The sequence below is a fragment of the Melospiza melodia genome, chromosome 4, assembly GCF_035770615.1.
Source record: "Melospiza melodia melodia isolate bMelMel2 chromosome 4, bMelMel2.pri, whole genome shotgun sequence".
In the NCBI taxonomy this organism is placed as follows: domain Eukaryota; kingdom Metazoa; phylum Chordata; class Aves; order Passeriformes; family Passerellidae; genus Melospiza; species Melospiza melodia.
Genome location: NC_086197.1, coordinates 16600766 through 16876433, shown reverse-complemented (window position 1 = coordinate 16876433; position 275668 = coordinate 16600766). Strand labels below are relative to the sequence as shown.

At 42.6% G+C, this 275668-nt stretch overlaps 2 protein-coding genes and 2 long non-coding RNA genes across 5 annotated transcripts in view; all 4 read left to right on the top strand.

Moving 5' to 3' along the window:
• The first annotated feature begins 6069 nt into the window (after nt 1-6069).
• Nucleotides 6070-53615, top strand: IPO8 (importin 8). 2 transcript variants are annotated; one of them, XM_063154033.1, is made up of 26 exons: nt 6070-6220; nt 14302-14383; nt 16505-16661; nt 18341-18499; nt 19463-19619; nt 20914-21003; nt 21403-21497; nt 22051-22135; nt 24009-24143; nt 24988-25087; nt 26744-26820; nt 28088-28204; nt 30461-30550; nt 31201-31366; nt 31923-32083; nt 32526-32651; nt 33285-33351; nt 33993-34118; nt 34579-34676; nt 35705-35800; nt 37206-37426; nt 43829-44034; nt 45437-45673; nt 46348-46464; nt 46562-46622; nt 47170-53615. In XM_063154033.1, exons 1-25 carry the CDS (start codon nt 6137-6139, stop codon nt 46582-46584), a joined length of 3072 nt encoding a protein of 1023 aa, XP_063010103.1. In that variant the 5' UTR covers nt 6070-6136; the 3' UTR covers nt 46585-46622; nt 47170-53615. The 2 variants fall into 2 exon arrangements, with proteins under 2 accessions (XP_063010103.1, XP_063010102.1); XM_063154032.1 differs by lacking the exon at nt 46562-46622.
• Nucleotides 53616-68709: 15094 nt separating this feature from the next.
• On the top strand, nt 68710-87935 carry LOC134417971 (uncharacterized). The gene is made up of 3 exons (XR_010027655.1): nt 68710-68806; nt 85320-85403; nt 87867-87935. It is a non-coding gene; the product is annotated as an uncharacterized LOC134417971 (long non-coding RNA).
• A 2810-nt stretch (nt 87936-90745) lies between these two features.
• TMTC1 (transmembrane O-mannosyltransferase targeting cadherins 1) lies at nt 90746-233857 on the top strand. Its single transcript, XM_063154031.1, has 20 exons — nt 90746-91053; nt 102945-103122; nt 105153-105226; nt 106370-106546; nt 109306-109521; nt 144802-144883; nt 145815-145918; nt 157567-157756; nt 169805-169926; nt 183334-183498; nt 191564-191677; nt 207091-207234; nt 213555-213663; nt 219494-219596; nt 223160-223295; nt 224099-224243; nt 225378-225515; nt 226525-226647; nt 227825-227902; nt 228629-233857. Exons 1-20 carry the CDS (start codon nt 90746-90748, stop codon nt 228767-228769), a joined length of 2847 nt encoding a protein of 948 aa, XP_063010101.1. The 3' UTR covers nt 228770-233857.
• A 35557-nt stretch (nt 233858-269414) lies between these two features.
• The window catches only part of LOC134417970 (uncharacterized), a 20961-nt gene continuing 14707 nt past the window's right edge, over nt 269415-275668 (top strand). Inside the window, exon 1 of the long non-coding RNA XR_010027654.1 lies at nt 269415-269546. This is a non-coding gene — a long non-coding RNA (uncharacterized LOC134417970). The remainder of the gene's footprint in view (nt 269547-275668) is intronic.

Sequence of the window (275668 nt, the reverse complement as noted above, 5' to 3'; positions counted from 1 at the left end):
TGGCTTCCCCCCCTGAATGAGACTTGAATCAGATTTTAATACAGGTTGTTTCCTCATTTCAGAGAATTGCTGAGGAACTTGTTATTTGTAGTTGAAGCCTGGTGCTTGCATTTTACATCAAACCTGAATACAAATGCTAGGAAGTGTTTCTGCAATCCCTTTCTTAAAGCTCTTGGGCTTTTGGACCAGCCTTCAGCACTCCTGTGGCCTGAGAACTGAACAGCCACGATGTATGTCCTTGTCTAAGCTGCTGTGTCAAATACTATAAATAGTTTCAATGTTTAAAATGGTAATATGAACTAGTAAGAAGGTAGGTCAGTGGCTCTCTCTCCTTTCAAAAGCTTCAGTAAATTGTTTTAACAGTAGAAAGCACTTGATCTGAGTGTACTAAATTAGCCAGTGCACAAGCCTGACTGCTGTATCTAAGGCTGAAGCAGAACTATGCAGAGTGCAAGCAACTATCTGCTTATTTAAATAAAAGTAAGAACCGGAACTGAACAACTTCAGACCTGGTATAAAGCTGCTGTTTCTTGCTAAGTGGTTTCACAGCTTCCAGCTTCAGTTTGCCCTTGTTATCATGCAGATGCCAAAACCAGTCTGGCATGGCTTCATAAAGTTACTGGCATAAAGATCTTGTTCCAAGCTCAGCTTTCTTTTCTTACAGATTTTGAGGGTGCTCATATTTCAAGTATGGGTTTAGCAAATTTTGAGAGAAGTTGAGGTAGGACAAGCTTTGGGAAACCTTGTTTTTAACATTACAAAAATGTCAAGCCTTATCTATTGAACATTAAGCCTGTATTTTGTATTTTAAAACATGCTAGTTCTGACTTTAGGCAACAAAGAGGCTTATTTCTATAACACCCACTACAGAATAAGTTTAACTTGATAAAAAACAGTTTAATGTGATAAGAGGTAAATATTCCAGTTTTAGATCTGTATCTTGTTTAAGATGCATTTTTACATTCCTAGCTAAAAAGAATACACAGTTACGGCCAGAATTGTGCAGGTAAGATGAAATAGAAAAATTATTATACAATTCCTTCACCACAGGTTATCTAATGGATGTTTTTTTAAAAAAGTGAATGTTTTTAAGCTTTAGCCTGAATCACAGTAATCTCTACTACAGTAATTTTACAGTAGTAGCTACTTTAAAATAAAATGTATGGCTTTGTCCTGCTATTTTTATTTGAAAAGAAAACACAACTTGGAGAAGTCTCATCCCTTAGAATAACTAAAAAATATGATAGATTAGTAGGTTTCACATGTGCTACTTTTTAAGCTAGAACTGTTGGTTTTCACTGTGTTTTTAGCCAGCTGTGAATGCAGGTTTTGCTAACCTCTGTTACCAAATCAAAGCTTCTCAAAGGACTTCAGAATATTTCAGTACATTTTCTACTGACACAGTTTTAGTCTAGTCAAGTATGTCCAGACCAATGCCCTATTTCTTTATTCTGCTTCTGGGCAAAGCATTTAACAGGTGAGTTTCACGACCTGGAAATACTTTACTGTGTAATTTTCATGTAAATACTGTCTGACAGTGTAAGTTCTATTTACACTTCTTTTTCTCAGTAACTATTAAATTAAGTTGATTGAATGATTTCATCAGGAAAAATGCCTTCACTATGTAAGGATTATAATTGGATCTAATTAAAACATACATAAGGGCATCATCATTCTGCTAAATTTCCTATTGCTGTCTGCTGTGCAAATTGGATACCACCTAAATTCTCGCTGATTTAATTCTCTTGTGCAGCCTGCTGAAGATAAACTTTAAAGGTAAGAAACACTATGTTTTCATATGGAGTTAATTTCTGTGTTTCCTTCTCTTGACATCAAATATTGCAACTACCCTGAAATGGGAGAGTGTAATGCTTTGGCTGGGAGGGAGTTAAATTTAATCAAAGGAACCAGTATGGGGCTGTGTTTGGATTTGTGACCAAACAGTGTTGGTAACTCAGGGATGTTTTGGTCATTGCACAGAGTCGAGGCCTTTTCTGCCTCTGACACTGCCCCAGCAGTGAGTGGGGAGCACAAGCATTTGGGAGGGGTTAAAGCCAGGACAGCTGATCCCAGCTGACCCAAGGGATACCCCAGCCCACATGATGATGATGTACTTAGCAGTACAAGCTGTGGGAAGGAGGAGAGTGGGGCATTTAAGTTGTGGTGTCTGACATCCAAAGTCACTGTTCATGTGATGGAGCCCTGCTTTCCTGGAAATGGCTGAACACCTGCCTGCCCATAGGAAGTGGGGAATGAATTCCTTGCTTGGCTTTGCTTGAGTTTCTGCTTTACCTGTTAAACTGTCTTTATCTGAACACACAGGCTTTCTCACTTTGGCCTTTCCAGCTCTTTTCCCTGTCCCATTGCAGGGGAGTGGCTGTGTAGTGGCTACCAGCTCAGGGAGGTTCAAACTTTCTTAAAGTTTTCAAAATGCTAATGGACTTGTGATTTTTGTGGGGTTTTTCCCAGGTCATGGAAGTGAGGGGAGACAATGAATAATCTCCTACCACTGCCATGGCAGGAAGTCTCCTGCAGCTAAGGAACCCTCCATCCTGCAGGCTGCAGTGGTGGTGTCACTGCCCTGTCCTGCTGGTTGAGTTTAGGTGCCTCTTCCTCCCTGGCTGCTTTATCTACAGCTCTCCAACAAACCAGTCAGAGAGGGAGATGCTTGGGAATTTTAACTCTGATCAAGGGCTTGTGTCTGGAGGGTTGGAATACATTTATCTGCTAGCTCTTTAATCAACCTATAAATGTCTTGTGAAGGATATGAAAAGTCTGTTGTGTATTATAATTAGAGAGATGCCGTACCATAACCAAGATATGAAAAGTCTGTTGTGTATTATAATGAGATGCAGTACCATAACCAGGTAAAATGAATTAACCTTAGTTACACACTTGTTCACATGTCTCTGATCAACTTAATTTTCACCCAACTATAAACAATTCTGTTAAGAATGCAAGAAACCTTAGGCATTTGTATTTGTGGTTTGAATGTTTCCTGGCAGTGTTGTACTTGAAAAAATAATATTGTGAAGTACTAATCTGGCTGGAAACTATTAGTTCACAGCTGGCACTTCCTATGGCTTTTGGGCCCTAGAGTAAGCTTTGAGAAGTGGTTGGTATGGAATGAAGGCTTTTTGCTAAGTACACATCCAATCACTTTAGTGATCATTAGTTATCATTTAGTCATTAGTTCACTACAATGAAATAAAGCCTGCACTGAGAACAGTGGTTTGTTTTTAGCCTGTAGCACATCACACAGAGGAATGCTGTCTTCTTCCTCATGCTTTTTCAGGAGTGTCTGTTATAAACTACAGCTTACAGGTGCTGTCCTAAAGGCACTGGGTTGGCATCAAAAAGAGGGGTTGTTCCATGCCACAGAAAGTGTGTAATGTGCAGCTGAGACCTCACCAGAGTACACTTCAAAAACACCAAAAGCCAAAGGACTAATTGCAAGTAACCTGCAAGATGTAAGGCTTTTCAAGTTTTCCAAAGTTCTTGAACTTAATACAGTTATCTTGATGGCAACTCTGTAAAGAACCAGGTCTAATTTTTGTTCATGTCAAACTGGTTACTTTGAAAATCCTTGGTTTCACAAGTGAGTTTTAAAATAAGATTGATTGTTCTAAATACTTTACAAAACTGTTATTATAACACACCTGGAAAGATTTTGAGCTTTAAAAAAACTCACATCTTTGCTTTGCATTATCTCCCTGGTACTATAATTTTTTTTTCTTTACTTGCATATTGGTGCAACTTTGATTTAATTTTTTTAGGTTTTAATATCTCATTTGTCCCTTCACATTGGATCATCTGTCACCAGCAGTTAGAGAGCTGACAGGAAAAATCTCTGAATTTTACCTCAGATTTTTTATCTGCAGAGTAGCAGAACAGATTTTAAAACACCAAACTCAGCCATTCACTGTAAGTAGATGAAACCCCAAACATTAACAGAATCTTTGCTCTGACAAAAAGGCATATGAAACTCTTGCTTACAAGCAATTACTTTCATCCTGAAGTTTATGAAGCCACATAAAAATACTTCAATCAATGACTAAACTTATTTTTGGACTAATCTAGTCACTGGTATCTATGAAGGTTCATGTTGGGCATCTAGAAAACCCAGGAAACAGGTAGATTACAATGCTTGCAACACTGAAAGTACCATTTTAAATAAAGTGGTAAGTGCAATAAAATTCATTTTAGGAAGATGTTATAATATCCTTTAAGGATATTCTGTTCTTTATTGGTATGTTTGACATCACTAGTTCTACAGAAGTCCTTCAATAAATAAATTTAGTAACTTTTAAGCTCACCTACCATGGATGAATACACAGAAATGGAATTAAACAGAACTGCTCTTAAACAGTCCATAACATTGTAACTGGGGAAAAGGGAATAGAGATGCACCACTACAAATCCTTAAAGTAATTTGGATTTGCTATGATATGCAATCCAAGATTTTTTGATCGGGCAGTTTCCCCTGGACAATTTCTTACCTTAATCAAAATAGGACAGCAACAAACCATAGCTACCATAGCTAATAATTACCAAATTACCATAGCTAATAATACATACACTAACTTTTTACACTAACATTGTTTCTGTTTGAATTTTATGATTACTGAGCATACTCCCATCTCCTTTTAAGAAGAAAGGGAAAGGTCAATGGAAGTGCCTAAGATTTCTTGCTGTAAAGCTGCATCCCAGGTGAAAGGAAAGATAATGATCAGGTGTTCTGCAACACTTCAAAAGGTGATGAAAACCACAAGAGAAAGCACATCTCGTGCCAGGTAGGTGCAATTTATTGTGACAGATGGATTCCTTTTTAATTAGAGGCAAAGTTACTAAGGGACATTTTAAAAGTTATTAGTAAATCACTATAGTGCCAGCTGCTTTAACATTTTGGTTTACACTGCAATTACAATTAACAAATGACATATTGTCCAACTGTATTATTAAGACACCTATTTAATGGGATGATCTTGTAATTGCTGTTGTGTTTCACTCCTCCTAAGCACAGCAAATAGTCCTTCTGTTCTTCCAACCAGTTAATCACACGTCTCTGGTTTGTATACATTATGTGAAACATCACCTGCAGAAGTAACCAGAGGATTTGGCTCACCAAAACCACATTAGTGAGAGGTTTTTCTGGTCTGTTTACCTGAGAGTTACACCTTTGACAGACATCTTTCTTACAGATGCTTAAATCTTCCTTTGGTTCACTAGCATGTTCTAGGATTTAAGGGGGGAAATAATAGGCAAGAGGTGGAGAAACAGGGTGGGGCAGGTGTTTTGAGTTTTGAAGTGTTGGAGGTGGTGTTTGTATATTGCTGACAGCTGAAGGGTAAGCATCTCCCACCCCCTCTCACACACAATAAGCAAACCCTTTCCAGGTTCTACTAATCTGCACGATGATGAGGACAAGTATCACACAGAAAGCTGCTCAGAAGCAGAGCAGGAATTGCGACGTGTGACCCAACTGTGCGTTTTAGTAAACCCCTTTGTAGCAAATTTCTGTCTTCCTGGATGCTGTCAGTCGTTCTTGTGCAGGGCACCTGGATAAGTGTGACGAGTGTCACTTCTCCTCCATGGACCTGACCTCATCACCTCCTTCAATCCCCGTGCTCTCACTCTTCATCCTTGTCCCGCGGGATAACAAATACAGAACGAACGCCCCAGCCTGACGTGAAAGCTGAAACGCCACCTAGAAAAACTGAGTAAACTATAAAGAAAGAAAAATGGGATTTTAAAATCCTGCTTTAAAGACAATCCGTGCAGGGCGCGGCGGGAGCCGCCCCCGCCGTTCCGTACAGCGCCATGGCGGCCCCCATGGAGCCGCGGCCACAGACCCGCCCCCTGCCGCCCTCCCGGCGCACTCCTGTCCGTACAACAAGATGGCGGCCGCCTCTCGCCGACCCCTTCCCGAAGCCAGAAGGCGGCGCCGCGGCCGTAAAGCAGAGCCCGTTTCCCGATCTCCAGCTGTCGCAAACCGGTGAATGGCTGTGGAGAGGGGCCGGGGGGGTGGGGGACGCGGGCCCGCGCTGGTGGCACGGGGGGGCGGCGGCGCTAGCGGCGGCTCCTGCGCGTCCTGCTGCCCCGGGAAAGCGCTGCCTGCCGGCGGCCGAAGGCCAAGATGGATCCCAACAGGATCATCCAGGCGCTGAAGGGCACCATAGACCCCAAGCTGCGCGTCGCCGCCGAGAACGAGCTCAACCAGGTGAGGGGGGACCCGCGGGCGGCCCGCCCCACGCGCGGCACGGGGGCGTCCGGCCCCGCCGCCAGGGGCGGGGGGCGAGCGGTGCTCGGCGCCGGGACCGCCCGCCCGCCCTCAGCGGGGCCGGGAATGGGGCCGAGAACGGGACCGGGCGGGTCGCTGCCCCCGCTCGGCGGTGCCCGCGGTGCCGGGACTCCGGGCGCTCCCGAGTGCGGCAGCCCGGCGCTCGGCGTGGCCGGGGCGCTGCCGCTCGGCGCTGGAGGGATGACATTGCTGTGGCCCTGGCGCTCACGGGACGGGCGGCAGTGACGCTCGGGGGTGCGTTCTGTCCCGTCCGGCCGCACGGCGAGGGGAGCTTGGAGCAAGGAGCCTTAGGTTTCGTGGGCAGTGATGTCCTGGCATTCTGCAGTTATTCACAGAGTTACGGAATATGCAGAGTTGGAAGGGAGCCGTCAGGATCATCGAGTCCAACTCCTGGCCCTGCTCCCAGCACCGTCCCCAGCAATCCCACCATGAGCCTGGGAGTGTTGTCCAAACACTTCTTGAACTTTGTCAGGCTTGGTGCTGTGATCACTTCCCCGAGGAGCCTGTTCCAGTGCCCAACACCCTCTGGGGAATAAAAACCTTTTCCTAGAGCAGCAGCAGTATGCACTGAATGAAACTGTGACCCCAGCCTTTGAACCTTTGAGAAAAGAGAAAGTTCCCTTGCACAGCATTAATGAAACTTTAATTTCTATGCTTTGATGGAATATTTGATCAATTCTCGTCGAGGACTTGGGATTTTTTGGATGTGTTGGTGTGTTAACAAAATAGTCAGTGAGAATTGGTTGTCAGGAATTATGCTATTCAGGATTGCTCCTCCAGCTTAGTTTTATATTTAGGCAACTTAAAACTCCTTCTGAATTAGATATAGCTAATCCTTGCTTTAGCCGTTAGTAAATTCCTTTAGTAAATCAGTGGATTAAGTGCTGGGCATTGGAAATGCTCTTGTGAATATTTAGATAAGGATGCAAGGCTTTTTTCCTCTTTTTGGCATAGTTACCTTATAACTGTATCAGTATCTGTTTTTATCCCTGCTGTCAAGGGCTGAGAGGGAAATGACAAGTATTTGTAAGCAGCCTGTTGCACAGCAGTCTAAACAACAACACAAACTGCTGCTGCTACAGTGTTCTGTTCAGAGCAAAGAGGCAGCTCCTGCGTCCTGCTCCTAACGCTGTCATCACCAGTAAGTACTGGGAAGCTCAGGAACAGTCTTGAAAGCATTTTAAGACTGAAAGCTGTAAAGTCTTCTAGGTTTAAGTGGTGGATAGTGCAGTTCTCATGAAAGGCACAGGTTTTAGATTCGAGAGTGCAACAGACCTACTGAGAACAGGTTGAGATGCAGAATTTTCTTTTGAAATACTTGATGCATTTTCTTTTTTCTAACTGTTATGAAGAATGAATCCTGGAATCGAGACATACCTATTTTTGTGCAGGCTTCCTGTTACTAGGTGAAGCATGATGTATGTGACATAATGTGCTGGGTTTGACATGACTCTGGATGAGAGGAACAAAAGTGCTCCTGAGCAACGTTGCTCAAGTGGGACTTTGACATCTTGAAGCTTTTTAGTGCTTTTGAAGCAAGGCTTCAAAGCAACGTGTCAGACTCCCCTCCCCTGTATCTGATGGCAGTGCTGACATGTCCCTGTGTTCCTGCAAGAGCTGCAATCCAGGTGCTGCTCTAGCAAAGGGACCAACCCACCAACCAAACACAAAATTCTCTGTCAATAAGTGGTGATGGAGCCCTTGGCTGAACAGCGCAGGAGTCCCCTTTGTTCTGTGTCACAGTTACAGCGATGCTGCTCTTGAGACAGCGTCAGGGGTGCTCAGGTAAAGCTTGCCCGTGTGAGCTCATCTGCAGTGTACACTGGCATTCAGCTTTGAGCCCAGGAGCTCCCCAGACCCTGCCAATCCTGCCAGGGCACCAGGACAGAGCCTGCCTGTAGGCACCCCAGTGCTGTACCAGTGCAGAGTCCTTCAGAGCAATATCCTCATAGTCCTGACTCCAGTTTGCCTGCAGTGTAGAGCATGGGGGATAGAGTTTGCATGAATGAAAGCTTTTCTATGTGTAAGAAGTCCCAGTATGTTTGAAAATGCTTCTTTCTCTTCTGTATGTTCCTGCACCTGCATAAAGATAAACCCAAATCAATGAATTTGCTGTCTGCCTCCTGAATTATAACCTAACTGCATTCAGAAATGGAATTGGGATCCCTTTTTTTGTCCTTTTTATACCTCTTAGAAGGCTATTTATGAATTTTCTTTCTCTTCCAACTAGAAACAAGTGTTGGTTTTCAGCCAAAATTAGTTTATGGTCCATTTACATCCATTTGTGCCAATCTTACTTCAGGTTTCTTGATAGCCTCTCTGTCAGATTTGTCAGAGGCTGATCCCCTAGTGCCTGTTTTTCTAGCCTCAGCAGGCTATGTTTCCTTTGCCATATCATAAAACTGAATTTATAAAATCTAGTAACAGGAGCACAGCTCTTCTCTGCACCAATTTCCCTTTGAAGTAATCCTTCTTGTGGAGTCTGGTCATTTGTGTTTGCAGTGTTCCAGAAAGTCTTGTGCTCAAAGCTGCTAATACCTCCTTAAATACTAAATCTACAATTATCTTCTTTGTGTCCAACATCTACATGTTTCTTATCATTCAATATACCAAAGTCCCTTGATCCTTTTATTCTGTTGTTGTTCTTCACTCACAAACCTCCAGTTTTTAGGAGAAGTTCTGTCATCCTTGAGTCCCTGACTTTGGGACTTACTTTGGCCTCTTACCCAACTCCATTTGTGTTGGTGCACTCCTATAGATCATTCAGTTCTTAGTAGGATTTTTCTGATCTTTCTCCTTGCTTGATGCTACTTTGAAATCATTAACAAACTTCACTTCTCTCTGTGGTCTGAACACAACTGTAAGTGTGGGATTTATTTGAAATCTGATTCTTGCTAAACTAGAGCAGTTTCCTGCCAAGTCAGTGTCTATCTCGTGTAATTGCTGCCATTTCCCTTTTAGCCTCTTGGGTTTCTAAGTGTACATGTCTTTCCTTCCCCCTATTTTTCTTTTGCCTCCCTGCCCTGCCTTTTTTTAGTTCAGCTCTGTAATGTAATTAGAGTGCACTTGATGATGATATTTATCACTCACACTGTACTTAGTAGAATGCTTAGGTATCATACCAAGAAATAGACTGAGTTTCTGTGCATCATTTGTCAGTATCTGTTCCAGGCTATTACTCCTGTTACATCTGTCTCATGGATTTCAAGGACTTTTGCTGGGTTCATTTATTTATTTATATTATAAATAAATACTGCTTTCATGTGCCAGTTCTTGGAGTGCTGTGAAATATACTTTACTGAACATACAGAGTCATTCTAATTCCAGTTCAGATAGGATTCCCATACAGGTTTCATACATTAATCTGCAGTGGCCCAACATGCTGTAACACATTCCTTTGGCCTGTAGCAAAGGAGAGAACAAGAACTCAATTGCAGAGATACAGTTGGGCTTTTTAAATATTGAGTAGGAGTTACATAATTTGGCTTTGACAGCAACTGAGTAGCAGTGCTGGAAGAAGTGTGAAAAGATTACCCAAAAGCAGAAGAATCCAGAATAAAGTCTGGCTTCCTTCCAAATCTTTCCACATCTTTGTTGAGCTGGCTGCTATAGTAGACAGGGATCTTAAGGCCACTCTGTAAGTGCCAGTGAACACTTCATGATACCTAGAGGGAAAAATCTGAGACCAATTTGATGAGGAAGTTGACTTGGATAATTAAAAGTTTTGTGGAAAGTGAAGTTTCTTTGATATTGGATGAATTTGGCAGCAGAACCCATACAGGAAAGAAATTCAGGTGGGTTCTTACACCAGCTTATTTTCCCTCTCTGTGAAAACAGTGTTTTCCCCACCCTACATAGTATCTTTGCATATAGGTAGGGAAAGAAAAAAGTATCTTTTGAAGTTCTGGTTTGTTTTAACAACTGTCTCTGACTGACAGTGTAAAAAAACAAGAGTGAAATGCTGTTAACAACTGCAGAAATAATCTTGAGTTTGCCAGTGGAATTTTTAAGTATTCATTTTCAATACACAGAAAGAGAAAATAAGACTTGGTAAATCAGGTAGCTGAGCATTTGGATCAGATGTATTTAAGCCTTGAAATTATCTTTGTAAAAAGTTCATTTCTCATTAATTCAAGGTACAAATTTCTTCTATGTGTTTGTTTTTGCAAACAGAGATGCAGTGCCTTGCTTTTTCAGTGATTTTTATGTGCCATACTTGTATTGAGAGGTATAAAAATGATGTTTACTACTGGTGGAGAAGGATGATCTGAGCTTGCAGAATGTGAAGGAACGCTTCCAGATTTCCCATATTCATTGTGCTAGAGTGTCCTGATGTTTTGCAGGGGAAGCAGCACCTTTCAGTGCCATTCTGCACTCAGGCACTGTGGCTGCCATCAGTACAGTGGGAAGGTTACTGGCTCTTGTGGTTCTGGAGCAGTTTTGGTCTTTGAATGTGACAGCAAGCAAGAGACAAGAATAATGCTTCATTAAATGAGTTTGGCAGTGTATGATCTGTGAGAACCTGGGAGCCAAATATGAACATTAGATGTGAGATGTATTTGCTTCAGTAGGATCTATTTGGGGAGATTTTAATGTATTTTTTGCTACTTATCTCTCCTTGTATTCTGGCCCTTTATAAGTGATGGTCTACATCTTGATGTTTTTCAGTGGCCCACCTGAGGCTCATTTGTCTGTCATATGTTCTGTACCTAATCAAATGGAAGAGGAGATAGGCAGAAAAGATGTGTTCTCTGATCTCTTGAAGCCTGGAGCTGTGATGGTGACACAGGGAAGGAACAGAGTGCAAAAAGCTGTGCAGCTGCAGTGCACAGATCCTGAGAGAGTAGACACAGATGGAACAACATGCATGGCTCACATACATCTCTACCATTGTAAATTTACCCAATTATGCCTTCCCAATTGTACCTTTCCTAGTGTAGCTGCTGGCCTTGCACACTGCTGTATCCCATCCTCTTAATCCCAGTGGAAATTAAGTGAGATTCTCTTTTAAGGTAAATGCTCCAATCTGGGATTCATACAAGAGCAGCCTGTGTGTGTTTTACACAGCTTTAAAATAATTGCTCTTTGTAAGTACTCAGTGAAAGTTTGCTTTTCAAAACTTTCACTTTCTCTTTCAAAATAAACATGTGCCCCAGTGGGTCGGCACTTGGACGAGTTGTTTTCCCGGATCCCAGCAGTGTGGGTTCAGGGCAGTGTGATTATTCACCAAGTGCACAAAGCCCCGTGCTGTGTGGTGGGCGTTGTGCTGAAGGTCTATTTCAGCCATCTGGTGCCTCCCTGCGGCTCCTGGGCACCGCTCTTCAAAATCAGCAGATAGTTTTGTGTTCCTCCTGTGGCACTGACAATAGTCCTGCTCTCCTTTTGTTCAGGTGCAGCTGCAGTGATATAAAGAACTGTCTTGTTGGAAGATCTCTTCCACGTCCATTTCCATGTCCCAATGTACACCTGACAATTGCTCTGCACTTGCTCCTGTGATAGATCCAGCATTGTTTGCTGATGTCCGGAGCAACGCAGGGAAGGGACACATCCCAAGATCACAATTAGCATGACAACTAAACAGACGAGAATGTGCTGGTATAGGAAAAATGTTGCTGCATGCAGCTTTTTAAAAAGTCCTCTGTTCTAAAAACTGCAAGCAGCATGTAGTTTTCCTGACCCGGGTTTGTTGCTGCGCAAATGAGCAGGATGTAATTTGGGCTTCACAAATACAACAGAATCGTGTGTCTTGTTTCTAACGTGGGCTCACAGTCTCTGTTGATCTCTACAGTCTTCTTGTTTCCGATAACGAGTAGTAAACAGAGCTATGTAAAAATGTAAATTCCGGGCGTGACAATAGCAGGGAACAGAAGGATTTAATGGGCCCGGCGATCTCTGTAGGGGTGGCGGTGTGTGCCGTGTAAAGATGCGCACGTAGCGCCGTGCTGCTGGGGATGGGACCCCTCGGGGACACTGTCCCTCCGCCTGCGGCACAGGGCTTTGTCACTCCGGGTGCTTGCTGAGCCCGTCTGGCACGGAGGCAAATGACCATATTTGTGTGGATCCTGGCAAAACTTCAGGGAGAGCAGTTGTGCACCGGCACAAGTAGTACTCATAAAGCTTCCTGGACTAGCAGTGGTTTTAATGGAGATTCAGTAAAAACTGTTAGGAGAGGGAAAGGGGAATAATATTGTTAGCACTGTGTCCAGCCTAAATGTGGTACTGGTGGGATTGCAGCAGGAAACCACCACCAACAAAACACCCCCCACAAAGCTGCATTTTTAATTGGTGTGTTGATAGTAGTAAAGGCTTTGTAGATTGGGTCTGAGAGCAGTGTACAGGCACTGTTAAGAACAAAAAGGATGGTTAGAGTTCATGCATGGTTTTGGGTTTCTGTGCTGCTGTGATTTTTCGTGCTTTCCTTATCCATGTGCAACTTGGGTGTGGAGTGCTGGGAGATGCTGCAGTTGACTGTGGCCCTGTCAGAACACACCAATGTTGTCCAGTAGTGACTGAGGGGCAATCTTTGTACTCCAGGCTACTGGATTAAAAGGTGATCTTTGGAATCCAGTATGCTTCAACGAGTTCAACGTGTCTGTAGATAAATGGAGTTCCTGTGCTGGATCTTACAGCTTTTACTTTATTTGGAACGTTTCTTAGGGATAATTAAAGTTTATAGAGAAGGAAATTGCAGGAAAGTATGCTTTTGATTTGCCACTACTGCTTTTATCTCACATCTCAGATTATTCTATAAACATCAAGTGAGTCTCTGAGTTAGAATTACACTATCATGATAGTGAATAAAATGAGGGCCAGAAAGTTAAGTGATTTGGTGAAATTATTGAATGATAGTGTCGTGATGCAGCTGGGACACTTAGGCATCATGAAAGCAGTGTAATTTCACCTTGTTATGGATATGGTAGATCAAAGAGCTGGGGACATGAAGGGCAGAAAGTATCTTTTATTTCACAGCTTTTGAATTAGGCAGAGTTCTGTAGGAGGATGTTCAATACTTGTCCTTTAAGCACGACTCTGGGAGCAACCATAGCACTGCCAGGCATAATCTAGTGGGAAGACTATACTAAACACTATAAAAGGTGAAATACAGAAAGCTGCTGCCATCTAGCCCCAAGAAACCTCTCTTTGAACATAAAACACATGGATCCAAGGGATGAAAGATCTGACCTACCAGCACTGATCTGCCAAGGCTTAGTAGTAACTGCACCACGCTGAGTCAGCGATTCCTCGCTGGAGGAGCCCTGGTGGATGGCAGCAGGATAAAGCTATCAGGTTGTCACATCTTTTAAATCTGGTGTGCTTTGCTCAGAAGTTCACTGAGCATTGTTTTCTCTTTGAAATTCTTCAGCTGCATGGCTGATGTAGCGTTTGAAAAGTTCCCATGAAGGCTGTGGGTTTTGAAGTGTTATCTGCCTACACTTGATTTTAATTGAAAATGTTTGTCCCACTGTTTCCCCAGTTTTTATTGAGATGCACTATACATCTAGTTTGCTAAGAGATAATTGTATATGGCTAATGCAGATGCTGTTTACACTTGAGAACAATTCTAAATGATTTTTTTAAATCTCTTCGCTATTGCTGTTCTGCCACACACTATTTTGCTAATAAATGACACTTATTGGTGGAGCTTGTCAATGTCTGTGTGACTTATGGAGCTAAGCTGAGTAATTCAAATACAGATATCTAGTGCTTTTCACTATGTATTCTTAGAATTGTTTAAATATTCTTTATCACTAATCTGTAACTGACAAATAACCTTTTCACATTACTTTTTCTGCCCATGTGCAATTACATGCTTTGCTTTTAAAAGGAATTATTTGGATTTCTGCAGGTCTGGGTAAATTCAAGTCCTAAAACCTTTCATCCATCATGAGGAGGATGCAAAAGCAGTGCAAAATCCTTAGTCTATATTCATCATTCAGCATTTGCTAATGCAGTCTGCTTTAAACATAGTGACTTACTAATGTGTTGTCTGTGTGTTTCAGTCCTATAAGATCATCAACTTTGCTCCAAGTCTGCTGCAAATCATTGTGTCCGACCAGGTTGAATTTCCAGTGCGTCAAGCAGGTGAGATGAAATCTCTTGTTCCATTTTATTTCAGTCACTCTGCTCCTTGAACAGACTCTTGAACTGTTGCAATGTAAGTTCAGGTTTGCTCTGGGGAGGAAATGAAAAGGATCTGTCTTTGGTGTTTCTTTTCATCACATGAAATCATGGGTATAGGATAGAGTCCTACTTTGGCTTTCCCTGTGTGTATAGTGATCCCTGCTGGCTTGCTGTGATACTGATAGGAGCAAAGCATGATTTCTGCTCAAAACTGAGAACCCTTAGGTATTATTTCTCCTGCTGGTGCAGAAGTAATGATGCCAAGATAAGTGTGAATTTAAAAATAGAAAAGGGTATCACATTTGAGTGCATGTTTCTCTATTTGAATCTCTTTTCTCTGGAAAAGTGAAAATTTCTGTAAAAGGGAAATCACTCCATAATTCCCAGATCAAGGATAGCCACATACATTTAGTCAGTATCTTGGTGGCTTAAATAAGTAGATATGAAGGAAGGTCAGATCACTGATAGGTTGCACAGTTACACTCTGAGCATGTCTGGAAGGGTTGCTCAGCTGTGTGTGTGAGTTCAGGTATAGTGGTGCAGTTAACTTTAGTGTGTGCATTTGTGGAAGATCAGATTCTAAATTCTCATAATCCATTTTAACTACTCCTGTGTGATATGTTTGTCATATACAGAGACTGTTCAGGCCTTTCAGTAAATTAATTAATACTGTTTCATTCACAGCTTTGTTTTTATCCTGTGGAACAGCATTTCCCATAGAAGCACTGTTGGGGTTTTTTTTGTGCAGATCCCATTAATCCCCTGAGTGCTTTGGAGCGTGCTGACATATTCTGTTTGTCATGCTGGCCTTTATTTTTTCAAAGATAATCCAACTTTGAATGGTGTTGTTAGTCCATTCTGTGATAAAGTTTGAGGCTTAATCTAAACTCCATAAGGTCATTTTTATAAATTAATCTCTCATTTCAATGCCATTCAGGGAAAAAACCAACTATGTAGAATGTAATTTTTTTTTAATTCAGAAGAGAGGTGTAAAATGGAGATGCACATTTAAGTCATATTTGCAAGCCAACAGATTTCCCTGGGAACTTTTTAAAAGCCAAAAATTTGTATAACAACAAGATCTATGGACAAAATGGATTAAAGTCTTGGGCTGGTCTTTCAGGACCTGTTTCTTGTCTGACTAGTCTGGCATGTCACAGACAAAGAGCTTTTTTCCTCTTGCTCCTATAAAATATTTTACAGACTACATGTTTTCATGCTTTGCAATTTCTTATCACTAAAAGAAATGATTGTACCCAAGGATATCTTATTTCTACTTTAAAACTCTAGCTAGTAATCAACCAAAACAGTGTCCAGGCATAAGAGTTTATTATGAACATTCCTTTAATGCCTCATACCATATTTCTTATGTTTCCTGAAGAATGCCTTCAGGCATTTTAGTACTGATGCATTAATGCTGCTTTATTTTCTTTTGAAGATTAACTTTATTTTTCTTGTTTTTTTTCATGTGAGACAGAAGGGAACAATTCAGAGGTATTATGGGAAATCCTAATAGTGAAATAAAGCTTAGGGAATTCACAACAAACATTTCTGTCTGAATAGAAGGTAGGCCATGTGCCAGTTTCATACTGGGCATTTCCCCAAGCAGTGTCCCATCTGTGTGTGCAGTGATTTGTTTACACGAGCCTTCCAAAACTTCACTTACTGAGCTTGAGTCCTTGTTTTAGGAGTGAGTGAAAGCACACATAAGTAAATTTTTGTTGGCTTGTTTAGAATGATGGGATATTATTTTCTTATGGAAGACTGCTGTAGTAAAAATGTACCTTGATAGATGCTGATGGAAGTATTATCCTGCTCTGTTCTGATCAGGTGCTATCCTGCTCTGTTCTGATCAGGTGCTTGAGCCTGATCTTGTGTGAAATCATAAGAAAGATGTTTTTCTGATTGAGCTGTGCTCAGTGCCCATAATTGTTAAGAATTCAGGTGGTGGTTTTCAGTTACCTTTTTAACTCTTTGTTCTACTTTTAGCCATTCTGCATGTTGAGCACTGGACAATGTGTAGAATTAAATTACTCTTTTTCTTTAGAATTTAACTATGCTTTCCCTGCTGTCTGTCCTTAGCTGCCATTTACCTGAAGAACATGGTGACCCAGTACTGGCCAGACCGTGAGCCACCCCCTGGGGAAGCTGTTTTCCCGTTTAACATCCATGAGAACGATCGGCAGCAGATTCGGGATAACATTGTGGAGGGAATCATTCGTTCTCCTGACTTAGTGAGGTACCTTACATTGCACCCACATGGTTCTGCTGCTCAGGTTTTCAGACCTGCCCTTTGTATGTCACAGGCATGTTTTATGAAAAATCCTTTCCTTAGGATTTTTTCCCCTGAGAAGCTGAGAGGCCTCAGGAACAAAATGTAAACAATGATTATCTGCTGCTGTGGAATGGAACAGGTGCATCTGTGATTGGCCTCATGTGGTTGTTTCTAATTAATGGCCAGTCACAGTCCAGCTGGCTCAGACTCTCTGTCTGAGCCACAAGCCTTTGTTATTCATTCCTTCCTTTTCTATTCTTAGCCAGCTTTCTGATGAATTCCTCTCTTCTATTCTTTTAGTATAGTTTTAATATCATATATACAATAAAATAGTAAATCAGCCTTCTGAAATATGGAGTCAGCATTCTCATCTCCTTCCCTCATCCTGGGACCCCCCGCGAGCACCACCACAGTTGTTAACATGAGAATCTCTATGTTTTGGAAGATGAGACAAGTACTTTTTTAGCCAAAGTAATAATAATCTGCTTACACTTATTCATGGGTGTTTTTCAGAAAAGTAGTAACCTGGCAGTGGTCCCTGTGGTGTGGTTTATCTTCTAAGGGTGTTGTTCAAAGTGTCTTGTAACACTTGCTGTAGTAACAGCCTGTCTGTTTGGCTGATTCAAGGCAGATAGTGTATACAGGGCTGTCTGCAATATGGAATTAACCATTCAGGGAAATACTGTCCAAGATTCATTTTTTCTAGTAGCCCTTTCCTTAATTACTTTATCAATTTTTATCTGTAACCTCAGTATTTAACTATGTATTAGAGTTCTTGGTTTTAAGGTATTAAAAGAATGAAAAATTGTGGTTCTGCTTTTGCTGGAAGAATAGTTAAGAATCTCAAACATAATACAGTTATGATTTTTCACCCCTTTAATTAAAGTGAGGCTGATAGGATGGGAACTGATATTTTCTACAGGCTTTGTTTTTTCATTACTTAGCAGAACTAAAAGTATTTTTCCACAGGTTCTAGTTCAGTGCTGCTCAGCTTTTTTAGTCACACCTCAGTTTAGTCAATCAACAGTTCTGCTTTGCTTCCCCATTGTGAGTGGCATCTAAAAATGTGTGGCAGGAGAGAAACAGTAAGATGATGTTTAACTAATTGGCTCTGCCATATGCTTTGGAGGTTGAGAAAGTGCTGTTCTAGAAGGTCCCAGGAAAATTATAATTTCTTGAGGAGCCTGTGGCTTGGATCATAACACAGGCTATTATTCTTTAATGAAAACCTACAAATTTGTGCTTTTGTGGTTGCTTTCAGCTTGATAAGCAAGTATAAACATTCATTGTCAAAGCACAAAGCTGGCTGATTCCATGGGCAAGTAATTCTTTTAAAATACTGCTTGATGCATGTGAAGAGGGAGGGAGAAGAGTAGCTAAAATATTCTGAAATTAGTTTATTCTTTTACGTTAAATCCAGTCGGATTTTTTTCTTGCCTTTCCTCTGCTACTTCCAGAGCTCTTTTTTCTTGCTTTTCCTCTGGTACTCCCAGAACTCTTTCAGTGCTGTCAAATTATATTTGATGCTTATGATACAATATAGGTATTGTAGCCAATAAACCCAAATTTGGGATTTATCCTTTAATTTAAACACTATGCCATGACCTTATTCACTTAGATTTTTTTTTCTCTCCCTGCACTAGAGCCCAGCTGACAATGTGCCTCCGTGCTATCATTAAACATGACTTCCCTGGCCACTGGACAGCTGTGGTAGACAAGATAGGATACTACCTGCAGTCTCCAAACAGTGGCAGCTGGCTTGGGAGCCTCCTGTGCCTCTATCAGCTGGTGAAGACTTATGAGTAAGTTGATGTCCATCAGTAGATGAGGAATTGGTAATTTCAGTCTAAGTTGATTGCTGAAAATTACATTCTTAAGAGCACTGGCAGTTCTACAAGAGATTTCAGACAGAAAATGGGAATTAATAATTATCATATGCTTCCTTTCCTGCAAATAAATGAAAAACATTCATCATCTTTGTATCATTAGTGAATTGAAAGCAGAGGTGCCAGCAATAATCTGTATGAATTTACTGCAAATTTTTTTCTTCAGATTTTATACTTTCGATCTGGCTGTAAAAAAATATCTTCGGGATTATAACTTTCTCTGTTTGAAGGTACCCCAAATTCTGAATGTATAAATGCAAATTATTTTCTGCTTTTATGTCATGAATACAGTGCTGTCATTGTCACATACTGCTATTGCATATTGTTACCTGTAGCATCTTCCTGGCAAGAAGTCTAAATCCACACAGCATAAATTAGGAGCACTATAGTAGGGCTTATCACTTTTTTTTTAAATTGCCTATTGTTAGAAACATATGTATAAACCACACAAAAGGAATGTAAATGGAGAAAGAGAATGTTTTCCAAAACAAGGAATTGTCTTTCCCTTTCAATGGCTGTTCACTCCCATTTGTTCAGCACCCAACTTGGGTTTAGCATTGGTATGAACAGCAGAGAAATTCAAATCCCTGCTCCTGTGAGGTGACAGTTCAGTAGTAAAGAACAGCAGTTCTTCCTCTCAGTAACTGCCTTTGTGTAAGGCAATGTTTATTGTTTTCCATTTTTTTATTTATAGGTATTTTTAGTGAATTTACACAAAGGGTTCAGATAGGGGTTAGAGAAGGAGAGAGTGATTGAGTCAGTGCTGGATATTCTTTTTTTTGTTATTTTTTAGGGCACCAAAATTAAACTGTTGGTGGGGAATAGGCATTAGAATTGCCAGTGTGTAGATCTGGACCAACATTTTTGTTTCCATTGCAGGTACAAAAAGGCAGAGGAACGAGATCCCCTCATAGCAGCCATGCAAATATTTTTGCCTCGGATTCAGCAGCAGATGATCCAGCTTCTGCCTGATAACTCCCATTACTCTGTGCTGCTTCAGAAACAAATCTTAAAAATCTTCTATGCTCTTGTTCAGGTTGGCATCTGTGTAGAGGAAAAACAAACTTCTACTTTGCTAGGCACAATGACCTCCTTCACTACTTTCAGAGGTGTGATAGAATAAGAATACCCTTTTGGATGGGAAAAGTCATGTACAGTAAACAGCTGTTATAGAAATAGGATATTTATAGATTTTTCTACCTTGAAGCTGGTCACATCTTCACCCAGATTAAATTTTTTATGAATGCAGGTGCTTCTGCACATTGTATCTGTAAGCTCACTAGAGAAGTGTTCGTATTTTTATAAAGTTGCAAATAGCCTGCTACAAACTAGGTATCTAGACCATATGGTTGGTCTCTGAAAGTCAGTAATGAATATTGTAGTGTAATTGTCAAATGTTGCACTTCACTAGGAGGCATTTCTCATTACCTGCTGAAAATCTGGCAGATACTAGGTTTTAAGGCACATGCACTTCAGAGAGATGAGTTTGGATTTTACTGAGATGAGTTTTGTGAAGGAGTACTTACAATCAGAAACCAAACCAAATCCTTCATAAGGAACAGCCTGAAAATCCTTAGGGTGTGTTGAAAAGCTAAAATAGTTTGTTACTAAATTGATGGAGAATTTAAAAAATACCAAGATTCTATTTTTCTTTTTAATAACTGAATATTGTTACTTTTCTTTGGATTTTGTAGAGAAGTGAGGTTTATGGGATAGTAGCTGGGTAGTAGTAGTGAATCACAGAATGACCAGGTTGGAAGAGATTTTCAAGATCATCAAGTCCAGCCCATGCCCCAGCACCTCAACTAAACCATGGCACCCAGTGCCACATCCAGGCTTTTCTTAAACACATCCAGGGGTGGTGACTCCACCACCTCCCCAGCCAGACTATTCCAGTACTTTATCACTCTTTCCATAAAAAACTTCTTCCTAATATCCAACCTATATTCCCCTTGGTGCAGCTTAAGGCTGTGTCCTCTGGTTCTGTACAGCGAGTACATTTTGCTTGCTAAAATGCTGTTAGTTTGCCAAAGCCCTGTGATACTGATACTGCTGTAATCCTAAAAAGTACCTGGGCTGTTGTGAAGAAGAAAAACAAAGACAGTTGGCAAGTTCTTAGACTGAGGAACTTTCCTCAAATTATGTCTGCTCAGAAATTCCTTTTCAAATTGTACCAAGAGAAATGCAATTAGAGTAGTGTTGATATGTAACCTAATTGGTTTTAACTTTACTTAAAACCTCATCTTCCTTAGAATGTAACTGCTGCAGAAAGATTTGCCTTTTGCAGGGAAATATAGTATTTCATAGCTGTGTTTTTTCCCTTATTGCAGTATGCATTGCCCCTCCAGCTGGTGAATAACCAGACTATGACTCAGTGGATGGAGATCTTCCGGACCATCATTGATAGAAATGTACCACTGGTGAGTTCTAGCTTTGTAAAAACCTCTGAAACTTGTGTGTTGGCATTTGAGGAACAGTCAGTGGAAAGATTTTTTAAGTGTTCTTTTCTTAAGATTCTTATTCCTTGGATTTTTGAGCCAGAGTCATGTAGTATTCAAGTGTATCTGAGAATTTGCATTTTTTAAATATGCACAATTTTAAAATTCGGGTACAGCCATTGTGCAGGTATTGCACATAGACATTATACTGCCTAATTAAGATAACTGAAAATTCCTGAGTCTCATATAACTGTTCACAGAATCAAAGCTTTAGTCCATGCTGTGTCTTTATATTAGTTTACTTAGCAAGGAATATTTAAAACATAATTGCTTCTCAGCAAATGACATTAACTAATTTAAAATAAATGTATTTGTTTGTAGGAGACTTTGCAAATTGATGAAGATGACAGACCAGAGCTGGTGTGGTGGAAATGCAAGAAGTGGGCATTGCATATTGTAGCTCGTCTCTTTGAAAGGTGACTGATTAGAAACTAAATTTGGTCTGTACCATTACTGGGCATGCAAGTAGAGAAGACAGTTTGAGCAATTTAACAGCTCCTGGTCACTGAAGAGGTTTTCCTGCTCCTGTCCTCTGCCTTGCACTGGCACAACTGCTGGTCTCAGTTCTCAGTGAAATGATTTGACTCCCTTAAGATGGCAAGAAACTTGCCCCACAGGAAAAGTAAATCTATTTAACTACATAATAATTTTAATACACTCAGCTACAAGTGTTTATATTATCAAACATAAAGGCAGGGAAATATTTGAAAAGAAATCCATAAACATGGAAGTTACAGAGCTTGTGACAAAAAGCCATGTTTACTTCAGTATAATACCTTACCTTGGGATAATTTAAGAAAAGGGAAGTGAGGTGTTACATGGGAAAGGATGGCTTAGAAGGAATCTGGTAAATTTTTCCTTTGTTGATGCAAGACCACTCAGGGTCCTGTATGGTTTAGGAAGTACTGTATTTTCCTGACACCATAGACTTCTCACAGTGTAAATATTTGTGTCCTTTTCCTTTTAAAGATATGGAAGTCCTGGAAATGTAACTAAAGAATACTTTGAATTCTCAGACTTCTTTTTAAAAACCTATGCTGTGGGCATACAACAGGTAAGCACAGTTCATTTTTTATGAATTGCATTATTTTGACTGAAGAAATGTATTACTTTTTAACAGTGCTTGTATTGAGGTTCATTTATTGAACAAAAATGATGAGAATCTGGCAGGTTTTCCTTGTAGTGACTGAGAAACTCTTTAGAACTCAGTGACATACAGCTGAGGTATAATAACATAATTTTTCAGCAACTCAAAAAACACTGCAGGAAAACTCTCAGAAAAAGGTGAGTGCTGATAAAATGGTATTATTGTCATGTATAAGTACTCTAGATACAACTGAGAGGAACACTTTTGGTGCAGAGGCCTCATTTCACAGAAGGGTGTATTTTCAGGCCTGTTACACTAATTCAATGATACTGTTTTATTTCAGAAAGATACCAGAAGATTAGATGTCTGGAGAACAGCAATGACCATTATTTTATTCCTGGAAAGCATATTATGTGAAAATATAACCTAAATTCACCATTTGCAAGGAAATTATTTTTTGTTAGGAATGCTAATTATTTGTGTTTAACATGGTGTGTGGAGACAGTTCAGTTCTGATAAAGTTGCTAAACAAAATTACTCTTCATCCAGTCTGACAACAGAATAGTTTATCCATAAGGAGGAGCTAAGGAGGGGAATGGTTGTGGTAAGGCTGTAAATTAAATGAAAAGAGAAATAGCCAAGTATCTTTTCTAAATTCCTTGCAGTGTGTAACTTCTGAGCAGAAAAATGGACTCCCATGGGCAGTTATAATTTGAAATGCTTAAAGTTTTTCTGTTAAGGTATTAAGCTACGTTGCAGAGGGGACAGTTTAGCTTTCAAGATAAATGTACTGGATGATCTGCACATTTCTTCAATTTCTGGCTCTTAAATAGTGATTTATCATTATTCCTTGCAGAAATGGTAAGAATTCTGTTGTGAATATTACATGACTAAGCCTTTGTTACTTATTCATCAGTTGATAAGTGCTGACATTGTGCTAGAGTCTTATAAGATACAGACAGTTCTTGTCCTTGGAGCATTTCATATAAAAGACTTAACATCAAACTCTGTATTCCTAATGAAGGAGCTATATTCAAAATAAAATTTATTATAATGTTCTGAAGAATTACAAAGCAGAATTGTTCTGCTGAAAGCATATGACTCAAATTTTGTTATGCATTGCCCTTGACTTTTATTGTTATTCATGTATATGCCACTTCTTTACACTTACTAATAATTCACCTGCTGTTAGTGCAGATTAGTAGCTTTGTTCTGTGGCTTTTTCTTAGTAGAGGAAATTTTTTTACCAAGGAAGCTTTGTGTGATAGAGTTGGTAATAGCATGCCAGGTGATGGCTATAGTAAGTTAATTGAAGTTAAGGGGTCTGCACCTCTTCTGATTCAGAGCCTAAGGTGAACCTGTTTTTCTTTCCTGGTTTAGTATTTCTATTCTCTTCACTGTTTTTCCAAAGTAATTTGTCTTCTTTAGGGACCTGTCATTAAATATGAATGCAGACACCAGTGAGCAGGTATAGAAGCCCCAGTTTGAAAATCTCACTGTGCCTTTTCCTCACCTATTCCAGGTTTTGCTGAGGCCTCTCTAAACTGTGAGCCTCTCACTACTGAAGTAGATCTTTGGTTTATAATCACAAGTGATCACATGATAGAGCTAATAGTAAAGGTGGACATCTGCATAAATGTTTGCAGGATTAGAACCTTGATATTTCAATTATTTATGATTTTTGGATCAAAGGCATTATAATGATTTCTAATGCTAGAACATCTGCTGTAAAACTACTTTATCTGTTCATGTATATTCACTGAGGAAGTGCACTGCATGTTTATGCATGAGGCAGAATTTTCAGTCTTCATTTAAAAATACCAATTTGTCACTTCTTTAGGTTCTCTTAAGAATCTTAGACCAGTACAGGCAAAAAGACTATGTTGCACCACGTGTTCTTCAGCAAACATTGAATTATCTGAACCAAGGGGTGATTCACTCTATCACATGGAAGCAAATGAAGCCACACATACAGGTCAGTGCTTAAAACCCAGTCATAAACAATGCATGTCATCAGAGGGGTTAAAAAACATCCCCCAGCCCCCCAAGTTTTGTGTTTTTAAAGAAGGTTTCACTAATCATTTTTCAGTTGATCTGGAAAATAAAATAGCATTTCTACACAAATGCGGTTGTGTTTTGCAATATATGACTACCCTTTATTGCAGATAATGTTAACTCAAGCAAAGATTCTGTTCCATAAGTTCTTTATTTGAATTTTTACAGTCTGCTAAAAAGTCATAGTGTACTATGCTTTTATTAGTTACTGGTGTTCAGAAATGTCATAGATTTTTGATTGTAGTGCAAAGATAGTGCACGAAGAGAACATTCATCTAAGAGGAGCTAAACCCTCTTTTAAGGACATGTTTTATAAGTGAACTAAAGAACAAATGAAAAGTGATCTTCCTGGTCTTTTATTTTTTCATATCATAAGATCCCCTGTGTGGTTACTTAATTCCATGACTTTTAAGGGGAAGGACTCTGAAATCCATTCTCATGTTAAGTATTGCATTGGTGAGATCCTTCTGCAGAATGTAGTATTCTGCTGTGTACAGACCAGGTCCTGAAGTGTATTTTGTGCATGGTAATGTAATATTATAAAGATAGATTATATAACTACTGCTGCTCTCTGGGCCTGTTTCAAAAGGAAAGTACCTATAATAATGTGAATTTGTTTCTGGTAGACAAAATAAAAGAGTGCTGCTTAAAGGAATGTAACTCTCCAGAAAAATAAGTCTAATAAATTAGTGCATGGGGGAGGGCAGCTGCACTGGAATTTGATTTTATGTGTACTTACATGTATTTGGCTTTTCTAAAATTAGACCATAACAGAAGAGGTGATATTCTCTCTAATGTGCTACAAAGATGAGGATGAGGAGCTCTGGCAAGAGGATCCATATGAATATATCCGCATGAAATTTGGTAATTTGGCTCTATTTTGTGCTTTCATCATAACTGTACCCTGTAGTTCCAGTGATCAGCATGGCCACTGTAATGTCTCTTTTCACCTGAACAATGGGAAGAACAAAACTTTTTTCTTAAATCTCAGTAATCTGTAGTTAAAACCATGTGGCAGATCAGGTGAGTTTGGGCTATGGGCCTGGTAGCTTTGATCTAAATGATTCTCTCAGAGTTTTTTCCTACTTCACTTGTGCTCAGAGCAGCCCAGACAGCCTGGCTTGCTCCCTTGTTAGTGCCTGTTTCAGAATCCTGGCTTGCAGATGTGCCAGCTGTCTGCAGGTTCCTGCAGCTCTCACTTTGGCCAGAAGAGGCCTGACTTACTCTTTCCCTGCTGAAAATTGTCAGTGCTTTCAGCATTCTTCTGCCACTTATTGCTACTCCATTGTAAGATAATTAGATATATATATTCCTTCAAAAGACACAGTGCAAAATCTTAGGAGTAACACATAGGGCCATATTATGAATAATTGCATTTATTAAAAGATTCATGTCATTGAAAAGGAGAAAGGTACTTTAAAAGTACAGCAATTTTAGCTGGAAAACTCCTGCAAGCCAGGCACCACAGAGATATATATGCAGCATTTGGGAAATTTTAATTAGTTGATTTGGGATTAGTGTATATGAAAATGGAATTTAAATATTCATAGAATTATTTAAAAGCTTGGAGAGTTGTTATGCAACAAATTAATTACAATATAGTGTTGATCACTAGGGTATACATACATCCTTGATATTTGGTGTGTGAATTCAGTTCTTTCTGTGTAAGTAGTGAATCTTATTTTTATGTGTAGCTGAGGCAATTAAAAACAGATTCAGGTTGTATCGTGGGAAGGTTAAAAGCCACTCAAAGTACATTACACTCACATATCAAAGTACATTAAATGGAGTTTTTTGAGGCACTTTTTGGTTTGGAACAAGGATTTCAGTGGTCTGGTAGTATTTCCTAATGATGTTTTATCTAAAAGTTTTCAGGAAAAGTTGGTGTGTAATTTGAGTCACATTTTAAGATAGCGTTTTAAGATCTTTTAGTTTGATTTAATTTGTGTGGGGATGTTTGGATTAGAACATGTTTGCAGCACAGAACTTTTTTTTCAAGATATAAATTACCCTTTCAATATGAACAGCAGAAGTTTAGTTGCAGTGAATGAGACTAAAAAACTTGACCTTTCAACAGATTTAAAATGACTCCAGATCTAAGTAGATTTTATGTACAAAAAGTTTCCCATGAGGTTTTAATAAAATCAAGTCAAAAATGTGTACATGTGGTATACAGATGGTACTGGAGTGTATTGTTGTTCTTCCTATAGCAGTTTTAATTAAAAAAAGGGACAGAATTTTTCATCCCTTGTATATGGTCTCAAAAGAGCTAATGAATAAAGAGAATATTCTTAATTAAGGGAATGAAGAGTGGCAGTGGATTTGGAAGGCAAGAAGTAAGGTGTGTCACATAAGCTTGGGTCTGACTCTTTAACCAGGAAGTGAAGACAAACCTGTCAATAATTTTGAGGTTATATGTTCATCCAGGTTTTGGGATACACCAAAACCAAGATGGTTTAGAAAAAAAATTATTATTCAGAAAAGAAAAATTTTAATGCTCTTTTCTCCCCATTCTTTTAGATGTATTTGAGGACTATGCATCCACAACAACAGCAGCCCAGAATCTCCTTTACACTGCTGCAAAGAAGAGAAAAGAGGTATGAAACCAGTGGCTTTAAATTATTTGAATTTTCCGTAATAAAGTTATTTTCCCCATGTATTTGAAGATGCTAAAGGAAGCTAGTCTTGAAAAATATACTTGCTGCTACATAGTTAAATGTTGCCTGGCTGAATGCTATCAATTTGGGGAGAGTTAAAATATGGTGTGTACAAATACTAAGTGGATTCTTCTTCCAGATCTAAAATGCATCTGCCAGTTACAAAATGGGTTGGAATAGATATATTGGAATAGATTTTCCCAGGTTTACAAACATCCTCTGTCACAGCTGTTCTCAGCATCACAGACTGTAGCAGGAGGAAAAGTAGATCTGATCCTTATTAATTTTCACTGATGGTGAAAATTGGCAGCAATGAAGTTAGCAAGGACAAAACCCATTCCATATAGTTATTCTTTAAATGAGGACATAACTTTTCTGTAGATCTTTCTGTATTTCCTGTGACCTGTACAAAAATACTCAGGCAAGCCCCCTAGAAAGCACAGTTGGCTAAAATGGTAAATGTTGTTCTAGGTTCCATTTTAACATCCAGTAATCATGGAGCTCAATTTCCAGATGGATTTTCAGAGGAAAACACAGTCTTTACATTAGGTGGAATAGGTGGAATATGACCTTTCTACTTTTTTATTGTCAAAACAGTTCTTGTCCACTGATACTCCTTCTCATTTTCATAATTTGTATTTAGACCATCCCAGTGGCATGTTGGAAAAGGACATAATGAGTGTGGAAATCACATTCAGCTGTTGGTTTTGCCAGGAAACTTTTCTAAGTCTAGTCAACTTTAGAAACTACTGCCAAAATCAATAGATCAAATTAAGTTTATGAGATTTTAGTCCAAGCTCTCCTTGAAAATATATGTATTTTCATAGATATATGCACACACACATATGTATTTATATTTATGTGTGAGACAAGCCAGAAAAGAAGAGAAAAAGTGGGCGAGGTGCTGTTTGAGCCTTTTGCCTTTTCATCACTTTTTTTGATTTGCTTCAACACAGTGACAAAAATACCTTACTTGCTATTAGTAATGAGAAATTTCATGGAGATGAATCTAATTTTGACCAATTTGGCTGAAAAGTTGAAAATTCCAAAGTTTTACACTTTTAACTATTGAAAGGGGCTACATTTAGTACCTCACATTGCTCTAGCCAAGACAAAATTTCTTCTTGAAAATGTCATATGAGTTGTTTAAACAATGCTATTAAAATAACTTGACTAATGGGATTGTGCGTTTTCTGTCCTGCCACAGGTATTACCAAAAATGATGGCATATTGCTACCAGATTCTGACAGAGCCAAACATTGATCCAAGGAAAAAAGATGGAGCTTTGCATGTTATAGGATCCCTAGCAGATATTTTGCTGAAGGTAAATGGGTAAAGAAATGAAAATAAGTTTGCAATTCTTGCTATCAGCTGTGATTTAAATTAAAATAGTCTTACTTTATAAAGTATGACTAGCCCTTAGCCATATTTATAAAAATCTGTAGGGAGATTGTACTCTGATTGCAATCAGAATATGAGAGTCTGTTTATTTAAAAATATTAACATTCTTCCTGGTTTTTATTTCATAATTTTATACACAGATATTTCCTTCTCACATTTTTCCAAAGCTCTGTTTGTTTGTTACACGATAGTCCCTTGGTCTCCTCCTGCTTTACTGGGAAAATGGAAGTGTTAAGAAAGCAAACATGCATTCCATCAGCAACATGGCCTATGATTCTTTATGAAATTCCTCAACTTATGGGAATGGCCCTAACTTATGGGCTTCTTCTGGTTCCAGGAAAAGGTTTACTTAACACATAACAGGGGTGTTCTGTCTAGCTTTCCAACTTTTTCACTCTTCAATAAGTGGCTTTAAGTCTTATTTCATCTGCCAGTTGGGAGGTTTGAGAAAAACTGAAAAGAACAAGGAGCCTTCCTCCATTTTTTATAGACAGCATCTTCAGAATTTTGGGTGTATTTCTGCAATCTGAATGCAAATTTAATGCACACTGTTGCTTTCTAATTGAAATTGATTACAGTTTGCCTGGTGCTTTTGTAGATGATGGAGTCCAAAATATGCCTTTGCTCCATGTCAAAAGTAATTGACAAAGCATTATCACTTTTAGCATGAGAATGGTGATCTTGTGCTGAAAGCTTCTTTTAAAAAGTGATTTATTATATTTTATCTGAATTGTCTCACTGTGCAGGATGTGTCTTCAGTTAGGAGCAACATCTTACCAGCACTGACCTTTTGGTTTTTTACCAATCTATTTTATGATCTTAAATCCTGAAACATCAGTAACTCTTGCAGAATTATTGTAGATTATTTTGGATTGTACGTATCCTTCCTCATGCAGGAGTATAACAGTGAATGAGGAAACATTGTTTGTGTTGTGAGAATATTTTCATATTAACATATTTATCTCTGTCCTGTGGGGAAGAAAGGGGATTTATTCCAGTATTCTGCTCCTATTTGAAATTTTCAATCCTGAAACATGAGGTTATATTGCATTTTATACAAGAGTAACAACCCCAAACACCACAGACCCCTTTAAAATTTGAATTTCTTGTGTTTGGAATTTGACACATTGAAACATTCCATCAGCTGCTTCCATATCAAATCCTGGATTTGTAAGTGCTCTCTGCTCTTGAGCTGACTGAGATCCTGAGTCTAAGGAGCTCATAGATACAATGGGCCTGCCTGAGCCACCTGGCTCCCACAGCAGCTCCAGTTCAAAGCCTACAAACTTCTGGCCAGTGTGCACAAAAGAGCAGTGTTTTCCTTTCTCTGTTTTTTCTCTGCTCAGTCCTTCATCCTGCTCTGTGAAGGCTGGGGATGAGTGTGGAAAAAAATGCTGTGTGCACTGGTGAAATCAAGTGTGATCATGTAAGATACTCGTGTTGTGTTGAGTGTCCCATTTCACCCTTTTCTGTCTTTGCCACTGAACCATTCCTTTGGATGGTAACAGCATCCCTAGCGTGTATCTTTTCTATTATTCTGGGACTATAAGGAAAGTCTCAAATCTCCATGCTGGTTCTAGCTTCCTGTGAGATTTGCTAAGGTTGGAATAATGAAGGATAACTCTCATCCAGTATCCTTCTCCAGCTAAGAAAATTTCTGTCACAAAGAAATTATCTTCATCCATTAATAAACATGAAAAAAGATGAAATTTGTTGCTGTAGTGTCCAAGACAGTAAGTTTTGATACTTAGAGTAACAGTGGTTCATTTGAAACTCAGATCTGTTCCATACTAACCCCATATTTATCTTCAGGTTTATATTTTCTCCTTTGTAGGAAGAATGGAATTACCAGGTTATTGATCTTTGTTAGTTTTTAAGAAAAATCATCTGATATTAATTGCCTTAAATAATATGAAAATTCCAGTTTACATGTTGTAATGAATAATGCCAAGTAAAATATGATATGTGCAGTTGTTTCACTTACCTGGTTTAGAACTTGCTGTGCTTTTGAGTTGATTCTATTCAAGGTAAGGGATCCAGCTCTCTTTGTGGGAGGATACCTTTATTGTATATACAAACTATTGTATTTCCCATGGTTGATATTTGAAATGCATTATGGGCTAGAAAGAAGTATGTGAAATGAATGGTCTCCAAAATTAATTTTTCCTTACTCCATCAGAAGAGTGTCTTCAAGGATCAAATGGAGCTGATGTTGCAGAATCATGTGTTTCCCTTGTTCATGTCTAACCTGGGATACCTCAGAGCTCGAGTAAGTTCACCTGCTACATCAATTCCAGTATTTGCCTCGGTTCCTTCCTTTGCAGTTTGATTTCATTCTGAATGTTACTGAAAGAAATTAGGTAAATACATAGTAAAATTTGAAATAAGATTCTTATGCTGTGTGTTTTCATAATTTTGTTTTTAAAAAGTGATTTTTCAGTTAAAGGAATGGATGTAGGGTTGGTGTTGTATTAATGTTCACCTCTTCAATCAAACTTGGGAATTTGAGCAGCAATTGTGGCCGTTTTTCATTAGCAGAGATGGCTGTGAAGAGTAGGTAGGATTTCCTCAAGTAGGTAACATCAGTTTGGGTGTTGCTTGAAGAAAATCCCCAAGTGCTGATATCAGTCATGGACAAACAGTTTTCATTGTTTTGTTCTGATTTTATTTCCCCCAGAAGGACCAAAGCAATGAATACAAATTATGTGCACACTGAATATATTGGAATTTGGGAAAGTACAATAAAGAACTGCTTGAGTGCAATGCCTGTGCTACATTTAATGAAAGAATACACCATAATTAAGTGGGGGGAAAAAAGCAATGCATGCAAGCAGGGAGACAGTTAGCATTGGTTTTGACTCAATTAAAAATGCTTAAAATTGCCATAGTCCCTAACTTGCTTCTCTTTTTGCCTTGCAGTCCTGTTGGGTACTTCATTCATTCAGTGCTTTGAAATTTCACAATGAGCTAAACTTGAGGAATGCAGTAGAGCTGACAAAGAAGAGCCTGATTGATGATAAGGAGATGCCTGTCAAAGTAGAAGCAGCCATAGCCCTTCAGACCTTAATAAGCAACCAAGAGCAGGGTATGTGACAGTGATTCATCAGTTGTATACACTGATCTATTGATTTTTTGTCAAGACAAGGAGGTTGGTGCAGATTTATCTAAACATTTCTGTCATTTGAAGACATAGATTTCAGAATATTTTATCATGTTTAGGCAGATTCACTTGCTCATTACATCCCAAAATTCTGACTTGAAGTTTTTATGATGTAAAAGAAGTTAGAATCAGCATGTTTTTATAAAGTAAATATCACCCATCTTTGGGGTTTTTTTAGTGAACTTAAGCAGTGTGTATGTTTAAAAATGAGCACTGCTTTATGTATGAGAGCAAGTGTTCCCTCAAAAGTGGATTTTAGCTGTAGGTGGCATTTCAATATTACACAATTTATTTACTCTGTCTACGAGTTACAGACTGTAAAATTGCCTTGGGTATGTTTTTGACTATTTTATTTCTTTAGTGAATTCAAATTTAAAAAACTTATTTTGTTCAAGAGTAGTCAGCTACCTGGCAGTTTGAAGATGCTGTATATTTGTGTTTATGGATAGCTGATTTCACCTGCTTTCTATTCATCTTTTAGCCAAGGAATATGTGAAGCCTTATGTGAGGCCAGTGATGCATGAGCTCCTGCACATTGTGAGGGAGACAGAGAACGATGATCTCACCAATGTAATCCAGAAGATGATCTATGAGTACAGCCAGGAAGTGGCCACTATTGCTGTGGACATGACCCAGCACCTGGTGAGAGCAATACTAAATGACCACTCCAGGCAGAAGCATGTCCTACTTTGAACATTTAATGAACTCTGCTTGAAGTACACACTGTTTAAAGTAATATTTACAAGAGTCCACCTTAGTATTTGCAGTATTTGTGGGGTTCTTTCTGTATGAAGTATCTTTACAACCTATAGATTGTTCAAAGACACTGATTTGTGTCACTGCTTTTAATGAGCCACAATCTAACTATTTAGCATTTCAAATTACTTGACGTAGACTTCTGAATAAAAAGAGGAGATTTTAATTTGCTCTGTTCCCCTTTCAAATGCAGCAAGAATATTTTTCAGTGCTGACAGCTCTTAGAGATAAGGCATTGCTGCTGCTGCATTAACTGCCTTGGTTTTGAATGACAAATTAGAAACATGGTTTTGCTCTTGAATGTCAAGCTGGTTGGTTTTGTTCACAGGCTGAAATATTTGGTAAAGTACTTCAGAGTGAGGAATATGAGGAAGTAGAGGACAAAACTGTTATGGCCATGGGCATCTTGCACACAATTGACACAATCCTGACAGTTGTGGAAGATCACAAGGAGGTGAGATTTTCCTTGGTATGCATGACAGGAAGCACTTCTGTGTGTGTTGCATTATTTGCCATGAATGTGCATTTACTGCAGTGGGATGGTACCAAGCCATCTCTGACAGATTGGAATCTAAAGCCCAGTTTACTTTTGTGATTTATTAATTTTCAGCTTTCAACTTCAAGGGAATTTATGTCCCAAGGGTAAAATTCTTAGCCCTTACTTGGTAAACACTTCATTGGAATGTGCTGGTTTTGGTTGGGGTAGAGTTAATTTTCTTCACACTGGCTAGTTGTATTACATACTGTTAAAATAGAATTTTAAAAGAAATATTTTGCATAAACCTAGTTTTTTACAGTGATGACCCATATCTTTAGTTTACCCAGCAATATCTTGGATTGAATTCCTAGGAATTGGTCTCCCAGTTATGGTGCAATGTATGCCCACAAATCACACATTCAGGGTAAAGAGGTTCTTTCTGCATCAGTGAGACCTTATTTCATAATATTATGATTGTTAATTCAGCATTTAAAAATGATAAAAGCCTTTTTGATTTGAAGAACTGCTCAAAGTGAATTAGTCAAATACATGTATTTGATTGCTGTATTTCTAATTTTTTTAATAAACTGCTCTATGTTTTTATTTCAGATCACTCAACAGCTCGAGAGCATTTGTTTACAGATCATTGGCCTCGTTTTGCAGAAACACGTGATAGGTATGTTTTAGAGATATGAAAAATCATGTAAATTAATTATTGTTATCTTTCAGAACAGAATTTTATCTTTTTTTGTGTGTGTTTCTTTAAAGAATAAGCCATTATTTTACCATTGTAATTTCGCCTCATCTACTCTTGTACATTAGTCAGATTGGCTGTTGTGTTTTGGAGGTCAAAAGCTGAAGATGCTGTTCTGATTATAATTCTGGCTAATTGTGTTAAAGGACAATGTCTAAATTACATTAGTCCTTATGGACATGGTCTGCAATTAAATTACTGCTTCATCAGTATGCTGCACTAAAAGTTACACTTTTGTGATAAGGCCTTCAAGAAAAAAGAAAGACTGAGGAAAAATATATTTTGCAGTAAATCAATGAGAAGCATTGTCTTTAATGTGCTGCTGATATATTTTTTGGTGTGTGTTTACAGTGTAAAACTATGCATATCATTGTAACTATAGCCAACAACTATAGCCTGTCTGAAAGAGTCTTTTACAATTTGTTTTATTTTTCTCTGTATGATTTAGTTTCTAATTGCTGTCTTCTAGTTGTTACATGACTCAGGACTTGGTTTCAGATTTCAAGGTATTTGCAAGTTAAATGTTTTCTGTAAAGCACCCTGCTTCAAATTGTCTTTTGCAGAGTTTTATGAAGAAATTCTGTCCTTGGCCTTCAGCTTAACATGCCAGATGATTTCACCTCAGATGTGGCAGCTTTTAGGTGTTCTGTACGAGGTTTTCCAGCAGGACTGCTTTGAATACTTTGCAGGTAAATTCACTTCTGTTCTAGTGATATCTTTACTGTTTGAGAATTCATCTCTAGCAGATAAGGGTCTCTTCCATTTAGTGCCAAGGTTTAAAATGATCATGTATTTGAGTCATGCCCTGCTCATCTGTTGAGTGTGGGAGTGCAACAGGAGATATTTAAGTAGGAAAAGCAAATCTGTCAGTGTGATCAGTTGTTGTAGGGGTCCTGAACTCAAAGAAAGTTGAATATTCAAAGTTAATGTGAAAATACAAATTGATTCATTAAAATGTAGTCCTGCTCTAATTCCAAGAATGCAGCCTGCATAGTGCATTTTATGAAGAATTCTTCCAGGAAAGACTATCAGAGTTTGAATTTCCAACCATATTCAAGAACATCACCTAATGAATTCCCCTTTTTACGACTGCCTCTCTGGTTAGTACTTTTAGTAATTTCTTTCTCTTTTGCTCTCCATATTTTGCAGATATGATGCCTCTCTTGCATAATTATGTGACTATTGACACTGATACTTTGCTGTCTAACCCAAAGCATTTAGAAATCATTTACTCTATGTGTAAAAAGGTAAGGCTTCTGATTCTTACTGTTGTTCTTATCACTGGTACATAACAATTAGAGGAGCTGAGTGACCTGAACATGCCACGTGGTGACCAAGCATTTCAGAACTAAGTGAATTTTAGTCTTGACTCAGTTCTGAGCACACACAGCACCTTCACACTTTTGAAGTGACATACTTTAAGAAAATTACATGCAAAAGGCTGTGTGGGAGAAAGTTGCTGTTTGTCTTGACTCTCTTCCATGGAAAGCTATTTTGGTAGGTAGGGAATTAATGAAGCCTGATTTCCTTGGGTTGTGTATCTTGCAGTTGGACTCTCTGGTTGTCAGCTAAGGTGCAAACTCATTTGAAGTTCTTCCTACATTTATCTAGTTTCTCTTTCATGCTGAGTCTCTCACGTATAATAAAGTATGAGATCATGCTGCAGTCCTCCTCTGATTTGGGGCATTAGAGAGTGTTAAGCATCTAGCTACTTGCTTATTTTTAAGAAACTTGGAGTGTTTATTAGATTGTGAAAATTTTGCTTTTTTTGTCAGGTTTGATTGACAGTGACCATGGGGTTGAAATGTATTGAGATGAAGCACTCAGTTTCATTTGTATGTGCCTACACACAGAATGATTGCATACATCTTGTTCTTAATCAGAAACTAGCCTAGACATAGCACTTCACTTTGCCACGCTGTTAACCTGCCAGTGACTATTAGAATTGAAGTGAAAGAATGGAAGCACCATGTGGAGAACATCAGTGATTCTTCTAAGTGACACTTCATTCTAAAAAAGGGATAGTGAGAACATACAAATAATATAACATTCTTTAAGAAGTACAGTAATTTCTTCTAGTTTTTAAAATTCACCTTTAGCCACTAATCCTTGTTTATGTCCTGTAGAGATGAATTATGTGTCTTAATTCCTCACAGAATTTAACATGAATACATATGTATATGCTGTGTAGAGATTTTTGGATGTATGCAGGTACAGGAGCGCTTGCTTTCAGTGTTGTCAGTGATTACTGATAAATTGTTACTCTGATTGTTAGGTACTGACAGGAGATGCAGGAGAAGATGCAGAGTGCCATGCAGCCAAACTCCTAGAAGTGATTGTTCTTCAGTGCAAAGGACGGGGTATTGACCAGGTGATTCATATTGAACAGGTTTTCTCTTTTATTGCTTTCTAATGATCCATGACTCCTGAGAGAAACAGCTGCAGTTAGAGAATTTGAGGGAAATGTACACTGGGGAGAAAGAAGTAAATGAGCTCAGGAAAGTTTGTAAGGTTGGGTTTTTTTTGGTTTTGAGACAAGATGTTAGTGGGCATGGCCACAAAATGGATATGGGCTGAATGACAAAGACATAGTACGTTGTGCAAGATTGTAGCTTTTTGCTTTCTCTTAATACAATTTCCCTTTTGATGCAAAACACATAGTTAAAACTACTGTGGCTGAGAGGTTAACTGTACATATCCAACTGCTATTGTTTCTCCAAGCTATAGGAACTTTTTGATGTTTTAAATTACTAAGTGCATTTAGAAATGCAGATTTTTTAGCATGGCTTGCTTGTGATTGCAGAGAGAAACATAATCACATTTTTCCAGAGTTCTTAGGACACCTTTTTAGAAAGTAGTCTTTTTCCTATTAAGGGCCAAATTCTGGACTCATGTAATGAGCCTAAATTACCTTGACACACCATGTTTGATGTTGCCACAGTGCAATCCATGGATTTCAGTGATAAATTTTCAGTTAATTTCACTGAAAGTGATATAACTTTACTCGCGTAAATCTGAAGTAATTGAAGATAAAAACATTCTCTGAAAGGTTTTATTTTTTAAAGGAAATCTGGAAGAGTTTAAAGTGACTTCAATGTATTTGCATTGAAATAAATATGTGGTGGAAGGCTTAATTGAGTTGTACAACTCTATGGATTAAAATGGTTGCACACTGAACTGAAACTCATAAACTAAAACTTTTGTAATGCTTGCCAAATTTTTGTAATGTATAAATGTGCCCGTTGAAATATACATGTGTTTAGAAGATGCTTATTTCATTGTTTAGAAATTTGTGCATATTTGCTTTTATCTGAATAAAGTCATTTTACACTTCTATAAAAAATCTAACATCACTTTACTCGGAAAATCTTCTAACTATGTTATGAATTTAGGTAGTTCAATTTCTAATGCCTGTTAGTTTTGAAATAGTTTAGTATCCTTCTTCAAAGATGAGAATGTCTAAGTCTTTTTCTAAATCTTTTCAACATGCTAGAGCAAACTCCGCCAAAGGCCTGAAATATTCTCCCCTGTGCTCAGAATAACACTGCAATTTTTAGCTCAGAGAAGAGCTGTTTTGAGAAAGATTTATAAGTGTGTGATCAGAGGCTAGAAAGTGAAAGGAATGTGTTCCTTTCTTCTATACCTGAACTTCAGATAACTCAGGACATAATTCTGGTAAAAATATTACAAAATTTTGTATTATCTGGCAACATGTCTAATGACAGTTTTCTTTTTTTTTCCCCCTTCCTTTTCTTTTTGTCTTCTTTTGTGCCCAGTGTATTCCCCTGTTTGTGGAGGCTGTTCTGGAGCGCCTGACTCGAGGAGTTAAAACGAGCGAGCTCCGTACCATGTGTCTTCAAGTTGCCATAGCTGCGCTCTACTACAACCCTGACCTACTTTTGCACACCTTGGAGAACATCAGATTTCCACACAATCCTGAGCCCATCACTGCACAGTTCATAAACCAGTGGATGAATGACACAGACTGTTTTTTTGGGCAAGTATTGAGAGGTTTATTTTTTACAATATTCAATATTGACCAGCTGGATTTCAACAATGTGAGAAACTATGATACTCTTGAAAACTTCTAAAAGTTTAGTAAGGGATAAAAGGGACAATATCCAGCACTAGGGTGCTTGGCAATCTGCCAAAAACACATTGTTGGCTTAAAACAATGTTCTCTATATACTGTTATGTTACAGGGGGTACATACATATTCATAAGAGTTTATACATATTTAAATATTCCTGTGAGTTTACATGTTCTAGGAACTCTTTTGCTTGGTTTTAATCTTTGACTTGTCTACATGCCATCTTGTAGATTAAATCAATATGTTTTATTTCTTCTTGAGGCTCCATTCTGTTGTTTTGACACTTTTTAATAATTGGAGAGTCAGTAGTAAATTTTTTTCTCTTGGTGTTCTGGTTCTTGTCACTGTTATCATTCAGATAAGATGGTCCACAAATGTGAGAAACAACCTGGCTATTTCACACCATTATCTGGGCTAGTTACACAAATAAAAGCATTTTAATACATTACTCAGTTTTCATTTTAATATTATGCTAAGGCCTAAGATATAATATGTATTTATCACACTATTATTTATATAAGCTATGTGGTACATACATAAACTGGCAGACTATATTATACCAAAAAGCAGTTAAAAGGAATTTCAAATTATATTATATCAGAATCTTTGTGACAATAGCTTGCAAAGGCTAATACATAGATGCAAAAGCCAGTAACTGTATTTACTATTTATAACAAACAACATGTTAACTTTTTATCTGAAACACTGTGTACATACTTTCTGTTCTGGATTTTGTAAGTTATTTTTAAGTGCTCCCTTTAATTAAAAAAAAAATCACTCTTTGCAGTGAACCCCAATTCTGATTTTAAATGAATTTTCAGAATCAACTTGCATATTTATCATTGTGCCATTGACTTCTTCACATCCTGCTGAACTGAAACGTCACTGTGACCTCCCTTGAATGTGTGTGTGCTGCACTGCTGTGCACTCAGGCAGGAGCTGAGCATTTGTAAAGTTAATGAAGGGGAGCAAAGCCTGTCATCACCTAGCAAAGCTTGCACTTGATGCTGAGCAGAGGTGAAGGCCAGTGCTTGCCCCTCAGCTGAGATGTGGTGTCTTAACTGGGAGATTCACATCCACTTAAGGGCAAAGCAGACAGATGGAGTTAACAGCTACCTCTCACCTTCCTGCTTGAGTTTTGTTTTGCTACTGGAGGCTGACACCTGCCTGCAGGGGTATGGATAGGCTTGGATGGGTGTCTTCCTTAAGTTGCTTCTTCCTCACCTTGTGGTAATATTATTGGTAATTGCTAAATTATTTTTATATCTACCAGCTTTAGAAAAGGGCAAGACATTTTAGGATTTCCATGTACCAATTTTCTTGTATGGCTGAAGCAAAGTTCTTGAGCTTCATCTCTTTGTGCTTTCCATTTTCTACTACATATCACATGCTGAGCAAATACAGAGATGGTAGGAAAGAAGGTATTCCTTACAGATGATAAACTGAAAGAGATTTGTAGTCTGAAACAGTTCATCCTGGAGCATTCACTGAGAAGCTAGTCAGATTCAGAGAGGAAAAATGTTAGGGTCTGATAGGCTCCAATCTCAGTACTGTGAACTACTGTGAGCTAAATTTTCTGTTCTTCTGTGTTGCTCATCAAAAAGCATCAGCTACTGAAACTACTGTTCAAATAAACTCGTACTTGGAGCTGAGACAAAGGTTAACAAAGCCTGTGAAAATGAAAAGTTAAACACGTGGTTGTCATGCCCATCATTCTACCCAGAGTGCACTTGAATGGCAGCAGAGGGTTAGAAATCTCTCTTTGATCTGCTGCCACCAGCAGAGAAATAATTATCTGTAATATTGCTTAAATCTAAAAGTCACTCTTCCTTCTGTGCTGTCTCTTCACTTTGTGGCTCCCAGATGTAGGGTAGGGCTTTTGCTGTGGTACTGCTGGTGAGGCTGTGATGTGCTGGAAGGGACTTCCTCCCTTTCCCTCAGGAGAGCACTGCTTCTAGCAGACTGTTTGTTTTCTTAGGAGTATTAAAGGAGCCTCAGATTCAGAGGCCTAACTGAACAGGAAAAGACAGAAGTGCAAAAAATTTGGTGTTCTTGAAACCCTTTCTTGGGTCCCCCCCTAACAAGTTCACGTCTTCATCAGAGAGCAGTGGGCACCTTTATTTGTACAGCCCTTTTTCTCTTCAGCTGCCATTTGTTGCTTTGGTTTACACTTAGCTCACTTTCCATTAATAGGCAGTTTTAGGCCCAGATTCAAATAATTTGGTAGACTCACAAATCCTAGAGAAACTGAAAAAGATCAAAGGAGATTCATCTCCAGATGTGAAGGACCAGGTGAATCTTGCTGTCATTTCTTTGTCAACCATGCAGGAAATCTGGAATGTGGGGGTGACAGGGCCTGTTCAAGATGCCTTGTCCACATAAATCTCACACTCTTTTCCATGGATACTCCATCCCTGGAAGTGTTCAAGGTCAGACTGGATGGGGTTTTGAGCAAGCTGGTCTAGTGGAAGGTGTCCCTGCCCATGGCAGAGGAGTTGGAACTAGATGACCTTTAGGGTCCCTTCCAACCCAAACCATTCTATGATTCTATGTCTTTCTTCTGTTCCTGTGAAGTCTTAGTCCCCATGGATTGTGCTCTGCCAGCAGCAGGGTTGTGCATGGCTGCACTTGCTCAGGCTGGAGCCATTGGTGTTTGCCAAAAGAATGCAGTGTTTGTGGAGCAGCATATGCAAACACATGAGATGGAATCCGTGGGGAAAATGCAGGAGAAAAGCAGTTATGGTAAGATAAGTAGCTGTTCTTCCATTTTATTAAAACCATTGCAACTATTGAAAAAGTGTTACAAAGCTGACATATTAAAAATTAGCCAAGCAAGGAGAACTCAGAATTCCTTGTAAGACCATGCATAAATTCAGTATGTCATAGTGGAAGTCACATATCTGTGGTTGTGTGCTGATAGTGCCTATATGCCACAGGATATTGAATGTATTTCTAAATGCTTTCTGCAGTAACTTCACACTGGAAGGCCTTTTGCAGAAACATTTGCTCCTTACCTCTTTCTACCTTTTTACTGACAGCTGAGGTTTGGGTGAAACATCTGCATGACTTCTGCTTATTCTCATACTAAAAATTCTTCTGTGATAACTAGGATGAAAATAAAATCTCACTTGCTTAAAAAAAAACCCTCAGTAAGTGCTTTTGGGTTTTTTGAAGCTGAAGAGGGTTATATATTTGATAGGAGTTTGATAGTTAAAACTCCTAGGTTTCTCAGAGTTGTACATAAAAATCCCAGTCTTCTGTTGGTTCCAACTTTGCAGCTAGAAGGAAATGGCTGATTATTTGCAGTTTGTCCAGGAACTGGATTGATGTAATAGAGAGAAACTTGATTCTCACAGTAAAAGGAAAGGCTTAGCATTTTTTTTCTGAAATACTTTCAGCTTGGTTTAAAATACAAAAGATTTTAAAATCCCTTGTGTATTAGAGGAATATGTGTTAGCAAGAAGAGGTCCTGCAGATTATGAGGACCACACACAGCTTGTTAAAAATAGACATGGCTTGGAGTTGTGCATTGCAGGGCTGTGTGTTGTGTGTTCAATACTCCAGGCTTGATAAACCATTGAGGAATAAGCAGAGTCCCTGATTGTTAGGGAGGGCTATTGTGTGCTTCTGAGCAAGTAAGTACAGATCTCAAAGCACAAATTACTGAGGAGAATCATATCCAGGCTCCCTTGAGCAGATGGAAGGGTGCTGAAATAATGAGCCTTTTGATAGCAAGGGAATGGTCCTGAAGCCATTCTTTGCTATTATGAAAATACATAAAACTCTGTTTTGCTTGTTCAGTCCTTAATACAGCTGGGGTATAGTAGAATACTGAACTTCAGGCAAGGCAGATGCTTTTCCTGCTGTTTCTCTGTGCTGGCAGGTGGAAAAAAAGTCTCCTTCTGGCTCAGGTTCACTAAAGATGGCTCAATGCCTGAATTTCTGCTGTCCTGCAGGGCCTTCTAATAACATGCATATTCTCAAGACATGTGTTCATTCCTGCAACTTCTCTCTTTAGCAGCTTTAAAGTGGAGCATGACAAATGTGCTGTGGGTTTTGATCATTTGGGCTGCTTCCCAATGATGACTCCTTTTCAAACAGCAGGGCTTCATTCTTGTACTTTGATTTGCTGTCCCAAAATGATAATTTCATATGAAGCTAAGCCATTAATGACTAAGATTTTTTTTTTACATTTTACTGTTGCATTTTGCAATTTGTGTTGTGCAATGGTAGCTTTTTCAAATGTATGATAAAAAGTAGTGCTAAGAGTTGTTAGTTTACTCTGGTGCATGTGGCTTCTTTGTACATTTGGGTCTTGAAGAAATTTCATGGCTTCCCAGTGTCAGGATGCAGGATAGAAATCTTGAGCATAGATTACAGAGCTTGGGTCACACTTGGCTGACAGTGCTGACTAAAAGAGGAGGTAAAGAAAGTTTTTTACATTTGTATTTGCACTAAGGATGGATAACTCTCCAGATAACAGCTATCCTTCATTTATAGGTAGCATTATCTTTAGCTTGGCTTTTGGTCTGCAAAAAGAGAGAGCGAACGGCTTGTTTTTAACATGCAGGAGTAAGTCATTTCAGCTGAGAGGAGTAAGGGATTTATGTTTTTTTTCTCATGAAAGCAGACCCTGTTCCTCTATCTCAGTCTCCCTGGTTTGCATGCCCTCTTTTGTGACCCATGCCGTGTGAAAAGAGGATTATGGTTACAGGAATGCTGCGTTCCTGCTTGCGCCTTGGTGCGGTTTTCAACACGTGTAACCAAGCAGCCAAACCCAAGGTGACAAAGTGTGTCATTTGATATGCTGCTTGACTTTGTTGTTCTTGGAAGGTCTGCTGGGATCACAGTGTTCTGCATGGTCATATATAATTTATTTTTGTTGTCAGCTACTCTTGAGAATGAATCACTTCAGTAAATCCTAACAGGAGTAACAACATGGGAGGTGTCATGAAATCCCTCCAGATCTCTAACCTTGTTTAAGCACTAGTAAAGTTTAGAAAGCTGCAATACAGGATCACTTGTGTTACTTAAAGGATATAGTAGTTCAGTAGTATGTTATATAGGAGCTTAGGTAATGAAATTACCTAAGCACTGAAAAGCTCTATCTCTGTAGTGATTTCTGAAATGGTGGATTGAACTGGTAGTCCCCCTGTCAGCTTTATTGCAGCCTGTGGTGCCCATCTTATTTCTTCTCTCTCAACTTGTATTCTTTTCATCCCAAAGTAAAACTGGTTCAGTAATAGAAGTATCCCAAGAGTTTAGAGGATGGCCATTTTCTCCCAGCTCTGGAGGTTTGCTGGGTTTCTCTAGGTTTTGCTGCAGAAGGCTTGCACAGAAACTGTCAGCATCAAATTGAATAGCTGGAACAAAAAAGCTCCTCTCAAGCCCGTAATGGCAGAATACTGTAATGTTAGCTCCAAGTTGACTACTTCTGATGTTTCCAGTAAAGAAGAACCAGAGAGTATCTGCAGAGTCACCTGGAGATTTTTTTTTCCATCTTGTTTGCAAAAATTCCTTTTTCTGGAAGTGAAAATCAATTCTTATGTTTAAGAGCATAGGTTCTTACCTAGTTTCCTGACTGTGGTCCCATAAAAATCTTTCTGCTACTAATTCAATTAATTTCTTTCCCTTCAATTGTCTTCAGTTTGTTTTACTGGAGGGCTGCTCATTTGTAAGTTCCCAGTTTGAGTATACTGCCAGTTACTCTCGATAAGATGGAATTATTTCCCTGCTTTCACCAGAGTTAGCAATGTGTCTGAAGTTAGCATTAGAAATTGTATATTGAAATATGTATAAGCCATTCTGATGGACTTCTCATAATTTAACTTCAGCTGTCCCTGGGGCATCCATAAATGCACCCTGTGATTCAATGCATTCCTGCTTATCATTGCTCTTCACTAATAGTTTTTGCCAATTTCCATCCCTGAAACAGTACTGCTATCAAAGCCAAGGCAAATTAATTTTCCATCCTATTTAATAATGATAATCTGTATCAAATGCTTTATTAAAGACAAGATAGTCTACATAATTATTAAACAGTATTTATTTAGCATTACAAATTTTGCATTTGGTAATCAGAAAAAGTTGCTCCGGGAATTTGACCAGTGCTTGAAAGTTGTTTAATTGTTCTTGGATGAGTACTTTCCAGTGGGAAACTTGCATTCAGAATGAAGAAAATGGTTTGTGTAGGATCTTTGAACATAGACTCTGAGACATTGTCTTCTGCCCATGTCAAGATTTTAATGGTCTCTGTATATCCTTGCAGTGAAAAATCTGGTTTTGTCTAACAATTGTGTCTTGTTTCAGACTCCATGACAGAAAGATGTGTATAATAGGACTGAGCATCCTAATGGAATTGCAGAACCGACCACCTGCAGTGGATGCTGTGGCTGCCCAGATTGTTCCTTCAATCCTCCTCCTCTTCTTGGGCTTAAAACAAGTGTGCGCCTCACGAGAGCTCACAGAACACGAGGATCATGCTAAAGATGAAAAACACTTTGCAGAAGATAATGGTAAAATCTCCCCTTTTCACATTGTGGATTTTGTCTGGATTTAATTTAAAGGGGGTAAGAAATTGCAGTTCGTTTTTAAGACTCATTAGTCTGCTGAAAATAGCTCAGCTTACTGGGTGCTTGAAATACCATCTTAGGAGTTGATTTTTCCTCCCAAAGTGTGTAATCAAAATGTTTCAAGGTGTAACAGCTAACATTTTGTGAAAGGGTAGTAGTGGTTCAAGAGTAACTTGCAGGTGTATTCTTCTGGGTTGTGAATATACTGTCTTCTCACATAGGCAGCAGGAGTTTGCCAGGACTCCACTAGGTATATTCTTCCTGGAAAGAAGCTGTTCCACTACCCAGCTATTTGAAAGACCTTTTTGACTGAATTTTGAGGGAGATCCTGGCAGATCTTTGTCCAAATGGAAGGTTGTTTGCAGAGTAGGGTTTGAGACAGCTGAGGTTCCTTGAGCACACAGGCCTCTAACCTCTGTGTCTGCCAGAAGAGAAAAAACATCAAAGAATGCCTTACAGAGGAAATTGAGGGGAAGGAATTATCCACAGCATTGCAGGCAAATGTGTTTGACAAGGAGTAGATGTTTTGAGGTCTGGAAATCAGATTGGACCTAAGCATATTATGTAATCCACTTACATGTCACCTATAATTGTTCTGTAATGGAATCACAGAATTCTTCTGACTGCATAGGACTACAGTATGGAAACAGCACAGAAATGTTCAAATCTCTATCCTGTGATTCAGTCCCTGCTTGCTGCATCTATAGTCATCTTTATTCTTTCTAAACTGCTAACACAGGAAGAGCTGCAGGTTTGGAAATGAAGGTTTTTTAAAATCTTGATTATAAGTCAGAAATTATTTTCCTTAATTAGGAAAAATCAGTATTAGAATTGCAGGTTGTAGTTGCATTTAAATCAGGGGGTCATAGTTTCATAAGCAGAATGGAAGGTAACACCAACTTAAGGTGTTCAAATAAGGCAACACTCAAGAAGAGAAGGCATACAGTTGGTCTGCAGATGGATTTCTCATGGTTTCATATGCATTTGAGAATTCTATGCAAGTCTTTGTAATTTAAAAAGCGGAGTGATGGACCATTTCTTGGAAGACATTTCTTCAAAAATTTTGAACCCTGTAATTGCACAATGACTGCATAAATGAAAGAAGAAAAAAGATGGCAGTTCCACATTCCTCGAGTCTGTGTAGAAACAAAAGTTTAACTGATCTTGAATGTAAGAAACATCTTAACATTTAGCATAAGACTATTAAAGATTTTGGGGAAGGGATGTTAACAGATGTTCCCCTTTCCAGCCAAAACCTAGATTTACTAATTGTTTTTAATTCATCAGTCATTGTTTCCTTGTAGTATTAAACTTTGTTTTACAAACCATATCAATGCTTTTGCAGAAGAGATACCGAGCGATGAGGATGAGACAAATGAAGTGAGCCAGGCAATGCAAGAGAACCACGGTGGAGGAGGAGGTGGCAGTGCTGGAGGTGGAGAGGAAGAGGATGAAGACGATGATGATGATGATGACTGGGATGAAGATGCATTGGAGGAGACTGCTCTTGAAGGGTTCAGCACACCTCTTGACCTTGAAAATGGTGTTGATGAATACCAGTTTTTTACACAAGCACTTCTGAGTATGTGTTTGCTGGTTGGCAGAACGATATGACATGATGAATCATGCTTTAATTTGGAGATGTTTATGGTCATCACTGGGGAAAACCCTTTTCTTTGTTATGAGTAATGGTTTAGATTACTGAAATGGTAAAACCTGCTCTCACTTTTTAACATTAGTCCTGCAATTTTTTGGCTTACTAGTGCTGCAAAAAAAATGACAGCAAATAGAGCCAAAGATTAATTCTCTTCACATTCTCCCTCAGAATTTTTCAATCACAGCCTAAATAAGTGGGGCTTGGTCACTAGAGGGACTCATATATAGAGAAATATTTGTCACCTTCTTGATGTTAATGGAGAAATTATTTTCTCCCTTTCCTGTTTCACTAATCCTGTTGCTTTTAGTTTTCATATGAGTTTTAAACGAGAAGATTCAATTCACATTGTCCATGAATAATGGCCACATGGTTAACGTTCTGTTTCATAAAGCAGAGGATGTAATTAAGTCCCCCAAAATGGATTGCCTCTATTAGAGTGGGAATTCTGTGCAAAGAAAACCGACAGGAATACTGATCTTGTTTTGCAGTGCAGATTCTGTTTTAAAACCAGCCAGAATTTCATGTGGTTCAGTTTGTTATTCTGAAATGAACTTGTGTGTAAGCTGATGGTCCCTTTCCCTCCCTTGCTGCCCTGACAGCGGTGCAGAGCCGGGATGCAGCCTGGTACCACTCCCTGACTGCACCTCTGAGTGAGGATCAGAAGAAACAGCTGCAGGAGATCTACACATTAGCAGAGCACAGGAGAACTGCTGCAGGTGAGTCACTTCCCTGGGCCCCTTTCAGCTCTTGCAGAGATGTTGGAACTGCTTCTGATCTGTAACAACCACCTCTGTGCTAATTAACATTTTCTAGGAAGCGTGAGCAGGATATCATGATTACATTATTCCTTGCCTGGAAGTGTGTGTTATTCAGAGTAAGTTTACTGTTGTTTCTAATTAATTGCCTTCTCATTGACTTGTGCTGTTGGTTTTTTTTCAGCAGGGTATGAACTAGTTTTACACAATCTGACATTTGAAATGAAGAACAAATTAAGGCAATATCTATCAGCAGCCAGGCATTTGATGAAGATTACTATCAGTTATTATGTTTAAAAGTTTTCTAACTTTTTAGCTACTTATGTTGCCTTGCAGTTAGTGTGAGATTTTAGATGTGTAGAAAGCTTGCATCATGGAAAATAAATTCAGATTTAATCAAAAAGAATAGTGTAGCATAGACTGACTTGGTAAAGGATTAATTTCTCAACTCTGTTGTAGAGGTATGCACATTTATGCCCTCAGAGAAAACCTGAGTGTAATTTATTCCTGTCATTGCATTTAGGGAATGAAATTTTGACTCAGCTGAGAGTTTTTTCCATAACTTTGCATTCATAGTTGAGCTGTATTGTCTCTTACTTTGTAAGAATCACCACGTGTTTGTTCTCTGTAGACTTATTTTTCATATCCTTTTTCTTTGAATTCTAGAGACTAAGACAATAGAACAACAAAGTGGCTACACATTTGACAACAAAGGACTGATCACAGCATTTAATTTTGCTGGAAATACTCCCGGTGGCAACTGAAGGATTGGCTACAAAGGTCAATGGGAAGGGTCTCATCATTACATTTTCTTGAAATCATCGTGACTTCTGAGTGATAGGGGAGGGTAATTTAATGCTGCTGAAGGTTTTCTGGGAAATAGCAGTGTGCTTCCCCCACCAGAATGCTCTTTCTAACCAGCTACTGTAATGTACAAATTCTTGTGGTGTTTTTATAATTTGATGGACTGAAAGGAAATGTTCGTCCTCAAGGAACCTGGATGACCGGGAGGGGCCAGGCTGCATCTAATTGAGTTGCACTTCTCAGGTTTTTGCTGTGCAGAATTGATAGATTCATATGGATAACAGTGCCTTCTGTTGTACATGGATTGCCTGAACAAATGGATTTTGGAGTGCATTATAATTTTTTAAGTGTAAGGACATTTCTTGATACACTGTAAGCCTTGGTTCCATGTTTTCCAATCACCTGCTTTTTACTGCTCGGTTTAATTGTTTGTTGGTTGCATACAAATTGCTGGATTCACAATATTAGCACACCTTCCCTATTTGGTGCAGACCAAATGTGTAGAGGGAGGTGCCTGTTGGAGTTGCAGAGCAAACACTGGTTATGTCAAAGGGTCTTAACAAAAAGGCAGATTTTCCCTTGATGCAGTAGTCTTAAATTATTTCTCTTAGCCATGAATTCAATTTGCTTGAGTTACAGTGGCTTGCCTGGCAGGTGCCTACCCTAAATCTACATCAATATTAGCTCCTGCCTGGACAAATGATGTGGCCCTCTCATGTAGATGTTCTACATGACAGCTTATTTCTGCTATTATTGATGAATATTGGATTATACATAGGATAATCTCTTCTGGTTTTTTTCTTTCATTACCATTCCAGTGGTAGTACTGAATAATGTGGTACAAAATATTTGCAATATTTTATTTATTTTGATAGAAGAAGAACAGCTTCAAACTTACTTCTTATTGTTACACTTTGTGATTGTATTTCTGGTCTGCATTGCAGTTGGTTATTCTTATTCCATGCTAAAATTTCTTCTGACAGATTTTTTTCCTGAATTTTGAAGACTGGTTTCACCACTGGAGGTTTAGACTAGGTATTAGGAAAAATTTCCTCATGGGAAGAGTGGTCACACATTGGGACAGGTTGCCCAGGGAAGTGGGAAGAATCAACATCCCTGGAAGTGTTTAAGCAACACATAGATGTGGCACTTAGGGGCAGGGTTTTGCAGTGAACATGGAGTTAACAGTTGTACTTGATGACCTTAGAGGTCTTTTCCAACCTAAAGAGTTCTATAGGACAAGGTGTTTGTGGAGAAGTTCATTTAGAGAGGAAGTGATAGCAGTACTAATTTGAATAGGTGCCCCTCCTTTAGCTCTACTGGGATCACAGTGGTGTAGCAAAAAGCAATAGGGGTGCTTTAGAATGTGAACTTTGGATTGGAGATAAAATGTTTAGACCAGATTTTGTCTCTGTGTTAATTTCTTTATGATTTAAAAATATTCACCAATCAGTTTTAAACACATAGTAATAATCTATTTCTTTACAGCAGTGTCCAAAATAAAAGGTCAAAGCCTTTCCCATACCCCATCAAATTTTCTTCAACTACAGTAAATTACAGACTGCTGGCTCTGTGCAGTGCTGAAGCTTTCATTTTGTTATTCTGGGTGAGTCTGATAAATCTGAAGTACTCTGTGCCTTGGCTTCTGGAAAAGGCCAGAGGATCTCTACCCGTTCCTTCTGGAATTTTCCTGGCCTGGCAGCTGTGGGGCAGAATGTTCCCTGCACTTTCCTGTTTCCTGCACCTTTTTGTCAGACTCTAAGGCTGTTTCTGTGCTGCTGCTTCCTCTTTATTTTTTTTGCCTTCCTTTCCCCAGCAGCCACAGAGTAAAGTTGGCCTGGTTCATGTAGGTTTTCCACTGATGCTGCTTATTTAATAGCAACAGTGAAAATGTCTCATTTTTAGGCCTGTTGTACATGTGGAAACAGTGAGAATTCCAGGGTCTGTATTTTTAAAAGAGAACAGTCTATTGAGCTGCACTGGACAGGCTCTTTAAGGTCAGGCAGAAGAGGGCCAAGATATCCTTTATTTTGAATGTCAGGTTATGAAAATTACAGGTCACTTCCTAATTTAGGCCTGGGGGTGTACTGACTGAGACACTAAGTAAGAAAGCAGTACATCCAGTTTGTTGGGGAGTTCATCAGAAACCACAGAAGTTTTGAAATCATTCACCAATGTAAGAGATAGTTTTTGGAAGTTAAGGGCACTGGTGACTTCTCTCTTACCTGTCAATTGAAGTTAGGTATTAGGCAGGTAAACTGTTAAAGCCCTTTATTATTTTATTAAAAGAAGCAAGATTGTCAAGTTGGGTTTCTTTCAAAGCCCATTTGCCTTCTCTATACTGGTGTGCAGAGTAGAAGATGGATTTATTTTTCTTCTGCTAATGAGGTTGCTTGCACTGTCACAGGCTTATATTTAGGAGTTTGTGTTCAAGGTAAAATCTGCTTTTGCATAGCATCATCTTGGTGTCACTAAGCTGAACTATGGCTGCTCCCTAGTTCTGCTTCTTGTATACTTTTCAAATCAGCTGCCAAGAAAATTTCATCCAGATGTTTCATACAAGAGTTTAATCAGCATTGTGGAGTTGGGAATCTTTGTTGTCTATTTTGCATTGGGGTCAGAGATGTCTGAGGGAATGGCATGTAAAAAGGTTAAATGCCTTTCCCTTCCCAGAAGATTCATGAGCAAATGTTTCTATTGGCAAAAGCAAATGTTAATGATTTTATTCCTTTTTTTTGAAAAGGGTTTTTATCCAAAAAGATTTATTGGGCTCTGGCCTTCATTTTAACACATGGTTCTCTTTTAACATGATAAATACCCATTTGTACATGCTCATAAATACGTAATGGATTTTAGGTGTTTCTTTCTGAGCTGTGTCCAGCTTTGTACTGCATTAAAGGGAGAGTAACACAAATGTGCATTTACTGTCTCACTTTGAACCGAGGTAATTGTGGAATATCAGATACCAGCACTGCCAAGCAAGCATGATGTATTTGCCATTGGAAGGATAGAGAATCATGAATGTACTGCAAAATAAAACAAAGGCTGATAACTGGTGACTTATGTTGCCCCATGCCCATAATCCCAAAGTGTAAGGATGATCTGTGTGGGCACCACAGTGGCTTTACATAGGAAATTAGTGTTATGGGGGTTGTAATCATAGCAAATGGGAACTTACATAAGCTGCTTTTCCAGATAAAATTAACTGATCCTGGGTGTTGAACTGCATATGCTGTTTTGTCACTTGTGAAAAGAAAATAAGAATCACCACGTGTTTTGGCTGCCTCTTTTTGCTGTCTCTCTTTCAGCATTGAAGTACATTGCTTGCTTTCATTACAAAGCAGAATCTTTAATCACAATGGCCAGCTCCTGGAAGAGTGCAGAATATCAAGCTGAGGGAAAGGTTGGAAAGCCCCAAACCTCAACAATCCCCCAAAACCCACCTGTGCACAATCTGACTGAAATGAATGTACTTGGGAAGTGTTAAGTCAAAATATTTAAAGAATGTCACACAAAATGGTATTGTAAGATTCTTTCCTTTAGGGAAAAAGGCTGCCTGTGGGATGAGAGGGAGCCATGAAATGCTCTGCTTTAGGACATGCCCTTTGCCTGTGAAGTCCTGGCAGTTTGTGGCTCTGGATTCCATCATACATGGTAGGACAGTAGAGATATTTTTTTTCTTACTACAAAGCCAGAGTCTGTCTTGAGATTGTCTTGAGCCAAAGGAATTGTAGACAACATGAATGATTAACTGTCCTGTTTCCAAAATGCTTTCCTGTCTTTTTCTTTCCTCCTTTTCTTCTTGTGTCAGCCACAATGTTATTGGACATTCCAGGGAGTTTTCAAAAGACCTGAAAAGGTAAACCTTAAGCAATTTTTATAAAATCTTTTTCTTGAAGCAATGCAATTTATCAGTTGCGTTTCTCACTGTAGAACATACACAGATGATACAGAACTTCAAAAGCCCCTCACTTGTGCCTGTGGTTTGATGAGCCTTTCTGTGATTTACTCCTTAATATGGGCACTTTGAAATCCCCATACCTTGGACTGAAATTTGCTCAAAGGATAGGCAAAAATGCACTATGTAATGGAGTACCCAGTCCTCATCCTGAGATGTGCCCCAGTCAATCTTTTGTTAATATTTGTCAGTCTGGTGGTCAGTTCCTCAAGGATCTCTGTCTCTGATTGAGGACATTCTTCAAGTCCAAGAGGCTGTCTCTGCAGGTAGGCAGAGAATTGATTTTCCCTCACTGCAGAAAAGCATACAGCAGGCATGGCTATGAACTTCTTGATCTTAGGAGTGAAAATATCACTCTTTTCTCTGGGATATCAGGTTTTAACCCAGGTGGGTGGGGTACAGTAGAGGTGCATGTTCCCATTGTGTTTAAGGAAGCCAGACACTCTTCCAGATACAAAAAAGTCTCAGCATAAAACCATATCATAAAGGGGATGTGGAGGCCAAGCTGCTTGCTTTGGACACCTCTTCCACTGCTACTACTTTTGTTAAACTAGTCAGGGAAAACCAGTGAAAAATGAAAGAAAATTAAGGCATTACTTGGGCACTGGACAGGCCAAAACTTTCCTGGCCTGTGGATCTATTTCTGATACTCACTGCAAATACACACAGGTACTCTTCAGATCCAATATGCATCATCTGTATGGATGTCAGTACCCTGGCTGACAGCCATCCATGAGAGGTGAAGACTTAATGTGATTTTTCTCTGCCAGAAATCAGATGCATCCCTTTAAAAAGTCCGGGAGCTGCTTGTCCTGACTGATATGCAATCACCAACATGAGACACTCAGTGGGATTACAATCTTTCCTAAAGATGATCAGCATACCTCCTAAAGGGCTAATGAAAGTGCTCTTTGTCTGGGGAGCTGGCAGATGAACTGCTCTTGGACTAGAAGAGTTTTGGAGAACACCAATTCAGAGAGAATCTGCAGGCATATGTGGTTGTGATGAATTGGAACAGGATTCATCTAAATTGGGGGGATGCTTTTGATATGATCTGAGATCTGCAGCATTCCCTATTTTGCCTACATCTTTTAGAGCAGCATCCAAGAACTTTTTCCCTTGCCTGCCTTTGGGAAGAGAATGTGCTTGGGCAGCCCCAAATTTTGTGCAGTGCTTTGAACTTGAGATCAGAAAACAATTTTGATTACAAGTTGTTCATAACAGAAAAATGAGGTGGAAGAGGTATAATAATGCTGGAATTCTCTTTGTAGGCTGTATAGAGGTTCACAGTTTGAGAGTTTGGCTCTGTTCATGGTGGGGTTGGAGTTGAAGTTCCAGATTCATGGATTTCTGAAGTGTGAATACAGCAGTGTCAGCTGCAGGATTCACCTGAGACACTGTCAGTCAGGGGCTGCCTGCTGGACCACCTGGATTATGTTACATGAAGTGAAATGCAAAAAGTGTGAAATTACTTGATAGTTAGAGCTGTGGAGCAACAAAAATTTTCTTGAAATGAGATTTTAATATTATTCTCAGGTATGTTTTAATTTTCATGTTTCATGCCCTTATACAAAATGTAAAATTACTGCATAACATGGAGGCCTATTCATTTCTCACAGAACTGTTTACCATTGAAGGTGTTTATCCAGGAATTGTTCCTCATTTTTAGGTATTTTCAGCAGGTTTGTTAGTGAAGCTGCACATATCCATCTTTCACCACTTTTTATGCACAGAAATCTTGGAAATGAACTTAACAAAAGGAAGAACAGTGCTTTGAAAAGAGAAGATTATGCATAAGCAGGTTATTTTTAGAAAACAGAAGAACTGTGGCTTCTGAAGAAAATATGAAACTGTTACTACTTATACAAAAGTGCATGAGGTAAAGAAATTAATGTAAGACAATATAAGCAAGACATGTTCTTTGATCACAGCTGTAATGTTTATTTTTCATTGCCAAACAATGTGTGACACTTACTTTTGATTGCATGTGCTGTTGGAATAACGCCTAACATAAATCACATGAAATGTTTTGGGGGCTCAAAAAGAGACCAAAGAGGCCATGCACATTTCTTTTGATACTAAAAGCAAGGAGATGAGCCCAGGACTGCTGTGACTGGAGGGAGCCTGCTATGTGCTACATTAGCAGATTGAATTGCAGGATCATCACCTTTGTAAAAAGCCTGAAATGCTAAACTGTGGGTTGGCTTTGAAGGCAAGAACTGACAAATGCAAAGCATGCATTGATGACAAGAAGAACCTCTTCCTAGCTTAAAGAATTCTGTACAGTGTTCTCTTAAGCTGTGCTGAATTTGCTTTAAAAACAGTAATAAATCTTATTGCTTAGGTCGAATGTTACATCTGTTGTGCATTTATATGGGAAGATTAATATTTCTTAAAAAATTGTAACATGCCACCTACCAAGGAGCCAAATCTCATTTTATAGCTGCTTTTCATACAGCCATAAAACTTCTTTGCAAGAACACCCGAGAATTCATTTTAAACAAATGTGTATGTTATCCAGAGTTAATAAGTGCATTTGTGCAGCAGTGTTTGTTAATCTCTGACCTGTGAAGGCAGCTGTTCACTTACACACATTGGCTGGGAGAGAACATAACTGATGTTTGATGCAGAACACCCAAACACAATCCTCAAAATATCCAGCTAGTGAAGATAGTCATCTGCACCAGAGCTTCAGCCAGTCTGCTGTGCATGCAGTTCATAAAGAAGACACTGTTACCAGCCTTCCACAGGACAAGAAATGAATTTTCCAGGCAGGAACTGCAGGCCTGGTATTTGTATCAGTGGAGTATTTCTCTGGTGGTGAGTTGCTGAAGTAGCCTGTTTGTTAAACTGCACTGATTGACAATGCTTGCCCTTTATTGTATGGACCACTTCTGTGTGTCCTCTACAGTCTGTGTCTCTAGAAGCAGTGCTTAGTGGTCTGTGTTTTTGAACTAGGGAGGCTGAATTAGTGTAGATTGCCCAAAGCCATTGGTCTGTGTTTTTGAACTAGGCAGGCTGAATTAGTGTAGTTTGCCCAAAGCCATCGCAACATGTTGCAGCTGGCATGAGAAATTAAAATTCTGGCTCTGTATAAGTGCCTGGGAGTTTTGCTATTGCTTCTAACAGAACTAGGGTTTTACCCATGCACTTTGCTAGGTCCTGGTGTTTGGATTACTGCTGATACCTTCCACAGAAGCTCTGCCAGAACATACTTAATTTATGAAATTGCTCAGCAACAGCAAGTTCCACTATTGAACCGCAATTTTAATCTGTCTAGCAGTGACACTGTTTAATTGTATTTTGTGTGGGTTGCTTGGTATGACAAGCTCTCCTGGAGAAAAAATGGTTCTCAGCAAGGTGATGAATGACATCCCAATTGCTAATTCCCCCTGAGGCTTTGAAGTGAACCTGATGGATTGGAAGCTGAACTGCAGATGACTGGCAGTATCATCTGCACGATGTGTGAGGGTGCAGGCTGGGGAGCCCCTCTGCAGGTATTAGCAAACATCCTGGATTGCTTGTGGGGTTGAAGGTTGTGATTGCCACTTCTAAAAGGCTCTAAAAGTGTATTTGTTACCCAAGTAAATATTTGGCTCCTATGCTGCCTCCTGCCCTCTGACAGTGTTGATCTTTTTTGGACTAGAATCGCATCCTTAACCTGAATTCTAATTCCCAGTCTTGTAAAATGATAACTTGTTCCATTTGGTCCCTAGCAAAGATGAAACAGGATCAGTGTTTGGTTTCTCTTGTTGCCAGGTATGTTAAATGAACAATTTAAATAATTTAATTACCCGTTTGATTAAATTACTGGGACTTTACCCAATGTCATACAGGTGCCTGCTGATTTTTTTTTTTCTGGCAGAGCTCAAGCTGCATGGTATTTATTGTGTGCACATCAGAAAAACTCTCACTAGTCACATAAATGAGATTCTGAGCAAAATACAGAGTATGGAAAGGTCATATCAGTGTATGAATAATGGATCTTTTCTTTTTTTATTAAATGCATTGGCCTTCTATCTCTCAGCACCTTGTAGAGCACAATGTGCAACCAGAACAACAAAGGATGCCTTAAGCAGTTCCTATTAAATAGAAATACTCCATAGTGTCCTTTTTACACAACATTCCTTGCCTGCCCTGAGAGGTGGTTGTGCAGAGTGTGGTAATGGGGCCAAAAGTCTGCACCTTTGTGTAAGGATTTGAGCATGGCCATGGGGCTGGCACTGGGCTCTCACAGGGAGAGCACTTCCTGTGTCTCGTGTTCCTCCTGCCATAAGGATCTTCCTGGAGGATGCAGGGGGTTAAACAAAACTGCAACGAGAGCACCACAGTGCATCTGACTGTGCACTGAACTGAACCAGTTATTGCCATCCTTTGCTATGTATAGACCACTCAGAAATGTGTCAGCATGAGGTGAGATTAAACAGAGACACGGAGTCTGGTTCCTCAGTGTGGCAAGGATCATAACTCTGCCAAACAAGAATCAACTCAGGGTGAACAGCGTGATTAGCTCTGTTTCTATTACTGTTTTGAAGAAAAACTGACAAGGACCTGTCTGCACCATTGTGATGGAGGGAAAACAAAAAGCCAGCCTGGTCAGGAGAGAATCCATGCACAAGAAATACCATAAACATTGATTTCACTGGAACAGCAAGCATGGAAATCACTGTGAAGAAGAGTAACTATTCCAGATGTTCAGTTACAGAATATTCATCCCAATGCATTGTAAATCAAAAGGTTTACTGATTACATGAAGGTAGATCTAAGGTAAAGAGGTGGCAGATACTTTCCTATTGTGCTCCTCTGATCTGTAAGTACTTTGGAACACAGGGCTGAGCCACTAGGCTGGAGGCTCTAAAGGAACTTCCCTGGCTGCCAAAGCTTGTCTTGTCAACAAGAGAGAATTCTGCAGTCTCAGGCTGCCTGTGTTATTGTGGTTCCTTCTTAAGTCTGGTGAAGGCTCATTTGATTTTTTGTTTAATGGGATTTTCTGTTGGTGATTGATATTCTCCTAATAAAATACACAAACCACTGTCACTGTGTGGCTGAAGTAGCAGCTGGTTTTGGTTGCAAATCATTCCTGGCTGCCTGTCACAGAAGGAGTGCTTGTGTTAGTCACTGTCTGCTCTGATTAGGCTTTCTTACCCTCTTGCTGTCTGTTCTGTAGCTTCACAGTGCAGTGATCTTCATGGCATCAGGATGTTGTCTTAGATCTTCAGCTTCTGCTTTTTGTAAACACAGAAATTTTCTCACTTCATTGTGATTTTGGATTCCTCTGTCCTCTTCTCACACGTGCACCTCTTGGGGGTTTGTGACTGTGATTTGCTGAAGTAGGAAACCTAACTGTGGAGTGGTGCTAGTTTTTTCTGTCAATAGATACTCCCATAAAGCATGGATCATGAGATTCTCTTACCGTTCTATCTTTCTTTAGATACAGTTTAATGTAAAATGTTTTCAAATAGATTTTGTGCAATTTGCAGTGTTTCAGGATCAAATTACTGAATCAAGGCCCAAATCCTTATATGATGAAATTTTGTTACTGTACTGCAGGTTAGTTAAGATACAAAAAACGTAAGGCAAACACATCCAAGATTAACTATGACAAGAAGAAGAGAGTATTGCTTTGCTTAGTATTTATATTTTAAATATCTCCATATTTTTGCTTTGTTCCAGTTTTGGGCAGGGGAAGATTTAATTGGCTTCTACTTTTTATTTGGGTATGGAGCTGTAGTTGACTTTTAAGTCTGGATTTTACTTTATGACAGCATTGCTGCAGGAAAATATAGCACCAGCTACTTAATGTCAAAGGATGTGTGCTAGTTTATTTTGTTGCCATTTTTGTGGCTTTCGTCCAAGGTCACTTGTGTCGTGGGACACCTGAGTCCAAGATTTATTCTTCTGCAGGAGATTGCCTAGCAGTACACTAACAGTTCATAATCTAAAGATTTTTTTGAAGCTCTATTAAAGCACAGGGAAGCATTTTATCCTTCTCTGAATGGTTTCTGTTTCACAACAAAACTTTGTACAATAACATTTTCTTACTTTTTAAAAAATATCCCCCTTTTGGTTGAGGAAAAAATAGAGGGCAAAAATCAGCAACTGTGGGCCTTTGAAGATATACAGATGAGCACTAGGATATGGAATGCTAATAGGTAGATAAGGAAAAAAAATAAGCACACTACCTAATTTTAGGCACCTAATTTGCCTATCTTGTTAGATTTTTGTTAGGAGAGTGAGGGTTGTGCTCCTAAGGCATCAGATGTCACCCTCTGGCAAAACCTGCTTCCTTCTTATAAAGCAAGCTCAGGGAAATGTGTCATCCATGTTGGGTGGGGAATTCTACTACTCTGAGTGCACCCCTGGTGGATTTATTTTGAGGGGAAAGAGAAACACTCAGAAGGTTTATAACTTTTAGTAATTAGAGAAGAAAAGTCTCCACATCTTGTTTGCTGGTGGTGTGCAAGTGGATAGTCAGTTTTGCTGATGTTTGTGCATAAGAGAGATTCTGAAACATGACTAATTTGATGCATATGCTTTGTCTTTGCCATGGTAAATTAGAACCTTTCCATACCCAGGAGCTGAGCTGTAGCTCTTCTTGATTTAAAGTGTGTTTTGTTGCCTTAATTGCACCATTTATCATGACTTTTTGGTGCTTTTTAATTTTGCTTTTTACTGTGGATTCTCAAGTAAATGATACTACAGCATTCAGGAAACTTGGAAGGCATTCAAGCCAGCACTTCATCAGCACTCTGAAAGATTGTCTATGAACACCAAAGTTGCAGGACCTTGAAAAAAGGCCATTGGCATGAAGAGCTTGGAACTCTGTGGGACAGAAGCACCTAAAGGTATGTGAAGTTCTGATTCTGAGTTACTGAAGGTGTAGATCCACTGGGCCAATGGTGTCCAGATCTGTCTTTTAGAATTAGGAAACAGAGCCCTTGATGGAACATGTTACAGAGCTGAATTTTCTGTCAATTTCTATGCTATCCTTTCTTGAAGACTTAGAGCTAGAACTTAGTTCAGGTTAGAAGGGAGCTTAGGAGGTTCCTAGTCAACCTGCTGCCCAAAGCACAGCCAGCTCAGAGATGGCTCAGAATTTTATCCAGCCAGTCTTTCTGTGGGATGGACAGGGGAAATTTGAGGGTAGCAGAATAGCTTGGTTGGCCTGTGTGGGCAGAGATCATTAGAAGGGCAGGTGCTTGACTTGTTCAAAATGTGATAATGGCAATAATCTTGAATGAAGAGGCTCTGCTTCCAGCAGAGGATAATTAGCCTTTGCATTTGAAAGGAAATGATCAGGAAAAGCAATAAGCATTAGGCAGGAGTCCCACTGCCATGCAGTTTCCAACTCTGGTAACCACAGCTCGCTTCAAGGAGTGTTGGCTTCAATCACAAGGGTATGTCACTTCCTCAGAGCAGGCCAAAAGCTGAAGCATGAACTGTAGAGTTCTGTGGCATCACAAACTATAGAGCTGTGGGGGAAAGGAAGGTGTAAAGGGAGAATCCACATGAGAAACCAGTGGCTGTTTGGACTGCCAAGTGTCAGCAGGTGTCTGGTACACTCTGCTTGCTGAGGGAAGCGGGAGGATTATTGTTCACAGGAGAAAAGAAGTATCTCTGTGACATAAGATCTAAGCATGGGAGAACCAGATGGATGGAGGAACCTCCAGAGGTTTCAAGGAGATGGGTTGTGACCCTCGTGTTGTTTTCCAAGGAGACAGAGCATATTGGTGAAGGAGAAAAGGCTAGACAGGGAAATAGTGACTTTTGAGGGTTGTGAAAAGTACCTGCTGGCATTTACTTTGTGTTACTGTCAGGGAAAGCGTAGGCATATTCCTGACCCTGAAACTGCTCAAAACAGGCATATTCCTGACCCTGAAACTGCTTGTTCACAGGGGTCTTAGGATGAGGGAAGAGATGAGAATGTTGACTCCATGTTTCAGAAGGTTTGATTTATTATTTTATTATATATATTATATTAAAACTATACTAAAAGAATAGAAGAAAGGATTTCATCAGAAGGCTAGCTAAGAATAGAAAAAGAATGATAACAAAGGCTTGTGACTGACCAAGACAGTCTGGACAGCTGACTGTGATTGGCCATTAATTAGAAACAACCACATGAGACCAATCACACATGCACCTGTTGCATTCCACAGCAGCAGATAATCATTGTTTACATTTTGTTCCTGAGGCCTCCCAAGCTTCTCAGGAGAAAAAATCCTAAGGAAAGGATTTTTCATAAAAGATGCCTGTGACAACTGCTCAAAACAGACATATTCCTAACCCTGAAACATAGACATGCACAGGCAGCACAACTGTGTCTTCCCAGTCTCCAGTTCCACTATCAGACTCACTTTGCAATGATCTCTCCATGAGAGGTGCAGGTACATACTGAATATACTTATATAATTGGTATAAAGTTTATTTGTACAATTATTGCCTCTCTATGGATGTACTGAAAAGCCAGATGGGAGAGACTGGGCTGTGGGAGGGTGTAGATAACAGTGTGGCATTGAGGAGGAGGGGATGCGCAGGTACGGGCAGTTTGGGAAGGGAGGGAGAGGGAAGGTGTGTGCGGGCGCGGTGCCGCTGTCCGCGGTGCTGAGCGCACCGTGCCGGGGCTGCCTCTCTTGGCTTCTTGCATCATCTAAGGATTGGCTGCTCTATAATCTTCCTGCCTCTGACATCTCTGTGTCATTTCACAAATGGTGTGGCCCGCTGGAACCCAGGGATTTTCACCGTGGCAGGTAACTCTGAATATCTCCAGCTAGCGCCACGTTTCCTATTTCCTCACAGAAAGCTGCTATTATGGAAATAACTGTCTGCTAAGCTGGGCACAGTGGGGAGTTCTCAGGAAGATGATTCTTCTGAACATGCCTGTGAAATTCTGCTGAAAATGTCTGCAGAACAGCAAGGAGCAACTCATCTCATACCATCCCAGCACATCAGCTGACAGAGCTGCAAAACCTGAATCCTTAAAATCCTGACTGAACTGATATAGCTGAGCTTTTGTATGCTCTTGATTACAATGCTTGATTGCCTAGAACTGCTCACAGTGCCTAAAAATATCTGATATATTCAAACTATCAGCAACACACCCAGCATATAGTACTGAGTGCCACCCACTGGCTTGAAATATTTTTTTGCCATGGGCCTGACTTGCTACAGGAGAGAGAGAGTCAGGAGTGACATTGAAAGGAAGAGTCTCCCTCATTATTTAACATGTTGAATTTGTTTAGAGTTCAAAGTTTTGTAGTACTGAAAGCTCTTTGTGAGGTGTGACTGTTTAAATGGGTGCAAGCTCTGATGGTGTTGAAGTGCTGCTTTGAGTCCAGCAGTTCCCAGGAAAGCTGATAGCAAAAGTCAGTTCTATAGGTTTTATTACATACTTCAGTCATGGTGCTCCATGTTGGACTCTGCTGTACCATTCTGTAGGTGTACAGCATTTAGAGATTTAAACTTGTTAGAATAAGATAGATTTATTTTTCACCTGAATGTGTCCTTGGATTTCTTCTGACAGGGTATGTATGGCAGTCAGGCTCACAGTCTCAACACGCAGCATCACCTTGATTTCCTAGACCAACTGAGCATCCAAGGAAGGAGTATGTGAAAGGAGAAGATCCTAGATCTCTAAACACATGCCTTCTGATGCTGTAACTTCTGTCAGTCATCCTTTTTGGCACTTTCTGAAAAGCCATTGTTAGTAGTCTAGGACACTTTTCCCTTCTGTTCCTACATTTATCTTGCTTTGGGTCCTGGTTCAGTTTAGTTCAGGGAATGACAGAATGCCTTTATTCAGAATGGCAAAGCCTTGGCTGTAAGAGTCTCAATGTTGATTTGCAGCCTTTGATACGCAACAGCTTTATTTCTGTGTGTGTTGTTCCTTGCACTTGCAGGAAGGAGGTGATGTTTCCTCTACAACAATATTACTTTCAACATAAAGGCTTGTCCTCGGGAGTATTGTTAGCATGGGATGTTTTTGTGTTATAGATTAGATTTCATGTGATTCTAGAAATCTCTGCTTCATTTTCCCCACATGTTCAAGTAATGGCTGTACAAGGGAGGCTACTCATCTTGCCTGTGTCAAGCAACAACTCATTTCAGCAATTGATGTGCCATCACCCAGTGTTTGCCTGCAGGACTCTGTTCTGCATAGGGAGAGTCAACCGTAGAAGAAAAGCTCTAAGAGTGGAGTACAGCCATTTATAAACCTGTGACAAAATGAAAAACATGTTTCCCATTAAAAGTGGAGCCTGAGGATGCCTAATGTATAATTTTTTATCCTGTGATCTTCAAGAATGGTGTACACGTGATTTTTTTGGGTTTTTTAAATAGCAATCCTGTTAGGAAGATCAGGTCAGGCAGATCTCAGCTAGCTATCAAGATGATTTTCATTCTGTATGTCACAAATTTGTCAATTTTTCAGTCCCAAATGGCTAATTTTTTATTAGGTTTGATTGCATGAGATGACAGACACAGGTTTATTTTCCTCTTCTTTGTGGTATTCAAAGCCTTGTTGATGGTGGTTGCAGGAAGATACCATTTAAACCACAATGTTTAAATGAAGTAAGATGTGATTGTCTGGCAAGCATATTCTGTCAAGTGGAAGAAAGCTTTGTTAAAGCAGAGCAATATCTGTTATGTCTCTGTTATGAAATACCAGTTTTCTGACCTGATTATTCATATGGAGATTTTAGAGAGAGACAATGATTTTCAGCATATCACTCCTTTTCCAGAGCTATTCACTGCCTAATTTTACCAGTCTCTGGAGTGCCTAGACTGCAGGGAAACATTTAAAGTGCTTTTTCTTCCCTGCAAAGCAGGAAATTGCCAGTTGTGCATTATCAAAGGAGTGAGAGCTTGTTGGTGAGCTCTCTCTGTGCTTCACTGTGGTACAGCTAGGCAGTAAATTTGCCAATGGCTTCTGCTGCCCAACAGAATCCACACCCTAAGGCTGTGTACAAAATGTTCTGTTTTTAGAGCACATGTCTAGGTGATGTCTCTGTGGTCTTCAGAGCCAGCAGATCAGCTGTGGCAGTGTGTTCATCCTCATGCACAAAGGCAAGACCTTCCTAATGTAGTTGGCCCTGCTTGGAGCAGAACATTGGCCTAGATGACCTGCAGACCTCCCTTTCAGTCTTAAATTATTCCAGGATTCCAATAAAGCTCCCTGAGCATGTAGCCAGCATCAAAGGTGCTTTGTACAAGCAGTGCTGGAGCCGTTGCTGCTGCAGCTGCCCTAGGGCAGAAGTTTGTCTCCAAATGCTGCCTTCCCTTCTTCTGAAGAGCATGGAGGCACTCAAGAGAGACAGTTTTGGGGGACCGTAGTGTGCAGGGTTTGTGCAGCCTGAACACTCCAGCACACTGCAGCCCTGACATGCCTCTGCCTCCCTGCATCCCATGCCTGGTTCACTGCTTGTTCCCATGGATGTGGCTGGATGGCTGCTTTTTGGCAGGACTTAGTCTGAAGAAGAATCCATGCAGCCCAACAGAGCCCCATTGTGAAAGGCTCAGGTATCTCCAGGCATGAAAAGCTCATGTCACCTGTCATCCCACCTGATGTTCCACTGCTCTTCTCTCTTGAGTGGGATTTTCCCTGGGTTCCCCACAGGGTTGCTGGTTGCACAAGCCAACACTAATTAATTCAGGGGTCAGTCCTGCATCTTTACTGGGATGCAGGTTTCACATGCCCCTTTCAACTGCTTTCAAACAAGATAAATCACACAAGCCTTTTACCTTTATTTTGTACAAATTGTCTTTTTCAGTGTTGTATGCCATGAAACATCCCTATAAACAGGCAGGAGTGAAAGAACTGAAGTTGCTTTGAGTTATACTAAAACCAATTTTGAGCCCAAATAGTGACTTTTATAGAGGCAGGTGGCTTGTTGAATAGTATGCTCAACTGCAAGCCATGATTCTAAATGTCAGTCTGGGAATGCCATAAATCCTATCTAAAATGTGCTCAGGTTGTTTTACATTTCAACATGTTAGCCCAAAACTCCTCAGACAAGAAAAGAATAAGCAGCGTGGGTGGCATAATTGTTACTTTTTTGGATCTCAAACGTATGCTTTTAGCAATCAGGACCTCATAAATTTTCCCTCAATGCCTGTCAGTGTTGCTTAGGTTTCCAGCTAGGGGCTTTGAACTCTGCTGGCCCTTCTCCAGAGCTATCATCTTGCTTGCACTGATATCTGCAGTTTTGGGGGTCTAGTGAAAATGCTCCTGAGGAAAAAAACCACAGCATTTACTGGAGAAAGACAGAACTTTACAGGTAGGACTGAGACTTTTCCCCATTTTTAATGGGCCTTCCTTTACTCATCACTCTCCTTTCCACTCCCACCCCTGTGTCAGGCTGCGGCTGTCCTAGTTTTGTCCTTTTACATTTAAACTTTGGCAGCCTGTGCTGCTCCTGTACTCCCTTCCTCTGCAAGTTTCCAACCAGGTTGGGATGTGGGAATCCTGCTCAGCCCCCCAAGAGGATCTGTGTGAGCAGTGTCACCAGATTTCAAGGGTGTTGGCCCATTCTTACCTGCAGATAAGCCTCTGTGAAGCCTGCTGGAGACAGGCTGCTGCAGGGCTTGTAGGAGTTCTCAGGGGAAAAGGTTTGAATTTGTTTTGATTTCATATGAATTCTTTGTGGTTTTTACCACATTTTAAAATTTTGGGGTGGTGGGGGGTGGGCTTGGGGTGTTTTAAATTTTTTAGCCTCCCATGTATAACCCACTGTTCAGCCTTTTGGCTGATGTCTCCTCTAGGCTAGGTTCTGATGGGTTCTCAGCAGTGCCTTTGGAGGTATCTTTTACTTATTTGGAGTGTAAGGCACTGATGACAAAGGAGAGAGGGCAGAAGTGGCACGTGGGGTTGTTTGCAGAACCCTAAACTCATTCCTTTTGAAATCTTTTTTCCTCTTTCTGCTGAAATCAGATTTGAGCTTGATAAGTCTAACTCTGTAGCAGACCCACCACAGGGATTTATGTCATCTTTGCAGAGGAAGAAAAATTGCAGGAAGAATGATGTAGTGCTGCAGCTTTCCAGTGTGGTAAACTTAAGGTACTCAATTTACACCATTATAACTCTTCAAAATGATCAAAGAAAAACACCTCTGCAGCTCAAACTCTGCTTACTTCTTGAGTGCTAAGATTAACCTTTTGTGAAATCTTCGTGTTAAACCTACCTGCAGTTTGGCAAAAGTTTAGGGAGGAGAGAATGAAAGGGTCTGGAAAGATGATCGTGATGTAATAAGCTGTTCTCAAACAAAATGGCCTCATTCTTTTATTTCTATTTACCTAGCCTGTCTTCCTGAGAGCATTTTTTGGCTATCAAATCACATTTATTTAGATCTCTCTTTTGTGTGACCAAGACATTGTCAGCCAGTTCCTGGCTTTTAACTGCTTGATTCTGCAACCTTAATATTTTTTTTTAACATTGGTTTGTGTATAAATTCATATACTTTGTTTTAGGAGCAAATTGAAAAAAAAAAAAAGACAGCTTTCCCAGCATATGGAACCATATGTACCCTCACAGGGGCCAGCAAAATGGCTGAGCTATTTAGATAATCTAGCAGAGACCTCCACTTGAGTTAAGAGAGTGCAGCCAGAGCACTGAAAAGTTGTTTTCTCTGGCAGGGTGGTCTGCAGCCCACGTCTGTCAGTGGCTGTAGTGAGTGGTCAGCAGCTCCTCTGCAAGTGATGTGTTAGACATCAAATTAAATGTATGTTAAAGATGGAATATCCTTTTTGAAGAAGAGAGGGTGTGCTATGGGTTTGCTGTGAACCACTGGGCTGCAAGTTTTGGGAGCTGCAGGTCTTTGTGGCCAACTGATAGAAGAAGGTGGGTCACCTTTGCTAGGGATTTCTTCAGATCGATTCCCCAGAGCTCTTCTGGAGAACAAGAGCTTTGATTCCAGTTGCTGTGAAAGAATGGATCCACACACAGCCCTCCTGTCTCAGCTCCTATCCATCATTCTTTTTCTGGTGAAGGCAGTCACCTCCCTCTACCTACGCTCTCTAGGGGCTGTCACCAAGAAAGAGGTGCCACCTGTGTGTGCTGCTGGTTTGTCTTATGTGACCCCCCAGAAGGAGAGAATTACAGAAAATCCTTGCTTGGCCCTTGGTTCTGCTTTAAATTGGTGGTGGGCTGTTACAGCTTTTTACTCCAGAGGCCTGATCCAGCCTAAATTTTACTATTTCTTTGTTGTCTGAAGATTGCTCATGTACCAAGTACATAGTTCTGCAGGATTTCTGTATTTCCTTAGAGACAAGCAGCTGAAATTAATGTAGCTCTGCCTAAGCAAAGACAATAGAAGGGATTTTTTGGCAGTGCTAACCAGGCCATTGCTGGTAGTTATTTATTTGAAAAAACAGAACAACAAAACCCAAACCAAACTAAAAAACCACAGGCAAACAAAAAACCACACAACCACACAGCCTTAACTTAGGGCAGTTTTCTCACTCCCCTCCTCTGTCCTTCTCCAAAGTCTGTGGGTTGCCCATATGGCCCAGCTGCCAGCTCTGGCCTTCTGAACTCAGCAGCCTCTGTTCACTGCAGCCTGCAGAGCAAACACAACGTGCTCTGTCCCAGAACGCTTTCAGCACTGATCACTCCTTGTAAATGGGGCTATAAACACCCCCTGGGGGTTTGCTGTGTGACGATGCCTTGTGTGAGCACAGAGATCTCCTCTCCACACGTGGCTAACTGAGGGCCTGGTGCACAGAAACAGCTGAGTGTGACCTGCTGGGTTTGGACACCTCTCTTTGGGATTGTGGACAGATTTCCAAGGCAGCAGCACCTCCACTCCTGGGATACAGCTCAGTGCTTCCTTTCAGTGTTTGAAAGCCTTGCCTCCTAAATAAAGCAGGCAGAGTCTTTCTTAATATTAGTGAAACACCGTGGTTTCCCCTAAATTCATCCTCCAAATGGCTGGGCTAATTCTGCTGGAACTCTCTGAAAAATATTTAGCCTTAGGCAAGCATATTACATTCCTGGAACATTCCTGCCTGAACACTGAATGCTTGACAGTTGCAAGCAACTGAAATCAGGGTCTTGTGAAAAGGGGTAGGAGGCAGATTTAACTATTTCATCTGTGCCAGGTGTCTGCCTATACTAATTTCTGGTTTGATGCATAAGTAATATGTGCAAATCCATAATATCTTTTCTTTTTAGTAGCCAGATTTATTCTGGTAAAACTCATCTAAGTCTATAGAATTACAAGATCATAAACCTAGTATAACATTGGAAAATCAGACTCTATGGATGTGCTGTGTGTGGTATGAATCTATTTGCAATGTATATATAAATAAGATTTGTGGTGAAATGAGAAAAACAAGCTGCTTGTATATCATCTAGGAATGAGCCCTATGTTATGCTTAATATTTTCCAGAGACAAATGTGGTGACAGACTTATCAGAAACACTGGCTGAAATGAAGCTGTTGGTCCAAACATCCTCATCATCCTTTATCCTAAAGCCAAAGCAAAAATGAGATGTCCCAGTGGGTGTGGGCCATGGTAACATTACTTTTTATCATTATTATTATTATATTCAGATGTTGGTTGTGTTTACAATTACAGTGCTGGCAGATGGACTCCATTAGAACTGCCAAATCTGATCATCTAGCCCCAAATCTGATCATATTACTGAGAACACAGTCTGGGATTTTACAGGGGCCGGAGACAAATTGGCTCCTTCTTCCTCGCCAGCTTATCTTGCCATATCTATTTCAGAGTGAGGCACATCTATTTTATTGAGCCTCTGCCACTTCCTCTGGATCCTTCTGTGTGGCTGTGGGGCAGAGACCAAGCAAAGCCAGTGGCTTTGCACTCTGGAGGGAACAACACATAAATTTGGCAGGTAAGGGAGCTCAGGTTCACTGTGCATGGAAGATGAACAAGGATTTGCTTTCTCATTTTGGCATTCCCTCTCTTTTTTTTTTTTTTTTTTTTTTTTAACAAAAGGAGATATGGAGTTCAGGAGAGGAAATGCCTGACAAGCCAATGTATGTAATTTCTCTGTGGTCAGGCTGATTATTTTTCTGTCCCAGGAACAACAAGCCAACAGCACTTGCATGGTGTACTTTTCATCCAAAGAGTAAAGTGGGCCCAGCAGCTAAACTGGGACAAAAGAAAATCCTTCAGGCAGGTCTAGCTGCCGGCACTTCAGTGAGTTTCCACCACACAGACTCTCTTCCCTGGCTTTGATGGCCCACTGAGTGAAAATGGAGAAATGAGAAGGTTAGCTTTCCCTCTGGAGAGAAAGAAAGACTCTTCGGAAAGCAAGGTATGCTTGATTATATATGCTCTACAAAGGCTCTGATTATATGCAAACAAGGAAGAGCCAAGGAGGTAGGAACCCCAGGGAAGTTGCCATGTACAAAATGATTACTCTGAAGAAATACTGTATGGTAAATAGTGGAGCAAAATTACTTGATCCTGACTCCAACAGAATGCCTGTTTTCTCCTGTAGGAATGACTCCCTGCAACTGAATATTAAAGATTCTCAAAAGTCAGCAGAAACCTTCCAGTCCTGCTTGTGAAATCTCAGGACAGGAGCTCATGGGGCTTTGTGACAGCAGCCATTCTCCTGTCCCACAAAACAGAGAGATTCCAAAGCCTCCCCATTTACCTGGCAGGGTACTGGAAGGGCATTGGAGTCAGTCAGCCCAGCCCTAATTTAGGGAAGGGGATTGCTGATTTGCTGGCTGCCAAAAACTTGGTCACTGTAGTGCTCTGTGGCAGCATCTCTTTCTTTAGGCTGGCAAGGGCTGCTGCAGGTGGAGGCCCTCTAAAGGAAAAGGTTAATTTTGATGAAGATGAAACTTATGGTCATGATTTCTTTCCTTGGAGAAAACTGCTTGCAGACATCCTGGGGTTTCAAGGAAATTGAAATTGCTTTTTTATTAGCAAAAATATTCATTGCATCCTACTCTGCATTTGTACAGTGCTTCTGGCATGAGGAGCCTTGGAGAGGGCTACAGACTCAGTAGGGAGCACTCAGGAGCAGGCAGCACAAAGCAGCTTCTCCTCAGAGCAGAGAGATGCCATGGGAGACAGGAATCTGCTGAATCCTGAAATTGGTGGGAGACAGATGTCAGAAACCTGTTTCTTGTAGAGGTGAGATCTACCTTGGGTGGGTGCAAAGGGTCTCTGACACACAGTTTGCAGGGTATCCCAGATTCCTGAGCAGCACAGTTGGTTGTCCCTGCCATTTGTGGAGGCAAGGTACCCAGTGGAGCTGATACAGTGCTGCCAGTTCTCCCACAGCAGCAGAACCTGGATCCAAAGAGCCTACTCTATTCTGAGCTCAGGGAAAACTGTGATCTTGCTTTGAATGTGGTGAGATTTTCCTGATCTATTCAGTTCTACAGCTGTGAGAGCATGAAGGCTGGGCAGGTGGAGAGGAGGGTGATCCACAGCTGCTGCCCCTCCAGGTGATTTCTGGCTGCTCAATAAAGCTGTCAGCCTTCAGGTGGGTGAGCTCTCACAGTTGTTCTTCCTGCCTTCTGGGTCTCACCACTGGAAGTTGGAGTTTCTTTTTGAGCTGGTAAGTTTCTTCCAATTTTCTTTGGATTTTTCTAAGCATGCGCTCAGCTCCTTCTGACGGGTTTAATAATTGATTTGTATTGATTTCCTGCATGGTGTGTCAAGATAAGGTGAGAGACAATCCAAACGGGCTGAGTCAAAGCCTCTGCTGTGTGTGCAAGGGGAAGGTGTAGATAGAGTTGTCAGCACAGCTCGTGGAAAGGAGCCACTTTCTCCTTTGCCCTAAGCAATTTAGGTTTTGCATGACTAACAATGCAGCACTATCTTCTCCTTAATTCTTGCTTGTTGTTACTTAGGTGTTGTCTTTTTATTTGAATGAATAAGCAGCTCTGAAGAGGAAATGTAGCTGTTTGGTGTTTTCCCTTTTTTATTTTTCCTATGGGCAAATGCAGGGAAGTTCTACTTTGTTGTTATTTTAAGCAGCTCATTTTTGCTGCCTGACCTATGTGACTCAGTTAAGGTCACAGGAAAGTGCATCTTTTTTCCCAGATTGCATGATGTGCTTCATGCCTTGGGCTATGCTAATAATTTTGATTTCTGGGACAGAGGTGGAGATAAAAAGGCACCTTAATTCTACTAGTCCTTGCTAAAGCTTCTCACAGGAATTCTCTAAGCTTCTTCTGTAAACTGCATCATCCTTTGGTTTCATCTTGAAAAGTAAGGGCATCAGCTGCCCCGTGAAGGACAGCAGCACAGGCTGTTTTCCAGCAGCAGGATGAATGTAACAGAGCTGTCAATCCTGCACTTTCTGAGTTTATACAGTACCATTAAGCTGCTATCATCTCTTCCATGATGTTGCTTCCAGTTATTTTGTATATTGGGAGTACTATATGCTGGAGGGCAAGGCTGCTGTCATTCAGGAGGACATGAACAAACTGAAGAAATTGGATGAGAGAGGCATGAAATATAAGAAGGCAAAGTCCTGCAGCTGTGCAATAATAACCTCATGCAACAGTACAAGCTGTGGACTGGTTGGCTGGCAATCAGCTTAAAATAAAAGCACTTGGAGGTCTTGATGGACATGAAGCTGAACACGAGCCAAAAATGTGCCACTTCAACAAGGAGATCCAACCATCCCTGACACGAGGTGCAATGATGCCAGCACAGCTGACAGGCCAGAGCAGGAATTGTTCCTTGCTAAGAGCTTGTGAGACCACACCTGGTGTAATGCACCTGGTTCTGGCCCCTAAAAAGTATTGATAAAAGCACTGATAAACTGGAGCAATGTTAGTGAGTGGCCACTAACAAGGTCAGTAGGCAGGAATCCCAATGTTCAAGAAAGGCTGAGGGAGATGGCTGTGTTCAGTTTTGAGAAGGCTCAGGTGGGACTTTATGGTTACCTTGAGATGCATAATGGGGATTGCAGAGACACCAGAGCTGCTGGGAGGTGCCTGGAGAGAAATGACAAAAGGCACCAGGCAAAACTTGAACCAGGGGAAATTCCTATTGTCTCTAAGGAAAAAGGTTTTCACCTGGAGAGAGATGCAGAGGTGCCCAGAGAGGCTAGAGGCCCTGAATATTACCAAAACTTGACTCTGCAAGACCCTGAGAAAATGTTGAAGGTAGTCCTGCTTTTAATGGAATGGATGGACTAACTGTTGTCTCTATTATTCTATATTGACCTTTTTTATTAGTGTCCCTGTATTAAATCTTCTCCCAGTTTGTGAGATTTCTCTATCAGACTGTTTAGATATTCAAGTTACAGCTGTTCATGGTCTCTTACAAAAATATGTGTGCCCTACAACTTTTGCAACATAGATATAGACCTAAGCCTGTGAACACCTGAGTGTGTCTTGGTGCTGTGAATTGTCTCACCCTCACCAAATGCAAGTGCTGTGTTCAGAGAGGTTGGCTTTATCACTCTTAATATTTATATTTAAGTTTTATTTAGGGCTTTCTTATAAATTAAAAAGTTAATTCTTCACAGAAATGAGTGATTTTAGACATGACCTCTTGCTTTATGTTGAATGGCTGCTTCTTAAATACACATTTCATAGGAGGTGTGTTAATTTTGCTTTGTAATCATAATTACCATTTGATTCCCAAAATGGATTTTGCGGAAAAATACCTTTGTACATTTCCAGTTCCCTCACCAGTGGTTCCCACTCCTTCACTTGTCTCCCAGTCCCTGGGATAGTAGACAGGACTGTATTGTATGCAGGGTTCTCAGAGGGAGGAAGGAATGATGGATCTGACTCCATGTTCTCAGAAGGCTCATTTATTACTTTATGATACTATATTATATAGAAGAATAATATACTAAACTATACTAAAGAATACAGAAAGGATACTTGCAGAAGGCTAAAAAGATGAAATGAAAAACTCATGACTCCTTCCAGAATTCCAGCACAGCTGGACTGTGATTGGTCATTAAGTCAAAGCAATTCACATGAAACCAATGAAACAATCATCTGTTGGATAAACAATCTCCAAACACTTTCCAAAGCAGCAAAACACAGGAGAAGCAAATGAGATAATATTTTTTTTTTTCTCTGAGGCTTCTCAGCTTCCCAGGAGAAGAATCCTGGGCAGAAATTTTTCCAGAAAATATGACAGTGACAGGACTGTGGTGTCTACTGAGAAGATGAGCAGTGGCTGGAAAGGAGTGGGATTCTGGTACTTCTCTGGCTGGTTCTCTGTGAGTCTCTGTGCCCCACCATGTGCCCCTGCCCCCTGAAGAACCCTCTCATCACCTCACCCACCCCAAACATCAGATTACTCACTTGTCTGGCCCTGGTACAAGCAGAAGGGCAAAGCCCCGTGGGGAGGGCTGGAGTAGATGGCTGGAGGAGAGGTGGGAACACCTTCAAGCTACCAGGAAAGGAGAAGCCAATGGATTCCTTCCCACCTGGGCATCAGCAGGCAGGTTCCTGTCTCACAGCTCTCCTCGCTATCAGACAATCTGTCATTAGCAAAGGCAATTAAAAAGTGCACCAGGAGAGCCTGCTCGGCTGAGCAGGGGGAGAGCACAGGCTCTGTGAGAGGAGTGTGGCCAGGAGCTGTCACAGGTGCTGGCACCGGTCCCCGAGTGATGTCAGTGCTGCACGGAGGTGACTGCAGAACAGCAGGCTGCTTATCTCGTTTGCTGCCCAGCCCTGCCGAGCTGTGAGAAAGGTCACACTCCTCTCTGCTGCATCGGGCTTCCTTCAGACCCTGCCCAGTGGCTGCCAGTGGATGTGGAAGGAAAAAAATAGAACTTAAACCCAAAGCCAGCCCTGGAGAGAAGGGGAATGCAGGCACAGCGTGTTGCTGCACTGGGAATGAAGTGTTTGCCAAATACATCCTGCTCCTTTTCCACTAGCAGATAAACCACAGGGAAAACAGGGCTTTGCTGTTGCTGTCAGCTGATGAGGTTATTCCTTTTGTTCCCTCTGACAACTCTGGGGCTGGAGCTCCTGGAGTCCCTTCTTGCTTGTATTACCTTGTGTTGCCAGGGGTGTTGCAGTGTCTGTGAGCTCCCTTCATTTGCATTTCCCCTTAAAAACAACAAGGCTAGTGACGAGGAGATGAAGGAGAGAAGGGAAAAAGATTTCAGCGTGGTCACTTCTGCTTCCTTGGTAATGCTGTGAGAATTTTTTTAGGAGGAAGTCAAACAACTTGGGGTTCTTGAGGCTAAAGTTTCATGAGGTCCTTCAGACTGATTGTGTGCTCTGCTACCCTCCTGCAGGAGGAGGACTGTTTTCACATTAACAACTCTACTATCTCACTCTGCTTCTTGGTGTATCTTGAATATGCCTCTTCTAATAAATAGGGAAAAAATAAATTAATTTTCTCTCAGAATCTAGATGATACTTTGACCAGTGCCTCCTTCAGCAAAGCCATTCTTATGTAATAGCAAATACTGAGATTTTATTTCTCTGTAACCTAATACATTTTTACTTCACAATAATGCAGCACAACAGTTGAATTTTCAGTGCCAGTGTAAATAGTTCCTGCTTCATATTACAAGTGATTACATGACACTCTGACACATCTCTAAAGCTCACCTGCTCTTTTGAGTATTTTGGTGTTCCCTAATAAAGCCTGAGGAAGATCTCAACCTAATAGAAATGTGTTCAAGGCAAAAATGTTTTGGACGTGTATTTGTTTCTTTGGGCTGCATTAGAGCACCAGGGTAGAGTAAAGCTGGGAGCAGGATAGAGCCCCCACATCCTCAAGTCTCTGAAATGTTTGCAACCAAATTGCAGTACTGATCTGTATATTTTAACTGGGTCACTGAGTGAGAGCCATTTGAATGCTTCATGCACTGCATGTTCCAAGTAATTGCAGTTTAAGGATTCATTTTAATGTTAATTTTCCCACTTAGACATTTGAAGCTGAGCTTGGAGTTATGCAGAAAAGAGGCATATCTCGATCTGTTTTGAATCTGAAATTGAGTGTCAGTATAAAACCAACCCCACATTATATCTTTACCCATTAAAACTTTTTACACTGTACTTTTGAGATGGCAAATGACAAAGTTTTCACTTTTAAAAATTATTCTGTCTTAAAAAAAGAATTTTATAAGTTCTTTTAAGGACCACAGGACAAGATTTTTCCTCACACATTCATGTCTCAAGCTCTGATTGTTTCAAAGCAAAGACTGAATGTTTACACTGCTTCATCTGACCCACATCCCATCCAACTTGTTTGCTCTTTTTTTCCTTCTTTGTAGTTCTTTTTGCATCTTTTTCCAAAACATGGCTCCTAAGATGAGCCCTGTCACCTCCAGACATTAGAACTGACAGAACCTTTAGGAAAAGAAAAAACCAAGAGAAGCTTTGTGATGATTGATTGAGATTTAAAGCTGAGAGATAGGGCTGTGAGAGACAACTGCTCACTTTGAAAATTTAAAAAGGTTTATTAAACCTTAACAAAAACACAACAAATGACTACATAAGGAAAAGCTGCAGCACTAGCTGTGCCCTCATGCACACCATGTGGCCGGTTCATCTTCAAGATGGATGCTCAGTCTTTTATACCCCTGGGGTTGCATCAGCCAGCCCTGGCCCCTCCCAAAGTCTGTCAGTCAGCTCTTCTTTGCCATTTATCAGTGGAAACTGCTTTCTTGTCACTGGATTGGAGGTCAGGTGTTGCCCTGCTGCCCCCCTAAGCACCAAGCTTTTCCATTCCCCCCTGCCCCATGCCAGGGACACCTGTGCAGCTTCTTTGTACCTGTCCTGGACAGCCCAGGCTGTGTGATGGCAGCAACACAGGGGGGAAAGGGAACTGTGGGGAGAGCAGAGGGCATCTAAACTACAATAACATAACTGTACATCACTAAAGCTTTTCTTAATATTCACACAATAGTTATCCCTTAATTGCGAGAGCCAATCATCTCATTATCCATCTATAACAGGGCTCCTGGCTACTTCTCCAGACTGCATCCCAAAGCCAGAAGGAGTGTGATTTCCTGGCTCAGGGCATCCTCCCTGAGCTCTGACTGTGTAAAAGGGGAATTACAGCTGTGAGGAGCTTCAGCAAAGCGAACATCTTTACTTCCTTCTCATAGCAACCAGCACAGATGTTGCAGTGGTTCCCCTCCCTACACATCCCCAAGGGCAATGCAATTCTAGATTGCACTTCCTTGTAGAGCGAGGCAAAGCCTTTTCACTTGGATGGGGATGGTGATTACTCTGTTGGCTTCGCTGTAACGCTGAGCTGATCGTGAATTAAAGTCCTTAAGGGAGAACAGCCACTTCCCCAAAAGAAGAGAAGCAAATTCTGTCACAAAGGGGTTTGTTGTGCAAAGAAGAGCTTTTGTCAGCTGGCCACTGTGAAGATGCAGCGTTAGATGCACTTGGTTTGCTGGTGGGATGGCTCTTGAGGCAGCAGAGCAGTCTTAGTGAGCACAACTACCAGGAGGGAGTTGCAGTGGTCACTGATGGCAAAAAGTGGCTGGAGGCACAAGTGGGATTGTTGGGATGGACAGGATGAGGAGAGGCTCTGAAGATAAGGAAAAAGAGCTGAATTAGATTAGGGCTTCAAAGCAAATGGCAGTCTTTGAATGACCAGGCAAGAAAAGCAGCTTCAGAAGCAAGACAAAATGATGGCTGGACAGTAAAGAAGGCCAGTAAGTGAATGATACAGATTTTATTGCAGAAATATGCAGCAAAAGAATGTAATTTTAGACATGATTTATTAAAATGAGCTGGGAAGCATCCCAGTTTAAAGAAGCTTTTTATAGAGGAGGCAGCCCACATATTGCCTATCCAATTAACAAGAGAGATTTGTGGACATAGGATGTGGGAACTGGCAGCCACAGGGTGAATGGAAGTGTGTCTGTAAATCACATTTTGACAAGCGAGGGAGAAGGCCTGGCTCATCACAAGCACTCTGCTCTGTCTCTTTTCCTTGCAATCCAGAACTGAAGTGTTTGTCCCTTCAAACAGCTGTCCTGCCTTTGCTTCTTTTGATGCTGTGAAGTTCATCAATATTCATCAGAACTGGGGAGAGAGAGGCATAGAGAGAGAGAGACTAATTCTCAGCAGAAGCAGCTGAATGACACACTGGCAACAAGACCAGATCCTTTGCTTTTTGGGATCTCCCACCCTGGACATTTACTGTGCCACCACAGTGCTGCTGGCTGGGGGAGGTCTGCCAAGGATTCAGATGTGATGCCCACACTGATCCTACCAGCTCCCAGTGAGAGTGCAGAAAATCTAAGCAAGCTTGCTAGGTGGTGGGCAGAAGCTTTAAAGGGTGTGCTGTTGTGTCTAGCCTGTTGGCAAAAGAAAGCCTTCACAGTTCTTTAGAGAACTTGTCAACTAGTTAGTTGGATTATATATGTATATTTAAAATAAATTATTATGGTAATTTAGGTTTTAAGCAGAAATTTTAGTTTTTAAACCTGTGAACCCCTTCTCCAAATTCTGCTCTGAGCAGGCCAATTGTATTTATCTTGCTCTATGAAGTGGCTTCCTGTTGCCATGATATTTTATGAAATATGCTTTTGCCAGGATTTTTCCCCTGAGAAGCTGAGAAGCCTCAGAGGAAAAGAAAAACAATAATTATCTGCCACTGTGGATGCAACAGGTGCATCTTTGATTGGTCCATGTTGTTTGTTTCTAATTAATGGCCAATCACAGTGAACTGGTTCAGACTCTCAGAGAGTCACGAGCTTTTGTTATTCATTCCCTTCAAGCCTTCTGATGAAATCCTTTCTGCTATTCTTTTAGTATAGTTTTAGTATATAATTTTCTTTTAATATAATATATATCATAAAATAATCAATCAGCCTTCTGAAAATGGAGTCAAGATTCTCATCTCTTCCCTCATCCTGGGACCCCTGCAAACATCACCACAGCTTCCTAGCTGTTAAAGATGACCAAGCATCTGCACTCGTTTCAGGATTTGTTCATGTTGTTTGTGTGTTACATGCACAGCTCTGTGTGGGGATGAGAGCGTAAAAGGAGCTTAGAGCCTGTTCCAAAAGCATCACTGTCACTCAGGCTTCTTAATTTGGTTCTATGCAACCAAATTCAGACATTTCTTCTATACAGTCAGTGGCAGTCCAAAAACTGATTTGCTGTTGGAGTTTCCAGTGCAATTGCCGTGCCCTCAGGCTGTAGGTAAGTGAGCTCAGGTAGCTGCTGTGGGTACTCCAGAGTCTGAAGTTTTACATTAGCAATGTACTTATCTTACAGGACTGGGACTATTCATGGAGCAACAATATTCTTCTCCACTTGAAAATCTTTATCAGATGGAGATTTCCATAATTCTGTGTCCATAAATACAGAGAGAGACAGACATGAATCCCCAAATGGTTAAGTGCTTTCTGTAACTGTCTGATATTTAGGAATCTCATTTTGTGAAGGACATGCAAAGCTTCTGCCTTTTTTTGGTTGTTGTTGTCTGATCAGATCCATTTGCCACCAATCCAGATTTGCTATGGGTTTGAGATGTAAATGTGAAACTGACCCAGCATCACTGAGATTTGCCTGGTTTCATGTCTGAGTTGGACGTGCCTTTGGCAGATGGGCACTTGCAGCTGATCCAAACCCATTCAGAAGCTCAGCAGATGCTTCTCTGAGCCTCTTCTGGTTTTTTAACATGGAAACGAAGCATAAAACCAGGTGCTTTCTGTGCTGGTCTGAATTATGGATTTTATTCTTCTTGTTAAAACACATCTGACACATCTTCTAGTTTATCATTTTCAAACGTGACAGAGTGTAAAACACCAAGTCCTACCTGACAAATGGTGCTGGGAATCCAGGGAACTGCTCTTTTTTCTGAGGCTCTGGTCCAGTTCTCTTGAATTCAATAGCAATTGAATTCAGTTGAGGGGGACTGAATTCAATCAGCAGGGAGTGAGGGCTCTGTGTGCTGCACCACTGCAAATAAAACTGAAATTAGTCATGGACTTTGCAGAAACCCTGCACCCTGCATTATGGAGGAGTTCAAATAAGATCTTAAAATCCACTTTTTACCTAATTCTTGAAGGAATTACATTTTTGGAACCTACATTTTTGAGATTAACCATCATAGGATGCTTTTACAAAAAGTTTTCAGAGGATGCAGACCCCTCCTTTAATTATCTGCCCTGAAAATATCAGCAGGGATTTTTTGTCTTGTTTTGTTTCCTTTAAAAAAGGAACAAAGAAAAGGAGCCTTGAAAATGGTAAAACCATTGCCACCATGCCTGCAGGTTTGCAAAAATTAAGGGAAAATGGACTGCCATGTCCCAGATATTCCACAGGGTGTTTGCACATAATAATATAGTGATAGGTTTTGCATTTATCAAGAATGATCACCTTAATACTGAGCTAAAATGCTAAGTGGAGAAAAAACTATTGTTGTCACAACTGGCCTGAATCTGGCAGGATTCTTTGCTGTTTGTGGCTTATAGAATTGAAATTGTTTTCCAGCTTCTACAGCTGTGGATTCTCTGCAAGCTGAGCTCGGACAAGGAAGGTCGATAGCAGGAAAGGAAAACCTGCTGCAAACCCATCTGAAGGCAAAAGGTTGGGACGTCTGGCTCACAGCAACTTACAGGAAAGCCACCCTCGTTTTGTTTGCAGTGATTTAACGTGAGCATCTCAGCCCTGTGTGGGATTTCTTGCCTTTGAAATGCATTTAGTTAATTATTACATCCTAATTTATTTTCTGCTGTGGAATAAACCTTGCTGTGGGCAGCAGAGCATAGGAAGCACAAGATGGTGCTTTTCAGTGGCAAAGCTTCAACTCTGGCATCAATTTTTTTGCAATGTTAAACCACAGAATCCACAAGGGAGGTGCCATAATAGCAAAATGCTGTTAAAAGTGATGATGTATTTTATAAGGGCTTCAAGCTCTTCTCATAATATTTGCAGATAATCTCAGTTTGCCAATTTGTCAAGTCATTATTCTCCATCTGTGATACCCAGTGATAACCAAAGAGATTTTTCATCCATTTTTATCAACATTAGTGAGTTCATCATGAATGCATTGAAAAAACAAAATGTAAGTATTAAACTCAGTGTGAAGACAATATATTGTTATTCTAGCATGGACTCAAACCTGAATAAAGGCAAATTAAAATGTTCAGGTCTTCACTTTAGAAACAAAGGGAAGTGATCTGCCTTTGGACACTACTGTCCACACATATTTTGGCATTTTCTTTCTATGGTTAGTGCTCATGAGCATATTTTGTGCATAAAGGTGCATAAAGGAAAAGTTAGGGGCTGCAATTAGGCATTCACTCATATCAAACAGGCTGCATCTAACCAGTATGAGCACACAGCCTTAGACCCACAAATGGCAGGCACTTTGCTGTCCCTGGAGAGGAGCAAAGCAGAACTTTAAACCTTTTTTTCCATGGCCTGGATGCAGACAGACACCTACACACATCCATCCTCTCCCCACAGACTGAGCAGGACCCACTTCAGCAGTGCAACAGAAGCTCCTTTGAGGAACAGGTGGAGGAAAACAGGTGTGTCACAGACACATTGTCTGAAAAATCCTTTTGCCAGCATTTTTTCTCCTGAGAAGCTGAGAACCCTCAGAGGAAAAGAAAAGCAATGATTGTCTGCTGCTGTGGAATGCAACAGGTGCATCTGTGATTGGTCTCATGTGGGTTGTTTCTACTTGATGACCAATCACAGGACTCTGGTCAGGTACAAGATTTTATTATCATTCTTTGCTAGCCTTCTGATGTCTCCTTTCTCTTTCTTTAGTGAAGTGTAGTTTTAATATAATATATATAAGGAAATAATATATCAGCCTTCTGAAACATGGAGTCAAGATTCTCATCTCTTCCCTCATTCTGGGGACCCACAAACACCACCACAGAGGTGGGAATGCAGGAGACCTCTGTGCTGTGCCTTCAGACTTTTGGGTACTGCATTGGTTTGGACAACAGTGATGTTAAGTAGAATTTTTTTCCTTGTACATTAGCAGCAGGGACCTAAAAGAGACCCAGGCCTTCCTCTGGCACAAATGTTGGATCAGGTTGTGTGCTCACAGCATCCTCTTCCCGAGCTGCACTATTACAGCTGGACACTAGAGAGCTCCTTGTACCAAAAACAGCTCAGCAGTGTGAGGGGAGGCTCCCTGAGAGGAGCCTTCTAAGCAGTGCCCCCCTTTCTAGAGGAATTTTACTTGGGTTTTACTGTTGTGTTAAAAATTAATATTCTCGAGGAAAAGCTGTCTTTGCCAGAGCGATGGCTGCAGCTGTAACTCCACACCTCCTACCCCCACCAAGACAGATTCTGCAGTTGTAACTTGGAAACTAATTACACAGAGAGCAAAAAGTAAATCAAATGCTGCCAGCTTGGAAATTATAATTAAGTTTTCCTTGCAATAACAAACACACTCAATATGTGATTTATTATGACTATTGCTGTATTAATGATAGTAATAGTCGATGTCATGCACCTATGCAGAGTACATGTTTTCATTTAAATTGCCAGATTACAGTCCCAGATGCAGGGTGAATTCTAACTAGCTCTCTGCAGTCAGCCTGCTGATAACCTTAAGCCTTACAACACACAAGCTATTGCCAAACACTACTCTATTAGCAAGCAATAAAACAAGATGAAGACTGGGTCTACTTTTTTTCATTAGCTGTGTTTGACCTGTCCCCCAGAGTTGCTTTTACCCTATCAATCTCTTATTAAAAACCAAAGCAAAATCCCCTATGCTGTCACTGTAAGGGCATATGCATTCCTGCTTTGCAGCCTCTGACACAAGCACAGGCTGCTGCAAGATGCTGGAGACAAGGAACTGTCCTATCCTATTCCCACAGGGATTCTGCTCAGGGCTTGATTTGCAGTTAATCTTGTCCTGAGCTCAGCAGCAGGAGGGCACAGGATTTTAGTGGGAATGGCTCAGGATTTTCCCTCCCGGGCAAGTCCTGTCTCACTCCCATCTCAAAATCCTGGAACTGGGAAAGTCTGTATGAAAACTCCAGGAAGGCTGGGGAAAGCCTTGTTCCAGCTCTGTGGCTGTGCTTGGCCAGGGCAGAGAAGCAGCTCCTGGCACTCCTGGGAGCTGTAACAACAGCCCCGTGGAGAGGCCAGTGTCTGTGCTGCTGCTGGCACAGCTGGCAGGGTGGTGCCCCAAGCTGGAGCCTTGCTGTTGCAGTTGCTTAGTGACACTACCAGCTAGATGGACCAATTCATTATGAATGATAATGTTCCAGATCCCATAGATTACTTGCAGGCAGCCTGACAGGGCAAAAATAGTTCTTGCTGCCTTTGCTTGGATGTTGAGGAGGATTTTCTGCAGGAATGAGTCAGATCAGATTGGGTTTGTGTAGAAAGCCAAGGAATCAGTGTTGAGTTCTGAGGAAGCTTCTCTTCCAGGACAACTTGACTGTGTTGGTGACAGGGAACTGAACTGTGTCGTGATCATCTTGTCACTTGGTTTCCAAAACCAGCCCTGTGGCAGCGACTGCTGAAAGATGAAATCTACTGTTTGTTCTGTTTGTTTCTTTCTTCTTTTCAATCCATGGCAATGTATAGATAACTAATAAAAAAAAAAAAAAAAAAAAAAAAAAAAAAAAAAAAAAGGAGGATTTCCAGAGTATGGCACCTCCAAAGAAGGTCAGTGTGGGAAGTGAGAAGCTGCCTTTTGATTCCTCTGAAATGCTCTTATGCTCTTTTAGGATCTTGGCTGTGTGAGCCTTGGCCATGCCATTCCATAGCCCATACTCTGCCTCCCATACAGCAATTCCCTGTCATGGTACTTATCAAACATCTTCCTAAATGACCCTGAGCTATCTGAAATATTCTCTCCTGCTTTTGTGAGCCAGGGGGCTCAAAATGATAGAATATATAACAAAATCCAGCAGCAACTAGCTGAACTGGAGATAACAAAATGAAAGGGTGTGGTGAAGTCAGAGCTAGCAGCCTCTTGCAAAACCCCGGGTGCTCAGAAAATTCTGTTTTATTGTTTCCATCCCTGGGAGCTCACATTACACCCCAGCTAAACCCAGCAGGGCCCTGTCATTCATCAGGCAGTTTTATGGCATGACAGGAGTCTGGAAAATTAGAAGCCAGTTAAACAAATTAAAAAATTTAATGGAATCCTCTGTCTGCATTTTGAGAAAGAAAAAAAGGAAATGCCTTGGGATATCTTTTTCTCATAGGGAGGATCGTATTGGCCTCCAAAAGGCAACAGCATCAAGGTGGCCACTGGAGAGAGAGAGAAAACCTTGCAAAATTTTATGAAGGAAATGAAAATGTGATTCCTGTCAAGTCACCCCTCATAAGTCAGTCTTTTCTCATCAACATCTTCTACCATGTGATATTCAGAAAAAGTGAAAACACTAGCTGTGGCTGTGAACTACTTTTCTCCTCTAATGTTATTTTGCTTCAACTGTCCAGAGAGCAAATCTTTTGGGAGGTATCCAAGACCTCAACATCTAAGGAGCCCTTTCTAGAATCTAAATATAATAGCTCTGCCAATTTGGCTGACACATGTGGTTACTTCAGTGACAAAGAACTCTGGGACCTACTAGTCCCTTTCTCAAAAAAAAAAAAAAAAAAGAAAAAAAAGAGAATCCCCCAGTGTAGCTTTAATTATCTCACCAAAATATTTTGCTTTGTGGTCTTTTGGGAAAATGGCTCATTTAAAATTATTCTTATAAACTGTTAGTGAATGCATGGTCATCCACAGGCTATTCCTTTCATCAAGATGTCACCCACTGTCATGTCTGACTAATAAGAGTTTATAGACCAGCCATGAGTATAAGTAGTCTCAGTGACACAAATTCAAACTCAGCAGCTCAGCTTACTGCAGCTTAGCATGGATTAATTTCCCATGGCAGATGCCAGCCTCATACCAAAAAAAGACTAACCCCCATCTTTTTGATTTTTCTCTTCTTCACAATTGTCAATCCAAGTAAGTACAGAGATAACAAGAAATAGGTCCAAATTACAAAGCATGGATCTCTGTAGCACTTCTTTGAAGTTGGGCTGTGCCTGAGTTTTCCTTTAGGCTCCTCTCCAGTCCTTTCCCTTATAAAAGTATTCATTTTCTTGTGTTTTTACCCTTTTTACCAACAGGTCTGTTTAAGCAGCAGTGATACAAATGAAATAGGCTCTCAGGTAATTAATTTCTTTCTCTCTGTCTTTTCCCAAGGAAGGATGAAGAGTACAGAGGGTGTAGTATGGCTCGGCAGAATGGTTTGTTTGCTATTCTCTTTTTTGTTTATACTGGAGAGTGTTGGCCTTTCTGCCCTGAGAAGGTGATATTGATGAGAGTCACAAAAATCTTTAGGTCTTGCACAGAAATCACTCATTATTCCTGAAGCAGCTTCCAGAGAAGCTCTGTCTCAGTGCACATGACCTCTAATCTACAAAAGAAAAGGTTGCCTTGTGCCTGAGGAACAGAGCTGTGCCATGAACTTGGCAGAAGTTAAGATATGCTGGGCCATGGAGCATCTCTGGAAGCCTCTGGACAGCACACAGGAAAAACTAAGGAGGACCTGGGGAGGTCAGAGGAGCTTTAGATGGGCCCCTGAATTTGATGTGGTGTCCCAAGGATGGAAGGAAGGGGCAGATGTAATGAGCTAGGAGTGGTTTTCTAGAGGTGACAGAAATCCTGCAGAGAGGTGTTGCCAAGCAGGTTCAGTAACACTGAGTTTGCTAGCTCCCAAACTGTGACTTGTTTTGGTTTCTGTGCCTCCCAGGCTCCAAATGCTGTCCAGAAAGCTTCCAGACTCCTGTTGAGGGATCCTAGGAGCATTTCAGCTGAACTGCAGATGGCTTTGGGCTGAAGCCATGGGAAATTTTGTAAGCTCTAAACTAGGCAAAGCTCAGTACCTTGTTTTTCAAAATGTTTGCAACAGAAATGCAAAGGTTAGAAGTTCTACTGACTGAGAAAAAAACTGGAGTGGAATCAGGCAGAATAAATTACCCGAAGCATTGCAGGGAGTGTGAGTGGCCATAAGAAAGCAAGTGAGACTCATCTTGGAGAGACTGAAAGGAGGGAATTCTTCAGTCCCCATTTGCAGGAGGAGGTGGAAACCCTGAGCTCATAAGTGTGCTCTTGTCTTAGGGAAAGCTGGAGAAAGTCACACATGTGTCTCACTAGAGCATTTCAGGACAGCCAAGAGTTTGCTTTCACTTGGCTAAAAGGTGTGTAGGTATTGTTGGAGCATATGGCTCATAATTCTTTTCATTGCCATATTTCTAGCCCTAGAACTGTGCAGTAACTATGTAACAAATCTCAGTGAGAGCTAATGGAAGTGGGAAAGGTGATTTTAGCCAAAACAAAACAGGATTTGGACATGCTCTCACACCCTCATGTGTTCTTCATCCTGTTTCATCCATGGGTTACAATTTATTTTTCTCTCATTGTCTGGTGTTTGATGGCTCTAAGCCTGCTCTTTTCTGCCTCTCATCACTTCTTTAGGGTTTTAGTCTATAGTCTGTCCTTGTTTCACTCTGTTTGCAGTTTAGGGAGGTCCTGATAAGCTGCACATAGAAGTGCTGGCATCTTGATGCTCCAGGTGTCATCTGCACCTTCCATTCTCACAGCACTTCTACTGGTCCTTCTGGTGCTTGCACATCTAAAGAATCACTTCCATTCAGAATGGGCTTAATATTTTTATTAAAAATTCCTTGAGTATTACAAGATATTTTACCTGTCTGCAGCAAACTCACAACAGTGCAGATGAGTGCTGTGCTGAACAGCAGGGATCACTGGGGAGTGATTCTTTTATCCTACTACCAATTTGAGGGTCACTTAGATGCATGGTCTGTGGGAACAATGGAGAAAGAAAAGCTACTCCAATCATTCCCAGCTGCCTCCTTCTCCATCCTGCTTCCTCCTGATGCTGCCCCCCTCAACCAGGCTTTCAAATTGTTTCCTCTGTACAGGGTTTTACTGCTTCAGTTTTTAACTGATTTATTGGTTGGCTGATAATTTCTCAAATGCCTTGGGAAAAGAGCAGGGACAGAACCAGTGAAAAGCCAACTGGTGGGATAACTCCACAGCCAGCATAGGTGGCTTAGGTTGTTGTGACTGTGCTTGAGGACTCACCTTTGCTTTAACATAGCCAGAACTGGTCCTTACACCTCAGTGGAAGAGAAGCAGAGCCCAGAATGAATGCTTGATGCATTGTTTTATCTGGAGTGTTTGTTCAACATAAACACCAAAAAGTTAAGCTTATTTGAAGTTAATTTATTGCAAAATAAAACTGTAGCTGCTTGCAAAAATGAAATCCAAAGAGATAATGTCATATTCCTTTCACAGTAGCTTTTATGGAAACTTTCACCCTCCTCAAATTACAGTGACTCCATGTGGCTTATTCTACAATATAGGGTTTAATAGTTGTGCTAAAATTTATTCCAGCTGTTGCTAATAATAGAGATATGAATAATAATATTACAGAGAGTCTTGACTGGACTCGTTGCAGATTTATTAATTTGTAATTTTTCCATCCTAAACCCAAATATTAAAAAATGTATGAAAAGAAAGAAAGGTAATTGCAACCACTGGCTTCTACTTCACCATGATGAAATTGAGCTTGCCTGGTAATCAGAGAATAAATGTAGAGATTTCCTTATTTTATCCAGCAGTCTGATTTTATCAGACCTTTTGCAGTGAATGCAATTCAATCAAATGTAGGGATGCCAGAAGATCTTTTGTATAAATCAGTTACTTTTAGGAGAGAACTGCTGCTGCATTCCAGCTCAGAGATTCACAGAAAACAAAACTAACTGAATCTGAATGGGGAACAGACTCAGGGGCTTTAACCTCTGCTTTTATTTTGACATATGAACTTTCAAGAGACAATTGCACTGGGGAACCTACAGCCAACTCTGAAGACAGATTATAGGATAAATTAACTGTTTCAGTACAGTCCAAAATGCCACCTTTATCTCACCAAAATCAGGTTTATCTTCCAGATCCAATGTCTCCCTACAGGAGCAATATGAATCCCAAGCACTAAATATTGATCAGAGTTTCTTACCCTGCACTTGACCTCAGCCACATGACAATTTACACGTGTCCTTGCACAGCCTCGTGGGAAGCATGTGGTGTCTGAGTTACTAATGTCCATTTCTTGGGAAAGTTATCCTTTTAAAACAACTTCTCTCTTGCAGGATTTTCTTTAAACAGCCTCACATACATTCTGCTTGGAAACAGTGCCCCAGGAAGAGTGAAAATGTCATCCAGCACTATGCAATGTAAGTGAAAAAAATGTTGGGTCATATAAGAATCCCTCATTTGCTTATCCAGAGGGTGGCCTATCTTGGGTTTTCCCTTTTTAATTGTTGTGGTTCTGAGTCATTAACTGATTTCCATGAAGTGCATAAAAATTCTTATAATACTGTCTAATAGTTAATCAGCAATAAATAGATGACTTGCAAATGATAACTCTTATGACTCAAACCCTATTGCCTGTACTTTTCCCTTGCTCTGCTGCAATAAAAAAGATCTGTCAGGCAAGGGCAAGGCTGAGGACTTTCTTTCTTTGGCTTTGGGAAACTTCTTCAATGCTTCCAGCAGAGGAAAAAGTGCAGATCCATTCTCAGTAAGGAAAGAAAAATGTTTTTGTTCCTCTGATGGGATTCTGCACACCCAAATCATGCACATAGAAATGGAAAGCACTGATCCCCTCAGCTGATGGGTGAAGAATCTCGTCTGCCTCTTCCCAGTAGATGAAGAATCCAATTATTCTCATTATTGGGCCTTGTGCCACCTTTGTATTGTCCCTGACCTTTGAACTGAGATTACATAACCCAGGTCACTCTACCATTTGCTGGTAGAGTGTCAAATCATGGATGTTCCCTCTACTGTGGGCGTTCAAAGACTCTGAACAATCCTGTCCATAGACCAAGGCTTAACTCAGGTCTCTTCAAAGGCAGAAAATGCATTTGTTGTATGAGCTGAAAAAGAGATTCCCTCTAATCCAGTAACAACTATGGCAAGCTTTTTCTGAGCTTGAAATCTCTCATTTTGCGCAAGCATATGAAACAGGTGACAAATGGATGTGAAAACGGGTCACAGAGGATCCTCTGCTACTTGCCTGTGTCAGGGGTGGGAAATGAGCATCCATGGGGATCCACCAAGCAGTCCTTATCATGGGATATCTCCTTGTTGATATCCCTTGGTAAATACTGAGGGGGTGGAATTTTCAGGGCTGATATTTAGCACAGTCTGTGACTGCCATGGCGAGAAGGCTTGCTAGGGGGTTGTGGGCTGAACTTGAAATGCTATATCCCCTTTGAAAAGGATAGGTCATCCTGAGGATATTGGATTTCTTTGTCTCCTAAGGATCACAGGACCAAGTACTAAGCTTTCCTCCCCTGCTTGTTCTGGCTCTTGGCCACAGCTGAAAGTGAAAGCAAAAACATAGGGACTTTGACTGGGCTTTAGGAAGAATTCACCAAAGAGAAACTTTCTGTTGCCTGAGTAGACTTAGAAGAAATTTGATAAGAAGGAAAAAAGGATTGTAATTAGGATTTTCCCAGCAAATCTCAGTACAGCCTTTCACTGTTGTAGTGCTCCCAGTAACTCCAAAATGCAAATCCTAGTTGACTAAACCAAATTATTCCTGCACTGAACCCCTTGGAGTGGTTCAGGCCCACATGGATTGCTCTCTGTCTCTCCAAAGCTCTTTGAGCACAGGCAGCACACTGGATTTAAGATTCCAAATCTGGTTTGTTTTTAACCATACGAACATAATCTGTATCCACTGAAGATTCTCCGCGTGGCAGATACAGAGTTTCATCCTGGGGCAACTGAAATGAATTGCAGTAACTGACTACAAGCAGAAATCGATTGGACCAGTTACCAAATGACTTCATTTAAATGTAAAATTATTTGCTCAGACAGCAAGAAACTATTTACATGTGCTACTTTTGAAATTTACCTCTAGCTATGACCATATGGTAATTTAACTTTTAAATTGTATTTACTGCATTCTTAGACTTTAATCAGTCACTGCAAAGCTTGACTCTTCAGAACTCCGTGTTTAAGCTCGAAACTCAAAACATTTGCAGTTTCTCTCTGCCTTTGAGCAGTTGCAATTGTCAGATAATAGCAGATCAATCAGTGCTCAACCCTTTGAAGTGTATCTGCTCAAATGTGTCTCCTGCCTTGCATTGGCTGCCGTGTGTTTTACTCCAAGTGGAGGCAAAACTTTCCTGCTTTGGAAGTAACGAGCTCTACTCAATTAGCAGAGCAAGGATTTTTTCAGCATCGCACATAATTAGTTTCAAGGTCTCTAGTTTTAACAGCCATTTGTTAATCTTTTTTATATAGCTGGCAGAAAACTTGTGATTCAAATACAAGGAAGCAGGAAAATAGCTGGAGTACTTCAACTACACATAATTCCAGAAGCCAGCTCTGCTCTTCTGAGAAGCAATTTGGCTTCACATTTCAGAAGCAATGGCATGGTTACTTTAGGTAGAGAAAGAACCAAGGCTCACAGTAGAAGGAAATACATCCTATTAGATAACATATTTTTGGAAGTGACAAAGCAACTTCGGAGCAAATCATCCCATCTCTGTATTCTCTTCTTTCTTTCTCTCTTTCATCTCCCTCTGTGTCTGTGACTGCACATATCTGTACAGATCTGACATCCAGAACACAGTTCAATATTTCTTCTGCCCTCTGAATTCTTTTTGCTGTTACTTTCTTTATAGGTGGACAGGACTTGTAGCAACAGACAACATCTTGAATTCAATCTGTGAAGGTGACTGCTGCATAAAGAGGTAATGCCCCTCTTTGTGGAGAAAGTAGAAGATGATGTGTTAGTATTTCAGTGGGTCTTGGTGTGAAGAACAGGAGGTCTTCCTCACTGGCTGGCTGGAGCATTGCTTTGTCTCTTTCAGATGTTTGCTGAGGGAAAAAAGGAAAGAACTGGTCTGTTTTGGAGAAGTGAGAATAGATTTTCTTGTCATATAAAGGATTTGGCAAATCAGTGTTGACTACATGTTATGCATAATATTTCAATAAGCACATAAGAAATGTTTAAAAACACAGTGGGTTTTTCTCCATTGCAAAGTCTAGGTGTGTGCCAGACAAAAGCCAATGGTCTGTGTAGGTGCTCTCCTAAAGAGTGTGAGGGGAAGGAGTCCTGAGTGGGTCAGGACTGCCATCTCTCTCTTTTTGAGTGGGTCAGGACTGCCATCTCTCTCTTTTTGGTGTTAATCAAACAAACCAAATCTCATGGAAGAGACCAGGATATTGTAGCTCTGTATGAGAAGCTATGTTATTTATTCCATAGAGAGTGCCTGTTGTACTATGTGGTGTTAGATGGCTGTGCATGCTACTGTCAGAAGATATTGTCAGCAAATTCCTCAATGGGAAAATTATTTTCTATCACCTCTTCATCATTTGCTGGTTTAGAACTCTGCATTTTTGGTGAGCTTTCTGTAAAGAGCTAATTAAGCTGAAGGAGTGGACAGCAGAGCTTGTGACACAGCAGGGACATGTCCCACAGCCCTGGATAACAAATTGAGAGATCTGCCCCTGTGCCAAGCTGCCTGGTGGCAACCCTGGGCTCTGTTTCGTGGCAGGAGCAGGCTGTCAGTGGGCTGTCCCCTTCCTGAGATGATGGGGAAGGACAGAAGGCTGCAAGACATTGATGAGAAAGGCTCTGATCCCTGGAGGTGAAGGACCAGAGGTATGGGGGTCTTGTTGGGAGGGACAGCCTGCTAAGGCCCAGCTGGGCTAGAGGAGTGCAGAATTTTAAGTATGACCTGCAGTCTACTGTAAGGCAATTTTAACCTTTAAATCTTACACATTGTTTTTGCTTTCAACAACATGACAGTCTATTCCTCTCTACCACCCCCCCCCCCCCCCGAAAAACTAATTTATGTCAACCAAAAGTCCTGATCCCACCTCTTAGGCATGCATGCAATAATGAGGTTGTTTCCAGAGCTGCTGGGTCCTTGTGGGCTCTGGTACTTGAGTGCCTCTGGATACCTGGCTGCTTCTCTTCCTGGAGTCTAGCTTTGCATGCCTAGGCTTTGAAACTTAGGTGAAAATGAATACATTATCATGAGTGGTCTCCCACTGCTGATGAAAACTCCATGCAGCCAACTGCCTAAATCTCGTCAGCTGCTTAAAGAGAAAGTTTGAATGAAGGCCCTGATTGTGGTGGAGTTTCCTTCTGTCCCGGATATAAACACACTGTCCTAGGCAGAGTTAACTGTTATTTTTAGCTATAACAAAAGTGCATCTGAAAAGCCTGCTCTGTTGCACTTGGAAAATACCAGATCACTCCAAGTGCCAAAGGGGCTGGGGGAAAAAGCATTCCTGGAGCAGGCTTGCCCTGGACAGCCTGCGTGAACTTTCCAAGGCTTCCGCTCCCCTCTCTTTCCCACACGGGAGCAGGCATGCTCACACAGGAGCAGCTGGGAGCTGCTCAGGCTGCTGCTGAGCCCTGCCCAGAGCATCTTTTCTCAGGAAAAAATTCAAACTCTGTCCAGTTTGTTATTCACCTAATTAAATCGAAGCCTCTTTGCCAAGCAGTGTTACTGCTTTGTTTGGTTGTAAACAGAAGGTTTTCTTTGAAGGGTAAAACCCCATTAATAGAGTCCTTGTTTTTCTGGTTTTTGAAAACTCTGTGACTATGTAGTTTTCATAAATTAGTGAATAGATGATCTGACCATGGCCTTTCCTTAAGTTATCGAGGCTTATCACTAACACAGAAAAGGTCATCCGTGGGAGGGTATGGACACATTGCAACTCCCAAACGATTTTGGAATAAAGACAGGAAGTGGACCAGAGTAGAGAAAACAAGTTCTGTGGCACGAGAATGCCTTTTCCTCCAGCAGGACACAGTGGGGGACTGTTTGGCACAGCCGACGCCGCAGCGTGGAGGATGTGGCCCAGCACTGATGCCGTGGAGCAGCGTGGATGCGGTGCAGCAGCAGCATCGGTACCGGATCAGCATGCACGCTGTGGATGCTGTGGAGCAGCAAAGTGGGTGCCGTGGGATGCTGTTGCCGGCCAGGTGAGCACGGTCCCCAGGGGAGCTGCCCGGGGGGGGATCGGAGGGGCGGCAGGACAGCCCTGCACGCGTCTCCTGAGACACCGGGGACGGAGCGATCCGAGCGCCGCAGCGGGACTGCGCTCCCCGCCCGCGGGCCGTGCCGGGCGCGTCCCCTCCGCGCTGTGCGGCGGAGCCACCGCGGGCAGAGCCTCCTGTGGGCAGGGGGCACCGCGGGCAGAGCCTCCTGTGGGCAGGGGGCACCGCGGGCAGAGAGCGCCCCGCGGGCAGAGCGCACCAGAGCGCACGGCGCCGACGGGCTGAGGAGGTGGCGGCGGTGTGACAGCGCGGCAAGGAGCATGCGTGCGGGAGGGGGCGCGGGGGGGGAGGAGGAGGAGGAAGAGGAGGAGAAGGGATGGCGCGGGGAGGCGGCCGCTGTTTATTTGCAGCCGGGCGGGCTGCGCCTCGGCAGAGCGCGAGTGGCCGGCGGCGGTCCCGCTGCCCGCCCCGCACCATGCGGGCGCCGCTGCCTCCCCGCGCCGCGGCGGCGGCGGAGCCGGGGCAGCCGGGGCCGAGCCCCGCGCCATGGTGACGGGCTCGGCGCGGGGCTCCCGCAGCCGGGACCGAGCCGCGCCGGCCCCCTGCCCGTCGGCGGGCGGGCGGCGCGGCGGGGCGGCGGCGGCGGCGGTGCTGGCGGGGCTGTGCGCCCTGTGCTACGGCAACTCCCTGAGGGGCGAGTTCGTGCACGACGACGTCTGGGCCATCGTGAACAACCCCGACGTGAGGGCGGCCGCCCCCGTGTCCGCCGCCTTCGCCAACGACTTCTGGGGCAAGCGCATGGCCGAGAACACCAGCCACAAGTCCTACCGGCCCCTCTGCGTCCTCACCTTCAAGTGAGTGTCGGCGGGGCGGGCGGGGGCTGCCCTCCGCACAGAGCCTCTCCCGGCTCCGTGCCCGGGCGGCCGGCCCCGGGTGGGGGTCAGGGGGAGCCCCCCGGTCCCGCGCCCTCGGTTCGTGATTCAGCATTTCTGCCCGGGGCTCTGCGGGACGGGGGCGGGCGGGGGCTCCGCGGCGCGGCCCGGGGCAAGTTTGCCGGAGGAGGGAGCGATGAGGCGACGCTCCGGAGGAGTCCGCCACTCTCCCGGCAAGTGTCTCGCTTTGCCCGCCGTTTGGGAGCAGGTGGCGCCTCTGCCCCGGGCTGCGGGAGGGATAAAAGCGAAAACGGAGCGTTTCAGAAAGCGCTTTTGGCTGGGAAGCGCTCACATGAATTCCTCGTGAGTTCCTCCTGTGCTTTATCTCGAGTGCCTTTTCTCCGCAATTGAGTGGTCGTGCCAGAAAGTTCCCGCGTTGTGTTTTGAAACAGAGCCGTAGTTATCCGTGCCTTTATTCTTAGCGCTAAGTGGAGGGGTCAGCCTCCGGGTACCGAGCATCCCTCCTGGCAGCTGCCAGCCTCCCTTGTCAGCCGCGGAGTTGCAGCCTCCCTGCTTCAGATGTTCCTTCCCCGTGTGCCGGGCGAAGTTGTTGAGGAGGAGTTTCGGTTTTACAGGAATAAAGGGAAGTTGAGAGGCAGTAAAGTGACAGCTACCTTCGCTAATCCTAAGAAAAAACCTTCACTAGCCTCTCTCCCCCAGGAGAAGAATTTGTGGCAAATCAGCTCAGTTACAGTCCATACAGTTTGTCATTCTTTCCATTAGCTTGTTCTCTATTTAATTTATTCTGATGGAACATTAAGGATGATGAATATTTAGCACATCTTAGCATTTAGAAATGATACATGTGTTTGCAGAGAGCTGTGCTGAGGAGCTGGTGGTGTGGCTGAGTGATGTGTAGTGCTGGTGATCGGTAGATGCTCAGTCCAAACTCTTTACAGCAGGTGTTTGGAATCAAGGGTATGGGCATTGGCAAGTCTGCCAGGGGGATTTGTTACCGGTTCCTGGTTCACTCTGCTGATTGAGTAACTCATTAGCACACCGGATATCTAAATAGAATTTCATGAATATGTGGAAATTGAGTGTTTCTGTGAAGCGAGAGCAGTTTTGGGAAATGGAACGTCCCTTTGGCACTCCCGCAGAGCGCTTGCTGCTCTAGGGTTGTAAAGGTGGACTTGGAGCCAAGAGCCATCAGTGTTGGCTGTCTGGACACAGGCTGGCATGCTCCTCATAAAGGAAAGCTGAATAGCACAGACCCTTGTAAGCTGGATTTTTTAGAACAGGTTTTGTACCTTCTCCTTGAAGGGCGTCTCAGCCCATTTCTTTAAAGAGCGAGGTGGGAGCAGGGAGTTGCAGGCACAGCTTTGTGCACTCAGAGTGCCTTCTCTCTCCATCGTGTGTCCAACCAAACCCTTGTAGTTTGGGGATCCATGTAATTAATCCATTCCTCCAGCAACACACCTGGGGGTAGGTGGAGGGAAGAGTGAACGTGTGTGTATCCCCGTTGACCTCACTGCATGCAATATTAGCGCCGGAGTGCAGGACTTGGCCTCCTAGATCAGGTTGCAGGATTGAGATTGTGATGCTAATGAGCAAGAGGAACTTAAACTTTAATAACGAAATGGAAACTAAATGTTCTAGTTCCCATTTGAATGTACTTGAACTGGTTTTGCCTTTGCTGTTTATAGTGGGGTGTGTCAAAAAAGGATGAATGAAGTGCTGTCTCTGCCTAGTCCTTTCTGGAAGGGAAATGACACTAATTTTGTGAGCAAGATTTAATCCTCTGTGCTTATAATAACCATACGGCCAAGACATTGGGTCAAAGGCAGAGTCATTTGTTCACCACTTGGCATTGCGTTTGGCATAGGGAAGGAATCGTTTATCTTCCCTGGCTGCAGAGGGAGATTGTATCCACTGTGTTCCAATTATCCTTCCACCCTTCCAGTTTCCACATGCTTCCCATTTCATTTCTACCAGTGGGGTGTCAGAGGAAGATGTTGAGAACGGGGTGGAGTGAATCTTCAGTGGAACCCAGCGCTTCCAAAGAAGCCTGGGGCAGCTTTTGCCAGGCAGCTGAACCTGTGGCTGAGCCCTGCTCTCTCTGCCTGCCTGAGGCATCCGCCCCTGCCTTGCCCAGCAGGAGGTTGCTGCTTGCTCTCTGTCTTCCTGCAGAAGGAAAAAAAGGATTTACCCTGATTCTGGTTAAAAGCTCAGCAGAAACTGATAGCAACATTCATTTCCATTCTGTTACCTAATACTTTTGTTAGAATTTACTCCACCCACTTAAGATGCTCGGGAAAATTGTGTGATGCGTGCAGGAAGGAGGGAAGAGAGCAACAACGTATTCTAGTATCTTTATTGTTTGTAGATTTGCTTGTTTTATTTAATTTATCTTGTTGTTGTGCTAATTTGGTCAAATCCAAGGCATTTCAATAGCAGCATGAATCTTTATATCAGCCTAGTGGCTCTGCTTCTCTTGCATGAAACTTTCATCTGTAAAGACTTGTTTTGCATCTTGCTGTATTAAGATTAAAGAATCTGGGAGATCTCCAAACTGCCTGTACAGAACAGATGTGAAGGGTGGGCTGAAATGTATATCTACAGATTCATCAATCTACTGAAACTTTGTCTCAGTCCCTTTTCTGCCTTTTGTGGCTGTGGAAGTAAGAGGCAGGACTCAAAATGCCCTGTGGACTTCTCATTAGGCTGAACATATCCTACATATAAGCTACATATTCCTGAAATGATCTCAATTAAAAAAATTTATCACCCATCTGTCAGAAAAATCTGAAGCAGACATTGCTGAAATTGTGTAACAGTAGTTCAGTGTCCCTGATGAATTGGAAATCATAAGTGACAGTCCTCATTCCTGTAGACTAATGCTCTGGAGCCAAACAGTGAAAAGAGCTCAAGTATTTGACATTATTCACACTGGATCTGACAGTATAAATGATCAGAGGAAAAAAAGAGTGGCCCACTGGAACCATTAAGGAAAACTTAAAATATTCACAGAATTGCTGCACTGTTTTGTGTGGGTTAACATCAGAAGGGGGAAAAAAGACTCCATATGGACTGTTGAATTAAATAATGTCTGTTTTGTGTCTTTGAACTTCTCTTGCCTTTTCTCCTGACTTCCATAAAATAAAGGAATGCTGAATGAGTTGGTTCAGAAGCATTCCTGTTACACATGGTTAACTGTTAGGTGACAGGTCTAGCAGAACTCATCTGCACAGGAGCTGAGATGGTAGGCAGTGGTTTTACTTAGTCTTTCAGAAAAACTTCCTTCATGCTCTCTTCTCCAGCTGCTATCACTTTGACTGACTTACCTGCAGGTGTTTTCTTCTCTAAGTAGTGATTCAATATACTTCTTTCTAAAGAAGGCAACTTCTTGGACTCAGAACATACTATCTTTTGGTGTCTTCCCTATAAAATGTTAAGATGAAAGGTAGGAAAAAAAAGGGAAAAAGGAGAACTGCCAGTTCTGTAATTCAATCAGGATTTATATTTAAACTGGGTGCTTTCTGTCTTACACCTTGCCTCCACTAACAGAAGTTCACTGAATCATTTATTCCCTCAGTAGCACTTCAGCTACTCCTTGTTTCCAGTGGTTTTGCAGAAATGTTTCTCAGCTGCTGAAGCAGAAGGTGCAATCCCCAGTGCTGTCTCCCTTCCTCTTTCTCTTTCTGTCTGCCAAATCCCCATTTAGATAGATTCTCCAACCCAGGAACACAGGTGATGAAGATTTGGTGTAGTCAGCAGCACAGTGAAGGTACACAGTGATGGAAAATGGTGAGAGTGAAGCCTTTCCAATCCCCTGTATGCCATTTAATCAGATATGAGGCTCCTGGCTTGCAGGTGGCTGAGAAGTGAAGGCCCCGTGTGCTCAGCCTCATTGGTGGTGCCAAGGCAGATGCTGGTGAGGGATGTCTCAAGGAACAGCTCACCAGGGACAGAAGAAGAAGGTGGTGACACATCTAGGACACATGGCAGGGAAGCACAGCAGATACCTCCTCAAAGGAGGTGAGAGATGTTCACTGGGAATGTGCCTGGCTCTGTGGGGAGAGTGTCAGTGTTCCCTCCACTCCTTGGAGGAGAGGAGCTGGAGGGGCAGTAAGCTGCAAAAGGGCATTTGAAAAGACAAGAAAACACACAGTTTGTGCAGAGAGCTATCCTACTAGTACTCTAGCTGGGAAAAAATGAGGAAAAAGAGGAATTAAAAAGTCTGGGCTGTGCTCAGGTGCTGAGTGCAGCATGGGGAACCTTCCAGGTCTGCCCACCAAGGCTGTAGCCACTGATGGCTTGGGCGTGTACCTGCCTGGGAAGGAAATAGGGCCCTTCAGCAGCAGCTCAGTATGCTGGGTTGGCATTGAGAGCCTCATGTGAGGCTCCAGTGGCTTTGGATCAAAGCCTTAAGTGAATGTGAGCTTGGGTTAGAGGTAAATACATAGCCAAAGAGAGAACTGATTCTGTAACTCACTGTCAGCCTTCTGATCTATCTGGTTGTTTACAGCTGATCCTTCTGTTTTTTCAGCTGTATCAGTGGCATAAGTTTCAAGGGCAGGGAGCTTAAGAGAACCAAAACAACCTGGGGAAGGAAAAAAGACCTTACATTTTCTTTGTTATTGATTTAATGCTATATTACAGCTTGACAGTGCAGGGTAATATAGTGGAGCTATAATGTGTCAGGTTAAATACACAGTGCACAAGTATTTTCTTCACTCTGAACATCACAATGTTTAAGATTGTGTCAGTATTTCTCTTGTACAGCTTAGTCTACTATTTCTACTCATGCTGTGGCAGTCACTCTCCACACTGCTGCTGTGATACCTGCCATGAAATTGATGTAGTGCTGGTGTAGCCACACTGGATGAGGTGGGCTTGGTGAAGAAAAGCAGATACTTTTGTAAATCTGCTTGTATTATAACTGGAATATACAGATACATCTCTAAGCACGTAAGGATTTCTTTTGACCCAGAGCAGAATGCCTTGCTGCGGTTTTAGGTGTCTTCCAAAGCTTGGTATCTCAAAGCTTAGGTTTTCCCCCCCAGTTTCAGGTGCACAAAAAGTCTCCTCACAAATGTAATTTTTGTAGCAGGTGCCTGATGTTTGTGGTCTGAAGTTTGAGCTGTTTCTCTGGGGTTGCTTGCACTCCCTGGAAGGAGCACAGGGCTCCTGTGGAGGGTGAGGGAGGCTCCCTGCCCAGGGATGGGGTGCAGACCTGGCTGGGATCCTTGCTGTCATGCTGCTTGCAGAGGTGAGGGTTTGCCCAGTAGGAGAGGTGTGTACAAAGCATGAAGGAGTCTGCCTTCACATTTGTCAGCCCTGAATGACATTTCCCTGTCTCTTGAATTTAAAGCCTTTTATGAGAGAAAGAGCTCTCTAATTCTCCTGAACGACTTGGCTGAGGTGGATGCAGTCATGCTTATCTTTGCTGCTTGCTTCAGTGATGTCTTGTCTCTATTTAACATCAACCCATTCCTGGAGATTTTCTCTCATTGGGCATTCTGTTCCTCTTGCACCAGTGTCACCATTAATTTTCTCTGCCCATCTTTTACCTAAAAGTCTCAGCTTTTGAGCAGCCTTCTTGCCCACAGGAGCATCCTTGTCAATACTCTTTAGAGTCCCTGAAAATAAATACTCTGCCTGCTGCTGGTTACCTAAGGCATTTCTCTGCATTTCCTCTCTCTGTTTCTGACTGCTTTCCTGGGCTTTCTCTTTATTGTCTCACAGTCTTAAAGAAAGGGAAAAGAAAAAAAGGGTGTTCTCTTTCACTCACTATATCTTTTTTTTAACCTTTTTTCTTTGCTTCTTGGTAAGTTAGAATGGCATTTCCCTCATGGTCTTCAACTTATTTCAAACTTAATTCATATTTGGTGAAGAACTGTTACATCCAGTTTGAAATACTGTCTTTAGGACTAATAACTTTATACTAGATTTTGGTTTCTGTTGCTTTCTCTTCTTGATGAGTGACTGTCCTAGCTTGCTTTTTGATCATGTCTCATCCCTTTTTCTCTCCATACTTTGATGGATGGCTGCTGAAGTGATTCATGAGATGTTCATTTTCTCAGTTCTTGCTGAGGTGCTACTTAAGAATATTTTTTAAGACAAACTGCATTTTGTTCACTCTCTAGATAAAGTGACACCAGGTCTGTAATTCTGTTGCTTGCCATCATCTGGATTTTTTTCTTGTCATAGTTTACCAAGGCCCATCATAAGAATGATTTGCTTTCTTCTGGATTTCTTTTCTTCTACTTAGTTTATCAAGGCCCCTTGTGGGTGCAAACCTAAAGCTGTGTGAGTGGTGCTCTTGTTATTTGCAACACAGGAATGATCATCAAACCAAAATTGCTGTGGTTTTACCAGAAAATTCTGCCCTGGCACATTTGCCACCTTCAAGGTGCTGCTTCTTCCCAGTCTAATTGTGATTTCTTTTTTCTTTCCCTGCCCCTGCTGGAAGGCAATAAGCTGCTCTGAATGCCTGCCCTTCACTCTGCTCTCTAAGTGATGACTCCTGTGCTCTGAGGCAGTGGCTGTGGGTGGGAATTGATGCAGCCTCTGCCTTGTCACCCATTGCCATCACAGCAAACCAAGGACCAGGCCTTTTGAGCCTTATTGTCCATTTAATTCCCAGGCATTGTAGTGTACTGTGGGAAGATTATCAGCACAAATCAGCACCGAGTGCTCTTGCACTTTGTGGAGGAAACTGGCCATTGCAGGAACACCAGTGCAAAGGGGCTTATTCTGTTTGCTGCTACAGGTTTTTCATTAATCTTTGAGCTGTTTCCATGTAGAGCCTTTACCATGAGTGCCACTGATGCAGCTGCACCTCTTTTGGAGTGCAAATGCTCATTTTCCTGGCACAAAGTCCATGCATCTGTGGAGTTTATAAGGAGATTCCACCATGCACTGAAAGTGGGTATTGCTTTGCATAAACTTTGCCATATTTAACACACAATTTGAACAGGAAAAGATCATCACAGGAAACTTAATCTATCCTTATGTATGGAATTAATTGATATAAATCTGCATGTGAGCTTTCCTTATAAAAACTGTGTGGGTTTTATGAGGTATGGAATGCTGTGAGATTTTCCATTAAGTGTTACTTGCTATAACAAATTACCATTATTATCCAGTGCATTTCTGTTTCATAACATGTTGTGTTTCATTGTTAGTCTTCTGAAAATAATAAAACAGATTAAACTAAACAAGAGCTGCCCAGGGATAATAACAAAGTCTATAAAAAGAGAAACTCTCCAATTACGGTATACAATATTATTAAATCATAAGAGACCTTAAAAAAAGTTGAATGAATCTTCATGTGTACAAGTGAATGAAAAGCAAAGCACTATATTAGAGCTAGGGTGGGGGTGCTGGTGATTACATACCATAATTTGGTATATATGGAATTTGTCTGTGAGCTTGTGCTCTTGCTCTAGACCTCTCTGAGTTTGTGAGGATGAAGCCACAGAGTCCCACTCCATTTCCAGGCCCTCTCTGTGGAGAATTGCTTACCCAGAATTGATGTGTCCCTGACAGTTTCTCTGTAGGACATCTGATGGTACTGATGGAGGTTATAAGGATGATTTGCTTTCTTCTGGAGAGCTGTTGTACAGTCTCCATCCAGTGAACCTTCAAGAGAAGGCTGCTGCCTGTGGAGGTCTCTTTCTGGGAGTGGAGCTGTGCAATTCCTTTTCTGAGAGTGGATGGTGGAGGAATGGTAGAAAAACTGCTGCAAAGCAAACTATGCTATTCCACTGTTCCTGGAAAACATCCATCAGCCTTAAGAAAACCAAGGGATTTCTTATTTTGGTGTGCCTCCTGCATGAGTGTGTATTTTGGGCAGTGCTCTGCCCTGGGTGTGACATGCTGAGCCACACTTGCTGCAGCACTTGGGCACAAAAGCCACAAAAACAGTGCCGAGTCTTGGCTTGAATAAGTGTTTCAGTGCAGCCTGTGTGCCCTGCTGGGACATGTGATCATGCTGAGATTTCTGTACTCAGTTTTTTGTTTTGGTGGTGGCAGGGATGGTGCTGGTCAGCTCTATTAGAAGATAGCTGTCAATGTCACCTAGAATTGAAACACTGCACTTTGGTCTATGTGCTCTTCTCCTCCTTTCTCTGGGTCTTCTGAGGGCCTTTGCATTTGAACTGCCCTTTGCCATTTTGCAGGAGGTTTGGCAGAATCTTTGCTTCCAGGGACTCTTCCAGCAGAGATGTTAAAGCAGTAAAACTCTCCTCCAAGTGTTTAGTGGGTGACTCCTCTGAGGAGTGACCTCCATGTCTGAGATGGTTGGACCTCCTCTTTTGGGGTCTCTATTCCTAGCAGTGTTACCACTTGCTGTGTTCAGCCCCAGATCTTTAGGATGCTGTTTGCAAACACATCTCTGTTTTGGGGAGCAGCCTGTTCATACAGCCCAGAGCACCTCCTCTCCTCACTGTGTGCTCTACCAAGGCCACAAGATGTGTAAGTAACACTTAATGGAAAATCTCACAGCATCCCATACCTCATAAAACCCCTCAGTTTTTATAAGGAAGGCTCACATGCAGATTTATATCAATTAATTCCATACATAAGGATGGATTAAGTTTCCTGTGATGATCTTTTCCTGTTCAAATTGTGTGTTAAATATGGCAAAGTTTATGCAAAGCAATACCCACTTTCAGTGCAGGGTGGAATCTCTTTATAAGACGTGTCTTACAAGTTGTGCTGTAGCTCAGGCAGAGGTCATGATCTTCATACAGAAAGGGCTGCATGATATGATTTTCCCCATTTTTGGGGCAGTATAAGTATGGAAATACATGGTCAGCACCACCTCCCTCCAGTGTAGTACAGTTTTTGCTTGCTAGAACTTCTGTTTATGAACATTATGTTGGAGAAAGACCACTTCTTCCTTAATTTTGAGATTCATATCTCTGTTTTACTTCCTTTGTTTGCTGAACAGTCTGCTGTGTATAACTGCTGCATGCTGCTGCCAGTAAACAAGACTGGCTCTCTCTGTTAGGGCATTAAAGATTAAGAGGAGAGAAGTAATTTTTTATTTACCCATCCCCTTCTTGGCTCCCTTGCCCAGAAGGGAGAACTTGCTCCCCAGTTGGCCTGCAGTGGAGCAAATTTGGCATTCCATAGCAGGCTGCCTTTTTTCCCCATGGCTGTGTGAGCTGGGCAACTCTGCAGAGTTCTTGTGACTTGGATTAGAGCTGTTTGAAGACCCAGATTTTTGACATACAATAAATTTAACTACTGCTAACATTTCAACATCGTTCTGCTGGGATTGTTTCAGGACTAAAGAATGTTTCCTTCATTGCCATGTGGCCTAATTTCTTATGACAAAGAGCTTTAGCAGCAAAAAGCACTGGTGTGAATATAGCACCTGCACACGCTCATGTTTAGTGTTCATGGACCACCAAAGATGGTATTTAAAACACACTTGCAGGCTGATTTTGCTGTTTAGTGAAAGAGTTACCTGAACAGCATGGTATTATGTTTGTATTTTGTTCTGTTGTTTTTTATTTATTTAAAGAACACACAGGGGAGCAGCCAGGTTGTGAGGCTGATCCTTTTACTGAGCTGTTGTCAATAGTTCACATCAGGTAATTCTCAGCTTACAAGCCTCATTGACTTGGTGTTCACCCTAAGAAGGGGTGTGAAGGACTCACCCCACCTTTTGGATAGGGGACCTGATGGGGATGGAAGATCCCTTACCTGTCAAGTTCTGCCTCTCCTGCCAGCAGACAGGAGAGGGATGGGAAGTGATCAGTTATGATCCATGGAGAATGATGATAGAATTTTCAAGAGTATTGCCAGATGTCATGAGTTTAGTGATTGGTTCTCACAACTAAGTGAGAATTTCTCCCCTTTTGGTGCATGATTTTATATTACCTGATATCCTGAGCACTTGTCCTCACCTGCCTGCATCTGCTTTCTCCAGAGATCAGAGTCCCAGATCACACTTTGGCATTGGAGGGGGACCAGTGGACTCTGCTTCAGCTGATGTACATCCAGAAATGATTCATTTGAGTAAGGAATGTCTCCTGCAGAGGGTCCCTGTCCTTGTGCACATCTGCAGGTGTCTTGGGGTGAACTGTGTCTCCTTTGGTGGCAGAGTGGCCCTGTGCTGCCCCTTGTTCCCCTCAGCCCTGTGCTGGAAACAAGATTCTGCCCTGGGGGGGTTCCTGCTGCTGCTGCAGTGTATTTGCAGCTGAACCCCTGGCTGGGTGTGTGTTACTGCCATTTGTTGTGGCTTGTCATTCAGGGCTGGTAGAAATAAGGGAAAGTGATGGATGTTGCTGCCCTGAAGTGGCTTGCAGGAGAAATGGGATAAAAAAAGAAAAACCTCCAAACTCTTTGTGTATTCTTGAATCACACAGACTGATGTCTTGTCAAAATGTAACTACATCAACCCATACTTCAAAGGGAAAGGTCAAGTCATGCCAAAATCTCACTTTTTCACAAACTCTCTGGGTTTCATTTGTTGCCTCCTCAAACACTCCAGTAGGAGCACAGCGGGAATGCACAAGTAAGACTCTTGGTCTGGTAAAAGTGGATTGGCCTGGAAAATTGAACCCAGGACAGCTAGCACATCCTGGATTATGAATAAGAAATGTAGAGAGTTATTTATATATATAAAAAAAAAGGTTGTCTGGCTCTCACAGACCTCTTCACACCTCCTCTGTCTCACAAAAACACCTAAGGTGGTTTTTTATAGTAGCAACAGCTCAGTGGCCTTGCTGTCACATCATGTTTGTCATGGGAGACCTGCAGTCTTTTAGTAACAACAGCAAGGATTATTGACCCTATAGCATATTTACAACTGCATGTAAAATATTTAGATTGAGTCTTCTTTTCACTGGTTATCTTTTTTGTTTAGAAAAAAAAAAAGATCCCTCAACATTAGTTAGACATTTTTCCAGATTCCTTGTTCATATATGGAGTCTTCCCTAGATAGGCACCATGCGTATGTGTGTATATTTGTGTAGATATGTATATATATATGTATATATATATATATGTATTTGTCCAAATGTACAGATGTTGTTAATATTTAAGAGAATTATCTTCAACTGTGTGTAAGGCAAGGCTTGTCAGCAGCTGTTAAGCAAACTGGCTGTAAAAAAAAGTAACCAGAAGAATGTATTAATACATCTGTCAAGCAAATGTCATAACATTTTTTTTTTTTTTAATGATCTACACAAATAATGAACCCTAATTGTCTCACTGAGTCTAGGGTGATGTTAGCTAGCTTATCTTTGCCATCAATGTCCTTATAAAAATGATGAGAACTATTAGACGAGCTTCTTTATGCCAGTAAAGCATTTAAATAAAAGGCTTAACCTTCAGTGTGTGACACTGTTTTGAAAGTTAAATGGGAGTTAATGCCCCTTTATGTTAAGCAGATGCTCCAGCACCTTACCAAGTCTTTGTCTTGGCTGCTCCTGGGCAGAAGAATCTCTTCTAGAGCAGAAAATAACCAGCCATGTTGTAAAGCTGCCACGTGGCCAGCAGAAGCACAGAAGGTGCCAGCAGGGAAACGGGACAAGTGCCACGATGCTGGCCAGGGTGATTTGCTGCTAGGGCAGCACAGGCGTGGTCTCACTGCAGTAAACTCTGCTGGGAGGGCACACAGCACTCCCCATCTCTGTCAAAAAGGCTGCCAAACACAACCACATAAAAGAAAAATGGGAGAAATGGTTTCTCTTTAATCAAATAAACCAAAGTTTAGAGCGGTTTGCAGTAATTAGTTTAATAGCACTAACATTAGATGGCTGCAAATGGGGCAAAAGGCCTAATTTAGAGTGTTTGAATGGTATTAGAAGATCTCCCAAACCTAGCAATGGCTTTGTTTTGTTTCCTTACAGGTTAAACATACTGCTGGCTGGCATGAACCCCTTGTATTTCCACGCAGTGAATGTAATTTTACACTGCCTGGTGACTCTTGTGCTGATGTACACGTGTGACAAAGCTGTGTTCAAGGACTGTCGCCTTGCCTTTGTCACGGCGCTCTTCTTCGCTGTGCACCCCATTCACACTGAGGCTGTAAGTATGTGCCACCAAACCCAAAAATAAATTAATTCTTCCAAATTCTAATTGATTTTTTGCAAGGAAGCCTCTGAGTCATGCAGAATGTTGTACTTGTGATTTTTTTTTTGCTGTGGGGGAGCAAAGGTGGGAATGTACTCTATTTAATACTCTATTTAAAATAATTTGTAGGAGTCATTAAGGAAAAAGCACATTCATACTTGCAGTCTTTGTGCTCTGGAACTGAATTCTAAATGGTGGTCCTAATCAGCCCTGCTGGGAATAAATGGACAGTCAGGAGTTTCCTGAAACCAAAGAGCTCAGTGAGGCTGTGCTCTCCTGCTGGGGTATTGTTGCATGCCTTCAGTCATCTCCTATAGCCATCCGTTTTAGGGCGGAAAAGTGAAGGCAGCATTACTGTGTATTCTGGAGGAGCTCTCTCTGACAGAGGTGGTGTGACCCATGGATTAATTAATATTTATTTCAATGAAAAACTAGGAGAATCCTTTTCAGAAAAAGAGTTGTTCACAAACACCAGCATAAGTTGACAGAACAACAGCTCATATTGGGAATTTTTCTGTTTGTTATAAGGAAGCATTTAAAGATGTAGTCATTCCAAAACTGCAGTCTGTTAGTACCAGGAGACACTTGTATAGCTAAAAGGAGTCTTGCTGTCTTGGAGAAAGAAAGGTAATGTCCAGCTTTCTACACTGCAAAAAAGAAATGCTCTCATTAGCTGAGATACCACTGACATCACACTGCTCTCATTCCAAGCCTTTGTAAATGGGGGAGGGAAACAGCTCCTGTGGCTGAGAACTTTTGAGGAGAGATTACCTTAATAACAAAAAGCCACAAGCTTTGGAGTTACTCCCTGTGCTGTGTTGTGTGAACTAATCAGCTAGGCTCCTTTTGATAATACAGCTTTATATTTTAAGGGAGGTTTTAGATGAGGCCCTCTTGGAATTTATTTTTGTCTGGGTCAGAACTTTAAAAGGTTAAAATAAATGCCAGAGCTCTGAATATAACTTAATTATATAATCTCAAAAGGGGCGAGATTTCAAAGGGCCTTTTATTTGCTGTATGGTGATTCTTAGATCCTTATGAAGTAGAATATTGAAATAACTGTAAAAAACAGTGTTTATCTATTCTTCTTCAGTATTCCCCTTTTATAAAAAGATTTTGTTCGTTAATCTGTAGGAAGAAACTCTTGCAAACTCAGATTGTTCAGGAGGAATAAATTCTATAAATTCTATCCTATCCCTTTTGGTGATAAGAGTTCATTTAATGTTACTTATATAGTAAGTAATTTTCTTTAACAAATTTCAGTACTGGGAGTTGGATGCATTTCTCATCTAAGCCTATTATACAAAATTAAAACAAATCCTTAAAATTGGCATTTTCTATATACCTTAATTAATATTTTATTAAGTAAGGAATGAGTTTACTGTTGGCTTACTCATTTGTTTTGCCAAGCTAGAAATGCAGCAGACAAAACTGAGCATACCCTACACTGTGGTGGTGTTCACAGGGGTTCCAGGAAGAGGGAAGAGACAAGGGTCTGACTCCATGTTTTCAGAAGGCTGATTTATTATTTTATGATATATATATTATATTAAAACTATACTAAAAGAATAGAAGGAAGGATTTCATCAGAAGGCTAGCTAAGAATAGAAAAGGGATTATAAAAAAATCTTGTGACTGATTGAGACAGTCTGAGACAGCTGGACTGTGATTGGCCATTAATTAGAAACAACCACATGAGACCAATCACAGATGCACCTGTTGCATTCCACAGCAGCAGATAATCATTGTTTACATTTTGTTCCTGAGGCTTCTCAGCTTCACAGGAGAAAAAATCCTAAGGAAAGGATTTTTCATAAAATGTATCTGTGCCACTACACTGTCCAAATAACATTTTGGTATGCTGAGGGAGGATAACACTGAAAGATCAAAAAATAGTAGCTTTGAGCATGGATTATTGAGGCAGTCACTGAGTGTTTTACTTTTTTAGATGTGTTTTTACACCTGTGTGTCTCCTTTCCTTTCAGGTAACAGGTATAGTAGGCAGAGCAGACGTCCTGGCCTGTCTACTCTTTCTGTTGGCTTTTCTCTCCTATAATAGGTACGTGGTAACATCATGAGATTCTTTATTTTGAGGAAGGGACCAGAGGCAGTGTCAGTGTTTCATGGCTGTTGGCAGAGGTGCTTCCCACAGCTCTGCTGTATGGAGGTGTCCTGGCCTCTGCCTGCAGCCATGGTGATGCTTATGAGAGCAAAAAACCACTGAACCAGGAGTCAACATTAACAATCCCTCTTCACTGCTGACCATACAGCAGAGGAGGGCTTGTAAAAATGGTAAAGAAATGTTTTCAATGGAAGGCAAATTGTCTGTGTGTAGAGTGAAGAGCAGGCAGACACATGCCTGCCTTTCAAATGCATGCTGTGACTGTGGGACTCTGGAGCACCTGGTCTGAGAGAGTTAAGGAGTGTGTCTAGACCATTAGTCATGCTTTTCAGGTGAAAACTTGGCACTGCTTGCTGCTCTGTGTTCTAAAACTGGAACTGAACGAGTGTAGATACAGAAATAGCTGCCTTGGATGGGGTTTCTGCACCTTTTGCATTATTTGCAGTTTGAAATAACATTGTTTGCATTCAGAAATAGCACCATGTCATCACAGCCACAGGGAGAAACTGCTGATATCCCTGTGGGGCTGTCTGCTGCAAACCCACTGTGCTGTTTTCTTCAGAAGGTGTGAAGCACAGTGACCCCGCAGGAATCTGCCTGTGTGGTTTCAGTTCTTTCCTACCTTCTCCCATGTGACAGGGGCTTGCTGCCCAGTCTGTTAGTGATTAGGACACATCTCTGACTCAAGGGACTGTGGGTGGGATGGAGGAATTTTTGCTTGCCTAGTGCTTTTTGTCCCAGAAGGAGAATTAAGCATGTGTGTTCCACATGACAGAAAGCAGGTGTTTTCCTGCCTTTTCTGTACTTTGCCTTCCCCTGACTGTTTCAAGTCTACTTTATTTTTCTGCTTGTCTTTGTTTCACCTCTTGTGCACCAAGAATTGCAACAGCTCCCCATATTTTCATCTTCCCTTCCTGTCCTGTGGCTAAGCCTTTTCTCATTGTAGATTGTTCATGTCTTGACATGTTTGTGTCAGCCATCTTAAGGCATTAAGGACAAGTGTCTCAGTATTTGTGTGACTGTAGGAAACATGAAAATAGCAGAGGAGTTAAGGTATTTCATGTCAATTCTGTTTTTCAGGAGTGTGGATCAGCTTTATGTTGGGGAACATTTCCCTCCCACTGCCTCCCCATTCTTTTTGCTGCTTAGTTTATTCCTTGGGACGTGTGCAATGCTGGTGAAAGAAACTGGAGTCACTGTTTTTGGTGTGTGCTTGGTTTATGACTTCTTTTCCCTCTCCTACAATGGACTCAAAATGTAAGTAACTTCTTGTGCTTCTGGTGCTTTTCAGGTCTTTTCACCTGTTAGTCTAAAATATGTATTATTATGGTATGCAGCACTGGAGGGATATGGACTTGCCCTGCTGAATTAGATGGATATTTGACAAATTTGGAGGGACCCACAATTGCATTCTGTGTTTTGTGGTGGTGTTTTTTTTTTATTTTTTTAATTTATTTTTATTTTAAATTTTTTGTTACTCTTTTGCTGCCTGATTACTTTTGTTGGGTGAATCGACCAGATGTGAAGAACTGACCTCTGAAATGCTGAATTCACCCTGGCAAGACTAACATTTATTTTTAGTGTGGGAGTTCTGACTGAAGCATCAACATCCTGAAGTTTCTCTGGTTTAACTCTTTCCATTCACAATGTCTGCTTGATTATTCTGGTACAATGCCATGGGTTTAGAAATGTTATATGATGTTTAGTAGTAAAACCAGGTTTGATATTTTTTCTGTCCTTTTAGAATGGAAAAAGAGGGAAAATACCCATCCAGTTCTGGTTGGAATAGTTAGCAGCTCTCAGAAGTCAGTGGAGAAAAATAAAATACTTTGGAGTTTGTACCCCTCACCCACTTATAACTGTCACAAATAACTGTGCTGTTTTCCATCTCCATTCAGAGTCAGAAGTCCTGGTTTATTAGAAAATTTTTATAATAACCATTACATATAGATTTTATCTGTTTTTTTTCCCAAAACATCCTTGGTGCAGATCTATGAGTGTATATAAGAGCTCAGTGCTCCTGAGAATGGGAATTCTTACTCCTCATATCATTTCTTTGTGTTTTCACTGGGGCTGCCCACCAGCCCTGGAACCTGTCACACCCTACATGAGCTTGTGTGCATCTGGGTTATAAAAAGGACACTGAATTTGTGTTTCTCCAGTGAATTAAATGAACAGAGCTGGCACAAGGTGAGAGCAGCAGCTGCAGGCAGGACAAGGGGGACTCTCAGGAGCATCCTGGCTTCCCTCCCTTTGTGGCCCTTTCTCCAGGCCCTCATGGGGACAGACCAGTTTCAGACCTGCCCTGTGGCAGCACTGGCAATCAGCAGGCCGGGGATTCCTCCTCTTTTCACTGGATAAGTAGTTCCTAATGGTGTGACTGGTGGGCAAGGAGCCAGGGAGATTTCTGGGGGCTGACAGCCAGCTTGCTTGTTAACACTTGTATTTACACCCTGACAGGCTGTTTCAGGAGCTGCCTGGCTAAAGGGAACACAACTGTTAATTAACTGCAGGAAAATCTGTGCCTTCCTCCTCCCTCCTTTCCTCAGTCTCCCCCTTCCATAGCCCCACATTCCAGGGACTCTCTTCAAGCTGTTTTTTTGTTTCAGTGGTGGCCAGTTGCCCAGATGTGGCACTATTTAGCTTGTAGGAATGGCACTCATAATCCAGATGTGCTGTATTGTGTTATCTCCTCTGGTTGCATGTATTGTGCATTTATCTCTTTGTGATGCTCAAGATTTTATGATTACATTTGACTTTAAGGGGCAGCAGAAAACAAACAGCCTTCTATGTGCTGCTGAAAATTCCTCTGCTCCTTCTTCCAACCTCTCCAGATTTGTTTTCTGTTTAAAAGTGGTGGAACATCATTTGTTTTCTGGAGCAAAAAATTAGGAGTGACATCACAGTGCTTCCCATCTTAACAGAGGTCCAGAGAACAGCTTGATACAGGAGTGCTTGTCTTCTCTTGCTGTCAAGTCTCTAGCTCTAGTTAGGAACCAGTAAATACTGTCCTCAGCACACAAAGGCTTTGTTAATGGATTAAAGCAGTATTGTCTCTTGTAGTTTTGTTAAAAATAGGTTAGAAACTGCTGTAAAATGTGGTGGTGGTCACAGGGGTCTCAGGATGAGAGAAAAGACAAGGATCTGACTCCATGTTTCAGAAGGCTGATTTATTATTTTATGATATATATTATATTAAAACTATGCTAAAAGAATAGAAGAAAGGATTTCATCAGAAGGCTTGAAAGGAAAGGAGTGGAATGGAATGATAATAAAATCTTGTGACTGACCAGAGAGTCTGAGACAGCTGGGCTGTGATTGGCCATTAATTAGAAACAATCACAGATGCACCTGTTGCATTCCACAACAGCAGATATTCATTGTTTACATTTTGTTCCTGAGGCCTCTCAGCTTCTCAGGAGAAAAAATCCTCAGGAAAGGATTTTTCATAAAATATGTCTGTGACAGTAAAATAGTTGATAGTTGTTAAGCATGTACTGTTAGTTTGGTTGATGTATTGTAAAGGGGGTTTAAAGAGTAGTTATAAGAAATATGGTACTCAACATACCATAACACACCTCAGTAAAGTGCAGCATCCCCCAGGGAAAACGAGCCAGCCTGGACAGAGCTGTAATGGGCCAGCCCAGTGCCTTAAACCTTCATGCAAATGAAGGATCCAAACAGAAACCAATCCAAAGGGACAAAACCAGGATAAAATGGGGCTTCTGACCCACTGAATTTGTGCCACATCGGGGTCATCGGAGACATCCCTAGCACCGGCGCTGCAGCACCCTCGACGGGAGCGCTCCTGCTCAGCCTGGGCCCCCCATGCTTCAGGCCTTTCTTTTTCTTATAATAAAACCTGAAATCACTTTAGTACCAGGAGCCTGCTCTAGTTTTTAACACTTAGATACCATGTTGTGCTGATTTCACAGCGTTCAACCTTTTGATGAGTAAAAGTGCACAGAATACAAGTCCTCACATCCTTTTCTTTCCCTTTCCCTGCCTTTCCTCAGGAGGAATGGGGCCATTCCCCAGAGGCCCTCCCGGCTGCCCGTGCCTGCTCCGTGGGGCTCATCGCTGTCCGGCCGGGAGAACGGGAGGCAGCAGCAGCAGCAGCAGCAGCAGCATCGCTGTGCCCAGCGCGGCGCCTGGAGCTCGTGCCACCCGCCCGGGCCCCGCCAGCAGCCCAGCCTGCCCGTGCCCAGCAGGGCCATCTGGGCCATCCGCAGGTACTGCTGCACACCCCTGCTCCCTTCACCTCGTGTTAGCCCTTTTTGTCCTGAAATTGCTGTGGGTGTTTACAGTAGGAGTCTTGGTAAAATATATGTATTGTATAAGTGGCCTTGCCCCAGTCCTAGTTGTTCTAAATGGGCTGCAGCTGTGATGCCCTTAATTGGGCAGCAGCTGTGGCTAATGAAGATAACTGGGATAAAAGGGGGTGGGCTGGCCAGTCAGGGAGAGCCTTGGAGGTGCCCTGATGAAGCAGTAGGAACAACACTGCTGTGAAGAGCAGCTTGTGAGAAAACCACCCTGAAGGTATGGGACTCTAGAACTATGATAACAACAATATGAATTCAACAGTTGTTCTTGTGTTACTGGGAGGAGGTGGAAGGAGGGTTAAGGGAGAAAGGAGGAGAATGTCTATCAGAAATCAGGGCAACCCCAGTGATGGGGAGAGAATGATGCATCTGACTCCATGGCTGTCAGAAGGTGTAACAGGCACAGGGCCTGCAAGGCCTGTCTGGTGGTCAGCAGACTAAGACAGGAAATGCCAAGTTATGATGACTGGACCTAGAAAGCTCCTTTTTCTGCCTCCAGACCCTTGCTTATCTCTCTGTAAGACTATAGGTCGCTTCCCTTTGACCTTTACAATTGGACAATTCCTAAAACCCCTGAAACCTATATAAAGGGCTGCTTTTGCCTAGTTTGGTAGAAGAGCTCTCCCTGAGAACTTTCATAGAAGGTTCCTCACACAGCCTTCTCCTCTCTCTCCCTGTGTCTGCCAAAGGCCCTTAGCAGGCAAAGAGCTGAAATCACAGAATGAGCTGATAATCACAAAAGATCTGATATCACCTAAACTTGCTAAGGTAGCCTGTGGTTGGGAGCTGCCTGGGAACTTGGGCTGTGCTGAGCAGGACTGCGCTGTCTGGCCAGGGATACCCTGAAACCCAACCAAGGCTGCATTAAGAAGGCAAATTAATTACTTTATTATACTATATTACTATACTAGATTAAACTATATTATATTATGTGTAAAACTGAATTTGCCCAAGCACCCAACTTCACTCAGCTGCAGAGAATCTTGTGGCTGTCTGCTGATGGACAGTCTGCACACATGCTTGGCCCTTGTGAGAAACAACTGCTCACTTTGAAAATTTCAAAACGTTTATTATACCTTAACAAAGATACAACAAAGGACTACATAAGGAAAAAGTTGCAGTGCTGAGAACTGCCCCTCATGGATACCACATGGCTGGTTCATCTTCAAGATGAATGCTCAGTCTTTTATACCCCTGGGGTTGCATTAGCCAGCCCTGGCCCCTCCCAAGGCTTGTCAGTCAGCTCTTCTTTGCCATTTATCAGTGGAGATGCTTTCTTGTCACTGGGTTGGAGGTCAGGTGTTGCTGTGCTGCCCCCCTGAGCACCCCCAAGCTTTCCCATTCCCCCCTGCCCCGTGCCAGGGACACCTGTGCAGCTTCTTTGTACCTGTCCTGGACAGCCCAGGCTGTGTGATGGCAGCAATACAGGGGGGAAAGGGAACTGTGGGGAGAGCAGAGGGCATCTAAACTACAATAACATAACTGTACAGCACTGAAGCTGTTCTTAATATTCACACAATAGTTATCCCTTAATTGTGAGAGCCAATCATCTCATTAGCCATCTATAACAGCCTGATAGGCCAAGGAAACAAAACACCATCACTTTGGGTAAACAATCTCCATATTGCATTCTACTTTGGCCCAACACAGGAGCAATGAATGAGAGAAGAATTGTTTTGATCGTTCTTTTCTCTGCTTCTCTCGCTGCTTTTCTCAGGTTCAGAGAATGTGAATCCCACAAATATCTGAGGACTTGTTAGTGTTTTTGTTCTCTTTGATCCTTGTATTTGTCTCTGTTTTCCCTGATGGATAGTGTCATAGGATTGTTCAGGTTGGAAAAGATGTCTAAGATTATCAAGTCCAGCCATTACCTCAGCACTGCCAAGCCTGCTACTAAACCATGTCCCTAATGCCACATCTGCACATCTTTTAAACACCTTCAGTGATGGTGACTCCACTGCTTCCTTGGGCAGTCTGTTGTTGACAATCCTTTCAGTGAAGAAAATGTTCCTAATATCTAATTTTAAACTTCCCTGGCGTGTCTTGAGGCCATTTCCTTTTGTCATGGTGCTTGCTACTAGGGAGAGACTGATGCCCACAACAGGGGGCAGGAGGTTAATATAAAAAGCATCTTCTGTCTTGTTCCATCATCTTGTTCCTTTCACTCCTGTTTTTTCATACTGCTCCTTTCTCCCCTCCTTTGCTTTGTACTTTTTTCCAGACACCCTCCCTCTGCCCCCGCTTTTGGGAACATCCCTTTCTTGCACAAAGGGAAAGCCTCTTGCCTCCCAGCTTCTTCAGGGGAGGCTGCAGAAGCTGAGTTGGAGAGCCTGTGCACGTGGGATGGCTCCAGAGCGAGCTCCTCCACGCTGCCAATTTGCTTTTTGGCAGCTGCCCCTTCAAGTGTTGTGAAGGATTTGTGCACATGGCAAACCAAGCCCTGCGTGTACATAGCTGCTTTCTGTTTGAAAAGGGGCTCTCATGGTGGTGTGAGCTGCTCAGCTGCTCTCTTCTCAAGTGACTGACTGTGTACAGCACACTTGCAATGGCTTGCTGTGTGAGAGTTGGCTGTGGGATGCCCAGAGTGGAGCTGGCTTGGTCCCAGTGGCTGAGAGGGAAGCCTGCCTGTGAGAGTTTGCTGTTGACATATTATATGGTATGAAACAGGAAGAACTCAATACAATTTCTCTATTAAAATATATTCTGTTTTAAAAAAAAATCCTTGCTATAGAAGAAAAAACAAAATATGAAGTTGCTGTTGAATCTGTAAGATTCTTTTTTGCCTTGTAATTCACATTTGTCTGATTTGTGTAGGTCTTCTTGCATAGCAAAAGGATGGGGGGGAAAAAGCTTTAAATATTTCAGGAGCTCCAAAATTGGTGGACAGACTTGGCACAGTGAAGTAGCTTCAGATATCTTATTTAGTCTACCAGATTACTAGTTGTAAGGTTTTAATGAAAATAAAGTAGCAAGGCACTAATCTGTACTTTTAAGTACTTGTAATGTGATCAAGTAGGTTTCTATTTAATAATAATTTATTATACCTGTTCTTACTAGAGCTGAAAAATGCAGGAAGATGTAATGGAGGAATTAAGGGAATTGGTGTAATTAGCAGTAACTGGAGCTAGTTATGTAAATTCTTGGTGCAGAGATATTTTTGTTCTTTATTGTCACTTACTCTTATCTTTAGCTATCCAGTGAATATGTGGGTTGCAGTCCCAGTTGCCTTTAGGAGTAAGGAATGAGTTAGTCTGGAGGAAGTTGTAGGTTTTATCACCACTATTTATTGCAATTTTGAGGAATGCTGGCATATGCTACTGAGATGAGCTAACTAGAGTCTCTTGTGGGTTTGATCCACCTCCCTGAGTTTTAAAACCTGAAGGAGGCTTGTGAGTGTGTGTGCATTTCCATATGACATAAATGGGGAAGGACAGACAGAACTTTCATGTCAGGCTTGTACTTGAGTTTGGGGTGAGGCCTCAGTGCCTTCACTCTGGTGTGGTCTGTGTCCTGTTGAAAATCACTGTCAATGGCAATCATCACTAATTCTCTTTTTCATGATTTGCTGAAGCCACTGAAAACTGGGATCTATTTTTTTACCTTTTTTCTTTTCTTAAATGGTTTTGGTTACGCCATGTTCTGTGTGCCTCACACTCTGTGTTGCTAAATGTGGTCCAGCCCATGAACACCTCCAAGGCACCTAATCACTCTGAAGGTTTTGAGTTTTATAAATAGCTGGGGACTGCAGTCTAAGCTTCTTGGAAAACAAGACTCCACAACAGCTTGCATACTTTTGAAACTAAAATCTCTGTTTCTCTTTGCTGTCCTAGAAGCTCATTTTTATTGTGTCTGCTGGTGGTGAGACACTTCCCTTGGAGTGGACCATAGACTGGAATTAGTGTTACTATTTTCCATGTATATGAATGGTTGCATGGTGTTTTTTGTAGATTATTTTTATTTATGTATTTTTTTTTTGCCAGGTTACGTGAAAAGCAGGTGTACCTGGAGCTGTGCCCAACAGCATCACTTTAAATCTGTGTTGTGTGTGTAAGAATGTGGGAGCTCACTACTCATTAACATTGTGGGAACCAGGCCCAAAACCCCATTGATCCAAAATCCAATGAAATCCTAAAGGCTGTAGGAGGGATAAATGGGATCTGATGACTAAACTGGTGGTGCTGTTGTTCCCTCTAACAGTAGCAAGGGAAGATGGAAATGCTCTGCAGAATGTGGTGCATTCCAGGGATGTCTGTGCTGGCCCTAAGTTTGATAGACTGTGAGGAAAAATATGTTGAGGTCATAACTTATCTTCCCTGAGTCCCTGTGCAGTGTGCATGGTCAGGGGTTGTGCTGAAACAGATGCTGTCCTTCAGCATGAGGGAAGGCACTGGCACACACAGTGTGGGACTGTGCAGCAATTGCTTGGCTTTTCCTCACTGCCTCCTTCTATTTCCAATCCTTTATGTAGCAATGATTTTTAATTTTTTTTCTTTTTTGACTGATATGATAGTATAGAGTATAGCACATTTCTGCTTAAACATGAAATTACTGTTCAAAAAGCAGAAGTGTCAGCTGAATTTCTGTTCCTTTCCCATGCCACACAGGGCAATGCTATGTTCTAGATTTGTAACTGATAAAGACAGAACAGTGTGACCACTTTCCCAGATGGGGGCTTTCATGTGTGCAAACTTTACCTTTTCTTGAATTTGTTAGAGAGTGTTTGATAGGAAAATGTGGGTGTGAAACTGCCTGTGTTATAAAAGTGAGAGGAAAACACTTTCTGTTAGATGGGCTACAGCTTTCTTAAATTTTGGTACAACTTCCTTAAATTTTGGCGAGTTGTTCCCATTTGCACTTACACACCCTGGAGGTCAGTGGTGGTCGCTTTCAAATGCAAAGCACAGCAGCAAAAAGCAATGTGTCTCTGAGAAAAGCAGCAGGGAGGTAACTATTGTTTATGTTGAGTGTTTGCCCCTGACTAAAATGAGGCAGGAAACCTGGGTACTTGTCTCTGGCCTGGAAGTTCCTTGCTGTGCCAACAGCAGAATGGCAAGGAAGTGTTAAAGGGCTTTGCAAACAGCAGTGCAAAAGCTGGTGGAGAAATTCCAGGGCAGTTTGGGGTTGTCTGTGGTGGAAAAGGTCTGGGTATGGGGATAAATCACATGGACTCCATTTCCTTCATGGTGGAAAAAAAACCCTGTTTATTCACATAACTCCTTTTTATAGAGTTTTCCAGACCTTGCGTGTGACTCCAATTGCTCAGTAGCTTTCTTGCCAATTACTTATTGGTGTGTAACAGGTTGTCACCCTGTATTGATTGGTCACTCAAACCCTCTGTGTGTACGTGCAGGAAAAGTTGTTTGTGAGAGATAGTTGTCATTTTTCTATCTAAAACCAGTTTATACAGGTGCAAGTTGTTTTTCACCCAGGAGCAGATTGTTATGCTAACGAACTGCTCACACCAGAATTGCTTTCACATGGGAACTTGCAATGGCTGACAAGGCCAGCCATTGATGTTAGGAGAACAGGCTTGCTTTTATGAAGCCTTTCTTGATGATTTTTCTACCTTACTGCAACATCTGGGAGCCTGGCAGTCCAAATGCTTTTCTTCTTTAGGAAAGCAAAACGAGTAATCTGGAGCATTAAGCAGTAGAGCCAGCCCAGGCTTTTTCCTTCCTCTGTCACTGGTGATGTCCTCAGGGTTGCAAGATGTTACCAATAAAGGATCAAGCTCCTAGTCTGTGATGCTCTGAGCAAAGGTTGGTATGAATTGCCTCTGTGTGAAAGCAGGGAAAAGGAAATGCTGCATTGTCACTGGCTACAGGCTGTTTTTTTTTTTTTTTTTTTTTTTTTTCCCTTAATTTATATTTAAAATTGAATTGAGAATAGGACAACAAAGTTTGCTCCAAAAGGCAAGTAGGACCCTGAATCCCAAGGCCTGGGGAGGCACAGTGAGTGCTGAAAGGTGGCAGATTAGGTAAGTGTCATTGCTATCCTGGGATCTGTGGGATGCTGCTTCTGGGGTGTTGCAAGTTTTTTTATTCTAGCAGGTTTGCTGAGGCTCTGTCATTCTTGCTGTTCAGTAAGCTTAAGTTATGAATGAAGTTTGGCTGCCTCTGGGTAGGTGGATTGCAGAGGTGGATTTGGCCTGTGGTTTGTTCGTCTCTGAACTCAGTTCTTCAGATGGCTTTTCCATTGTGAGTTTGAGCAATAGCTCTCTCTGCTGCTGTGTCTGTACAGTCTGTGTAGGAAATGTTGAGTGACTCTTTCTGAAGGCCAGGATTTCCCCTGTAGTCAGTGACAATATTTATTGTCATGCACAGATGGTACCTGAGGCCACCAGAAGGCTCTGCTAGTCTGGAAACCTGAGATGTGGGTGCCCCTGTGCTTACAGCCATGGATTCCGCCAAGGATTTACATGCTCTGCCTGGAACTGTCTTCCAGAGAACCCTTGTGTAATCTTGGGGAAATAATTACATCTCTCTGTTCCCATGGCATGTGCTGGAAGATGAGGCACAGTAATGCATGCTGCTTTTCCATTTGTGTGATGTGCTGGTTGTCTTCTGTCCCCCTCCCAAAAGAGAAACCAAGCCAAGGATTCTCTCTTAGGCATGCTTGTGCCATTATGTGTCTTAATTTTTGAAATCTTCAAGTGCTGTTTCAGTGCAAGTGACTGAACTCATTGCTTGAAGACTGAAGTTCAGTTAAGAGCAGCACTGCTTTGATATGGTGATGACTAAGGTTGCATGAATGCAGAAAAAGGCTTGTTTAGACCTCATTGTGCTGCAAAATATGCACTAGCCAGATAAGAAAGATCTGCTTTAATTTGGGCCTCCTTGTGTGTTTTTATTGTGACAGTCTTTAATTACACTATCACATGGCTTTTTCTTTTTTGCACAATCCCTGCTGGAGTTGTTGCCCAGAATGGATGGGGATCAGTTAATGAGTAACTATTTGATATTTTGTTTTTTCCTGGTCCAGAGCATTGCCCCATGCCCTATTTACTTCATGTTATTCAAGTCCTGCTCTGAGACAGATTTACAGCTTCTCAGTAATTCCTCTGTGTACACACCACCAAGTGCTGGTATTTCCTTGCAGTTTGTTACATAGGTCTGCAATCTTCTAAAATACTTTTGGCATAGTTTCTGCATGTGTAACTTCCTTACTGTTCAGAACAAGTAAAGTGAATAGCCAGAAATTTTATAGTGGGGAACCACATGGATGTTGAGTTGGATTCACCTTTGTATTTACTTCATGGACATGTGCTGGTTGAGCAAGCAGACTGCTGGCAGCAGCAGACTGTGCTCTGTAGGAGTCAGTCTTGAGAGGTGAGGGGCCGCTTCCTTTAGATGTGTGCAGACTGAGGAGGCACAATGATATGATGTTCCCTTCCAGACCTGGAGAGGAATGAACCCAGCCCAGCATATGCAACTTCTTCTGGCAGCCCTTTCCTTCTTCTCTCCCCAGTTAGTTGCCCTGCTTCACCTGCTGCAGCCCGTCCTCATCTCTTCTCTTGTTTGCTTTTCCTTAACCATGTAATTGTTCTGGTCTTTGCTCCTCCGGGTTTGCCTTTTGGATCTTGCTGCTTCCCTCAAGAGCTACTGTGTTGGTCTCACTCCCAAGGTCCCTCCTGTTCTCCTGTCCCCTAAGTCCTTGCCAAGCCAATTCAGGGGCCCTGATCTGTGTCCTTGTACTGCCTTTTGTGTCCTCCCTGTGCTCCCCTCTCCTCCCATCTCTCCAGTTCAGTCTTCTGCCCAGCATGGGGGTGAGGTCCCTCTGGATTCTTTCAGCACTCACTGTCTTTGCTTATCTCCTCCTCCCCTCTGCATGGGTTTCTGCTCTATGGGCTGCAAACCTCAGTTTCTTTTTGACCTCATCTCTCCATGAGGTCAAACCCCCCCCCCCCCCATCTTGGGGGTTCAGCTCTCCTCTGCCCTATAGCTAATATACTGATTTTCCTGTGCTCTCTGCCTGGATTTGAGGAGGAGGGAGCATGGAGAGCCAGGCAGAAGCCAGGAGCCTGCTCTGCTCTGGTGCTTGGGGTGGCATGGAGCCACAGCTGATCTCACTCTTGGCTTCCCTGTGGCTGGAAAAGTAGGCACTTGTGCATGCAGTTGTTTGAATAGAAGAGGGTTGGTTTTAAATTTGACACCCTTTGTTGGATCTGTTTCAGCCACTGTTCTGGATAGCACTTCTCTTGCAGTGCAGAAAAACACCTCTCTCCCTCTTTTTAAGTACTTCCTAGAAGGAAGAGGAAAGTAAATAATTTCTCCTTGTATTGACAGTACCAAGAGGCCCTGTTTATTTCAGTAAGCAGCAAATAAACTGAAGTAGTTTGCCTTCATGTGCACTGAACGTCAGAAAAAAGGGACAAGACGGAGTCTGATGTTCCTTTTCTTAGCTGATGATGACTTAACATGTTCTAGCTTGTTTCTTTTTTTTTCCCCTCTCTAGAGAAGATTATTTAGTCTTTTAAAGATTCTTTAGGCTTTGATTTAGTTCATGAAAATCCATTTTTGTGGAAACTGTGCCTGGGACGAAGAATGGTGCTGTGCAAAACAAGAATCAGGAGGAGAAGTTAATGACTGGTTTTGGGTTTCTTTTTTCCCCATCTTCTGAAAGATGCTGATGGCTTATTCATTCGTGTGCAGAGGGAGAAGGTTTTTCTCTCTCATTAATGGGAACTGCGTTTAAGCCCTGCAGTTGCAGTCACTTCATTGTACATCAGTCTCTTCTGTTCCCTGTGTTGCTAATTGGAAATCCCCAATTTGTAGGTGCAGCCTGTGTGTCCCAGAGCTGACTCACAGGAGTCTCTGTTCATTCCCTTTGCCTCACAGGACTGCCTTTCTATTCACAGTTTCTGGCAGTCTCATTAAAGCAGCGTTTGAAGCAGCAGTGTGCCCGTGTCCATTGGCTTTCTCTGAAAGCCCTGTAAACCACTGTCAAAGAATTAACAGCAGCTGAGAAACAGGAACAAACTCTAATGGCTTGCAAGGTCATTTTCCCTGCAGTAAATCTGGGTTAGTTTGGCACAGAACAGTATTTCAGTCACCCAGGAAATAAAAAAAAAACAACCCAACCACAACACCTGAAGATGGATGATACTGAGATTATTGCAGGTATTTCCCAGGATAGCAAATCTAATTGAACAATTTCTCTCTTACACTTTGACTTCCAGGCACATTTTTTGACATCTTTTTGGAAACTTCTAGGCTGTTCTCAGGAGTAAAGGACTCAGCTGTACCTACCTACCTCATTAATGACTGATGCTTTCCAAGCTGGTCCATGTTTCCTCTGTGAGCCTGGTAATCACAGCATGTATTAAGGGAGGGACAGCAGACTCTCAGGACTAAGTTACTTGGCTTTAAATGCTCACAGGCTGATACAAGCAATCATTTGCTCAAAATAAGGACACCAATCTCATCAAGTGTGACTTTATGTGGATGGTTTAGGTTGTGTGATAAGGGTTACTTTGATTTTTTTAATATGAAGTAGCTGTTGAGATTTAATATTTGGTTAAAAAGTCTAAAAAGAAATCTGCTTGCATGTGTAATGCTTCTCTCAGCCTCCCTGTATGCTTTCCAAGATGAACAGATTCTTCCCTGACTGGAAGCTTAATCTTCAACTTAATCTAAAGTAGAGTATTAAATCCTCTTTCACATTTCTAATGCAGTTATCCCAATATTCTTTTCCAACGAGTGCATTAGAAACCTTAATCTTCTACTTGGCTTGGAAAGGCTGGAACACACTTTCCTCTCTTGATCTTTGAAATGCAGATTTTCTGTTTCTATTCTTTTAAGCAATTTCCAGAATGTGAATATCCAGGAAACTGCAGTGCAGAAGGGACTCTTGTAAAATGCATTCCACATTCCCAAACATCCATGTTAAAATTCAGAAATTGGCCAAAGTAAGCTGAGAAAGGCGAGGTTTGTGCTTGGGCTGTTGGAATGCTGCTGTTGAGTGTTTGCTCTCCAGGTCTGACAGGTCTCACAGCATCTGGTGGCACCCAGCTTTGCCTCATGAGTTCTCATTGCCTGCCACAGCTGATCATGGAGTTGTTTAAATTATAATCTTATACCGGAATATGCTGTGGTGGTTGTTTTGATTTCTTTTTTTTCATCTCTTTTCCAAAAGTTAGGTTGTCTTTAGAAATTACCATTCTTTTGCCATGTGGGTAATGCAGTTTTTCCCTCTGTTTAAAGCTTTGGTTTGCAACATGTTTGCTGTAGATCCTCTGCTCAGGCTGGGGCTGAAGTCTGCTCAAATCCCTCCTTTTGTGACCTGTGAAATCCCTTGGTTTTGCAAATCAGCTCTGGCATAAGGAGATATTAAACATAAAATGATTACTTTGAAACTAACTGTGGTTGCACTTTGGTTGTGCTAGTGTAAAAAGTATGGAATAAAGTACTGTTCCATTTAATCTGTGAAAGATGCCAACAAACCCTCTGGGTGTTACTCCAAAGAGGAAAATTAGCAGGAAAATCTTGACAAGAAACTTTTCCACTGATTGTTCACAATAAAATTCAGGGAAAGAGTAATTATCAGTTAGAGATGGAAGGGAGATGGAACATTACCTTTATATCCTTCCATAAAACAGCTTTATCCCCTCATACACCACTGTTACACACACAGTTCTTTCAAGGCCATGTAGGAATTTCTGCAGAGACCAAACTGGTGTAAAAATGATGGCCTTGGGGTCTCTTGGAATATTTTGGTATTATCTGATTTAATTACATTTACCATAATCTCTGCCTAATCTCATGACAGCACCTTCTATCACTGCAGCTGTGAGTTATCTGTAAAAGTTGGAAGCAGAGATATTTTTTTTTTTTTGTTTTCTGGCAGTAAACTCAGTTAATTTGTTGTTGTTCTCCCTCTTGTCTCCTGTTCTCTCCACTGTTAATTATATCAAACATTCATTTCAGCAGATGAGTTGTTTACAATACAAATGTTTTTGGTAAAAGCATCAGGAATTTTACAATACAAATGTTTTTGGTAAAAGCATCGGGAATTTTTATTTTAGAAAGCTGTCGCCTGCTCTGTGGTCTAAATGTATGGTAATGCTGGTCTTTCTGCTCAGTCTGTGATGATCAGCATTCCTTGATGGTCTTGGCTGGCACACTGTGGATTCACTGTAATGGCCCTGCCTGTGGTCCTGAGTGGTATCTCCATCATGGAATTACTCACTATGGAAAGTGAAATTCCTTCATTCATGGGAGGTGATGGATAGCTTTCCAGCCAGAGGGCATTTGTTCATGCATTTGGTCTGGTGCTGTGCATTAATGTAAACAGAGGAATTTTTGCGTGATGCTTTTTCAAGGGAAGAAAACAACCCAACAAAGAATTTGTTTTACTTTAAGTTAGGATTTGTCTGTGGAACTCCTCTTAGTATATTTAACAAAACAGGAGAACACTGTGGGAGCACCATATCAAACCAGGGATCCATCTAGCTCAGTGTTCTCACCATGGTCATTACTGGGTGATTACAGAGAAGAGAAGGATGGGAATGGGGCCAGGACAGGGTTATCTTTCCTTACTGTGGCTGCTGAACGTGTGCCAGGCATTGATTTAGAGTCCATGGGTCTGGATGCTGTATCTGGAGCACTGTGTTTGAGACTCTCCATGGACCTGTCCTCTGTGGAGTTGCCTAATTTCCTTTTTAGAACTCTTCTCTCCTCTGACGTTGAGGGCCTCTTGTTGCTGTGAGTTCTGTGATTTTAATTACACACCATATAAAAGAATCTTTTTGTTTGCTTGTAACCTGATAATTTCATTGGGAACCCTTTGACTTTGTGTGATAAGAAGTAGAAAGTAATTTTGCTGGTTCCCTTCCTCAGGCCCTTCATCATTTTACAGTACCTCTGTGTGTGTGCTCCCTTCCCAGGGTGGGGAGCCCTGTTCTCTTGACTCTCTCCTCACGCAGACACCATTCCATGTGTCTGATGAGCCTTATTACCCTTTCCTGTACCTCTTTGATCTCTATTAGATCCTTTGGGAAATGGGCAGAGGAAGGGAAAGTCTCAGAATATCATGCTGGAACTCAGATTTTTATTCATTGCATTCTTAGTTCTGTTTTTCACAAGCTGCAATTTTTTTTTTTTTTGGTGCTGATTTATGGCATTACTTTTTTATTTATTGTTTATTCTTTTGTTTTGATTGGAGTCTGTTTAGGTAATGTGTGCAGTAAAAATCAGAATGGAAAAATGTGAGTGTGTTTTATAACTGTTTTCTATTGTGTGTACTGGCTTTGGCTGCATCTGCCTGGCCTGTTCCCCATTACAAGGGAAGGGCTGCAGTGAGATGCTGAGCTAAGCTGAGATGAGCCAGGCTGATTTTGGGGCCAGAGATTACACCATGGAAGTTTGTAGTTGCTGTATCTGGATCTCAGTTACCAAGGTGTGGGTTTACAATATATCCTTCTCTTCTTAACTGTTCTTTGGGGATCAGTAATATCTCAAAGAAACCTTGGGCAAGGCTTGTGGGCTGAGTAGAAGGGCACAATCCCCTTGTGTCTATGCTCTATCACCCAGGGAGAGGCATTACCTCTCTAAAACAAAGGGCAGAAATTTTGAGTATTTGCCCAAATTCGCAAACATAAAATGTGACTTAAAGCAGAGACTTAATCCAAGATTTCCCAAATCAACAAAAGTCTTCCTCCCAGTAAATTGACAATTCCTTTCTTAAAATTTAGTGGAAGGATAGAGCCCCCTGTCATCCTCTGCTTTCCTGGAAGCTGAAGCTTCAGCATTTGTTGTTTTTGAGTACTGAGATCTAGACAGAGCAAGCCATCAGAGCTGCTGTACCATGGCTTTCATGTGGCTCCATCAAGAGTGGAGTCAAGAGGCCAAATTAATTAATTAATTCTTTCAGTTGCCTTTAAAAGAGACATGCTCCCAGTGGCACTAAGGAAGGAGAGAAGTGGGTTTTTTCTCTGTACAAGCTGTGCTTCTGTCATGGACCAAAGGCTTTCTCTTCCTTCCCTTACTCTTTGGGAGTCTGCTGTTTTTATGGATTGAAGGTGCTTTTTCCTGGGAGTTTGGAAATGCCAGGACAGAATGAGACTCCCTCAGTGGCCTACCAGCCCAAATGAGCAGCTCTTTCATGAGGAAGATGACTTTAATATTGCAGCAGAACACTCAGTTAATTATGAGGTGTGAATAAGGAATATGTTTCACAGTGCCTTGGCAATTTTCTGAGTTCACTGATCCGTAAACAAGATTATTCCCTAATAGTCCTTCATCTCTGCCATTATTGCACAAGGATATTCAACTTTAAATTAAATTAAAAATTATCATAGTTAAAGTTAGTTGAGCCATGGCTAATCTTTTGAGGATGTTTCCAGGATTAACTATTTTAGATTTGCTCAGTTGTTTGGGGAAGAGAGATTTTTTTGTCATCCTTCCTGTTCCATTTTTATAAAGACCACGCTGTAGCAACCCTCTGCTGGGAAATGTGAATTAGACCAGTTTTTCTTTCTTTTCCAAGTCCTTGACACTTCAGGCAGCTGATGTTTTAGAGGGGAGGTGCTTCTTCAAGGTACATGGTGGCTTTTTTACAGTTCTTTCAGCTTTTGCTAACCCAAGAGCAAGGGACTGACTTTGATTCCTGACTGCCAGCTGCCCAGCCCAGCTCTGCCCGTGGCCCTCAGCCTGTTTGTGTGGGATGGGAGTCACACAGGCCATTGGTGCAGAAATGTCACACAGTTTGTGATCTCCCTGGTTTATGCAGAGCTGTAACTCCTTGAAGTAATTCTTACCATTACTTGAGCATCATTGTAGATTTTTAAGGTCAAGAAGGACCATTTATGATCATCTAATCTGAATTAGAGCATGGTGCAAGAGACAGAACTCCATGTAAGAATGACTGCAGGAAGCCTGCATTTCCCTGTGGGCTGTGTCACACATCTGTCAACAGCCCTGACTTTAAGGACTTGATGTGAGGGAGTATTTGAAATAATCCTTAGGTGGATGGTTGCAGCAGTATGCTATTCTCACTGTTAAAAATGTCCCTATTTCTGGTTTGATCTGTCTAATTCCAGCTGCCAAGCACTGCATCTCATTATGTCTTTTTCCAGTAGATTGAGCAGGGCTCTCCTTGCTGAAAGTTTTGCAGCCTGGAATTGTTGTTTTATTGTTCTTCCAGACAGACAGAAGGCTGGGCTTCCTCTGAGTACATCCACTCAGCAGTTGCTGTTGTGATGCAGTTTATGTATTTGGATTGGAACAAGTCTCACATTAGATAGTTGGGTCCTGCTAATAATGTGTCTGCACTGGCATGGAGATCAGAGTGGGTGAAGCAAGCTCTCTTAAGCGTTTGCCAATCTTTGTTTTGTTATTTTTTAGAATTTTTTCCTTTGGATGTCATGCTAAGCTGCTTGAAAGCAGTAAAATACAGTTATGTTTTGCTGTGCAAAACTGGCATATTGTAAAAGCTTTGAGTAAAACCAACTAGATTAGGGTAAAATCAGCGTATCTTTGATAATAAATCCCTGTGGAGCAAGAACAAGCTCTTCCCATGTGCTTGTTGTGTTTTTAGCACAAAAGTGTTTCAATGTTAATTGGAAAATTAGTCATATGAGGAGGTGCACTTGATCTTGCATCTGCACACACAGATGACATTTGGATGGTGTGCTGCTCCTGATCTTGGGAGTGCTGCCACGCATCAGCAAACGCAAGTGCTCCAATTCTGGAGCTGACATTTTGTCTGGAAGGGCTGTGAGCCAACACGTGCTCTCTGAATGCTGCACTGAGCCCCTGCTCACAGGGGTGAAGTTGGGGAAAAGGGAGTGGAGGAAATTTATAATGATCATCCCTTTTAACACAAGGTTATCCCTCACAATGTAGTTCCTAGCAGGTTTTACACTGAATTTACTTTTAGAAACCAGAAAATAGATAGATTGATACCTTTATTTCATATCCAACATGTTTTATAATCAGGAAGCATCATTTCAGAGGGGAAAAATGCCCTCTGCAGAGTTGCTGGCAGCCTTACCTAGAGTGTGTAGGAAGCTGTTAGAAAAACAGGGCTGTCAGGTGTTGACCCACACAGATGATGCTTCATTTGTGAGATTCAGTTAGATTAAAGTGCAGAGTAATATGAATAATTTGGCTTCAGGTTCTGTGTTTAAGAATGCGTAAGACCAGAATATCTGCACTGTGCCTTTATACCCACTGAGACTGACCCAGCTGTCAGACTACTCTGTGGTTACCATTATCTTTTACATAACAACTTTTCCTATTTCTCATATTTGATTTTTTTTTAAGCATCTGTCATTACCTCTCCAGAAACCCCTTACAAATTAGCGGTGCATCTTGCATAACTGAAGAGCAATTACTGTTCCATTACCAAATAATGAAGTGCACACTTGTATGAAAAGAAAGATGACTCAAGATTTGATAAAGTTCACTAAGATTCTTCAGATAATTTCTGGAAGTGTTTTCTGCCTCCAAAGCTTATATTTCAGTAGGTGGAAGATCTTAGATACAAGATCTTACTTAAAAAAGTATTAAGGAAGAAAAAACAAATATGAGAGCTTGGAAAAAGGAACTGTTTCCATATCAAACTCAAGGCAGATGTTTTGACAAAAGATGTCTCCCTGCCATGGGAGGACAGGGGAGTTTGTGATTGCTGATGTTGGTTTAGTGTGGTGATTCAGTGTGTTCTTGTCCCCCTGGTAATCCTGTCAGAACATGAGAGGAAGCTTCAGGGAAGGCAGGAGTCCTGGGAATTCAGCATGGCGTGGTCATCCCCCAGGTTATGTCTGAAGACAACTTTAGTTTCCATAAAATCGTTAAGGTTGAAAAGGACCCTCAAGGTCATGGAGGCCAACCATTGATCCAGCACCACCACTAAGCTATAACCCCAAAGTGTTTCTGAACACTTCCTGGGCAGCATATTCCAATGTCTGACTGCACTTTCCATGGAGAAATTTTTCCTAAAATTCAATCTAAACCTTGTCTGGCACAACTTAACAGCACTTCTCTTGTCTTATCACTTATTACCTGGGAGAAGAGACTGACCCCCAGCTCAGTACAACCTGTTCCCATCACTGCAGGGCTTCTTGTGGCCCAGGAGCAGCACCCAGCCCTGGGACTTGTTGCATCTCACACAGCTGGCCTCAGCCCATTGATCCAGCCTGTCGTGGTCCTTCCTGCCCTCGTGGCTCAACACTCCCTCCTAGCTTGGTGTTGTCTGTAAACTGATGGAGGGAACACTCAATCCCCTTGTCCAGATTACTGATAAAGGCATTAAACAGAGCTGGCTCCAACACTGAGCCCTGGGAGCTCCACCGGTGACCAGTCCTCAGCTGGACACAACTCTATTCACCACCACTCTGGGTCTGGCCCTCAGCCAGGTTTTTACCCCACGAGTACTGCACCTGTCCAGACCATAGGCTGCCAGTATCTCCAGAGAAATGCTCTGGGGAGACAGTGTGAAAGGATTTAGCAAAGCCTTTTCAACTGGATAATGTTGCAGGGCTCTTGAGGGAGTCCAGATGGTGCTCCCAGGGCCAGCTTTTGAGATGTGGGATTCCCTGTGCAATCACTTGCAGGGTAATGCTCTCTGCCAGTTAGGAATTGTCTTCTCTTGGCACCCAAACACTGAGGTACTTATCAGGAAATTATTTTGCACGTTTAGGTCCTTACATTTAATGCTTTTGTGAGCAGAGCTTAGTGTGATGATCACAATCTGCTAATCCCTGTAGCAGAGTCCCCCAGTAAGTGGGACACATAATCATGATGATTACTGGGTCAGTGCAGCAGAACAGCTGGTGTAGATTGCTGTGGTTCTGTTTGTGCTCAGCACAGAGGAGGTTTCCATATCTCCAGTATCCTCATGGTAAGGCTTCCAGGCTTAGGAATGGCATGATTGGCAGTGCAGATCTCACCATCTCTCTGAACCTCCCTCTGGAGTTCTTCTCACCTTCTTAAACTGGGCTTGGTGAATTTTGGATCATTGATTTTAATGGCCTGTCCCAATTGGTTAATGCTGATTTTCTTGGACCACTTCTCTGATGGGACTTGCTGTGGCTTTAGCCAGAAGGGAGATCTACTCTCTGATTCAGTAAGAAAAAAAGCCCCAAACCTATGGAAACCAGCACAATGCAGGAGGTAATCTGCAAATGGTCACTTTTGTCAAATGAACATCAGGTGGTAAGGGACTATTTGGCTTATCAGACACAGAACCTCTTATCATGCACAGCCAGTTACGTAATTCCTTTCACAGACTGGCTCAGTGCTGTGTGTGTCCAGTTGGATGGTCTCCAAGGCTCCCCTTGGAAGGCTATTTGTCTGACAAGCTTGCCTGGAAAGCTTTCTTTTCCTTGCCTAAAGGCCTCAGTAACCAATTTTTGCCTTCTTAATCCTTATGTTTGTGCCTCTCTTTTATCCTCCTTCCTTTTCTTGCCTGTGTGTTGATGTGTGGGCACACAGAACTAGAGGGACTGTTGAGGTACAAGACTGGGGTTAACGTCTGAGAATCCAGCAACAGCTGTTTATTTCCCAAGTGTTTCTGTAGAGGGGACACAGGATTGCCATTTCTTGTTACTAAATAACATACTAACCTTCTTACTGGCTTTGTCTAGGTAGGTTTTGTGCAGTCATGATGGCTGAGACTCTCCAGAGAACTTGTCTTTGCTTTTGCCAAGGAGAAGTGTATGTTTGGAGTGCATATTTTCATTTTTATTTATGTCCTTTGGTCTAGTGCCATGAGAATCTCAGCAGTTTCAGAAACTTAAGCTTTTCATTCTGACTTGCAACCATTTTGAGAAAGCCCAGAACAAAAAACATCAACTGCAAATGTAAGGGATGAAAAAAATGTCCAAAGGATCCCCACCAGATAGGTTTAAGGGAATTTTATAGGTGAGTGGAGCACTAGAGAGAGCCTTCTGCTTTATCTTGGTAACTGGCATGCAGGAAAAATGAAGTTGAACTTTTTTGTATAGTGGCTTATGCTTATGCCTTGTTGCACACTAGTGCAAAACATGTCTAGGTGATATGAGAACAGAAACTTAAAACTGGACCAAAATGTAAATACCAACACTTTTCCCATATGTTGGGGAAGAAACTTGCTGCTTCTTGTTTTCTCCTGGTCTCCCAGAGGCTTTAGCTCTCATTGTGCCAGCCCTTTTGGAGAGCCCAGTTCCCTTTCCATGAGTGTTGGATAGGCTGCCTTTGCCATGCCAAGGGGATGCTGCTTGCCTGTTATGTCAGACTCTGAAGGATTGTGAGGATGATTTAGCTTGCGAGCAGAGATAACATGTTTATGGTTGAAGAAAAGGATAATTCCTTCCCTTCCTGGTAGCAGTGTACTTCAGGGTCCCAGAGGGTTTTCTTCCCAGAGAGACATCTGCCTGTTCTGTCTTTGCTGTGGAATTCTGTCCATGAAGTCCCATAGAAAGATTGCCTGTTACTGGACAAGAGTGATTTGCTCCTTTTTTGGCTGGAGAGTCTGAAGGGGATGCTATATATCCAGAGGAAGCAGAGTGTGCACTTCCTTCATCTCTGTCCCCCTTGGAGGATGTGTGGACACAGTCATCCCCAGGCTCAGCCCAGCCCCAGGGCTCACTGACTTTTCTTCAGCCATGAGGTGAGGCTGGGGCCTTTCCATGGACACATGGGACAATGCAGCAGCTGCTCTGGGATGGGCTGCAGTTCAGGGTGCTGCAGGGTGAGGGAAATCCTCTGTGGGCTGGGTTGTTCTGTCCCTCAGCTGCTGAGCATCAGCTGCAGGCTCTCCAGCTCTGACTAAGAGGCACCCATTGCTCAGCAGCGGTACCAGCTCCTTCCTAGCTAAAGGAAAAAAAGGCAGAGAGGAAATAACTTGGAGCTGCATGTATTAGTGGTCTGAAGTGTTTCTGGATCAGAGGAGACAAAATAAACTTTGTGCATGAGCTTGGATGTGTGGTGCTCTGACAGCAGAGTGACATGAAGGCATTTGACACCTTCCAGTATTGGCATCAGGAAGAGACTCAGTCTTCTTAACACCTCCAGCAGTTGGGTAAGTAATTTCCTGAGAGCAGAGGAAGGAATGTTGTCCTTCCCTCTCCCTGGCAGGTGCTGGGAGGTGAATTCCTTTGTTTTAGAAACAAATTTGATGTGAAAATATTCTTTTCTGTAACAAAAATAGACTCTGTGGTACAGTCTCTCGACCTGATGTGAAGACTGAGCACTTGTGTTGCAAGGAGGAGCTTTGGTGTCAGACAGAGATGACTTCATGCATGGATGCCACACTCTGCTCTGAGTAACAGCCATGGTGTCCGTTCTGTACTGAGGCCCAAAGAGCTGAAAATGTACAAATGGGAGGGGTTACAGATTCCTTCTTTACTCCTCTGGTATTCTGGTTTGCTAAAATGTGTTACATGGAGCTATTTCTGTTAAGAAGCAGAACCCAAGCAGCCCTGCTCCCCAGTTTCACCTGCTTTACTGCTCCTTCCAGCCCACATTGCTGTGCTGGCTCTGGGTGGCTCCAGGGGACAGAACCTTTGCTTAGGATGTGTGCCAGCCTCTGGATAGAGAATCACAGTGTTCTCTGACCTGCTGCCTTCAGGAGAGCATTGTTGTTTTCCTGAACTCACGGCTTTGCAGGCTGTCTTTTCTGCCTCCTTGAGTACCCAGCAGTCACCAAAAACTGCTTTTGGGGCTTTCTTTAAGGAAAATAACAATTACAAAGCAGCAAATTATGTCAATGAGCCCCTTTATTTTCCTTTCTAGCCCTGCCATGGTGGTAAGGATGTATTTAAGGGCTTTCCTAACCTTAGTTCACTTTGATGGAATGGTGCTGGTGAATTATGTAGTAATGAGTGTAAAATTCGGTAGAAATGAAATTGTCCATTCAGTTCTACTTTTCTTTTGTCCATAAATTGGTTAAGCAAATGGATGTGTATTTATGTATTAGGTACCATCATCCCAGAAGACACTAAGAAATTGATACAGGCAGACCATGTTGCAAATTGCATTTAAATAGCTGTTGCCTTATTTTGCCACACTCGAGTGGGAAATCATGCAGCAGAGAGGAATAATGGCTGCGTGATAAATCTCCAAAGAAGTGCAGATGAGCCGTCCTTGTAATGAGAGACGACAATTAGCAACTGCTTTGTTTGGCGTGCTGTGGATGCTGTATTTGGCTGCAGCAATTGTGTAGGTGTGGTGAGAAAGCAGAGGAGGGCCAGGAGAAAGGAAACCGACTCTTGAATCGCTATTTTCAATCTCAGCCAACTTAATGTTGCGTAATAGGAGCGCAGTCTAGCAAAAGCACTGCCAAGAGATAAAATGCTGGGTTTTACTCTTCTTCCTGCACTTCTCTGCCCTCCCAGCATCCCCTCTGCTGCTCTCTGCAGCACAACTTTCTCTGAGGCTGTCGGTATGTTGTCAAATCTTTTTGTCCCTTTTTTTTTGGTGGTGAAGTTTTCCTTGCTGTGAAATGAAAGATCCTGCCTCGCTCCCTTCTTCTTGCTGTGTGAGTTTTAATTAATGTTTTTGCAAAGCATGTTAAGATCCCTGAATAGCAGTGTGGTTTTGGCAGTGGTTCAGTCTCCTGGAGAAAAGTGTATGCCTTGGAGTCTAGGAAGAAAAAAATCTAACAGGTTATGTTTAGAAAAAGACAGGTAAAAAGCCCAAACTTGGTGGGATAAAAAAACTTGTTTTTCTTTAACTCACGTAATCTGAAATTTTAGTCTGATAAAAGCTTTTTTTTTTTTTTTTTTTAATAGTGGAGTTGGATGTCTTCCTTCCTGAAGGTGGGAGTCGTCCCTATTGAAATCTTAGGAACAATGTTCGTATTGCACTAGTTTATTTCCAGAACACTATTTCCTTACACAGCCTTCCCATTCTGTGTTCTCATGATAGAAATTAAAAGGAAATTTTGAAATGTGTCAGCTGTTCTCTTAGAAGATAGAGCGCATCCCTTTTTTAAAGCAAGGAATGGGAATCACAAAACCTTCTGGATTGCTTTCAGTCCACATTAGGGTGAAGATGCTGAGTGTGTCCTGTATAAACTCTGCCAGGTCAGGCTGACTGGGAATGCCCTTTTTCCCAGTCTCCATTAGGAATGCTTTGAAGCAGGTCTCTGTCTGAGGATTGTTACTACAGTGCTGAGAATGTAAATCAGCAGCAGGACACGAAACTTCTCAGTGTTGACCCAGATGTAAGAAAGGTGTCTGTAGTGTTTGGGGATTTTTTTGGCATGGTTGACTGGATTACAAAATACAGGTATGGAAACCAGTGTTAGGAATGTTAGGAGTCACATCTGTGGTTCCTCTGGAGTGGTTAGCTTCATCATGAGAGCAGCTCTGCATTTTCCACATGCTTGCTTTTAAAAGTGTCCATGAAGCAGCTTGAGGACATCTGGGAGGCTGGATAGCTGGTGCTTCTGGAAATTGCAGGGAAGCCATTTGGGAGGAAAAGCTGCTTGTTACAAAATGTTTGCTTGCTGCTGAAGGTGCCTTGTAGCAAGCACATACACGATCCTCCTTTAGAGAGCACAAGGAATTTTGTGTGCTGTGTCCTCCCATTTAATTTCCAGTGGTGGTGATGTTGCTGTGGATTGTTTGATTTAATTCACTCTGCTCTTCTGGAGGTGAAATCCTTGAAACGTCTGATGGGAATTATGACCACGATCTTTGTGTTCCTGGGATGGCTGGTGCCTGCATCCACAGAGACAGAGGTGACAGTTCCCAAAATCTGTGTCTGAGGAGAAGCCCAGCCGAGCAGCTCATGCTGAACATGGCAGTGATTGAGGGGGGATGCTCTGGAGGGATTCAGGGGCTGTGGGGCAGCCAGGTGCTCCCCCTCACACCTGAGCCGTGTGGTCCCAAAGTTGTGCCCCAGTTCTGTATCCCAGGAGCTGTTTGGTCCCTGGGTTTTGGCTGAAGCAGATGGCTGAGGTGGGGTTGCATTGACACAGACAGGCCAGAAAGCAGGCATCTCCACCTTGTTTTTCCAGAGCTGCCTCTGCCAAAGTGCTGTAAGACAGGCTGGCACTTAGGATTCTGGATAAGCTCTCCTCTGGCCTTCTCATTATTGATTTTAAACATGTGTTACCATATCAACGTTATTTGTAGTCATCTTATTTTTTTCCCCTGTCAGAAGGCAGCCTGTCTGTGGCTGGTATTGTGAGATGACAGAAGCTTTTCCTTTTATGAATCTGTCACTTTGACTGACCCACAGAGCAGCAAAGGGAAAGCTGGCCCTGTGCTCTTTGAGGCTCAGCAAGATATTTTTCCATCAAAGCTGGCATCAGTTGCTGTGAACTCAAAGGCAGGTGTGCCAAGAAGGTGAAAGTATCTTGCACTCTTGTGCACAAGAAATACTAGATCCAAAAGATGTTTTTCTCCTGTACTCACTCTAATTATTTTTATCAAGCCTGAGCTGCATTTGGACAGTGTGGGGTTTTGGGGGGGAACTGAGTCCACAGGGAGATGATAAACTGTGGACAACAGAGAAATCTCTGTTGCTGATGGGGAGAAAGAGGGTCCCCAGAAACTGACTCAGAGGAGAGCATCCTCCCCATACACTGCTGATTGACAAGGGTGCACGGGGTGCTCATTTCCCTTGACTAAAGGGAAATCAGCCTTTACGCCCTTTGCTGCCACTGTTCTTGCAGGGATTTTGAGCAGCTTTCACCAGGATTTCAGTGTGTGCCTCGGGGTGTTTTGTGAGAGTAGATTGGTCCGTGTGATCCCCACTGAGGCTCTCTGGGGCAGAGCAGAGAGGGCAGGAGAGGGAGCATCCCCTCCTGGGTGGGGCTGGTGATCTGAGCTGTGATGTGCTCACTGAGCACTGTAAATCCTGGATGCTGGGTTGGTCAGTGTCAGGAATGCTGGCAGGACACGGATGGATAGCACCCGGTGGGATTGTCTCATTCTTCATCAAGTGCTGGCTCTCTACCAAGAGTTGCTTGAAAAAATAATCATAAAGAAGTTATGGTTCCTGCTGTGAGGTCAGTAAGAGCTAGCTGTTGACAGGAGTGAGAGTGGAATGGGGTCTGTAGGGTTTTGACTTCCTCTACCATAACTTGCTGGATGCTGATATTATTTTTATCAGATCTGGCCTTGCAGAGTCAGGAAGACAGATCACCAAGAGAGAAAGAGAAATTGAAATAAATGAGGTGTCTGGCAGGTTTGATTTTTTCAAGTGAGCTTGTGTGCAGCTGGGAGATGGTTGGTGGAGGTGAGGGGTGTGATGTAGTGCAGCACAGTCCCTGTCCTGCAGATGTTACTGAGGGACAGACACTGGATCCTGATCAAGTTTGCATCAGGTCCAACCCCACAGCTGGCCATCAGCCCCAAAATGGAAAAGGAAAAGAAATAATTTCTTAGTGAACATCAGGTTTTGTTTCTATTTTGGACATTATCTAAATAAGAAATGTGGAAAAAGAGTATTCAGTAACAGTCACACTCCTCCCAGGGGTGGAATAGAAAAAGGAAGCTGTTAAGATGTTCCTTCTTGTTCCCACCAGCCTGGGTTGCTGAAGGCTGGTCAATGCAACTCCATGTGTTTGTCTTGTGAACTTACACAAATGCAGTGTGGGGCTGGTGAAAGTATTTGCAAATCTGGCTTGAAATAATTGAAAAGTTTCACCTGAAGCAAACACCTCTTTCCTCTCCAGGCATTTTAGATATGTTACTGCTACCCTGCAAAACTCTTAGTATGGCACATATAATAGCTAAGCTTGTGTAATAAACAGGAAAACCAAATGAAGGAGGCAAAGAATCAGCTCCTGTTCTCTTTGGAAATTTCTGGGAATTGCTGGTGTTTCCCTCAGCAGCAAGAGCCGGGGCAGAGTGGGGTCAGTTCAGCACTTTCCTGGGGAAATACAGATTTATACCTGAGCATTTGCCTGCTGTGGTCAGTGGAGCTCAGAGGGGCCAGGGAGTTGTGTTACTCTCTAGTCCCTCTCTTTATTTTGCTCATTTGTGTCAGGTATTCCTTAATCCATATTTGCAAATGGATGCAGTAACCTCCTTTCTCCCTCTGTATTCTTCCTTCCTCCCCTTTCCCATCTCTACATTAAATGCTTGAGAATAAATTGGTAACTCTGCTTCATGGGGTACCTACAGCACTCATGGCTGACCTTCAGAAGTTTTCCCTTTTTTTTTTTCCCCTTTCAATATGTTTGTAAGGAAGCCAAATAATTTAAACCAGCTGGAAGATCCCTGAACTGCTTCAGTTCTATAATGTTCTGTAATCGTTTCCCTCCTAGCTTATAAAACTGGCTCTCTGTAGTTTACTGCCAGGCCCTTTCATTGCAGAGTGAAATAATAAAGGTCTCTGAGGACTGTGTGCTTCTCAACTCTCTGAGAGATCGATGGGATCAATTTGCCTCTGTGTGTTTCGATGTCTCTGTCCTAATTCTGGAGACAGCTGCTCTGCTGTGCTCTCAGGTGGCTGCTTGCAGAGGGAGGGGCTCCTGGGTCTGCTCAGGGCTCTCAAACAAGATCATTAGGGTTAAAAATCCCTCAATAACCAAAAGAAGAGAGCAGGGCTTTATGGCTCTGTAAGAGGTACTGCTGAGTTGGGCAGAGGTGTTCTTGGTCCCTGAGGTGAGCGTGGGGTGAAGCAGCACGGATGGTTTGGGCAAGAGTTTAAACTCATGCAGGCGATTTACGGTGATTTTTGTAATGTGACTTTTACAGAGTTGCCTGAAGCACAATATGTTCATCAAGGCTTTGCCTTGTTTCACTCCATCCATCTTGTGAAACCCTTTTCTTTCTGGCCCTTGTGAGAAGTGCCCTTTTGTGTCTTCCCCATCATAGCCCTGAGCTATCAGTTGGAGGAAGCGAAACTGAAGTGGGCAAAAATAGCTTTGCTGAAGCAGAGTGCACTTGGGTGAGCTGGTGCTTCCTGGAGTAAGCTCTGACAGGTAAACTCCACTCCACTGCTTCTCTGTTCCTCAGGAAACACTGCAGCAACCTCCTTTTCTCAGACATGTTTTGTAAAAGAGCCCTTTTGCCTGAGTATAAATAATACACATAGGTGTAACCTGAAAGGTTTTTCAATGACTTACAAACACCAGTCTGTATTGACACTTCCCAAATTTTAATTATGTTTAAAAAAATCTTACCTTTGTTTTTACTCCTCAGTTCAGCTTCCCATTATTTGTTTTTGTCTGGCTTGTTAGGTATATTAGATCCTTTACTTGTTTAATTGCGTTTTAACCACAGGAGTGTATGTGATTGGCACTTGGAATAAGTCTTTATTTCTCTAGGAATGCTTGTGGAATAGCAATTCTGATGGCTGCTTTATGGATGTTACATTTAATCAATAACTCAAAAACAGAAATAACAGCAGCTCTCTGTCTTTCTTGGTTGGCAATTTTAGTCATGCTGGCTGGTACTTTTCACTTAGTTATTTAAAAAGGGCTGTTTTTTGTGTTTAATGATAGGATCAAACATATGCAGCACAAATCTTAAAGGAGAACAAGGAAAGAAAAAGAATCTGCAAATTCCTGTTTCCTGTGAGTAAATCCAACAGGAGTCTCTGGGCTGGTTTTGTTGCAACACAGGAAGGTAACAAGCCCTGAACAAAGTTCCTGATGTGTTTTCCCTGTATCCAGGTGGGTGCTGTGCCTCTGGCAGGGGTGCCTGGAGCAGAGGCTCTCAGCCAGGTGGGAAGGTGTTCCTACCCACTGTCAGCTCCAGCCCTTCCTGCAGAGGGCTGGGGATGTCTTACAGGCTGTGGCAAAATCCCCAAGGCAGAGGCTGCTTGTATTTTTGGCCGAGTGCAATATTCCATAAACTTTCGTGAGAAACTGTGCAGGATCCTTCATGCTTGCCAGGCTTTTAAATTTCAGAATTTAAGCCCACTTCTGTGGAAATGGAGACTACAAAATCATGTTGTTTTCTTGCTACTGCTTACTCTTTGGAAGTTGCCAATGCAGTTCAAAGTGAATATATCTTAGTGACTTAAAGAAGACTGGAACGTTTGTGGTTTTATTTTTCTGGCAATAGATGAGACTGAATCATGGTCAAAATAGGATAAAATGTAATTATTTTTTATAATTCTGCCAAGTTTCAGAATTATTTTTTTATTGATGTGCTTTTTGGCTTTTACCATTTATTATCTGCTTAGATGAGATATAAAGAATAGCTTTGCAGAGGAAATCCATTTAAAGTGAGCCACTAATCTTCACCGGCTATTGCAGTTTTTAATTTTTATTTTTCACAGATGAACCCTGTCATAACTGAACCACCAATGTATGTGATGAAAGAATCAGTCCATTTTTAATTTGAAGAATTGAAGGATTTGTGGATGTTTGTAGGGAAAAGCAACAGAGATAAAAGTTGTTGGAAGTACAGTGTTTGGTATTTCATGCCAACAGGAATAGCACAGGCACAATTTACTTACAGGGCTGCTGACAAAAGAAGTAATTGGCTGCCAATGTTTGAATTGTTTTCTTTCAGATTCCCTCTGTGTTGCAGTAAAACTTTGGCATCGAGTTGCATTTGATTGCAAACATCAAAAAGTTTCTCTGAAGGGATATCAGCTCAGAAGAATGTTATTTTGATTCTCACTATATTGCTAACAGACTCATGTCATTCGTGTTTAAAAAGAACAAGCTATTTTTGAGGATGTTAAAAATAGCAGACTTTTTCCTAAGAGAAAAGAGTGAGGAAGGTTGGAGTTTTTTACCATTTATTTTGTATTTAGAGATGGCTTTGGCATATTTACAGATTGCTTTACTTAATCTGACAGAAGCAAAGGGACAGGGTAGAGAAGATGTCAGATTAGGATTTTTCTGGAAGGGAAATACCTTCCTTCTGAGGTATTTAGTACTGACATGCAGCAAGCTGTGTTTTAAGTAGCTCAGGGATGGGAAAAGTTTTTGGAAAAGGGACCAATCAATCTCCCCATACACATTTGTTTTACTGTCCTGAAGGTCCACAGTCCTCCTTCCCCATCAAAGCAGTCCGATGAGTGCTCTTCTTTTCATCCTGATATCTCAAAGTCAAGGATTCAAATTGTGAATGCCTGATTTCCCCCTCTCCTTGATTAGGTGCAAAATACAGATTTAAATTGCATTTTACATGTAGTTTCAGATTACCAGTAAATTATATAAGAATTTTAAAAAATTCCAAACAGGTAGGTATTGAAATAAAGCAATGCTCTTCAGGCTACATTTCCCAGTGGTTCAGGTGATCTTCTCCCTGCATTTCTTTGCGAATTGTGCCCATATTTCCTTCTGAAACCAGACTTTTGCTTACCCCTTATACTTGATTTACCAGAAATGCTCACAGCCAAAACATTATGTGCCTCTCCAAGCATTTCCAAAAGGTTTCTTTGGGGGATGACCTGACCCCAAATGATGACTTATAAAATATAATTCAGTTGAGCAAAGATATTTAAGAAAAAAACCCAACAATCCACAACTGAGCATTTGCCCTGATTGAGAGCAGCTTTGCCTGTAAACATTTTCTTTCTTCCCCTCCTTCCTCAAGTCAAACTCTGTACCAGTAAAATATTTTAAATTCCTTGAAAAGTTGTTTCAGGTTTGGAATTGGGACCAGCTGACTCTTACCCACCCCTATGCCTTTCATCAGTGCTTATTCCATTTTTAGGGATGATGCATGGAGTAGAAAGCAGATCACCAAAACCAGTGACATTGATTTCTGTGCCCTTTCTCTGCATATTTTTGTTGCTTTTTGGTTGTTTTTCTTTTTAAAGTTTGCTTATTGGCATCCTTGTCAAAGACAACAGCAAAAAAGTTTTATCCTTAATTCCCTAATTGGACATTTAGAATGTTAAAGCTACCATGGTTCCTTCTGTAAATTAACAGCTAGCTGGATCAGTGTGTGTTTAGTGACATGAAACCCTTTACAGAGAGCATCAAAGCAAGGCAGCAGGCTGCCACATCTTTTATGGCTTGTTTGTAAATTTTTACTGGGACACTTGATTCCCAGGGACACCTCAATAATTTACACTCGTGATAACTAAGCCTTGTGCATGAGAGGAGGAGAACCTCCTCCTTTCCTCCCATAAAAGCTGTCAGGTAAGAGAGAATTTTGTGATTAGGGAGTGCTTTAGATACCTTGTGCTCCCTGCCTGTGCCAGCAGCCCCTTTCCCAAGCCTGGGCATGCAGAGTGATGTGGTGCTGTGCTTTGGGGCTGGCTGTGTTCCAGTGCTGCCAGACCTGCCCTGTGCACCCACAAAGGCACCAGTCAGGCTCCTGGAGTCCTCTGTGGCTTTGGGTTCTTCTCCTCCTGCTGGGCTGCTTCAGGGAAGACACAGCTGCTTTTGCAAGTGGAGCTGCTCTGGGGAAAGCAGGGGTTCTCCTGCTTCCTGTGCTTCAGTGCAGCTCCTGAGTGCCCACTGGGACACCAGGGAATGGAGCTCCAGTGGTAGCAGAGTTTTTGGATACTGGCCCTGGATCTCTGACAGCAGCAAAGGTCTGAATATTGCCATATATATTTTCCTGACTCATTTTTTTCCCCCTCTGTGATGGTGTTCACAGGGTCCCAGGACAAGGGAAGAGATGAGAATCTTGACTCCATGTTTCAGAAGGCTGATTTATTATTTTATGATATATATTATATTAAAAGAAAATGATATATTAAAACTATACTAAAAGAGTAGAAGAAAGGATTTCATCAAAAGGCTAGCAAGGAAAGGAAAGGACTGGAATGATAATAAAATTTTGTGACTGACCAGAGAGTCTGAGACAGCTGGGCTGTGATTGGCCATTAATTAAAAACAACCACATGAGACCAATCACAGATGCACCTGTTGCATTCCACAGCAGCAGATAATCATTGTTTACATTTTGTTCCTGAGGCCCCTCAGCTTCTCAGGAGAAAAAATCCTAAGGAAAGGATTTTTCATAAAATGTGTCTGTGACACCCCTCAATTTGTGCCTGCCTGCCTTTCTTCTCCTTTTATCCCCTCTCTTCCTTGTAACACATACTCACAGAACTCTTCTTCAGACGTGTTTTCAGCCCTCTGCAGTCCAAGCAAGTGGTCTCCAGGCTGGATACAGGCATTGCAGGAGAGGGTCTCCTACCACCGAGTTTTCCCAATAAAGTGGTTTCAGAACTTGGTCAACATGGGCAAATCTCTCCAGCTGTTTTTTCAGGGAAAAGCTAAACTGTTTTACCTGATACTTTTGAGGAAGAAAACAGCTACAGCTTAACATAAACTCTTAGAAGAGAAAATTTTAAGCCTGAATGCATAAAGCTTGTCAAAAACACAAGCAGCTGTAAATAGGGATTTGTAGCTCAGTGTGGGGAGCAACCAAAGCTGCTGTCAGTGCAGTTACTTGAAATATGTCTATAGGAGCCCTTCACTGGGCTAGGAGAGGGAAGAATGAGCCTATGCCTCAGGTGTGTGTGGTGCAGAGGCAATAAAATGGCTGAAATCAATGGAAGCTTGAAACTGCAGCCTTGGTGCTTTGGTTTCCTGAGATCTGGTGGCCATACTTTGATGAGGTCTTATTTTTCCTGTTAGCCCTCCTCCACTTTGTCTCCTCCTTGCATGGGTGGAATGTCTGGTATGAGGAGAAACCCTTTTTCATGTTCCCAGTCACGTCTTTGATCTGTTAAGTGCATTTTGCTACTTTCCTTTTTTCTCTTTCTATTCCTGATCCTCACTGTGCCTCTCTCTCCTCCTCTCCCTGTTCCTCCCAGTTTTCTTCGTCTACTTTCACCCCACACAGAATTAAGTATGTACTGCCTAAGAGAATAAGGAAAAGCCATGAGTGGGATCAACTTCTCTGCTGTGCATGCCCTGCCCTTGCCTTCCCCAAAACTCCAATAAATGGCAGGAATTCCAAATACAGTCACAATTGAAAATGTACACAAAGAATACATGACATTATCAGTGAAAATGAGTTAAAACAGTTGTGACTTTGATAAAACCTCTCCATGGCTCCCAGAAGAGTCAGTAAAACTGCTGCTGTTTATGTGTGTTTATGCATCTAGGTCTGCGTGGGCAGTGGTAGCTGGAGTTTGAGGCTCTCCAGGGAGAAAAGGAGCAAGGATGCCACACACATGCTGTGGGCAAGGTCAGGACTACCCATAAAGAAAGGCAGCAGGAGGGTTTTTCTTCTCCCTTGCAAAACCTGCAGCTATGACTGGTATTTTATTTCCCTGAATTGACAAGTACTTTAAGCAAGTTAAATATCCAGATGTGGTAGAATATATTGATTTTTTAAAATTATTATTCCACTCCGTTCTTTTTACTCCATGATGGATTTTTTATTCTTGTTTTCTCCCTGGGATATCACATACACACACTTTCTCTTCAAGCGCCGTCTTCAAGGAGGGCTATAGGCTGAGCTAGGGGGAAAAGATGCTTCTCCAGAAAAAAAAGAGATGCAGCTGTCTGGACAGGTGATAAGGAAGTCTTCTTTAGGTAGGAGAGGTAAGGTGGTCTCTGTAGACAGAATGTGGCTCCTGTAAAACTTATTCTCAGCAGGGGAGTCTGTCAAGCTGATTTAGGATTAGATCTGCATCTATCAATGACCTAAAGCTTTGACATGCACTTAAAATATCCCTGTCTAAGTTAAAAAATATTCTTGATTAGAGGTGTTTTCCTTTATCAAGAATTAGGAGTAAGAGAGCAGCCTTGCTTTTTTATTCATCCTTCCAGTATCTTCCTTTACTATTTGGGGTTTGAAAGTGCTAGTTCAAAACTCTGGCCGTTGGTGGGAAGTGGCTCTGTTTCCTAGGCAGAGGATAAATGAGAGCAGTGATCCTCTCAGAGTGAAGTGACCTGGCCAAAACAATCTCTTGATATACCAACACTTGTTCTGCTGCAAACTGAAATTGGTCTTTTAGACATTCCTGATGGAGGGTCCACCACAGATCTCAATTGTTTATTCGCTTCCCTTGAGAAAGCCTTCAGAGAGAGCCCAGAGCAAGCTCACGTTTTATGCCAGAGCTGAGTCAGCTGCAGTGGGGGATAAACCTGTTTCCAATAGTGGTCTGCAATGAACAGCAGCTGAGGAGCTGCTTCACATTGCTCTGTGAGCTCGAGGTGCCTCCAATGGCACAGGCAAATTAAAAAAGCTGCCTGCTTCTTAGAGAAGTTTGTTTTGATTAACCCAGCGTCCATCTGGTACCAGCAAAGTGTATGTTCCTATAAACTGCACCATATTGAATTTTACTGGGCCACCTACCCTGCTGTCTTCAATTATAAAGCCTTGGAGTGCCCTGGTGATGCAACTGATTCCAGGATGAGCAGTGCTTTTCAGGAAGCTGGGACTGCCAAATATCTGTCTTGCCTCTGCTTGAACTACACAAGAGAAGTCCCTGCATTATTAGGCTTTCCTTGGGTTTATTGTTTGTTGTGATTCTGGTTGTTTTGGGAAGTACTCCTGAAAGGCTTTTAAAAGAGAGCCAGTAGGCAATTACATGCTGGGTTGCTTTGTGGGAAAGCTGGCATGAAGTGGAAGTGGAACCTCTGCCCAAATGGGCTCTTCTTGCACTTGTTTAGTGAACCTGACGAGCTGAGATTTTTTCCTCTAATATTACAATTTTTTAAGGAAGACCTGCAAGACCCACACCTTGAAATGATCACATACTTGGGAGGCAGCATGTTGCTGTGTGGTGCTGCCATCAGCACACTTTCCCTAACTCTGTCCCACACCCACTCTCATGTGGGAGTGAATGCATGTGTGTGTGTGTTTTGGCATGTTTTGGGTACCACAGTAGTGCTGGTTGGGGTGGAGCAGGTGATAGGGAGTGGTTCCCAAGAACAGAGGGCTGTTTGGCAGCCTGGAAAGGTGTGCAAATGTGACTGGTGAATGGCTTTTTACAAGACAGCTGTTAAAGAGGGGTATAAAACAGTTTAACTGTTAGAATAGTAATTTCTTTGCTTCTCCTAGCTAAATACAAAATTAAGAGCTTTGGCTGATCTTAAAGTTGCCTGAGTGAAGTTCAGTGTAACTTCAGATATATTTGCAAGCTGAGATTTAACGTGGAAAAAGCTGCTGCAATTCTACATGTAAAAAGCTCTGCATTTTTCCATGCTGTGTGTTACTGATGTTTAGCAAACTTCCTCAATGTCTTGGTTTGGAAAGACAGGTGTCTGCTAAGGAAGGCAGGAGCCTCCCCAGAAATGGAGAATGTAAACCCCCTCCCTCTGAATTGCTATAAATTTTAAATTAAGGGGCTCTCAGGCAAAATATATGGGAGCAGGAAATAATAGTTATTTAATAAGGAAGAAAATGAAAGGATAAAATAAACAATGCAGTACACTCGAACAACACTGACAGAGTCAGAACACAACCTGACACCCTGTGGGTCAGGGTGTTGGCAGCAGTCCAGTTGGAATTGTGGCTGCAGTCCTCCTGGAGTGTCAGGGGTAGTTCTGTTGGAGCAGGGATCCTGTAGAAGGCTGTAGTCTTCCTCTGAAATCCAGTGGAAGAAGAGGCAGCTGCTCCTCTGGAAATCCAGTAGAGAAGCCGTGCTGGTGTTCCCGAATCTCCAGATTATATCCAGTTAGGAATGCTGGGCTCCTCCCTCTGGGCAGAGCATCTCCCAGTGGGATGCTGTAGTTCTTATCAGCCATGCAGTGACAGTCAATAGCCTGTTATCAGCAGATGTCTCCCTGGAGGGAGGAGTGGTTGTGGAAGAGATAAGGAAAACTGCCCACTTGACAGAAGACAGCTGCCATACAGATGGCAAAGAGAATACAATTTGCTTGACAGCCCAGGACACTCATCCACGTCCCGTTAGCAGTTCATTTGGTTTCATTCAGCAAACTGTATGTTGTTCTTCCACCTGCACCAGACTGAGATGTTTCACTAGCTACCTTCCCTGACACAAGTGGTAGCTCAGTAAGGTGCTCTGGGAATCCACGTGGTTCTTCTAAAGCTTTGAGGCACTGAGTGTGACCTGTCCTTTATGCCACTCCTGCAGGTCAGTCTGGTGGGTGGAGAGCAGGCTTGCTGAGCATTGAACCATGTTATCTTCTGTTGTTTCCAGACAGACTTCAGGACAGCGGCTTTCTTTAATGGAAAAGTTTCACTTGTTAATGGAACTACTCATTGCCTGACCACTGGTGGCTTCTCTGGAGGAGGGCAAACACACAGCCTGAGATGATGGCCACCTCACAAGTTTTGGGTCGTTGGCGTGAGGTGATGCTGCTTCTCAAGGATGAAGTTGGCAGAGTTCTTGACACTGATAAAAGTGCTCCTCTGTCTGTAACCGAAGCCTTGGAAAAAGAGCTGAACTGTTCTAGTTGATCTTTTCCCAGAATAATTCTACCCAAAGCAAACATTTGTAATGGAAAATTCCTTCCTAAAGTGTTGCAGAGAGTTAAAAGTAAAAGTGAGCAAAAACAGGTTCTTGAGGAGTCAGGCAGTGTGATGAATAGAGGGCTCTCCTCTCTCCACACATAAAAATGTAAACCAAGTGCAACCAAACACTTCCTGCTGCAAATCACAAGGGGGTTGAGTTTCATAAAGGGTTCCAGCAGGGGACAAAAGCCTGGGGTTTGGTCCAAATGCTGTTAAAGTCAGTGAGAGGCTTTCCCTTTGGTTCCGGTGGGTTTGGAGCCGGGCCATGGCGAGCTCTTGAAGGCCAACCTGACCTTTCATGGGCAGACAAAGCTGAAGGCTTAGTTTCACCTCCCTTGTACTTGCTGCAGCCTGATTGAAATCAGTGGGAACTCCAGAAACTTTGCACTTTGAGGCGTTCAGCCCTTGTAGACTAGTCTGACATTTGAGTCAGGTTTGGTGCTTAAATGTCAACATTTCACAGTTAGTAGACTCCAAAGACTGAAAGTTGTCTGGCTTGCTCTATGCTGTGTGGTTTAGTTCCTTAGTTTTAGGCATGGCACTTAGGGAAAGCTTTCTGAAGAGCAGTTCCTTTGTACAGAGCATCCAGATGTATTTCTTTCATCTTGGTAAATGCTGCCTCTGTTTCTTGCTGGCTTTGCCCTGGTGCTTTTTTTCCTGCAGTGTAATCTTTTCTTCATCTTGCCGTGGTGACCAGGCTTGCACACTTCCTACTTTAGAAAATTTGAACAAAACCCCAGGTATTAAGGACTCTTGGCTGCATTAGGAAGTGCTTCAGTCTTGTTTTTTCAAAGACTTGAAGGGTGGAAGCAGTCAGGTGATAGACTGTCTTGAGGAATTTGGAGAGGAAATAAGAGGTGTTTTATATGCTCCATGTTCACAGGAGAAACATATGAGGATTTCATGCTTGGAAGGGTAGCTTGCTCCAAGGTGTTGCAATACAAACTGCAGTTTTTGTAAATCATTTAAATAGAGTATCCTGATACTGACTGTATGTTATACAGAAGAACCTGCAAAGGTTTTCCTTCTGAATTTATTTTGTTGACTTGATATTTATAACTTCTTAAAACAAGTTGTAATTTTTTTCAATAGTTTTTTACCTACTATATGTTTAAAATATTCCTTTTGTCTCTTCTGTATTTTTCTGTCATTGCTTTGTTACAATGATGGAGCATTTCTAAGGTTCAATAGACACAGAATTATCATGAAATTAATGCCATGGATATGGCACTATTTGTTATAGTAAAAATGTTCCTTAGACTTTGGCAAGTGCTTCTATTCTATATTAAAATAAATGCATGGTTTTGGCTCCAAATACAGTTTCATTTTACTCATTGAGAAACAGGAAGGGTTTTATGAACATTCCTACAACAGTATGCCACGTGTGTGTTTCTCTGTGCAATTAATTATCATAGCACTTTGTCAGCAGGCTTGTGATGAAACTTAAATGTGCAGAATACACTCCCAAAAATGCTTAGAATCAGTTCTGCTAGATAGTTATTCTCCTCTCTAGAGACTGAGCAGAGAGCTGGGAACAAGGAGTTTCTGCATTTTAATCATAGTCTAAAATTGAATTGCTCTGTTGGGGTGACCTTTTAAAAATATGTTTCTGTCTAGTCTTCTGGGAGTCTGAAGGCAGCAATCTCACTGAGAAACACCTGGGATTTTTCTGAGGATTAAGGGGTTAATTGAAGATTTAAAAACAAACAAACAAAAACCAAACGAACAAACACACCAGGACCAGATTTTGATGGCAGAACTGCAATGTATTATAGTGTGGATTACTTGAACTAGTCTCAATATTTTACTTATGTGGAAAGACCTTTGAAGAGTTGGAGTGATGTCATTATTATTGTATTTAGGGTGGTTAAATCAATGCACACATTTTTCTCCATTTGAAAAATGAGTTAGTGTTCCAAAGTACTTCAACAAACATTTGTTTCCTTGTATTTCAGCTACCTGACTGCAAATAACAACCAGAATTTCTTGTATACTGCAAGGCCTTTTTTGAAGAGAGCTGCTTTGGTGATAAGCTACGTAAGTATGAATGGACTTGACCAATAGCAATGCATAGTGGCATCCCAAAAGACTCAGAAATCTCTCATGGTAGATCTTAATACAAAGTTAGGCTTGGGAATTAGTCTAGAAAAGTTCAACTGTGCAGAGACAAGAATATTACTGTGTTTCCACTTCAAATCTTTTGATTTATAGTGGTTGCCCTTGCAACCATGTAATCATCTGCAGGTATTTCCTGCCCTAAATACAGGGGACTCTGTGGCACTGGGCTGCCCTGTCAGTGACATGCTGTTAATGCCAGTGCAGGTAAGAGTTGTAAGAAAAACTGGTGCTTGATGTGCTGCACACAGGACTCAACACATTGCAGAGGAGAAAACAAGCACTTCCATGGGGATGTTCTGGGTGTGCAGCTCCCTGTGCTGCTCCAGGAGCCAGGTCCCCTTGCTTGTCCCTTGACAAGTGCTTACCAGAAAGGTAAAGGAGTGGCAGCTTCAGAAATCCTTCTAGGAATTAGGATTGTGCAGCATGAGGAGCACTGATGGAGCTTGTCCTTACACCTACGCCAGCGTGGATAAATGATAAGGACTTTTAAGACATCATCCATGATTTTCCCCTCTGCATTTAGGTAGAGATCAGTAGCAAAATTCTGCAGCCTACACTGCAGCAGAGTGACAGATTTGTCCTTGAGAGTGCTGCCCTTGTGGTGGGTGCTGAGGTGTGTGAGTTGCTGGCAGTAGTGCAGACAGGAGGAGGGACACACAAAGTCACAGTGCGCTCTGTGCCAAGGGTTTGTCTCCCTGGGTAAGGTGGCAAGCTTGAATTTTGCCTAAACTGCTGAGCTGACTGGCTTTGCACAGCATGGAGAGCTATCACAACAAAACATTTGCTGGAGGCCTTAGCTCTCCTTAGTAGTGCATTTCTAACTTAGGTGTTCTTCTTTTCTTCTTTGAAGGTGATCCTCGTGCTGTATTTCCGTCTCTGGATAATGGGAGGTTCCATGCCAATGTTTTCAGAGCAGGACAATCCAGCCTCATTCTCACCATATTTACTGACAAGGTATGATGACAGCAGTCAAACAGAAGCTTTCAAAAGTGTGGTCTTGATGTTACATTTTCTTACACTAGAATGGTTTGCAGATGACAATGAAAAATCTTGTGTTGCCTTAACTTGGTTCTTCATATTGCTCTCTCTCTCTTGGAATAGAAAGCAACCAAAACTATTTGAACCCCAAAGCACATTGCAGGTCCTGTAGGGTTGTATTACAGGTGCTTTCTTACTGAAAAATGTGTGCTTATTATTATGCAAAGCCCAAAGAATATAATTTAGTTGCCTGAGCACAGGACTGGAAAGCCCAGTAACTGAGGCATAATCCTAAATCTTAAAACTGGCTGCTCCTGAAATGTGGGATGGAAGCATGCAGAGTTTTGGCTTCAGCTGAAGTTTGTATAAAAAGGGGGTGACCGCGATTCTTGGTGTAATATCAGTGACTGAGCAGTGAAGGTGGATGGGCCATGAGTGTTTGCTCTGTTTAGCTACTGAAGGACACTTTGGAGCCTTCTGGAGGAATTTCCTGATGTCTCAAATGAAAATGGGAGCAGACTTCCTGTGTGTCAGTTCTGGCTTGCTGGCTCCTCATTCCAACAGTGAAATTGCAGCTTGGACACAGGTTACCACCAAGCAATCCTTATTCAACATCTGCTGCAGAATTGGGCTGGATCTCATTCGGGGAACCTTTATGATAACGTGGCAACAGCTCCTGTTACCATCAGGGCTAGAAGTGCTTCCAGGAAGCACATTGTCTTGTTTGGAAAGCTCTGACGTGTTTGTTTCTCGTGGAGTTATTAATACCAGACTTAGTGCAGCACAGCATGAAGGATTTGCTGCTGTCCCTTTTTGATATGTTTATGCTGAGATGGGGGTCACCAGGTCACAAACGAGCCTGGCCTAATTTCAGTTACCTCTTCTGTGCTGCACATGTTCCTTTGTGTGTTTGTCTCTTTGCCTCTTGTAATGACAGGGGAGGGGTTTCTAAACCCAAAAGCCAAGTCATTCTCAGGGTATGAAACAGTGACTATTTTTACCACTGGCACTGTGGATTTTATTAACAGCCTTAGGAAAAACAAGTCAGAGAGCTGCTGGCTGAGGTCCTCCCTTGGCCCCAGCAGCAGCCCCGGCTTCACCTGCAGTCCAGCAACACCTACCCACTCCAAACCTAATTAAGGAAATCCATTCCAGTAAAAAGCAGTATTACTGTTCTGAAGGGATTCTAAAACCTTTTAATTATCCCAGCTCTTCCATTTCTGCTGAGCTTGATCTTAATCCTCATTTTAGCCAATTTACCCAGAAGGCTTTATCCTCCATTCAGGAAACCTGTCCCTTCAGCAGGTCTCAGTGTCAGTCCTGCAGGTACACTGGGACCCAGTGACCCTCTCTGAACTGACAGCCCATGGTGCACCCTCTGACCCTTGGACTGGCAGCAAACCTTGTCCTTCCTCCTCTGTCTGACTCAAACTGTGACTCTCATCTCAGGTTTTATCTGCCATGGTCAAAGCTGGAGCTCTTGCTGCCCAGCTGGCATTGTGCCACTCATCCCAAGTACAGGATTGGGATAACAAGTGGAGCTAGCAAGGGGCATAGGTGTGATTCCAGGAAGGTGTACGGAAATGGTTCTGCTCTTGTCAGATCCCTCCTGGCACACTGCATCCAGCTCCAGAGTCCTCAGCACAGGAAATGCATGGAGCTGTTGGAATGAGTCCAGGGGAGGGCTGCAGGTGTGGTCACAGCTCTCTTCGCACAGAGCAGCAGGCACAACTTCCCCAGGAATTTTCCTAGGGAAGGCAGTGAGAAAGCTCAGAGAAAGAAGAGAAAACAATTCTTACCTGTATTTGCTGTTCCTGTTGTTTGGCACATGTGGAATGTGTTATGGAGATTGTTTACCCAAAGTGATTTGTTAATTGGATTCTGGTGATGGTTGTTTGGATTGATTGACCAGTTAGGTCAAAGCTATGTTGTGACTGTCTGAAAGGGGTTCACAGGTTTTTCTTTAGTGTAGAATATAGTATAGTATTAGTATGTAGCATAATATAGTATAGCTTAATGAAGGGATTGTTCAGCCTTCTGAAATCACTGGAGCCATTGTGGGTTATTCACCGATTGGGGGACACCCTGCTACTATACTGCAGGAGCGTTTGTGTTTACAGTCCAACTTCAGAGAAGCTCCTAAGCAGGGTGTGTTCCTCACCTGTGGACAGCTACAGTAGCAGCAGCGTGTGAAGAGCTGCTGTGGGAAGCGTTTAACAAGGTTTTGAAGGCAGTAATTAACATCTAGCACTGAAGCCAAGATGTTAGCTGCAAGTTGGGTTGAATTGGGAAGAAGGCAGTGGAAAAGCTAAGTTTGGTGTTGAGACCAGAAACTAAAAGGAAGATCAGTTTTGGGTAGTGCTCTTGAAGTGATTAGTAACATCGTTGCTGTAGCCAAAGCAAGGGTTAGAGTCAGGCAGTGGGGCAAGTTGTTTTGTAACTCTGAAGATTATTTAGGTCAAAAATGGGAGTTTTTTGTTTTCAAAGAGTTGTCTTCATTTGAGCTGGAAGTGTGGTTTTTGCGCATGTCTCGCCAGGGTAAATGTTATGCTTTCAACAGAGCTGAAAATTATTCTAAGACTTGGCCAGCTCTGTGGGACTGGAAGGAAGGCTGATAACAGTGGAATAAAAAAGAAAAACAGTAGTTTGGAAATGTGTGGCAGCCTTTGTGAAGTTCATGGAGTTAGATCTGGAGCTGGGGTGTCGGCTGACACAGGATGAACCCAGTGGAGCACTGTGACTTTGGCAGGGTTTATTGGGGCCACCATTAGGGGTAGGAGTCAGCTAGGGGGTTGAAAAAGCAGTGACTTGTGAGGTCAGAATCTGTGATCCCTGGGAGCTGATACAGCCTAGAATGCAGGACTGGGGGTGTGAGGGGTCTGTGCATGTAGAACTCGGGGTGTATCAAAGGAATCTAAGAGGAGACAGGTTCCAAGCAAGCCAAGGAAGTGACACACAACAGGCAGCTGAGCTGGGAGCTCCTTCCTGCAGGACACCAGGAGTGTGCTGAACATTTGTGCAGGCTCAAAGAGAGATTTGCCAAGTTGAAATAAGAAATCCAGGCTACTAAATATGCAGAGACCACATCCAACTCTGAAACTTCAACTCATCCAACTCCCCAGCTAGGATCTGGGGGAAAATTATAATCTTTTATGCTTTACTTGGCATGGACTTCTGGTCACTGCTGGGTAGACCTTTGATGTGGCTCAGTTTGGCCCTAGGAAGTGCCTTTGTGTTCTATGTAACTTGTCTCCAATCTTGGGCAACACAAATGTATAAATTAAAGTAGACAGATAAGGATTCATTTAACAATTGAAGGGCATAATATGCTGAAATAATGACAGTTTTTCAGTCTTTAGAAGGAGTCATCTGTTCAGTATACTCACTAAATTACTATTGTTAAAATTTCCAGCGATATTCCCAAATGCCTCAAAGTTTAGGGGCACAAATGAGAGCCACATTTCCATGGCCTTCAATACATTGCTTGGCAAAGGTGGTCTGAGAAGATGAGATGTGTCTGTCACTGCCTTTCCCAGTGGAGGCAGAAATGAAGGTGTTGGGAATCCTTCTATTCCTAAGCCCTGCCATGGAAGCCTGTCCATCCAGGCTGGTGTGCACTGCAGGATGCACTGTCTCCAGTGGCCTTACCTTAAAGAACACAGACTTTGATCTCAAAATCTGCAATGGGTAAGCAATATTTGAGGTAGAAAAACCAATCCCAAACCTCTGTTCAAACATTCTTGCTTGTATCAGGCAGATGTTGAGGCAGAATGCAACTAGAAAGGGCTACCCAGGTTTATGTAAACAGTGTACCAAAAGTGCAGCTCCAGAGTCAGGAGGGTGTTGAGCGCAGGGCTGACATGCTTCAGATGTTTTGCACAATGTTTCTGCCCTTCTTGAGGGGAAAGAAGTAGGAGGTCTCTGGATAAACAGATTTTATTACCAATACTGTGGCAAGATAAGGGAAAAATCCATTGTGCAGTGTGTCTCAACCTGTGAGAAACAGATTGAATTTCACCTGTAATTTCTAATTAAAAGTCTGTTTTTTAAAAAACAGCTATGTCTTTGGGAGTCAACTTATATTAATTTCTGCTGGCATTTGCCTTGTGATCTCTGGTGGCTGATCACCCTGGGCGTGAAGCAGGTTATTTGTGGTGCTTCCTTGAATAGTTAATGCATTTCTGCTAGGACTGCCTTGAGATAACATTGTCCTGTGGTTGAACTGTTCTCTCTGTAAGCTGGCTTGCTGTATTGCTGTGCTGTTTCAATCAGGTAAATGAGAATTCAGTGCTGCAGAAAGCTGAAGAAGTGCTTATACATAAAAACTGGCACATAATCCTTTTCACAGAGATTTATGACTGTTTTCTGAGCATTGCATTTAATCATCCCAGTTGTAACTTCAAAGGCAATGAACTACCAAGAGGGAAACCATGAACCTGTGCTGGGAAAATGGGTCCCTGTGCCAGCCAGCTCTGCCAAAGAAGTGAAGTGTAGCAACTACTTTGATATGAAGTTTTCATGGACCTTAGGCTAGAAAACAGCATTAAAATAGACCCCTGTGACATACCAGCTCTTAATCAGCCAGGCTGGCACACGCTGCCTGGGTGGTGAGGTTCTGCCTGGCTTGTCAGTGCTTTCTGTTGTGTGCTCAAAGGTGTTTAAGTTCAGCCCTAGATGTATTATCTGCAGGCACTCAGCAGTCAGGGATCACTTCTAACAAAAGGGAGAACAGCAATGTTGGTAACAATTGCTGTCATGCCTACCCAGGGGCCAGACAGCCCAAACATTAAGTTATACAAACTGTAGTCTTTATTCCAGTGGGTGTTGGGAACTGGGGAAAGCCTGGCTTGGAGATGATTCTCCAAAGCAGAGGCCACTCTGCAGAGAAGGTGGCACTCCCAGAGCCACAGGAAAGGTTTCAGCACCTCTCCCATCCAAGTGTTCTTGGTGTGATGGGCACACCCTGGCAGTGCTGCTCTGGGATTTGATAGGCATTTCAATGGGCTGTGGTGCTTGCTGCAAGTGCTGGTTACACAACAAGCCTTCCCTGCCAGAGTCTGTGTCTGAATTTGCTTTCCAAAATCCTTCCACAAGAAGGGGTAGAGAGTGGCCAGCCTCTGAGGCAAAGCAGCGTGCCCAGAACATCCCTCTGGCTCCCACCAGCACTGGGTGGGAATGCTCTGGGATACAGTGAGCCATTTCCAGAAACATTACCCTGGCAGGTTTATGAGGGCTGGTTTATAATTTCTTGAGGATCTCAGTGGCTGTTCACAGAACACTCCATCTGCTGCTGCCTCAGTGATCCTCTCCTGAAGCAGTTGCCCACTGCTGGGCTCTGCTGGTGAATTTGGGCTGCATGGCACAGAAATGTGCTGCTGTTGGTGAGGAGCTGAGGGTCAGGTGTGATCACAAGGCATGCCCTCACCCACAGCACACTCAGAGGGAAAACACTGTGAGGTCAGTCCCAGGTTTTCCAGCACTGAGATTCTGACAGGAGGCTTGGGTTTCACTGTTTCAAATTCTCCTAGAGAATTCGGTATTGTTCAGATTCTTAGCCACAGAGTTGAAACAACTGACAGAGCAGAGTAAAGCTCTTCAGGCAGTGTAGCTGTAGAAGACAGCATGTCTGCTTTTCCCCATGTCCCTGGTGCACACAAGCTCATCTTCCAGAGGAGTTACTTTGCTATTCATCAAGCTGCAGCTCCCTGTTTATCCCTGTCTGTCCTTCCTACTCCTGTCCTCTACTGATTGGCAGCTGTTTTCCCTAAATGCAGAAGGTTTGATGAAAGGGAATACACAGGTTACAAGTATTTTCTGTCTAATACTTGCATTTGGATGCTAAATGGAATTTGTCTGTCTGCTGCTTGTGTAGTAGTTTACTCCACTATCTCTGAATGAGCTGGATAGACAGAGTGGGAATTTTTTTCTTCTAAGGCTCTGAAAAGAAAATGTTCAGGCTGACAATATACAGAGCAGAAAAATAAACTCGTGTGGGAAGGTATGACTGTACTGGGAGTTCCCAAGGGGGAGTGTAAATATTCCAATTTGAAGGCAATATCTGAAACACCACCACCTGGTTATAATTGCAGCCACATGTGTCCTAGGAGGGCATTATTGTGAACTGCCTTGTCAAACACACTTGGGTTTAGGGCTTTGTAAGAGGATGAAGAGAGCCTTGAGCCAAAATCAGTTCAGCTGTTAATACAAATGAGAAGCTCTTTTCCCTAATAAAAAAGCTCTTCTTACCCTTATAGTGAACTGAAATCTCTCTGAGTGCCTGGCAGTGTGCAGGTTGTGTCAGAAGCGCATAACCACAGGTTCTGTGACTTCTGAAAGGGCAAAAATTGTATTCCTGCTTCTGTTTCAGATCCCTACCTTTTTCCCCCCCAAAAAGAAAGACCCTCCCCTTCTTTTTTCCCGAAGTACTAGTTAAGTGCACTTATTACCTGCCCTCTAGACAGGTCCATTTTTCCCCAATGAGGAGAATGGTTTGCCTCTGCTTTGCTAAAATCCCCAGTGCTGGGAGATGTTTCATTTGCAGGTGGGTACCCTGATGGGTCTTTGTGGGTAGGGTTGTCTGCCAAGGAATGGGATGGGCTGGCCCAGAACTGAGTGTCTGGTGGGTTGCAGCAAAGTATGCACTTAGCAAAAATAGTATCACTCTTATATATACATGTAATCTATAATGTATATGTCTATAATTATATGTATGATATACATATAATGCACATTTTATATATATATAAAATATCACTGTTATCATATAGGCCCCCACTTTTCCATGCAGCTTTGGTGGGACATGGTCAGAGCTTTGTGATCACTCTTGTAGCACAGTTTTAGGAAGAAATCCATAGTCCCTCGGTGCTGTGGGGAGAAGGCTTAAACTGCTCCAAAATCAGAAAAGACAGGAAATGCCTCATATATGTCTATAAATCTTGTTGTTTTTTTTTTTAACCTAGTCTCAGGTTCCTTGTGCTCTGATTGCCTGGGTTTGGCAGAGCTGAGATGAAGGCTTTTCCAAGCTCCTTGGTGTCTATTACAGCAATTCCTCAAGTATTTTCCTGTCATATTGTTATAGCTTTGAGTAGTACCCTTTTGCATTCATTTTGCAGCAGAAACAATCAGTTCAGATAGTTGTTTTCTGCAACATGTTCTAGATATGAATCATCCTGTATTTATCTCAAAGCATGCAACAGAACATTGAAACTGAAAAAAATGAAAGCTAAACAAACTGGATTGCCATGACAACACTGGCTACCTACAGGAGGAACTGTGTTTTTCTGAGCATGCCAGAGATGATGAGAATTGAAAAGAACACTTGAAACCCACTGAAATGTGGATTTCCATGTTCATTTTGCAAATAAAAAAATTGCTGCAATGCAAATGCTGTTACCTGGCCTGGGGGAAAACTGTTTGCCAGTTAAGAGGCAGAATCTTCAGTCACCTCACCAGTAATACCCTGATTTTCATGGGATTAACTGAGAGCGTGGGAGGCAGGCAGGAATTTTTCTTCTTTGGAATTCCAGCAGCCACTAGAAGCAATATCAAGAAGATCATTAATTTAAAATGTAATTCACTCAGTCAACTAATTAGAAGAAAATACTCTTGTTGCCATTTGCAGGTAGGCTGCTGAAATGTAATTAGCTCCTGGAGTGATTTCAGAATCTTTAAGTCTTTTCAAAATTTGCAAATTAGTTCCTTGAGGTGTTGGCTTTGGTAAGAGGTTTCTTCCAAACTTTCTCCTGTGTTTAGCTTTCTCCTTAGTCTTGTGATAGGACAGCCACATAGATGAGAAGGAATATCATATGCTTTTGAGAGCCATAAATAAAAAGCAGCCCTGGATTGTCAGTAACTATTATTAACATCTTGTTATTTTTCTGTTCCTAGTACAGAATAGCGATAGTTTAGAAATGGTTTATTTTATACAGCCATCCATCATGTTCAAGGACAGGCTACCAATGCTGAAGGCATATCCAAACTTCTGCTTGACTCAGAGCCTGCTGAAGGCTTTGTTTGAGTGCCTCCAAAAGTCAGGCAGTGCCTCCATGGATCTCGGTACCATGACTGCTAATGTCGCATGCACCGTCTTGGTTGGAAAGACAGGAGTCTGCTAAGGAAGGAGAATGTAAACCCTCCCCACCCCTCTGAATTGCTATAAATTTCAAATTAAGGGGCTCTCAGGCAAAAATATGGGAGCAGGAAATAACAGTTCTTTAATAGGGAAAGGAAATAAATAAAAGGATAAAATAAACAATGCAGTAAACTAGAACAACACTGACAGAGTCAGAACCCAACCTGACACCCTGTGGGTCAGGGTGTTGGTAGCAGTCCAATTGGAAATGTGGCTGCAGCCCTCCTAGAGTGTCAGGGGTGGTTCTGCTGGAGCAGGGGGGATCTGTAGAGAAGGATGTAGTCTTCTTCCGAAGATCCAGTGGAAGAAGAGGCAGCTGTTCCTCTGGGGAATCCAGTGGAGAAAGCTGTGCTGGTGTCTCAAAACCTCCGGATTATATCTGGGTAGGAATGCTTGGCTCCTCCCTCTGGGTGGAGCATCTCACAGTGGGATGTTATAGTTCTTATCAGTCATGCAGTGACATTCAATGGCCTGTTATCAGCAATGTCCCCTCCCCAGGGAGGAGCCATTGTGGTCACTCAGAGAGAGAGATAAGGCAAACTTGATAAGGCCCACTTGACAAAAGCAATCTGCCATACAGATGGTAATGGAATACATATTGCATTGCAATCTGGAATGCACCATCAGAGAGGGAGCTCTGGCTCTGCCAGGAGAGGTAGCCAAGGGTTCTCCAGGAGGGCGTCTGCAGAGGCCAGCCACCTGACTGTACAGTGGTGGTGATGATTGTCACAGGCTTTAAAATGTTTTACTGCTGTTGGAAGACAGTATTTAAAGGCTAATTATTGCCATGGTGGAGTGGAGCAATGGTTCTCCTTTGGGAGCTGCCTCTGGCACCAGGCAGTGCACATGGTTCCTAAGGAGGACTGAGACCTCACAAGCCCTTGGAAATAGACACTTGTTTGCAAACCTGTCCTAGTCAGTCAGTGGCCTGGAGTTGTCTTCCCATCTTCAGCAGCAGCTTATCCTACCCTTCCAGCAGAAATGCATGAACTCGCACTGCTCTGGCTACTCTGAATGCCTCTGAAATTGAGTGGACTCAATTTGTTATGGCAGCAAACTGTTTATTTATTCTGTGCTGTGTAAGGATCTATCAGCTCCTGCCTTATCAGTGAAGATGCAAAAAAGCAGCTAGTCTGTCCTTAACTGCAGTGCTGCACAGATCCCAAATGTCATCTTGCTCCTTCCTACCCAGCAGCCCAGTCTGAGGAAGCAGGGGAAGGTTTTCTGGTGTGTGTTGTGGTTTGCATACAAACTTCTATGAATATTGTGATGCCTGTTGAAAATGTTAATATATGCCAGGGCATAAAAGGACACTCCCTCCAAAAACTGGGCTCTCCTAAAGCATCAAGTGCAAAACTAACTCAGTGCTTCTGGAAATCCTGTCAAATGTACATACTTGTAGTAGCAATATCATATGCCATGACACTATCCAGATTCATCAAAATAGACATGTTTTTGTTCTAACAATAAAGCCAGAAATGGATCTCAGTTTGGCTTTGAAGTAAGTAGCTGTAAATAAATGCTGGCAGCCTTTTCTGAGCTGATGTGCTGAGGGTGATGGAGAAGTGTGTTTTATTGTGGCTGAGCCGAGGTGGGTCAGGGCACACAGAATGTCACGAGTCAGTGCCTTGGTGTGATTAACTCTCAGAGGATTTAGTGTTGCTATGTTTCTCTGTAATGTGTGCCAGAAGGGTTGGTGACTAGAAAACACATTTGTTTCTTTAGGAAGAGTGAACAATCAAAATTTTAAGAATTGTTTGAGCTAAATTAGGTTATGTTTTTGAGGGATGCTCTCTTAAATAGGAACTGGCTTTTTAATCGCTGCCTCTGTTAAGAGAAGATTGATTTTCTTTCTTTCCCTTTTGTTTAGTACCTCAGGGTGGGAAGGTGAGGAAAGTGCAGGGGATGGAAGAGAGGTGTATCAAATGGCTGAAAACCTTAAAAATGTGGAAATATTCCACTTCCCAGAATTGGGAATTTAGAAGGATCTGTGGGAAAATGAGAATGTGCCTCTGAGACTGTTTACAATGACACATTCCAGCTCAGTAAGCCTCCTTGCTTTTGGGTCACTGTGCTGCTGGAGACATTTGTTTTTTGGATGAGAAGAGAAATTGATACCCTCACTTTGTAGTTATTTAAGTGTGTTTTCACAGAAATTCAGGGCCCAACACCCATCTGGGAACTTCCTGCCTGGAGTCACACTTAGCTTCAGTGTCCTACCATTCTGCCACAAATCTGATGTTTAAGTGCTGTTGTAAGGGGCTGCATTTTGACCACAAAGGACCATGTTTGTAAGTGGCAAGTGAGACAATCCTCTGTCTACATGCCTTGACATTTCTGCCATCCTTTGTTACCATTTTAATAAACCTGCAAGGTACCATGGCAACTGGGTGTGATAACAGCTGCCGAAGCACGCTCAGATGGAAGAAATCCTGTGCAGGATAGAATGTAATTCTTTCCTTTTTTTGAGTATTTGCCATTTTTGGTGCTGTGTACAATTTGGACTATTCCATTTGCAAGCAAAGGATGGGTTTGTCTCTTTGAAGGCTGTCACAATTTTACTTGGTTGACTTCACAATTATTGGAATAATCAATCTGCAGTCTCTTGTACTTAAAACTATTTCAACTTTAGATGCACTTTTTGGCAAGTAGATGCCAAGAAGCAAAAGCCTGGGGCACAGAGAGTTGTTGGTTTGATTTGTTGTTTTTTTTTTTTTTCTTGTTTTCTTTAACCCAGTGGCACACATGCTGTTCTTTTTTAGTCCTTTGAAAGCTCTACATACTTCCCAGAGGGGAGCACTCTCCCCATTTCCATTCCCCATTAATTTCCTCTCTATTGAGAATAACAATTATTGAAGATTACAACAATTTGAAATCCCTACTTGCCCATCACTTCTGTGGCACATCTCATGCAATCTGGCCCCAGCCCTAAGAGACTGTGATGGGATCAGCTAAGAATCACTCTGCCCCTCCTTTCTTCTGTATTTTCTCCCTGTTCCTTGATTTGCAAAGAGAAAAGGGTCTGACTTTAATTGCTCCAGGTTGTGCAGATAGAAGAAATTCTAAATTGTAATTTAAACACAGTTAAAAGGATATTTTGTGTTGCAGCAGTGATGCGGTGAAGTGTGTAAAAGTTCAATATATATGTATGTACCTGTGTAGTTATTAATTTATTGTTTAAACTGGCAGAAAGTCACTTCAAAAATCTAACATTCAAATGGGAGTTGAAGTTCTGTTAGTTTTCCAAAGGCTGGTGCATAGAAACATGTAAATATTGCTGATCTTATTTCTTCAAATGACCTGTTGAAGTGCCCCTCACCTATGGCAGCATCTCTGTTTGCAAAGAGGAGTGGTGCTGCCTGTTGGTGCAGTGACGTTGATTAGTTTTTTTTGTTGTTTCCTCCCCCTGTGTGGTATGTGGTAAATGCCAAAGGAGGATGCTTCCTGTGCTGGCAGTCATTCCTTGTATTACATGACCTGTTTTCCTTTGCAGGTTTTTAACTTATTCCTACCTTCTGGCCTTCAACGCGTGGCTGCTGCTGGCGCCGATCACCCTGTGCTACGACTGGCAGGTGGGCAGCATCCCTTTGGTGGAGTCCATCTGGGATGTCAGGAACTTGGCCACGCTGTTCCTGCTGCTGGTGATGACATTGCTCAGCCTACACTGCATTGCTGCGTTCAAGGTAACACCAAAAACCACGCAATACAACCTAAAAGAAAATAAAGAAAAGAGTGTTTTGTTTCCTGGTCTTCAGATGAGATGGTTGGTGAGCACATGTTTTCTACTGGAATGCACTGGAGTGAGGTGAAAAATCATTCCAGTAATAGCTAAAGCAGGCAAGCTCAACTGATGAAAATGTCTCTCTAGCTGAATGTCTCAGTCTTTAATTGGTCTGATTTGAGGGTGGAACTTGGCCCAGACTCCTGCATTCAATTATTGTTAATGATCCAAACCCCACTGAAGTTTTTAAGCATCTCTGCCTCTCCCATAATCATTAAGCTTTTTGTCACTTACTTCAAACAGGACTGGGAACTGTCATTTGCAGAGCCTTTTGAAAATAAAATCAATTCTTCTATTTGCCCTTTTGCTATGCTTCTAAAACCTAAACCTTGCATACATCTTGATGAGGAGATTTTTTTTGTCAGCAGAGTAATGGAATGTGGGAAATTGGAAATGACCTGGAAATTGTTCTTTAGCATAAATAATACAGTTGGTAAGCCATACTTCCCAATTCAGCATTTCAGAGGTACTGTTAATCATATTGCAGAAGTGAAAGTGAGGTTGTATAAGCCTTGTCAGAAGTCAGATATGCACTTCCATGGAAGGGTCTTTTTTGTGGATCATAGGGAGGTACAAGCTGTTTCTCTTTCAGTTGAGTTGTGGAAGCTTCTTTAGGAGAGGTATCAGTAGTCACTTTGGAAATAGTACAAAAGTTTCTCTTCCTTAAATGTGTGTATGGCTGAAAAGCATAATTGAAGGGTGTCAGGTTTTTAATACCTGTTATGCTAAAATGTGCAGGTCATGTACATTTTCAGTCTACCCTGGCAGTCTTCCCTGTGCTCCTGATAAGAAACAGAAAATGAACCAAAACAGTTTGAGACTGCAGAGTTATTAATTTAGATAATACATTCACAGATGCTGTATGGCAAATATGGGAAAACACCCTATTAGGTATTCATCAGTTCTACCTGCAGGTTGTACATCATCTCATGTTCATCCTGCCTTCATTACTCACTGCTAGAAATATTCAGAACTGTTTGTATTAGACCTAATCCTGTTCTCAAGAAAGTTAATGATAAAATTCTCATTAGCCCAGGATTGCAGACTTCTGAAAAATCTTATTCCATGTTCATTGAAGTTTTGTTTGCTTTTTATTTCTTCTCCTGCTGTCAGAACTATATGTAGGATTAATACTGTTGGTTTTCTTGAAAAAGATGTTATCATATTTTTATTACTTTTTAAAAAAGAACAATTTACTCTGGATTTATGAATACCACTGTTTAATTTGAAACTGCAAATTTTAATTTTTTTGTGAGAAGTTCAGTTTTGCTCTTGACCACTGTTAATGTTCAACAACATGAATTTTGCTCTTTGGGCACTGAAACTTGGGCTCTGAATTTGGGCTTTGAAATTCATCTTAAAGATTCCTTTGTGTTTAGCCTTGAAAACCCCAAACACCGAATGAATTGGATCTGAAGTGATCTACTCCAGTAAAACTAGAACCATCCTGACCAAGTGCTCTCATGAGCACTTGCAGCCTCCAGCAAACCTGCTGTGAGCATGGAGCTGGTGATGGTTCCTGGGGATCACCTTGGATGTGTTTCCCTCAGCCCTTGGTATGGAATCACAGAAGGGTTTGGTTGGAAGGGACCTCAAAGACCATCCAGTTCCAACCTCCCTGCCATGGGCAGGGACACCTCTCACCAGACCAGGTGGCTCAGAACCCCATCCAACCTGGCCTTGAACACTTTGAGGGATGGCACATAGGTACATACATAATTAGAAGTATAATTGGAAAATTTTGCTTTTCAGGAAATTCTATGTCTCTGAAGCTATTTTCTGTTTTATTTTTAACAACTCCCACAATTTCTGAATTGTGGTACTGCCATTCAGTGGTATGAAGATGGTTGTGTTGGGCTGAGTGGTATGAATTACTGAGGAAGGCAAACAGGAAGCAGCAGTTTTCCTGGAAATAAATGATGCCATTTGACTTCAAACAATGCCTTTTATAACAGGGAGAGGGGAGTTCAAGGCACAGAAACTGCAGGCACAATTCATTGTATTGGGGTCTTAGGAAAGCATCTTTCCAAATGCAGCAGCAGTGGCCTTTTATAGGGCATTGCTTCCCCCAGGAAGGACCATCCTTCAGTCCAGCCCCAGACAAGCTATTACTCAGTGCTTTACAGCTTAGAGGCAGCACAAGATATATCAGTTGATTTCTCACATTGGTAAAGTATAAGATGTTCTGCTTTCTTTTGGAAGCACACAGAACAGTCTTAGCAGCCATTTTTCTCTCCTTTTTCATTGCAAGGTCTCACCTGGAAGAGGTAGCTTGCAATTTCCTGAAGAATGATTGTACAGTGAACAGGCATGCAGTCTATGTGCCTCTCCCTTTAGAGTGTAGGTGTGCAGGGGTAAGAAAGAACGAAACCTCAGATTTGTTTTCAGTGGCACCATTGCTTTCCTTTCTGCTGCACAGAGAATGGAAATGGTGGAAATTGTTTTGGCAGCAGTGAAGACCTTGGTCCAGTGAACACTGAACTGATTTTCAGTGGCAAGAGGTGATGTGTGTGCATCCACAACACAGACTCACAGGAGACTCACAGAATGTTTTGTGTGGGCTGTAATTGGAGAATGCATGGATTGGATTTCTGCCTTTGTTGCCATTGAATTTTAACCAGGGCTAATTTGTTGACGTTTGTGATTAGGGTAATAACTCTGTTGGGCATGTGTGTATGGTGCTGATAAAGGACATCTAAGGCACAAAGCTTTCTTGTTTCATTTTGTGAATGTTGTTATACCTCAGAAAGAGAAACAGTGGAAGATTTCTACCCTTGGGTGCTTTCCTTGGAACATGTCTGTTACTAGATGGGGATTTAGTGATGGAAACTGCAGAAACAAGAGAAGGCAGCTCTCCAGTTTGTTTGGAGAGAGAAGCCTCCCTTCTCATCCTGCTTGTTGAGATCATCCTTTACTGTTGTCTTCCTCTTTACTTAACGAAGAGGTCACTTTAAAAATTGGCATTGTTAACTGGGTATAACTTCCATTCTCTGGGTTGTTTCTCCTGTATAGTGGGAATCCCTCTCACCTACCTGCTGGAGAGCTCCCTGTGAGCAGCTCCCTAAGCAGGACCTGTTCTGCTCAACTCTTTGCAGTGAATGTCCTCACACAGGCTTCAAGCAGTGCTGGGGATGTGGCAAAGGCTGGGGGTGCTATTCAAAATGCCTGCACACTGGAGGGATTTTAATGGTTGGGAAAAGAGGATGGCATTTATTTATTGTTCACTGTCAAAGATAGCCTTGGCTATGAGGAACGGTTGTGGTGTGACTTCCAGATGGATTACAGAGGTGCCAGGAAACGGATGAGGCATTCTCTCAGTGGATGTTGAGCATGCCAGTCACACGGTCAGAGAAATAATCTGGTGCTTCAGAAGGCCACTGGGGTAGCCAAAGGCCCATGGCACTGCCTTTCTTTGCTGGAAGATGCAGGGAGCACCTGGTGAACTGGAGGGAGGACAGTTCTTGGCATTATCATCAGGATGACAGTTATTTCTTTGACATGTCATAATAATTCAATGAGCATGAAAGGAAGACCCTTCAGATGTCTGAAGCTCCACTCTGCATGGCATTTTTAGGTCGCTGCCTAATTAGCAGCTTGTCCCACAGTTGTAGCTGTGAATTTATGTGTGCAGAGCACGTGATGGATGAGATTCCATTTTCCCTGTGGTACCTGACATATGGAGGGCTGATAGTGGGAAAACTCGTGTGTGTAATGGGCTAATTCAGTGGGGTGATCTGGAAAACTGACTTGAAGCAGTGGCTTTTGCACCTGGGCAATCTGGGGGAGTGTGGGAGTGTATTGCACCTCATACTGACAGCCCTCACACATTTGTACCCGTGACCAGCATTGTCAAGGTGCCTTCTGGTGGTTCACAGCACCTTCTGCTCCTTCAGCAGGAGCACATAATGATGTGCAGCAGTTTGCTCATGTCCGAGGAGGAAATGCTACTGACATTTCACATCAATTAAAAAAAATATAATATACTATAATATATATATTATATATATAAAAAAATATATAACTTTTTTAGAGAACGTGCTTGGCTGTTCTGTGTGATGTGGCTACATATGGTACAGGAAATTGTGATGGTTTTCAGGTTATATTCATGGCATGTGACTGACATATGTATTATCCTGATCTCTCATATGCTACAGTTGGTTGTTTTTTATTTCAGAGCTAATTTTAAAGGTGATGCTGCCTCTTTGAATTTCCCTGCATGGTGCTTCTTAGCCAAGACAAGGCATTTTATACCATATTGTGATGACTTTATTTCGTGCTGTAATTGGCATCATATTGCCATTTATCTGGTGGATTATATGTGTGGATAGCATCTGAACATATTCTTCAGTGACTTTCAGACTAAATTTCTTGGCTGACAACGTTCAGTACCATCCAGGAGAGGAATGCATTTGCATCTTCTCTTTGTGTGCATGTTTCTGTTGTTTTTGCTAGCACTCATTATGTGTACTTTGTCATGCTATTTACTTTACCCTGCACTCATGAGACCTTTGCCTCGTTTCCCAGGTTTGGCATTTCATTAATAAATCACAGCTTATGGACCTTTCTGGGGAACAATTGCCTTTTCTAATATTCTACAGCAGTACCAGCATAGTTAGAAAGTATGCCTAGCAAAATTTATATGCCACAACACTTCCAGAACAATACCTGCTTCAAAGGCACAGCAAGGTGAATAAGGCTATTTATTGATGGAGTCTATCTGACGAGCTGGAAACCACAGTCATTTCCATAAAAGGTCCATTTAAAATAAATCCTGCTTTCATTTTCCTGAGGGCCACTTGAATTCCTTCCACACAGAGAGAAGGTCAGGACTGATGTTCTTAATCCTTTTGCAGCGAGTTTTTTCCTGTGCTGCTTCTGTTGTTAATATTTGCTGCAGGGGGAGAGTTATAAGCCAGAAAGAGTGTTCACTGAGATCTGGGGGAAGGGGGGAGCCCCTTGCAGGCACCCTGAGCTCACTGAGTGCTGCATTTCTGCTCCATCGAGTGCTGCAGCTGCATCCACAGTGTGCAGGTCCCTGGTGGGGCTGGCAGGAGCAGGGGAGCCTACCCAGGGAGCTCTCTGGGCCAGCTGACAGACTAAAAGGGAAAAGCTGACTTGATCTGCATGTGACTGCTGTTTTGGGTTAAAAAAGCAGCCACAAGAGCTGTCAAAACACACCTTGCGCGTCGGATTTTCTTTTGCGTGGTGGATGTTTGGAAATAGCAGGTTTGGAGCGTGGTGCTCGGGGTAAATATAACCACAGCTTGAAGCAGCTCTGATTTGGCTCCCTATGAATATGTTCAGCATCTCACCAAATGGGCTCTCACTGCTTGCAGGCTGGTGGTGGAGGTAATTAACACGGGGGCAGGGAGGTCTGCCATTTTCAGCATATTAAGGCTGAATTACTCCTTTTATTCTGCCATTTTCTTCTTCTGATTTGAGTCAGTGTTTCAAGGCCCACTCAGAGCTGAAAGGTTTTGAAATGGCACAGTAGCAGGGGTGAGCAGGAGAGTGTAGGTGAAATGAGGAGTAGGAAATTTACAGCTGGGAGGGGTAATGAGTGTTCATTGTGGCTGCTTGGCCTCAGTTAAACGTTGGGGTGCCAAGCTGCGGTGTGGGTTTTGTTTTTTGTTAGGCTCCTCTTGTTCCATGTTACCTTCTCAAGAGCAAATTCACCATGAACCAAGTTGCTTTTCCAAAGATCGTGCTTTTAAGTACTGCAAATTTGTGCATTGAATTTTACCTGTTTTGTTGTTTTTTTTTTTGTTTTCCCCACGTAGTCAAGCAGCCTGCAGTCACAGAATGAAAAGGAACCACAAGGTGAAAAGGATTATTCTAATTCCTGGAGCAATTTGTTGATTTTCCTATTTCCTTTTGGAATGTTCCACTTCTCTTTCAAAGATTTGTGTGCTTCTTCATCCAGCTCAAATGGGCTTGTCAAGTGGAATTAGAGGTTGCAGAGATTAAGGATTGGGAAAATGAGCTTATATCTTAGGGAATTTCAGAAACTTGGGTGAGAAAGACCATAAACACACAGCTGAATGGATGGGTAGCTGTCTTCTGCAGGGAAAAAGAAAATAGTGGATATCAAAATTTTACTCTGAGATGCTAATATAAAATATGAAATTATATGGGATGTATTTCTGTACCCTGTTATGGGAATGGGAAAGGACTGCTTTCTACTTTAATTCCGTAATTGAAAATCAGATTTTCAGAGGTGTTGAGCACCCACAATTCTCATGCAGGTAAAGTTTTTAGGCATTTTCAGCATTTCTGAAAACCATGCTGTTTTACCTGGTACAGACCAGGACTTTCTCCCTTGTGGAAACAGAGGGAATGATCTTGTTAGGGTGGTCTGAGATGTGTGCCAAGGATTTCTCTTCAGATAATCCTGGGTGAGGAAGCCAGTGCTCCTTTCTATTGTTTTGGTTTCAGATTCTGACTCTATGTTTCAGTTTCTGGTGTATGTTTGCACCAGTTCCTGAAGAGGTGCTGCAGCTGGTGAACTGGAGTGTAGTTTCTATTGTTGCCAAATGCTTGAAATAGTGTCACTGTGTCAGGTAGTTAATACACAGTCAGCAGTGATTATCAAAATAGCATTAGAAATCCATGGCTATTTCTATCAAAACTAGATGATCACCAAGAAAAGTTTAGTTATTTTAGGAAATGAGTGAGTTACTAAGCCTGGCATTCAAGTAGCTGGTGCTACTCAAGATGCTGATTTTTAATTTTTTTTTTTAATGAGATGAGAAAATAAAACTCGTAATGAAGTGTAGTGATTACAGAATTTGTGGCTCTTTTTCTAGGAGCAAGCTGATTAAGACAGGTGTCTGAGGCAGCTTTGAAGCTGGTAAGTTACCTTTAGCTTACCAAATGCTTGAGTTTTTCAGACCATCTGTTGACACCTGACTTTTGGCATCATTCACTTGGAAGCAGTGGCACAGGCAGCAGAGTGAAACAACCACAGTGCCCTGATGCTTGGTCACAGTAGATTAAGGTGTGTGTGTCCCATCCAGGTTTCTGCTGGTGTCCTGAAGGAGAGCAATGCTGATGGTGCATGGAGTGTGGTACAGCTCTGCCGTGGCCCATCTGTATGTGCACCAGGCAGGTGAGACCTGCAAACACCCACAGCTCCTGTCAGCTTTACAACCACAGGTTTTTTTTTTTTCCCCTTTGAAGGAATCAATCCCTAGGGTTAATTCCTGATTAGCTTAATGCTTTCTTTTTATCACCTTATGCATGAATGGAGAGTGAGTTTGACGTGCTTTTACACCATCCCTTTTATCTTTAATGCTGTGTATGGGGAAAGTGCAGGAGTGGGTGTTTGCAGATGCTGACCTCTTGCCAGGTGAGGTGCTCACAGTGGTTTGATGCAGGCTGCTGAGGAGTCACATTGCTGAGCCACTGGAGAGAGTGGCACAGCAGGGATAGATGAAACAGGGTTGTGTGCAGTCTGCACTTAGGGTTTGTACAAATGGATGTTAGGAATAAACTGAAGAAGTGCCATCCTCTGCCTGTGGTCTGCAGAGAGTCATGCAGCTTCTCTGAGTCTCTGTGTCTCTTTTGATGGATAATGCACTTACCTCCCAGGCCTGGAAGGGTTTGAAAATGTGTAATAGCAATCATTGCTTTGGTACAGCTGTGCACTACCAGCTTTGCTGGATGCAGCTTTCTGCACATGTAGTCAGGTGTTCCAAGCAGAACATCTCACTGCACTGGGCCATCCAGAGCTCTCTGTCACAGGGATTGATGCCTTTGGTAGGAAGGAGATCTTTACTCCATGGAGCTGTTGGATCTACATGTTGGAGAGGTGACACTTGTCTCATTCTCAAAAAACCCCAAACAGTTAGAAGAAGGAATTAAACCCATTTGATTGCCTTTCCATCAAACAGGCAAGCACGTATAAACACCTTCAGAAACATTCTGAGGTAGAACAGAATGGAATTTGCTTGGATTTGTTTGCCCAGCTGTTGTCTTCCCTGAGGTGCAGCTCAGTCCAGCCCGGAGAAATGCTGTCCTCACAGCTCTGCTTTCCAGTGCCTCAGCCCTTGGAGGTGCCAGGCAAGGCGAACATCAGTCCTGTCAGCACAGTGCAGACTTCATGGATCTGGCACCTCAGACCATGCCTCCTCCAGGGCAGGAGTAAGGAATTCACTGATGCAAGGCCACAGTTATGGCAGTAATGCTAAAGTGATCTGTGCTCCTCCTGCACTCACACTTAGAGGGCTCTGCCTTGTACAAGACTTGTGCTTTAGTGGAATATGGGATATAAAATGGAAAGATCTCTTCAGTTATAAATTCTAGAGTTTCTTCCTTTCCCCCCAAATTGCTAAGGAAGCTATTTTTGAGATTTTTGGTTGTATTGATCATGTTTGACCTTGGAGTGATTCTTTGATATTCTGTTTGAGACAGTGGGACACTTTTTTTGCATTGCCCTTGGGAGAAATAGTTTTCTTTAGTTGTTTAATAAGTCTATGAAATAAAAGTTAGAAAGCTCTTTTTAAAATATTTTTTGGTTTGGTTTGTTGTTTTATTGGTGGGGTTTTTTTTTGTTACAGTATAATGAAGGCCTAATTGCAATGAGTTAGATGTGAATTTCAAAACTCCTCCCTCCCACCAAGCTATTTACTATAACAAATGCTATTTTGATTTGATGTTGGTTTGTCTTCGACAAGAGAAATCATTCTGAAGTTAATTCAAATGATTTGATTCCCCTCTCCCCACCAGAGACTACAGTGACAGAAAGACAAGCTTTGTATTTCCAAAAGGAAGCACTGTCTTTAAGGGGAAAGGAATTGTCTCTCTGAATGCAGTGATCTATAATTTCTAGCCCTAGCTATTTTATTTTAAGGAGAAAGGAAGACAAACACAATTGCCTATTACTCTTTAAAAGCTTTTACTACTGCTCTGGGCACCTGGAAGATGCTGATTCTGACACCTTTACCTCTGCTATCTCTCAAGTGGGATCATATGACCAAAGTAGTTAAACCAAAGAAATGGTCCTAATATTTCTTTTATTTCTTTGCCAGGAAAATGCAACAGGTTATGTATAGGTTGGATTTGTTTTATTTAGAAAAACACATGGAGGGGATCTCCTATGGCTTGTGTTGCATGGGAGGTGCTGCTGCCCTCTGCTCCTGCAACCCCATGAGTGGCTCACAGCACAACCACGCATAGCACAAATCAGCTGAAGCCTGGGCTTTGAGGACCAGCTCCTCCCAAAGGCCTCTGCCTTAATGGAAAGCTTTAAAAAGGGCACTGCCAGGTGGTTTTTGTTGCAGCAATAAGGAGCACCATGGAGGGTTCTGCTGCTCCATGAGGCTGGTTTGTGTGTGCTGGGTTCTGAGCCCTGCCCGAGGGACTGAGCTGGCAGCCCTCAATGGCATTAGCATGGAGCTGTGACTTGTTCTGGGGAGAAAAAGGGCATGCAGAGCCATTTGATCCTTTAGCTAAGCTAATTCCCACATTTTCCTCTTTGTCATTTGATGAACAAGTTTTATTTGTCTTTCTCTAGCATTCAGTTTCCTTTGCTTATCTGCAGTGCTGCAGCCTTGAATGACACCATGTCCTTCCTAGAGATGTTTAACTAGAGATTGTTTCCCCAATTATTGATTTAATGATCAACAACTAGAGAAAGCTGGTTTGTTTGAAAGCAAATGTGTATCTTAGGGGCTGAGAATGTTGTATTTGGCCCAGCATACCTTGTTTTGCCTCCTGGTCCTTAGTGTCAAACCCCTGGGGTAGAGTGGTAGCAGAAGATGGGCACCATGATCAGACCAGACAAAGTGGAAAGGAAGAGCCAAATGGCAGGAGAAAAATGGAGTATATTTCAAGATCTGGGTGAGGAGGGAAGTTGAACTAGAACTGGTAATTTTGATTCAGAGTTGAGAAGAAATTTTTAATCCTTTTTTTTTCCCCCCCCAAATTCAATTTTCTGCTGTAATTACCAGGCACCTCTCCTCATCATCAATATGGATTGATGTCTCCTTCAGCTCTGAAAATAATGTACTTTAGATGCTGTTGTGACCGCATGTACGCACTAGTAACTGTGAATCCAGGATACTGAAAAAGTGGGTAATAGGAGTACTATAGATAACTGTGGTGCTATTTAAAACACATACTGATAAAGAAGTCTGGAAATGTGAATTCTGCTCCTCTCTCTGCTTCATGATTCTTCTTTGAGCCAGGGGAGATCTGTGCACTTTTTTGTGATCCTGTGGTTTAGCTCCTCTACAGCGACATCAGAGCCTCCTGACTTGTCCCCTTGCTTTTGGTACCCACAGAAAAGACCTGTTGTCTTTCCCACAGAATAGGATGAATGTATTTTAGTAGTAGAACTCCTGAATTTCAGCCACTGTCTAGGCCAGTGGCAAGTTGTAGTCTGTGCAAAAGCAGGACAGTGTGTACTGCTTGGCCCCTCATCGTTGATGGGACTCCGTTTCTCTACTCAAAAATCTTGTTCAGCATTTCTAAATGTAGCTCCCTCTGGTAAAGAGAAGTCAATTTGCTCTCCAAAACTGAGAAGTTGCCCACAACAATTAGAAAGTGCAGCAACCATTAAGTGATTCTGGTTGCATCTGTTTCTGGGCATGACAGAGCTTCTCGGGGTGTCTGCAGACAGTGAGAAGCAGCATCTTGTCACACACATCTTTTGTGAAAAATATTTTCTTTAGGATTTTTCCCTTCTAAGGAGCTGAGGCCTCAGAAACAGAATGTAAACAATGGTTATCTGCTGCTGTGGAATGCAACTGGTGGATCCATGATTGGTCTCCTGTAGATGTTTGGATTTACTGACCACAGTCACAGCAGAGCTGGCTCTCGGTCTCTGTCCAAGCCAACTGCATTTGTTATCATTCTTTTCTATTCTATTCTTAGCTTAGCCTTCTGAGGAACCTTTTGCTTTCTTTTTCTTTTTAGTATAGTTATAATGTAATATATATATATGTAATAAAATAATAAATCAAGCCTTCTGAACACGGAGTCAACATTCTCGTCTCTCCCTTCACCTGAAAACCCCTGTGACCATGGTCACAGCATCTGAGCCAGGAGAGCACAGATGTCTGCCTGGGTGATTGAACAGGCCTGAAGCTACGCTTCTATCCTGGTGCCACTCTTTGAGAAGCAAGAGCTGATTTACCCTCTTGGGGTGGAGCTAAACCTGAAACTCAGCTTGCTCAGGAGGCTTGGGTCTCTCCACGGCAGGACCACGGCATCCCTGGGCTGGCCCCACGGATCACACTTGGTTTGAATTGCATGTGGTAATCCCATTCCTCCTCAAAGAGTCAGCTAACATTAAAGTGAGTACAAGTGGAGGGCACTAACTGAGCTCAAGTGAAAAACATTAATTTTAGCATGCAGCATGTCTCAGATTTCTGACTCTGTATGACTGTGGAGACCTTGTGTGCGAAAGTATCATTTCAAGTGTAGATATTTTCCTTGAAAGAGATAAAATGACTGCATTAATGTGTCACTTAGGGCCAGTTTTCTTTACACAAAATGTGACTGATTGAACAGCCTTTTCTCTGTTGTAAACATTTAGGATTGAACACAGCAGTCTGTGTGTATGTGATATGCATTTGTGTATTTACATAGAGTCACACTGTCGTAGACATGCTAATGTATACATTCACACAACTCTGTACTTACATATTACCAATATGAGTTATATCTTAGGTGATAGCTGTGCCATGCATATAGTAGAGCTGACCTTGGGAAAGATACCAAGGGTAATAATAGACACAGTGGGTAGTGTTTGTGCACTTTCTGCGCATATTAGATGCACCAGGAGTGCATAAATATAAAAAATTTAGTGTCTTGTAAAAATTTCTTTTAAATGCAAAAACATGCGAAATGTTAATCTAAGTTGCTTTTTTTATGACCCTCAAAGAAGTTAGAGGTGAATCAAGTTGGATTTTTTTAGTTGATATTGTTTAATTTTGTATTATTGCAGAAACTGGAACACAAAGAAGTTTTGGTTGGCTTGTTGTTCCTGGTTTTCCCATTCATCCCAGCCAGCAACCTCTTCTTCAGGGTGGGATTTGTGGTGGCAGAGCGAGTCCTTTACATGCCGAGGTAACTATTGCAATTGAATTTTTTTTGCTAATGAGACCACCATCTCATTTTCTGAAAGCAGGCATGATTGCTTCTTCCCTTTTAAGTACTTCAAACATTATATTGCCAGTCAGTGTGTTTTCTGCCTGGGAGTTTTGGTGTTACAGCATGAGAGATTTTCTAGTCAGCTGAGAGCAGATTGCTTGGCAGGAGCAAAGCTACTCAAAATCCTTGGTTTTCTTTTTAAACACAGGGGTTTTTTTGTGTGTGTGCTTGACACAGCTCAATACAGAGATGGGGTGTTGTTTCTTGAGGTTTGTCCTCCAAGACTCTTGGTAGCATAATCAAATTAAATTCCTTAATGATTTTATCTTAAAGACAGCAGCTGGAACATTAGCCTGTCATGTTTTTATTGGGTTCTTGTTCAGCTTTCCCACTCCATTAGGTGGTCAGTAAATACAAGGCAGACTTTGCTGTCTGAAAAGGCTCCTGGATTCAGTTGTGGGATATGCACATGGGCTCCTGCCTGTGGGCTACTGATTGCAGACACATCTGAGAGTGGAGATTTGCACGTGGTGAACAGGAAGAGGAAAATCCAGCCACTTCTCCATCCCTCAGCCCGTGCTCTGAATTTCCCCTCAGCTTCCAGCCTCTAACAATTGCCACTTCAGCTGTCTGGGTTCTTCTGATTGCGTTTATGCAGGGACAGCTTTGAGGTGTCACTTGTGACATCTCCAGTGTCCACATCAGAGGCTGCAGTGGCACTCAGAGGCCATCCATCCAAGATGCACCAGACCATTGCCCATTTGACAGAAACACAGGCTGGGTGAGGCTGGAAAGGACCTGGGGAGGTCATCTGGTCCCAATATTCTGGGCAAGCAGAGCCGTTTGTCTGGGACCAGGTACAAACAGCTTTGAGTCCAAAGAGGGAAATTCCACAGCAGCTCTGGGAAACTTGTGCCAGTGTAGTTTATTCTATAAGTAAATGTTTTGTCTTGGATGCTACAAGTTAGAAATCCCAATTCTACCCTTGGTGCAGGGGAGCAGCCTCTGTTATATCACATGGGAACTGCCATTGCAGAGCTGATGGCAAAACAGAAATCCTCAGTTTCACCCTGGGTTACTTTGTGACAATTGAAACAGAAGTTTCATTCCACAGAACATTTAAATTCTATTCCTCATGAATTGTGCAGCCAAACATCCTAAGAAAACTGCTTACAGATAGTCTTTTGAAAAGCTGTATATATTTTGATTGTCATTGGTGTAAGCACTGTCACAAAAAAGCTGCTCATTGGTATAAACCTCAGGCTGTGGAGGAGCTATTGCATGTGTTATAAGGTTCTTATGCAGTTAGGCTGTATCCCTGTGCCTTTGTACACAGACATGCTTTTTAGGTTGAATTCTGCTGACTTTGTTCACATCACTAGCCCTGCCTTTGTTAGCTGAGGGCACACCTGAAAGTGTAGTGAGTGAAAGTTGTCTCTCAGAGTTATTTTGCAAATGATACCCTCAACTAATGGATCCTGCATCATTTCAAATTAACTTGGAAATCAGATTGCTTTAAATTCATGTAACAGAAAATGAGGAAACACATGAAAGAGCAAAGCTATTAACGAAACAGTCAGCTGAACACAGGGCTGTGTTGAGTGGTTGCATTTCTGAATCTCAAAAGAACAACTGCGGAAAATACTTCAGCTGTCAGCAGTTCCTCGTCCTCCTCCAGATGAGGCTGCTGATATAATGAGAGGAGGGGCAATGAAGAAGAAAAAAGGGTATGTTTGCACAGAGAAAATTAATCAGCGTTAACATGTGTGCATATAGTTTGTATAATGCTTTTCATCTCCCTGAGGGCTTTGCAAATATATGACCTACAAAGTAGGTGATTGATAGTTGCTACTTTTTTTTTTTTTTTCAATTAGAAAGACTGAGGCAGAAGGATTAAGTCTGTGTCAGAGTCCCTGGATCTCATATTTGGCTCAGATCACTCCTGTCCTTCTTTGCAACATTTGGTTTTGCTCCCAGCCCAGGCTGGCAGGTAGCTGGCATGAAAAGGGAAGGCAGACCCTGGCAGTGCCTGGCAAAGGTGGAGACTTCCTTGCCAAATGATCTGGACAGAGCTGAGCATCTCTGGCATCTCCAGGTCCAAAATTGCAGGGATGGTGAGGGGAACTTCTTCTAACATTCATGACTATGGCAACACAAAAACAATGTCATTCTGTTTTGTTTTGCTTTTTCCCTCAGGAGGATGGCAATTTAGTAAGGATGGCTAAGGAAGTGCTCGTGTTCTTTATTTAGAACAGCCTGTAGCAGTTTTCTCAAGTTACATCTTGAAAAGGGGTTTTCCTATCCTTTGCCCTTCAGTCTCTAAAACTCAGCAAGTCAGAGGTTGCCACGCAGTTTTATTTAGATAAAAGTCCTCAAAGAGATTCAGGGGATTTGGTGATCTATGTTTTTGGGCTTATGCTGGAAGGCACTTTGCTCTCTCTGTTTCAAGCAATAGCCTTTTATTGATATTTATGCATGTGGCACTTGCATTTTTATGGCTGGGACAGTGGAGTATGTGTGTCACAACCTGAAGTCCTGATTCAGTGGTGCTCAGTAGGTACCTGGGGAAAATGTCAAGCATTTTCTTTTCAATAAAAGTTAAGTAAGGACCCAAGGATTTATATAAAAGATATTATAAATAGAAAGAAGAAAGAAATAAACCCTTTGCTCAGTGTCTAATTATATGGCTGGGCCTTGCCTTTTGGGGATTGATGGGTATTTGGAACAATTCCTCTTCTGTCTGCAGCCCTGCCTCAGGGGAGAAGCATACAAACTATGTCAGAATGCTTGGATGTTTTCTTTAATTGTGTTCAGCTAAACAGAAATATTTGGAGAAAATATTTCTTGTGTTTATTTTTCATTTGAAGGTTACAAGCATACTCGTTTAAATTAGGAATTACTCATTTAAATTAGGTATTTTTAATAATAGTATTACTTTAGGTTGAAAAACTCAATTGGAAAACAATTTATTGTCTTTTAACTTTTAATTTGGCTTGTTTGTTTGTTTTTTCTTGTGTGTAAGATGGGAAAACTTGTTTTCAGGAGGTCAAAAGGTGTAGAATACCTAGGGAGTGATGAACAGGATACAGCTCTCTAGGCCAGTTTTCCAGCGTGGCATCACTTAAAAAGCTGAGTCAGTGAAAGACTTAAATTATAGTTTTTTTCCCTCTTCAAAATGTCAATACAAATGCTGCTCAGAACCCCACAGACAGTATAATTGTTTGGAACTGCAGAATGGCTGAGGGCAGGCAGTTTTTCTGAGTCCTGAGCAGTTTGTAGCCAGGCAGGAGCAGCAGCTCTTCCCCTGTGTGGCCCTTTAGTGTGCAGGAACAGGAGCAGCAATACAAACTCTTGGCCCATCCAGGAGCTGCCTGCTCTACTGACATTCCCACTGAGCTGGGCTTGCCCTTTCCTCATGGGACCAGACCTCTCCTACCAGAGCAATTTCTGTTTGCTCATCTTTCACTGCTCCCTGATAGCTGTGGCTCCTGGCTGAGCTGTTGTGTCAGAGCTGGACAACTTTAGCTGTTTTCAGAGCCTCAAATGAACCAACAAATCACCCAAAACATCACTCTGTGGGTTATTTCCAATTTGCTGAAAGCAACAGGCAATCCAGTGGTACCTGCCCCATTTTTATGGCCACTTGTTCCTGGTGGATATTGCAGTGAGTGGGTTGCAGGGTGCACAGTTACTCTTTCCCAGCATAGGCAATTACAGGTTGCTGTCAGGTTTTTTGGCCAGCTGCTCACTATATCAGGAGTTGATGTTGCAACCCTAATTGACAATACTGGGAGATGAGATCACTGCTGTATACAGGATGGCATTTGCTTCACCATCTATCTTAAAAATCTGCAAGAAAGCCATCACCCAGGAAAAAGCCCACTTGTATTTTTCAAGAAATTAACACATCATGGTAAAGTTTTCCTTATGCTGTAGCAAAGCAGAGACCATATGAATTTTTGCCTCTGCATAGAGCATGCTTTTAATCCTTTGAGCTAATGCATTTTTTCCAGCTGGTGTAATCCCAAACATTAGTAACTTATATAATTGGAGGGGGGAAAAGAAGGAACCTGGTATGTGGTGGAATCATCTGTGACTTTTATGAACCTGATAATTTCTGAGCAGAAGTGCCCAGTGCTTACAAGGCAACCACTTGGGGATGGCATTTACTGGTGCTTCTCTCCTGGGAGCATGTCATGTACTACACATTATCCTTATTTCCCAAAGAGCAGTTGTGCAATGGGGTTTCAGTTTCCTGTGCCACTCCTTTCTTTATTGTCATTTGAAGCTACAAGTTCACCAGGAGCTGAATTTCTGTTTGCCTTTCCAAATTCTTTCAGCATTAGATCAGATCCTGTAAAGGATCATCTGATTTACAGAAGAAGCTTCTCTTTTTATTTGGAGTCAAACACTGACCCAGCAAAGCCAGCAATGAAAGTCTCACTGGCTCAGTGGAGCCAGTTTATCTTCTCCCTGATCTCAATTCAATGACACAATTAAGCATTTTGCCAGTTTTCATGTTAAGCCCACAAATCATTTGGGATTTGTACATGGAATCCAAATTACACCTGTTCCATTTCCTTGAACAGACATGATTTCACTGCCTGCTCTGTTGCCGCTGTTCTTGCGGGGGCCACGGGGCAGCCAAAGTTCACAAGAAGTGAGCTGGATTATATTCCCTGTAATTCAGGTGCACACCTGAGGGCACTGGGAGGGAAATGGGAGACCATTATGTGTTGGCAGTAGGCCAGAGTGCAGCCCCAGCTGAGTCCCTGTTTGCTGTGAGGGATGCCTCTGTCCCCTCTGCAGGGTATCAATTTGAGCATCACTCTGCAAAAAGTGGCTGGAGGCGAGGTGCTTGGGACTTCAGCTGGGACAAGGGACCCAGTGCTGCTTCCCCATCTGTGGAACAGGGATAATAACTCCACTCTGCCCTTCAAAAGGGGGCAGAAAGAGCTCTCATTAATAAATGAGAAATAAAGGCTAAATGCTGTGAGCAGCTCTCTTGCAGATGCGTGTCTGAACTCCAGCCCCTGCCTTTGGAGGCTTGCCCCGTCCCTATTAAACACTTCAAGGAGAAATCAAAGCAGCCAACCTCTGTTAATGCAGGCAAGAAATGCTGAGATGCCAGTGCCATATATTTTGGCAAAAGGCAGTCAAGATGTAGGAATAAAAAACTGAAATGATTGTGCAAAACTGAAAAAGATGAGCTCATGGCATGTTTGGTCTAGGCTGCTGTATTGAGTTATTTTAATTAAATTTAAAACATGCTTTTGAGAAATGTGTTCTGGGGATGTACAGGAAAAAGCTATATTTTTGTGGAGTTATGGGCACTAATGGCTATAGTGGAAATAGTTCTGGTTTTGTTGTGATAGATTAACCTAAAGGAAAACCTTCAAATGCATTTATTCTGCTCTTGAAAATAATAGAGATAGGTAAATATATTGGTTTTTAAAATAATGGGTTAATGTCATCTTGTGGAAGTAATCTACTTGGCCATGTTGATTAAAAGTGGAATTCTTATGTACAAGGTAATACACTGGCCTTAAGATGATGCCTTGTGAAATTTAATAGATAATATTTTTATATTTTTGGAGGTTTTGGAGACTTGTGATGGAACTGCGTGTGAAATTATTTCCTGTTATGGAATTCCAGAAGTTATAACAGTATTTAAATTAAATCTAGCATGCAGACCCATCTCCACTGAATTATATAAGATGTAGTGAAATTTCTGTGGAATCCTCATGGAATTATATTGGATTTTTCATTTATAAAAGATTTTCTTTCCATAATTCATATAGAATGAGAAACCTGAAAGGTTTCTGTATTACCTGTAAATATTTCAGGTAGAAATCTGTTGGATGTGAAATCTTGGACTCAAACACTCTAATGATGGGGGTTTGTTTATCACATGACTTTTTGGAAGGAAGGGGAAATGCATCCGAATGTTGAATAGCTATTCAAGGGTTAGTGAAATCATTAATTTCTAGTCCATATTTTCTCTCTAATAAGGAGAAGTTCCTGCATTTTCTCTAATTACATCATGTTCTGCCTGGAGGATCACATTGCCAGTATAGGTAAATCATTTTGATTACTTGGCTGATCATGTCTAAGTACCTTTAGTACAGGCCTGCATAGATTTTAATTTAGAGCCAGTGACAAAGTCTTAGCACTAACTCATAAGGTACCTTTCCAAGTTAGATATACTCTTCCGGTGTTTATAGTTTGCAATATCTTTGTATTATGACCTGCAGACTTTATTCCAGGAAAAGCCTGCTTAATTCCAGTGAAAATTTGGTATTTTTTTCAGCAGGATCTCTGTAAGTTAAGTATGTTGCTGGTTCTTGGTTGTCACACTGATACTTCCAAGCTGTAGAGATTTGTTTTTTCCAGTGGGATTTTTTTTGGTATGTTAACCATTATATCTTGATGGTCTTCCTGAAGTCTTTGACAACCTCTAGTGACCAAGAAAAAATGTATCAATTCCTTGTCAGCCTTACTGATTGAGGGGCAGTTTGAACAATGCTTTTCCCATTGCTCCCAAAACTCAATGCCAGTGAATGTTGCTGGCTTACTCTGTGGCACAGAGACACACCCCACATCCTCCTTGTCTTTGGACATTTAATCCAAAACATGATTGTTAAACAGATTTTTCCCTTCTAGTACCATCTAGTTGAGCAAGTTTTGGTCCTTTGATACTCACATCATCCTCTGAAAAATACCTTGTTGTAGTTAACCCAAGGTGTGCTGACTGTAGTGAAGCTTTAGACAAAAATATTAGAAACAAAAGACTTCTCCAACCCAATATAAAGCTTGCAGTCAAAAGGGGATGGACAACAAAAAGGATGGTTGGGGAGAGCAAACCAGAACTGCCCCTTTGGAAGGGGACACCCATCTAAGAGGTGGGACATCAAGGTTTATCTGCCACACCCCCCAGCACCTTTTTGGGATAAACAGTGCTGATCTAAACCCTGCTGGAGCACTTGGTGGTGGCAGTTTGATCTGGACCTGACCTAGGCCATGCTTGCACTTTTGCTACATTTTCTAGCCTGTAACTTGTTGGGTTTAGGCTATCCTTGTACCAGCTGTGAGGCCAAGTCTCAATCCAGCAGCAAACTTGGCAGTACAGGTAAACTTCTCTGAATTTCAGGAAAATCTGGGCCAGTGCAGTGTGGTTATTCCAGATCAGCACATGGGCTCTGATGGCTGAGGAATTTTGAGGACTCAAAACCCCACATGTGGATCCACCTGCATCCCCAGGTCTGACATTGATCTGGCACAGTGCTTTGAATCCAGGTGATCCAGTTTGCAGGAAGTGCCGCAGCTGCTGAGTTTCTGGATCTTTTGGGTGATTCAGAAAATGTTTGGTGGTTTTTTGGTTTTTTTTTTTTTTGTTTTTTTGTTTTTTTTTTTTTTGTTTTGTTTTTGTTTTTGATCCTGAAGGTCTTTTCCAACCTCAATGTTTCTATGATTTTATGACCCAAGTGCAACCTAGCATGCACATACACGTACACTCTATTTCCAGATGGAAACATTCTTTTTCAAAGGCCAGAATTCCTTCTGGCCCAAACAGCTCCAACCTTGAAAAACTTGACATTTTTCATAAAGCAGCATCTTTGCTACTCTGGCAGCACAGCTCATCGCTGGAGCTGTGTGCCTGAGTGCTTTTTGGGGCAGAAAGAACCACCGTGGCTGTGCTGATTTTTGCCAGCACTCCTTTCCACATGTGGCTGCTGCAGTGAGGCAGGAGCAGCCCCCAGGGCATGCCAAGTGTGCTTTTTGCAATCAATTACTCTCCATTAGAGAAGTGTGAGCAGAGCCGATGAGTTTTGCAGGGATGAACTGGCTTTTTTTCCCTGCAGCAACAGCCCTGCCTGCAAGCTGCATTTCAGCTGCATTTGCTCTTCCTCTCAGTGCCTTTGCTCTGCTCAGGCTGCAGAGCTGGAGTAGCTGGGACTAGGAGTGTGAAAAATGCATGTATTTTATGATTGGCTTTTCCCAAATATTAAAATGAATGTTGTATGTGTTGTGTTAGAAAGTAATGCTGTATTAATTCTCTTAAGTAGTGTGTTAAATACAGTTTTAGGTTATAAAAATTGTTAAAGTAGAAATAATGCTATGTAGGATACTTTTTTTTAAAGAAAGGACCCACAGCAAGATAGCAGCCACAGGACACCTGAATCTTTCAGAGAAAATGAATTTATTGCTCTCTTATCAGAAGAAATGAACTTCTTCCTGCCTCAAAGGCACTGTTAGGATTCAGAGGAAGAAGTTGAGGATGACCAGACAGAATCCTGTGCTTGAATGGAATTTATGCATCATGTATGAAGTGTATGAATATGCAACAGGCTGTTGTTTTTAAAGGTTAATCCTCTGTTAACAGGTGTCCTTTTCAGGCTTGTGCTGCCCAGAAAAAGGTACCCGGACGTCCATAACTCTTTGTCTCTGTTGTCTCATATTGCCCTAATTCAATTTGTCCAAATTGTTATTACTCTAATTGTGTTACTATTTTTTTAGCCATTTTATTACTATTAAACTTTTAAAAATTAAAAACAAGTGATTGGCGTTTTTCGCAAGGAGCATGTAAATTGTGTTGTACCAGGTAATATATGTGTGGTGCTAAGGCTTAGAAACTTGTGGGGAGCTCTAAAAGTGAGAGAATCCCAGTGTTTGTGTTCAGCATTTGGAACTGGCAGCAGGCAGAGTGTTTCTGTGCTGGCTGCTCTCTGAAGGGCATCATGCATTTAGTCAAGAGCACAAGGGTTAAACTTGCCTCAGAACAGCTTGGAAGCGAGGGCTGATTTTTATGGAGGGTGAGGGAGTCATCTTAAATAAGTGCTGGAAATCAAGAAGGAGTTTTGCAGCCCAGAAAGAGCCTCCTGGGTGAAATGTTGAAGCCAAGTGCATTTTCTGGTCTCAGTATACTTTTGATATAATCCCTTTTGTTGCATTAGCAGCCCCTGAACGTGGCAGTGTTTCTTCCATGCTTCCACAGGCTGCTTGTAGGCAACTCTTTCCCAAACTGATATGTATGCATGGATGCATCTGGATTCTTATCTAGGCTGAGCTATGAAATCTGGAGTAACTGCTTTGATGAAATCAGTGGATTTACTCCAAGTTTACATTTGTATAGTTGAGATTAAATCAGTTTTAAAAAAACCCCAAGCAGCTAGCTCACAAGATTTGACATCCACAAAATTACCATTAAAAAGTGTGAGGAAAGCATCTTTTCTGCATAGTTTCTCCCACCTTTTTTAAACTCCTTTATACTGCCCTGCCTGGGTGAATTAGAAGAGGCTGGAACTGCAGCTGCCAGTGTCCAGGCTGGTTCTCTCAGAACTTCAGTTCTCAGCCTGCTCTGACCATGCACTGTGTAAAGCCACAGCTGGAAAGTGCAGCAGAAAGCATGACCAGAGCATGCCTTGCTCCTCAGGAGTTTTCCACAGCAGCAGGTCTCCAAGCAATTTCTGGAGGAGGTAAAATGGTTTCTGCTGCAGGCAGATTGCTATAGCTGAGCATCCTGATAATCCAGGGCTGTGGCACATGTGGCTTTGATGAAATGCCATCACCACAAGAGCCAAATGCAGTGAAACTGTTCCTAACTTTTACTGAAAAGGGAGAAACCTGATCCACAGAGAGCAGAGCTGTGTGTAAGCATCCTCAGGAACAGCCTTGCCTTGGGAAAGGAGCTGTAATGGCCAAAGGAAAGGTTGAATTTGCAATCTAATTAGCCAAGATGTGTTTGCAAATATTAAATATGTGCTGTTTTGGCTCTAGCTTTAATAGGGCAATGCATATAGAGCACCATGGGAAATAAGGTCTATATGCCACTGCATTCCCATCTGCTTGTGCCTCCTTTCACTTTGCTTCCTCACAGGTGGAACAATATTCACAAAGCACAGAAATTATGGACAAAAATGTGTCATTACCCAGCTCCCTGTGTGCAGTCTGGCAGCGGCACAGAGGGTTTCCCTGCTGGGCTGCCTGGCCCTCAGCCCTTGCTGTGATTTAGGGCATGCCTAAAGTGCCACTTCAATACTGCAGGGGTCTGAAACACTGAGGAATCATGAAACCATTGGCCTGTTTGTCCATTTGCCCAGCTTTTCTGCTGCTTCATGGAATTCCTGAAGTTACAGGTTCTCCTGTAGTGCATGCTCATCGTGAGCCCACATGAACTTGGTGGGCTGTATATCTCAGGACCCCAGGGACCAAGGTGGCATAGACTTCTCACTGCTGGAGCAGGCTGTTGCTTATCCTACAAAAGCCAAAAGAAAAAAAAAAAAAAAGAGGAATAAAGCCCAGCAGTTTTACAATAATCTAGTGGAAAATGGATTTAGGAAAGTGGTTTGGGGATTTTGCTTGTTTCCTATTGTTTTGGTTTTGCTACACAGTATTTCAGAAAAGCGCTTGTGTGGCAAGGCTGAGAGAAAAGCTCTTCAGGAGAAATGTTTCCCTCCCTAGGAAATGCTAGAGTTAACTAAGAAACCAAACAGCCCCAAAACCCTGCAGCCTCAACACATATGCAGTTAGCTACAGAGATGTGTGGAATGTAGTACTTAAGGGTAAGTTTTTCAAGCAGCAAACAAGTCTTGGATGAAAGGTCCTTTTGAGAAATTTTCTTTTTATTTTTTTCCTGTGTGTGTGAGTAAAACACGATTTGATATGGAGTCAAGTCCCCCATCACTCAGAGAAGAAAAGCAAATCTGTTGGAAATGTTCTCTGTGTTTGTAGGCAGTGGCAGGGTCACAGCAGAATTAACCACAGAGGAGGCATTACCTGGCAGATTCCCTTCATCATTGGAGTGCAGCCTCACCTGCACGGGCTCTTTGCACCAGGGTGCAACTGCTGGGGCTGCTGCTGGCTGCATGAAAGTCAGAGCAGCTTCAAAGGGCTCCTCTGAAGCCTGGTGAGGTCGGGATCAAGGGAAGAGGGATGAACCTGGGGTGGGAGGGGCTCTCCAGGTGCAGTGACTGTCAGGGCAGGTTGCTGCTGCAGCAGCTCCATATTCACAAGTTTGGTGCTTCACTGGTTCAAAATGGTCACTGTGATAAAGGTAATTTCTGTGCTGGGGCTGTTGGGTCTAGGGTGAAACAAGTGAAGTAAGGTATGACAGGTTTTGTGATTTTGGAACTAGGAAACAATAGTAATATAATTATGGTTTTTGGACAGATGCTTTAATGCATTGGTGTGGACACTCTGTTTTGTTTAGAGCAGATCATGAGGTCTGGAGGATGTGTAATGTGATGCTGACTGTGCCTCAGACTGAGTACTGCTGCTAAGGCAGAAATTCTCAACAGCTGGGACAGGATTTGACATAAATACCAAGACATTGACTTTTGCATTTTTGTTTCTGTAGGAAGGGTCTGTTCTTAAATATGTGAAGGTATAGGGAAATTACTTTGAAAATGGCCTTGTGCTAAAGCAATTAAATAATATTTATTTCAAATAATTAATTCCAAGGGAGGGATAAAATTGAGGAAAGGAAAAATAGCAGAGTGAAAACTGTCTGCAGACTTCTGAGGCATTTCTTGTTGGAAAGGGAGGGATTATTACTGATGTTAGCTTTTCAGAGGTTTTAAAGTAGGGTTCAATAACTAAAGGCTGGATTGTTTGGCATCAACATCTCTATGGTTCTAAATGTTGGTTGCAGTTAATGTAGGTGCAATAAATATATATGTGCAAAAGAGTTAATGAAAAAATAGCACATGTACAACAAGAAATGTGTTACAGCAAAATGCAAGCATAATTGACATAAATATATAGGTAACCACTTCTGAAGAATGGGAGAGCTCAAAAGCAGCAGTGAAGGAGTTCTGAATGATAGCAGATCTGATGTTGTCTCTGGATTTGCCCCATATGTCTGTAGTCCTCTCAGTGTTCTGTAGGGCACCTATACTGTTCCAGAGACAATGCAGTGATGCAAATCAGTAAGTGCAACAAAGGCAGGTTTTTTCCTGAGTGAGAGGAAGAATTCTTGTCCTTCTCCATCCTTTGGAAGCCTAAGCAATAGCAATGTTCAGCTCTCCAGGAGGGCAGAGAAACCATGCCAAGAAACACACAGAGAGCTTCTTAAATATGGAGCATTTTCCTTTTTCTGATTTCCACATTGACTTTCACCATATTGCACGCTTGCCTGCAAGGTCACCTCTGACAGGGGAATTTTGTTCCTAGTTTTTCTTATCTTTGAGGTTGCTTCAACATCTCTGTACAGACCAGGAAAGCCTGTAAAGGTCTGGCCAGAGTGTGGACAGGTGCAGTGATCTCTCAATGATCTGCCTGCCTTTAAATGTGGATTCAGCTGGGGTTCAAGGGGTGCCAGTGTTTGGGAAGGGCTGTGCTTTTGTCCCTGTTTATTGATGTTTATTGATCAGCCCCAAGTGTTATTCGAGAGCCTTCTGCTCCCTTATTTCATCAGGGAGAGCTGCCTGGACTAAGATAGGTTCAAGTCTAACACTAAATCAGCTGCTGAGTAACCTGAAGAGTTCTAGATAAGCTAATGAAATTTGTTGAGCAGTAGAAATTTAAATTCCTTGTAAAAAATTACAAGCAGAATTAGTGATACAAAGCACAGCAACCAAAAGCACTGAATTTCCAGCTCAGAGGGACATCATTGGAGGAATTAACAAAGCCCTTGAATTAAGGTAAATAATTACTGAATTGATGTAAATTTATTCAGGAGTAAGACTTGAGTCCAAATTTGGCTTGTGAAAATGCCACAGTAGTTATTCATGGGGAGCCATGGAAGTGCTGGGGGCTGGAGATGGCTGTGTGTCAGTTCATGGGAGGGCAGCAAGGAAGATCTGCCAGCCCATCTCAGCTCTTCTGGGCTGGCCTTGATGTAAAAGTGCAGGACCCAGAGAGGCACTTGTGCCTTTTGGTGGTCTCTGTCACCTGCTCCTGCAGCAGCATTGACTGCAGCACTCACTCTCCTGCCTCAGCTGCACAATTTGTAAACTGGAATTAATAGCAGCCACCACTGGGATTGTTTGGAGACTTCCCCCTGTTAAAATGCCTGTCATTTCCACACTGCTCCAGTAGTGCTCAGTATTACTGTTATTACATGGTGCTTTCCTAGCTTGCTGTTCAGAAAAGCAGCTGCCTTCTGTGGCTGGTGTAAGCTACCATTATGCTGGGTTATATTATGTATGTGACTGTAGTTTTGGCATCCGGGTCTATCATTTAGATTAATTTGGAAATTGTGTAGTGACTTGAGGAAAACTGCTGGTGAATTGAAGTTTGTTAGCCCAGGAAAAATCATTAGTCCAAAAATCTCTTGTAATTGTGTAATAAATGCAATAGTGGATGGTCTTGCATATAAACCAGACATTTGAAATACAACTTTAGGTACATTTTGCCTTTCCTTTTTTTTTTTTTTCCCCACAGTATGGGGTACTGCATCCTTTTTGTCCACGGTCTAAAAAAGCTGTCTACGTGGCTAAATAAATGGAGAATTACTGTTCCAACCCTCTTTGCTTTGCTGCTGCTGCTCTTCTCTTGGAAGACCGTGAAACAGAATGAGATCTGGCTGTCACGAGAATCCCTTTTCAGGTAGGAGTGACCACAGGAGAATCCTTGCATTTTTGTATTGTTTAAAGTAGGTTTGTTGCATGGAATAGTTTTATTTAGAAAAAGTTGTGCTATTGATGTGTTGATCTAATTAACATTTTTATTACCATAAAATAGCACTTTCTGTTTTGTGACAACTGTGCAAAAACTGGTGTCAGCAGTTTACTTGCTGATGGACAAACTTTGGTTCTGACAATCACATTTTTAAGACCTGGTGTTTTTAAATAACTTTGATTCTGTAGATTTAATGATAGCATTATGCTTTTGTTTCTAAAGACATAGCAAAGGTTTTTTTCAGCACTCCAGAATGCCATAGTAACGCTACTGAATATATTGAAATTTCTTTAGCAATGTTCTAATGACAAAAATAAAATGCCACAAAGCGCCAAACTTAATGTACCATATTTCATTTTATTTGATTACTCTTTGCCAAACAGCTCTGTTAACAGCCTCATTTATGTATTTTCTTGCATTGAAACAGACTGTTTCATTTTGTGTTTTGCTAGAAAATGTATTGCATTTGCCTCCAGCTGCTTTCAGCAGTTGTCTAATTGTGAAGTAATTGCAGAGACGCAGGTGATCTGCACACAGGTTGAGCTTTGTTTCCTAACTGATTGGCCAGAGCAAAGTTTAATTTATGCAGCACTGAAAGTTTGAAATTGTTTTTTATGTGTACCCTTTGGTCTTCAGCAAACACTGCTGAAGTGGTTGGAGCTCTCTCAGTGGGGCTGTTTGTTAAAAAATCTGGAACTGGGTTTCTCCCCTCTGAGCGATTCATGGAATATTCTGAGGTGGAGGGGACCCACAAGGAGCACTGAGTCCAGCTCTTGAATGGTCCATAGAAGGATGGGATCAAACCCACAACCTGGGCACTGTTAACAGCACACTGACCCACTGAGCCAGTCTCAGCTCCCTGCTGGCTCCCTCAAACACTGTTTGCTGACCAAGCAGTGCTGACTGGCCTGGTCTCACACAGCAATCCAAACCTGGCCACTTGGAGGAAAGTGGGAGGGTTTCCAGGTTGGATCACTCTCTTGCTGAAGGGGAGGTGGGAATCTGACAATTCCATTTGCAGACTTGCAGGCATCCTATGGTGTTGTGTTGTGCACAGCTGTGGTCACTCAGGTTTAAGAATGGTGATGTTAAACTGTAGCAGGTGACAGGAGGACATTTCCTTCCACTAAAGAGCATTCTAGGGACAATATGGAGTGCTATGGGGTCTGTGGCAGAAGAGAGGGATCAGGTTATGTCTGCTTAATTGGACAAATGGAATTTGGTCCTTCCAGCCTCCATTCAAAGCAGGGTGACTGTTTACTGCCAGTTCTGAGGTGTTGCCCCTGCTGCAGTGCAGCTCTGAGCTGGAGCTAACACACCTTTACCTGCCTTAGCTTGAGCTGTTTCCCTCTTCAGCTCAGGAATTTGGGGACAGTACCAGCAGAGAGGTCTGCCCCAGGCTTTTGAGGGGATGGCAGGACTCTTAAATTCCTGCTGGGTCACCTTGTATTGTGGTCTGCCCCTGAGAGCAATCAGCAGCAGCTGCTGAAAAAAGCACTGTAAGACCAGGGCCAGCAACAATAATGCTGCTCTCCAGTTCTTTCCCAGCTTGCAGTAATCTGCAGTTTAAAGACTTCCTGAGTCAGGAGTTACTTGCTATTTTTGCTCTTAACAGCCACTGATGGACTTTTCTTCCATAATGTCTCTGACTGCTTTTTCAAATCTATTTATAGTTTTGGCTTCTACAGCATCCTGTGTGCTGGGCTCTGTCGTTAAATTACAGAGTGTGCACACTAAGATTCCCTCTGTGTGCTGTGAGCCTTCTGCCTGATTATCTGGTTGGTGTCCCCTGGTTCTGGTGTGCTGAATGAGTTGTGAGTAGCCATCAGCTTGTCACTTAGATAAAGGCACTTCCATGCCTCGAAGCCCCATGCCCTCACCTGAGGCTGTCTCCTTTTCATGCTGAAGTCAGCTGGTCTTGTACTCCCCTCACATGGAAGCTGTTCTGCATTTCTGATTCCTCTTGTCAGTCTTCTCTGGATACTTTCATACTCTAAACCATCCTTTTGAGAAAGGGGCCAGAACCACCTTTGCACATAGGGCTGCTTTCTGGTTTTTGTTCTCTTCTTCTACTAGTTCATAATTTTCTGCTTGCCTTTTATGACCTCTCCTATGCAGTGATTGATAATTTCACAGCACTCTCAATGCAAATTCCATGATAGCTGCTGTGACTGGAAACACCATGTTTTTAGCCATCAATCTGTGTGCAGATCTAGAGTGTGTGTGTACACACTCTCTGATGCTTGTGTCTGTACCAACTCTGCATTTCTTGTGCCATCTTTTCCCCCAGTATTGAAATACTGTGAGTTCCTTCTGCAACAAGGTTTAGCTAATTCTTGCAGTGTGATTCACATTGGTGTCATCAGCAAACGTGTCCCCTCTTTTCAAGCTCCTTTGTGAGCCCCTGAAGTAGCTCAGGTGCCATTCCATGTCTCCTGGAAACCCTGCTTGTACCCTTCTCTAGCTGTATAAAATGTTCACACAGTCATGCTCTTTGCTTGCTGTCTTTCAGCTAAGTATTCATTCATGAGAGGATCTTCCCCTCTTTCTCCATGATGCCTTGAAGAAATTGGAATTCTTCAGTGAGGGATTTTATATAAAAATCTCCTTTTGAGCATTTAAGTGCTCAACATTGGTGTATGTGATTTTGATTGACTGGGCTATATTTGGAATATATATAAATATATAAAGGCTTTCCATAGTTTCAATAACATGTATGTACCTGTTGAGTCTATAAAACACCAACAGAGCTTCCCAAATAATTTCTTTCTGCAGTTGCAAGGCTAATTATTTGTTGGACTGTAGTTACCCAGAAATGTGCTAGAATTATAATTTATTATGGTTTTCCCCAAATTACCTGAAGTGAAAATCACACTTTCTGCTCTGCTTCCCCCTCAAGATCCCTTCCCTGGAGCCAAATGAAGTCATGTTCATCAACTTCCATTCCCCCAGTGCCAGTCTCATTTAAATTATGGGCTACCTACCGCAGCTAATAGCTGCCTGTGTGATTTCCTCTGGATGCATTCTGCCAGGCCCAATGGGTTCATAACTGTTCGGGGTGTTGATTTGCTTTAAAGCCTCTTTTACTGCCACTTCAGTCAGAGACAGTGCTTGGGTCTTGCCCTGTGAGGAAAGGCTCCTGTGTGGCAGCTCCTTAGGTTTCCCTCTAGCAGCACTGGTGCAGAGAATCCATTCAGCTCATCTGCTGTGGTCTTTTCTTCTTTAAGCACTACTTTTAGACCTCCATCATCTATTTGCCTTAGGGGATCTTTGGCAGGTTTCCTCTATCTGATGTATTCCATTATTAGCTTTGATAGCTTTAGCAAGTTTTTCTTTAAATCTCTTTTGGTCTGCCTAATTATGGTTTATGTTTAACTGGCTGACGTTTATTCTCTTTTCCTTTTTCCTTCTATAGCTGGTCCTTTTTAAAGAATGGTTTTCATTTCTCATAGCTGTCTTCACTCTGCTGTTTACCCTTATTGGTCTTTTCGTTGTCCTTTTAAGATCTTCTTTGATAGGTGTTACACATCTCTCACAAGTCTCTAATGTGGTAGGACCCTCCTTGTTGATGGGAAGGAAATGCAAGAGAAGAATAGTATAGCAAGAAGATAATGTCATTCCAGGAGTGCGAGATCTCCCCTGTGGGGAAGAAGGAGGAGGCTGATGAGGAGAGGAGGGAGAAGTAGATGGAGGTATGTGAAACAACAATAAATTTTAATGGACAGAACAGGAGGAGGATACAGAGCAAATCTATACATGTGGGAAAGGAGACATAATCAACCTACTTGGTATTCTCTGTGTGTGTTGAATTTTTTTTAAAGAAGTGTGTGCTGGGAGAATCTTTACTCACAATCCTAGTTCCTCATTCTTCTTTCTCCAGTTGCTGCTTTAATTAATCACTACTTATTCTCTCCTCTCAGTTTTTTTTTTTTCCTTTCACCTCTACTTTTTGTGCCTCTGTTTTCTTGTTTCTGCAGGATTGATCTGTCTTGGTTCCCTTGGCTTTAACAGGCCTGTTCTGTTAAATGTGCTTTTTCTTTGCTGGTCCAGGAGATGTTTGTTTACTCAGTGTGTTCCTAGATTTGTGCTTGTACCCCTTTCCATCCCTTTCTTAAAACTGACAGCATTTTGACATTGTGTGACACTGTTGCCATCCCTGGGCCACTGTGGCCACTCAGTCTTCCGCCCAGGGACCGAGTTTTGTGGGTGCAGAAGTCTTGCTGGGTGCTGGCTGAAAGCAGCAGTGTGGGGGAGGCTGCTGCTGTCGGAGGAAATGATGCATCTCCACATACATGCACAAGCACGTGTGCAAGGGCTAAATGAGAAGCAAATAAACCAAGAGTATCAGAAGTGGCCAAATACATAGAGAGATATTTGAGGCATATTATTCCAAGACATCTCTAGAAGCCCTAGGCAGTTTGTCTCACTGTGTTGGCAGGTGATCAGGGAGGACTCGCTTGTTAATTATTTAAGGAACTGCCCTCTAGAGTGAATGCACAGGCCAGAAGGTCAGACTCAAGCTGTGGTCAGTGTTAATGTCCAAAGCCAGGGAGAGGGAGGGCAGAGCTGTGGGCTGATCTCTGCATCCTCTGTGCTGACCTTTCCAGACTTGTCCAGCTGCCGTGTTTCCTGTTGCTCCTGGAAAGCGTCCGCACGCGCTGCCCGCGTCTGTGACAGTGCCTGGAAACCCAGCTGTAACCAGCAAAGGAACTGTACAAAAATGATGCTTTCTTAGTCAGCAGCTCCCCTTCCCAAGCCAGGTCTGCTGACTTCAGGAATCTGCAAAAACTGCTCCAGCCCCAAATTTACTGCTGTATTATTTTATTAATTCTGAAAGCCAGCTGAGCTGAAAAGAGCAAGTCTGTTGCATTTTGGGCATCTTATGTAGGACAGTTTAATATGGCCCAACACAGATACCTGTGGAATCAGTACAAGGGTAGGAGGCCAAGGAAGGTGGTTGGTTGTGTCATCCAGAGAATGATTTGTTGTAGAGAATCTTAGTGGATGATAATGATTCCCAAAGCAGAGGAGACACCAGAGGTTTCCCAGGGTTCCTGCTGAGGCAGGAGTGGTCTCATGTTCTTCTAAAGTGAGCACTTTTCATATGGATGTCACAGAAAATCAATGAAGCCTCAGCCCTGCACCCAGTCACCTTGTAGAGCAGAACATGCACTTAGGAAAACAAGAGAGGGGATCACAGGGCTTTTTTCCAGCTGAAGTGGAACTTGGATGATGCTGGTATTTGAGGTTGGAAAATACCAGTGGCATTTAATTTCCCTGATTTATGGCTAATAGGCTTTTTACTTTTCCCCGGGGAGGAAGTGTTATGTAAAAAGGTTTGCCTATTGTTTATTTTCCATTTCTGTTGCCTACTGCTGTCGTAGAAATCAGAAGGGAAGGAAATCCTCTGGAGAAGTGACGTCCAGTGTCAGCGGGCTCGTTTCTGGCTGGAGCCAGATTGGTGCTGTAGGTTTTCAGGAGGGCATGTGTATGACAGGCTGGGGAACAGGGAAACAGGAGATTTTGGAAAAGCACATTGGAAAATGATATTGAAATTGTAAGAGACTGGGAGCTTGTGGGAAGCAGAAATGGAAAAACATTGTGTTCTGCTTTGTTATGTATACTCCACCCTTTCCTTCTTGGCTTTCACTGTGGACATCATTGTTTCCTCTGTCAATGAGCAAATAGCGTTCTCGACTGGTCAGGAATCAGTTGGCTGGAATGTTAACTCCTCAACTCTCCTGAAAATTCCCCTCTGCATCCAGTGCTGTGTTTGCTGCCTCCCCCGGCACAGAGGCTCTAAGCAGTTTCAGTCATTGCTACATGCATTTGCAAAATGAAACATTCCCCCTCCTTGCCCATGTGAGGAGAATAAATAGGTCAGTGTGATGCAGAAAAGAGCATCTTAAGAACCCAAACCCATTTCTGCCTTTCCTCTGGCACCCCTGCCACCAGCAGAAGCACACAGATGCAAGCAGCTTTATTAGTGATGTTCTAATAAATGGGGCCAGCAGAATTAGTGATAAATTCTACTTAAAGGAAAACAGCCCAGAATTAAAATACTTAAATGTATGTATCTTGCTGTTTTAACTGTATCTCATTAGAACTGAAGTGCTGGTGCATGTGTAATGTACTGCTCGCTGTTAGCTCAGCCTGCTCTGTTTCAGCAGAGGCTGGAGCAGAGCAGCTCCTTGCACGTAGCTCTGAGAGAGCAGCAGTTTTGAGTGCCATGTCTGTGCCTGTAACACTGATGCTGATGTAATGAAACCCTCTCTGTATAAGAATTAATATTCCAGTAATGCCCAGAGGTTGTAAGTGTGTAGTTAATAGCTCCCAAGGCCAATGGAAATTAACACAGCCATAGCAGTCACACATTACTTGCTGCTGGTGCAGTATATCTTTGTGAAAACTAATATAGAAAATCATTCTCTTAAGAATAGCATCAATTAACTGATTTAATTCAGCGATTAGTCACAAAATGTCTTATTCCTGTAGTGCTCCCAGTAAGTAATTTGGAAATACCTGATGATTAGGAAGCAAAATGCAAGGTGTACTTTTAATTTTAGAAGGCAAACCGTGGCTGTGTTGAGCGGAACTCTGCAAGGCAGTTGTGGGCGAAGCTTTGGAAGCTCTCACAAGTAGGTGTTAGTGATGCTGGATGCCACTGGCTGCAGATAACCAAAAGAATACCATATTTGCAATTTCTCAGTGCTGTTCTGCAGTGAAATCCCCCTCAAAGGGTTTCTGCAGCTGTGGGTGCATTTTTCCCATGAAGAGGGTGTGCACCCCACAGCAGGGGCTGCCTGTGACCCTGTCTCATTACAATTAACTTCCATGCTAACCAAGGTTAAATGGGAGAGGCAGACAAGGCAAAGCAACAAGATGTGGGAATTTTCTAGTCCTTGCTTTTCCTATCTGAGTGAGGTAGCAGGATTGGAGGTGCTGGGAGTAGAGAAGAGCAGCTGGCAGGAATCTGCTTGTGAGCAAGAAACAGCACTTTGTCTGCTTTTACATGAACAGATTCATCCATCCTTATTTCCCATTACCTCAGAGAGCCCCTGTTTATGTGCTGGAAAGGATTCCCCCATTAAACAGAGCACTGACTTGTCTGGATTCTTGCAGGGGAAATGTTTCCACAGTGTACGTGCCCCTGTGATTTCTTTCTCTGTTTAACCTTGGAACAGCATTTCCTCTGGCTGTGCAAGGTGTACCTTGCTTTCTGTGCTCTCAATTAAGCGAATAAGCATATGCTTGCTTTTGTCTTTGTGCCCTCATTATTAATTCCAAATGTTGAGTTCAGCCTACACGTGGCAGGGGAGACAAAGGGGAGGGATGGGGTGGCTGTGCAGCCAGATATTCCTCAGTCATGTATTATAATGCCAGAGTGTTGTTTTGCCACCTAAGGGTTGGAGTCCCCATTAGCCCTCACCTCCGGGGCACATTCTGCTCTGCCTTAAGCAGTGCACATGTGCTGGTACTTGGAGTATGCCATGCATTCCATCTAGTGGCTGATGCACAGGAAAAGATTCCCTCTTCCTGGTATCTGCAGTGCCAGCTTTAAATCAAGATTTTCGTAAGATGCTTCATGACACTCAGGTTTAAGCAGGGACCCTGTTTTTAGAAAGTACTACACGTTTTCCCTCTAAATATTAACCATTTAGGTCTTTCAGTTTAGTAGTTCAGATTTTAGAACACAGCAGCCTCTGGCCACAGGGAGTGTTGCAGTGCTGCTGCTGGAAGTGCCTGCAGTGACAGCCACCAGGATGAGTTGAATTGCTGCCACACATTTGTGTCTGCCCTGGGCACTTGGCACAGGGGACAAGCTGGGAGTTCAAACATGAGCTGTGCTGGCACCAATGCACAGGAGGTGACGAGGTGCTGGGATCAGCAGCAAGCTTCTCAGGAGAAGGGAGGGACTGCCAGAAGAAGGTGGGCCCAGGGGAGGTGGGGTAACCTGGCTGCTCATGTGTCTTGCTTCTGTTCCTCCTCACAGCTCAGGAGTGAAGACCCTGCCCCACAACGCCAAGGTGCACTACAACTATGCCAATTTCCTGAAAGACCAGGGCCGAAATGTTGAAGCAATCTACCACTACAAAACTGCTCTCAAGTAAGTCCCTCAGGGCCTGGGGGGCTCCTGCTGTTAACCCTTCTCCTTCCTGACAGGCATGGGGTGAGCTGGCTGCTCCTCATCCCTGGCTCCATGGGAGCAGCTTGGCTTTGGGAGCCTGGGAAAGTTCCCTGGCTGGGTGTTTGTGTGTCATAAAATGAGGTAGCCTGGCTTCCCTCCAGCTCCACGTGTGTGTGTGTGTGTGCACTTCAGTACATGAGATAGAAATGTTACCATAGCTACACGTTGAGCGATGAGGTGTCATTTACACAGCTGAATGTGTGCTGGTAAGCAGGAGGTAGTTGTCCTAAATGCATTTTCAGGTTCCTGGCACATTTATCTTTGTGAATTGTTAATGGTGCATGCCTGGAAAATGTCAGTGCAGTAGCCATCTGAAGTGCAGTAACAATAATGGTACTTACTGCTTGTGTTGAGGCTTCTGTCCACAGAGCTTTGCATGAATGCTAAACTAATTGATCCTGAAAATGCTCCTGTACAGAAACAGGGCAGATATCATTGCTGAGGTTCTGTGCAGGGGGAAGCTGAGGCAGCAGGATGAATTGCTTTGCTTGTAGATGAATGGTAAATCAGGGCCCAGGGCTGGGCTGTAATTTGGGACACGTCCTGTAGTACCTGTGGAGGACCCTCCCTTCCCACACAGATGGGGTGTGAGCAGCTTCCCTCCCCTTGCTGCTCCTCCCTGCTGTTCCTGCAGCTCAGCTGCTCCCCAGGCAGTGCTCGGGGCATCAGGCAGCTCACCCTAGATCCCCAAACCTCTCCCCTCTGCTTCTTGGAACCTGGGAGAAAGGACAAGCCCCTCTGGGGGATGAATGCAAGGAAAAGGGCTGGGGGATGGCATGGTGGCAAGGGAAGGCAAGCATGGAGTGCACACAGCGTGTTTTCAGGAATAGAAGCATGTTTAGGAAGGACAGGCAAGGTGAAGAATGGCTCTGATGGACAGCAAGGGCAGAGCCCAGTTCCATAGGGCATGCCAGGAGGTGGAAGAAATGTACTTTCCTGACGTGTGATGTGACAGAAAACTTCACAAATTACATGTATGCTTTGTCTTTTGGCCAGCTGACAGGGTTATGATAAAAGCTCTCCAAGGGCTCCTAGCCTACCCAGGCTGACCTGTGAGGACAGGAGTTCATTGTCACTGAGGAGGGAGTGAACCTGGGTGAAGGTGATTTTCAGCTTTTTTGAGCAACATCCTGTTCTGTTTTTAGGAAGTAATTTAGAAAAGCTTTCTATTTTTTTAAAGTTTCCAGCAAAGGAAAATCCAGCACAACCATCAGTAAATGGTACTGAAGGGTAAATTACATTGGCTCTTGAAAATGTCCTCCCTTATTTTTAGACTGATTTGTTTGACATCAGCTTCCAGTCATTGAATTTGTTTATACCTTTCAATGCCACACTGAAGATCCCATTACCAAAATTCTGTTTTCTGTAGAGTGATCAACTCCTCCCTTAACCTGCTGTTTGATAAGTGCTGATTTTTTCAGCATCACAAAGTTTTGCAGTCCTCCAGTTGTTCCTGTATCTACTCTTTGAATTTCTTCCAAGTTACCACTAAAGCCCATTGCAAGTTAAAAACAGGGACTGACAAAAATGATCCAAGCCCTGCAGTGAAGTGCACAGAGTAATGTAACTGCTCCTACCACCATTGCCTGTGCTTGTGTAAATGGGATTTGCAGACAAAAGATCTTCTCTAACTCAGCAGCACCCATTTATTGTAATTATAATGCTGTTTTCTGCTCTGCAGTATTTCAGTTATGAGTCTGTTTTGAGAACTGATTGCAAACATTTTCTCCACTGTATTACAGAGCTCTGTTCATGCTGGTGTTGTTTATAGAGCATCTGAAGCCTTGTTGGGGCTGGGAGCCCCACAGAGCCAGCCCTGCTCTTCTCTAGGTGCTTGGTGTCTCACTGGTGCTAGCACTCGACTTGCTTCAGTAATTTCAGCATTAGCTGGCAGTTTGGAAAAGTGAAACTCACCTTGCACGTTCTCTTTTTGACCCAAAAGTGCAGGCCAGGAGTTGGAAGTCTCCATCACTGGGAAGCTTCACTACTTGTTCTTGTCACAGTGTATCTCTGCACTTACATTTTCCTTATATTTACTCCTTTTTGCCCCTCTGGCACAGAGAAATTATCTGGGGCCTGTGTAATGAGCAATAGAACAGTGTAAGTAAGAAGTGCACAGTGTTCTTGTGTTGAGGATGGCATTCTGTGATGTCTGTGTTTTCCCCTCAGACAGTCAGACCCTTCCTGCAGTGCCAGGGTTTGTGTGTGAGCTCTGCAGCCTCTCGTAGCTGGGTGCCTGCATTTGGTGGCTGTGTTGGAGCAGTGGAGAAGCTGTTGGGTGTGGACAGGCAGCCTCAGGTGGATACAGTGCCAGAGCATACTCAGGTATCACAGAAAACAGCTGCTGTGTCTATAGAGCTGTTTCCCCATCCTCACAGGCACCAGCTCCTCACACACTGCTCTGATTGTGGACCAATCTCCATAATTAGAGAGAAGGAAGTAGTAGCTGTAATATCCTGAGCAGAATTTGATGGTTCAGAGTATTTTTGGCCACTGGCTTGACCTGGAAAGATGAATTACCACTCTGTAAATTTCCATGTCGGGGAGTAGGCAGACCAGCAGCTGAGGTGTTCTCACAAGCTTTCATGATTTCCCACAGGTACCCCTCACTGAGTGCCTTCTCTCCCAGTGAGTGTGGGTGGATCCATCCTCCCCAGGTTACAGAAAACCCAAGCTGCTCAGGAGGCTTCAAATCCAATGGCAGCACAGCCAAGAACACAGAAAATAAAAATATTATTTCTGCCTAGTGCTCAGTGAGCAGATCAATAGGGAATTAATAAGGAGCTGGAGTCGATAAGGACACGGCTTGCTGCCTGGGAGCTCCTGGGAGATGGGAAAGGGAGAGCTGCACTGCCTCAGTGGGTGATGGCTCATCCACTATTCCAGCTTTGTGCCAAACAACAGTGCAGCTCTGCTTGATCTCTGGTGAATGAGTTTAATTGTTTAGTAAACAAAAAGTGATCTTGTCAGTCTGCACGCTGCTGCTTGAACTGTGAGCAATTTGCCATTCCACCAACTCCACCGAGGTGAGGAGGCACTTCCGTGTGCTCCTGCTCTGCCAGCAGTGCTGGCTGCCTTGTGTCTGCTCAGCAAAGCAACACCTTCCTCCTGGGAAGCTGAAACTGTGGGAAAGGATGCTGAACTGCACACAGGTTACCTAGTGAAATACTAGCAATGCATACTAAATCCTGGGAAATTGTAACTGTGAGAAAGTGTGACCGTGTTCACAGGGGTCTCAGGTTGAGGGAAGAGATGAGGATTTGACTCCATGTTTCAGAAGGCTTGATTTATTATATTATGATATATATTACGTTAAAACTATACTAAAATAATAGAAGAAAAGGTTTCATCTCAGAAGTCTAGCTAAGCTAAGAATAGAAAGGAATGAATAACAAAGGTTTGTGTCTCGGACTCTGTCTGAGCCAGCTGACTGTGATTGGCCATTAATTACAAACATCCAACATGGGCCAATCACAGATGCACCTGTTGCATTCCACAGCAGCAGATAATCAATGTTTACATTTTGCTCCTGAGGCTTCTCAGCTTCTCAGGAGGAAAAAATCCTAAGGAAAGGATTTTTTATAAAAGTTGTCTGTGACAGGAAAGGATGCTGAAGTGCACACAGGTTACCTAGGGAAATACTAGCAATGGATGCTAAATCCTTGGAAAGTTGATCCCCAATGCTTTAATTGCTCCTTTCCTGTTTTCAGAGACAGGTGGGATTCGCTGCTGGGAAATGTTGGTGTGCCTCTGTTAGCTTCAGGGTAGAAAAGTGGTGAAGGAGAATAATGTGTTTTCTCTGTCAGTGGAACTGCAGGGCAGGTTTCCAAGGCAAACTTGGCAATCAGTCCCAACAACCACTATTGCAGGTGGCCCATCAGAAAACTCATTCCTCAGCCCAGCCCAAAGGCCAGTAACAAAACACCCTGACCTAGCTGGACTTGGGTAATTAGTGCAATCTAATTATGTTCTCCAGGTGTGGGGGAAATGAACACTGAAATGAAATGCAAAAATGGAGAATGACGTTTGAATTGGAGATGGGTGACAGGGTCTCTGGTGTTGAGATGACCCTGAGGTGTTAGAAAGTCTCTTTATTCCAGCCCTGAGACCAAAGAAGAAGTCAGGATTCCTGGGGTCTCGTTCTCAAGGTTGTTTATTTGCTCTTATCTAATACATTGTCTTTCTGACCCACTGAGGTCTGTCCAGCAGGTTGGGTTGAGGCACATTGACTGCCCTCAGGGCAGTGTTACCTTTTTATACTAAAAACTGCATGTACTTTATTTGCAATAATTTTCCTCTAAACTAATCCAAAAGTGCCACAATTACAGCAGAAGATGGAGGACAAAGAAGAAGAAGGAGAAAGAAGTACAAACCCAGATTCTTCCATCTTGCCTCCTGAACCCCCCTTCTAAAACCCCCAAATTCTACTTTTTCACCCTGTGATAAATTCACTGTCATTCTATTCAAACTCTTGTGGCTTCTAACTCTTCACACAAAATTGGTGATCATTTCCATGGGTTAAAATCCAAGGCACAGGTGTCTTTGACTCCATGCCAAGGTCTCTGAACCCCCTGCCAGGGTCTTGAGTCCTCCAGGGCAGCCAGAGGAATATCATGGGTTCTGACAGAGGTGGGGAGAATGAAAAGAACAAAAATTCTTTATATGAAGGAAAATCTCTTCCTATATGTAGTTCCTAAAAGGGGAATGGAAGTTGAGCCTGTAAAACAGCCCCAACAAACAGCTGGTGTTCAGCAATTGTACAGTGGGTTATAAACCTTTCAGCTTACCTACAGTAAAACAAGAAAAACACTCTGCTGGATTAGACTGCTTCACTGGCTTGCCTGACATATGGTAGTGACCCCAGGAGATCCTTGGGGTTTTTTCTTTCAGAAAGTAAAGGCCAGAAATAGTCCATCTGAGGTGTGAGTCGACCACGGCTATTCTGAAAGCTGGCCTTAACGTTCTTGCTGCTGCTTCTGCTGCAGGTTTGTGGCTGTTGTTAGGAATTCTGGAGAACCTCTGCTCCTGGAGATCAAGCAGGGCTGATCTTATCTCAGATTTATCTCACCACTTGTTCCCTATTTGTGAGTGAGAATATGAGGTCGTACAACCTCACTTAAATATGAAGAACAAATCTGATGTCCTAATGAAGATATTAGGACATCAGAGTTGTTCTTCATATTTGAATGAGAACAACTTTGCTGTGTTTGTAGTTACTAAGCTGTGTTTGTAGTTACCAAGCCTTTGTCCTGCTTCTCCCCAGCCTTCTGTGCTTGATGTTACTGTTGATACTGTTATACTGCTCTTCAGCAATGCACATGGGCTGACATGCAGAGAGAGAAAAACAGCAGAGCCTGAAAACCCAATTGGCGAACATTCGTTATCAATTTAATCAATCTCCTTTTAACAATGGAGGGGAGAAAAATGATTCACCTCACCTCCTACAATTGCACTCATTCAACATTTTAATTCCCAGAGCAGTTCTTACCATCCCTCTTTGTGTTTGTTTCCAGGGCAGTGCTTCCCATGGAAGGTAGATCAATGTGAGCATCAGTGGGTGGGGCTGAGGGAGATTGCTGAGTTCCTTGCTGGAGTTGGGTGGATAAACATGCTAATAGTAGTTCTGTACTACCCAAGCTATATTTCTGTGTCTGGGAAAAGGTCATCATCTAAAAATTCATGTTTGCCTTCTGGATGTTAAAATATACTTGACAGTAGAGAGTCCTGCAGGAGGTGTTCACCTTGTGCAGTGTGATACTGTGGATTTATTTACATAAATGCACTGGTGTGTACCTGAGAGTGCTGCAGTGTTACATCTGTGTGTGTGCACGTCCATCAACAGGTTCCTAGCCACAAGCTCCCCTTGGACTTCCCCTGCCAAAGGCTGCTGACCAAACAGAGCAGGAAGGGGACCAGCCTGCCATGCAGAAACCTCCATTCCCCCTTGTGGCATCTTCTGGAGGAGGGAAGCAGGGACTCTTGGACTGGTTTTCTTTATAGTTCAGGGAGCTGTTCTGCTGTTCAGCCCTGCGAGAGAGGAGGGAGTGGGCCAAGAGGCAGGGAAACCAGTATGGAAACACTTGGTCCTGCAGCTTGTGTGGTCTGGCTCTCACAGAGCTTGCAAGTAATACATCTTAGGGCATTGCATACAGCCTGGAAATGGGGAATGCTGGTTTGTGGCATCAGTAAGGATCATGAAATCATGGTTAGTACTCAAACACAGGCTAGATGGAGAAGGGAAAACAGTGTAAGCAGCTTATCTGTATCCCTCATTTGAGGGAACAAAATTGGTTCATAGCAGCACTGGAATGGGTAGAAAAGAAAAAAAGCAAGGCTGTTCTTTCACCTCACTACACTTTAGAAATAAAGCCCTAATGCTGTAAGGGAGACTCAGGTTTCTTCCTAAGCTTTCCCACATACCTTCCTGCTGGGTTTTTATATGTCTTAAATCAACGGTGTCTGGGGTTGTTTAAATTCTGTTAAATTGCACTCTCCATGCAGTAAAAAAAATTGTGTTCTTCCAGCCCTTTATGTGTGTGTGTCAATGTATTTGCCTTTAAAATGCCTCTCGGCATGGACTGCAGGTGGCCTTGGATACCATCTGTGATTTATTTCTGGGAAGAATTAAAATACCAGCACCATTTGTTAGCCTGTTTTTACAGTGAGTAAAAAATGTGCGTTTGCTGCTTTGCTGTGGCTTCTTTTGCTCCTGAAACCCTGAGTGCCCTTCTGACACTCTGATATTGCTTAGGTCAGGCCCTTGGAGCAAGCCTGGAACATCTTCATAGAGATTTCAGGTAATACTCTGTGTTAGTGAATATTATGGGCTGGAGGTGGATCGTGTCCAAGCTGTTGGGAATATCTTGGTGGTGTTCTGATTTGAGCTTTGACAGTGGGCTTAAGAAGTATTGGGTAGGGATGTGGTGGCTGTCCTGAAGCTGGACAGAGTTGTTGAGTGTTTTAGAGGTAATTGAGGGCTGGAAGGGCTGCCTTGTCATTTGAATCAGAGACTTAATGGCCTTTACAAGACGTTGCATGGGACAATGGCCAAATTACTTCAGTGAGTGTAATTTATTTTTGAACCTGTTCTCTGTGTGCAAAGTACAAATCCCTGCCTGTTTTGAGGGCTGCTCCAGCTCTGCTCAGTTTTTCTGCTTTTTAGTTACAAAATAACAGTCAATGCACAGGCTTTTATTTACTTGGAAACAGAACTGGTATAAGTGCAACCATGATGCAGAGACAGTGTGTGTGCATTTAGAGCCACAGGAGCTGGGTGTGCCTGCTGGGATGGACAGGTGGATGTGTCAGCCCTGCACACTGATGGTTACAGGTGCTGGGGTCCCTTCCTACACCTGGTGTCTTGTTGTGGCTGCAGGTCCTTTTGTGCTGCCCTTCAAGGACTTGCTGGCTTTTCAAACGCATCATCTTAGAGAAAAGCCCCCATCATCTCTGAGGGTGACAACTCCATAGCCTTCCTCAGAACTGCATGAAAACTCTGCCTTCTTATGTATTGGGGACTGATAAAAAAATCTGGGTAAGGAAAAATGCTCCCCTAATTAAAAATGTTTCCTTATTGGGACAATAAGAAATCTATTTTGACTATTTTTGAGGATCTATTTTGATTCTCCTGTGGAGTATGCAGAGAGAAACTTGTGACTGTATTTTGCACGTGTTCAAGTCTACCTTTCACTTTTGGCTAATGGTAACCTCAAATCCAAGGGTTGGTTACTCATTCCCACAGCCACTGTTTTTTTCTTAGCCTGCTGTCCTTGTTTTGATGAAAACTGTACAGTGTGGGGCTGTACAGCTTCCCCTGGCACCTGGGTGGTTTCACCCCCATCTGCTTTGCTGAGAGTGTGTTGTTATTGTATCCCTCATGCCATGTTTGATTGAAGGGCTCACCCAATGGTCTCTTGTTTGCTGTGGGGTCCCTCAAGATTCTGTGGGCTCCATGGAGGTGCCTGCTTGTTCACATTGTCTATAGGTCAGGCATGTTGTGAATTATTAGTCCTTTGCTGGGCTTTGGGAGTGTTGAGATTTCTGGGATTTTCAGGACTACATGGATCCTGCATAAATTCTTTATGTGAGAGAATAAGCAGACAGCCCTGTTTGATAACCTCGTGTTTGCCTCATCACTTCAGGGAACATGCAAGTTTAGCAAGAGAGATTTTATTTATTTATATTTAGCAGTGATATTGTTTGACTTAAAGTCCTGGTTTTTCTCCTCAACTCTAACTCTCAGGCTTCTACCCCTGCCCAAGTTTGAAAATTTATAAATTATAATATTGTTTAGTGTGCTTCTGGTTGGTTATTTGAATAGCATGCTTTTGGATATTGCTGTAGGTTGGGGGTACTTTTTCCTTAATGGATGTCAAGCTCAAAGAATTCACGAGGCTTTTGTCAACGTACAGATTAAATCTATTCAGCTTCTTTATTTTTTTTTCCCCATTTCTGTCCTGGAGAGGTTTCTCTCAGTGTCAGGGTGCTCTGCAATTCAGCCTGGGAGGCTCACCGTGCTGAGAGGGTTTGCTGGTGGCAGGGCACCTGTGGGCTGCTCTCCCTGGCTGATGGGCAGGGGGAGAAGCTGGTGCCTCAGGTTTTAGCTTTTATATTTTTCAGATTCTGTGCTGCTTTGGTGTGTAGTTCTGAGCCTCCTATTAGGGGATAGTAACCTCTCTTCACAGAGTAGGGAAACAATTCCTTCTCTAGCTGGAAACCAAGGACAAATGATCCAAATTTCAGGCCCAAGAGCATAAACAACGTGGACTGAAGAGAGAAAAACAAGCAGGAGGGGACTTCATAAGCTAAAGCTGTAATTGGACAATAAACAGCAATATGCAAATGGACCAGAACTTATAAAAGTGTGAGACCCTGTGACTGGTCGTGCATTTTGTGACCATTTTGGGTTCATCTGGGGTGTAGCCTTGGCTGGGCTCTTATGCTGCCCAAGGTGTATCCATTGAGGCCTTCTAATAAATCCCTACTTTATTCTTTAGCTGTGCCTGGCCTCTGTTCTAGGTCAGCCTTCACAAGGCATCAAAGCCATAAAGCCAGGACCTCACTTCCTTCCACTGATCCCTGGCTGTGATTCAGCACTTGCTGTTTACACCTCAGCCTCTGGAGATCCCAGGTTAGAGCAAGGTCCTGCTGGAGGCACTGCTGGTTGGGCATGACCTTGCACTGACTTCTCTGGCCTATGCAGGCCCCACAGCGCTGCTCAGGGATGCCCTGTGAGCCCCAGCCCCAGGCTGGGATGGCAGCACTCCCTGTCTCATGCCTGGCATTGTGTCAGGAGCCCCTGGCAGCTGGGTGTGTGGAAATGGGTGTGATGTAATTCCCAGCTCCGGGCTGTGCTGTGTGCAGCCGCGAGTCGCGCTGCTCTGTCACGCTTTCACTGAAGGAGATTATGCCTGAGGCTTTCAAAGGAACCTAAAAGCATTAGATCTCTCACTTGCCTGACTTTCAACAGGATTTCCAGGTGCTTTTTTAAATACAAAAAATACCAGCCTGCCACAAACCTTCTGCCAAGCTGAAGGGTGTTTTCTTTGAGGAAATATTGATGCAACTGCTAGAACACTTCAAAAAAAAAAACAAAAAACCACCTGCTGCTGCTTGATATTGCAGAATCACCTCTCCTTCCTTGAATTAAATTAAAATGTTGCAAATTGAAAACCTTTTTGAGGAAGACACATCTCCACATCATGTAGAGCAGCTCTTGAAACAAGGTGCCACACCATCATGAGGCCATGACCTGAATTGTTGCCAGTGCAGAATTGTTCCCAGAAGGATGACTGGTCTCAGAATTACATCAGATCATGTTTTAATTCAACCTGACATAGAACTCTATTGAGAACTTACATAAATACATGAAAATGAGTATGATGTAATATTAAAATTGGAAAATTGGCTTGAAATAGTATGCTGGAGTAAATATAAAATGGGCAGTATTAAAACTTGGCACAGATAGAAACGTTATTCATATAACATTCTTACTTTAGTTGGCAAAACAATGCCAATAATTACAGTATATATTGGAATGGGCAAAATGTGCCTTAAAGCACATTGCCATGCTGCCAGCAAGTAATTGGGCCTGGGTAATTAAGGCCTGAGTCCCTGTGCTTAACGTGGCTGCAGGGAGCCCCATGGATGCTGAGCTTTGTGGTAGGGCTGGACAGGCAGCAGGAGAGCCAAGAGCGGCTGTCAGGGAAGTGACCTCTTGTATGGAGGAGGAGTGGTGAGAGCTGTGGCCCTTCAGACTCTCCTCTCCTCTGGCCACAGAGGGGTAACAGGGTAGCACAGGGGGCTGACTTACCACAGCTGCCTCAATGTGAGTGCTAAGTTTAAATGCATTATTTAATCAAAAGACAGGTTAACAAAAACCAGGCACACTAGATCTCTCCAACTGAATAATTTATTATTTTTATTATTTTTCACTTATTATTTTAATTTATAGAAGAAATTAATGTGCTTGGACTCCCTTTGAATATTATGCAAGATAATGCAGGCAGTTTTTCTGTCTTGTTGCTGCCATGGCATGGCTGTTGGATTAATGATGACCAGAGTTGCTTACAAGTTTTATAATGGTTATAACAACTCATGTTGTAAGTCACTGGGAATGTGCTTTCAACAGGCTTATTGTCAACCCTTGGAGAGTGATGAAGGGCATCAGGAAGAGTCACCCCCATGTGACATGTCAGGCCTGTCCCAGCTCTGGGCTGCTTTCAATAACCTCTTTCATCGTGCAGTGTTTGTGGGGGGCTGCCCAGACCCCTGAAAGATGACATTGCAGCTTTTTCCCTGCTGTCCATGGTAGTTTTCCAGGCTAATTGCATGCTAGTCTGACCCCATCCCCTGCTGTTTGCTATCCACGCAGCAATGGCTGTACAAAAACCACAAAATGCTCTTTAAGGGCAAGTGGGTAGTTGTCACACTAATGCCTTCCTCCCCCTGAATACCCCTGGCACCAGACCAGGCAGGGCTGTGAGCAGAGCTTGCCAGTTGTTTAAGTGGTCTCTCGCAATCTGAATTAAAAGAATTAAAATTCCTGGTGGATCATAGGTTGCAGTCATGACAACAAATTTCATCCCTTTATCTTCTTTCTGTAATTGTCTTGTAATTCAGATATGGAGCCAAACAAAGTCCTTCAAATTTTTTTTTCAAAAGCCCTCATGTTTCAGGTAATAGTAGCATTAAATGAAAAAGCAGAATAAATGGTCATCAGCTGTATATGTTTTATACCTGGTTTTCTCTTGGGAAACTGGAAATCTCTTGGCTGTGCAAGTCAGTAGGGCTTTTGTTCAGTGGTATTAGAGGGAATTTTGCTAACCTAAAAGAAGTGGGGATAATCACTAACAGGAGTTCTTGTGCAGTCTATACCTGTAATAGTTAAAGGGAAGGCTGCTGAAATTTATTCTGACAATTGCAGATACAGCATTGGAGGAATCATTTGAATTATTCATTCTACAACAAGGAAGCAACCCACTTTTCTTCTCTTTAGAAATGAAATCTCCATCTGCTTTAAAATATACTTTTATAGGTTGCTTTCCCATAATTTTGCTGTTTCAAGACTTCTATTATAATTATCCTTGAATGTAGATTTTTAAAGAAAATTATTCTGAATTCCAAAGGAAAGGATAAACTGATTTCTTACATGAACTGCTACTTGTAGAATAAGTTTAATGAAATTCAGCTTTCTTTCATAAATAATGCAGCACTTGCATTTGATTAGGTGAAGCCTAGAGGAATTTCTACCTCATCAGATGCATAGCAAGAAGGATATTGCCTGCAGATTGTTACCATTATCAGTGGTGGTGACAAGGAAAACACAGCCCTATATATGTCCAGATAGAAAGCTTTGTTTCTTAAGAGAAGTTGCAAAACAAGCTAGATAAGCCAACAATTTATCTCTTGCATCCCAGTGTCTTCAGAGTGATGGCTTATAAAATAAAGTGTGGATTCTGAGTGTTGCCATTATTGTGGCACAGAGATTCCAGGTTAATTGGAGACCTTCCTGCCTTGGTATGTGTTTCTAAGCCTTCTAAGAAATAAATACATTCTTCATATGAATGAAGAATGGAGAAGGGACAATGTTTGCATTAGAGAACTTACAATCATAACAAGTTAAAACTGAATATCAGGACTTGTTGAGATCAATTCCAGAAGTCTTGATAAGCAGCACAAATCTCCTGATAATTCAGAACAGGAGAAGTAAATGAGTCTCCCTCCATTACAACAAGAAAAAATCAAACAAGTTTGGTGTATCTGCAAGTCTTGCAGAACCATTTTGAAAGTTCTTGAGTAAATGTTGCTTCATTTGTTAGCTTGTGGTCAAGTTTTGTGTTCCTGCATAAATCCTGCCACAAGCCTGTTCTGCTGTGTTTTTACTCCCAGGGAACTGTTGTTAACAGCAGTGGGTGTGCCTGAACAAAGGGCAGTTTAAATAGGGCTGCTTGTCCTTTACTCAACATCCATATTAATAAATAAAAAAATGATCTGGTGCACATTCTCTAGCCCTGAGGTCAACTGGCATAAATTGACCTGGAAGTATTCAGTAAATGTTTGTGTCCTCTGAGAGACAGTGGCCAAGTCCAAGTTGGTTTTTGGGACCAAACCCTGATCTGGGCTAAGGCCTGGACTGCTCCTTGCAGCTATTTGAGGGTGGTGTGAAAGCCACATAAACAGAGGACAGGTTTATATGGGATTTTAGGAAGAAATTCTTTACTGTAACAATGTTGAGGCACCGGAGCACACTGTTCATAGAAGCTGTGGATGCCCCATTCCTGAGAGTGTCCAAGGCCTCGTTGGATGGGGCTTTGAATAACCTGGTCTGGTAGAAGGAGTCCCTGTCCATAGTGGCTGGGCATTGGAACAGATGGTCTTTAAGGTCCTTCACACCCCAAAACATTCAATGATTCTGTAACAACGTGGATGGTCATGGGCTCAGACTCTGGCTCTCAGAGGTAATGCTCTTTTAGGCCTGGTTGTTCTGCTGAACTCAGTTGAGTGGCAGCTTGCTCTACCACCATAACAAAGTAATATTCCAAGTAAAATATCTGGAGAGAAATGAAAGAGCTGAACCCTAGCAGCAAAGCCCAACAGCACCACCTTACCTCGCTGTGGTCAGAATTTCTGGTAACTTTTGTTCAGACATGTAAAATTGCAGATCTCATAAGTTCTTCAGGCCAGATGCTAAGCAGGTAATTTGTGCTTGCTGAGGTTCTGGGTTTTCACTTACCTTTCTTGGAAAGGGGAGTGAGATGTAATGAATAAATGTAAAACATAAGAAATAGAACCCAGGATACATGGGAGACATGTTTGCATCCTATGATTTGCTGTTGGGAGGTTTTAGCACTGAACTCAGAAGTGTATTTATGGAGCTGCTGGTCAGAACTGTGCAATTTAAAGGTGAAATCTGTTCCCTTTTTTAATCTTGAGTTTTCATTCCACTCCAAATTGGTGCAAGCAAATCTCCTGGGGCTAAAATGCCACAGGAGCACTAAAGGCCAAGAACAGAATTAATTTCTGAAAGTTTGAGAGAAAAACCATCAGGTTTAGGGCTGTAAAATGTTAATCTGTTTCTGACTTTCCCAAGAGTTGTCTGAAATCCTTTTGCCCACTCATAACTCAGGTGACTTCATGTCAAATACTGGAGCTGTTTTATGTGTGAGTACTGACAGAAGTAGTGCACGCTTTTATCATAGCCATCTGGTAAAAAAGGCTGAAAAAGTTAACTCCCAGACCTTTTTCTTGGTCCAAAACAATGTGGAAGTCCCTTGGAAGAAATGGGAAACAAGACTGAGCCTGTGGTCATTTGCCCTAAGATGTTCTTTGTTCAAGATTCAAGTTTTTAAAAAGCACGTGGCTGCATCCCTGAACAATTTCTCCTCAAATGTGTGGCTTTGCAGTCCTTATTTGCTAGGTGAAAAAAGGACTTAAGCTTTTCCTCTTACTTAATGGTAGGAAACATCCTGGTTTTGTTAGTGGTTCATGCCCATTTCTCCCAGAGCTCCCTTGAATGCTTCCAGCTTCACCCCCAAATAAGACCTTGCCAAAATAATTTATGAGCTGTGGAGTGAAAATGTGACTGATACAAATGTTGCAGAAGTGTATAAAATGCTAAATTATTCATGGTACTTAAGCACAGAAAATCCTAGGGCTGAACTGACATGGTGAAAAACTCCAGGCAAAATACCCACAGTGGAAAGTCTTGAATTTAAAAACAATTGCAAACTTTAGTCGGGCTATACTAGAGAATCTTAATCCCTTCTACCTTTAAATGCCCCTTCTCATGCTGTACCCTGTGCTTTCATGGCCAGCTACTTTTAATGTTATTTTCCACATCACTTTCCCATGATCAGGGACCTGAGGCAAAGAACTGTCAGATGCCTTGGTCTCAGAGCCTCAGACCTTCTCGCACAGCTGGTCTCCAGGGACCTCTGTGGGTGTCTGTCAAAAATTTATTTCATTATCATAATGACCCTCAGTTTTCACCTACCTATCAGACAAAGGGTCCTGGATGCTTTCATCAAGCCCTGGATCACTTTCACCTCTGGAGTTTTCTGGTAAAAGACCTACAAACTAAAATATTAATGTAGGAGGAGAACTTTGAGAATTTAAACTGCTGCATGGACCATGACCTGCTGCCTAATTTGTGGAGAATTTTAGCAGAGATGCATTGGGCTCAGTGATGTAACTGAAACAGGCAGTTGTGAAGATCAACAGGTCAGATAAAAGGAGAACTGTGCTGAACCAAATGCTACAAGAAGCTTAGAGAATTCATATTCTTAAGCAGTCTGGTTCCAGATTATTTTACCATTTTGCTTGGTCTTGAAAGCATTGTTCAACAGCTGATTTCAGGTTTCCTTTTGCACCTTTTTATCAGTTTTATTGTGAAAAAAATGTCAAAAACCCAACAATAATTTTAAACAGTATTGTGTTGGATTCTGTGTGTATCAAAACCTATTTCCAATGGAAACATTTTTTGACAAGGCAGTTCTTGCTTGTTGCAAAAGCATTTTGAATAAAAACATTCAGGCTGCTTTAGTCACTATGTCTTTTGCTTGAAGGGTATGATAGGTTTTCAGTTTGTTCCATTTGTTTCCAAATGTTCCATTTTGCCCTGGAGATGTATAGGAACCATAGGAAATCTGATGGGGAGTTGAAAAGGTCCTCAGGATCCCAACTGACCTGCAGCAAATTAAGGGAAAACAGGGTTATTTGACTGACATTCTTCCCTCTATTGAAAGCCAAACAGCACTGGTGGCAGAGTCAGCCACATCAGCTTTATTTGTTAATGAATGAGCACCTGTAACTTGCTGTTCCATTTTTGCCAGGCTGTACCCTCGTCACGCAAGTGCTCTCAACAACCTGGGGACGTTGACCAAAGACGTGGTGGAGGCCAAGGACTACTACAGACGGGCCCTTCAGCTCAACCCCCAGCACAACCGAGCGCTCTTCAACCTCGGCAACCTGCTCAAGTAAGTTGAGTGCAGGTGGGGCACCAAGAAAATTCAAATTGCCCCTAAACACATCACCAAAGTAGTTTTTTTTTCTGCCAGCTGGTGAAGAAATGGTGTAATTTCTTAGTGCCATCCAAAAGTGCTGGCACAGAGGTGTGGTTTATTGTGGATATCCCTCTGTGTTGTGCCACATCGCTCCGGGTGCTGTTCACGAGTGTGTTCCAGTTGTAGGAAATTCATTTGTTCCAGGCATCAGAAATGAGTTGCCTAAACCCACCTAGGCACCTGAGATCCCCATCCTGGCGGAGATGTGTGAACATCTCCAGAAGAGGAAGCTGTATTGTTCAAAGGTAGGCATCAGATGCTGAGCTAATAAATAACACATATCCAAAAAATCCCTCTCTTCAAGTTCCCACTTCTCCTCATTAGCTGTATATGTGTAGTTTGGGCATAAACACCTTGTGGTGAGATGCTCAGAGCAGCGGAGTTCATTCCCCTGCAGAGCAGGTAGGTCTGGATTTGAGGGGAAGGCTGGTTTCCATCCCCGAACAGTTAAAAACAAGTTGATGAGCTCATTACTTCACTTGTTGTTGTTAAGAGTGTCAGCCTGTAGCAAGGAGAATAGCAGACAATCATAATTATGCAAATTAATTTGACTAACCACATCTAAAGACTAAACTTAGATCTGTACAAGAAGTCAGTATGATAAGATCTGCAAAGGGTTCAATTTAAAAAAGTAAAACATCTCTCTTCAGCACCAGCAAAAAGGTCCTTGGTTTTGTGAGGATATTGTGGTGTATTTGCTGACAGAACTGCATAAACTACAGCAGGAAAAGTACATTTTTTCTGATATGAACTGCCCTTATTTTGCTGATAATAGGTCTTGGTAAATCTTTTAGAGCAGACAGTGCTGGTTAAACTGTGACAGGCTTACTGTGGGACTGGTTTTAAAGTGGCACTGTGTCATTAAAACTTGGTCTTTCTGGTCCTGAAATGTAACTTTGAGTGTGGATTTGTATAAAGGATGTTAAGTGGGCTGCTGGTCCTGGTCTGTTCAGAAGCAGAGAAATTATCAGAATAATATTACAAGTAAATCTATTGGTTTGAGGTTAGAATATGGGAAATGAGTAATCTTAAATAGAAAGTAGGTAAGTGCTTTACTGGAAATACAAGGAAGGAAAGTGGTACAGTCTTGTTACAAGAGAAAAGAAAGGTCTTTGTATTTTTCATCAAATTTGGTTGATTGAAATTAATTTTAGGTGGCAATGGTGTTTAAAAATACATATTGTCTTTTAAATCCGTCATGTGTACCTTAGTTACTATTCTCTGTTATGTTTTGGAGGTTTTTTTAAAATGTAAAATATTAATACAAAGGATCTGAGCCAGAAGAAGCACTGGGACATTTCATGTCAATTATGCTTAAATCTGGCCTGTCAAAGGGCTCTTATAACCCAGCAGATGGATAAAAACTGGACTTGCTGCACTGGAAAAGCACAAAGGAGATGTGTAGGGAAAATGTCTTAGAAATGCTGTTTGTTTTCTGTGCAATATGTCATGTTTTTCACATTGTGATGCCTAAGATATTGTGTGTCCTGCTGGATTGTATGCGCTCTGCATCCTTCTGTGGTGCCACATTTTGCAGTATGTTAAATGTGTGTGATGTGTGATGCTTGTGCTAAACTTGTCAAAAGCAAGCACTCAGGGTCCTCCTGCCCTTTCCCCACATCCATTTGCTCCCATTTTCTAAACTTCCTTTAGGCTTCCGAAACAATGCAGTGCATCTGCACACAGCACTTGTGTTAATTGTATTGGAAGCTGAGTGCCTTCATCTCCCTGCTCAGTTTTAAAAAACCTGCTAAAAAACAGGTGGAGCTCACAGTGCAGGAATTAGCACATACATAAAGCAGGTGCTGCGTGGGCAGAAACTATATGAATGTCTCCCCTAAAACAGGATCCCAAACCCTTTGGCCAGCACCTTTCCTAGATGATCCAGCAGGTTAGCAAAGAATACCAGCCATGCTGGAGCATGAGGGACCTTGTGAGATGACCAGACAGGTACAAGGCAGAGATTTCACATTTCCCCTTCCTACAACGATGTCTTTATTTATATTTTCTACCTGTGTCTACAATTATCCTTTCATATATATATATATATATAAATGTGCATATATATGGTAGCCAGTATTCTGCAGATATTAAATCTAGTTTAATATGGGTAATAAATGAAATAAAATGGAAATCTGCAGAATATTACAGACAGATATTACTTTCTGGCTGTGTTATGAGACATTATGAAGAGTGTTTTGATTTTTAAATATATGTCAGAGAGAAGATAAATGGTCAAGCAATAAAAGCATTTTCTGTCCTCTTTACAAAGAGGGGCAGAGCATGGGGCAGATCAGGAGGGGACAGATGTGCAACACTTAAGGCATGTCCAATAACAGCACTGCTTGTACTGGGACATGGAATTGTCTGGCATGGGGAAGTCCCAGTTGAATTCTGCTGAGTTCCCTGTACCCATCCCTGCTCACAGTGTGCAAATCTGATGGTAGATCCTAGATTTCATCTCCTCTGGAGTGCTGAGAGAAGGGAAGTCCAGGATTTTGGAAGGATAATTTTGTCATTGCCATGTGGGAATCTGCCCTTCATTATTCCATGCAAATAAGCTATTTAAGCATCCATTGCTTGTGATTTAAACTTGAGTAAAAACTGTTTTGAGGACACAGGATGGAATTTATAAGTTATTTTCTGTGGAAGTCGTAGATGAAAAATGATGTTTCCATTTTCTGTTTGCACATAAAGAAGACAGCTATGTGCCAGAAGATGAATGTTCTCAGGAAGTATTGCAGGGTAATGGCTGAATAAACCTCTGGTTTTGTTTACATATCCTGAAATAAAGTTATATGTCATCATTTTTGTGCCTAATATAAATATTGGAGAGCAGATAATTAAACAATGCTGGCAGATTTCTTACTTAAAATAGACCTAGAAGATGGTGTACCTAAAAGTAAGAAATCTCTCTGCTTTCATGGTCTGTGTGATCAGTGACACAGAGCAGCCTGATGCTGCTTTCTTCTGTTTTGAGTATTTGACCCTCTATATAAATTGAGGTTTGTTGAGATACAGATAAATTTTGTTCAGAATACCTCATGAATTTATAGGGTATGGGTATTTCTGTAAAGAGATAAGAAACAATATATTATGAACATTTGAAATTAATGTCAATCTCAGCTTTCTGTTGCAGGAATAATGGACAAGATCTTTTTTGTGGTAGTGTATCAATCCACACCTAAAGCCCTGCAATATCCAGTACCCTGCTCCTTATGAAGAAGGCCTCACATGTTTTGAGAGTGTTATGGCTTCATTTTCAAGGGGAAAATGAAATGCCTAGACACAATCTCCACTGAATCTTGAGTTTATGTTATGTGGAGAAACACACAACGTGTCCTGAGTGTTTGTTGTTGAGATCTAGTCCCAGTTGAGCAAAGCCATTTATTCAGAAGAGGAGGAACTGTCTGCCCTCTCTGATACAGGCTTCTGATGTTAGTGTGCTGACACAGCCTTGTGGAACTGCCTGGGATGGATGGATGGATGGATGGATGGATGGATGGATGGATGGATGGATGGATGGATGGATGGATGGATGGATGGATGGATGTCTTTCTATCTATGTATCTATCTATCTGGAAAACATCAGATAGAAATTAATGTATTGAGATTTAAGACCTTTTAGCTAGTGAAATGTTCCTTCCTTTTCTTCAGAAGCAAAGTGAGTGGTGATGTTCAGTGATACTGAATGGTCCCTGCAGGGTTCTCTGTGTCTCATGAAGTGCTGCAGTTGTCCCTCAGTATCACAATAACATTGGAGACTGGTTAAAAACCCCCACAAACTCTGGCAGTCTCATTTTTATAACTTAGGTTGTTACTATAACCTAGGGTCCCCAGAGATCATTTGGAGATCAAGGTAGCTGCTCAGGGAAGTCTGATTAGATCAGATTGTTCAGGGCTGTGTTCAGCTGAATCTTGGATTCCTCCAAGGACAGAGAGGCCACAGTCTCTCTGTGTGACCTGTTCCAGTGTTTGACCACCCTTGTGGTGAAAAATACTTTTCCTGATATCTTATTAGGATGTCCCATGTTCCTTCTCTGGCATCTGTTGCCTCTTGTCCTGTCACTGTGCACCTCCACAAGAGTTTGGCTCTGGCTTTGCTGTATCCTTGTAAAAATTTGTTCAAACAGTTGTGGGGCCTTTGTTGATTTTTGTGTTTCGGGCTTTAGGACAGTCTCAATAACTTCACAAAATAAAAGATGAAAGTTACCAAGTCCTTTAGAGCACTTATTCCTGGGTTGCTCTCTGCTGCACATGAAATTTGCTCCAGTGCTAGCAGCCCTGTGCATTGCCAGGCTTTGGCTGGGTGGTTTAACCTGGTGCTTCTCCAACTTGCAAAAACATGAGAGAGATGCTCTCAGTGGAAAGAGCTGTTCCTTGTTTTCAGCTTGAGCATGCTGATTGTAGAAGCAAGGCTGTGGGCTTAGGTGGGAGAGGGAGTCAAGAGAGGGCATTGTAAATCAGGGTAATTTGGGTAAAAAGTTGGAATAAGTGGTCACAGATTGCTCCTGTCAGATGAATTTGTTCTTCTTTCTATCACAGAAAAGATGTGCATTGCCTAACTATTCCTGCTCCAGATCCCCAGTTTATGGTAAATTAGTGCACTGGACTGCTCTTTCAATGCTCTGTGCTCTCCCAAATTGCAGGAGATTTTTATATGAGATGGCCTTGATCCTGCAAAGTGTTGGCCTTGAGCCAGGAAAGCACTTCAACCAGTAATTAATTTTCAACTTGCATGCATAAAAGTTAAGTACACATTTAAGTGCTTGGCCAGAGCACTTGGTATCTTGCAGGCCTAAGCCCTCTGAGAAACTACTGGATCTGCCTTTTTTAATGTGATTCAGTCTGTCACATAAAAAGATGCCATAATCTTTCCCTCTTTACCCCCACTTTCAGGAGGCAAACATTGTTCTTGGATCAAATGGAGAAAAAAAAGAGGCCATGTTGGAATGAAAGAGTAATTAAGAGGGCTGCCCCATGTTCAGAGTGAATGCTTGTGGTTAATGGGAACTTTTACTGCTGTTGAGTGGATCACTTAATCCTTTTATTTCTGTAGCGGGCATTTCCTACATTTTCTGCCAAACATCAATACCTTTATTAAGCAGTCATCTGGTTTTGATTTATAAAAATGTGTGTCATGAAACTCCAGCCAAGGGATCCCAAAGTTTTATAAATTGACAAGCTAGCTAGACTTTAATTAGTGTAGGAGAAAAGTGGTTCTTTATTTGTTTTTGCTTCATTCGTGTAATTTATGTGGAACAGCACTGGAAGAAGAAAAAGACTAGCACAACTGGTTTTACTTAGCTTAATGCACAGGCAAAATATTCTTCCAGTTACACAACTAGAAAGGGGAAAAATCTGCAAAGCCACATATATTATCAGCTGAAATTTGCACCTTATAAACAAGATCTGGTTACTTGACCATGCCTCTCAGATGAAATCTAAGGCCAAAGCAGCAAGGTGTTCACATATTTTCTGTTTCCCCAGAGCCCTTTGTTTCTTTTTCTAAGCCCTCCTATTCGTATTCTTTGTACACCCAGCACAAGGAAAATGTTGTTTCAGCCCAGCTAAACATCCTTAGATGTTTGTTCAGGAAACCTTCTCATTTTTCAAAGGGGAGAAATTGTAGCTCAAATAAATAAACATCCCAAGGTTTTTGTTAGGGAAACCTTTTCCATTTTCCATAGCAATAAATGCAGAGCAATGCTAGGAAAAAACCTAGCTCATCAGCACAGTCATCTTTCAGCTGTCTCTATTCATAATCCTTGGGATCTGAAGGATAGAACTTCTCCAGCCTAATCATCGACTTGCTGAGGAATTATTTAGAGATCCAAGGCAGATTTAACTTGGACATATTTTAATTTCAAAATAATGGAGTTGCAAGTGGATCTGTAAGAGACTCCTCAAGGTTTTAGTAAAGGAAATGAAGGATTTCAGTGCCTCCAGCCTACTGAAGTGAGAGGGAATGTCCTGCTCCCAGATCACAGTGCCTCCATCCTCTGGTGCCCTCCCTTCAGATACTGAAGTGTATTGATTCATTAAATCCTCTGTCCTGAGGAAGTGCTGGGTGCTCACATTGTGGAGAGGAGGCATGAATGAATCATTTAGTCTTTGTTGAAAAGGGCAATCCGGGCACTTGCACTTCTCTTTAAAGTGGTTAATCAGTGGGATAACCTCAACAAGTGCTTACAGGAATATTCCTTTCTGTTTTTTTTCTCTTCTTGCTGCAGGTCCCAAGGGAAGAAGGAGGAAGCTGTAATCTTGCTGCGGGACTCCATTAAGTACGGCCCAGAGTTTGCAGATGCCTACTCAAGTCTGGCCTCGCTGTTGGCTGAGCAGGTAACAAGGATGGCTCAAGCCCTGTGCCTTGGTGTGCATGCACTGCTGCCACAGCCACAGCCCCTCCTGCACCTTCCAGCCCTGCATTGCTGCCACAGCCCCTCCTGCACCTCCCGCCCTGCCTCACTCAGCCATGGTGGCAGGCATGGGCCCACGCTGTCTGCACAGAGCTCTCAGGCTGCTCTGCAGATGGCTTTTCCAGGATGGGAGGCAACTCATCCACAGTGAGTAATTGCACCCACGTGGTGTGGCTCTGAATTAAATCACTGCTGAAGTTGTGAGTAAATCCCCTCCCTGCCTCTGTGGAGAAGTCTCAATCCATGGCACCTTGGATGTTGTGACAGCAGGAGAGGCGAGCTTCCCCTCACACACACACGCCTACACAGATAGCCTGGAGATTGCATAATAAATCATTGCAGAGCTGGGGATTGTCACAAACCAGGTGGCCTCTGCAGCCCAGATTCTGCCCCTTGCACACACACACACACAGGGTACAGCCCCTGATTACTGTGGTAGATGCTCACGAGGTGGGAGGGCTCCCTAGCTTTATGTTGCTCTTAATGAGTGGCTGTTCAATATTTTATTTAACCTCGTGGTTCAGGTGCCTCCAGGCCTTATTTGCTGTGCATGGCCCAGGCTGTGCTCTGCAGGCAGGATTACTCATTTCCTCTCAGGCCTGCTCCCCATGCTCATTACTTAGGCTCTCCCTACTCGCTGGAGTTAGATAATTTATTTCTGCAACATCCCTGTGAAGTGAAATGCTGTCCCCACAGAGGAAAAGAGAACTTGAGGAACAAAATCCTTGAGTTCAGAAGGAGTCATGGGGGCGTGGGTGCCCACACTGGGACCACTGAGCTCTCCTTCCCTGAACACCTGCAGCAGCAGCAAGTGAGGGATGCTGTACTTTGTGCTGTGATCCCACTCTGGGGCTCTGGGGGTGGATGACAAGGTCCCTGTAACTTCACAGCTCCAGCACAGCCCTGCAAACCTTTTGAAAACTGATTTTTTTTCCTCCTTCAGTTTTCAGATCTAATTGTTCCATAGCATGGGGTGCTGAAGCTTTCTTAAAATATAAATACAGACAAAGCAAAATGGTATCTTTTTCTGTTCTCCATTATTCTGGTTAGTGAAATCTTCTCTGTGTAAGGGAAGGGGATGAATTTCAGCAAAACTATAGGCAGAGGTCTTGTTTAATCTTCTTCAAGGATGTAGGCACTCTGCAAAACTCACCTATAATGTATGTGAATTACTGAAAGATGAATTGATTTTTGAGGAGTTCTGTAATTGCATCCTTTTTTTTCCTCTTTTATTTATTTTATTTTCCCTTTTATTTTTATTTTATTTTCCCTTTTAGGAGAATTTCAAATATTTCTCTTTTATTTTTATTTTCCCTTTTATTTTATTTACCCTTTTTTTTTTCCCTTTTGATTTTATTTTCCCTTTTAAGAGAATTTCAAATATTTCCCTTTTATTTTTATTTTCCCTTTTAATTTTTCCCCTTTTATTTTTATTTTATTTTCCCTTTTATTTTTTTCCCCTTTTATTTTTATTTTCCCTTTTATTTTTATTTTCCCTTTTATTTTTTCCCTTTTATTTTTATTTTATTTACCCTTTTGTTTTTTCCCCCTTTTATTTTCATTTTATTTACCCTTTTTTTTTTCCCTTTTTATTTTTATTTTATTTTATTTTCCCTTTTAAGAGACTTTCAAATATTATCAATATTACCTGCAGGGATCTCAAAATATAGTGTCCGAATTTAAAGACAAGCCTTGTTGAATGGTAGCCCTGCTTTGAATAAGCCTGTCAATGAAGAGCGTCCTGCAAGTATAGGAAATGAGTCCTCTGCACTATTACCTGGTTTTAATATTAATTGAAATTATTAATTAGAATGATCGATTGCCAGGTCAGCAGAGCAATAAAACCACTATAGAGTCCTGAGACCTTCTGCCCAAAGCAAATGCCATTAATAAGTCCAGCAATAATTCATCTCTCTTACATATGGATTGTTCATCCTCTCGTGACTTGAGTAAGTGGTAGGCAAAAAAGATAGTACAATTTTCTCAGAAAGCAGCAATTTTTCTGCAGACTTTTCTCATGTTCAGCCACAGCAGATGCCTGCTTGATTGTGCACCTCCTGCCTCACACATCCATCCTGCAGACCACAGGATGGTCAGGGTCCATCAGGGTCTGTCCTACAGTACCTGCTGCTGCCCGTGGCCTCTAGGGGTACAGGCAGAGCTTTTGGTATCTTCAGCCCAAAGGATGATTGACAGGAGCTCATTTTCACAGTTTTGGGTTTTCCTCTTTGTCTTAGCAATAAAAGCTTTTAGCTGAGAACTGCTAAACGTTCCAAGGAGTATTTTTGTGTCTCCTTGTGGCCCAGAGCCTGTGTGACACCTGTAGGAGTATCTGTGAGGCCAGGCACTACAGGATGGATCACAGTGGGGCTTTGGGGATGGCACCACTGGGTCCCTTGTTGTGGTGTTGGGTTCCCAGGATGAGGTGAGAGATGAGAATTTGACCCCAAGTTTCTCAGAAGGCTGATATATTATTTTATCATATTGTATTATATTAAAAGAAAGTATATACTAAAACTGTATTAAAGAAAGAGAAAGGATACATCAGAAGGCTAGACAAGAATGAATAATACAAACCCATGACAGACCAGAGTCCCAACACAGCTGGACTGGGATTTGTCATTAAGTCAAAACAATTCACATGCTGGGTAAACAATTCTCCAAATCACTTTCCAAAGCAGCAAAACAGGGAGAAGCTGAAGCTTCTCATCTTGCCAGGAGAAGAAATCCTGGAGACTTTTCAGAAAATATCAAATGACAGTCCCTCTTGCTGGGATGTGATAGGAAGGGGGTTAAATAATAATGTTAAATGCCATGTTTAAATAACTTGCCATGAGGTGCCCATGACAGCTTCTGCTTCTCCAGCTTTGCTCCAAGGCTAAAAGGGAAGTGTGTGGACACAGTGAAATAGCACCAGGATTGTCTTGGTTGGTGCACAGCCATGCACAGCATGTTCCCCCCATATTAAAGGGGATGAATCTGAAATAGACCTTATGGTTCCTTACCTTCTATCCCTGTAAATAGTGCTGCTAAGAGGAAGGGTTCAGATGCCAGGGAATTAACCTGTAATTTCATGTAATTACCCTTTTCTCTCCTTGATAGCTGATTCTGAAGCCAGAGCTGACAAAAACCCACTGCTGTATTGTATGGAACAGCTTGGCTTGTTTGTGCCTTTATAAATGCTTGCCCTTCTGGCTGCTCTTTCTGCTTGGAATTGTAACTCAGTTGCAATGTATTGCTGTTTTCCTTGATTTCTGTCATCACTGCAGTAGTGCTGGTAACAGGAATCAAACATTTTTGCTGCCTGTTTTCACAACATTCTAATACTGGTTCCCCACAGTTTCCAGCTTCAGTTTCATCCATCATTTTGTGCTACTTGGTGGCTCTTCTCAGGCCCTAGCTTCATCTGATTTTGTGTGTGTGTTTCTTAGAAAAAGAAACTTTATAACCCACTTAGCTGCAGAGGAGAGCCTACTCAGGCATAACCAAACTGAAAAGCTGAGCCTTATAAAAAACAGACCTAAAAACCCTGGAGTTCAACGGAAAGATTCTCATATGCATAATTTTTTTAATATCATAAAAATCTCATACATTTTTTATGCCAGTCTTCTGAGTTTTGTGAGGTCGATGAATGTTTCATGAAGGTCTGGGAGTGGCATTATTAAGTGTTAATGAGAATCTAGCCTTGATGAACTTGGAGCTCTGTTTCTGCTGAGAAGAGGAGAGGCTGTGAGGAGGGAAAGCTCTGGCAGGAGTAGCAGGTTCCACCCTTGCCACTTTCTGACTGTGCTTAATGCAAACACTTTGTTAGACTGGGCAATGAGCCTGAGGCATGCAGGGTCAGGATGTTAGGTGCCAAAAAAGCAGTGCAACCACCATAAAAGTGCTAGAATGCTCAATACTGGTGAATGTTTTGACATGGAACACTCTAATCTAGTTTAACACAGCCCTCCCTTGCTTAAAAAATTTGGTTTATGATCAGTAAATAAAATAAGCTGACATACAGGCATACAAAGCTGCATTCATTGGCTGAAAATTAAAAGCAGAGGGAAAGAAAGTAAGACATAAATCTTAGAAAATATGCACAAAAAATTGCTCTTCAATTTAGTCAATTCTGATGATCACTACACTTTTCCTGACTCTGCAGGATAATGTTGTCAAATTCACATCAATTTATCCAAAACTTCCAAAGTTAAGCACTTTTTAAAAACGTACTTCTGTGCTTTATTGCACACTTATCTTTTTTGCTGGCTGACCTTTATCATGTAAATGTGAAGGGACTTAACTGTGGCAGGCTGTGTGATTCTCTGATCAAGTCATCCTCTTTCAGTGCAATTTATTCCAGCTCTCCAGTTCTGAGATAGGAGGTGAGAAAAGACTCTTCACATTAAGCAGCTGTGGAGCTAAAGCTGCTGTCAGGTACAGATTTTAAATCCAGGGAAAGCCCAGGAGGCTCAGCCGTTTGCAGGCTTTGAGGACAGTCCATAGCTGGGAGTGGAGCAACCTCTTATTTCAGCATGGATTCAGCATGGGAGCTGCAGGCTCTGCTCAGTGAAGGAGGTGAATTTTCAGTGGACTTGGCTGAATTTGCTTTCTTGGGAGGTTTGGAGTTTGTTGCTGTAGGGCTGTGCTGCTCAGTGGAAGGGGAAGAATTGAGAGGAGCATCCTTGGTGCCGGAGGCTCTCCTGACACCCCTCTGCACTGTGCTTGTCTCTTCTGTTCACAGCCTCCCTCCACAAGCACAGCTGACAGCCAGGCTCTGAGGTGGGGGGAAGGAAGGCACCCTTGCTGGTGAGCATGCAGGCAGTGGGCACACGTGGTCTGACTGTGGAGGGAAGTGGAAACCTTTTTTAGTTGCTGTTTGATCCACAGGAGAAGCCTGATTGTTGTTTCAGAACCAGGCTGCCCATAGCTCAGGCTAGACAGAACCCAGCCAGCAGGATGCTGTCTGTGGCAGGGTGTTTCCAAAGAAAAGATCCATATTTTCTAGAAATGTTCAGAGGCAGCAAACCTCCCTGAAAATCTATGCAAAATGAGAAGTCAGTGCATCTAGGGCATCAGCATGGTGGCATGTCCCATCAGTCCCAGTGAACTCCACCTCACACACTGACAATGCCTGGTTTTAATTTGATTTGTCAGATTTCCCTGCTCTTTCACCACCCTCTGAATTTGTCAGATTTCCCTGCTCTTTCACCACCCTCTATCTTTCTCCTGCTTCCTTTTCCCCGCTGCACTCACTCCCTAGCCATCACACACAGCAAGCTTTCATTCCTTGTATTTTCCTCACTGCTTAGGGAAAGAACAGCAGAGCTCCAGAGGGGAAAAGTTAGCCAGTGAGATGCTCATTAAACAAATAAATTAGAACATATCCTCTCCCAGATGACAGATATTTCTCAACAGAACCAGCCCAATCCCTGTTGCTGTGTTTTTCCTGGCTGTGCATGCACCCAGCTGGGGACTCAGTGGCATTGCACAGGCACCACTTTTTGCAGGTGTTTCCACTGGCATTGCACAGGCACCACTTTCTCCAGGTGTTTCATGGGTAGCAGAGGCGTGGGGGGAAGCTGTCTGAACTGCTCTGGGGTACCAGGTGGCAGCTATAGCACATCCATGCCATGGGGTCAAATTTTGGCCTCTTGGAAAGTGGGGTGGAATCCCCAAGCTTCCCCTGCAGCGAGGGAGCTGTCTCAGAATGCAGCAAATGGTGCTGACCGAGTTTCTGCCATGGCTAAGAAACCTCCTTCTCTTTCAAGGAGCGGCTCAAGGAGGCTGAGGAGGTCTATAAGGCTGGCATAGAGAATTGTCCAGAGAGCTCTGACCTGCACAACAACTACGGCGTTTTCCTGGTTGACACTGGTAAGTGAGAGGGAGCACAGGATTTTTCCCTTTCTGTCTGCTTTGCTTTGGTTTATTTTATTCAGCAGTACACATCTAAAAGGGTGTCAAAAGCTTCCAAGGCAATAGATGTGCCTCCGTGGTAGCTTGGAAATAAATATCCCTGTGCTGCTGAGAGGGCACAGCACACTGGAATTCACCATCAGTGCAGGCACTGTGCAGCAGGAGCATTCATTCAGCCCCCCTGCTCCCCTCAGTGTTTGTCACCATCTTCACACAGGCAGTTGGCCTCTTCAGTGTGAGCTGGGCAGCACCCTGACAGTACTGCCTTTTTTCCAGCAAGGCATGGCCACAGCAAATCAAATCACAGGCACACAAATGGATCATTATGGTCTCTGGAGCACGTGCAGCCCTACTTGGTGACAAAGCAGCTCTTTGACTGTAAGGCTTGAGTGCCACCACTATAGAAAGCAACATGGCTTTTAAACCACAGTAATCTGTGAAAACAAAACCTTATACACTGTGGGGTGAATTGATTTTTGAGGAGCTCTGTAATGGCATCCTTTTTTCCTGGGCTTCTGGTTCCCATCCAGCTTACTTGGCACTTTCTGGCATTCACATAACAGCAACAGAGATGTCACTTTAATTGCCACCTTTTATTGACAGCTTTATAAGCAAAGCTAAGTTTGACAAATGACTGGTGGAAAAGGACTGTTGTCTCACTGTGGTCCCTCCAGAACTGAGCCAAGACTCAGTGGTGAAACAGTGTAGGCTTGAAGTGTGTGGTTGCCACCCCTTCTTTCCCCATCACATGTGCCCAGTTCCAGTGGTGCTTGGGAAAAAGGGAGATGGTGTCTGTCAGTCTGCAACTGGCTGTTCTCCCTTTGAGCTGACACTTGGCCATCACCCCTCTGTAGTACCAGTGAAACAAGTACAGAACCAAAATCAATATTCATAATCAAAAGAGGCATCGTGGCATTAGCAAGAGAGGTTCAGGTTCTGAATTTGGGCCCTGGCAAAATTCAAGCTTGCAAATAATAAAAATTCCTGAGTAATTTCCCTCTCATGTTGTACTCATCTTTGCTTGCCAACCCAGATAAACTCCTATTCCTGCCAAAATTTGTGGTTCAAATGCAGTGCAGAGCACTTTCTGTTTTTTTGCACTTTCGTACTCTGCCAAAGTCAAAACTATCATTTCCTGGTTTCCTCCTACGCTTCTCTACAGGCAAACAACTGGAAAAAATCCCACTGACTCCTGCTCCTTGGGGGCTGATGTGTCAGTAACCCTGCTAGAGGCACGGCAAGGCGTGAAGGCAGTGGCTGCTGCTGAGCCTGTCAGCGGCTGCGCTCCGCGCCGGCGGCACAGGGAGATGCTGGGGAGCACCACAGCAATTAACTCACAGGGTTCTGTGCAGACACTGCCAGCTCTGGGGAGCCACAGCTCCAGACAGCTCTGCAGTGCTCACAGACACTGTGTGTGTCTCCCTTAATGATGTGCGTTACCCCTGTGTGCTGAGCTGCCTGGCTGAGGGGCTGCAGTGCGTGCCCAGCTGCTTCCCAGGATGTTTTGTAGGTGTAATTTTCAAAAACATCTGCCTGCTCAGTGGTGGGGAAAGATTGAGGCTGCTGCTGGATGTTTTGAAAAAGTGGTATCTTCAACAACATGTCCTCAGCCTTGGGTGAGTCTTCAACACTTTTGAACCTCTGCACAGATGTTCCTCCTCACTCCTGTAAAGGACATGCTGAGATGTGCCAGTGTATACTTTAAGTTGTATAAATGGTCTCAAAAAAACCAAACTACATCTGTGAAGATATGAAAAAAAATTCCCACAGCAGCATGTTCAGTGCCCCAACATGCACTGGCTGTTTTTGAGATCTGTTTTCCAGCTTGAAATGGAATTAAATACATTGTGAAGTGAATCAGTTAAAAAAAAATGCCAACACTGAAAAGCTTTGGTGTGGACAAAGCTCTTTTAGTATTAGTTTTCATCAGGAGATTATCTGGTCTGGAGTTTGCAAGCCAATTAAATCACCCTGTGATTAAAAATGCAATATTTGCATTTCTGTAATGCTGGAACTTTATACTTCTACCATTATTTAGCTAAATAAAAAGACATTATTAAAAGTGGAACTTTATGCATTGGGGTAGTGATCTTGCACCTCTCTTTTTGCTTGTGTTTTGTTGTGGTGTTGGTGATGTCATGGGCTGCAGGACATTGCACATTTTTCACACAGTGAAGCAGTGCCACCCAATGGCTCCTGTGCAGCACAGAGATGGTGCTCCAAAACAACCACCTGGACACCTCTGCTCTGGGATTTATTGCCCAGAGTGGGAATTAGCTGGTCCCTGGCAGCTACTCCCTGTCCTGTTGAGCAATACACGGAGACTGAGCTGGAGCTCAGAGCAGCAGCACAGCAGAGGTGGAGGGAAAATCTCTGGAGAGAGCTGAAAGTATTTGCAATTCTGGTGGTGTTTGGGGAATACTGGGGGCTTGTTCTTCATTCTTCATTGCCCATTTCTCCAGTGGGCCAGGGTGAAAAGGATGCTCCACCAGGAGATGGCACATGTGCCCCAGCCCCTTCCCTGAGGTGGGCTCTGTCCTTAGCACAGGGGTTGTGTCCCCACTGCTGCATGATCAAGAGGGTGCTTTCAGTCAGGAGTCGTTGTGACTGGTTCCTTAACTTGCAAAAAACCCACCCCCTAGAAAATCTTTTTCTCAGGATTGTCTCTGAATATTAGGGACTAAATCTTAGTTTGGATAGCAGTTTCTCTTATGCTTAGATTCAAAATGCTGAGGCAGGATTTCTTTCTCAAAATGTTTCCATGCTGTCTTGGTTTAGGGCAAATTTGGGAGAAAACCTCCAAAGGGGTTCCTCTAGAAAGCAGATTTAAGCGGCCCCTCCCCTAACTGGTTTGGGAAAAGATTTCCTTGGAGAAAAGTGTAAAAAATCGTTTATATAGCAGGCAAAGCATTCCCCAGCACAAAAAATGAATAGTATTAAACAATAAGACCTCTTGCCAGTCCAAAAGAGATGACAAACTCAGCAAGTCCCTTGGTGGGCTGTAGCTCAGCTCACTCAGTCTCTGCTCAGTCCCTCCAGGGCTGGAAATGCCACAGCCCAGGCCTGGCCTGGTGCCCACAGCTGGAGCTGCCCGTGCTCTGCTGGGTGTTCTGTCCAGAGCAGGGTTAAACAGGCCCAAGGAAAAGAAAAACCACAGTCCAGGGAACTTCTCTGCCTCAGCTAGCTAAAAACTAACTAAAAAGCAAAGGAGAACTCTGTCCTGCTGTCTGCAGGCACCAGTTTGTGAGAGGGATGTAGGTGAGCAAGTGCAGTTCCTGATAACAAACTCTGCCCTTCTTCTTTCTCCCCCTTCACTCTTGGATGGTCTTAAAGATGCAAAACTTATTTCTGGGCTAAACAGACAAATGGGGATAGTGCAAGCATCATAAAGTCACCCCAGGACTCATGCATAGAGCAATAGAAGAAAGAAAGCCTGAGTGTTACCATGTGCTGAGTTTGAGACAGGTTTTTTCTGCTGCACAGGGCTTTTTTTCTGGTTTAATGGCTCTTTTCCTCTCCAGGGTCTCCTGAGAGAGCCATGTCCCACTACAGGCAGGCCATCCTCCTGAGCCCTGCTCACCACGTGGCCATGGTGAACCTGGGCAGGCTTCACCGCTCCCTGGGGCAGAACAAAGAGGCTGAAGTGTGGTACAAGAGGTGAGGATTTGGGCTGGGACACAGAGGGTTTCCTCCTGCCCCTGTATGGCTTGTCTCTGCTAAAGGGTTTCTATTATACAGATCTATCAGTGCATGCATGGGATTTCCTCCCTTCATTCTCCATCTGTTTGAAATAGATGTGGCTGGTTTTGGGGAGTGCTTGGAAAGGCAGCATGGGCTCAGGCAGTGTTGATTTCCCTGAACTATTCCCAAGCCCCCAGGATGGACACTGCTGCTTTTGCCTGGGGGGATGCTCTGATGATAATGTTGGAGGTTTCTCGGTGGTAGGAGCAGGCTGTATTACCACAACTCCTAGCCTGCTCAAAGGTGGTCTGTGGTTGCTGCACCAGGAACAGCCAGAAGTGCTGCACAGCTCAGCACCAAACCCTTGGCACCATTAGGAACTCTGGCCCTTCCCAGCAGTGTTCCAGCAGTCAGGCTCTGACTCCTGGAATGCAGCAGGATGGGTTGGGTGGGAGTATTATATAGATTTTTGCTCACCTTGCGGTTTCATCTCTGTCAACCATCCAACCACCCCCCCCCCCCCCCCCCCCCCCCGCTGCAGACTCATTGAGGGCACTTTGAAGGTGGCTCCTTCTCCTCATTCTCCTCCTTTTCCTTCTCTTTCTCCTTCTCAGCTGGCTGGTGGGATTACTGTTGTGAGCACATTCATCCCTCCCCAGGGGATTTGTCCTTCCCAGGCTGGGATGGAGCAGAGCTTTGGTTCTCCATCCCCCACAAGCCCACCTTGCTCTTCCCCTTTGCTCCTCCCACACTGAAGCTTGCCTTTCTCCCACCCCCAGGGCGCTGAAGGTGTCCAGGAAGGCGGAGATCCTGTCCCCGCTGGGGGCTCTCTATTACAACACGGGGCGCTACGAGGAGGCGCTGCAGGTGTACCGGGAGGCGGCGGCGCTGCAGCCTTCCAGCAAGGACACCCGGCTGGCGCTGGTGAGCGGGGACCAGGGCAGCAGCACCCACTCAGCCCGGGGCAGAGGGCCCAGCTGGTGTCCTGGCTTAGGGAAAATCTGGGAGAAAACCTCCAAAAGGGGCCCCTCCAGAATGCAAACCCACGCGTCCCCTCCCCGCACCTGGTTCGGGAAAAATTTCTTTGTAGAGGAGTGGAAAGAACCTGTTTATTTAACAGGCAAAGCACTCCCTAGCACAAAAAATGAGCAATACCCCACAACAAAACTAATTTGCTGCTCTGAAGAGGTGACAAATTCAGAAGGTCTCTCCTTTGTGTGATCACTCTGTTGTCAGTCCCTCTGGCACTGGGAAAGGCTGCAGAGCAGGTCCCGGCAGGCTGCAAAGTGTGAGCTCGTGGTGTTTCCTCGGGTCCTGGTCTGGAGCAGGTTCAAATGGTTCCAAGAAAAGGGAAAGAAAAGGCAGTCCAGGGAAAGCTTGGACTGCCTCAGCTAGCTAAACTAACTAACTAACTAAAAAGCAAAAGGAGCACGGTGTTCTGCCCTGTCCATGCCCAGACAGCAACAGTGTTCCAGAAGACTGGAGGAGTGAGTCCAGTCCCTGATAACAAAACTCTGCTGCTTCTCCCCACCTTTGCTCTCAGGCACAGAATATAATATCCAGCATAAACAGAACACCTGACTGGGGATATGTGGTGTTACATTTTAGTTAAATGGTATGCTCTGTCTCACCCCTCCAAAATGTAGGGTTTATTCCAGGCCTGTGATCCTCCCCTGGATCATGGATCTGTAATCCCATTGGCCCAAGGCTTGTTCCATGCCCACTTTGAATCTGCCTGTCAAGCTGTGCGAGGGAGATGAGAATCTCTCTTAGCCCTTTGCTCTCTTGGTCCTTTCTCCCTAGGCTCTCCCTCCCTGTCCCTTTCCCCCTTCTCCCTCAGAAACCATGCTGCTCCTGGAGGTGGGACCTCCAATAAACCCTCACCTAATGAGCACCCTCAGAAGCTATGTGGAGTCTCCTTGGCTGCTTGCTGTTACCAGTGAACATACAGCTTAGGGGGGCCCCAGGAATCCCCTAAATGAACAGCATCAGGGATACAAGCATCATAACATCACCCTGGGACAGCTGGTCAGGTGTAACACTGTGGCTCTGTTACAGGCTCAGGTTCTGGCCATGATGGGGCGGACGAAGGAAGCGGAGAAGATGACGAACCACATCCTTAACGAGGATGCAGAGTGCCTGGAGTGCTACCGCCTCCTGTCAGCCATCTACAGCAAGCAGGAGCTCTATGCCAAGGTACCGTGCCGTGGGATAGCCTTGTCCCAAGGGATCACACACAGAGCTCAGGTTGAGTTTTACACTCTGTCTCTCTGGGGACAAGTCACGTGCCTCAGCGCACATTCAATATATTATTTCTTCACTAAAACCCTCAGTTTACTAAGACTGAAGCTAAGCAGTGTGGTTTTCTTATCACTTATACCTCCTGCTGCTGTCAGCCCCAGTGCCCATCAGCCCCAGGCTGTCTCGGAGTCTCTCTGGTCGAGATGACCCCAAGATGCTGGAAAGTCCCTTTTTCCCAGCCCCACAATTGAAGAAGGAGTCAGGGTTCCTCAGCTGTGCTTTTCAAGGTTGTTTATTTTCTGTTATCTATACATTCTTTTTCTGACATGCTGAAGTCTGTCTAGCAGGTTGGTCCGTGGCACACTGCACACCCCTGAGGCTGTGTTAGTTTTTTATACTAAGAACTATGTGTACTTTATTTACAATAATTTTCCAATACCTATCACCTATGTTAGACAGTCTGTTCCTACTCTAAACCAATTCAAAAGTGCCACCATCACACAGAAGATGGAGGCTAAGAAGAAGAAGAAGAGGAGGGACAAGGCATGCCCAAATCCCTCCATCTTAGCTTCAGAACCCCCATTCTAAACCCCCAAAATTCTACTTTTCTACCTTGTCAAATATTAACTATCATTCTGCTTAAACTCTCGTGGCTTGTAGATCTTTACATAAAGTTGGTAATTTTCTCCATGGGTTAAAATCAAAGCCACAGGTGTCTTTGGCTCTGTGCCAAGGCCTCTGAGCCTCCAGCCAGGGGCTCAAGCCATCCAGGGCAGCCAGAGGGATGCCCTGGGTTCCCACACAGGCATTTAAAAATCTTGTTTCCCTGTATGTTAATGATGTGGGGTTAACAAGGGATGGAGGAAGATGATTCTAATGCTGGTAGTCCATAGTGGTGAGGAAAGAATGAGAAGTGGGAAGGCACTGAATGGAAGGCACACAATGTCCTCTTGCTTTTTCACAGGCACTTGAAGCTATAGAAAAAGCGCTTCAGCTAAAACCAAAGGATCCAAAAGTCATATCAGAGCTCTTTTTCACTAAAGGAAACCAGCTAAGAGAACAGAATCTCCTTGACAAGGCTTTCGAGGTATGACTGCTCTAAGACCTACTGGTGGTTTTATAGGCTAAAAGACAGAGTTTGCTCCTTGTGTGTGAAACTCCCTGGTGCAACACCCTGGCTGCTGTTGGCCTTAGGAGCTCAGAGTCTATCACTGGTACAGAGAAAGCTGTGAGGCAGCTAACTTTACCAGACTTAATTGCAACTTTTTCCTCATTCCTCAAAGGAAATACTGCTCCCTGCTCTGAGAGGTTAAGTACACAGTTGTGGTGGGATTCACCTCAGCTCCATCCAGCCCCAGCCCCTCTTGCTGTCAGTGACCAGCTCCAGATGGCTCAGCTGGAAGCTTGGGGACCTGTGAGAGCTAACCATGTTGTTATATCTCACCTCAGAAGCCAATAACTGAGAGGTTGGCTTATCCTGTGAAGAAGGATGCTTGATAGCTCAGAAATTATGTTAGCATTAATAATAGTGCAGAAGCAACCTGGTCTAGTGGAAGGTGTCACTTACTGCCTGTAGGAGGGGAGCTGGAAGTAGATAATCTTAAAAGTCCCTCCCAACCCAAACCATTCCATTATTCTCTGATTCAGAAAATATTAATTGGACTGTTCTGAATATTCTCAATATCCCTAAAGATGTTTAATCCTGATTTGAAAATCCTTTCCTGTTGTGACAATGTAAAAACAGTGCTGCTTGACAGACTCCAGAATGTCCTAATGGCTTCTTCTCCCACTCTCAGTGTCAGCGGGGAAGGAAAGCCCTGCCCTCAGGTCCTTGTGAAACCTCCATACAAGTGGCTGTCCCAGAGTCTGCTGCCAGCTCCAAATTAAAGCCTTGCAGATAAAGAGCAATCACATGGCTTGTAGTTGGCAGGGCTTGTGCTTGGCACTGCCTAAGGAAATCACCTTGATGTGCAGGAGACCCCAGTGGTGCAGGGGGCAGGGTGGCAGGTGTGGCTCCTCTCAGAGTGCAGGAAAAGCACACATTGGCAGGGAAAACCTGTGAGATGAGCTGAGCCATGGAGCAGCACATTCTGTGCCTCTTCTGCAAAGAAACTGAAATTCACTCTGTGCGTTGTATATGAGGGGAATTTGAATTCCATTCTGAATGGCTTCAGGAGAGGAAACTGCGTTTCTCTTTCCCCTCCTGCGCTGGTTTGGTTTGAAGAGTCAGACTCCTAACCTAGAAATGTTTCCTGTTTCTGCAGAGCTACAAACGGGCTGTGGAGCTCAACCCAGACCAGGCACAGGCCTGGATGAATATGGGAGGCATTGAGCACATCAAGGTATGACAGTTTTGGTTTTCCTTAAGCTGCCAGGTGCAGACACTACTACACAGGACAAAAAGCTAAACTGGTTTCAGACTGACAAGAGTTGCATGTTTGTGAACAGCAAGTCCCTTGACATATTTTATCCAAAAAGGAAGGAAGTCTCTTCACCCCAGCTGGAGTTCCCAACCAGGTGGCTTGGTAAAGCAGATCTCATATTTTTAGAGTGCAGGCTGCAAGGAACAACCTGCTCCTCTTAAAAGCTTTCCTGCTTCAGTTGTTGACCTACCTTAGAAAAATGTCACCATGAGTTGACTTTTAAGGTTCTTCTCTACCTAATTAATTTAATAAAGATGTCTAATGCAGAATACTGGCATGAAATTATGGAAATAGGCAGCCTACCCTGTGGTTGCTTATTCTTTTGAATACTTTAGCATATCATTATGATTTGGGTCTTAAGGAGTGACATTGTGTGATGTCCTTAAGCTATCCTGTTGCTGAGTAAAATTAACTCTTCTGGTGCAACACAACAAAAAAAATGTAAATCTATTTCTTGCTGCGTGAGTTTCATCAAATTTAGGTCAACAGCAATTGGTGATCTGTTTCATAAAGAAGTATTTTTGTAACCCAACAATGTCAGGTTTTTAAAACTCTGTTTCCCCTGTGTCTCGTTTTTCACTTCACCCTGGGAACAAACTTTCTGTGTGGAATGAGAATGAGACCTAGCACCCATTTTCTTTGCAGGGGAGCTACATCACTGCCCGTGACTACTACGAGAAAGCCTTGCAGCTGGTTCCAAACAGCAAGCTGCTGAAGGAGAATCTGGCCAAGCTGGATCGCTTGGAGAAACGGTTTCAAGAAGTCCAGGAGAAAGACCAAACATAGCAATCAGTCACCAGCAGGAGGACACTCGTGCCCCTTGGAGAAGAGTGTGGTGGAAGCCTGTTGCTCAAAGTGATGCTGAAAGAGCTTTGATAGGACTCAGAATTAGGGAAGGCAAACTTTGAATGCATGCATAGGTTCAGTCAAAGTTACAGGATCCTGTGGGATCATGGGATCCTTGGGTCCTGTGGGATGTGCTGGAGCATGAATGAAAACCTTCCTTTAATCAAGATTCACATCTAGGCTGTTCTAGTGACGCCAGGAGAGTGGGTGGGACATGCACCTTCAGTATCTTGGTTGTCACCAGGGAAACCATGGAGACAAAGCACTCATCCATTGCAGCAGGGGTGAAGGAGCACCTCCTGTTCTCCACACACAGGCTCACCTCATCCATGTAGAGCACCAATGATGGGCTTCATTGCAAGTGCTGCAGACAGGAAGGATGGTCATAATGGTCACATAAAAAAGGTTCCAAGGGGTTAATGCTGATGAAATGGTGGTCGCTTTTACAGCTCCAAATGGGACTTGAAAATTATTCAAAAGAAAGAGGAAACTATTTAAATATCACCCTGGAAGGATGATTCTACAAGTAGGACAGATGATCCTTTGAGGGAAAACCTAGCCTGAATGTTTTATTCATTAGACAATAATTTTGTGGTAATTCAGGTTCATGATGTCACTTTTGTCAAATATCATATGGCTTTACCCTTTGCCCTCTCCCTCCAGGCCAAATAATTATTACTCTGAAAAAACTGAAGCATCCAAAGGCAATGGGAAGCTCTAGGATTACTTGTCCTCCAGCTCAGTCCCCAGTATGGAAAACAAACAACCTATCTAATCAATATAGGAGGTAAAGTAAAGCCACAGGGAGATTAGGGAACATTTCCTAGCCTGGAAAGGTACGAAGGAGGCTCTTTTATGGGTGTGCAGGGACAAAGCCCATTTATCATGGTGATAACACTGACAAAATACTTGGCCAAAGTGTTCTCACCACTCCCCTAAGAGATACAGAAAATGACCTATAGCTGATCAGTCGTAAATCTATATTTTTAAATACTGATGTGGGAAAACAGATTCTCTTCAGAACTGAGGCTTTTATTTTTGAGCTTTATTTATTTAACTTATAATAATCAAATAATTAATATATTTTCTCTGTTTTATACAAATTGGGCAATATCCCTCACAGCTGGCCACATGGTTGGGCATTGTGACTCATATTGTCTGAAGTTAGAAAAAGGGAGTACCAAGGAGGCGTGCTGGAATAATTCCTCTCATGATTCTAAGTGGCTGCAGAGCACTTTGGACCACACTGGCCCTGCAATAAGCAGCACTTCTGCTGCTTCCACTGGGGTTTGCACCAGTTCCCAGGGAGCATTAGTGGGATCTGCTTCCTGCCTTTGGGTTTGGACACCAGCGTTGGTCACCAGTTTGTTCCTCTTGCAGCACTAAACTGCTAGAAAAGTTGTTTTGTTTGAGCTTGACTGTGGCCCAGCAGCCCGGGGTCTGGCATTGTTAGTACAGTTCAGGTAGGTGTACAATGCCCAAAAAACCATCTGTCAGGAGAAGCCTGGCACTGCTGTGGTGCCCAGATTTAGCTGGCCATGGCACTTCAGCACTCTCCAAGTTCCCTCAGTGGGATGGCTCAGCCAAGTGCTGGAGGTTGTGCTGGCTTCCTTTGACAAGCCTGGCGATAACAATGTCTTGCTGCACAGGTGATGGTCAGGTTACTGATGAATTATTGATGTGACTCCAACTGTGTTTGGAGCTCCCAGGTACAGTTGTCTGCCCTGCCAGGGTTTATGGACCTGCCAGAGCCATGGCTGTGCATCCACTGAGACGAGGCTGGATGGGCCTCACTGGCCAAGGAGAGCAGCCAGCCACAGCTGGGCAGAAGTGAAAAACTGCTGGGGAGAAGAGGTGGCACCATGGGTGTTTGGGTTCTCTCCCTCCAAACCAGCTTCCAGGGGAGCACTGAGATCAGAACAAGCAAATTGCTTCACTGTTGAGTTTTCTGCTCCCAGCCCAAGGAGCCTACTTTACTCCATGGGGCCAGGGACAGGTTTGAGCTCCTGGGGCTGGCTCAGCACCCCTCCCTTGTTTTTTCACACAGCTGTTGTGGCTGTGGACTGGCTGAACTCACATGAACTCACTGCAGGTCCCCAGGGCAGGTGCTCTGCTGGCTGCCTTGCACACAGTAGATCTGCACACCCCTGGGCTGCCAGGATGGCCTGGAGGAGGTGGCGTCATGCCAGCACAGTGCCATGGGATGGGGACACCAAAGCTTAGATGGCCTCTGACAGCAGTCAGCTCCCCAACAGGCATTGCAAGGTCGTAGATGGTTCTTTGCTGGGATATTCAGAAGTAGCTGGACCAGAAATCTCTGTGCCTGTCCCCAAGGTGAGCCTGTCTCTGGGACAGCTCCCCAAAGGCCTGTGTGCCCAGGCTGGCTGTGCTGCAGTGAATTTGGGGCTGGCAGAACAGTGTTTGGTGCTGCCCTGACAGGGGTACCATGCAAAGCCCCCAGGGAGGAGGCACCTGCAGAGTGCTCCAGCAGCCAGCTGAAGGTCAGTGGGGGGAGATGTGCCTCCTTTAAAAATGTGTATCACCTATAAACTTTGCCTCAAAAGATATATTAAATAAATACTATATATATTATACAGGCCTCACTGCAGTTTGTGGCTTTAAATAGTGGCCAATGAAACATATTTTTTCAAATGCAGAAGTTGTATTTTTTATAGCAATGCTTTGTGAGGGGGAAGACTTAGTTTTATGTTTTTAACTTCAGCATAAATCTTAGTTTGTCTTTCCTGAGAGACCTGGTAGAAATTACTGTCTCCTGCTTGTCCTAAAACCTGATCAAAGCCATCCTGACCTCCTAAAACTTGTGTATGTATAGAAGCGTAATGCAGCTTTGGACGCCCCCCTCCCAGATCCTAGAGAAGGATTGATTACCATTTGTGCAACACTGTCTTACTTGCAGAAAATGGAGAAAGATGCCCCAGTAAGGGAGGTGGTTTGTTGGAAGGCAAGGCATATCCACTTGCCTGAACCAGGCTGATAATGAACATAGCCAGGGATTTTAATGCCAGTTGCAGCAGTTTGCATTTCCGTGCCCAAAGGCTGGCCCTCCACACCTTGGAGCTGGGTTTGTAGTTCTGCAGAGAGGAGAGCTCAATAATGAACCCCACGTTCCTGGACCAGCACTTTATACTCCATCTATGCAGGATGACAGGCTGCAAACTGGCAGCAGACTGGGAGAATGGCTCAGAGCATGGGCTGCCAAAGCAGTTAAACCCCTGTGAAGCTCTGAGCCGACTCCCTGTCCTGTTGGCACCCATGCTGATGCTCTGTGTTTCTTCAGGGCAATCATGTCAAAGGTTTACTGCAGGCAAAGAAGAACAGAGTATGATATGAGATGGGTTACCTCCACCAACATGGAATGCTATTGTGCAAGGTAAATCAAGCAACTTACCTTGTGATAACTTTATATTATCCTAATTAATCATAGGAAATGTTCTCTTCCTCCAGCATCACACAGCTTCTAAAACAAGGAGTTACAAATACATTGTTTTCTACCAGTTCCAGTGCTCAGCATGGTTTGCAGAGATTGCAGATTAACAAATGGCTGCAGATCTGCCTGGTGGGGGAGAGTTCATGCTCTCTGCAAGTTGCATTGGATAAACCTCAGTGCTCACTAATTTTAAAGCAGAGAATTAATGGAAAGCTGGTTAAACAGGACTCTGATGTACTCACTGTACATTTTAATCCTAAATGAGAAACATAATAATTGTGTTGCTTTTTCCTTTCCCCACGGATAATATTTGCAGCTGATGGATTTTATTTTATTGCTTATTTAAATTCCAGTGTTCTCTGCTTCCATCCCTTTTCTGTCCCTCAGGATAAATAATGCAGTGGTGGGTATTTTCTTTCTCTCATGGACTTCTTGGACTAGATTTTCCTACAAATGTGCAGGCAATTTGTTTTGGCCAAACAGTAAGTGAATGCAGCAGTGCAAATGGCCTTCATTCCAGAGGAGGACAAGGGGCTGGGCATGCATGCATGGGAGTAGAAAGATGTATAAGTCAAAAAAATTCAGAATAGAGAGGCTAACTTGCAGGCGAGGCTGGATGCCCCTAAAATGATCTAAAAACTATTTCTGTAACTCTCCACAGTTACAGAAATCAGGCCAGATATGGTGTACAATATTGGTGAAAGAAGATAATGGTCAGTCTAATTTATTAATCAAGCAATTTAGAATATTATTATATGGTCTTCTGCCCCACTTGTCCTCCAGCTCATTGAAACAGCTGGTGTATGCGTAAGTCTCTTCAATCTTTATGTGATTAAGTTGACCAAGTGCTCAATTTCTATCTTTCATATATGCAATTATGCACAATCTTTCAAAAAATTAGCCCTTAGAGGGCTTTTCCCCCAACCTTCAGTCTCTTGCAGCAATTTCAAAATGCACCATTTTGCTTTCATGTACATTTAAACCCAGCAGCAAAAGAGAAAAAAAAAAGAAAAAGAAAAAAAACAGCGCTTGGCATTCACTGGTGTTTTAATGTGGCAAAGTTGCTTCAGGTAACCTTGATAACTTTGTGCAAAAGTTCATTGCCATGTTTGTACTGACTTGCTGAGAATTTTTTCTTCTGGAAAATACCCCCAGTGGTATCCTCTGTAAAAGTTACAGCTGTAACACAACTGTATTACTGTAGAAATCTCTGCCTGAAGTGGATGTCACACTGCGTGTTCCTCTCATGCAGAAGTTGTTTGCATTGCCTGTTGTTCATATGGTTCTTATTTCTGTATCTAATTTTTTAAATTAGCTGTGCATATCTTTTTAAGAAAGAAGAAAACCAACCAAACAAAAACAAAACCACAAGAAAACAGCCCGTGGATTGGAAATATTTTAAAAATAAATTCACTCTTAGCAGCAGCTGGATGTATGTCAGTGATGCAGGAATTTGCAAAGTCTTTTCTTTTTTCACGGTGGGATTTATGGCTAGATTTCACATCAAGGAGTTATGCTCCAAGTCTTTGCAGAAGAAAATGTATGTAAATGTCTATTTTATATAAAAAGTAAGAAAAGAAGGTGCTGTGCCTGGTTTTGTTCTTTTTCTTTAGGACCAGCCATGAACACATTGTTCTGGAGGTGGAAGGGCCGAAGTTTCTTACTCCACTTGACTTTTATTTTACATGCTCTGAATTCCAGGTTATTGGTCATGTAGGAGCAACTGTGCAGCATATGTGTTTGAGTCTGGGCATATAAAAACATTGGAGCAGGCATTTTGTGGAGCCTGAGCATGAGAAAAGACGTGGGCTGGTGCTCACACAGCCTTGATGATTGAACATGTTATAGTGACATAAACTCTTCATGTCAGGCTTTATGCCTCTGTCAGGAATGTGTCAAACAAATCCACAGAGTGCAAAGAGAAAAAAACTGAGATTAAAAAGAAACTAATTTTGTTGTAAATCCTTTCTTCCTGGCACACATTCCTAGATGCTCCTGCGTGCTTCCAGGGTTTGAGTTCACTTGGGATAGTAATGGTGATAAACACTTCTATTGAAAATGGAGCTGAAAGAGAATCAAAAGCCCTGAACACATGCCATGGTGTTTCCTGCCATCCTGGTGTGTCCAAAATGCCCTGTAGCATGAAGGGGAGTGATGACAGTGTTGGGGGGGGGGGGGGGGGGGACATGAGATCCTGCTGCTGCCCATGGAAACGGGCAGCAAACTCCAAACAGGTGAGACATGGTGAGAGAGCCTCCAAACCCAGGTGTGCTGCAGCCCTGCAGCCTCAGCTGCTAACACTGATCGACAGCACAGCCATTAAAAGGGCTCATCAGCTGAGTGGTTCCTCCTGTGAGAGGTGGAGCTCCAGCACTGGTCACTTTTCCTGAGCCGTGGTGGGAGCAGGACTCCTCTGCTTGTGTGCCGCCTTCTTCTTCTATGTGGTGAGTCCTGTCTGTGGGCTGCGGGGAGGTGAGCCCCAGTGTGGGGTTTATGGTGGTAACCATTGGTGTTATCTGCTCTTTTGAGGTACCAAAAAGGTGAAAGTAGCCAGTCAGTGTCACAGGTTGGTGTATTTGCCCTGGTGAGGGGTTTTTAGGCTGCCTTTGCGGTAGCTGTGTGGGGACTGGGAGCCTCTTGTACCCTCTCTGTGTAGGTGCTACTTACCACAGCCCTCCTTGGCTGCTGAGGTGAGTGTGACCCATTCCCTGTGCAGCCTACCCTGAAAGAAAGACAAATAGTTTGGTCCTGCTGAGCTTGGGAACTGCTCTCCCTGGGGCACCAGGTCAGACCCTTCATGCACATCCCCCTGCAGTGGCTAATGTGCTCATAACTCCCTGTCTGGTCTGTTCTACACCCATGTGAAAATTCATGTCTTTTAGGTGGGAGAGGGAAATAGGCACTAGATAGGTTGTGAAGTGGTTCAAGCCAGGCAGGAGAATGATGATGTTCAGGGTAACTTGCTCCTGGTAATGAAGCCAGTGCTAAAAACAGATGTCCTGCTGAGGTAAGAGATGGGCTAACCAGCTAACTGCAGTTCCTCTCACCCTGCTCCTGTATGGTGCTGCTCCTGCTGCTGATGTTATTTCTCTCACCACCTAAGAGAATGGTGTTTTCTCCACCATTGACCACCTTGATAAAGTTTGTTTATTTTCTGCTTCACTAGTGGACTTGCTGCTCTAGCAATAATCACCACAGTCTCTTGTTTTAAAAGCCAGTCAGCACCAAGCACTAGGGAGAGTTTCGTCCAGGTCAGTGGCTTAGAAAATTGTGCCTGGGCTTTGCAGTGGTCAGGTGCTTTGAGGACAGAGAGAGAGGTTGGTCTGAACAGGGCAGCAAGCAGCTGAGCCCCTCTACAGCCTGGAATGCTGCAGGAGTTGTGCAGGGACTCTCAGAACCTTGTGGGATGAGTCCTGCTGGTCACTGCTGAGCTCAAAGAGTGTTTGGTGGTCTGGGTAGCAGAGGGAGTTATGGGCTCCTTGGTGCTCTAGTGCTCTCATAAGTGGTGTGAGAAACTGGGGTGCTTTTTGCCAACCTTCATCATACAGCATCACCTCCAAGCCTACACAGAGGGCATCAGCTCCAAAGTTAGGGAGTGATATCACTTTGGATCCAGTCTCAGTCTTGTGGTGACTCTAGTGAATTATTCCAGGCTCTCACCCAAGCAAACAGAGTGTGAGTACCTCCTAAACCATGACGTGTGGGGGTACCAGTTGTTGGTTTCTCTGGGTCTGGATTGAAGGCACTTGAGACAGTAATTCATGTTTGGACTAGGTGTTGATTATTTCTTATCAGTAAAACAGTCTCACTGCTGTGAGCTTTTCATTAGAAGGCACAAAATGGCCAACAATCTCTTGTTACAAGGTCTTTCAAGACTAAACTATCCAATTAAGAACTGTCAGCTAGATTATTTCCCTTTTAACCAAATAACTGATCCCACAGAGCTGCAATGCAGACTTTTCTGCCCAATTACAAAATGCCACCCAAACCCATGAAGACGAAGGAGGAAGAAGAAGCATGAAGAAGAAACCCAGGATGACACCCTGTGCCCTCCATCTTGCTTCCATCCACAACATACTCAAAATCCCAAAACCTGAATTTCTCCCCAAGTGATACACCTACACTGCTCTCTATGATCTATTTCACACTTTTGTGGATTCCAGTCTATCTTGAAGTGTAGGAAACTTTCTCCATGAATGAGGGTCAAAGTCAGTGCTCCCCTGGGGGTCAGGGCACCCCAGAGCAGACAGAGAAATATTCCCTGTGCCCTGGGTTTCCACAATGAGCATTGCATTGCTTATGTTTGTGTGGCTGGGACAAGCCATCTTATCCCTTGGCTTGGGAGAGGCAGGGGACCCCTCCTCTAGGCATCACACAGGAGGGATTCAAGAGTGATTTTTAGAGAGTGTAGACACAGGCCAGCTGAAAGGAGTGAAGGAAGAGCTGCTGTCCTCAGCAGAGGGGGAGCCAGAGGCCTGACACAAGCTGTGTCCCCCAGCCTGGAGAAGCAGACCTCCGGCTGGCAGGGGAAATTGCAATTCTTCTTTTCCTTGTGTCCCAGGTGCTGGAGATCACTTCTGCTGTGTGATCGTGGTGGTGATGGCTGTGTTCTGGGCTGGCCCAGAGGAGCAGCTCCCCTTGCTCCCCCATCCAGCACGGGTCTGCCAGCCTGTCACTGTCACTCTGTGTGACTCCCTGCTAGGGAGGACTGGAGGCATTTTCCCTAGAACACATAGGTGGGATTGTCACAGATTTATCTCCAGCTGCACATTCAGTGAAGCATCAAAGCCTTAATCAGAGCCAGCTGTCCCTAAGTCAAACTGTCCCCATGCTCCCTGCCCACATTGCTGAGGCACTGCTGGTGCCAAAAGGGATGGAAGGAAGCTCCTTGGGGTGTGGGCCAGAGCAAAGATGGAAGGAAGCTGTGTCTCCTTGGGGTGTGGGCCAGAGCAAAGATGGAAGGAGGCTGTGTCTCTTCTGTGGGCCAGAGCAAAGATGGAAGGAAGCTGTGTCTCCTTGGGGTGTGGGCCAGAGCAAAGATGGAAGGAAGCTCTGTCTCCTCTGTGGTCCAGAGCAAAGCTGAGCTTGAGGGCTGGGCCAGCTCCCTTCAGGGACGTCTCAGATGGTGACTTCACTGGCACAGGTTAAGTACTTCAGGCATGGAAGCTTTTAAAAATAAACTTAGAGAGGTCTGGTGATGTCATTACAACCTGCTTCACTTCTTAATTTTGTTAGTCCCAGGTGAAATTCATTAAGAATAATTAGGCTACTGGATGAAATCTAAATTTGGGGTTTTCTTCTGGCTGTGCACACACACATGATGAAAGTACCTGACGGGAGAGCTCAGCTTTGCACACATCAGCTTCTTCTACAGAGCTGTAATTTCTCTGTGTTTTCGTTGATCTCCATGGAATTGCCTTCAGCAATTCCAGCACTCAGCCTGCAGCTCAAGCTGGAGTGTCTTGGTTGAGGCAAATTTGGGAGAAAGCTTCTGAAGGGTTCCTCTAGAAAGCAGAGTCAAGGGGCCTCTCTCTCCATTGCTTGGGGAAAATATTTCCTTGGGGAAAAGTGGAAAAATCTGTTTATTTAAAGGCAAGGCATTCACTAGCACAAAAAGAAAAGAACAATATTGAACAATAAAACTTCTTGCTGCTCTAAAAGAGATTACAAACTCAGAAAGTCTCATTTGTGCAGCGTTCTACTTTTTATCTCTATATTGTTAATTTCCTACTAAAACTAATAGATATTTGAACTTTGTAAGCACATACATTATATACACATATATATTATATAATATATATTATATAGTTATATATAGATAATGGTAGTAATATTTAGTAAATAGTGATGTTTTTATATGGTTTTTACTTAATAATTATATTTTTGAGGTATATATTGTGTTGTTTTATCTTTTTGTATTATTTACTATGTGTAACTTGGTTTTTGAGTAAGGATAACTTTATGAATGGGTTTGTCTGTGTTTAAGGTAGAACTGATTTAAATTGATTTTTTAAATACATTTTTGATAGGTATTATTGGGATTTAGTTTTTGTTTATTGTATATAGGGGTTTAGGTTGGGTAGGGTTTGTTTGGTTGGTGGAACTTTGGGCGTTAATTAAGTAGGTGGCTTTTTTTAATTTCTGAAAGACATTTTATTGAATGTTTTAAAAGTGATTTTTAATTGATTGTATTTTTATTTTGTTTGTAGTTGGTGTATGGTAGGGGATATGACACGCTTCATGTAATAGTTTCTAGTTTAGATGTCAATGAGGTTGTTTTTGAAATGAGTTTCATTGTTTGCTTTAATTTTTTAGGGGCATTATGCTTTTAAAGGATTTGTTTTTGAAAGTTCAGGATGGTGTTATGGGGTGTAGTGTGAGGTCCAGGGGAGGTTTTGAGTTATTTTGTGTTAATTTTATAATTGTGAGCATGGAATGATTGTTTTGATGTGTTTGGAAAAGTGCAATGGAATTAATTAGCTCAGCTTTTTTGCATTTCTATTTAGGTTATTGGTTATTATAATCTAGAGGTTTGAATTGCTTGGTTTGTTTGATGGCAGTATATGTTTTATAGCTAAGGATAATTTGAGAAATATGGTTTAGAGTTAGATTTTTCGGTTTTGTGCTTGCTTATAAGGAGCATTTTTATTTTGATCACTTGAGGTACTATGAGTTTGTTAAGTTAGGAATAATTTCTGGTGTTTTTATTTAAGTTTATTTTTGACAGTTATTTTTGTAGTTTGATTTGGTTTTTTGGTGTTTTTTATAGCTGGTATTTTTGGGGCCAAGGGTATTTTTATGGTGGATTTTTATAGGTAGTTTTTTTGTTTTAGTAGTAATATTTTCTTACTTTTTACTAGTTTAAATTGGTTTTTTGTGTGGTTAATTAGCTTTTTTAAAATCGAGTATTGGTTATTATCTATGAATTAGTGTAGAGGTAAAGTTTTGGCTTTTTTTAAAGTAATGTTTAGGGTTAGTTGAATGGTTTTTAGTTTAGTGAGTTGATTTGATTTATTTTTTCTTTTAGTGGTTTTTGTAACTTGTTGTGTTGGGTTGTATATGTTTTTTTTTATATTTTCATAATGTGACCAGAGCTATTAGTAAAGAGTGTAATCTGGTTTTTTTGTTGGTTGTATGGTGGAGGTTTTTTTAGTATGTGTTATTTGTTTTTTTTTTGTTGATGAGATTAAAGTTTTTGGTTTTAGGCTAATTTGTAATTATTATTAAATTTTTTGGGTGATTTAGTTTTTAACATGGGTGTGTGGTGTGCTGAGGGTGATTGATTTGTTTTATGTGCTATTAGTGGTGTGGTGAGCAGAGGGAATTTTGGTTTTGAATATTTCCTTTACGACTGGCAGTTGGGCTGTCAGAAGGTGTTGTGTTTTAGTGCTGATTATTTTTAAGGTGGTTTGGATTTTTTATAGGTTGCTATTTTTTTAATTGGAGAGTAGTTGATTTTAGATGTTTTTTAATTTTGATTTTAAAATTGTAGTGGTCGATTTTGAGTTTTTCAGTGTTTTTTGTTAAAGATTTTAGGCTACATGGTGGTTTTTTGTTGTAGAGTGAGTTTTTTCTATTTGGTTTGGGTTTCATTGCATTCAGGGCTGTTGTAGGAAGGATTTTTTGTTTGATTTGGGTGCAAGTTTGTTGTTGTTTAGGGTTTTATTGGAAAGTGGCTCTTCTGTGGTTGATTAGGTAGAGAGGGTTTATAATGTGGTTGTTTTTAGGATTGTGTATTTTTTAGGAGTTTAGGGTGTTTAGGAAAGTTTGTGCATTTTTTGTTGGTTGTTGAATATATTGTGATTTTGTTGATGATATTGGTAGGAATTGGATGCTGTTTGTTTTATTTTTAAGAATTGGGTTTTTTTGAGTTGATTGTTAATTTGGTTTTTTTGATGGTGAAATTGGCTTTTAGGAGAATTTGGATCATTTCTTTAAACACTTGTTGTGTTTTTCATGTAATGTTATTGATGTATTGTAGCTGTTTTGGCTTTATTTTTTAGCACAGTTTGAATTAGTTGATGGTAGATGGTAGGATTGTGTTTTTATTTTTGGGTTAGTTGGTTTTAGGTGTAATGCACACTTTTTAATGTGAGGGTGAATTGAGGTGTGTATTATGTTGTTAAAGGAATGGAGAAAAATGTATTGGCAATGTCACTAGTGGGGTATTGTGTTGTTTTGGACTTTAGTTTGTTGGAGTTTTAATGTGTTTGGTATATACAATGGTGGAGTTGTTTTATTTAAGGTATGATAGTTTATGGTTAATTTTTATTTTATTTTAGATTTGTGTATAGGTTAAATGGGGTTGTTGAAGGGTGAGTGGGTTTTGTTGACTTTTTTTCTTTTTTAGTTTATGGGTTATTTTGTGGATGAGGAGTATGGTGTTATGGGCATGTTGAGTTAGGAATAATTTTTTGTGTTGTTAATTAAATTTATTTTAGATGGTATTGTAAATACAGTTATGGTATTTGAGTTTTACTGTTGGTGGTGTATTGTTGAGGTGTTAATTGGTATTTGTTCTTTTTTAATTGTTAGGAGTTTAATTGTAGATGGAGTTTTTGATAGTTTAGGTAGGGTATTCAATTGTTTAATGTTTTTTGGTTTGAGTTGTTATTTTAAATGTTTATTTGTGCTTTTGAAATACTTATTTTGGAGGAAGTTTATGTTTAAAATGTGTGGGGTTTGGGGGCATTTATAATAGGGTGTTTTTTCCAGTTTCTTCGGCCACATGTTGAGCACCAAAAAGTGTATTTGTCTTGGTCTGGGCAAATTTGGAGCAGTCTGGTGATGTCATTACAGCCTGCTGGGGATGAGTCAGGAAAGCTGTACCACCTGGGATTTCTCTCATTAATTCCCTACCTGCCAGAAGAGCCTGAGGTAATGCATTTAGGGTCTTGTCTTACTGAGAAACATTCTTTTTTTGAAGTTTTCTATGTAGCCTGAAGAGTTGTGTGCATGTGTGGAGTTTGTCCCACTGACCAGGAGAGCTCAGTGGATGCTCTGCAGCTCAGATTTGGTTTTGGAGCCTGGAGGGCAGCCCTGTGCTGCTGTGTGCTGTCCTCCTCTCTGGGAAAGGGGAGCAGAGGCAGACCCCATCTCTTGTTCATCCTTGAGTCACTGAATGCTAGTCACTCAGGAGAGTAAAGTCCTTTTTTGCACAGCTTTCCAAGTCTGGTCCAGGGTGTGGAAATCTCCATGCTACCGTGGTTCTTCTGAGTGTCTTAGCCATAAATGGGTTTGCCTTTCAAGGACCCTGCTCACTGAGCAGGCATGCAGAAAAGCATTTCTGAGGCAGGAGGAGACACAGTGCTGCAACTACCCTATCACTCTTAGGAGTCACGTTGGATTCTGTACTTTAAATGCAAGACCAGCTTCACAAGCCTTGCTAAAGACTTCCTAATGGGCAGGGACAGTGATATAAGGGGCCTCTTTGCCAGCCCTTTTATAACCCTAACCTATTATATTGTAATTGCAGACCAGTCATCTTCACATCTGTTTCTTGCTCAACTTGAGCTTCCTTTTTGAAGACTAATGTTAAATAATGAGAAAGTAGCTGTGGTATAAAAATTTCAATGTGCAAGATTAACCTTCATAATGAGGCACCTCCTTGTCGCCATGATATTTTCTGAAAAATCCTTTCCTTAGGATTTTTTCTCCTGAGAAGCCTCAGAAACAAAATGTAAACAATGGTTATCTGCTGCTGTGGAATGCAGCAGGTGCATCTGTGATTGGTCTCATGTGGTTGTTTCTAATTAATGGCCAATCACAGTGAGTTGGCTTGGACTCTTGGTTTGAGACACAAGCTCTTATCCATTCCTTCTTTTTCTATTCTTAGCTAGCCTTCTGATGAAATCCTTTCTTCTATTCTTTTAGTATAGTTTTAATATAATATATATCATAAAACAATAAATCAAGCCTTCTGAGACCTGGAGTCAGATCCTCATCTCTTCTCTCTTCCTCGGACCCCTGTGAACACGGTCACACCTCCTTGTTTCTGTATTCCATGCAAATCTGGCCAGTGCTTTTACTCTCCACTGTTCTGCTGTCAGTGCTCTTGCTGTGCTCCCATTCCTGCAGCATTTGCATTGCCAGGCAGTCCCGATGTCAGACTTTGCTGGGAAGCATGGGAGCTTTCCATTCCCAGTAAACAGCCCCCTGGGATTAAGGCTGAGCTGTGCCATTACTGGGTCTGTTACTTATGGCTGGAAGTGATTAGAAAATGAAAGTAAGGTTTTCCCTGAGTGGGAAAAAGATAAATCTTAATTTACTTGAAGGCATTGAAGCAAAGGCTCATGCTGAACCCTTGATGCCTTAATTCAAAATGCTCGAGGCCACACTTCAGGGGCAGGCAGCCACAGGAAAGTGAGTGCCTGCCAGGCTGCCTGGACTTGCCATCTCCAGAGGATGCATGGGTGAAATAGCCTGGTGGTAATTCAATAATTCAACCACTGGACATTTTTTGTCCCACCCTGCACTAAAACTCTGCATCCCTAGAGGAGGGTAAATGCCTTTGCTAAAGATGGGATCCACTGTTCATCTGATCATTGGGTAACTGCCCTCACAGTGGGTCTGTCTACTAAACTGCTAAAAGAAATGCTGAATGGAAACCCTGCTGGAGCTGATTGCACTGAGTTTAACTGTGACATTATATTGCTTATAAAATATGCAGAAAAACTGTAATGGCCACACTCTTGTCTAGTGTTAATTTAAGCTATGTGTAGCTGCCTAAAACCACCATAAAGCTCTTGGATGTAGGGCTCTACTTATCTCCTTAAATGCACCAATAACAAAATTAGGAGGCTTTATGGGGCCAGAAAGACTTGGCAATCAGTTCCCATTGCTTTTAAGGCTTCTCACGTGTCTTTTAGGATCCCAGACTGCAGGTAACCAGAGCTGAGCTTGATGTTTCAAGGTCAAAAATGGCATGGAGGCTCTGTAAGCACCAAGGTGAAGCATTGTTACTGAGCTGGCAGCAGTGCAATCTGCTGGCACCTCTCCTGGCAGCTCTGAGCTTCCCAGGTATAAACAGTGGCTTGATGGATAGCAGGTGAAACAAGAAATGCATTTATCCATTTGAGAGAACTCCCAGATTTTGCAGCTGGAGGTCAGGGAATCCTCTGCATTGCTGCTGATGTGAAACTAGCCTGGCTGAAAGCCCTGTTACTGAAAGCCAGCCCCAGAAGGCTGTTCTTAGAAGGCTATTTTATGTTATTTTATGTTATTTTATGTTATTTTATGTTATTTTATGTTATTTTATGTTATTTTATGTTATTTTATGTTATTTTATGTTATTTTATGTTATTTTATGTTATTTTATGTTATGTTATGTTATGTTATGTTATCTTATGTTATCTTATGTTATCTTATGTTATCTTATGTTATCTTATGTTATCTTATGTTATCTTATGTTATCTTATGTTATCTTATGTTATCTTATGTTATCTTATGTTATCTTATGTTATCTTATGTTATCTTATGTTATCTTATGTTATCTTATGTTATCTTATGTTATCTTATGTTATCTTATGTTATCTTATGTTATCTTATGTTATCTTATGTTATCTTATGTTATTTTATGTTATCTTATGTTATCTTATGTTATCTTATGTTATTTTATGTTATTTTATGTTATTTTATGTTATTTTATTTTATGTTATTTTATGTTATTTTATGTTATTTAATGTTATTTTATTTCTTAATTATTTTTATTATATTTATTTTTAACTTTAATTTTTTTTAAATTTTATTTTTTAATTTCATTTTTTAATTTAATGTTTCATTTTAAAAATTCTATTTTATGTTTTATTTTTTAATAGAATTTAATTGAATTTATTAATTTTTGATTTTAAAATTTGTCTTATTTTATTTTCAGTTTTAAAAGTTTTATTTTATTTATTTTATTTTAAATGTTTTAAAATATTTCTTTTATTTTATTATTTTATTTTATTCATTTTATTTTTAAATTGTATTTATTTTATTTTTTACTTTTAAAAATGTTTTTATTTTTAAATTTTTTCTTTTTAGTATTATATTATATTATATTATATTATATTATATTATATTATATTATATTATATTATATTATATTATATTATATTATATTATATTATATTATATTATATTATATTATATTATATTATATTATATTATATTATATTATATTAGTTAGTGAAAGCCAGCCCCAGGGCAGGACCACACTGCAGGGTTGCAGACTCAGTGTCCCCTCAGTCATGCCTTTAATTCTTATTGAAGTAGCACAGTTGGTTTAATTCTTGTCCTAGGCTTTGATTAATTGTCCCAGTAGTTTATCCCTCGGGATCTGTGCTCTGGCTCTGCCTGTGTTGCTTTGTGCTGTGTGTCCTTGTGCTCCCCTCTTATGAAGGTGCTGTTTCCTTCTCAGGTAGCTGCTGGAAAGCCATAGGTTTCCCGTGGCCACAGCCCTGGGTTATTAGCTAGCCATGGGCTACAAGGGTGTTGCCCACCAAGGAAAAACTGAATTAACTCCTGCTTCCAGCATTCTGCAGGCAAAGGCAGAGCCTATGGAGGCAGCTTCAGGGAGTTTGTGTGTCTTGGTTTGGAAAGACAGGTGTCTGCTAAGGAAGGCAGGAGCCTCCCCTGAAATGGAAAAATATAAACCCCCTCCCTTCGAATTGTTATAAATCTGAAATTAAGGGGGGCTCTCAGGCAAAAATATGGAAGCAGGAATAACAGTTCTTTACTAGGGAAGAAAATAAAAGGATAAAATAAACAATGCAGTAAACCAAAACAGCACTGACAGAATCAGAACGCAACCTGACACCTTGTGGGTCGGGGTGTTGGTAGCAGTCCAGTTGGAATTGTGGCTGCAGTCCTCCTGGAGTGTCAGGTGTGGTTCTGTTGGAGCAGGGGGGATCTGTAAAAGGGTGTAGTCTTCCTCTGAAGATCCAGTGGAAGAAGAGGCAGCTGTTCCTCTGGGAAATCCAATGGAGAAGCCATTCTGGTGTTTCAGAATCTCCAGATTATATCCAGTTAGGAATGCTGGGCTCCTCCCCCTGGGCAGAACATCTCCCAGTGGGATGCTGTAGTTCTTACCAGCCATGCAGTGACATTCAATAGGCTGTTATCAGCAGGTGTCTTCCAGAGGGAGGAGTGGTTTTGGAAGAGATAAGGAAAACTGCCTACTTAACAGAAGACAACTGCCATACAGATGGCAAATAGTATACAATTTGCTCAGCAATCCAGTACATAGAGTTAAGGATGTGGCACGAGTCTCTAACTTCCTTATCTTTTCAGGGGCATTCCCTGTGTCTCCTAGAGACAGGAAGTGCTGCAGCCAACTGGCTGTGAGTGCCTGTGGCCATCAGATGGCAGATCAGCCGACACAGTCTGACAGCCTGTCCCTGTCATGTCCCAAAGCACTGGCTGAGGTGGCAATAGCCTTACAGCTTGGCCACAGGGGCAGGAGCAGGGGCTGTAGGACCAGAGAAATGTTCACTTCAGGGCCCAGACATCCTGGTGGGCAATGAGGAAGGCTGCCTGTGTGCCGTGCTCTGTGGTTGTGTCTCTAGGCTGGGCAGATTCTGTGAAAACTACAGGGATCCCTGCTTTGCTGCCCTGGAGGCTGGGCACTGCCAGTGCCCCATCAAAGCTTCCAGGGGGAACTGTGATCCATTTTTCTCTCAGTATCAATGAAAAGCAAACCAATATGACTCTGGATTGAGCTGAGCTGAATCGTGAGTTTTGCATGACCTACACGAGTCCTTTGATCTGATCAGTGCTGGTCTTTGGGGAGAAACATAGGAAGAGTTTCTCACAGGCACTGAGTCATTCCAAGGAGAGTGAGAGAGGCAGTCCAGTTTTCTTGTGTCTGCTAGGCTCTTCCACCTCTTTTGTCCTCTTCCCAAGTATCCTTCTGCTTACATTAACATTCAATTTTCCTAATCTCTGCCTGTCAATTTGGCATGTATATGTTCTCAATTTGGCATATATATATATATTCAACATTGTGGTGGTGTTCACAGGGGTCCCAGAACGAGGGAAGAGATGAGAATGTTGACTCCATGTTTCAGAAGGCTGATTTATTATTTTATGATATATATATGTTAAAACTATACTAAAAGAATAGAAGAAATTATTTCATCAGAAGGCTAGCAAGGAAAGAGAGGAAAGAATGATAATAAAATCTTGTGACTGACCAGAGAGTCTGAGACTGCTGGACTGTGATTGGGATTAAGTAAAACCAATTCGCATGAAACCAATCAAACAACCACCTGTTGGATAAACAATCTCCAAACCACATTCCAAAGCAGCAAAACGCAGGAGAAGCAAATGAGATCATATTGTTGTCCTTTTTCTCTGAGGCTTCTCAGCTTCCCAGGAGAAGAATCCTGGGCAAAGAGGATTTTTCAGAAAATACGATGGTGACAGGAAAGGAGACTTTCACAAATAGAAATGCAAGAGAAGGTGCCTCCCACCAAATGCAGTATTCAAGCAACCCTTGGCTCCTCAGGTCTCCTCTGCCTGTCAGAGGAGCAGCCCCTGCAGGGATGTGAAGATCAGCATTTTGCTGCAGCTGGGGACCTTGGAGGGCACCAGGGACGCTTGGGCTTTGCTGCTGTGAATATTCTCGTGTGCATGTTGGAGCCTGTCACTTGCAGAGCCATCCTCACATGGTGGGGGCACTGCTCCTGTCCTGCAGGAGATGGAGCTGCCCGTCATTGCCTGCCAGATCCGAGTGGCAGGGACCTGCCCTGGTGCTGGGCTCCATGCTGTGTGTGGTGTGCCAAGTGACAGCTCTCCTGCCCTGGCTCCTCTGGGCAGCAGGTTTGTCCTGCAAACCTCCTCCTCTCCTAGGGAGAGAGGGGAGCAACAGCACTGAGAGTGCTGTCAGCACTTTGCTGAGCAAGGGCTTTACAAGGAGCTTCAGGATAATGAAGGCAGGAGCAGCCAGATACAGGTGGGAATGTAGATGTGAGCGGGACACTGATGCTGGCTCTTCCCCAGACCTGCCCTGGGCATTTCTAACAGCAGCACCTCCAGCTCTGCAGGTGCAGAAACCAGAGAGGACCTTCATGGTAGGGCTGCAGGCTGTGGGCAAGGGAACCTGGCATGGGCAATGCTGTCAGGAGGATGGGAAGAAGTCTGCATTTGTGACTTCCTTGCCCAGTACAGGGCAGTGATGAGTACTGGGAGGTTTTTTCCACCATTTAGGACTACAGCAACCCAAATGGCCCTGCTAATGCTGCCTCCCTCCTCTCCACCCACAGCAGCTCTGTTCAATTTTCAGACACTGAATCACCAGGAAGGTTTACTACATTTTCATCTGGGATGGCAAACCCTAAGTTTAAACATATAAGTCCCCCTTCAGAAACCATGCTATAATAGCAAGTCTGACCCTTGCATCCCCTGAAGAAAAAGCAGGAGGTGCCTCAAGCTGCCCTTTTTCTGGCTGAATGCAGCCCTTCCAGTTTGGTGAGGTGCCCCTTGAGTGCTGCATATCAGCCCTGCTCTCTTAAAAGTCTGCTTTGAAAGCTTGCCAGCTGGAAATCTGAACTGCCGTTGTGCTCCCGAAGCAGTGTGCAGGGCTGATCAGGGGTTATCTCCTCATCAAATACATGAAAGGGAAGAGGGGCATGACATTAAGTGCTGTGGCTCTCGTGGCTTATTGGCAGAGCCTTTTATAGCTGGGCACAGGTTTAGTGACTCCCCACTGGCCACTTGTATTTTTCTGTGCAGATAATTACAAGTTATTAAAGAGATGGTGTTATTTCTGTCATAGCCATCAAAGCTGAGGTGTTGGTATTAACTAATACCCAACCTATTGCAGCTTTCCTAGGGATCCTTAATGGTTATGCTTTCAAAGGGGCATTATCTGCAGCCAGGAAAGTGCCTTTAATTGGGAGCAGTGACTGCAAGGAGCAGAGGCCATGTGGCTATGCAGTGGGTGTTATCCTTTATAAAGCAGAGCTATCAGGATCTGCAAACACCAAGAGCCCATGGAAGAGGGAGGGAAGGCTGGCATACAAGTGGTGCTTCATTAAAAATGAGCCTGGAGTAGCCATGTCAAATCTAAGGAGCTGAATGAATATGAGCCCGTTGTGGGACAGCTGGTGGGACAAATCCTGAAAGTTTTGGGATTTTTAAGTAGGTCTTTGGGAAGGAAATTGCATGTTCTCCTCTGAGGTGTCTCTCAGCTGTGTGTTAAGCCCTTTCTGTTTGAAATAGCTGCAGTATTTTAGCCTGTGCTTTGGCCAGTTTTGCCTGTACTGCAATACCCCACATAACCTTTATCCCTCCCTGGCTGCTGTGCCCCCTCTAAATATTTTACAAGTAGTGAAAGTCAAATAGCCTCTCCTCTTGATCTGAGACATGACCTTCCCCGTGGGATCTAGCCTGGTGAACCCCTGGGAGATCTGTCTGGATAAATGCATGTTTAGCCCACCCTTAAACTAATTCCTTGTCCCCTTGGGTAAATCTTGCAGGGATCTCTTCCCAGCCCCTCTGCCAGCACGGTTGGACCAGACCACATTTGTTTCTGATGGAAGCAATGCTGGCTGTGGCTGTATCTCACCTTCATGGCCATCATAATGACTCTGAAGCAAGTGACCCTGTTGATGCTATAGAAACTTTTCCTCTCCTTCCTGACTCCCTTAAAATAACAACTCTCCCTAGTGTGCCTGGCTCCCTCAAAAATCAAGTTGTTGAATTGTGTTTATTACAAGTACCATGTGTTATATTGTCTTCTGAGCGTGTTATGCTGATGTTTGGGGTTTCAGGCTCAGGCTGTGGCAGTGTCACAGTGTTAGTGGAAGAGGGGAAGATTGATACTGCTAATTAGCCTGGCTTGGATCCCAGGGACATGAAGTGCCACTGGCTCATTGAAGGTCCAGCAGAGTATGTCGTAAAGGTAATAAAAGGAGAAGCTGCACTTAAACCTCTGTGCTGAGAGCTGTTCAGGGGAGCAATTCAATAAAATCCTGCCAGAAGCATCTGTGATGCGCAAGACTGTAAATTGTCAAGTTTCCAGGTCACTGATTCTTTGCAGGGCACATTTTGTCAATTAGACATCACCTTTGAACTCCTGTATGGGGGGCTGGGACTGATGTGAGTGCTTGAAACCTGTAGGCATCAGGCTCATCTCAGGACAGCTTTTCCTGGAAGCAAAGGTCTGAGGATAAAGGGAAGGTAGAGAGCATGTTGCAAACAATAGAATCAGCCTTTTTCTCACAGCAGTGTCAACCCTCCCACAAACTGCTGCTTATTCCATACCAAAGTGTCACAGACATCTTTTATGAAAAATCCTTTCCTTAGGATTTTTCCTCCTGAGAATCTGAGAGGCCTCAGGAACAACATGTAAACAGTTATTATCTGCTGCTGTGGAATGCAACAGGTGCATCTGTGATTGGTCTCATGTGGGTTGTTTCTAATTAATGGCCAATCACAGTCAGCTGGGTCAGACTCTCTATTCAAGCCACAAGCTTTTGTTATCATTCTTTCTTTTTCTATTCTTAGCCAGCCTTCTGATGAAATCCTTTCTCCTATTCTTTTAGTATAGTTTTAATATATATCATAAAATAATAAATCAGCCTTCTGAAACAGGGAGTCAGATCTCCTCGTCTCTTCCCTCATCCTAAGACCCCTGTGAACACGGTTACACCAAAGTGCCTGCTTCTCTCTGTGCAGGGGCTCTCTGACACCATTCCCTGCTCCCAGGAGCAGCATCTCTTCATTCTTACTGCCTGCTGCATCAAGCAATACAGCCTGTGGACAGCAAGAACCCACCAAGTTCAGGGTGAGCCCTGTTTCCTGCCGTGCTGGGAGAAAAAAACCCAGTGTGTCTTGGTCTCATCTAGAGGTAATTTGCTTCCTAATACAGTGCTGTGTTTTGGATTTAGGACGAGAATAGCACTGATAAGACAATGATGCTTTAGTTGTTGCTAAGTAGTGCTTACCCTGAGTCGAGGACTTTTCAGGGCTCTCCCAGTGAAGAGAGGCACCAGGAGCGGGGAGGGAGCGGGGCCAGGACAGCTGACCTGAACTGGCCAAGGGGATATTCCATACCATGGAATGTTGAGCCCAGTATATAAACCAGGGGGAGCTGCCTGGGAGCTGCTGATCACTGCTGAGAGATTGTGATGGTTTTAGTTGTTGGTTTCTCTGGGTCTGGATTGAAGGCACTTGAGATGGTAATTCATGTTTGGACTCAGGTGTTGATTATTTCTTATCAGTAAAAGTCTCACTACTGTGAGTTGGGCAGCTTTTCATTAGAAGGCACAAAATGGCCAACAATCTCTTGTTACAAGGTCTTTTAGGAGTAAACTATCCAATTCAGAACTGACACCTAGGTTATTTTCCCTTTTAACCCAATAACTGATCCCACAGAGCTGCAATGTGGACTTTTCTGCCCAATTACAAAATGCCACCCAAACCCATGAAGGAGAAGGAAGAAGAATCATGAAGAAGCAGCTCAGGACAACACCCTGTGCCCTCCATCTTGCTTCCATCCACAAGGTACTAAAAATCCCAAAACCTGAATTTCTCCCCAAGTGATACACCTACACTACTTTCCATAATCTATTTCACTCTTTTGTGGATTCCAGTCTATCTTGAAGTCTGGGAAACTTTCTCCATGAATGAGGGTCAAAGTCAGTGCTGCCCTGGGGGTCAGGGCACCCCAGAGCAGACAGAGAAATATTCCCAGTGCCCTGGGTTTCCACAAGGGATGGACTGAGCATTGGTCAGTGATGGTGAGCAATTGCACTGTGTATCACTTTTCTGTCTTAGGGTTTATTCCTATCTCTCTCTCTCTCTCTCTCTTTGCTGTCTCCAATTACAATGATTATTATAATTTTTAATTTCAACTCTTCTTATCCCAGACCCACCGATTTTTCCTTTATTTTTCCCCAATTCCCTCCCTCCTCTGGGGAGAGGTGGTGGTGTGTGAGTGGCTGTGTGCTGCTTCATTGCCTGCTTTGGTTAAACCAGGACACTGTGTTAAACCCAGGGATGCCTGAGGATATGGAGACCTTTGCTGCTGCTCCCTTGCTGTGAGAACCTGCAGCTGGGATTAAAACCAAAATCAATGAACGGAAAATCACACACTTCCCATGCTTGGAGGAAAAAGCTCTTGGAAGGGCATTCCGTAGGGGGCACTGACCTTTCAGAAGGACCAGGCATTGAGTGCTGCAGTGAAGATGACAACTAAAATGCCTTAGGACAAAGCTCAGGCCAGCATCATCCCCTGCAGACCTGTGTGTAGCCCTGCAGAGAAGGAGCAATCAGACCAAGATTGCCACCAGACTGTTTCCCTGAAAACTGTCACACTCACCAAGGGAAGTCTTGCCAAATTCTTCCAAAATCTAGCTTTCCCCCAGCCCATGTTTAAGAAGTTTAAGTGTTTCAGTATTGAGAATCCCCTCTTTCTTGTCCACTTTGCAGCTGCAGCTGGAAGACTTTGCTGTGGAATTTAGCCTGGGCTGCATTTCACAGAATCACAGAATTTTCAAGACTGGAAGAGACCTATAAGATCATCTAGTCCAGCCGATGTTCTAACCGTTCAGCTAGATCATGGCAGCAAGTGCCACATCCAGTCTTTTTTTAAATTCTTCAAGGGATGATGCCTCCACCACCTCACTGGGTAAATGATTCCAGTTTCTGACCACTCTTTCTGTGAAGTATTTCCTTCTTACTTCTAACTTACATCTACCTTGACGCAACTTGAGACTGTGTCCTCTTGTTCTATCCGTTGTCGCCCGGAGAAAGAGGCCGACCCCCAGCTCACTACAGCCACCCTTCAGGAAGTTGTAGAGAGTGATGAGGTCACCCCTTAGTCTCCTTTTCTCCAGGCTGAACAACCCCAGCTCCCTCAGTCGCTCTTCATATGGCTTGTGTTCCAAGCCCTTTATTAGTTTCGTTGCTCTCCTCTGGACACGCTCAAGTAATTCAACGTCCCTCCTAAAGTGAGGGGCCCAGAACTGGATGCAATACTCTAAGTGAGGCCTCACCAGTTACTAGTTATTGTGAGGAAGAAGCAAACCAGCTGTGTGAGCATTAATTGTTTCAGACTTTAATTGGAAATCCTGTGGGAACAGGCGTGTTTTATCACCCAAATATGCCGTGTGGTACCATGGTACTCGGTACCCCTGGAAGGATTTCTGCAGCAGCCTTGAGGCTTTGTCCTTTTGTCTTGCCTGTCGTGATGGCCAGGTGTGCCATGGGCACAAGAGGTCTTGTGGTATTTGGTGGGGTTCCCAGGATGAAGGAAAAATTGAAAATCTGACTCTGTGTTCTTAGAAGGCATTATATTATGTCATATTATGTTATATTATATTAATTTTTAAAATGTATTTCATTTATTTTAATTTTTATTTTTAAAATTATTTAAATTTACTTTTTAATTTTTATTTTGTTTTATTTTCAATTTTTATTTATTTTATTATTCTTATTTTTATTATATTTTTAATTTGATTTTTATTTCTTTATTTGTAGTTTTTAATTTTATTTTTGTTATATTTTATTTTTGAATTTTAAAATTTTATTCTTATTATTTTAAATTTTTAAAAATGATTTTATTTTGATTTTTATTTTTGATTTTTTAAATTTTTTATTATTTATTTTTAATTTTTAATTTTTAAATTTTATTTTATTATTTTATTTTACTTTTATGTTTTAATTTTTAAATTTTTAAATTTTATTTTTAAAATATTTTATTTTAATTTTATTAATTTTATTTTAAAATGTTTTTATTTTATATATTTTTATATATTTTTATATATTTTTATTTTATTCTTATTATATCATATTTCATTTTATTATATTTTATTTTATTTTACTATGCTAAAGAATAGAAAAAGGATACAGGCAGAAGGCTTAACAAGAATCAGAATGAAAAACCCATGACTGTCCAGAGCCTCGACACAGCTGGCTGGGATTGGTCATTAAGTGAAAACAATTGACATGAAACCAATCAAACAATGACCAGTTGGTGAACAATCTCCAGACCGCATTCCAAAGCAGCAAAACAGGGAGAAGCAATCAGATAATTATTGTTTTCATTCTTCTCAGAGGCTTCTCAGCGCCCCAGGAGAAGAAATCCTGGTGAAGGGATTTTTCAGAAAATGTGACAGTGACAGAGATCCCCCATCCCGATCCAAGGTCTCGCTGTCCCACGCAGAGCCTGCTGCCAGTGCAGGGCTGGCTGTGGGGCCGTGGCTCGGGCTGTGCTGCAGAGCCCAGGCAGGGCACAGCTCTGGGATGCTGCGCCTGGCTTTGGGCTCTGCTCTCTCCCAGGAGACTGCCTGAGAACCTTGCTCTAAGTGCCACTGGAAAAGACAAATGTCCAAAGATGGCTGGTGGTGGGTGTTTAATCCCACTGAAATGGATTCTGAGTAAATTGAAGTAATTCTGTTGAAGATTCGTTAATGAAAAAATTGCTGATCTGAGGCATCTTTTGCCCACGCTTTCAGAAGGAAATATTTTTTAATTTCTCACTTTAAATCTGCTTCAGTTCTATCGGTATGAAAATCTTCAGTGAAAGAAATGTTCTTCACTTTCCTTTTTTTTTAAATTTCTCTATTTCCAGATGTTCTTCCTACTTGGATGAAAAGAAAGCACATTGCAATAGCCTGTCTTTTTTCAAAAAAAACCAGATTCCAGGCACCACACTCACGTTTACAGACCTTGGTATTTATTCTTGAGGTCAAAAGCAATCTTGTGCTCAGAAGTGAGGATATTTGGCTTGAATTCTGGTTGTCTCTTTACAGACCTGTGTGTTAACTAGAAAGTAGAGTAATCAGACCCTGGTGTTCTTTCCTTTTTACCAGATAAGATGGGTAAAAGGCTTGAATTGTCTTGGGTTTGCCATTGACAAGTGATCTTTGGCAAAGGGTTCTATTTTCCCCCTTTTTCTATTTTTCATTTGGTCCATGAGAATCTGTTTTGTGGTGGTAATTTAGCTACATGTGTTTACCAAGTGCTGCATGAGTATTAGCATTGCAGTTCCACAAAGAAATCTGGTTTCCATTGGAAAGGACTGTTTAAGTGGGGGGGAACAAGCTTGACAATTTTGGATCTGGAATCTTCCATGGGAGAACTTTCAGCATCTTGGAGCATTTCACTTGATGCTTTCCAGCACAATTTTGCCATCACAAATTCAGATTCCTACGTGAAACCTCCTCTGGAATAAATCTTCCTATCCAGCTGCAGCTACAGGACTTTCAGATGTTATGCAAGCTGAATGCTCTCAGTAGGGAGAAAAGTCTGGCAGCTGCTCTCTGGGTCCTTAACCTGGACACACAGTCTGTTCTAGAGAGACTTGGCTTGTGATGGTGGCAAATTCAGTTCTCAAGTGTGATTTGTTGGGTTGGAATTCTGCTTTGTGTAATGAGGGGTATTCACACTGTGTGTTGAGTACTGCTTGTAATTCCTCTGTAAAAAAATTAGGATTGATTTTATGTACATGTGGCATAAGTATGGTAGATTAATCCTGGCTGCTCTTGCTTTCTAATCAGAAAGTTGCCAAGTCTTTATGGTTTGGGATTTTTTAGAAACCTAAATTAGCTAAAGTCACAGGTGCTTACAGGATGACATTTCTCATCTTAAAAATACAGTTTCTTGTTCATTCCTGCAGGTAATCTGTGGATTCTCGGCTCCCAAAGCAGTGCTGAATTCAGGGAATACATGCTGGTAACATTTTCAAAGTGAAGGGGAGAACAGCTTCAGAGAGTTTAGAGCCTCGCTCACTTTTGTTCATTTGTTAGTAGAGAGATGCTTGCTGTGTCTGAGGATTTCCACATCATCTGCAGCTATCCTTCAATACCTGAGCTTATTTTTCTGGCTAATCTTGCTGCATTATGTCAAGGTAAGTTTAAAACAGAATAGTTACTTGTAGCAGAGCTCCCTTTGCTGAATAAGGGAGGTGAATCAAGTGCTTTTCTTCTTATTTTCACTGAGAAATGAGATGCCTAACATCTGCTACCTGAAAAAAGTCGTCTTGCTAATTCTGTCAGTCTGAGATGTCCTTTGAAAACCTCACGACAGAGGAGAGCCTGGATCCTGGGGACCATTTTGCTGTTGTTGCTTCCTACTTTTATGAGTGTGTGCCAGCTGCTGCTTGAGATGATTTTCTTTTGAGATGGTTGATGCTTGAGACTTTTGCCTTCCAGAGTGGGGACTTTCTTTGAGGGGACAAGCCACAGCTATAGACCCAAGTCAGAGCTAACTCTTATTTCTTTCCTCTTACAGAGGAGGGGGGAAGAGAAGGTTCAGGATTAACTGCACCAATATTGAATCTTCAGGATGTCCCCTGAAAGAAGAATTAAATTTGACTCAGCTGATTCAGTCTGAGGCTCTTTCCTCTAGTTTATAAGAGGATTATGCATTGAGGCATTTGTTTTCTGACCTCAAGTCCCCTCTTGTGCACTTGTGTGGATGAAAAGTGATTCATAGGTGCTCCATTGGGTGGTTTGCAGGGCTCCCAGGAATGAGGGAAGAGGCGAGAATCTGACTCCATGCTTCAGAAGGCTGATTTATTATTTTATAATATATATTATATTAAAACTGTAATAAAAGAATAGAAGAAAGGATTTCATCAGAAAGCTAGCAAGGAAAAGGAAGGAATGATAACAAAAGCCTGCGACTCTCAGAGAGTCCAAGCCAGCTCACTGTAATTGGCCATTAATTAGAAACAACCACATGAGACCAATCACAGATGCACCTGTTGCATTCCACAGCAGCAGATAACCATTGTTTACATTTTGTTCTTGAGGCCTCTCAGCTTCTCAGGAGAAAAATCCTAAGGAAAGGATTTTTCATAAAAGATGTCTGTGACACTCCATCACTCATATCCATACTTGTGGTACATCATCTCCATTCTGTTACCTGTGATTCCCACATGGAGCAGGGACACAGGGTGGAGTGTGGCAGAGATCCTCTTTCAGCACCTGAGCCTCACTACTCCCTGAAGGAGCTACTCCTTAGCATTCAAATTTTCATTCACTGATTTTTTTCCTACCCCCAGTACTTCCAGACGGAGCAGACAGGTTTTCTCTCTCCTACATCTTTGGCCTTGCTGCATCCATGGTGTGAGGTTATTCGGGAAAACAAGAGATTTGCCTGTCAAGGTTGTCCTGCTGTCCTCACTGCTGCCCTGAAGCTGCTTGGGGATTGCCAGTGTGACAAGGCTGTCACCAGCCTGCCCACTGTGTGTGGCTGTGGCTGTGATCAGCATGTTTCCAGGCCCCCTCTGCTCCTCTCCCCATGCTGTGCCCTCCCTGCTCCTCCAGGCTATAAATTATATTCACGCCTTTTTGTCCTCTGCAAAACCTTTCATCTGCCCTTTCTCCATGAACATTGATTTTTGAGACGGGAAGAGTTTGGTTTTCCTTGTAGGAGATCCACTGAAGTTAATTGGACTCTCTGCTATCAGAGCTGGTGGAACACAGTTTGTCACCACGAGAAGCTCCTGCTCAGCAGCCCTGGGAACAAGTGACTAGTTAGAGAAGAGCCAGAAGGGATGTGTGACTGCCGAGTTAGAAAGCTCTATGGCTGGCTGTAAGTAACTCCAACATGTTTGATTTAATCCAGCATCAATATCATCATATCAATATGTTTGATTTCATCATACAGGTCCAATAAACACTTGCACTGGACTGTGACAGCAGGAGAGCATTGGGAAGCTCTAAAAGAGTCAATAGAACAGGTAAAAACCCAAGCAATACCATCAAAAGTGCTGACTTTGGTGTATTTGACCCTGTAATATTGCTCAAACCAGATCTATATGTACAGATAAAAGTGTTGACAGCAAGGCAGAATGACTGATAAGTAGCACAGGCTGAAGAATGAGGACTGAAATCCAGTAACTCTGGTTTCATTCAGCTAACTTGCAGTGTAAGGAAGGATGTTTTATACCTGGTCCTTACTAGTGGCAGTAAAAAGTCTTAAAATCTAACAGAGATGACTGTGTACCCTCAACATCTTACTCCCTTAGTGCCCAGCAATGTATCTGTCTATAAAAACCTTGCTGACTCGTTCTTCCTAATGGGGAAGAGGAAGAAATACATGTGAGAAAGAAGCTCAAGCAGCTCATGCTAGGCTTCTGCAAAACCTTAGTGGCCTGTGTTTGCACAGTGAAGCCTTCCCTTTAGTCTCAGGTGGTCCCTGTAATCTGTCTCAGTAGTCTTCTCAACTGACTGGAGAGGTGGGGAATTTGTTTTTCCAAGTCCTTGCACCTTTTTAAAATTTCTTTTCATGACCTCTTTGGAGGCTGGTCATAATCTGTGGGGTTGTTTTCCTGTTTTCCCCTCTTTCTTTACAAATATCCATTCAGGCTGCACTTAAAAGGCAGCTTGTTCCTGTCTGCCCTGGTCACAGGTGAGACAGGTGAAGAGCACTAGGGTGCATCCCCACTTATTCATGCTGAGATCTGACTTCAGCATTTCCCTTGGTGCTGCTGAAATTACATTTCTCTCAGAAGTATTTTCTTCTTCTGCCCAGACCTAACCTCCAATTTATTTCCCAGCCAGATGGGAGCTGAGCTAGGCAGTGGCAGCAGACGCGAGCACCCGTACTTGAGAATGAAGTCTGTGAGATGAATCACAGCTTCAGCTACCCTGCAGGGATCACTGCCAGGATCCTTTCTTTGTGCTGGCTTTGTTTCTGTGCGAGAGCAGGACTCCTGTCAGGGGAAGAAACATTAGAGGTGAATGTTCTTGAAAATGCCTGCATGTGAATGTCTGTGGGTCACACAGGGAAAGGGGCTGGAGGGGACTTGCTCATCCCAAAGCCCATCTGTGATCCCAGTGAAACACTTCCCATTGCCACTTGCTTGGAACTCCTTTTCACAGCACTCTTTTGTCAAGGTAAGCTATGACTTGCATTGTTTTTATAAAATTCTTGTAGCGCTGCTGAAGAACTGACTCATCTCCCGAAAATCACAAGGCAAGAGGGTAAGAACAGCTGAGTAAATAAAAGGCAAAGTAATTCTGTCTGAGGCATTGTCAAGCTGAAATGTGAGTTCTGCTCAATATCACAATCTTATGGTGGCATAATAAATTATGTGTAGCACTAAAGAGCACACTTCAATCATACTTTGTTTCAGCCTGTACTCAGTCCTCATTCAAAAATAACCAAGCCTTTAAATCAGTCTCTTTGTTGCATGTGGGAAATTAATTTGTAGAGAATTTTTAGAGTTTAATAGAAAGTTTATATAGTAGGTATTTGTGTGTAAATTTTGAGATAAGAAGTGTTGATTTAGAAATATTATTTAGACAGAAATAAAATTAAAAATAATTTTTAAAAGATGGTTTTGTAAATAAGATTAAATATTTTAAAGAAATAGAATTATGAAGGATATATTGTAGTAAGACTTATGAGGGGTCATTTTAGATAATTAATTTCAACGTATTTATAGTATAATATAGTGATAGAAATATTGCTAGGGTGAGATTTCTTGTATTTTTGATGTTGAAATTTTTAGTCTAGTATTTTGAATTTCAGTGATGATGCTGTCTTGAGTCTGTTGTATTTTTTTTGAGTTGGTGTTGCAATGAGTAAGTCATCCATGCAGTGTAAAATTCTTGGCTGTGAGTGTTTTTGTTGGGTTGGAGACAAAGCTTTTGTTAGGAAATATTGATAAATAGGTGAGTTTTTCATATTTGGTGGTAAAATGGTCTAGTGATATCTTTGTAGTGGTTCTCTTTTATTGATGGTTGGAAGTGAAGAGGAAAACTGAGGATTTGTCCTTGATTGTAATGCTCCATGTCATGGCCCAATCCAACACTTCAGGCTGCTGCTGAGTGGCACCAGAAGCTCCATTCCCAGTTCCTGCAGGAGGGCTTTTCTGGGCAAACAGGGTTCCAACAGTTCTCTTCTTACCTGCAGCAGTGCAAGGCCAAAAGAGATGGCTGGGTCCTCTCTCTTGGTTCCTAGGATGTTCTGTAGGACCTTTGGTTTGCAGCACAGCAGATGGAGCATTTACACTGGACAGCACTGTCAGATGGGGTGGGGATGGTGCCAGCCCAGAGAAACCAGGGGTCTGTTCCAGGGTGAGGGTTTTCCTGGGCTGGATGGGAATGCTGAAGAAAGATGAGTTGTCTTGGTATGGGATGAGTCCTGAATATAATGCCTGTGTACAGAATATCCCAAGTGCATTGGGATTTTGTCTGGTAGGCTTTTTAAGGCAACTTAATATGAAGGAAAAGGAAATCCGGGTGATTTCCTCCAGCAAGTCTCCACTTCCTCCTGTTCCTCATAACTTTCCCCAAAACAAAGCTTAATTGAAATTAGAATGGGAGTTTCAGAAGCATCAGATTTGTGTTTTACACTTCTGACTCTCAAATGGAGTATAAACTTTGGACAGATACTTCTCTCAGTAAAAAGCAGCTGCCTGTGGAAATTCCAACCTACTTTGATGGGCAGGAGAGTTTGGGAAAATGCTCTGAACTGAATTTGTGCATTTATGTATCTAGCTATAATTAGCACCATATTCAAAAGTCTGCAGGATAAATTTTGCCAGAGAAAGAGTAGCATTTGCTAGTGAATAAGCGCTGATTGCACAAAAGTGCAAAAGAAAGAAGAGGCCCCTGTTCTTAAACTGGAGGGCTCTCATACAGAGAACTGGGGGGGAAAAACCTGTTTGAAATATTCCATGTGAACCCAGCATTGGCATTCTGCTTCCCTGCACCAGCTCTCTCTCTTCTTCCCCAAAAGTTTCTTTTCTTCTGAGCCTGCTCAGGTCAAGGGGAATTTGGCTTTTTGGTTTCATTGGCAAATGTAAAAATCCACTACTTCATCTTGTGTAATCTGATGGGATTTGAGAGATTTCAGAAATGTTCTAGACATAGCTCCAAGTATCTTTTTTCACATGTTAAATAAATTAATTAGTCATTCTAGAGAAATGTTTCCCTTTGGCTCGAAGTAGTTGCACTGAGAAACTGCTGATGCAAAATCTTTGTGTTCCAGAGTTTTATCCCTCTTCCTTCCGTGCATGTGCATACATACAGCCAGCTATGTTAATGAATAGGTGTGATTGTCCCTTGTCATCTCTTAAGAGGAAAAACCTCATCCTGGACAGAGTGTTTGTGTTTCTGCCCATCCTACATTTTTTCCTATTGCTGCCAGCAGAAAATGGAAGACTGCTGCTGATAGGAATAAATTTCATTCTTTTTTCCCTGCATGCTGAATAAAATATGGTGCAGTTAGGAGCAGGAAATTAAAGTATACATTAAAGAAAAGAGCATGCTGTGGATCCACTCTCTGATCAGATGAACACTTGAACTCCCCTGCTTTGTGCTGCAATTGCCTTTCTCCCTTGTGGCATCTTCCTCAGTCCCACAGTGACCTGACAGAAATGTTAGTTCAGATGCTGACTAAGGGAGGATGTTCTCCTAAGCTGAAACCAACCACCAAAACAGGTCATCATTTGTGTGGTAGCCAGGTGATCCCCACAGATGAGCTGGGAGCTGGCTGCCCATCCCCTTGGATCTGGCACAACTGGCTGAAGGCAGTCAAGGTTCTCTGGCCATTCACTCAATGCATGCAGGGAGCTGCTCAGCTTTCTGTAGTGTAAATCTTTCCCAAAGTGCACACAGCTCTCACACAGGCCTGCATACAAAAGGTTCAAAGCCCTGAGGGTTCTTTGAGTGAGATATTGACTCAAGGTTTCAGTACACAGGTAGTTGGCTCTTTTATCTGACCTTTGTATGATTGTCTTCCTATTGTGGGAAGCAGAGGAGCAGGGATCTGTTACCAGTGGTGTGCAGATTTCCTGTGTGCTTGGGCATGTTGCTTAATCTGCTCTCTGTGATATTTTATGAAAAATCCCTTTGCCAGGATATTTCCTCCTGAGAAGCTGGGAAGCTTCAGCTTCTCCATGTTTTGCTACTTTGGAATGAGATTTGGAGAATTGTTTACCCAGCATGTGAATTGTTTTTAACTAATGGCCAATCACAGCCAGCTGTGTCAGACTCTCTGAGTCTGTCACGAGATTTTATTATTCATTCTTTGCTAGCCTTCTGATGTCTCCTTTCTCTTTCTTTAGTGTAGTTTTAGTATAGCATTTTAATATAATATGATATGATATAATATATATTATATATTATATAGAGTATGGCTATAGTATGGAAATATAATATAATATAATATAATATAATATAATATAATATAATATAATATAATATAATATAATATAATATAATATAATATAATATAATATAATATAATATAATATAATATAATATAATATAATATAATATAATATAATAATCAGCCTTCTGAAACATGGAGTCAAGATTCTCATCTCTTCCCTCGTCCTGGGGACCCTCAAACACCGCCGCACTTACCATCCTTGAAATAAGGCATTGCTTTTTTTGTCTTCCATGGTTTGTGCTGAATCTCTTATACACATACTTTACTTAAACAGAGCTGTGGTTTAGGACAAGACGCTGTCAGCTCACTGCTGCTTCTAAACCCCAGCAAACAGCCCTGTCCTACTAACGCGCCTCCTCCTGCCTGTTAAGCATCCAAATGTTCTCCACATCCAATGCTGTGTAGGAGGGAGGATGATGAAAAGGCTGAAGTAGCCCTGAGTTTCTGGCTGACACAAGTTTTGGCAGCAAGCTGGTGACTGCAGTTGCTCAGGATTTCCAGAGCAATCTGTTCAGGAGGGCCGTGCTGCCGGCGCTGCTCGCAGCCTCGTGCAGCAGCCAGCTGGGCAGCAGGCAGCCTGTGCTTCTCTCCTCTTCCCTCTGGCTGCTGCTCCACATCTCATCTCTGAGATAAAAATGGGCCCCCCAAAGTGGTGAGCAACAGGAGGTGTGCTGTGTTTGTTGTTGCTGAAATGGCTCCCAAGGTATTAAAAAATCTTTTTTCCCAGCCCCATGCTCGAAGAAGTCAGGATTCCTCAGCTCTGGTTTTCAAGGTTGTTTATTTTCTCTTATCTAATACATGCTTTTTCAGACCTGCAGGTTGGTTCAAGGCACATTGACTGCCCTCAGGGCCGTGTTATCTTTTTATACTAAAAACTTTGTGTACTTTACTAACAATAATTTTCCAATACCTGTCACCTATGTTAGACAGTTTCTCTCTACCCTAAACCAATCCAAAAGTGCCACCATCGCAGCAGAAGATGGAGGACAAAAACAAGAAGGAGAAAGAAGTACAAACTCAGATTCCTCCATCTTGCCTCCTGAACCCCCATTCTAAAAACCCCAAAATTCTACAAATTCACCCTGTGATAAATTCACTGTCATTCTATTCAAACCCTTGTGGCTTGTAACTGCTCACACAAAGTTGGTAATTGTTTCCATGGGTTAAAATCCAAGGCACAGGTGTCTTTGACTCCATGCCAAGGTCTCTGAACCCCCTGCCAGGGTCTCGAGTCCTCCAGGGCAGTCAGAGGAATGTCCTGGGTTCCAACAGAGGTGGGGATAATTTCTCTCCACAGGGAAGTGCTGCACAGCCACCAACTGTGGGGACATCACTGGCGGCTCAGGGCTGGTTGGCAGAGGATGGAACTGTCCAAAAGGCTCTTGCTCAACCTGGAGCAGCTGTCTCAGCTGAGCTGCTCATCTTTGAGCTCAAAGCCATGGCAAGCTCAGTAACCTGAAAGCAAAAACCACTGTTAAACTGAACCTAGAGACGAGCCCTTGTGGCTCAGCCTGTTGGGCTTTGTCATCTTCCAGACTGCAGCACACACCCTACACTGGTGTTCCCTGCTGTCCCCTGCTGCCAGCACAGGGACCACATCCTCCAGAAGTGCTGGGTGTGTGCAGGAGCCCTTGTGCAAAACTGTGTGATTGACTCATTGCTTTTAACCTAGAGTGGGGTGGAAGAACTTTGGGTTTTTTCAAGTCAGCTCTGGATGAGGAAAGGCACCTTCTCTGTGACTCAGCTGGGCTGAGGAAAGGCACCTTCCCTGTGACTCAGCTGGGCTGAGCTCTCTTCCACAGGGGGTTTAGGCTCCTGCCCTTCCCTGTGTGCTCCCTCTGCCAAGCACTGCTGTGCAGAGCTGTTCCCACCACAGCTCCTTCCTTCCTCCTTCCTTCCCCAGGAGGCAGATGTTCTTCATCTCCCTCCTGCACTGGAAGGGTTTCTCCCCAGCAGGAGGGCTCAGCCCTCCCTCCCTGCACTCCTGGTATCCTGTGCAGGTGCACACAGACACAGCACGGTGTCAGCATCCCATCTGAGCAGAGAGCTCATCAAACCTTGGTGTGGGAGGGAGAGCACTGACACAGAATTTCAGCTGCTCTGTGGAGGGTACGACTTAAAAAATTGCTGCCTTGGGAGGCAAACAACCCTATTATGCTTGGTACTAAAGGGACACACAGTTCTCATTAGTGATCTTGTTTTCTCTCCTCCTGCTCTGTTATAACCACTCAGATGCTTCCAAATATTTCCCTGTTGATTTGGTCTCTTATTTAACGAGTGCTGAATATGGATGCACTGTGTGTACATGAAGCTATTGGCTAGAGCTTCTCTCCTGTGTTTCTGGAGAATCAGGGACTTCTTAGACAAAATTATAATATTTCATAACTCTTCTCAAGAGCTGGTCATAATGTCAAATAAAAAAAAAAAATACATTTCTTCCTCAGTAGTGAGTATTTGAGGTTGGTAGGTCTTTTACCCCCAGGTATCTGTTTATCTCTTTTCCAGGCATTGATTTGAAGCACAGCTCAGAGCAAATTTGCAAGCAAATCTGCTTTCCTCTAAGGCCTAGCAGCTCACCCCTTTGTGTTCCTAGCCTGTGTCTCTGCCTGGCTCTCCAAGGTTAAGGCAGCAGGGCTGCTGTGTGATCATGCACACTTCAGGAGCTCCTGCAGGCTTATACCAGCTTGAATGCTGAACCCAAGAAATGATCCAACTGTTCAGAATGGGCTTTAAATATTTATAAATATATATATAGAGAGAGATTATATATGTAGGTTAAGCCTTCTCATCATTTTTACCTTTCCAGTAAATACCTGTGCTCTTCCTAGTGATATCAGGATCTTCAGGCTTCCACAAAGTCCAGTAATTTTGGGGCAGGGGAGGAATAGGTTTAAAAAATAAGAGAAGAAAACTAAATATTGGAAACCCATTTGTCAGTAACTTTATTGACCTGCTAGACTCTCTTCAATCATGGGCAGGGCTTCCAGGTTTTGTGGAAAGCTCTTATTGTTTTGTCTTAATGCATTTATCACTGAAGCACACGTTTATCCACAGAATGGGCATCAGAAGTGAAGCTGGAAGAGCCCCAGGGATTTATATCTGCTCCTTCCTCATCACGTTGTGGGGGAAGCACAGAGTGCTCTTGGATGCTCTGCCTGTCTCTGAAAGGCATGGCAAAGATTATTGTTAAGTATCCCTCAGCAACATCATCACTGAACTGCCAAGAGGAGTTTCTTGGGATTTATGGAGACAGAGAGGAAGAAAAGGTGAGCCCCCATCCTCCATATCCTCTGAGACAGTGATGCTACATGATTTGCCTCCTGGAGGTGGAATGGATGACACTGAGGGGTCTGGGTGTGAATCTTCATGCCAAAAAATGTATTAACTTCCATGCAGAAGGCTTTTATTTTCCTCACCTTGACCCTGCTGAGGTGCAATCCCATCACTGGGACAGTAGTCTAGATAAACCCAATGCACAAACTTAAAAGAAAGTGAGAACTTTAATGCTGTTTACTAGCAAGTTAAACTTTCTGGAGGCCTCTCTATCTGCATGTGTACAGGATGCTGTGCAGTTAAGTAAAATCTCCTTGGAAATGCAGTGAGACAGGGAGCAGGAGCACATCAAGGTAATTCCATTTTAAAATACACTGAGGAGATGCTCTTTGTTTCCTGTTTTAAAGGGTCTGTAAACAGTGTAGGGGAGCAGGAGGGAGGGGGAAAAGTGCTGTATCAAGCAGCAACTTGGAAACAAAAGGAATTAACTGGAACTTGTTGGCACAAAAGGTAAATGGGGAAGGAGGAAGTAATAGGAAAGGAATGGGGGGGAAAAAAATCAAGAAACTTGCTCTTGCAGAGATTTTATTTGGTATGCTGAGTGTGTTCCTTCTCCCAGCATCTCCTCATAATTTCACTGTGGGTTTTTTCTTTCCCTTCCCTCCCCTCATTCCCCTTTATTCTACCTCTGTCTGTGTTTAATATACTGAGTTTGCAGATGTTATAGAGAAGACCTGAATCTCTGTAGGTATCCACACTGATCTGCTGTTAGACCAAGTGTGGTGGAGAAATCCAGCACCAGCCTTTGGGGGTGCTGCAGGTGAATTTCAGTGTACATGTTTCTCCAAATATTTTCAAAATTAAGTTATGCCTCTGGAGAGAGTTTTTGGATAGTAACTTGTTCCAATAGGACACAAAATGAACAACACTCATGCTGAGTTGTCCAAGGCAAAAAAGGCACGTTTATTTCCAAACTCTGATATTTATAGAATTCCAAAAGTGACCATGGATTGGAGGATGAAATTGCTGCCTCTCCAAACACACTGGTCAAACCAACAGCCCATGAATTCTCTCCTCCTCCAGAAAGGAATACAGAACAATCGTTATTTATATGAAAACTGCATGAGAAACTCCATTACAAAAATGTAAACATCAGAAGGCTTGGAAGAATTTTAGAAGAACAGGGTGACAGTAACTATTGGTGTAGACCCTCATCCTGTTAACATCACAGCAGTGGTGATGGTTCCACTGAAAAAGAATAGTGAAATAGGTTCCTTCTCTAGAGCAGGTTCCTCCTGCTCTAGAGAAGGAACCTATTTCACTATTCTTTTTCACTTCTGAATGGATGTGCATGTTCATTGTAGCTCTCAGATATGGGGAAGAAGCTGGTTTTTCCATGACACTTAAACAAGAACACTCTTTTGTTACCAAATGCAGCAGCAATGTCTCCTGCTGAAGACTATTAGGGGAATGGAACATGCTAGGAATATAATTTTCATCAAGAAAACACTCATCACCCACCAAGTCTACAGTTTAGCATGTCAATTAACTCTGAGTTGGGAGTGAAAGGACAGGAGAGGGGAAAAGATAGGGGAGATGCTAAGGAGCTCTTGGAGCACTCCACAACTATCTTCTTCCAAGGGCTTATTTTTAAAAGCACACAAAAAATTCTAAAAGTATATCTAATACAGCTGAGAATAGCAGTTGAGCTATCATAACTATTTACATGCAGTACAGTGGAAAATACTATCAGAAATGGGGCCATCAGTCAAAGTTTAGCCTGAATAGGAGTCTCAGACAGCTCCCTGGAGCATCCTCCAGCACACAGACTCACTGCTATGTAATAGCATTTGTTATGGCTGGCAGTTTTTCAAGATTGGTTATATTAGAGTAGATTTCAATGCCTATTTATGTGCCAACATATTGAAACAGCCTGTTTTCTCCTCTTTTTTCTCCCCCTCCTTCTCTAGAGCTGGTGAATAACAGAAGTTTGTGGGTGCTTGTACCTAAACTAAATTACTTTCACCCAGGAGCTAAAACACAGAATTAGGCTTTAGTGTCAGAATGAGCTAGAACTTTAGGATGATGTTATGACAGGGGAGCAGGAGGCTGGGAAATTCAAAGAGACAGAAAGTAACCAGAAAACAATTTAATGTGCATAACAAGGGAAGTACCTATCAGTGGAGATGCAGTAAGGAAAAAATGCTGAAGCTGGAAACAAGGCTGAAGTGAATTTGAGTTTTGTAGGATTATAATGAACAAGGCCTGGCAACATAGGAATGTGGGAGTTTTCCTAATTGGTTTGCCATCTAATTGAACACTTTTTTCCCAGATGAACTTTTAAAATGAGCATTTTAAGGTTCTGGTCTTCAAAATATCTTTAGCATGTGTTTCAATGAGGGTCATATACAGGAATTGTTCTAGTACCTACTGAGGGTCCTTTTAAAACTTAATATTAAAGATGAATTTAATGCTCTACATTCTTATTCTTCCCAGGGCAAAACGTCTCAATGCCCCAAAAATTCCTGAGGAGATGAGCTTGGCATGGTTGTTATCCTTCCAGATTGGGAGGGAATCCTGCAGTCACTGAGACACCCCTGAGAGACACAAATGCCACCAGGTGAGCATCCAAGTTCTCCTGGCTTTTGTAACTGCCCTGTGAAAACCTGCAGACATCTGTGGTGTGGCTTTTAATGAATCCATGGGGGCTTCAGTGCAGGTTGGAAAACTGGGCACGTTCCTCAGGGAGGGTTAGGAGAGCTGGTGGGTGCCAGTACCCAGCTTCCAGCAAAGGGCAGACCAGCCTGGCAGCTCTGGGCAAAGCTCTCATCAGAGGCCTGAACGTGGCAGAGCTGAGGGGCTAACAATAGCAATGCTAAACTGTGGTGCTAAAAACCTCCTGGCACTTTCATCTGTTTCCCTTTCTTCCTCCCTTATTGTGCCTTGTTAGGGTAAGAGATAAATTTTCATTCATGTGGCAATACCAGAGACTTCTAAACCATATGAAAGGTTAACTTCAGAAGTAATGAATAATATGACCAAAATAGATTTGGACCAGTATCCTGTCTTTGATTTTTTTTCTTTTCTCTTTTTAAAGGGCATTACAATCCCTTTTGCCTTTGCTCACATTTTGATAGCTATCCCTAGGAAATAAGAGCCAATTGTTAAGTATGCAGCATTGTGACTTTGTTCTCTGCTTTGTGCTGCAGCTGCCACAGGAGACTTGTAGCCCCATTAAAATCTGTTACTCCCCCTGAAGTCCTGAACTTTCTGGACTGAAAGAAATCTGTCTAATTGTCATGGCCAGCTGATGGTGTGTGAAGGATTTGGGCTAACCAAAGACTTACTAGGTGAGAGAGAGCTCACATTAATGCTGGGGTGAGAGTAAAGGGGGAGCTTAACCAAGTTTTTTTAGCTGATGGACAAGGGATTTTTACATAGCACACTTCCATGCTCCTGGAGGGATTTCTGCTAACACTTGGAGTTATGTCAGCTGGCCTAATCACCTTTCCTTTCCTAGAAATGCTTTTGTAATCCAACCTGTTGGGTGTGGAGTCCTAATCATGGCATGGCTGTGCCCTGGCACTGTGTGAGTCCGTGTAGGATGCTCTTTCCCAGACTTTAACTTGCAGGAGGACAAATTGCAGTGTGTGTCCAAAGCAGTGTGCCAAATACAAGGCAGGAGGTCAGAGGGGCCAAGGCAGGCAGGGCTTCTCCTACAGCTCTGCTGGGTGTGAGGAGGTGCCAACCTGACTGAAGAACTGCTGAGTTGGTTAGGTAGGACACTGTGGGGAAAGGGAAGCTGTACAGGTATCCTCTATACACAGGAGAAGAAGCACAGACGGGAAATTTAAACTGTTAAAACACTTATGAATACAAGGTTCTTCAGTGCCAGCTATCAACTATGTGAGACAGTGTTGTATTTGTGTTCCCCCCAGATGGAGGAAGGAATGATGGATCTGACTCCATGTTCTCAGAAGGCTAATTTAGTATGTTATGATGCTATATTATATTAAAGAATACTAAACTATACTATACTAAAGAATACAGAGAAGATACTTAGAGAAGGCTAAAAAGATAATAATGAAAACTCATGACTCTCTCCAGAGTCCTGACACAGCTTGGCCCTGATTGGTCAATGAGTGAAAACAACTCACACCAGAATCCAATGAAACAATCTCCAAACACATTCCACATGAGCAAAACAGAGGAGAAGTAAATGAGATAAAATTCTTTTCCTTTTGCTCTGAGGCTCCTCGGCTTCCCAGGAGAAAATCCTGGGCGAGGGGATTTTTCAGAGAATGGGAATGTGACAAGATACTCCAAGTGATTCATTCCCCAGAGGATATGGATGCCCTGCAGTCTTGTGAGCATTGCATGGTGTCTTGTACAAAGGAGCCTGAGGGAGGGGCTGCCTGTCAGGGCAGGGATTTCTTCTGGCCAGAGTGGTGCAGGCAGTGGGTATTTGCCACTGGTGACTTGTAGTGGTTACAGGGGGTGTCTGTAGCTGTTTGTCTGCCTGAGGGAGGCCACCACTCTGGTTACAGGTACAGCCAGCTCTCTTCTGGCCATGTCTGCAGCCTAATGCATGAGCTCAGAGCTGAATGACATGAGGATTTTGAGTTAAGGGGGTTTTTAGTAGAGGAATATTTTCTCACACTGCATTTTGAAAGACTGTGCCTTACAGCCCTCAAGAGTAAAAGGTTCACATCCCTTTCTGGTCATTTTTACAGGCAACAGGCAACTTCTGTGATGACACTCCTGTCTGTCCCATAAAATCTTGAGGTTCAGCAATGACAGTGGCCTTCCTTCAAAGGGCTGTAGTAGCCATGAAAGGCTTTCTCTCAACTTGCTCTACTCAGAAAACATCATCTGGTAAGTTTGTTATGACTTTGGGGTGAGGATTGAGAAGTAGAGCTTAAAGTATGGTATGGCTGTTCTATTTAAAAAAAGTTAATCCGTCTGTTCTGAAGAGAAATGGCCAATAATAAGAAGAGATCTATTTGAGATCTTGAGTGTTGATGATTGAATGCTTAAGTAGTGATCTAGGGACTGTAGTCATTTCACGGTGTACACCTGTAAAAATGAGACTCCTGTTGTAGCTGTTGCTCTTTCTGCCCCTTTGCATTCTGCTCTACAGAACCAGAGCCCCATGCTCAGTCTGTTAATGCTTCTGTGACCTCTCTCATGCTTCTTCCTCTGGTTAGGCACTAATTCTGCCAGGTGCTGCTGTTACCACTGCCTACCTCCCCAGCCTCCATCTCTGCCACAGGCCCAGGGACCCACACAGCTAAGTGGGCTCTGAGCTTAAGGACAAAAGGAAACCTCCCTCATTCTCTCATTTCCCAGGCAAGGTCACAGCTGCTGACATGGGTGGACAGTTTTCTCTCTGAAGAGCAGAGCTGCCTTGGCATCATTAAGCAAATTAGTACTTTGAGCTCTCAGATCAGAGAAACTTGGACCTTGGAAAGATGTGTCCAGTCTGTCTCTTCTGTTTTGTGGAAGCAAACTGTTTTGCCTTTCTAGTTATTTGAGCCATGTCCAATCTTCCCCATCCTCCTTTCTTCTGTCTTACCTGTGTTCCTCACTGCTCTGTGAATCAGCACATCTGCTTGGGCAACTGTCTTGGGCTTCAGAAGTAAAGCACAGCAATTAAATTTCTCATATTTAAATGCACCGGACTTGCAGCACCGTCAGCATAAACCTGTTTGCTTTTTCGTGTGCACACACGCATTTTCAAGGTGAAATTCCAACCCTAGCTCTGAAAATGGTGAGGTACCTTCTCCATTCACAAGTGCCACTGTGCCTCTTTTGGCTGGGGTAGAGGTAATTTTCTTCACTAGGCAGCAGTTAGTAGTGGGCTGTGTTCTGGATTTGTGCTAAAAAGGGTGTTGAGATGGTTTTGGTACTGCTGAGCAGGGTTTGCACAGAGCCAAGGCCTCTTCTGCTTCTCACACCTCCAGTCTGTGGGGAGGCTGGGGCTGCACAAGGGGGACACAGCCAGGACAGCTCATCCTGAGTGACCCAAGGGATGTCCCATGCCTTGTGGCATCATGATCAGCATATAAAGCTGTGGGAAGAAGGAGGAAATGTTTGGAGGGTGGTGATGGTTGTCTTCCCAAGTAGCTCTTACCCATGATGGAGTCCTGCTGTCCTGGGATGTCTGAACACCTGCTTGCTCATGAGAAATAGTGAATTAATTCCTTGTTTTACTTTGCATGCATGGCATTTGTTTTACTCCTTAAACTTCCTTTATCTCACCCCAAAAGTCTTCTCACTTTTACTCTCCCGGTTCTGTCCCTGATGCTGCTGGTGGGGAAGCAAGCAAGTGGCTGCATGGGGCTTGGCTGCCAGCTGGGGTTACACCATGGCAGCCACAAAGCAGTGATGCTGTTGTAAAAATGTTTATTTGCTGAATGTGCTTTGCCTTAAGCTGCTGTCTGAGATCATTCCAAGATACTTTTCCATGCTCTGATGTATCCAAAGCTGCAGAAAGTCAATTCAGTGCTCACTCCCACATGGGTGGTGTCCTCACATCTCTGCAGTTTGCACTGCCACCAAATCGAGCACAGGAACATCCCTGAGGAATGAGTGATTATTTAAACTCGTTTTTGGGTTGGATTGTGTTTGTTTAAGAAAGGTGGAAGGGATGATTGGTCTCAACATGTAACTGACCTCTGATTAATTAATTAATAACCATTGTCTGCAATCTGACACTCTAAACGGGAAGTAGAAAAATAAACAGTTTAAGCCACCTGTGCTAACTTTTGCTTGAGAGCTTGGCTGCCCTTATGAGATGGCTGTTCCTTGTCCTGGGGCACACAGAAGGGGTAGAGGGGCCCACTGTAAAAAGGTCAGTTCCCATGACATGACTCAGAGCACCACTAAAAGAGGGGGAGCAGAGCCATGTGGTGAACCTTAATATTCTCACAAGGTTTCCCTGAACCACCTCTACCAATAAGAATATTTTAGTGGATTTATTTATTTTATTTTTAAAGTTTATTTCCCCCCCCAGATTCATCCTCTCCTTCACTAGTTTCTGAGGAAAGTAAATATTCTTCACTTCCAGTTTTTTTCCTTTCCTATCTCATGCCCCTTGTGATCAGTGGAAGCTGGTGGGTGTGTGATACAGGTTATTTATGTACTGTTTAATTTGCTGTTGTTACTTGAGATGATTGGAAACACTTTGGCAAACTAATTTTGGAAAGTGAAGACTTCTTGTAATGGAAATGCTTTATAAATACCATTTTGACTGAAAGAGTGAGGAAATTATTCTTACCTGCAGAACGTGGCTCTCTGAAAAATCTGCAAAGAGCTGTTTACCCAGGGCATTGCCAGCCTGTACACATCCTGCTAGGACAAGAGACATTTCTAAGCCATTTTGTCAATCCTGGCAAACAGGTGGGCTTACTGTTCCCATAGGTCTGCATGCATCCAGAGCTGCTCCCCAGCAGCTCAAACCTTGCTCTGCAGCATCCTGTGCTGCTGGCACTGGTGGCAGCAGAGATGGAGTATGCACTTTGCTGGGTACCTGGTAAATCATATCAGGCTGAGGTATGTCTCTGTTGAACCTTCATCTCTGTTTTATGGGATACCCCAATGATGGTGGCATAGGTACAGAATGTTTCATCAGATCTGTGGATTTGATGGGGGCTCCATCTGTGTTGGGGTCTGGTGGCTGAGAAGGTGAGAGACTGACCCACCTCTGGACTCCCTGTGTTGATCATAACAGCAGCAAAACTTCAGAGTACAAGTTAAGGCTCTGTGTCAGCACAGCACAAAGGGCACTGGGACCTCACTGGTATTCCTACAAGTGACTCTGTGATTGTAAGTGTTAAAGCATGAGAGTTGTTTGGCAGCAGATGTTAAAAGCGTTGTCTGAATTATGGGGGAAGGTTTAGACAGAAAAAACGTTTGTTTTCCTTCTTACTCGCCCAATGTCGACAGAACAATTCTCAGGGGAAAAATGCTTGTTGTCAAATGTGAAGGGTGTCAACCCCCCTGCTTGCACACACTGGTTTGGGTGGGTTTCCTCCTGGGACTGGCACCCCCAGAGCTGCAGGAACCCATTGCATCAGGTGCCATTTGGAGTGCCACCAATGCAGCTGTGCCAGGGTTAATGATTGCAGTAACACTCTGACAAGGGGCCCAGTGCTTGTGTGTAATGCCAAGAGTGAAATGAACAACAAACCTCTGGGCAGGCTTGCTACTTATTGTCTGCTTAAAGCACAGGGTCAGGAATGTGACTTTAAGGTATAAGTGTAGGCTAGACATGATCTAGAGAATAGCAAAGCTCACCTATTCTGTCTTCCCAAGCTGTCAGAGCTGTATGTGACATTAAAGTTAATGAGCCAGAAATGAGCAGGCATGTCCCTAGAGAGCTGTTCTCTCTTTTTTTTTTTTTCCCCTCCATAAAGACTGGTTTGAACAGCACTAACATAATATGCACCTCTGTGCTGGTAGTAAATTAATGTCTGACATGGCAGGAGCTGAAATTCAAAAGAAAGCTTTTAAGTTGTCTGTACCCATTGTCTAAACCCCAGGATATTCTTGTTAGAGGAATATTTTGCTGTGGCATATAATTTAGATTTTATATATGTATATATAAAGTGGACAGGTTGGACAGAGCTGGAGAAAGTTGCCCCTTTCAGTTTGCTGTGCACAGCTTGGGGCAGGACTTGGGGGAAGGGAAGGAGAAGAACTGAGGACAAATATTAAGCATGGGGAAATATGGTCTGAGCAGAGCCAGTGCATGAGCACAGTGTGTGTGAATAAGGAGGCTGTAAAGCACATGGATTTCACCATATCCTCTTGGAAAATTCCATAGTTATTCTGTGTGCACTGATGATAGGAGGCTTCTGCACCAAAGGAGTGATGTCCTGGGTCAAACTTGCCTGAGGAAAGTGTATTCACTCAAGTCCCCAGACCCATGTCTCTTTGGAGGGTCCCATCTCTCATCTTCTTAGAAACAGCCTTCAAAATATGTTCAGTTTGACTGTGCTGTGGCCCCAGACAATGGCACCAGGAGAAAGCCTGTTGTGATTCATTAAAACAGTGCTCTCAGGCATCCAGCAAGTACAGCAAGGGACAAGTACAGCACATTATCAAAGCTCTGTCTCATCTGTTCTGCAGTGTTGATGTGAGATATTTGGTGGGATGGAGAGAAGAAGCAAGAAAAGCAGTGGGCTGACAGAAGTTAGAGCAGGAAAGCTGTACCTGGGGTTGATGGGAATTTGCTTTCCAACATTGGCAGATCTGTGACACCAACCCGCTTGCAGGTGCTGGGTCTGAAGCAAACACTGCTGTGAGATGCTGAGCAGGATGGGGAGAGACAGGAGCTGGCACTAAGCGTGGGTTACTCTGACATGGAGGAGCACCTGTGACTGATGGAGGGCAGTGGCAGCTCAGGCTGGGAGCACTGCCAAGAGAGATTTCCCCTGCTCCCTGAATGCTGCCTGCAGTGTGTGAAACATTTTTCACCTGGGAGCCAGGCTGTGTCTTCTGTTGGGAAGCTGGGAAACTCTGGTGAAGGCAAAGCCAAGGTGGAGGCTGAGCAAAGGGCAGTGGACTCAGGGGAGGTGGGATCACTCTCATGGTATCTCAGTGCCCAGGGCCCCTGTCACCCCTGCTGCTGCTCAGATACCTCGTGGTGCCAGGGTCTCCTTGGGACACCTCAGTGTCTGGGGAGGAGAAAGCTGTCCCCTCATCTGCAAACTGAAGAGGGCTGTACCACCCCTCCTTCAGTACAGCTCCTGCCCCTCTGCCAGGCAGGTTTGAGTGCAGCACTGAGCTGATCTCTGCCTGTCTGACGAACTCTGGCCATCTCCTTCTCCTTTTTCAGGGAGACTCCTGGTGGCCACACAGCTGTTTGTTTGACAGGCCTGGCAAGCTGGCCAGTATTGCAGTGTGGGGCTTTTGTGTGTTTCTCCTCAATGAAGAGGTTGTCTTGTGTACAGGGTGAATGTTTGGGAATTGGGTCACTTCCCTCCAAACCCTCCCTCTTTGGAAGTCCAGACTTGAGCACTCTGTTTCAGAAATCATCTTTTTACTGCAGTAAACCTTGTGGTGCTGTAGTGCTTGTATCTATTCAGTTCCTGAAAGGTGCCCTGAAAATATTATCCTTCAGCATCTGGGTGCATGGCTAGTGCCAGCTCCTGCACACAAGTGGTGCTCATCTGTCAAAACAGATTTGGCAGCCCTGTTCCTCTGGGATAATCTGGTTTACCAGAGGGAAGTAGCTGCTGCAGCAGCATGGAACTAAGATGGACTACTCTGGCTGCAGTGTTATCTTGCTGGAAAGGAGCTGATCTGGAACTTGGTGTGCTGGCTTATCCGTTGTGAATATGCCTTGAGGTTTCTGAGAGATTTATCTATGCCAAGCCCTTAGTCTTAGCTCTGATGTCAAGGGGGCCATAATGACACGATTCCACTTGCCAAACAGTTGTTTTTCCTCAGTTTTAAGTGGAAGGGTTTAGATTTGCCTTCTTAGGGGAGGGAAAGGTGGTGTCTGACTCAAAGTTTCCTGTGAACTGGTACCTAAAAACTAGACTTGGAAGTGAAGTGTATTTGTGAAGAAGGATTTTAATGCTCAGCCCTATCAGCCTGTATCAATGAGTTACAAGCCAGGAAACGTCTGCCTGCCTCCATCTCCTCTGTTTTCAGCTCTGCTGTGCACTACACACATATCCATGTTTTAAACAGAAGAGAGCAGGCTCTTTTCCATCTCTGTGTTGCTTATCACAGTCCACATAAATATTGAAATACAAGCATAGGAGTGTGAGATGAAGCAATGTGGTGTCATATAACCAAGAGAACCTGGCAGCCATCTGCTGCTAAATGGCTGAAGAACTTCAGCCTGCTGTTATACCAGCTCATTCTGGCGCCACAATTAAAAGATCATGTGGGCAACTTTTGATTTATTAGATGTACCAAGTACCAGTGTATTTGTTGCTTAAAAGAAACCCTTCTTTCTCCTATCCTCATCTCATGCTGCTTTT

Excerpts from the sequence above, each read along its gene's own strand:
- IPO8 (XM_063154032.1), top strand. The coding sequence starts at position 6,137 with ATGGATCCCAACAGGATCATCCAGGCGCTGAAGGGCACCATAGACCCC. Across the intron at positions 32,652-33,284 it reads TTGTGGAAGATCACAAGGAG|ATCACTCAACAGCTCGAGAG; the intron begins GTGAGATTTTCC and ends TTTTTATTTCAG. Across the intron at positions 34,677-35,704 it reads TTTACTCTATGTGTAAAAAG|GTACTGACAGGAGATGCAGG; the intron begins GTAAGGCTTCTG and ends TCTGATTGTTAG.
- TMTC1 (XM_063154031.1), top strand. The coding sequence starts at position 90,746 with ATGGTGACGGGCTCGGCGCGGGGCTCCCGCAGCCGGGACCGAGCCGCG. Across the intron at positions 109,522-144,801 it reads GCCATCTGGGCCATCCGCAG|CTACCTGACTGCAAATAACA; the intron begins GTACTGCTGCAC and ends CTTGTATTTCAG. Across the intron at positions 145,919-157,566 it reads TCACCATATTTACTGACAAG|GTTTTTAACTTATTCCTACC; the intron begins GTATGATGACAG and ends TTTCCTTTGCAG.